At 40.1% G+C, this 243,793-nt stretch overlaps 3 protein-coding genes across 4 annotated transcripts; 1 reads left to right on the top strand and 2 right to left on the bottom strand.

Annotated features, from left to right (window-relative positions):
* Window positions 1-779: 779 nt before the first annotated feature.
* On the bottom strand, window positions 780-145,571 carry pebp4 (phosphatidylethanolamine binding protein 4). Its single transcript, XM_077223732.1, has 7 exons — window positions 145,489-145,571; window positions 145,183-145,300; window positions 143,212-143,338; window positions 91,575-91,673; window positions 27,080-27,125; window positions 25,743-25,859; window positions 780-1,105 (listed from the first exon to the last, which is right to left on the bottom strand). The coding sequence occupies exons 2-7, from the start codon at window positions 145,287-145,289 to the stop codon at window positions 1,014-1,016; spliced, it is 588 nt and encodes a 195-aa protein (XP_077079847.1). The 5' UTR covers window positions 145,290-145,300; window positions 145,489-145,571; the 3' UTR covers window positions 780-1,013.
* A 5,742-nt stretch (window positions 145,572-151,313) lies between these two features.
* On the bottom strand, window positions 151,314-195,163 carry rhobtb2a (Rho related BTB domain containing 2a). Its single transcript, XM_077223680.1, has 10 exons — window positions 194,900-195,163; window positions 186,695-186,896; window positions 186,391-186,494; window positions 185,860-186,045; window positions 182,758-183,710; window positions 181,275-181,393; window positions 174,209-174,359; window positions 163,152-163,240; window positions 161,338-161,443; window positions 151,314-156,551 (listed from the first exon to the last, which is right to left on the bottom strand). Exons 1-10 carry the CDS (start codon window positions 194,965-194,967, stop codon window positions 156,343-156,345), a joined length of 2,187 nt encoding a protein of 728 aa, XP_077079795.1. The 5' UTR covers window positions 194,968-195,163; the 3' UTR covers window positions 151,314-156,342.
* Window positions 195,164-226,731: 31,568 nt separating this feature from the next.
* ido1 (indoleamine 2,3-dioxygenase 1) lies at window positions 226,732-237,285 on the top strand. Of its 2 annotated transcripts, none has more exons than XM_077223707.1 (10): window positions 226,732-226,890; window positions 227,686-227,781; window positions 228,418-228,537; window positions 228,634-228,752; window positions 234,968-234,982; window positions 235,264-235,303; window positions 235,669-235,786; window positions 235,864-235,915; window positions 236,012-236,160; window positions 236,691-237,285. In XM_077223707.1, exons 1-10 carry the CDS (start codon window positions 226,798-226,800, stop codon window positions 237,143-237,145), a joined length of 1,257 nt encoding a protein of 418 aa, XP_077079822.1. In that variant the 5' UTR covers window positions 226,732-226,797; the 3' UTR covers window positions 237,146-237,285. The 2 variants fall into 2 exon arrangements, with proteins under 2 accessions (XP_077079822.1, XP_077079821.1); XM_077223706.1 differs by having other exon boundaries at window positions 235,264-235,363.
* Window positions 237,286-243,793: the final 6,508 nt, after the last annotated feature.

Here is a 243,793-nt window from a genome sequence, read left to right as displayed (position 1 = left end):
ACTGCTTTTAGGGGTAAATAAAGTACACAGATGTTCCTTTTGAAAGGGTAGATAAGGTGCACATTTGTCCTTCTAATGTAATGTAAAAAGGTACCATTTTTGCAAGTTTTTTCCTGAAGGCATGATATTGCTACCTTGTTTTACCCAAACTCTAAGCTGGCATCACATGTCTTTTTGAGGAAAAGCCAATCACAGAATCAGTGTACTGAAAAACTCATCCAAGATTGTGGATGAGTGAAGAACAATGCAGATTATGTATGTAATATTAAAATAACTACAAATACATTTTTATAACTTTATAAAAATTTGGAGAGAAATAACGCAGACACTGGAGAAGGATGAATCTTTCCAGTGTGCATGTGTCAAGCACTTGTTTTCCTGCACATAATTAATTTGAGCCTACTTTGAAATGCTATGCGATTTACTGAAAAAAATTAAGCCCATACTTTGGGCTTGAAGTACTATGGTTTTAATGTTCTACTATGCAACTTTTAGGTGTAACTAAGGTACAAAGTTTTCCCTTTAAGGGTATTGCCCCATTGACAAGCTGTTTCACCCCTAAGGATACAATGTCAGCATATTTTCTGCTATGTGAAGTCAAGTTAGGAGGTTCCATTACGATGCCTTAGAAGGCGGATCCCTAAGCAGTCAGCTGGCAGCAAGGCAGCACACTAGGTTTTGGAACAGAACTAGAGAGTGAGAGACGTTCTCAAAACACACTTTGTGGGATGGTAGATTTCTTTTCCAGTAATATGCACAACATTTCATATACATGCTGCTCACATTCAGAATCTTTTATTCAAAGTTCTGTGATATTACTTCAACACACATTTCTACAATTTACAATTCAAACATGAGGAAACAACACAGTGTGTCTTTTACCAGTTAAAAATGATCATAAATACTGATGTGAAATGGAGTATGATGGGATTTAATATCAGAACTAGGCAAAAAAAATAAGCCATAGAGTGTAGTCCAGAGGTCAAAGTTCAGTTGCAGGTTGGAGGGTTTCTTTAGTCCTTGTGGTTTTGGGTGAGGAACTGAAGTGAAGCCACTGGGCCAGCCAGACCAAACCTCTGAACAAATGCCTGTGGATCCCAGTTACCTAGAAAAACAGCAGCAAAGCCTTTCATTGCTCTTGATCATAACGGTAAAGGGTGCTTCTGCCTCACTGTAACATCAACTGTCTACACGAAAAACGTTTCTACATGACACACTACAACATCCTGTTTCAATAAGAAATCCAATAAGAAAATCAACACAGGAAAAGAAAGATGCAAATTATTTCATGTCTTACTTTCAGATAAATGTGCCACATGATAAAAAAAAAGTATCCTTAAATGTATAATTTCACAATTAGTTTATATAAATAAAACAAAAAAATGTTTGTTATTATTGCTGCTGTACATAAATCAATAAAACATGTATTGTACTATTATTATCATTATTATTACTACTGTTTTTAAGTATTTATTGCTGTACATACAAAAAAAATCAATAACACATTATTATTATTGTCATTATTTGTTTCTTTTTTTTGCTATTCATACATAAATCAATACAATTATTATTATTGTTGTTGTTATTGTTGCTATTATTTTTTGTTACTTTTTTGCTGTAAATAAATTAATCAATACAGTTTTTGTTGTTATTTCTATTGTTTTTTATCGGTTTCCTTTTTGCTGTACATAAACCAATCAATCAAGACAAACTTTATTATTGTTATTTTTTTCATATTTCCTATAAATAAATACATATTTTTATAAATAAAGAAAAGTTTTTGGCACTATAATGGCCTTTATACTGATGCCTGACCTTTTGTCCCAATATTCTAAATTCTACACAATGTCAGTTGTATCATGTGCAACAACATGTGTCCCTTTAATTACTGTCTGCACTTATCACAGGTTTTCTGTGACTGAGCTACTTGGGCTAAACATTTCAATCTAGTTGCTACAAATGGTAAATGAACGTGTTTAGTGGAGAATCTTGTAATGCCGCACGTGTCTCAGGGCCTTGGTGGGCTGTGAATCACTGCAAGCGTCTCATCTCGAAATAAAACACACAGCCTGTCACAGTGCTGGAGGTGGCAACATGAGAGAAAGCGTTTTGGCAGGACAACCAGATAAATACCAGACGTAACTCCGGCTGCTATGACAATATCACTTCTCCAAATCCGGCAATAATCACATTCCTAAAAGCAAATGTGAAATCACAATTTGGAATAAAGCGCCAACAAACTGCGTCCAAGACTGAAAAATGTAAAGTTCTGAATTTGGAGGATCTTTAATTGATGTTTGGTTGATGTCTATGAGATATTGAGAGATTTTTTACTCAAAAAAATATAAAATATATAAGTCATGCACTTTGAGCCTCCACCAATTAAAAGTAAATTGTAGAACAAAAGCAGATCAGCCACAATACCCGTTTAATATCTAAATGTCTTCCTCTATCAGTGTACACTGGCGGAAATGCTGTTGTGGTGAAAGGGAAACCCCGTCCATGCACACAGCACAGCACCACATCCTGGAAACATCAATGTGAGTGTGTGTACACTTGTTTGTATGTTTGAATGCAAGTGGGTGTGAGAGTATGCTAGTGTGATTTTAAAGGAAAATGTCATTGTTGTTTCCCCCGCTGGTTGCGGACAATTTATGGCTCACCAGACACTGAATAACCAGAGTACAGCCAGAGTACCAGTTGACATTAGATTTATGCATTTTGCCACATGCTTGAATCCAAAGCAATTTCAAGGTATATAGACTTCAGCAAGTTTGTACCCTGGGAATTAAACTTGTGACAGAAAAAATAGGATACTACACACTTAAAGGGATAGATCACCCAAAATGATCACCATTTACTCTTGTGAAAAAGAGTGTAGTAGTCAAAAAATGAAATAAATCCTGAATGCTTTAGAGCACAGAGTTCAGGTTCGTCTCTTTGTAAAGACAGATTATTGCTGAAATAAAGTTACAAAAGTGAAACTAAAAAAAGGTTACAGACGTTTAAGTTTATAATTATGAAAAATGCACAAAAATACTATTTAAATTTTTTTTATGAAATTTACTCTAAAAATGTGAGAAAATCAAAACCATAAATCTAAACAAGCAGTGTTCCAAATTTGAGGTTGATATCTCAAAACATTTTCTTTCAGTAAGAATATGTTTAGGCAGAGTTACCAAAACGCTTTCAATTGGTGAAATTTGTCTTCCATTCATTTATAATAAAAGTAAAAGACAATTTTTTTCCTAAACAAAATGTTTAACCTTTTCGAATCATGTCCATGATTTGTGTGTGTGTGTGTGTGTTCACATAGCAAGTGCCAAAACCTTTACCAAGTTTCATACCAGGCATTCTGATGAAGTAAAACATTCAATAGAAATAAAATAAAAAACGTAATAATGTCCAGTCAAAACTGACTGAAACATGAACAGCACCGAGGGTTAAATGTCTAATATGAATGAAATAGGCCACTTAAGTGCACTTTGTAATAATGGTGTCACGTTTATGTTCAGTTAGTTTCACTTTCATGGACGTTTGGTTTGTTTCTCTTCAGTCACATGTTTCCTTTGTTCTTTCATTCATCACAGTAGTTTGTCATTTAGTTCATCAACATGTGTCTTTAAGTTGGTCACCTTCACTCAGTGTTTGTCCGGTCTCGTTCATGTTAGCATCTGTGTTAGTTGCGTCTGTGTATTTCTATTAAACTCTGTCTTGAATCTTCATCTTCTGCTGCTTCATCATCTGCCTGCACCTCGCTGACCAATGGCAAATTTAAAGTTTTAATTTTAGTGAGCCTTCAGACACACAAGTTTCAATAAAAATGACATTTAAGTATATTTTAGTTGATCATAAATACTTTTCATTTGACAGTACACTATATTAAACCATCTTTAAACAAAGAAAATATAGACATACTTAAGTTGTACTTAAGTATATTATTTATTTTTAAGTATATTCTTTCCGTAACAAGCATGTATACACCTGTATAACCTTCTTGCTTCTGCAGAACAAAATGCTTAAAATGCCTCAGCAATCCAATGTCTTTTTTTTTTTTTTTTCACTGACCCGGACAAAAACAGTTGAATCATTCTTCAAAATATCTTATTTTGTATTCTACTCAACAAAGAAAAATCATATGTTTGAAATAACATAATTTTCATTTTTTGGATGAAATATCCAAAAGTGAAGATTTGTTCAGCGAAGATTTTTGCATAACTAAGAGAAAGTGATATAAAGTGCTGATTGTGTGTGTGTGTGAAAATCAAGTGTGTATATGACTCATTGTGTGTTGTGTGTGAAGATGTCAGGTTCTTTCTAATTGAGTGTTAGAAATGGAGTAAAGTGACCCAGCCGTATGAGGCCATGTGACCTTTAGGCCTCTGAACCTGAGAACATGAGGAGATAATGTTCCGCCTCTGCAGATCATGATCCCTGTCTGACCCCACTACAGTCAGGGCGTCTATAACACACACACACACACACACACACACACACACACACACACACACACACACACACACACACACACACACACACACACACACACACACACACACACACACACACACACACACACACACACTGCAGGATTTCATCTGAGGGTATGCACAAATGTTGTTTTCATCTGAATTTAAAATTCCTGTTCACATTTCAAGTGTTCAAGGAGTTTTAATTTTCACTATAAAATAATCAGTTTTAACAGTAAAAACCCAGTTAATTAGTTAACGGTAAGTGCCCTTTACTCTACACGGTGAAAAACTGTAACAAATCAAATGGGAAATGTCATGTCATTTTACTGTTAAATTTACAGTTTTTGAAATTGACATTCTCAGAACTCCCTGTGTGATGCTTTCATTTTGATGTTTTTTCACTTCAATTATGTTTCTTATAAGATGCTTCTTATCAGTTGGTAGGTTGGTATATTAACATTATATCAGTTAATTAAATAAGTTAATTAAATTAGATTTTTTTGGACACACTTTAGTTTGAAGAACACATATTCTACTACTTTTGCCTCAATAATCTCCTAATTACTGCTTATTAATAGTTAGTAAGGTAGTTGTTAAGTTTAGGTATTGGATAGGGATACGGGATGTAGAATATGATCATGCAGAATAAGGTATTAATAAGGACTAATAAACCGCCAGTGTCCTAGTAATATGCATACTAATAAGCATGAGAATTTGACCCTAAACTTCAGTTACTGATTTTTTTTAAGTGTAGCATTCATGTAACTATTACACACTTGAGACTCTTCAGACTACACCATTGGAGAGAGAAGAATAAAGGTGTCTCTAGACACGTTTTAAATGCTTGAAAACATGAAACCGGCACAAAGCAGTGGCAGGGTGTCTGTTTCACTGACCGAGAAACCGCTTCAGACGATTCAGTGCGAGAGCGTCCAGAACAAATACGAATCGATTCAGAGCAATTCATCGACAATATAGAACCGGCCTCAACAGAATGATTCATTCACATCGACAGAACTAGGAAAACGTTTCTCAAACCGAATGCAATGACCTGTTTTATAGTCTGATCGGTTAGAATAGAAATAGCACACTTCTCCTCAACAAAACAGCTGCTTTATTGTAACATTGGTATCTGCAGGATAAAAATATGTGGGATGAGTTTATACTATACCTAAGTATGAGCAATAGTGTGCCGGCAAACAGCACTAATACAGACATCTTGATGAGGAGCACAAATCTCCCCCAACCGAACTGAATCACAGGCAATGAGTCACAGCTAAACTATGCCTGCGACAACGTGACATCAGTTCAATCCAGCGAGGAGGCAAGCGTTTGCATGATCTGTTTATGTGCTGCCATAAAAACCCAGGCATCCTTCAATGTATACAGATCACAGTTTATTCAGGACTCAGAAATAGGCCAGCGGGGAAGCCCCGATGTAAGCTGTGGTTAACTAGGGAAATAGCCCATCAGTTTGATCCTCCGCTGGTATTGGTGACAGCTCTCGATGCGATGTCATCATGGAGTCAAGGGGGCGGAGTGATTTACAAACGCCTCTAAAAATAGTGTGTCTCTGTGTGTTTGGGTTAATTCGGTCTCTTTCCACTCCTCAGTCTGTCGACTCATGGAAAACAGAGATAGGAAGTGGGGAGTGATGCGGCACTTTCTTCCTCTGTTCGACTCTACCCTTTTTTGTCTGTCCTTTGATTTGCGCAATACAGGAAACCAAGTCTTTACGCGGTAAGATGTCTTTGTTACTTAAAAGAGCACTTTTTGTGAGGCGTACATGCAGTACGCGCTGGTGAGAATTAATATATTAATGTAACAAATTAAAGTCACTTTTAATTGGCAAACAACAGAGAAAACGAATAGAGAGCTAATGGAAGGTCGAAGAAAGACAATATATTTTGTTGAACCTGGAACAACATTCCCTGTCTGAAAACCCTAGCCATAATTTATCCCTTAAATCAAATTGAAATGATAGGTGAATTACACTGATTGTGGAGCACCTAACCCTAACTGAAAGCTTAAACTTGACATAAACTGTAAACTTGTCCCTCAAATCTGATTGGTTGTTTGTTCCAGGATCAATAAAGATGTTGTAGTTGGTGACGTTAACCGAACTGACCACCAGGCCACGGCTCTTACATTTGGCAGACTTTTTAACACTAAGTGGCTGAATAGTGTGCAATAATGTAAATGATATAGTTCTGGTCCTGAATTCTGATTGAATAGGGTTTCAGAAGTGCTCAAATAAACAATATAATATCAGCTGATAATGCAAATCACTTATTCTGCTGTTATCACTGCTCAGAAACCCTGAGACCAGATTTTAAGTTGAGTTCAGTTCAGGGACTATATCACAATATTCTTTGCGCAATAATGATTTTTTTAATTTTTACATTGAAATAATTGTTTTTTTAAAGAAAAAAAGAAACTCAATACTCAACAGTTCAAACGTTTATTGACCGGTACATAATATTGAAAGTTTATAAAAATATATGTATTTTTTTTAAAGTGAAAGACGTCACATTAATATTAACATATTTCAAAATATAATTTATTACGATCTCGGAATGAAATTTCGTTGTTATAGAACATATAACACTGTTACAGATATGGTGGCTGTAATCAAGTGCCAGACAATAGAGATAACAAAGAAGAGTTTAATCCAAGGATACGCATGAAAAGGTACAACCACATACCACATAGAACTCTTAATAATACAAGACAAGAAAACAGACTGAGGGGGCTTTCACACTTACCCCTTTTCCACCAAAAAAGAACTGGTTCGGAACTGGTGCTGGTTCAAAGTTGGTTCGGAGTTGGTTCAACTTGCGAACCTTCTCAGAACCTGTTTGTTTTTCCACTGACTAGAGCGCCCAGCGAACAACGTCGTTACGTCACTGTGTACGTCGCCATACATCTTAGCTAGAAACGCTTGCAAACCTACAACATTACTTTGGGATTATCTCTAACTCGTGAACCAAAAAGGCTTTAAAAACAATTGAAATATGTAAGTCTTTTAACCTTTTCCTTTGATATGTAATCTTTTCTGATTAGTTATGTACCCCTGTCTTGTGTCTTTTTTTCTTTCCATTTATTTGTTCTATATTGTGACTGTTTTCTTCTTTGCTAACATAATGTTTTCAATAAAATAAAAAACTAGAAACGCTTGCGCCAACTTCAAGCATAACAATTACAATGGCGGACTACATCGTGTTTCTGCAAATGTTTCTCCTGGCTTTGCGATCCTATATTATTGTCAGAAAATATGTTTAGAACACATCTAAACCCGCCCCCAGTCCCCGACGTAAGCATGACGTGGTAAAAGAACGGTTCTAGTCCAGCAAAGAATTGGTGCCGCTTTGGAACCAGTTTTCCTGGCCGAGAACCGGGTCTTTGGCTGTCGAAACACAAAGAACTGTTTCGCGCGCAGGCACCGGCTCCGAACCGGCTCTCAAAATGCTTTGGTGGAAAAGGGGTAACTGGCAGTTTAGTTTCTGAATGGGGCACGGTTCGCATGAAAAATCGCTAATGTGAACGCTGGCGTGGGACCCGGGTGCGCACTGGGTCCCGAACCCGAGACTAGCTGGAGGAGGCGCACTGCGGTTCGCGCATGCGTTTTAGCCGATTATGATGTATTTAGTTAAATAAAACACACGTAAGGGATGAAGATTTACCCTGGATACGAGCTAGAGTGAGTCTGCAGTGTATTCGCGCGTAGTGCGTGCAATCAGGGCAACAAATTAATGGAAATCCACTGTCTCCCCAAATGAGTCCATTTGCAAGCAGCGGAAAGACAGCTTATGCGACACACACACACACACACACACACACACACACACACACACACACACACACACACACACACACACACACACACACACACACACACACACACACAGTTAACCACAGTTGCGTTATTTACTCAGCTATACATAATAGCACCAAATTAATAAAATCACAATATATTGACCCGCGTCGTGTTTTCTATCATGCGCCGTACACGGAGTTCTGTTGGAATTTTCCCGCACCTTAATTCTGACCAATCTAAGTGCAGTTGTGGAAATATGTTCAAGACACATCTGGCCAACGAGGGATGTAGATGTTGTCACGTGACTGTATTTTGGTTCGTTTCATCAACTTATCAACTGATTCAGACCAGAGCAATCAGTGTGGTGTGAAATGGAACCAAAACCCCTGGAAATTATACAAAGTATAATTTTTCGCCCTTAGTCCGGACCAAATGAACGGAACTACAGATGTGAAAGCACCCTAATTAACACAGCACACCTGAAACGAGGAACCTAATTAATTAGTAACCAAGGAGACAAACAGGTAGGGGACAGAGGAGAACTGGGGCCCGTACCATGCCGCCCTGGCCGCACGAGGGGTCTTCACCGCCCTGGCCGCCCGAGGGGTCTTCACCGCCCTGGCCGCCCGAGGGGTCTTCACCGCCCTGGCCGCCCGAGGGGTCTTCACCGCCCTGGCCGCCCGAAGGGTCGTCTGCTTCGCCCTGGCCGCCCGAAGGGTCGTCTGCTTCGCCCTGGCCGCCCGATGGGTCGTCTGCTTCGCCCTGGCCGCCCGATGGGTCGTCTGCTTCGCCCTGGCCGCCCGATGGGTCGTCTGCTTCGCCCTGGCCGCCCGATGGGTCGTCTGCTTCGCCCTGGCCGCCCGATGGACTGTCTGCTTCGCCCTGGCCGCCCGATGGACTGTCTGCTTCGCCCTGGTCGCCCGATGGACTGTCTGCTTCGCCCTGGCCCCCGGCTAAACCATCACCCCCTGTTTCTGTTCCCTTTCATGGACCTCTGGTAGCCGCTCCGTAGAGGGGGGGTTATGTCACAGTGTTGGGTTTGTGTTCCCCAGGTGTCCACTAGAGGTCCTCGTCCACGGTGTCCTTCACTATTGACTTCATTTCCCAGCATTCTGTCTGTCACTGTCACTCATCAGTTCATTGCACTCAGCTGTTCCCCGTCATGATTGTTGCTAGCTGTTCATTGTTAGTCTTGTTAGATCTGTGTATATATTCCCTGTCTGTGTTAGTATGTGTACGGATTCGCTGTTTATTGTCCCCACACTTCTGTTCCTGTTGTTGCTTCTTTCTTGTGTTTTGTCGTTTATTCTTGGACTGTCTTTGTTGGAATTTGACCCTTGCCTGGACTGGATGTGAGTACGGATTACCCCTTTTAATAAATACCTGCAATTGGATCTACGCTGTCTGTGTGTGTGTCGTGACACTTCCGTGTCACACAATCCTTCAGGAATCATTCTAATATGACAATTTGATATTCAAGAAACATTTCTTATTGTTATGAATTAAACAAAAAATAGTTGTGCTGCCTAATATTTTTCTGGAAAACAAGATTATATTCATGATTCTTTGATAAATAGAAAGTTAAAAAGAGTATTTATTTGAAATTAAAATCTAATCATAACAAATGATGTCTTTATTGTCACCTTTGATCAATTTAAAAAGTAATAAAAATGTGTCCAAACATATGAACGGTAGTGTAGTTAAGTGTAATAAAGACTGGTATATTCTTCTATATTTGATGTGAAGCCTGACATGCTTGCAGGATGTGTCTGTCTGTCTGTGTGTGTTTGTGAGAAAATATTCTGGAGTTCTTGCTAATGTATACAGAGATTTGTTAAAAATGAATTCACTCCAGCACTGCTGACTCTCACTCTCAGTTTTCATCAATCTCAATACAAGGGCTGTCAAATGAAAAGGGCTAAAAACTTGTAGCATTTTATTAATGAGACCAATTATAATATTAGGCAAGGCTTCTTGAACCTAAAACTTTTGTAACTTAGATTTACACTAACAGTTTAATAATACATTTAAATGGGTATTTGTGACTGTGGAGAAGCCATTTTTGAATGGTTTCATCAAGTACAAATTCCTGCATGTTAATTTCAATTAACCAATCAGATTTGAGGGACACACTTACAGTTTATGTCAGGTTTTAGCCTACAACCAGTGTTAGGTGCTTCAACATCAGTGTTATTCACCTCTTATTTTCCTCTGGTTTTAGGGATAACGTATTGGGGTATGGTTAGGTTTTGGGGTAGGGTCTACATTTTCGGAATGTTTTTCCAAGACTAACAAAATATGTTGTCCCAGGAACGCATCTAACTCTGCAAAATCAGGACGCTTGTCCAAGGCCAAAGATGCTTTCCGGTGCAGTTACAGCATCCACCAGCAGGGGCTAATGCAACTTTCCACCATCTTGCTTTATTTTCCCCAAATGAATGCGAATCAAGAGTGGGAACCCACAGCAGCGGTCCAGTGTGCCGTTGCAGTGCTATTGGACTGTACGGGTCGGTGAAGCTGGTCAAGGAGTGTTTGATTAATGACTGAATCAGTTAGTGGGAGGAAGACTCGTGTGGGTCCATTACTACACTGCAGTGCTGCTAATGGTTTCAATTACATCCCAGTAACCAGTGCTGAGCTCACACATTTCTGCTGAAGTGGACTACGAGCGCATGGCAGGAGTCTCGGTGAAAGTGCATGTGTCATCATGCAGAACTGAAGAATGTCTTGGAGGAAAACGGTAATTAATTAGCCAAGACCTTTTACAGTCACATGTCTCATTTCCAGGGGATTTCTAGGAAATCCTAGAAATACATCAAAACTTGATGGTCCACTAGGTAGTGCACACACATCAAACACATCCATCCGCACTTAACTGGAGGTGGAGACGGACAAGAAAGTATTCCTCGGCTTCCTGTATGTGGCCTGTTTATCCACCGATTGCCATTTAAAAGTAATTATGTATTCTGATGAAATAAAATGTATGTAACGGCAACTAACGAAATTATGTGCATTCTACAGGCTGAGAAAAATTATAAAATATAATATTAATATAATACATAAATGTAATACAATACTGTTCAAAGGTTTGGCGACAATACGATTTTTTTAAAAATCCAGGGCTGCATTTATTGGATCAAAAATACAGCAAAAGCAGTAATATTGTGAAACATTATTTCAATTTAAAATAACTCTTTTCTATTTTAATATACTTCAAAATGTAATTTATTCCTGTGATCAAAGCTGAATTTTTAGCATCATTACTCCAGTCTTCAGTGTCACATGATCCTTCAGAAACCATTCTAATATGATGATTTGCTGCTCAAAAAACATTTCTTTATTATCAGCAATGTTCCAAAACCATGATGCATTTTTTTTTCAGATTCTTTGATTACAAAGTTCAAAAGAACAGCATTTATTTGAAATATATTTTTAATATTATAAATGTATTTAATGTTTGAGCAATTTAATGTGCCCTTGTTGAATAAAATATTGACCTCGAAACCCTAAACGGTAGTGTACAGTACATATTAGGAGTTCTGCAGTAACGTAATGTAACACATTACTTTTAATAGTAACATTCTCGCCCACGCTGCATGATTTTGTGTCAACTTATGAGTAAGACACAAAGTAACTTTAGCACAGATGGAGAAGTATGAATGTCTTTTCTCTTTTTCACTTTTACAAGTCATGGTGATATCCCTTTCCACAGCTATGTTATCACTTTCCCAGTCCTTTCTCAACAATTAAGTCAGTGTGAGAAGGCCATGATCTCTGAACTAACCGTGTCAGAAGTGCTGACTCTGAGATGCTAGACTGATTTCATTCTTTTGAAGTACTCACACTTCAAACACCAGCACTGTTCCCGCTCTTGACTTTCAATCCACTCTCATTGTCTTATGTGATGATGGCTCAGCTGTAGCTGTGGTTTATATACAGTATAACCTCACCAGACCTGCCAACCTTCAAATTATTGGGGGGGGGGTTGTTTGTCATATTTTTTGAGACAATGCAAGACACACAAGCACATGCTTATCTTCATAATTCTAGTTTTGACTTTTTTTTAAAATTTAGCTATTGCAGTGAAAGTCCAAAGTTTCAACACTGCTCAAAACCATTTTTTATTCATGAGTAATATTGCATTGCACATAATGTGTGCTGTTCAACTAGTCTAAAATTAAGAAGCCCCTATAAAACAGTAAAAAACAACAATAAATAGATTTGTACATTTAAGATAGACTACTTAATTTATTAATCCAATATCCAAATATGATACTAAATCACACAGAAAAAAGGACTTTTATTTGTGACGTGCTGTCTTTGCATTTGAACATTGCACATTTTAAACAGGACACGCATTAGCTGAATAAACGTTAGCCAATACAAACATATTTCTAGAAAATAGTTGACAATGAATAGACAGGAGTCCTGTCACATGACCAATAATAGCAATAATAGAATCACTTATTCTAAAAAGAATATCAAGTATAAGTTTATATGAATCCGAAATATGGGGCTGTGTTAACAGTAAAACGTCTGTCTTTTAACAAATTTTAAAAACACGGATGGATAATATGACAGAAAACATTTTGACAGAAAACAAAAACAAAATTTAAACTTAGCCCGTCAATTTACAATTATCTTCTCTCTCTGTGCGCGCGCGGTCTGTGTTTGTGAGAGAGAGCTCGCGCAGCACTGATACAACGGTACTTTTTAATCCATACAGTAAGTTGCTAATGCGCTAGTTTTCATACAAAATAACTATGTAACATAATTAGGTATGATAATTAGATCGTCTGATCTGCGAATACAGAGGATTAAGTTAACTAAAAACAATATTTCAACATTCTACATACTAGTGCTGTAGCGGCGCGTCGATGACGTCGACGCTTCGACGTCAAAATTACGTCGACGCCATATTTTTGCGTCGACACTTATTTATTTATTTATTTTTTACCTCTCCCGAATCATCTCCAGCAGTAGCAGCCTCCGAAGCACCACTAACTCCGCCTATGTTTCCTTCGTAAGCTGATATTAGTATTTAAACATTGTCTATGATAAAAAAATGTTTGTAAAAAATATTTTAATAACACGTTTTTGGCGGTTATAGAGTTCTAATGACGGTGTTCAAATACATAACATTAGACTAACGTTGCCAGCTTATAGTATCATGATCCAGTACACTAGTTAGTATTTATTTGAGATACATTATGTTTTTTTATTAATCGAGCAGCAGAAAAATCTGTCGTTAGATAAGTCGACTAATCGATAAAATAATCGCCCAGCTAATCGTTTAGCTAATAATCGTTTACCCCAGCCCTACTACATACACCCCAGCCCGTTTACCTTCAGGATTTAGAAGTGCTGTGACTACTGTCCTGTCCTCGCTAATGAACTCAGTCAGACGGCGGGTCGCGGGAGTGGAAGCGGGATCGAGCGGGATTCTTTATTGCTGTTGATTTTCATTCTCTTTTTAATGATAAGCCTTACGCATCTGTAAATCATCCTCGCTTGCTATTTGGGGAATTAACCCAGCGTTATGATTGGTCAAACTCTTCTTCTTTTGCTGTTGCTTGATTTGAGGACTGCGCGATAACAAAGGCGCAGGCGTCACCAGGTTTTTGTGAGTTTAGAGTGACTAATCGTACCAGCGTACTTTGAGGTCAAAATGCGTACCCGCTACACAAAATGCGTACGGGTTGGTAGGTCTGCCTCACTGATGGAGTGCAAAGATACAGAGTTCATAAAGTATAAACACATATGGACAATTTTTGTATTGACCTTATGACCTTATAAATTAGGGGCTGGACGTCGTATGGGATATTTAGGATATCCAATATATAGGGTTGGGTATCGGTTGGGTTTTATCCAATACCAGTACCTACTCGGTATTTTTTAAACGGTTCCGGTGCTTAAACGGTACTTAAGAAAAGGAAACCACACACACTTTGTCAAAAAATAATACCCTTTTATTTACAGGGCCAAACAATGTAAAAAGACTGGAGATTAATAGAGATTACAACCAGGGTAATCTGATCTCGACATGGCTCCTGGTTCCCATGTTTTGTCTGGTTGAACCAGTCATGTAAGTTATCTGGTCGTTGTACTAGTAACGGCAGCGAGTTTGGAATTTCGTTCCCACTGCATCTAAGCTACGCAGCGTTGAGTGAACCTATGAAAAAGAACGTCTCTGGTTACTGGTGTAACCTATGTTCTCTGAATAGGGAACGAGACTCTGTGTTCGCTGCCAAGCTCTTGCGCTGCCGACAAGCTTCCGTTTGCGGCAGAGAAATCTGAGGAGCAGATGATGCGCGCGCTAATATAATATGACGACGTAAGAGCGTCGAGGCGGCGCCCGTGCCATCAGACAATGGATGACACAGAGAGTCAGGCACCGAAATCAGGCACCGAAATTTTCGTTCTTATTCGGTCTGGTTACTACCGTTTACGGCAGAACCGGTTCCCTATTGGCACCGCGTTTTGGTACACAACCCTACCAATATAACATCTTGAATTTTGCAGTGATCTTAAAGCTCTTTGTAATTGCTTTATTTGTTGAGTTTCCAAAAGACAATGGTAACAGGCTAGTTTTGCACCCCGTTCTTTGCCTAGCATAACAGCTTTCACCTGTCATGCTTTTTCGAATATTACCTTTCATGCAGTGTGTAATATAGCTGTCTGTGAATGTAAAAGGTCTGTAAAGTTTTAAAGGTCCAACTGCACAACAACTAAAGTTATTGTCTCCTAAATGAAAGAATCGATTCTGAACTGCCTGAAACAAGTCATCAATAATGCCAGTCTTACTTCCTGTTACAAACCTACATGTTGAGAAGACGCTGTTTTCTGCTGTGAAAGCAAATCTACTTTGATGCACTTCCAAAGGATGAGGAATTGGGCTGGAATTGATACGGTAAAACCGACGCCATCCTTATTGTTCGTGTCACTGTATATCAAGAGCTGAGGAAGATCCAGAGCTGAAATTCAGATATGGCAAAGGGCGTTTCGGTTTTGACACGCGCTGTCAGTGGTTGACCAATCACAACAGACTGGATCATGTGACCAATCAGAACAGAGCAGGCTCTCGGAAAGGAGGGGGTTAGGGTCCGTGTTCATTAGTTTTTCAATTTAATATTGAAAGTAGAAAAATCAGAAAACATCTAATTTATTCGTTTTTTTCCACACAAAAAAAAGGAAAGAAAAAAAAGAAAGAAAAAGAGAATTCGGCTTGATTTTACATTTTTAGGTTCAGGGGTAGAAAATGGATAAACGGCTTGAATATTCGATTTCCACACATGGGCAGACATAAAACACACCTTTCTGCTGATTGGTCAACCAAAGATCAACACAAGATCTTCCACAGTTTCGTGCAACAGAATAAAAGTCCTCCGCTGCTGGACAGATTCTTAAAGTGTTTATTATAAATAATCTCTCTCATCGAACAACCGGAGTGAAGGTCCTTGCACACCGAATCAAAAATTCCTGTCCGTAATTTTCGCACGTTAAAAAAAAAATACGACCTTACGTTGTGTCAATCACGTTTACGCACTGCCTCTGAAACATTCGTCAGTCATAAAAAATTCAGATCGGGTCGATTTCCTGCGTTTTTCGCATCCGTAGCAAGCATTTTGAGAGGTGTTTTGACAATTCAGAGCCACCGTACAAGCGAACGCCAAAATCCAGAACTGATTAGGATCAATTGGAGGTCTTCTTTTTAATATGTGGCTAGCAAAGCATCAAACTGAGCCACTATCATCCTGAAGTAAACTTTGAATCGCTCGGGATAATCCCGCAGCTCCTTGATAAGGTGGAACTCTACTTCCTCTCTATGCAATCTCAGGATTGGACGGACCCAATATTTCCTCTTTCTTTTTCTCTTTTTAAGAAGAGAGAGAGGACAACAAAATCATCCTCACTACTACAAGACTCCGTTTTGTATTGTTTTGCGAATTTTTTCGCAACGGATTGATTACTACGCATCGGACTCAGTGTGCAAGGTTTCTGTGCGTGTAAACTTTTTAGGATGTCAAATACGAAAAGACGCATCTGAAAATATCGTACACAAGTGTGCAAGGACCTTATGGAATGCTTTGACAGAAATCGCACTGGGCAGGGCCTAAAGGGTTTTCTTCTCTATAGGCAAGGGTTTGCCAGAGAAATATTATTTTTTTTTTCTGATTTTTTTTCAGAAATATTGATGCAGGTTCTCTCACATCTGCACCCACATTACCCATCAACCTACTTCTTTGGCACACCACTGATTTTATTTAGCTGTCCAACTATCACAATCTGTGTGACCCACTTGACAGCACGGAGCAGATGATTTTAAGTTGTAAATATGCAGCAGTCATAACTTTTATTTTAGCAGCACGCTGAGTTTTGAACAAGGGATGAAGTTGAAATATGATGGATATGAAAAGATATAAATTACATTATTTTGTATCAATGTCAGTGGACAATCACAGCACATCTATTGTTTATGGTTGTTTTTCTATTAGTTTTTTGTAGTTGTTTTGTTACATATGTACAGTTAATAAACTTATTATGCCATGAATAGCTGTGTGCCGTTCTAAAACAGAATCACATACTGTAACAAAAATTTCACGAGTTCATAATCTTTCAATTCACAACTCATGTCACACAGGTAAAGCATCTAAATGAAAGAAGGGCTCCCACACACTCAACGATGAAAGAGACAGTAAAAATATCCCTCTCTCTGAGACAACTCCACCGGCAGTGTGTGTGTGTGTGTGTGTGTGGGGGCAGCATGAGTGTGGGTGGGAGGGTGTTTAGGGAGAGTACAAAGTAGTGGGTTGTACGCCCTGTGTTTGAGTCTGAAGGCCAGCGTGTGAACAGACGCCGCCGTGCCAGCTGGCAGCTCGAGGACGCCGGGCACTACGTGCTCATTTGCCACCTCCGCTTGGCTTGACCCATGGCCTGTGAAACCCCTGGCACCGAAACGGCCATTGAGAAGTATACGGGACACCGAGGAGGCGTGGGGATTCCCCACCAACACACTTCTCTCATGCCCACTGCCGCCCGCATGCCATCCAATGCCAATTGTGTAACAACCAGCTGTCACTGTCCTTTCCGTGACCCACATTTTTCTTTCTACCCACACACACACAAGCCCGGCCTTGAAGTCTGCACGGCACCTCTCCCTGTATGCTTGAAGATCAAAGCTGAGACTGAAATTGAGTTGAGCTCAGCATCAGGGGAAATGGAGTATCACCATTAGAGCGCTGTGTGTCGAGAGAAGAGTCGGGGAAGTGGAAAATGATCATTAGATGTCTCCACACCCACAGTCAAATGCTCCAAGCCCTCCAATTAGATCAATTAGTCAATCAATGTCAGCAGAACATGAAAGATGGGTACCGGTTACAGGCCACACGCAAATGAAATGCACATTTTGTAGTTGAGACCGCCACATGGGCGCAGAAACGTTCTGTATTAAAGAAATACTTTACCCTAAAATGAAAATGAAAGGGTAAGGGATTATAGTTTATATAGTTATAAATATGGATATTTTCCTTACAAAAACGCATCACTTGGTCTTTATTAAAGGATTAGTTCACTTTAAAAAAAAACTTTTGCTGATAATTTACTCACCCACATGTCATCCAAAGATATCCATGTCTTTCTTTCTTCAGTCGAAAAGAAATTAAGGTTTTTGATGAAAACATTCCAGGAATTTTAATATATATACTCCATATAATGGACTTCAACAGGACCAAAAGGTCCAAATGACAGTTTCAGTGCAGCTTCAAAGGGCTTTAAACGACACCAGACGATGAATAAGGGTCTTATCTAGCGAAACGATCGGTCATTTCAAAAATAAATAAAAAAGTTTAAGTTTTATAAGCACAAATGCTCGCTTTTTTTCACTTCAAAATCCAAGTTACCATTCACTCCCATTATAAAGCTGGGAAGAGCCAAGATATTTTTTATATAACTCTGATTGTGTTTGGCTGAAAGAAGAACGTCATATACACCTAGGATGGCTTGAGGGTGAGTAAATCATGGGATGATTTTCATTTTTGGGTAAACTAACCCTTTAAGTCATCATTTACTCACCCTGGTGTTGTTCTAATGTAGTATGTCCTTATTCCTTTTAAGGACCACAGAAGGAGAATTTTCAAAAAATGTAGCTTGTCCATATAAGGGCAGTGAATAGCAACTAGCATCAAGCTTTTTAAAAAAGATGGCGAAGTATCATAGAATGATCCCATACAACATGTCATATATACCAAGGATTTAGTGAAAAATGGTAAATGGACTGCATTTATATAGCGCTTTCAACAGACCCATGGCCACCAAAGCGCTTTACATATTGCCTCAGATTTCACCCATTCATTCACTCATTCATACACCGACGGAAAAACAAACCAACATTTTACGTATTATTTAATGCAATTTTTGACCTTGGCCGTTGGTCTTCAGTGCTCGGCTACACGAAGTACAGACTCTATTAGTGCCGCGACTCACCCAGAAAAAGCACACAAGTTGTGAGAAATCAAGACTAATAAATACATGACATGAAATTCAATGCCTAGAAATCACAGAAAAGTATCTGTGTACTTTCTCTACTAAGTCAAATATCCCCACTGAGTCAAACTAGTCTTTATTTCAGTAAACGCAAAACACAGGAGAATTTCGGAGATAAGTACATGCACCACACTTAATCCAAATGAGAAATGACAAAGAACAACTGAAACACAGATAAAGTCATAGCACAAAGGAAACTAAACTAGACACAGGTTCCTAATGCCTAGAAACAAACAAGGGCATGATTAGTACCCAAAGAAAACCAAAACTAAACAGAGCAGGAAACAGGAACTAAAGGAAACAGAACAGAATGTCAAAATAAGAGTCAACATAACAGAACATAAACCTGACAATAAGCAACTCGACAGAACATAATATATACAGTGCCCTCCACAATTATTGGCACCCCTGTTTAAGATGTGGTCGAGGACTTCTACAAATTCAAATTTTTTAAACAACATAGAACCCAACTGCAAAAAAAGAGAGAAATCCAACCTTTTATTTAAGTACATTACTTTGGTGGTAAAAAAAGAAAAATCACACATTTAGAAAAAAACAACCTTGAAATCATGTGTCCCACAATTATTGGCACTCCTGATATTATTACTTTGTACAACCCCCTTTTGCCAACAAGACAGCACTTAATCTCCTCCTATTACATTTCACAGGATTGGAGAACACAGAGAGAGGGATCTTTGACCATTCTTCTTTGCACAATCTTTCTAGATCATCCAGTGTACTGGGTCCTCTCTTATGCACTCTCCTCTTTAGCTCGCCCCACAGGTTTTCGATTGGGTTGAGGTCTGGGGACTGAGATGGCCATGGGAGGACCTTGAGTTTGTGACTGCTGAACCATTTTTGTGTAGATTTTGCCACATGTTTTGGAACATTATCCTGCTGAACGACCCAATGACGACCCATCTTCAGCTTTCTGGCAGAGGCCATCAGGTTTTTATTTAAAATGTCCTGGTTCAAAGTTCAAAGCGTTCATAATGCCATGCACCCTAACAAGGTTCCCAGGGCCTTTGGAAGAGAAGCAGGCCCACAGCATCACAGATCCTCCACCATACTTCACGGTGGGCATGAGGTGCTTTTCGGCATACTCATCTTTTGTTTTACGCCAGACCCACTTAGAGTGTTTGTTGCCAAAAAGCTCAATCTTAGTCTCATCTGACCAAAGCACATGATCCCAGTCGAAGTCCCAGTGCCGCTTAGCAAACTCCAGACGTTTACGTTTGTGAGTGTTAGTGAGAAAAGGCTTTTTCCTTGCATTTGGGTTCTATGTTGTTTAAAAAAAAGGAGAATTTTTAGAAGTCCTCGACCACATCTTAAACAGGGGTGCCAATAATTGTGGAGGGCACTGTATTGTCATTATTCGGATCAATTCAGTTACAAATTTGTTCACATCTGATAGTGTCAGTGCATTTAAATCAATAACATAACTGAATAGTAATTTACTATTGGTCATACATATCATTAATAATAACTTCAGTTACGTTGGCACAAAACTAGTACTGCATTATTTGTACTACAAACATGAAAATACCTCAAATTGTGCAGTTTGTTTGTTTAGGTGTGCTATTTCTGTTCTTAGCAATCAGAATTAAGGCCCGTTCACACCAAGGATGATAGCTATAATATATATCGTTCTAAATATGACAGAGTAGCAGATTTCACACCTCCACAACACCGCTGGAATCACTTTCAGAGCGATTATTTTCCAGCTGATAAATGGTAATACATTGACAGCCAATCAGAATCCATCCTGCTTTAAAGAGCTTGAGCATTTAAAGTAGCAGATGACAAAATAAACAGAACGATATTGTCCACTAATATAGTTAAAGTTATTGTTCATGGTGTGAACGGGCCTTAAAGGTGCAATGTGTAAGATTTCTGAGGATCTATTGACAGAAATGCAATATAAGATCCATAACTATGTTCTCAGTGGTGTATAAAGACATTGCATAATAAACCTTTATGTTTTTATTACCTTAGAATGAGACATTTATATCTCCATAACCGCGGGTGCCCCCTTCTATCGAGGTCTACAAATTGTGACGTCATGTTACTACCGTAGCGTAGCCGTAAACGGACAAACGCGTTTCGTTACTATGTTGCTCTTCGTGCTAGAAAGCAAGCTTAGTTCAGCAAATAAAACACTGACACAATGATGAACAAGTAACAATAATATTCGAAATAACATATAGTTTTACTAATTAGTTAATAAACATAATTTCTTAATTTGTCCTTGTAAAGAAACCTCATTGCTGAACAGCTACTCTCTGCTGTCTCAGACGATGACATATTTTCCTGTCGGCCACCGTAACTTTTGTTGGTTGCAATTCATAACCTCACCACTAGATGCCGCTAAAAATCACACACTGCACCTTTAACAATATTTTTGCCTGGCAGGCGATAAAACATACAAATAATATCTCTCACTTACTTTTTTGACTTGAACCAGTAAAGAACTTCCAAAACATGCTAGCAACAACACAGGATTAGAACGGTCAAGAACCACCCATATTTTCTGCAAAGATCTGACATCACACACATGTCCTTCTAGTCAATAAGACAAAGGGATCAATTATCTCTGGTAGATTGCAGATGAAAACAAAGACCGCTGAGCAGGAAAACTGAGGAGTATTATGGTTAGTGTACATTATGCATGGAGAGTGATTGTAATATCTTCTAATTCCACTTCGATATAAAGAGACTGTTGCAACAATTTGATCAGAATACAATACACATACAGGAAATGACTCGAGGGGTCTGCTGATGACATCATTTTGGCCTGATCAGAGCCAATGAAAAATGCTAATGAGAAAATGATTAGGAAATCAAATTAGGCATCAAGATAACAATATATGTTTTGGCAAAGCTAGACGGGATTAGAACATGAGTTGGACAAAAAAAATCATTAATTATCTGTTTTCCTGTTTTAGTTTCAAATAGTGTGATGCTTCAATTGACTCTTATTTTATCAAAACAACATTTTAAAGAGGCCACTGCTTTTAATCCATGTAAATCAATGTCATATTAGCTTGAGTTCCAGTCTGCCTCATGTCCTGATCCCGTTAGAGATACTATGTTTAATAAAGGCAAACGGCCATAAAACTAAATGGCCTGGCAGTTAGCATGTAGCTGTGGTGCTCATGTGAGCAAAACATGTTCAAATTCAACTCATCATTTCCAAAGCCCATTTCAATTTACGTTCTTTCTACTTTCATTCCAATAAAACAAGCAAAGTAAAATGAAGGGGGAAAAAGCCTTTGTCTTCATTGTTTTGTCTTTCAATTTTATGGGGTGATGATTTTCTTCACAATCACCTTAACTTAATTAGCGAATTGTTTCCTCTTACAGAACCAATCACAGGGGAACAGACTGATATCATTCACATGTTTACTCGAGGTTTAGGCAGAACTAAAGGTCTTTTATTTTATTTCTCTGTGCAGTGAAAGTAAAAGTAAAAAAAAAAAAAAAAGCTATAACCAATAAACATATCCTAACCATAAGTGACTCGATAAAGGAACAATCGATGAGTCATTAAGAGGGTAAAATACTTATTTTATTTGATTACTATTCTTAAATAATATTTTGGTAAATTTTGTACTTTACTCACAGGCAAATTTCAACTGAATACTTGTGCTTTTATTAATTGTATTTCTAAAGAAAAATATAGCACTTTTTGATGAATAAATATAAACATGAGTAAAACCTTCTGAATCCTACACTAAAAATCCCTCTACATACTAACATTAAATATCTATGAATTTACTGTTTAAATACATGTTGTTCTAAAAATTTGTTAATTTTACTGCAGAGTCTGCATGTATGTACGTAAGTATGTTGTATCACATGGTTAAGTACATAGTAATTAAGACCACCTAATATAAAGTGCGACCAAACATTTTAGTTCATTCCCTTAGAAACAATATCTGCTTATGTTTTTGCTGCGTTACTTTTACTATTTCTAATACTTAAGTACAACTTTTTTCCTTTCACTCAAGTATGTTTTTGTCTAGATACTTGAACTTAATTCAGTAAATGTTAATTCAGTATAATTTTCAAGTTTTATATGTGCTGGGTAGTCCTGTCCATTGTCAAATCTCATTGGTGTAAAATTCGACTCCACATAATTATCCATTACATATACATTTAATGCAAATATATATATATATATATATATATATATATATATATATATATATATATATATATATATATATATATATATATATACATACAGTGCTGTGAATAAGTTAGGACACCCATGCTAAAGTTGACTAAAAAGAGGAATAAAAAAAATCATCTTTTGGAAATTGATCTTAATGCTTTAATTAAAAAAAGGAGGAAAACTCCAACCTTTAAGGACACCAATTTTCTTTGTGAATGAATAATGTATCATAAATAAATAAATGTTCTTCCTTAAAATACAGGGTGCATAAGTCAGGACACCCCATGTTAATTTCCCATAGAGGCAGGTAGATTTTTATTTTTAAAGGCCAGTTATTTCATGGATCCAGGATAATATGCATCCTGATAAAGAGATTGAGATTGGCATGGTTTTATTTCAGTTAGCCTAATAGCTGGTTTGATTTGCATTGAAAGATGATCTTATGGAAAGTGCCCCATACCAATCCTTAGGTATGGTGAAGGGTGTGTGATTATGTGGGGATATTTTATTTCCAAAGGCCAAGGGAACTTTATCAGGATGCATATTATCCTGGATCCTTGAAACAACTGGCCTTTAAAAATAAAAATCTGCCTGCCTCTATGGGAATTTAACATGGGGTGTCCTGACTTATGCACCCTGTATTTTAAAGGATTTTTCCTCATTTTTCTAATTAAGGCATCAATTTCCAAAAGATGATTTTTTATTCCTCTTTTTAGGCAACTTTAGCATGGGTGTCCTAACTTATTCACATCACTGTATATATATATATATATATATATATATATATATGATTGGTTGATTGTCATGTCGTGCAGCAATGTCACTTTCAGTGTAGATATAGACAAATGTCACTTGAAACATCTGGTCATGTGGCGTCAGTGATCCACAGGTAGACTTATTACGTTATGTTTTGACTGAGAGTATAGACCTTCCGTAGCTCCCTCCCTTTTCAGCGCTGCGCTCCAGTTTGTATTTCCACAGCATGAAGTAAAGATCTTACGAAATTTAGGAATGATCCACTCGTTTTAAAATCTTCCCGGTCTATTAACATTTGTTTTGACATTTGTTATGTATCCGCTTCAAACAATACAATGCTCATGATAACGTTCGCTAACTCAAACATAAGTAAAACCACTTCACCAGCGATGCACCAGAGCTACCGCAAAAACTGAAGTTCAAAGACACAATTCGGAGGATGGCTGCGCGCTTGTTTCTCTGGCGCATATGATCTACAGTAGCTTATACACATCAATAAATAGTTCTGCCCTATAGCGGTGGAAGGGCAGGTGTATGATGCTGGAAACACACTAATACACAGTTCCCAAAGCAGACACACCAAATGCATTTCCATTTCCGCTATTAAATTGGCTCACTTAAGTCTGATAAGCTTTGGAAACTGTCTTGTCTTGGCTCTCAAAGATCAAACACTTCCTATAATTCATAAGGCCATCTGTACAGGAAGCCATATGCAGCTGAAACCAACAGAATCTTTCAATAGGTACAGAGACCAATGGAAAAACATAATTAGTGATAAAGAGAACTAGTTCAAGTAGTGACTGGTACAAGTGCTGAATGTGACGAATGGTGTAATTTGACAAATGTAATTTGCTGTTTTTGTACCAAGATGTTTGCTGCCATCAGGACAGCCATGGTCATCATATACTATATAACAAGAGAAGAATAATCGGATCATGTCGGTAATGGGAGCAGTTCACAGTCTCTGTAATTGTGTGAATTGCATTTTTTATTTTGAAAAGCAATATAATAATAATAATAGCATGTCATGTGCAGAAATGTAACAAGTAGGAATCTATTATTGTGTGTATTTAGTCTTCAGTGTTATTGGCACTTTTCAATTCACCTCTTTTATGCGATCAATCATTCAGATATAAATGTTAAATTACAGAGCAATTACATAAAATATAAATTAGAGGGAAATGTCAATGTCTTGCTCTGTGGTATTTGTCAATTGCTGTCGAGATGTTAATTACAAGTTATGCTGAATGGCAAGACCGATATTTTCAGAAAAATCAAAAATAGGTGTCCGCACAGTATGCAAGTGTTTGTGTGTATGTTTTAGACGTGTATTTAAAGTTATGTGTATTGAAAGTATAGTTCACCCAAAAATCTCAACCCACATTAGCTTTTTTCATTCCCACTTTATATTACGTGTTTTTAACTACTATGTAATAACTGCACTTATGATGCACTTGTGTACATACATTCTATTTATATTTACAGCAGTAATTAATTTTCTGTATTGACATCTGTAATGTTACACTGTTGACCCTTGACATTTAACCCAGCCTTAAACCTATACCACCAAACCTGTACTAACCTTACCCGTATCCTACCTCAACACCAGTGGTTTTTGCAATGTGTTTTGCAACACATTTTTATTTTATTTGTATGTAAGTACACAGTAGTTAAAGACACCTAATATAAAGTATGACCCTTTTTTTTCTTCAGTGGAGCACAAAAGCAGAAATGTATCACAATGTTCATGCTGCTACTTTACATGAAATTAAATCATAAGGTGACCTAGGGCTGTCAAGCTCCAAAGAAACACCATAAAAATCACCCATAAACTTCATGCATTATATAAAGGAAGGTTTGGATTGACTTGAGGGTGAGTAAATGATCCCATACTCCTCATTTCTGGGTGAACTATCACTTTAAAATCCATACACACAGTGTGTTGGTGCTAAACCCATTACAGCGTCTGTGTGATTACCCAGTGAGCTCTTCTCCTGTGAGCTGAGGGACAAGGCCTGGTCTTCAGGCTGCTCGAACACAAGGAACTGGTAGCGGTGGAGCCCCGTGCCTTGAGGTGGAGTGGGGCGGCTGTATGCTAATGAGGAAGAACAGGCACAAATCTGTTTTAGAGCTCCTGGTAGAATCTGTTTTCAAATGGTTGAAGTTACAGCTCAGAACAGAAAACTAGACTTTAACGTTTTCTGAAGAACATGAGAGCGGTGCTTGTCCATGCAAAACACACCACTAGCATGCTAGAGTGTATACTAGGGTACATCTAACCTGAGGCCTTGTTTACACCCGGTATTAAGATGTGTTTTGGTCGATTGGATCGCATGTAGACGAGGGAGACACTTTCATCCACTTCTGTCTGTCAATCTAATAAACAAAATAAGCTTGTGCAATTTAGATATGAACGCACCGGAGATGACGAAAAACACACAGAGCAGCAGCTTTCATTTCTGCTCAAGACCAGCCGAACACTGTGAGTGTGTGTTAGACATCAAGTGTAAACAGGGCCTAAAGGTTGTGCAGAAACACTGGGAAAATAATGTAAAATGTGTTTAATGATCAGAATTTCTTTCTGTCCAAAACGGTTTACGTTTTTTTAAAGAAATCAATGCTTTTGTTCAGCAAACAAGCACAATGTTCTCTCATCATTCCTGTTTTCTAACACACACTCACAGTGTTCGGCGTGATCTTATGGCTGCAGAGCAGAAATGAAAGCTGCTCCTCAGTATGTTTTTCCATCGAGCTTTCCATGAGCTTATTTTGTCCATTAGATCGAAAGATCTGAAACATATACATTTACCCACCCATAGACCCTCCCCTCGAAGAAATCAGGACAGAAGTGGTTGAAAGTGGACAGAAGAGAGGGATTAAAACACCAGGTGTAAACGGGAATGTGTCTCCCTCGTCTACTTGTGATCCGATCGACCAAAACACATCTAAAACCAGCTGCAAACAAGGCCTTCGAAAAACTAGCTATTGTTTTAATTATAATTAAATGTTTATTCAGCTAAACTTGCTAAACCCGCCCCTCTCTGGTTTGTAAAAACAAAAACTCTGTTTGGTCACTTTACATGTCAGTCAGAGAATCTCTTCGTCTCTGAGTGGGCGGTTCTTGGCCAGAATAAGCTGCAATGTGGACTTGACATTTTGCCATTTATTCAAAGGTCTGACTACTTAAGACTAAAAGGTCCCAAGTTTAATATTTAGGATAAGAGGCTAGTTTAACTTCAAATGTGCAATTGTAATAGGGATACATGCATATTCAGTCAAAACGATTTTTTTGTTGTTGTTGTAGAAGACACTGACCGGATAGTTCGATGCCTCTGACATCTCCCGTCTTGAACGCTTCCCCCTGCAGAAAGACACATGAGAGAAAGAGGGTGCTTATAGCACAAAGACACTGTTGTACGTGTGCCATTGTCTCATGTTCTATGCTTCTCAATTAAAACAATGCAAGCCTGGGGACATTGCGATTTCCTCATTCATTCATCAGCCGAGGACCACACAACCACAGCTTAACTGCAGCTCAGAGCCTCCAGGACCCTGACCTAACCAGGCTTCGATGTGTCGATGTCGGCCCCGCACGGGATCTGCCATATTTAATATCCCGAGACAAAGCCAATTCCCAGGCAAATTAAGTGAGTGATTGGATTTCAGAATAGCAAATTCCCATATTATTAATTGTATATTAAGTTTTCGTTGCCTAGGAACAGAGATTCACGCTGAGCTTTCTATGAGTTGAGTTTTTTTTCTCCCTCCCCCAAAGGGCACTCCTATATTTGCTGTTTTAAACCCATATCCTTAAGCAGATTTAATGCTGCACAGTTTCACTGTAAATAGCCCACTGGAATATTTAGCTGATAGATCTGATTCCTCTGTGCTGAAGCTGTGGATTACAGTAGTTTAGAGTGCTTTGCTTCATACAGTAGCCCTGTGAGATAAAACACTTAAAAAAGATGAAGCATAGTGGGAAAAAAAAGTTTGTGCTCTAAACCTATTTATAATGGGAAGTCCCCGCTTATAAATGCCTTTCATGGTTTGTCAGAGTGTCAGCACTCTGCTATTGTCAATCAAGCAGACCCTGGCATTGAAACACACTACTCTCCATCACCCCCTACAGGACCATAGAGCTACTGTCCTGATCACCTGCACACATGGTAACACATTGTATTATTGTATATCATACAATGTAGGAATATTAAATATTATTTTCTGCATTTGTAAAAAAAAATTTTAAGTGCTTCAAGGGGAAAAAACGTGTAAAGATGTATTCCTAAAGTTAAACTTATTTATTCAAAACTCAGTAAGATTTGATGTCACCGTGAAAAGCATTCCATTTTACTTCTGTAACTTGACATATTTACAAGTGAAAATTTTGAAGAAATGTAGAATGGACTAGGTTTTATCTATGATCGACTCGAGGGGAGGGGTAAATTAAAATAAAACAATTTGGTCTTTTCATAAGCAGAGCAAGTTAATATTATATTATGAACACTTCTTTTCCCATTGGAATAAAATGCATTGATGAATCATGCACAGTAAAACCAGACATGTGTATTAAGAAAGTAAACATATTCCATTTTTATATGTTGACTTTAAATATCTTTTACAAGAGAAACCTGGACAAAAAAGGCATCATAAAAGTACTTGCATAAATATATAAAATGACATCACATAATGATGTCCACAAATTAACCATTTTGAAGTTTAAGCATGACAGATGTAGTCCATTATACCAGTGTTATTATGTTTGTGTGTGTGTAAATATATATATATATATATATATATATATATGTGTGTGTGTGTGTGTGTGTGTGTGTGTGTGTGTGTGTGTGTGTGTGTGTGTGTACACATATATGATAGTGTTCAAAGAGAACATTGTGACAAACATAAAAAAAAGTGCCAAACATGAAAACAAAGATGACAGCTAAGGTCTAACTACATCTGCACATAAATATGAATTGTATGTCACCTTACACATGTTGCACAGTGAACTTCTGGAAATGAGACACGGTGCGAAGACAGTCAAAGACAATTAGTTTCACGAAGCCGCTTTGCTTCATTTGCAACAATTACATTTAAAGTATAAGAGACGGCTTTATTTAGACATTCCGAAGAGTTGTGTGTTCTAAAGCCCCGTCACCATGGCAACAGGCCGTCAACAGTGCTGGGAGGGTGAAACGCTCTTTTTTTGGTTTCCCACTTGGTCTGGTCGAGATATTCGCACTCGCCCCATTGCAGAAAATCAACGCTCCTTTGTGCTGATGTATTTTGGGGAGAGTGATATTCACATGCAACAAGCAAAGAAATATTCAACATCAGAGAACTGATGGGCATATTGTGCACAGATGGCAACATTCTAGCGCGTAGAGCCATTTTAGGATGCCGAGCATCATTAAAAACCTGTTGCATTTGAGAGCATTACAACCTAAGAGATATTCCTGGGGATGTTTGAGACTGAAATTGGAGATTTTGTGCAGCCAGAATGTGTTTGACCCCCTTTAGCCTCTCGGCAGTGGAGTGGATGGATCTCTGGGAAAGAGTCACACCATTTTTCATGACATTTACACCTGAGGACCAGCGTTCCTTGTGAGAGGCGATGTAGGCGTAACTGCAAATGCTTTCAATTTGAGTGAATGTATTGGGGTTTATTGTTAGAGGAATTCAGATCAGCTCTACTGTCAAATTTCATCAACTGTTGACAGCTTAGATGGGTCCTTTTGTTCAGCGAAGTATGACAAACTTTGATGCTCCAAGGACTTGAGAGGGTTAATGTACTGTCATTTAATCACCCACATGTCATTAAAAAACATGTATGAAACGTTTTCCTTAAGAGAAACAGAAAAGGAGAATATTTGATGAATATCCTGGCGGCTCTTTCTATTTATTAAAAGTCAAAGGGGGCTCGGGCAACTAAGCCTATTCCCTAACACTTAGCAGCAAGGCAGACAGGAGCAATCGATCTAAGAGAAATTGTTTGTTATTCCATAAAAAATAAAGTTATAAATAAATAATTTAAAATAAATACAAAGTACGTTGTTCTGTTCAATTGTAATCTGTCACAATTTCTTTAAGTTGAACTCTTATTTTGACTGGTTGTTGTGTAGACCTTTGAGTTTCTGTGTGTATATGATATGATGATAGATTTTCTCAAATGAAAGAGTGAAATGCTGGTGAGGTAACTCAGAGTGCCTCTGGAGATGAAGTTCATGTGTTCATGTTCTCATACAGTGACTCAGCAGACGCTGGAAACACCACGGCCGTCACATGTACATTAGTATGAATGCTTAAGTATGTAATGTGTATCAAGTATTGAATAGTATGTAGTATGAATGCGTAAGTATGTATTATGTATCAAATAGTTTGTAGCATGTATCATAAAAGGGCTCCACTTGACTTGTGCACTATATTTCTAGTGTTCAGAAATCACAAGGGCACAAAACTATTTGATACATACTTGAGTATGTAGTGTGTATCAAAAAATGGGTTCACTTGACTAGTGCACTATATTTCTAGTGTTCTGAAATCACAAGGGCACAATTTTTTGCTTTTTGCCTCACTTCAGACTTCGACAACTCAATTCTCCATTCAGTTTCATTAGATGGAAACCAATGGCCAGGATATTCTTCAAAAACTCTTCTTTTGTGTTCCAAAGTCATACAGGTTTGTAACATGCAGATGAGGGAAGTATGAATCTTTTTCCTTTGATACATAGAGCAAGATTTGATTAATGGGATCACTTGCACACTAATTTAATCAGGTAAAGAACAAGAGTGCGATTCCAATGGTAGTAGGAGAACGTTTCAAATAAGATCCATTCACGCACAGAACAGTCGACACAGAGAACACAAGACAACACCCCAACACAAACATGAGCGTAACGCATTCTCAGAACAATAGTTATTCTGAATCAAAATAATAGCTTTGGGCAGCCATTCTCATCATGAATAAAGTCGATGACTTAACAAATTGGTAAACAGCAGATCTACTTCAGTCATTCCGCTCAGTAAGTGTTTTTTCAGAGTCACGTGTCCATCTTTGAGGGCTCTTAAAATTCTCCACAGTGGAGCAACACAAAAGAGCATCACCAGTTTGTGAACAAAAAGGGTTATGCACACATATTCAACCAGCAGCATGGCACTGGGGTAGCCGTCTTACTCCCGGATGGTTAGGCAGATCCTCTGTTCTGCTTTCATTGTGGGCAGCATGTGGTTCAGAGGTTGTAAACCCAGTTGAGAAGAGGGTTTTTATTGAGACGGTGAGGGCAACAGACAGGGGCATTAAATCCATGTTCTGAAATTCTGATATTGCCACAGTTGGCCTCTATTCGTTCCTGCTGGTGTAGTTAGGTGGCAAACGTCCTCTTTCAATATCACAGGCTTCAGTTATACTTCCAGTTAAACAAAGGATATATTCATTCTTTCTCAAAATGAGTTGAGACAACATCTCGCAAAGCACTGAAATGATGTAAACAACCGGATTGATTCTGCATCTGATCAGATCTCTGCCTTTCTGTTTTTTTTTCACCCTCCAGCTCACATTTAAAGTAAAAATGCCTCCAATGCCTTTTAAAGATACTGGGAATAAAAACTCTACTGTTGGTTTTGCTGCAATATGAGAGTGAAAGCAGCTTTGTGCAGCACATTGACTAATTTTTAGGTTATGATTAGCTCATTGATACACAAATCCCTGATGCACAATACATTTATTATTTATTAGATAATGATCTTTATATAATAAATAAATTAATAAATGACTTATTAAAGTTACACTTTTTAAGGTGTTCTTGTTGGTAACTCTTTACAATACAGATCCACTAATATGCATTCATTCGTGGTTAACTAATGCACAGATAATCACGTGTTAATGAATGACTCATAAATAACTTAACCATTTATTAATGATAACTGCATCAGCAACTAATAAAGATTCTATATGATTAATAGATTAAGTAATATATTCATTGCTATTAATTATTACTAAAGGCAAAGCTTGAGTTAGCAAACAACACCCATTCAACATTTTTGGCACTGAGATCTAGCAGGTCTTCACATTCAATTTCACAAGATGGTGCTCTAAAACTCAAGGCAACCAGCAGATCTCAAGGGGGTTTGGAGATTCATTACGCTCCAGTCTCAGCAAGCTGGAGCCTCGAAATGGGCATTTTTCTTGGATCTGTAACACACTTCCAATAAAAGTAAACTTGCTGAGAATATCTCTTCATCCTTTATCAGGTGGTGGATGTCATACACTATAAAAGTTGCCTGAACTATCCTATTGCACACCAAGTTCCTCAAAACATTTTCTCATGACAGGTTACTGGAGGAACAGTTCACAATCTTTAGAGTTCTTCCAGGAACTTATAGGCTCCATTAAGTGTTGTTCTCCAGTGAACTGAGTTTGTGTGATAACTTTTGAGGCTGTAGCTACGAAGAATGATCTTCTAATCAATGCTGATTAGTTGTGCAAAGTGCATATCAACTCTTTCCCCACCAGCATTTTTTTAAAGTTGTCAGCCAGCATCAGCATTTTTGATCATTTTTACAAAACTTCATGGCCCTCCGAATATTGAGTTGTATGAATATATGAATATCTGATATATTTTACTATATCAAAAGAAAGAACAAAGAACAAATGTTCCTCTGCTTTTAAACAACAACATAATTTAATTCTAGCTTCATTCATTCTTTTTAGCAACACTTGAATGTCGGTAATTTTAATCAAAACATTTTGAACAAAAAGTTGAGAAAATAGCATTTTTGTCAAAGACTAAATCCAGATCGGATTCAGAACGATGATCAAAATATAGATGGAGTAGATCGAATCCATCAACACCCCCACAGCTTCACAGTCCTATACCCATTTCATTCGGTCACGTTAGGCAGTTTTTATGCTGTTTAATGTTTGATGATCACTTTATATGTGTAAGCATTGCTTTTATTGCTAATTTCTGCTTCTTTTTCACCCGTGTTTAGATTCTGTACTCTTTTAGAAGATGCGTAATAGCGCCCCCTACCTTATAAAAGTAAAAACATGGATTGATGGAAGATTCTGTCAATGGCGGGAGAGTGTTAACACAACAAAAAAATAAGAAATCCTCAGTCTTGAAATGTACTAAGTGTTTCAGTCTTATGTGGCATGAGTTTCAGTTACTCAAAATTTGCTGGTGTTCTCAGTCTCAGCCTGTTTCAGCTCAAAAATCAAACCGGTTGAAACTAGCTAGCTAACCATTTCCGTACATATTTTACTATCCATGTCTTGACAAATATAGCTTAATGAATGCTAGACTAATTGACGAATTACTTAATAATACAGGTGTTAGGATCCAGCAGACAGACAGCTGCACTGGAGATAGCAGCTGTTTAGGTGTACATCAGGCTTTGAATAGAAGTGTCTGCTAATTGTATAAATGCTTTCCCTGATTCGTCTCCTTTAATGAACACACCTGAACTGAACTAAAACAATCAATTAGAATCCATAGAAACAAACAGGGAGAGAACTGAGGAGAACTGAACTAATTAACAGCCTAGAAGATTAACAAAGAAACTCAAACATGAACAGAACAGAGAAAAATATTAAAAACAATAATATTTGTTTTAAACAAAGGGGCACACTGGAGGCTACTGGACTCTGGTCAGGGAATGGAGCCATCACTGGACTCTGGTCAGGGGATGGAGCCATCACTGGACTCTGGTCAGGGGCTGGAGCCGATAGTGGACTGTGCTCAGGGGCTGAAGTGGATGTGTGTTCGGCCCAAACACACATAAAAGCAGCAATATAACTGGCAAAGAGCACCTCTTCTATCCCACTAGGGCAGACAGGATGGGCAGGCTCTGGAATTTCACTCACGGGCCCGGACTGGGGAATTTCTCTCACTGGAATGGACTCGGGAATAACTCTCGCTGGAACGGACACTGGAATTTCTCTCACTGGAACTAACTCAGGAATTTTCTCTCTGGAACGGGTTAAGGAATGCTACTAACTGGAACGGGCTCAGGAATGTTACTCACTGGAACGGACTCTAGGACAGGCATGAGGGATGATGGTGGTTCAGTGAAGACTGCTGTTGACAGGAGGACTGGAGAGGACTGTGGCTGAGTGGTGAAGGCGGCTTCATTCACCTCACCAACAGTAAGGGAAGAACAACTCAGCCAACGAACATACTCAATATATTGGACCATGGAACAAGTGGTAGCTGCTTCAGGTACCTTACAAAATAAATGATTTTCCAGTCCAGCACAGAAAATGGACTTCAGGGTACCATTGTTCCAGGGCACCAGATGGACGAGCTCAAGGAATTCTTCTACATACTCCTTTAAAGGGCGGCCATCTTGTGCCAGGGAGATAAGCAAATCGGAGTGAGGAGAATGCCCATGGTTGCTGATCAGTGTATGGTTCAGGTATTCTGTCATATGCTGTGTAGTTCAGACACTTGCAGGAATTAAGATCCAAAGAAAGTTTATTTTAATACGCCAACTAAAATCAAGTAATTCACAGGAGAAAGCACTACACAACAACTACACACGAATAATACTGAAACAATGACTCAAACTGAGGGCTTATACAATGCAGACAAAGCGAGAAAGTAACTAGCCTAGATAATTAATGAAACCCATCTGAACTGAACTAACACAATCAATTAGAAACCATAGAAACAAACAGGGAGAGAACAGAGGAAAAGTGAACAATTAATCAACCTAGAAGATTAATAAAGAAACTCAAACATGAACAGAACAGAGAAACAGATAAAAAACTCAAAACATGATATATATTTAACTTTTAACTTGTGTGGTTCCTAAACAGTGGTTTTGAATATGTACGTTTAGAATAGTCCCCCAAATAGTCCCCCTTTTTTTAGTTTGGTGATTAGATACCACCAACCCCCCATAATTGACATTCAATATGCTTAATTTTCAATGGTCATAAAATAGGCCTTATTTTCATTAAGCAAAACATAATTTCTTATTTAGTTTTGATTTTGGGCGAAATATGACCCGGACATGTTCTTGACAGGTTTTCTGAGATTCACCCGAGAACAGCGAGTCTCCTGTTCAGTTCTTGAGCAACGAGAGAGAAGAGGTCCTGCTGGGGCAACAGCGTAACAGACGGGCGAGAGAGACCGAGAGAGAGAGAGAGAAAGAGAGAGAATGGCAGATGGTGTTCACAGCTCTATTTCTGATACTGGACCTTCACCATGAGCCCCCCCCCCCCTTCCTCCCTCTCTCTGTCTCTCTATCTCTCTCTCTCTCTCTCTCTCGTTCTCTCCAAATCCAGCCCATCCTCTTCCTAAACTCCCTCACTCGTGCCTGCAAACCCTGACATTTTCTTCTTTTGACTCTTGTTTTCTTGTCGTCGTGTCTCAATATTTAATCTATTTCCAAAGAGCAGCCATTCTCCCATTCATCCGGATTTAACATTTCGTTTTTGTTGTAGAGTCACTCTTAGATGTAGGCCATGTGATTAAATTACATAATCCCAGCGCATGCTGTTAGAATATGCTTTTTGGCACGTATTTAATTCTATTCTTAAAAAGGTTAGAGGCATCACAGTGTTGTGCTGGTAAATAGCTTACATTTCCTTTTTGTTGGGTTTATTAGGGGATTATCTGGCTTTTGTCAAAAGATCTTATCTTGGCAAGGCAACAGTTCAAAACCGTTCCAATATGACGCCTTCCAAAAGTCTGCATGCTTTAAATCATTATATTTTCAAACGGTTGTATTAAACCAAGGCTGAACCCAGAGCAATCTTCCCAGCAGTAATTGAAACAAGTGCCGTTTCGGGCCCAAGTGAGCACTGTGAAACAGTTGACTGTGATCTTATGCTCCACTAACTCTCCACGTCTACAAATTAACTCACCCAGTGTCTTAATACACTTGCAATCCGACCATGTGACCTCCTGGACCCAGACTGCAACAGTTACCATAGCGATATTCATTACGACTATTACCTCATTATCACCTCACTGGCCTAATAAATTACAACTCCTAAATCCATTAGAGCACATTTATTTCTTATATTTCATTCAGTTATATTTTAAGATGCAGACAAAGAATTAACTGTGCAAAAAAAAAAAAACAAAAAAAAAAAAAAAAAAACAGGTGAGCAATTACCAATTCAATCTAATTTTATATCCAGATTTATTTATTTTTTGCAAACATTAAGCAAGACTTACGGTTCCTTTTCAGTCGGTCAGTCGACGCCACGTCGAGACCGACGAATAGGAATCTCGCTAGAGAGGCCAATCTACTTTGAGTGAAACTAAACAAGCCAATGCACATATAATTAGCAGCAGGTGCGATTGCACTTCAGTTTTTTGCTTCGGAGCAGAGCACTATGATGCTATTGTCTACAAAAAAGAGAGTAAACAGAAGAGTTCTGAACAGGAGGATCTCTCATGGCTGGTGCAGGACGATACGTCGCGGCAGTGGGGTCAACTTTTCTCTCTCTCTCTCTCTTTGTCTTTTGTTGCTTTTAAACTGAGCAAAAACAAAAAGGCTGTTTTCACAGCTGGTAAGGTTCGCCGTGAAAGTGCTGAAAGGTCGTTCTTACGGCTGGTAAGATCACCAGCGAGAGGGGGAGCGCATGCCAGGTGCACATTCCTGTCCGTGTTCGCTGTGACAGTTCCCCTGCGTGCTTCAGCACCAGGAGAGCAGTTCCCTAAAAGAGCTTACACGGGTGGAGCGCGTCTTTTAAAAGATGTCACTCTACCTGTGTGTTTCTGGATGCGGTTGTTACCTGGGATCAAGGGATGGTCATCAGTGCTGTATCGCTGAGGCAGCGTTCGTGGATGAGTCATGTACCCATTGTGGGAGGATGACCATCTCGGACCTACGGTCTGGACCAGGTGTGCCCAACCCTGCTCCTGCCGATCGACTGTCCTGGGCTGCGTTTCCCAAAAGCATCGTAAGCCTAAATTGATCGTAAAAATTATCGTACGACTGATCTTAATATTATGGTCTGTTTCCCAAAAGCATCGTAACTTAAGTAGCACTTGAAAATCTTCGTAGAACTACGAGTGCTCTGGAGTAATCGTACATCCCCAAGTGCATCGTAAGAAGACAGATTTATGAGGTCACCTGCAGGACAACCGGCAGATTACACTTTTATCTAGATTTGACAGATTACACTGCAACGTAAGTATAATATACAGGTTTTGATTGTACTTTATGGTACGCCAGCAGCCATATCACCCTGTAGCCCAAGACTTGTTGCCCACTAAAGCTAAGCAGGGCTGAGCCTGGTTAGTACCTGGATGGGAGACCTTCTGAGAAAACCAGGTTGCTGCTGGAAGAGGTGTTAGTGAGGCCAGCAGGGGGTGCTCACCCTGTGGTCTGTGTGGGTCCTAACGCCCCAGTATGGTAATGGGGACACTATACTGTCAATTGAGCACTGTCCTTCGGATGAGACGTTAAACCGAGGTCCTGACTCTCTGTGGTCACAAAAAATCCCAGGATGTCTTTCGAAAGAGTAGGGGTGTAACCCCGGTGTCCTGGCCACATTTTGCCCAGTGGCCTCTGTCCATCATGGCCTCCTAATCATCCCCATGTATATATATACCAATTTGCTTCATCACTCTGTCTCCTCTCCACCAGTAAGCTGGTGTGTGGTGGGCGTTCTGGTACAATATGGCTGCCGTCGCATCATCCAGGTGGATGCTGCACATTGGTGGTGGTTGAGGAGATTCCCCCTTCTATGTGAAGCGCTTTGAGTGTCCAGAAAAGCGCTATATAAATGTGATGAATTATTATTATTATTATACTTTGTTGTACTCGTGTTTTGTTTAAATGAATAAATGAAATAATTAAAAAGGGAAGAAAAAAATAGAAATACACATCTAAATTAAACGAATGAACAAAAAACAAAAAATCATAAAATAAGTAATCTGGGAAATATGCTTTAAAGACCGGGCAAAATAGGGATGAATTCAAAAAAATCTGTCAATGACTTGCTGACGTGCACGAAAACCAGCCATGAATTGGGCATTTCTTGTGGACCTCCTTCCCTGATCAACACGGTTGCAGTTAGTTTGCAATGTGACAATATCCTTCCAGATGTTTTGTTTTTCCTTATTTGTATGGTGTCCTTTAAATCTGTTAAAAATAAAATCTTTGTTTCCCTCTATCTCCTCTAAAAGGACATTAATTTTATCTTTTTGAAAGGTCTCTTCTCTTGTTTTTTTGTTTTTGTTCAGCCATTTTGTCAGCCTGTATAGGTGTTTTATATCCATATAGACTTGTCTTGATTTCGAATCCACATCAAATGACGATTATTAGGTTAAACGATCAGAATACGATTCCATATAAGGTTATATTTCAGCACTTCACGAATGGACAGCGACGCTTAAGTAGCACGTAGAACGCGTTCTCGCGCGTTCATGTTAAGTGCAGTTTTGGGAAACGCACGTGGAATTGCGGCGAGGGTTCGTTACCTTGCACGTAGAGAGCGCTCTTAAGAGCTAAGATACATCGTTATCGGGAAACCCGGCCCTGCACAGTTCATCTCCAACCCTAATCAAACACACCTGAAGCAACCAATTAAGGTCTTCAGGATCTGAAGCAACCAATTAAGGTCTTCAGGATCTGAAGCAACCAATTAAGGTCTTCAGGATCTGAAGCAACCAATTAAGGTCTTCAGGATCACTTGAAAATTAAAGGGAGGTGTGTTTAATTAGGGTTGGAGATAAACTGTGCAGGACAGTCGATCGGCAGGAGCAGGGTTGGGCACACCTGGTCTAGACTCTCGTTCCTGCATAGGGCCTGAGTCCCTGCACCTCTGCCGCGATCTAACCCTCCTCCGAGGGTTACTTCAGGCAGTGGTACGGGTGACCTGAGGATCACGGTGAGCGCGTTTCCTTCGGGGAACCACTCAAAGTAGATTGGCCTCTCTAGCGAGATTCCTATTCGTCGGTCTCGACATGGCGTCTCTGTTCCCTCCTTCAGGGAACGAGGGTTACCATATGTAACCTAGACGTTTTCTTAACATTTCCAATATACTGGCCGCAAAAAGTATTTAAATATTTAAGTCAACACTTAAAATGTTGGAATTGTGTTGCCGAAGAATACAAAGCAAATGTGGAATCAAATGTGACCGGTCATGGAAACTAGGGACACAAGTCGGTTCTGGGGCATTTTGAGTTATTCATAGATTCTGAAAGTGTAATCTCCAAGCTTTCCAACGATGTGTAACATGTGGAAATCTGATAATATTTGGAGAAGTTGTGGCCATTTTAAAGTAGGCACTTAAAAAAGCTCAAAGATGAGAAAACGACCTCTAAAGATTGTGCAGTTCTCACCTGTCTCTGCTGCTGGGAGTGACAATAGGGCTCATTTACATCTCATTTAGATAAGCCATACCCCCTGTAAAGCTCCCCCCTGTGCTTTACAGCTTTTTTTGCACTTCGAATGAGTGCACTTCTGCCGCACTAGGCGAAAAACAATTGTGCTGCCCCTCTATTTGCAACGTACCAGCAACAACACACAAAGACCAATATGCCATATAGCCTACATATAACGCAAAACCAGCAACAACACACAAAGACCAATATGCCATATACATATAACGCAAAACCAGCAACAACACACAAAGACCAATATGCCATATACATATAACGCAAAACCAGCAACAACACACAGAGACCAATAAGCCATAGGCCTACATATAACGCAAATAGTGCGCAACGCTCGCGTGCCCAAAATGTCAACAATATTAAAGTTTATGCAGGAGGAAATGCCTGCTGGCATTTTTCTTTAAGCAGTCATGACAGGAATTTTCCAAATAATCACATTTCACCTCCTCAAATTACGGTTGCAAATCTCTTTACACCACTTTCTTATGTGCGTATAACCACACAAATGAAATGTCCGCAAGCACATTATATCATCAGCAGGTTCAGCATCTTAAATAATGACTAAAGAGCAAATGAAGCTTAACTTACATTTCAGAAACGCGCACGGCAGGCCTTCATCGCAGCAAAGGTCTTAACTGCATCCTCTATTTCGATTCTCTGTGCCAGTTCATGTTCTATGGAGATTGTTGCCAGTCCATTAACTCTGTTCCCTGTTCACAAAACGTTCCCCATTCAAAGCAATCGGGACGTCAGTGTGAAACAGCCAGCCACCGCTGTCAGCGAGCCGAGCCGCCGTATTCAAGCACTGAGGGCGCGCGCGCAGCGCCCATACCTCCGGTTCAGTTTCCCGAGCCCACGAAGTGCGGCGAAAACATTTTCGGTGTAACTGTAAGACGGTTCAGCTCGTCTGCGACAATCTTTGCGGTATCCATCTTCATTGAATTTTGATATCAGATAGAGCTGGCCAGAGCACAGCATAATAAATAGCCATGCGGTTCACTTGGAGGGCGGGGGCAAAAGTGTCGGGTTATTCAGTATGGATATACACACAGACAATGACACACCACGCGCCTACTGCATGCTAGAATCTCAGAAAACAAGCCGATTTCAACCTCAAAATGTAAGCTTTTAAATATACCAATACTGCTATCTCAAACATGGAGAGGCTTCTTCGTGATTTCAATTAACAGATTCTGCAAAAAAATGAAATACCAAATTTGAAAAAAAACTCCTCTTTCTCATTTTGCTCGAAAGTTGTGCTGGTGACTTGTGTCCCTGGTTTCTGTGACGGGTCACAAATGCTGTGTGATCTTTTCTTACTTTTTCTGTCATTTTCTGCTGCAACATTCAGATGGTCGGGTCAGAATTGGGCTTAAACAACATGAAAGAATGGATACATCCTCGTATCAGCGGTTCAGGCTGCTGGAGGAGTAATGGGGATTTTTTCTTGGCACACTTTGGGCCTCTTAGTACCAACTGAGCGTCGTTTAAACGCCACAGTCTACCGGACTATTGTCCATCCCTTTATGACCACTTCTTCTGATGGCTACTTCCAGCAGGATAACGCTCCATGTCACAAAGCTCAAATCATCTCAGACTGGCTTCTTGAACATGGCAGTGAGTTCACTAAACTCAAACAGCCTCCACAGTCTCCAGATCTCAATCCAATAGAGCAGCTTCGGAATGAATTTGGGAGATTTACAACATGGATGTGCAGCCAACAAATCTGCAGCAACTGTGTGATGCTATCATGTCAATATGGATCCAAATATCTGAGGAATGTTTCCTGCACCTTGTTGAATCTATGCCACCAAGAATTAAAAAAAAGGGGGTCCAAATCAGTACTAGCAAGGTATACCTAATAAAGTGGCCTGTGAGTGTATGTATTTCGTTACAATAAATTATAACTTCCATACACTTCTAAAAGTGTCCTAAATCTTATTGGGGACACCACATACATGACCTTTGAGACATATTATTAATACTTACCTGTATAGTAGAGAAGATATAGAATATGATAATGGAAAAAAGGGAGTATGGCTCAGAAAAGTGATCATTGCATAAGCACCATGGCTTGACGACTTATTATTTTTAGTGAAATTAAGTAAAATTAAAACTGAAATAAATAAATATTATCTGCAAATAAAATTAATTATACAAATGGATAAATTACATTTATTGTTAATTAAATAAAATCAATTAAGAATGAAATGAATTAGAGTCTGCTCCAATTGTTAAGTATAGAGTAAAATTTGAAGGAAAAAGGTAACAGTTTATATTAAAAACATGTTGAAGTTAAAGGTAGGGTGGGCAATTTTTTTCATAAACACCTTTTTTTGTTCTTCACATCCTGATAGCAATCAATAATTGAAGTGGTCTAAATATTTTTTTTTAAATTTCATATATCTTCTGTGGAAGTCTCAGGACCAAAAAATGTTTATCCAATCATTGCATTCGGTCCGAATGTCAACACATGTATAGTATTTCCATACCTCCACGCACCTGCTCGCGCAGACATCACTCGTCATCACAGACGATCACCGAGCACCGCAAATGAACAAGAGTTCTATTACAGTTCTACCTGAACAAAAACAACAAGCTTATGCTGCGTTCATGCAACCGTAAAAAACAAGACCACAACCAGTGACATTATACCCGGAGCAGCTCACGTCCTCAGACTCAGATGTAAGCGTTTCTATGTCAAGACTATCAACACCGAAATGAATCTGCAGCAGACAGGTGGTACGACTAGAGCTCTGTAAGTTGTTTGAGTTCATTATTATTGTAATGTTATGTGCTTTGAGACATGAGGTAGTTTAACGCCGTCTCTCGAGATGCTTTGCTGAATCTGCTGTATGTGTTCATGTGTTTTGAAGGAGGTGTGGCTTTGGAGACACTCTGAAGGGAGGGTGGGATCGCATGCTTTCGAAGCTAGCTTTCTATTGCTAGCCGCTCCAAAATTGCCTACCCTAGCTTACACTCAACAAATAAGAGTGAGAAAAACGATGCAAAACAAACCACAATGTGCTGAACAAGTGGACCAGTGACGAGTAGGCGGATCCTAACAGACTGACTCCTAGACAGTCGTGTTCGGACGGTGACTACTTAGGGTAGTCTCTGCTCCACTGACTCCTCAGCTAAATTAACTCACCACACAAGTCATTCGGAGGGTTAATAATGGGCAGATAAAAATCAATTAGTGTGGGTAATAAGATGAGTTTGGTAATACAAACAGTTCATTTCATGAGGTGAGCTATTTAAGAGAGAAAACCAAGCACTGGACCACTTGACACTTCTTAAAACCCACACACATCTCTTGTAAGCTAGGCTTGAATGAGTCTCGTTATTAACTGAAAAGGTACTTCACACCACAAGCTAAAGAAACAATCACCCATGACCCATTTGAGCAGGATTAAGTTTAATCTAAATGCCAAAACATTGACTAACTGAAGGCGGCAGGATATGCTTGGACTCTTTACGGGATCCTAGGCAATGAGAACAATGAAAATTAGTTACCGGTAAAGAAAGCCAATGAGGTGGGGGAGGATTATAACTGTGAAATTCAATAAATGCTCATTAGGAGCTTCACCAGCCTGTGATCATCTCTAGCGTTCGACTAGTTATCTTATATTGCGAAATATATATCCACACTTATGTAATCATTTTCTAAGCCGCCCCTTCTCGCTCTGTCTTGTAGTTCTTTTCCTTCTCTCTTATCTGTAAATTGTTTTATTGCTCTAAGAGAGAGAGAGAGAGAGAGAGAGAGAGAGAGAGAGACAGAGAGAGAGAGAGAGACAGAGAGAGAGAGAGAGAGAGAGAGAGAGAGAGAGAGAGAGAGAGAGAGACTGAGAGAGAGAGAGAGAGAGAGAGAGAGATGATTGTGGAACAGAGTGGTGCTGATGAGGGAAGCCCCCGGTCCGAGTTCCCTAGGTAACCCTTCAGAGAGTGGGCAGAGCGGGGGGCCGACTGCCTGCCTGACTCATTTGGAGGGAATCCTGGAACACGGCGACTGCCCACTACAGTACACCTCCGGATTCATCAGCAAACAAACACACACACTGAACCCACACTGTCCTTCCCAGACAAGAACTGGCATTTCATCCCCTAGGCAGCAGGGGAAACCCTGTGTGTGTGTGTGTGTGTGTGTGTGTGTGTGTGTGTGTGTGTGTGTGTGTGTGTGTGTGTGTGTGTGTGTGTGTGTGTGTGTGTGTGTGTGTGTGTGTGTGTGTGTGTGTGTGTGTGTGTGTGTGTGTGAGTCATACCTGCACAGATGATAAGAGAGATACAGTAAAGCTGAGAGTGCAGAAGAGTGACACTGATAAGCATTTGCTGACTAACAGGAAGAGAGTGAGGCAGATGAGCTCTGATTGGTGGAGGCTGCGTTGAAATTGGGATACGCTGCTGAATCATCTTGATCTTAAACATTTATAGTTATACTAGTTAATTTTGAAATAAAAAAATGAGCATATATATATATATATATATATATATATATTTTTTTTTTTTTTCTAAATACAAATTCTTGGTCTTATTGTGAAATTGGCATGAAAGGGAAATACATTTTGTTATTGGTCATGATTTGAACAAATTATCCATGCACGTTTCATTTTGGTTTTTAAATTGTCTTTGTATTTTGTCATTAACATCAAAAAATGTCATTAACTTGATCTTGTAGTGAAATGACAGACTTCTCTCTGATGATGTATGCAGGGCTTCTCCAATTATTTAGTCAGCTTAAACCCCGCCTCTTTATTACAACTGACTCCAGATAGATAGACTTCGGCCTACATTGGGCCTGTTTTACGCCCACAGTTGCAGTCTTTGCACTTGACTGCAAATGTGTGTAGAACTTTTGACTGGCTGATGGGACTCAATTCTACATTGTGTAAAAAAAAAAAAAAAAGAACAAAAGTTTTTTTGAAGTTGTAAATAACATTAAGGTTTTACTTTTGCTTTACTTTTGCAACAACGCATCAAAGACGCTCGCAGACGCCTCGCCGAGCCTAGAAAAATATCTGTCATGCTAGATATCCAGAGCTGTCGCACGACTCAACCTCACTGATGTCATGAGCAACAGCCAATCAGAGCTAGGCATGGGTTGAGGTCACCGGGTAAATACACGATTTTTGCCGTCAGCCAAACATAAACATGCAGCTACATCTCCGATATAAACATGCCGTACTCACCTCCAACTCTCTCTGTAGCACAGACAATCCCTGCTGTTCGCGTATGCAGATCCACTCGCCCATACTCTCTTATTTTTTCGTTTTTTGCGTTTTTTTCTCAGAGCAAATCATCGCGCAAACAGTTTGCAGCACTAGTTTCTGTCTGAAGTCCATATTCGTGGCCATGTTGGTGTTCTTCTTCGGCGCGCCTGCGGGTTCGCCTCATTTCCGGTTCGTTTTATCGCGTGATTTTTCGTGACAAAACGCTGTTTGTAGACAAGATAGAATTGTTGGGTGACAGAGTTGTTGTCAACTCGTGTAGGGCGTTACCTCCTGTTGCGGATCAATCACGTTGTGTCGTGTGGTGTGAACAGCTCAACAACTTGAACACTCATGATTTCACAGAGAGCAAGTCATGCTCGACATTTTTAAATCATGTAGTGTGAACTAGGCTTTAGTAACAGACTTTTGATAATTTCATCCGGCATTTTAAATAATTGTTTGGTCTTCCTACAGGTGATACATCTATTGCAGAACAACTTCATCGGATCCGCTAAGGAGGGAGAGACATTTCAACTTTCGCACACTCGCTGCAGCTAGTGGTGGAACGAGCCCGCCCTGCATCACCACTTAATCGCCAAGGATTAAACCCTCGCCTGCATCTCCAGCTTGTCTCCTATGATGACACTATGGGTATTGAATGCTTTATTCAATTATCTATTAGAGTGGCTCATCGAATGTAATCATGTTTCCACTAACAGCCCAGTTTGTCTCCTCAGCTGAACTCATCTGGTAGCTATCACGCCTTCCAGAGCCAAGTCTTGAACCCATGCAAATAGACTATACTCTGCTTACACCCGATGAGAAGCAAAGGAGTGGAGACTTAAAACTCTCTATTGTGGCGCAAAGGGTCACTTCCAGCCTAAATTCCCTGTTCGACCGCTGTTAAGTCTGTGCACAATATCTACTCCCCACTATGTACCAATATAATTGTGTCTTCTTCCTTTGTATCTTGCACAGTCACTGCGCTCCTCGACTCAGGAGCGGTCGGAAACACATCACAGACAGGTTATGCACCAATCTAAACATCTTCAAAATTCCCCTATCTGCTAGACTTCCAGTCCAATCCATCCAGGGTAAGCCTCTGGGTCAGGGTTATGTGTGCTATCAGACACCACTGGTAAAGATCCAAGTCGGAGTTCTACATCAGGAGAACATTCAGTTATGTGATGCAGAAAAGGTGCGTTTTAGCAGCGTACTGCATGTATTGTAATTGTATTTTTTACTGATTAAATGTTAACATACAATGTTCAGTCAGTATGCATTAAAGAGGTACTGTAACCTTCATAAAGTACTGTAATCTTCATAAAGCTGTTGATGTGAAAAACAAAACTTGTTTTAATTATTTATTTAATAAGTAAACATCAAAATATGAACTGGCAAGTTTGAGTTTAGTCTATTTGCCTTTTAAGTTATCTTTACTTAAACACTTAAGTTAATTCAATGAGATCACATCAGGTCAACTCAATTAATTGAGTTTTCAGTTTTCCCATTACTCAATTTTACTTATGCAACCACTTTCCTCAAATCATTTGAGTAGTCTCAAATTATTAGGGTTTACAGTGTGGTGTACCCAATACGTTGAACATAATTTCAACAAATACAACATGTTCCTGGATCAATTCTTTGTTGATCCTGGAACAATATTTCAATCAACCAATCAGATTTTAGGGACAAGTTATCAGTTTATGTCAAGTTTAGGCTTACAACATGGGTTGTACACCATTCTTATTCACCTCGCATTTCCCTCTGATTTCAGAGATAAGTTATGGGTAGGGTTAAGTTTAGAGGTAGGAATAGAGTTACCCCTAAAATCCAATGGATCTGTCTACGGCGTGGAACGTCAGCGTTGCGGATGCCGGAGCTAATCGCGGCCATTATAGTCAATGCTCTTAAGTCCACCAGCTGCAGACGCAGCGCGTCTCAGAAGCGTCCCAGAAGCGCATCTCCGCTCCGGAGAGAACCGGGCAACAAATAAACAACGCTCCGATTCTGAGGAAAAATGAAGAAGTCACCAACGCTCCGCTGCTGAAACGCGTCTGAGACGCTTCCAGTGGACTTTGACGCCGAGCTAGGGACGCATCAAAAACGTGGCGCTGACGTTCCGCACCGTAGATGGATCCAGTGGATTTTAGGGGTTAGGACTACATTTTTGGACAGGAATGTTGTTCCAGGATCAACAAAATGTGTTGATCCAGGAACATGTCTGTCTTGGCAAAATCACGGTGACCATATTTTTAGGCAGTTATGGAGAGAGGATCACACAATTATTTTTAAAGTTTGATCCTTACTCCATAACTGCCTAAAAATATAGCAGAGAATATACAGTCATGGTCAGAATTAATGGCACCCCTGGTAAATATGATCAAAACTGGTTGTAAAAAATAAATCTGCATCATTTATCCTTTTGATCTTTCATTCAAAAAATTGCCAAAAATCAAACCTTTCATTGAAGTAAAAGAATTGAAACTGGGGGGCAAAATCACATTATGAAATAAATGTTTTTCTCCAAAACACGTTGGCCACAATTATTGGTACCCCTAGAATTTTTTACGAGTAAAATATCTCTGAAGTATATTCCCATTAATGTTTACCTTTTTTAGCACACCAGGGTGACTAGGAACATGAAACTGTCTAACTATGACTTCTTGTTTCACAGAAGTTTAAATATGAGGAAACACAAAGGCCAAATTCCCTTAATCATCCATCACAATGAGTAAAACCAAAGAATATAGTTCTGATGTGCATCAAAAGATTGTTGAGCATCACAAAATAGAAAGTGGCTCTAAGAAAATAGCTAAAGAATTGAAAATCCCCATTTTGACCTTCAGGACAATAACTAAGAAGTTACAATCAACTAAAGATGTTATGAATCTGCCAGGAAGAGGACGTGTGTCTATATTGCCTTAATCCACGGTGAGGAAGAGAGATTGAGTGGCCAGAGACTCTTCAAGGATCACAGATGGAGAATTACAGAGATTACTTCAGTCTTGGGGTCAGAAAGCCTATTTAAAAAAAAAATCAAACAACCCCTACATCACCACATGTTGTTTGGGAGGTTTTAAAGAAAAATCCTCCTCGCTCGTCCAAAAACAAACTCCAGCATATTCAGTTGTCAGAATGACTGGAACTTTAAACGGCACAGGGTTCTGTGGTCAGATGAAACTAAAAAAAGAGCTTTTTGGCAGCAAACACGCTAGATGGGTTTGGTGCACACAAGGATAAAAAGTACCCCATGTGTACAATTTAATGTACCGTTGGATCTTTAATGTTGTGGGCATATTTTTCTGCTAAAGGTCCTGGACTTCTTGTTCAGATACATGGCATTGTGGATTCTATCAAATATCAACAGATAAAAAATCAAAACCTGATGGCTTCTGCTAGATATCTTATAATGGGCCATGTTTGGATCTTCCATCTGGAAAACGATCCAAAACAAATATCAAAATCAACACAAAAATGTGTTACAGGGCACAAAATGAAGCTTCTGCCATGACCGTCCCAGTTCCCTGACCTGATGAGTTGAGTGAACTGAAGAGGTGAAGCACCAACATGGATCTGGGAATCTACAGGATCTGGAGAGATTCTGTATGAAGGAATGATCTCTGATCTCCTGTCAGGTGTTCTCCAAACTCATCAGACATTATAGGAGAAACTCCTGTTTTCTTAAAAAAAGAGCTGTTATCTTAAAAAAAAAGGGATTGCAAAAAGTATTTAATAAAAGGGTTCCAATAATTGTGGCCAACGTGTTTTAGAGAAAAACATTTATTTCATAATGTGATTTCCCCTCCACTTTCAATTATTTTACTTCAATGAAAGTTTAGATTTTTGGCAATTTTTTGAAGGAAATATCGAAAGGATAAACGATGCAGATTTATTTTTTTACAGTCAGTTTTGATCATATTTACCAGGGGTGCCATTAATTCTGAACATGACTGTATGTGCTATACCCACATAGCAAAGTTCGGGAAATGCAATTGCTTGAGCTTTCTTTGTGAGGGGGAGGATAAGGTTAAAAAAAAAAAAAAAAAAACGGCTATTTTGTGGTCAGGTCCAGCCAATTAAAATTGAATAGCAATTAAATTACTATTAAAAGCTATTAGCTCAACAGGCATGTAATAATCATTAATTAGCTCAAGGTCACTTGATGTCTTGAGGAGCTTCAAATGACATTAAGGACAAACTTTGTGGGAGCTTTTAGGGGTTGTGTTCATATGACTTCTTCGAATACGACCATACCTCTATTTATTCATGAAATTTAGGATTAGAGACTATAAATACATTAATTAGATATTAAATTAACTGTAAAGGATTTAGGTAAGCTGTAGTAGAAAGTTACTGCAAAATTAGCATTTCTAACACTACTATATGATTTCAAGAGCAGTTCGGTGCAATACAGTACATGCAGAACTTCAAATGACATTACGATAATCACACTTCAACAAGACTCCTACTGTGTAATAGCATCTAGGGACTAAATTGGATCGACTCTGGGTTTTACACGCAATGTCTCTCTCTGTAAAGAGGCACTACTCAGTGAATCACTGCAGTGGCTGTTTAATTCTTGTATTATAATTGAGATAGAAGCAGCTCAGAGGTTATAGAAACTGCTGGGGAACCAGGAGCACTTCACGGAGAGGTTAACGAACCCCGCAGCCCTCTGGGAGATGGAGTATGCTGTTAATTTGACGAACGTGGGAAATGAATGCTTTTATGCTTTTATTGACGGTGACCAGAAAACGGCCTTTGCGGGAATGAAAGGTTTTTAGTCTTGCAGCCGCTCGGCTCACTGCGGCAAACAATGCCGCTGAATGCATTTGTTGGAAGAAAACTAAGTACATAATTGTTTTGACGGTAATTACAGGGGCAAAATGTTTCTTCATTAATTCCCCTTTTTTTCATGGAAATAGTACAATGAAAACATACAGAAGTGTGTGTGCAGCACTGTATTACATGTTTTATGCAATGAATGAGAAAGTTACCTGAATATTATATTGAGGGGGTCTACACGGTTCCATCACGAGGGCTTCGAAGGGAAGTGAGAAGTTTGACAGACTATCAAATCAAAAAAATCATTGCTTTTGGTAGAAAGGGTTGCATGTCTCTGTGTGTATATATATATATATATATATATATATATATATATATATACAGTACTGTGAAAAAGTACTTCCCCCTTCCTGATTTACATTTTTTTTTTGCATATTTGTCAAACAAATGATTCAGATCATCAAACTAATTTGAATATCACACAAAGATAACCAGAGTAAATATTTTTTTTTTTAAATCATTTATTAAGGGAAAAAAGCTGTCCAAACCTACGTGGCCCTATGTGAAAAAAATATGCCCCACCCCCTCCCCCTAAAGTAATCGAGGCTGAATTAAAACAATTCTGCAAAGAAGAGTGAGTCAAAATTCCTCCACATCAATGTGAAAGACACATTGCAATGTTATAGCAAACACCTGATTGCAGTAGTTGCCACCAAGGGAGGCATAACCAGTTATTAGGTTTAGGGGGCAATTACTTTTTCACGGACGCCTTTCAGATTTTTTTTTCACTGCTAAAAAAAATCTGTCAATAACGGAAGATGTTCGGTTATTAACCGTGTATACTAAATGAGGTCTCCAATATCACATTATAAATATGCAAATTAGCCCTGCCTCCACTCACTCACACCAGTTCAGAGATCCACTCATTGATCACAGAAATAAATTATATTTTGAAATATGCTAAAAAAATAAAACAGTCCTTTTAATTTGTAATATTATTTCACAATATTAGTGCTTTTACTGTATTTTTCATCAAATAAATGCAACCTTGGTAAGCAAAAGAAACTTGTTTCAAAAGCCTAATTTTTTTTTATTATTGCAATTTTTGACCAGTAGTGTTTTATATTAATGCAATACTATAGAATTATATTATATGAAGTTTAATAAAGTATGTATATATATATATATATATATATATATATACAATAATAATAATTGTTATATTAATGCAATAGGATCTTTTAATTTTGTAGAGAAAATCTTAAATGTACAGTAGGCCTAGTGAAAATTTCAAATGTACAGAGAAAATGTGGAAAAAAGTCAATTATAAATCTAAAAAAACTAAATTTTTACATTTTCTGAAAGTGCTTGGGCATGCAAAACGTAATGCTATGGTGTTGTGGGTAGTTGCTGTGTGGTGCCTAAGGTATTATGAGTGGTTTTAATGTGTTACTATGTGGTTGTTAGGGTGTTCTTGTGGTTATGAGGTTATGAGTCCATGTAAAAAAAAAAAAGTCTAATCACTAAGAAAAGATCTAGAACATCTATCTATAAACAAATGGAGGCATCATTCATTTCAGCAGCACAAAAAATGTGCCCAAATATGTGACCGGTAACTTAGTAATTGTTTTAGATTTGTGTTAATGAATCGTATTTGCAACAATCAAACAATAAACCATCCACCAATATGTAACAATCACACCACGATGCTTTCTTTCTGTTAAGCACTGTACAAACAGTCTTTTTCTCTCTACATGAAGTGAATCTCCCGGGGACGTGCAGCGCTACCGTTCCGAGCTGCATAACGCCTCTCTTAACCTTTGACTTCCTCTGTTATTCTTACCTGAGAGTGCTGCTGCGTCTGTAGCTAACGAATAACAGTTTTTTTAAACGAGTAACATCCTCATCATTTAGAGCTGCGAGCTGTTTATGTTTCTTGACTGTCGGACAGAGAGAGAGAGAGAGAGAGAGAGAGAGAGAGAGAGAGAGAGGCAAGGGGGCTGGAGGGAAGGAAGAAGAGGGGGGAAGGGGAAGAGAAAGAGAAAGAGGGGAGCGATTTAATCCCCCCCAAAGGAACTCCCCTCTGAACCCCGTATCGTGAACTCGCAGGCAAAACTCGTCGCCATGGGCAACACCACACACAATGTGCTGTCTTTTTAATTTCATCAGCTGTGAGAAATCTATACCGAAGCGGCGAGATAGAGGACGAGAGAGAAGGCACGCGAGAGAGAGACAGACGGAGATAAAACAACAATGCAACAGGCGAAAATAAATGCCTTGACTAATTGTTGCAGTTCAGAACGACACAGTGGGGATAACGTCTCTAGGCTGTGCTGGTGATGGTCAGTGGTCTGCAATTATGTAGAAAACACTTTATATAGCATCATTCAAACTTGTGCTCTTTCATAACTTGAGAGGTTCGTTCATTTGAGTACCAACTTTGTCTGAGGTGTTTCCTCTAAAGTTCCTAGAGATGAACACAAATGAAAAAAATATTGACATTCGCTGTAAAAAAAAATTGTAGCCTACTAATCAGAGCTTAAGGTCTTCACTGAAAATAAAAAATGTACATTCACCTAACATATTTAATTGTCCAGCTCAGTCAATATGTGTTGGCTGAACAATCCTACATCCCAAAAACTGTTACGGATACGCGGGAGAACAAACCAGCTGAAGACCGAAACAAACATTACCAAGAGAATACAGATATTCATCGTCACAAGTTTCAAGGCGTTATGGTGAGTATTGATCACTGAAATTATTCTCCAAAGGTTTGCTTTAGGTATGAAGTTTAAAATACATTTTGTAGAATTGCGAGTTCATGCATTCATTGGTTTCATTATCGTGTTTTCCAGGTTACCATTCCAGGTTTTCTCGCCACTCCTTTGTTACCATGATCACTGTCATTATTGGTTAATTTGTACCAGCTGTGTTCTGTTATTCATGTCGTTTGTGTTTGTTACTTAAATTGTGCCCACCTCATTCCCTGTCCGATCTCTGTTATGTTAAGTTGTGTGCTATCGCCTGTCTCTCTGCCTGAGGTATTAAGATTAAACTTTGAGAAAACTGAACTGGATCTGTCTGTCTTCATCTTCCTGCCTGATACACAATGTGACACATAATTATCTGATGGTAGTCAATAGTTTTATTTTATTTTTGTTGCGACGGCTGAACACAATGTCATTAGATTGCAGTTTTATTGCCTTAAATCAAACACATCAGGTCTTGATTTTCTTATTCATCCATTAATTTTTTTATCGCTCGTGTCAATAACTTTAAAGTCCTCCTGTAGTCAAAAATTGTATCTCCAAAATGACATATTTTAAGGTTTTTTCTTGAAAACAAATTCTCCATGCCTTAAAATAGCTTGAATGTAACTCTACAGCCTTGCTTCATTTAGTATAAGCGTTTATATGAATATGCAAATGAGCCCCGTCTCCACTCACTCACAGCAGCTCAGAGATCCACACGTTGAACTGATTGGTTACAAAAAATGCCCCCATAGGCATCGTGTTTTCAGGCCATTTCAAGTTTGATTTTGACGTGATATAAAGAAGTGATATCTAAGTGGCTGAGTTGTTAACTTACTTTATAATTAGTAATTCGCATAAACGCCATCATTGTCTTCATTCAGTCCGATTCGAGAACACGGACCAAAACAAGAGGGCAGATTTATTGCACAAACCAATCATATCCAATCATAGCGTGATGGAGGTGCTAATTTGCCTCCGCTAATGTGACTTTCCTCCATTCATCCTCAATTACCCCCCACTAAACCCACCGCAAGCTTTAGGAGGTCTGTTAAAACTCAATGGGCTCAGGGGAGGAAAGCCTCCGACTGTAACTTCATCTGTGGGTGTCGCTGTTGGACAGTTTTACTTTATAAAACGAGTGATTTTTACACTTTTTAATGTCTCCTCAGACTCCTGATATGTATATATAACTACATGTAACAAGTAACAAGGGCAATAAAATAAAGTGTTACCATATTTTATGTTTATTTCAAAGTATTACTTAGCATTTCTTTACGGGCGTTCACACCAAAGGAAACTTTTTATAGTTGCTGGAGCTAATGGTGGAAGTACCCACTTTTTGGCTTGTTTGTACCACAGGAACTGGAAAATTTTAGTTATACTGAAGGATCGCCTTTTGGGGGGAACTAAATTAGCTCTTACTTCATAGTAAAGTCTAACCTAGCACAATAGGAACTAGCAGTGACGTAACTGTATGTTGATTGGTCGAATACATGCCAGATGAAAGAGAAAATTACATGTTATGTCTGAATTCAATTTGCTTTGTCCAAACATGAGAATCCCTCTGATTTCTTTGAAACATATAAACACATCTTACCCTCTCAACTCACTTAAAATGCTTAAATTTTTACTGTCTGACTTTTCATATTTCTTGCCGTCAGCGTAAACAAGTGCAATGAACTCTGAAATGAACAGCCTGCAGTTCAGATCTGAGTTTTCATCTGCCCAAAAAGTGTTGATTTTCTTATTTGTGTAGAAAAAGCAAACATACAGTATCATACAAGTTGGCAGAATTTTAAAGAAGTATAGTTCTGAAACAAAAGAAATTTGAATCAGCAAGCATCACGCTCTTCTTTCATGCCATAGTAGAAGTGTACTTCCTTTGCAAGGTAGGCAGCAAGTTTCAAACCACACCTGATCCACACTTATAACAGGAAATAGGGCTGGATATCAGATTTTCTCTTCACTGTGATTTCAATTCACAAGCTTAAATTAGATTCTGGTTTGATTTTAATTAAATTGGGTATATTTCAGTTACAATGTCCATTTTGCAACAGAGGGCAGTGTTTCAGACTGATTCAAACGGGAAACTTATTTACCTTTAACTGCCTTTTTTGCCTTAACTTTAACTGCCTATAAGAGTCTTTTGTTTGTGAATCAAACTACATTGGTCTCTTTGTGTTTATTTTGGATGTAACCCACAAGGACACCTCAATAGATAGATGTTTTTTGTTTTTTTTTGCCATTACCCGCGGTACACTGTCTTGTTATTGGATCACATTCAATACAGATTGCAAATTCACATTCACAATTAAAATAAAATATGATTTGTTTTTCATGGTGCTGAAAATTTTGTGCAGGAAACACTGACACAGGGAACCTTCTACACTTTTAAAGAGGTCATATTATGCCCTTTAACAAGTCTTGATTTTGTTTTCGGGGTTTACTATAATAGGTATTCATGCTTGCCTTGAATGTTCAAAAACACCTTTTTAGCCCCCATACTTGACATTGTTGCAGCATCTCTCTTTCCAGCCTGTCTCTATGAAGCCCCTTCTTCCAAAAGTCGCAATGTGCTCCAATTTGTCGGCTGGATCGGTGTGTTGTAATTGGTCAACGGCTTCGAGCATGTTTTGGGTCACTCCCCTTAACATATCCGATGTGATTTCAACACACTACTAAACTTAACCAGGCCCCACCCCTTTATTTTAGTGTATACCTTGGGCGAAAATTGGGAATATTGTGACGTGTTCCCAGAGGAAAACTCAAGACCACAATCGAGGCGTTTCAGGGGCTTCATAAATAGAGTGCACTGAGATATAGAGAATAACCCCCTCTGGAGTGGTTAGGTTACAAAAGGGGTTTTCACAACAATGCCATAGAACACTTTCAGTTTAACTCCAACCCTAATCAAAGACACATGAGCAAGCTATTCAATGTCTTCAGAGTAGAAGGGCTTGAGAAGTGGTCCAGGAGACCACAGAAGCAGCATTTTTGGTCCCCCCTAGAACCTTTCAGTGAACAGTTCTTAAATTAACCTTTTTTTTTTTTTAAGGCCAATTCGCAACGCACAGATATACGCCAACAAACACGTTTGTTGGGTTTTGTCAGATCAGGTTGTTACCCCTGTCGGCGTTGGTTGGGGTTTGTTTTCCCCCGACTGAATCAGTGTTCGTCAGTGTCTGTTGTGTCAGTGTAAAAATTAGTTATTTTTCATAAAATTTTAAATCCAACGACCAACTTGTTTGTTAGTGTTTGTTGGAGTCTGTGCATTGTGACTTGGCCTTTAATGTGAAGAACATTTAAAATATATTTTTTTCCCACTATAAAGAACCTTTTGTGGAATAGAGATTCCATTGATTTCAAATAGATGCCAATAAAGATTCTTTATTTTTAGGAGTTGTTTAAGTAAAGTTTTCTTTAAATGTTCTGTGTCTTTAACATTGCAAATAGAGAGTTAAAAGCAATCTCACGTACCTCCTCTTAAGTTTCAGAAGGAAACAATTTCTCAAAATATGCTAAGCGGAAATGTTGTCAGTATGAAATCACAACACCTGCCTGCTGTTGCATTTACACTGTATTACGTGTACGGTGTGAAAGAGTTTATTTTAAGATTTCCATTACACGAGAGTAGATGTTAAAACTTCATGCGAATTTGCACTCAGCTTTCGCAAAGATAAGCACCAACTAAGACGTAGCTTTAAAGTAACCTAGGCGTCTCCATCCATTTTCGCTTCCTTCCATATAGTGATGGCTCCGGGGATTAACCAAAGTGCGGTCTCTCCAGCGGATCAGTACGACAACTGTCTGGATTGAGCTGAGTAGGGTACATCTCTGTGGTCTTCAAGTGGGCACATTCCATCCTCAGTGTTTCGTCGATTAGCCCACGACACCTCAAGAGGGCTCGACAGTGATTCTGGCCCCCCAGAGTCACCCCCTCCGTCCTACTCTCAACTCAGCCCAGCTTACTTACCTGTACATCAGCGTTTCTTTCTTTCTATTGTGCTTGAGATCCTTCCTGCTATTGAGGTTGCTCATTCCTCTTAGTTCAGTGGCATAAACCCTTGATGTGACCTAACCACAATCTCTAACGCCACAATCTCTAACGCCAGAAATCTCAGGGCAACCCGACCATATGCGCCGCTTGGCATACTACCATACGTGCCAATCCGTTTGACTAAGGCTGTCGAAGCCCCACTGTCGTTGTTAAAGCAGGTTCAGTGGCAACAGTTACGTATGGCATACTACCTACCGCAAAACAACAATATCTGTCCAACACAAATCCTCATTCATGCAAAATACAGTACACGGGATTGTAATAACAATGATAACTATGCAAACTATGCAAACTATGCTAACAAACAGACTCTTCAAGTTTTCCAAGAATTCTTCGAAACCGTAGTGTTGGCGGCCTGTACACAGCCAGTCAGAATCTTTCCATCTCAACCACAGCCAGTTGCTGCTCCGCTCTGCTGCTCCAGATAAGTTCTTTACTGTGCGACGCAGCTCTTGGCCACTGAATCCGACGTCTCTGAGAAGCTGGGTTGTAGAGTGTGCCACAAATCCTCAACAACCCACTTCCACTGGATAAACCCAGACTCTCCATCCTTGCGTTCTGCTTCAGTGGCTAGATGAGCATACTGCAGTTTCTTCCTCTCATACACCTCATCTTCAGCATCCTCCCTCAGGTGAACAAGGCATTCTGATCCAGACCACAAGACAATATCTGGTCGCGAGTTGGTTTTAACACCTTTTCTTGGTGGTTGCTCTCCTGGGCGGAGGAATATTGTCTTCTGTGTATAATGTTTTGCTAGAACAGGTGGCAATTTTTTAATTGGTCATGTTACGCTTGTCTTCCAATGCTAAAGCCAAACATCGCAGTACCTGGTCATGGAGCCAAGTAAACCGTCCTTGGCTAAGAGCCACCTTACATCCTGTCAAAATGTGCCTTAATGTGGCAGGTGATGAACACAAAGGACATGAGGGATCCTCTCCTACCCAGAGGTTTAGGTTCTGTGGTGATGGGAGAACATCATATGTTGACCTGATAAGGAAACTGATCCTACTCTGTTCCATTGACCATAGGTCTTGCCAGCCCATCTTGCTTTGTTCCACACTCTCCCATCTCATCCATTCTCCCTGCCTGGCCTGGGAAATGGCCTTCATACATCTCATCCTCTCCTCCTGCTTTCGCACCTCGTTGACTACCAGCTTCCTCCTTTGAGCTGGGGCTTCCTTGTGCCATTTAGGAGGAGCTAAACTGAGCCCAAACCTCCCTCATCCACGCTGTACCTGTCCCACGATATCCCCAATTTTTTAGGGCAGCCTTTGCATCTTCCACAGCTTTCTTTGCTGACCACTTTCTTCCAGTTTTCAACACAGGTCATGTCTCCCTTACACATTTGTTGAGTGACTCTAAAAACTTAAACACCTCGCACTTAAACTCCTCGGTTAAAGCGGAGAATGGTAGCTGCAATATTCCTTTACTATAAAGTCCCACTCTGCTGAGGCAGCGTGGAACTCCCAACCATTTCCTGATGTATGAACTTATTAAAGCTTCCAGCTTCTCTACTGTTGTCAAAGAAACCTCGTACACAGTCAGTAGCCACAGTAACCTCGGCAGTAGACCAAACTGAAAGCACCAGAGTTTTAGTTTGCCTGGTAGAGCGCAGCTGTTTATGCTCTTCAACCCTTCCACTGCTTGTCGTCTAACTTCTCCCACTCGAACTGTGTCCTTTAGATCCCCATCGTACCATCTTCCAAGACTCTTCACTGACTTTTCAGACACCAATAACCGATTAATACTTTACTGAACTCATATAAGTCCTCTAAAGAGCAACTGCTGAAAAAAACTCTTTCTCCAACATTTTAATTCACGCATGACCTTCAATGACGCTGTTACACCCAATATAAATCTCTCAACATCTACCTCTCACTAATCACCATATGACCACTTCTCTGTTTTTGTCCCTTATATTTTATTTCCCCTACTACAGTTTGTGTGTGTCAATGAGAGAGAGAGAGAGACAGAGAGAGAGAGAGAGAGAGAGAGAGAGAGAGAGTGAGAGAGAGAGAGAGAGAGAGACAAAAAGGACAGCTTGTGAGGGGGTTACATTGTCTGCAGCGACGTCTCGGAAATCTACTCAAGGGTAGAACAGGATTTGGAGCACAATGGTTGTGGGTGTAAAGAAAGAGGGCACATCTTACAAAGATGAGGTGTCTTAATGTGTGAAGCTTCAGCCCTGGTGTGGATGAGCTTCAGTCGGCTTGTCTGCGCTGTCTGGATTGCTGAGAGGTTTTTCCCTATCTCTCGCTGTTTTCATGGATAGGATGTTCACTGTGGATAATGCAGTGATCAAGGGAAGAGGATACTCAAACGCTGAGGAGATAATAAGCATTAGGCATTTAAACAGAATGGCACTTCCTATCGGCTCTTGTTATGGATGACTTAAGAAACCATTTTGAAAGTTCAATCGCATCATATAAACAACTCTAAATTCTAAACAAATTCTCTCAACCTTAATAACTGAAAGCTTTACTAAACTACAACACTGAAGATGTTTTTCCAAAGACTGACAAGCCTGATAAACATTGCAACATGTTTTTATAAGTGTGTGCTCTCCATGTAGGCCTGTGTGATTTTTTTCTAATACTTTTAAAAAATATTGGATTTTTTACTATTAAACACAATTTGTGTACTGAGAGTATTTGGAACTTAAGTCATACTACTACTAATGTTAACTAACATAATAAATGATAAAAAAATGTGACAACACACACACACACACACACACACACACACACACACACACACACACACACACACACACACACACACACACACACACACTCCATGTTTTCACACACACACATTCCATGTTTTATGGGGATTTTTCTATAGACTTAATGATTTTTTTACTGTCTGTATATTCCATCCCCGAACCCTAAAAAAACATAATTTAGTGTGATTAATCAGCTGTTTTCCTCATTAAAAAAATTTCCCCACAAGTTCAAAAACAACTGGTATTACTATCTTTGTAGGTACATTGGATCCCCAGAACAAAGGGTTTACCTGGACCACACACGCACGCACGCACACATACACACTTCAATAGCTATCTAAATGGGGACATTGCAACAACATTTATTTAAAAATAAATATTTTGTAACATTACAAATGTCAGATCTATTTATTGCATCCTTGCTGAAGTAAAAAAGTAAAAAATCTTAAAGTGGACCTATTATGCAAATTGTCGGCAGTGTGAACACAACCACCCTATAAATGGTAAAAATCCACCCTCTCCTTTTTTTTTTATAAATCCCATAAATCATAAACCGTGCCTCAAAATGAGTTGTTTGCATGTCCTATGCATTGTGACGTCACAGTGTAACAGGCCCCGTCCACGACTGGTGACAGAATCTGGCCTATCAGCTTCGCTCCTCCCCTGAGTGAACTGAACACAGTCCGCCATGTTTATCTCCTCGCTAGAGCATCTAGTGGAAACAAGAATGTCTTGACTACATGATAAACAATCTAAGGGCCAGATTTACTAACAGCTTGCGCCAGCTAAAATTGACTAAAGACACGCCGTAAAAAATCTGACTTGAAAAGACATGCACACAGTTATTTTTGCATATGCATTTGCAGAAGATCATGCGCAGAACTTTCCACTCCCATCTGCATTTTTTTGGGAGGGATTGCGCTCTCAAACTAATTTGCCCTGTTTAGTAAATCTTGCCCTAAATGTTCTGTTGTTGGCTGTATAAATTAACACAGAACATATTTTTTCCATTCCACTGCGCTATTTTTCTATTGCTTTTCTATGTAAACGTGATAGATGGACGTGTTTGACCATTGCACTCGCATCTTGCATCATTTACAGTGTCTCGCGCAGGAAACCGCGTTCTAAAGAAATTTAGATACGCTAGAAATTTAGAAAAAAATCATCTCTACACCTTGCGTTTTCCCCTGCCCGCGTCCCGCATTTTTAGACTTAAAGACGTGTTTTGTGTGAATGGCCCTGAATGAAGGGAAACAAACCCCATGAACAATCCAAAAACTGCACAGTGGAACGCAAAAATGTGTTCTGTGGAAACAGAAACAATACTGTTTCTCCTGTTTTTGTTGTTGTCGGAGTATCTGAGGAAGGAGCTGTAAAGGCACAGTCCTCTTCTGGAAAGAGGGCTGGGGAACAGCAGCTCTTCTGCATTTAAAGATAAACACACAAAAACAGTGTACTTTTGCTCCAACCAAAAAGGGGCATTTGGGGCATAGTATAATACATGATCTGTGGGGTATTTTGAGCTGAAACTTCACAGACACATTCTGGGGACACCTGAGACTTATATTACATCTTGTAAAAAGGGCCATAATAGGTCCCCTTTAGCAGCGTAGCAGATCTATTCTGCTAAGACCGAATACATTAACATGGTCATATCCATTACCATGCTAAAAATCGTATACCATATTATACTATGGTCAGGAGTAAATCGGTCTGGAGTGATTTGTAACAACATTCTGGCACCTTCAGATTAAAACCGACAAATAAAAAATACAGTACTTTCAAAGTATGTACTGAATTTGATGACAAGAGATGACGCGTGGATTAAAGGCATTCAGGCATGTTCCCAGGGGCACAACTTTAATAAAGTATAAGAATAAATGTTTCAAATAGTGGTTCATGAGCATGAGTCAACTAAAACCAAACTTTGAATGTTCTCAGCTCCCAAGGCATTATGGGATAGCATAGTGTCCATCGGCTGCACACTTCCATCGCCTGGTATTGTTAATCTACTGCATAACGCATATGCATGCTATATGAAGTAGGGAATTGTGTATATTTGTACTCAGACAATGATTGGCAGTTAGTTTTTTCAATCCATTTAATTATGTATGTGTATGTTCCAGTCTGGGTTTTGTGTGATTCCAGTAGTGTGCTGGCTGAAAAACTCACACCAAGGACCCTCAATATGACGACACCTTGGTGACAGACCTCCTTCCAACAATATAAAGGCAGGCATATGTTTTAATGTATAAAAACATGCATGATTTAATGCTGTTTTCAAAATGCAATAACTGACCTTTAATATGTTTACAATAAATATTGTTCCAAAGCAGAGAATACCGATTTAAAAACTCCCACATAAAGGTGATTTCTGTACCCATCCTAAAATATGTTTGCATACTATTTGTTTTGCTGTAAATATGCTGTAAATATGAGTGAAAAGACATCAAACAGGATGATCATAGCTAAAGCTACATCTACATCTCTGTAAGTCTGACTAATGAGGGGGAGAGCGAGGGTAGTCGTCCTTTCCTGTGTGGCACCGCGGTTACCACACAGTCGCAACACAGGCTTTTGGTTGAGAGGAAAGTGGTTGTTATAGCAATAACAGAAGGTTGGAAGGGTAAGCGAGGCGAGTGAATGGTGAGCGTGGATGGAAGATGGAGAGGAGGATTGTTACATAAGACAGAAACAGAGAGTCAGCAAGCGATATCATAGAAACCAAAGCAGCCCACATGACAACAAGGGCAGGCAACGTGTGCTAACAATGACAAGATCACAGCCTCCCCATACGCCTTACACTTCCATACAAATAAATACACAACCACAAACAGGCATTTAAAGTGTCCTCTCACATATGCACATAGAAACATACATGTGAAATGGCCTCAAAAAGTGTTAAAAGTCTTTAAAAAAAGACCATATACATGAACTACAACTAAATCGAAACTTAAAAAAACTTTAACTATCATAGACTGAAAACTGAACTAAATTGGAATGACAAACTAAAAGTAAAATTGTGGTTGTGTGGTTTCTATGCAATTGTCCATGGGTATAAAAGGCACCAATGCCATTATGCTTAAATTATCATGACCATGGTTGAGAAAACAGATTAATTAAATTAAATCACACATTTTTATACTAAACATTCATCAGGCACTAAATTTTAAGGTCTCTGGTATGACAAAATATATTGTTTTAAATATATAATAATATTTACATTCTATAAATGCACATGTATGTGCAGTTATTGTATTTATTACTATTTACACAATTACTATTAGTAAAAATAATTAATTAATTAATCAGCGGTATTATTGATCTGTGAGTGTTGCATGTGTGATGATGATGATGATGATGATGATGATGTTGTAGAGCATTTAAAATTTCCTCAAGTGAAGTGAACTACAGACATCACCTACATCAGTGTGTAGGCAGCAGTGAACACTGAGTAGGGACCCTTTGAAGTCAGATTCTCCTCAAGTTCACACAGACGTAGTTCATCACAATAACAAGAACTCCCGACATTTGACTTTTTGTAAAAACAACTCTTTTTTTTTTAAAGGCTGCTATCTTTAAAATAAATGGCATTTGTTATATTTTATTATGTTATATATTTGAAATGCTTCTCGAGCACTGTCAGACAGACAGACAGACAGAGAATGGTTGTGGTGTCTCTTATTGCTGGTTAGGGCCTGTGCACACTTGACCCCAGTGCGTGCGAGTGAGTAGGTGTGCATATGGAAGGAGTGGCGGGTTATTGACCTCTATTTAACAGCGTTCTTCTGACTGAACCCCCTCCACCAGCAGCTCCAGATGGCCTCACATGTTAAAGACCTATTGTCAGCTCTGCTCTCCTATCCAATAGGGACAGAGCATAAATAGACATATCTGAGAGAAAACAAATGGGGGGGGGGGAGCAATCCAGCACTATTCTCATTACTCATAACAAATGGCATTTCCTATTGTGATATAGTGTAATTTATGTAAGAAAGAAAAATAAAGGTTAAAAAGTTTGAGCTCTGAATTAAAGATTGAATTTTATTTATATGTATTTATTGTTTTATATTAATTTATGTAAGAAAGGAAAAAGGTTAAATAGTTTAAGCTCTGAATTAAAGCTTGAGTTTTTATTTATTATTTAATACTTTGTGGAATATTGTAATTCATGTAAGAAAGAGTACATAAATAAATAAAAAAAACGTTTGAGCTCTAAATTAAAGATTTTATAATTAATTAATTAATTTTATTTTATTGGTTGCTTTCATCACAGTTACTGTCGACTAAATGTATTAAACAGGACATTTTCAATGACTAAAAAAAAGTGAGGCTTGCTTGCATTGTATTTTGTGAAATTTATTTTGAAAATATTCCTCCTGTGTTTTCTTGAGCTCATTATTCAAATTTAGAAGTACAAATTTTGCTTATTAAAATGTGAGTTCTTGTTAATCTACCATATGGCTCTATCTGCAGATTTTCTGATTGGCTGAAGAGAATGTAAGACATGTGGAGCATATCTACAAAGCCACTGGAATGCAAGCCTGCAACCTTAAGCCAAAAAAGTGTGGCGGCTAAAGCTAACGCTCCGACTTTGTCAGTGCGCAGGAAAGGAGAGAAGTAAAAAAAATATATACATAATTATGGATATCAATAGATGAGAGGCTTCACTACATTGAATAAATGCTTTTGTGAAGAAATAGTTTATCATTTAATGAATCGACAGTCTGTTCGCTAATCTTCAACATGTTTTACACTAAACAATCCTTTTGTTGGGAACTATATGTAGATTTTACCTTGATAAAAATGTAATTTTTAAAGAGTAGGCAATGTCGCGACAGGTAGGACTCATTTACAGCATTACCACCACCAGCAAATGTGTAGTAGTATTTAATAACAGGCATTTTGTAATATTGAGTGCTATTGTACTTTATCTAAAGAAAAAAAAACTATATTCATGTTCTCTTTCTTTGGCTTTCAGGTTTTACCAATTATAATAAGACTTGAATGACTAAGACTGCCATGTACCATGATGCTGATATAATGCATTTTAATGAATAAAAAGAAAATTAATAATTTAATTATAAATATTGTATTATATTGTTGTTTAATGAAAAAAATAATAATGATGAGTTCTCTTTACGCCTTCCAGGTTTCAACAAATAAATTCGACTTGAAATGTAATGATTTATGACTGCTGTGTATGCCTAAGAATGATAACGATTTGTAATGAATTGTGTAAACAAAATATAAAGCTTTTAATAAATAAATGTGTTCTTTCTATGGCTTCCAGATTTCAAAAATTAAATTACGAATACATTTTAGTGATGACTAGAATCACTGCTATGCATGCCCTATAAAGCTGTTTTTAATGAACAGATTCATATCTAATCTTAAATGTGGTTTTATGAGCAGTAATTTGCAGTTAACAGAGCAAATCATGCTGTTCAGTAAAGCACATTCCACAAACACTGCAGTCCTGTTGTACGCTAACTAGCGATATTACACCAAATATAGAATATTATTCACAAGACGAAAGCGCTAGAAACTGTGTTACGTAAACTGTAACTGACTGTCATAAAACTCTGAACGCTTTCCACTGACGTCACTATCATTATATGATAGGATAGCCTCATGTGATCCCAGTTAGCAGTTAAGGCCTCATTATGCTTCTGCGTCAACTCCACGGCGTAGCTACGCCGTCACTCCTACAGGCTGATTAAGCCCAATTTATACTTCTGCGTCGAACTTACGCCAGAGCCCCTACGCTATACACTATGCGTTGGTTTTCATTTATACTTCTGCGTCGTTGTCCGCGTTGACGCACAATTAAGCCCAATTTATACTTCTGCGTGGAACTTACGCCGTAGCTACGTCGTAGGCTGTGCGTAGCGCGCGTACCCTTCGGCGTACCTTGACGTGCCCCTCTCCAAAAATGTAACAACGCGTCAATTCTACGCGGACGCAAGCGCTGTGATTGGTCTGCTCAAAACGGTCCCTCGGGTTTCACATGCTCCCTCTGCGTGCGTCAACGCGGACAACGACGCAGAAGTATAAATTAAAACCAAAGCGTAGTCTACGGCGTAGAGGCTCCGGCGTAGGTCCGACGCAGAAGTATAAATCAGCCTTGACACATGCAGAGGGAACATGTGAAACCCGAGGGAGTGGTTCAAGCAGACCAATCACAGCGCTTGCGTCCATGTAGAATTGACGCGTTGTTACATTTTTGGAGAGGTGCACGTCGAGCTACGGCGGAGGGGTTTGCGGCGACGCAGAGGGGTCTGCGGGGGTACGCCGTCGATTCGACGCAGAAACATAAAACAGGCTTTACGCTTTTCCAATGGTAAAAGAAACAGACCCTCTCATCTCCCAATAATACGAGCATCTCTGAAATCTATCTAGACCAGGGGTCTCCAACACGTCTCTCGCGAGCTACCAGTAGCTGATTGGACGTAGCTCACCAAGGGGCTGTTCACATATCGCGTCTTTTGCGCGCTCAAGTTCGTTATTTCAAATGTAGGAAGCTCATAATATAAGTGACGCGCTCATTTTTTTCCAGGCGCAGCAAGATGAAAACATCCATTAGCTTCTAAAACTTCTTTGTCATTGTGGAGAGTGCAGTGCATGGCTGCATAGCAACGACAGACAACACGGGAAAATCGGACCGAATTTAACTATTAATAATGAAAGATAAGCTAATGTGCATTGTAAACGTCAGTAATTTATCTTTTTTGACTCATTCTTTTTATAAAAAATGATTTAAAGGCTGAAATATGCAAGCTTTTTATAAATCTTTTTTTGTCAAAACTTTATTTGAACTTGTAGGCTACATGTTAGTAGATCGCAAGACACTCCTTTAAAATCTGGCCATCATTTTTAATGTTGTTATGTTAATGTTTTTGTAAACAAAAAGTGCAAATGAATTCTAATTACATTTGTTATTTTCTGGTTTTCGACATTATCCTTGGTGAATTTTATTGTGTAGTATTCGTACTTTTTGAACAGGATTATGTGATAACTGTGATCATTGTCACTATAATCATGAAATGAAAATTTCATGCCATTTCATCTCTAGTTAAGATGCACTATAAAATCAACTATAATCATGTGTTTTTACAGTATTATATGCAAAGTAGAATTTTCTTTAAAAAAAATCTCTGATTCTGTTCTTTTCTCTGACATTTAAGGGTGACATATATGGGCCTACAAAAACTCTTTTAGGTCTAAAACAGTTTAGATAGTTGTTAATATGAGAGTTATGAGACATTATTTAAGAGATTTAAGTATTGTATTAGCCTACATAGGTAGCTCTCGGCCTATATCTTTTTTAAAAAGTAGCTCTCAAATGAAAAAAAGTTGGAGACCCCTGATCTAGACCAACAGTACATGATAAATTATTTACTCCTAAAAATAAAAATAAAAGTAATGCCCAACCATAGACTGTAAAAAGGCTAAAACACAGCGAAACCTATATAGTATATCTGTAAAGGAAGAGGAAAATAAATATATTTGTTGAATAAGATGTCAAATGAATCATTCAAGAACCTCTGACGGGGTCTAAATGTGATGCAATTCACCAGGAGCTCACTGGGACACACCGAGACTGACGCATCTTAATTAACACACAAGCGAGAGATTGCAGAGAGAGTGATGGATGTCGACATGTTGACGAGCATTTCATTTTCACAGCTCTGGAAAAACACATCATGACCTCACACATCTGCATTTCCGCTAAATATGGAATTAAAATCACATTAGACAAAAAAGAAAGAAAAACAGACTTCGCCACGCTCCTGCGCGGCGCCCACCGTCTCTCGGAAAGATACAGGTGTCTTGTAAGGTTAGCAGCACACGTCTGCAAATGAACTACTTGGAAAACAACAAGCCCTGCATATGTCGGTAAATCTGTCGGGTTGTGCGTTCGCGGAGAAGTGAGCGGACCAGTGGCGGCGAGCGGTGTCTCGGGCAGCTGAGAGAAAGGGCAGAAACACTCATCATTAACGGGGATGAGATGCACTCCGGTACCTGCGCCCCATATGCCCCCCCAGCCGGCACGCTTCCCGCACAGATGTTTCCCCGGCAAGGTGTGATGCTCACAGACATGGGGAAAGAGAGAAAAAGTGCGGCAGGCGAAAAAGAACAGTTGTCTAAGAAGTGTACAATAGAGGACTGATTCTAAATAGCAGTTGTTGTTGTTGTCTTTTTTTTTTTAGAGTGTAAAACGGGTCCTTAGAGAGTAAATAGTCATGATTAAGAACTACCCGAGGAGAAGTGTCTGTCAAACAGAACTGGATTGTGGGGAAATGATAAGGTACACCCAAGCTCCCTGGACACAATAACACGTCAAATGGAGCGAAAAAAAGTAGATTGACTCTATTTACTTACTTAATTAACGTTGTTGGTCTTATTGTGAAGGTCTTACTGAACAGTGGATATGTTACTCCACAGTGAAAAAAAGTCTTTATAATTTATTCATTAAATAATGATAACCAATAGACTTTTAGGCATTGCTGTGACCTGAAGAACTTCATTTCGGGGTACACACAGGCAGGGCTGGCCCAAGCCTCTATGGGGCCCTAAGCAGAATTTTATTTGGCCCATGGTGCCGCCAATATGATTGACAATTGTCAATGCTTGATTATTCGCAGACTACAAAACACACCCATTATCAATTTTATTAGTTGTAGCTGTGCTGCTAACATCAATGTGTGCCGGCCATGTTTTTACCCTTATACGGTTTCAAATTGTAATAGTAGCAAACCCACAAGAGTGGCCAGGTCTTATTTTGCACTTTAATATTTTAAAGTCTTACAGTACTAAGTGGTATACTCAATGTGGTGTACTAAATAAACCAGTAAACCTGCTTTTGGTATAAAAAACAAATGCATGCAAATGTGCAGAACAATTAACTAAATAACTTTAGATAAACAGTATCTTCTTTTATATATATATATATATATAAATATTTTATTACAAAACGGACAATATTAAATGAAATACTTAAATAAGACATAAAATGAACAGATCAGAGTCAGATGGACCTGTAACAAGATAACAATAATAACTCTTAACATTTACTCTTTCTCCATGTCTCAATTTCTTCTGCTGAACACAAAATAGGATATTTTGACGAATGTGTGTAACCTAAGATTTCCATAGTTTTTTTTTTTTTTCTAGATGGAAGTCAATGGGGACCTGCAACAGTTTGGTTACACACATTCGTCAAAATATCCTATTTTGTGTTCAGCAGTGAGTAAATAAAATCACATTTGGGTGAACTATCCATGTTCTATAGGCTGCTGTCCCGCTTCTAATAAAGTGACAGACACAACTGATTACCTCAACTGTGTTTATGTAAACACTGTGTGTATTTGACAATATTTGCACAATCAGACGCAATGTAGATAAAGTCCAGTAATCGGGTGCTGTTTGACAGGCTTTTAGTGCACGCGCGCTCATGTCAGAACAGCACGCGAATGAAATGTTTGAAAAGCAAATAATAAACTTTTGTGATTGTGAATAAGTGCAGTGTGCCGTGAGTAACTCTAACGCTGCATTAACATGTGATGCGAATGTACGTCGAGTTGCAGGTCACGGTCAGGGTCTATGGCCGGACCATAGTTTGCCGGGGCCCTTAACAGCCGCTTAGTACGCGTATAGGTAGGGAGGGCCCTGCACACAGGAATCTGACCCCTATTTCCACTCGCCAAAAATACATTCACACAACAAAGAAAAATTGGTAGCACAAAAAACATTAAATAAATGCTGTTCAAAATGCAAAGAATCCTTAAAAAACAACACACATTCTACACTCCATTACGCGGTACAATCATTTTCAACTAATATTTTAAAGATAATTTTTTTCTTGAACAGCAAATCATCATATTAGAATGATTTCTGAAGGATCATGTGACACTGAAGACTGGAGTAATGATGCTGAAAATTCAACTTAGCTGAAAATTTAACACAGGGATAAATTACATTTTAAAATATATTACAATAGAACATAATTATTTGAAATTGTATTAATGGCCTGGTTTCACAGACAGGACTAATATTAAGCCAGGATTTGGCCCTAGTTCAATTAGTCCCAGGGGAATAGGTCATAAAATTTAAATCTTTTGACAAGTTTTGATCAAATAAATGCTGCCTTAGCAAATATTTCAAAATATTTCATTCATATTTCTCTTCTTTCAGAAACATGAAAAATGTCACTGACCCCGAACTATAGAACAGTGTACACTTTTTCTGTGATAAACAATTAATTTTTTTAATTAAAATTAATTTTGTGGGCATAAAGTAAAAAATGTCTGAGTAGTACAACTGTCCTGATATTATAATGAAGAAAAAAAGCCTCATTAAATGGTGATAAATTATTAGTATTTTTTAAATCATTAGTAGCAGTTAAAAAAAGCGAAGCAGTTTTTTTTTTATATTAGCATTTGAAAAAAACTCTTGATTATATGTGAAATCAAAGTAGTGGTGTGCCCAAAAAAGTCATGTGGTGCAACCAACAAGGGAAAAGAGGAAATTATATCACAGAGGGGAAATCCTAAAGACTGTGTGTTGAGGTCAAGAAGTCTCTGAAAAAATATCACATAATTTGACCTTTTAATGACAAGACAAGCTTTGTATAACGTGATGTTTAACTCTCTGAAAACTATTTAAAAAGATGTTTATGAATCACAATTAATGATATTTGTGTCGGTGAAAACATCTTACTTTGATAAAATATATTTAAAATCAAACCTTTGCTGGAAATGCTATACAATTGTATTCAATACGTCAAATTATATAAGTAAAATGGTTTAGGAATGTCATTCCATGTTATATTTCAAATCTAAAAATTAGTCTGACACAAACACATGCGATTGGACAAACATCTCTCAAGACAATAATACACTGCCGGCTCCTGGGACCTTAAACTGTTTTCTGTTAAACAATAATAAAACAGTTTCTTCTCTGCCTTGGCATAACAAACTCCTACAGATTTGCTGTCTTATTGACCCTAAAGAGGCTGGGAGTCACTTTCAGAGCTTAACAGCTTCTTCAGCTAAGCGTGTATGCGCACATAAACACAGAGAGAGAAGAAAACACATGCGCTTGACACACTGACTTCTAGAAAAGCACAGTCCTCTGAGGGAAAGCAATATAATCCAATCAGCAGTCAAAGGACATGCAGTACAGGCAGAGCCGAGCGTCCCAACAGGCACTCGAAAGACTGCGCAAAACTGAGAAGCACAAACACACACAGCTGTTCTGAGAGCATTACAATAGTTTCTCTGTCTGTACAAGTGTTTAAAGTGGCTGGATGCTGAGGTATTTCCACCTTTCCCACCAGTATACCACACACACACACACACACACACACACACACAGACACACACACACACACACACGCACACACACTAGTAGGGCTGGGTATTGACACAAATTTAACAATTCGATTTGATTTTGATTCACAGGCTTGCAATTCGATTCGATTCGGATTCGATTCGATTCAATATTGATTGTTTTGGATATCAGGTACAATGCATGGCAAAGGAAAACAAATCTCTTAACCAGTGCTGTAAACTATGGGAGTCAGTTCATTAGCCTACTATAAAATTTAAGGTAAAAATTAACTGATTTGTAGCTATACAAAAACTTAAATTGCACTTGTATTTATTTTTATAATAAGAAAGTAATTAATTATAAATATTTTAATGGTGGCTGTCATGATTTATTCAAACATGCATTAAATATTGAAGAACATTAAAAATTATAATTAATATAATTATAAAAAATATAATTATTAAAATTATAATGAATATATTCTCCTCTCTAGAGTTAATTTTTCTAGCTGACTAAAGAGTTTATGGTCACATATGTTTTTTTCTGAGGTAAATGTGACGTTACATGACATAGTTTACAAATTGTTTAACTGACGTCTTTCCACGGTTGAAACACTGATTGAGCGATTTCATGTGACATGATACGGATTTCGATAAGTTGTTCTCTATCTTTTAACACACTTTCAAATGCTCATTCATGTTTATTTCACGCTGTAAAAGGGATTTTAAGGGGATAGTTCACCCAAAAATGAAAATTCTGTCAGTATTTACTCTCCCTCATGTTGTTCAACCCCGTAAGACCTTCGTTCATCTTCGGAACAAGAATTAAGATATTTTTGATTAAATCTGCGAGCTGGATCACTCCTCCATAGGCTTCTTAAGGGATTGAACTTGCCGGCCTCGAAAAGTTATTAAAGACATCGTTAAAATAGTCCAAGTGACTACAGTGGCTCAATCTTAAGTTTATCAAGCGACGAGAATACTTTTTGTGCGCAAAAACAAAACAAAAATAACGACTTTATTTCAACTATTCATTTCCTTCTCTGTGGGCCTAGAGTCAGTTCAATAGAGTAAAAGCGTAGAGCTTCTGTTGTTGTACGTCACACGCATCACACACATGACCAGCTTCAGCCAATAGTGAGCCTACGTGTGACGTTGCTCTACGCAATCATACTAAGTTAACTCGAGGCCCACAGAGAAGAAAATGAATAGTTGAAATAAATTCGTTATTTTTGTTTGTTTTTGCACACAAGAAGTATTCTCGTCGCTTGATAAACTTAAGATTGAGCCACTAGTAGTCACTTGGACTATTTTAACGATGTCTTTAATAACTTTTCGGGGCTGACAAGATTCAATCCCTTAGAAGCCTATGGACTAGTATGGAGGAGTGATCCAGCTGTCAGATTTCATCAAAAATATCTTAATTCGTGTTCCGAAGATGAACAAAGGTCTTACGGGGTTGGAACAATATGAGGGTGAGTAAATACTGACCGAATTTTCATTTCTGTCAGGTCCATTAAGTCAAGAGCACAAAGACAAAAATAATTTAAGAATTTTTATTGAATAGAATGCAAACAAGTTGATGTTCCTTAATTGAAATTTGGCGGTATGGCTCTGTTCAGGGAGTCCTCTGACCTTTCATGAGCACCATGAAATAGCAGAGAGTCAGGGGACAGCAGCAGCAGCATTAGGGAACGCTCACACAGTTTAGGACTGTGAGAGCTAAAATATCCCCCCGTGAACAGAGCAGGCAACTTGACATAAGCAAATGCCACATTATGCATAAGGAGGAGCTGGGGAGGTGGTGGGCAGCAGAAGCGAGCAGCAAGCATGTATGAGCAAGCTGAATGAGCTTTAAATAGGGCGCCTTGTTTGAGTTTTGGCCATTGAGCAGCGAGGGGAGTTAGCCAGCTAATGCAGCTCAGCTGAAGCAGATCAGCTGACGGGACAGTGTTGTTAGCAAGTAGCAATAGCAGCGTCTTGACTACCTGGCCTGCCAGAACTGACGCTGACGCTCAATTTGTGGGTGAACTATCCCTTTCAGGCCGAAGAGAGGATCATATGCGCTCCGCGCTGCTGCTTCTCTTGAGCTGCGCCAGAGCGATCTCACGCCACAGCGCCAAGATGGTACCAAAACGGTATTTATGTTTTTGAATTTCGTAATAAAATGGACGTAATTTGAAATTTGAGACTTTATTTCATATCAATAGTAACAAAGCACAAAGATTGCGATTTATTGGATGGGATGCGCGCTACAATGTTCCATTCGTTCATCAAATAAAAACAGGATGACTAATCGATTCATGGGATTTAAGAATCGATATTGGTTCGTAAAAATCAGAATCGATTAATATTGAGAAATCGATATTTTTTACCCAGCTCTACACATTAGGTTTCTGTATCTTTGTGGGGACTCTCCGACATAAAAGTTTATAGTTAAGATTAAAACACTGATGTGTATGTGATCAAAATAGAGAAAATCACCTTAAAAAGTCCCTTGACGATTCAAATAAAGATTGTATTAATTTCATTGGTACACAAGTAGGTGGCGACAAGTTAAAACAATATTTGTAATTGAATCTTTCATTCAAGAGATTCATTCAAAAACACTGATTCATCCAGTAATGAAACAAGTGAAGTATTATGAGTTAGTAAATGAATCATTCATTCAAACATTTGATAATAATAATAATAATAACACTAATTCAAATTAATCATTTTTGGTCTCTAATAAATTATTATTGAGTTATTTTTGTTTAGTTGTCTATTCAGTATTGTGGGAGAATCGTGATCTCGATTTTTTTTTAAAAATTTTAATTTTTAATATATCCTGAATCGTACAGTTATACTACAAATTATAAGTAACTTTGCAACTGTAAGTCAATTACCAGTCATTAGACTATGGTAATATGTGCCAAGTTCTAAGAGGGGTATCTAGAGCGCCTAAATGACACGCATTGGACGGCAATTTATGGACAGTATTTTCAGTTAGAAAGGTTAGCATGTGAGCTCAGCTTAGCCTAAAGGCTTAGCTTAGCCACATTCAGACAAGGAGTTGGTGTGTAGTTAATTGTATGCTTATAAAGTTACTGTTATCTTTATAGTTATTGTTCTCTATGTGAACAGGCTTAAACTAACTAAAGGTGCTGTCACATTTACCATTGTTCAGTGAATTTCCATGACACTATCCAGTAATTTCAATAGAAATCTAGATTATAGACAATAGGAAAGATTTCCCCATGCGATTTCAGGTACAAGTTGGTCATGTGAATTCACAGCGTTGACCAAAAGAAATCTGTTTGTGACTTGTGCTTAGGGCTGGGACGGTTACCGCATTACCGTGGTCACGTGACTCTAACCGTGGGTCTGAGCTCGTCACCGTCATCACCAAAAAAAAAACATTGGCCTGCACATGTGTGCACGTTGTGTCTAATGACATGGATTCATTGATTCTAATGACATGGATTATGTCTAATGATATTGTGTCTAACATGGATTCAAGGTTTTCTAAACAAAACTTATCATCAAAAGATGGAGCAAATCCGACCTTTTGCGAGTTGAGGAGCGCAATGTTCCACGACACATAATAACATTCCATTTGTATTAGAGATGCGCGGATGGGCTATTATTATTTCATCCGCAACCGCATCACAAAACTCATCATCTGTCCGACATCCACCCGCACCAACGTTTTTTGATCAATTTTCAAAACCGCATACGCGGCGCTGACTGTATTAAGGTCTATGAGCAATGCGAGGCGCTGCTGCCGCGAGGCTAGAAAGCTCTTGGCTGCTCTAGAAAGATCCAATGCAGCAAAGATATTTAAAGGCTATAGTCCCTAGTATATTGGCTATGTTGTATCCCCAGAATATCAGCAGTGAACTCCGTCTCCGATCGGCGCACAGGGATGAATATAAATAAGTAAAGCCTATAACGCACATCGGCAAACCTGACCTTACCTGACTAGGCTACTGCAGCCTAAAATTGTATCATTCATTTTGTTTTGAATTTTGTATAAAAGTAGACATTTAGGCCCAGCCTACGCCGAGTTTCGGTTCATTTATAAGACGAGCTCCAGTTCACGCGCAAGAGACCGCACCGGCGCTTCCACGTCCTCCTGATTATATGTCTGCTATTTGCTTCTTATTTATTAATTCCAGGCAAATAGTTAATGAAACAGTGATTAAAATTAAGGTACAATTTATACAAAACGAAATTTAAAGCGGTTTACCGCCAGTAAAATCTTGCTTTTCAACCACGGTTAGAAAAAATCCATACCGCCCCAGCCCTACTTGTGCTACTACAATCCTACATCTTGTGACTACAAACAGTGTATATTTTTTAATGTTTGCTGCTTCAGTTCCGCTACATCTTGCCTCAGCACAAATTTTACAAAAAAAATTATAATAATAAGAGTGAAGTCGAAAATACTAATGATAAATGGATACAGTAAATAACACAAATGCTGTTGACTGAGCTAAACTTGTAGTGAACCCACTACATTCCTTTAATATCGGTCTGTTAGCGATTAGCATGAATTCTGAAATCGATCCATTGTGACTGAGACTCAGATACACTTGTGTCAGATGTGAGGTGTGTGTGAGAAAGAGATGAGCGTATGAGGGTGTGTCAGGGTCAGTTTGGACGTTATGAAGGGAAAAACACTGGCAATGTCATGCAGTCAGGCCCACACATATACACTGGTTGCCAAAAGTATATATCTGGACACTAAAAGGGTTAGTTCAATTTTCAAAATGCAAATTATGCCATTAATTTCTCACCCTCATGTCGTTCCAAAGACTTTCGTAAGACTTTTTGTTGAAATCTGAGAGTTTTCTGTCCCTCCATTGACAGCTACGCAACTACCACTTTGATGCTTCAAAAAGTTCATAAAATGATCATAAAACTATCATAAAACTAATCAAATTGAGTGGTTTAGTTCAGTAATTTGAACTAAAGTAATTTGCTGAGACACGATCACTTTTTATGATGAACAAATTTAATTTAGGATTTTATTCACATTTAAATATTGATGACACGACAGCATAACACGAGAGTGAACCTCATTGGTTCTCAAACATCAAACGAAAATGCTTGAGCTTCCATTTACCACATTTCATGTCATGTTTTGTCTTGTGCTGCGTAGCACACAGCTTGTGTTTTCCACTAGCTGTGTGCTTTCATGTTGTCATGTTTTGTGTAAACACGTGGCTTGAGTGTTTTCATTAGCTGCGTGTCGTTTTGTTTTAGCAGAGGTCTGGTGATTTGTTTTACTGGCCATGTGCTTGTGTTCTAGTTCCCTTATCGAGTCGGTCTCTCGACATTACGTATGGGGAAATCCATTTTCCTCGAATCATGAAGTCTGATAGAATAACTCTTTTGCTTGCAAATAGCCAATGGCAGTCCCGCCATCACCTGATTGGCTGACACTGCTCAATATAGGTGACGGCGGGCGCCAAAAACCTCTGAATCTTTTTTCTTCACTCGAGTCTGTTTCACCGTTTGATTTACGCATTCAGAGCGGAGTAAAATTAGGAGTTTTTATCCCCTCTCGCGTTCCGGTGGATTCTACTATGTCTCTTTGTCGCACGTGTGGTGGACCCATCGAATTCCCGGATGCACACAAACATTGTGTGCTGTGCCTGGGTCGGGACCACGCTGAGGCGGCACTTGAGGGATCGGGATGTCCCGCCTGTGAGGAGCTTCCCATCAAGATCCTTCGTGCAAGGCTGGCCGTTACACATAACGACGACCTTGTGTCTCCTGCCTCTCCCCAGTCTGCCGCCGTCGAGCCGCGGACCGGGAGACAGCAGAGACCTCCATCCGCGGGTTCTGTTGAGGCCCTGTCGTCGGCCCAAGGCCCACGCCATCCTCACGTGGCAGAGCCCGTGACTTACTCTGAGGCCTCTTACCGCCCTCCTCAGGAAGCGCGGGAAATGGTCTCGTTTGGATACGACGATGACGACGCCATGTCCACCAATGCCTCCGACCCCGGAGCATGGTCCGAGTCTCCGTCTGAAGGCGCCCCCGCCTCTTTGGATGCGGAGCTAATGGCCATTCTCTCAGAGGCGGTGGCAGATATGGAGCTGGAGTGGACGGCTCCCAAGGAGCTGCCGTCGAAAAGATGGATGGACGGTTCCTTCCTCGGCGCGGGCCGTCAAGCTGAAGCCCCGCGGAGACCCGCCCCCTTTTTCTCTGAGGTCCACGAGGAGCTCACCAGATCATGGCGCTCCCCTTACTCAGCCCGAGCCCATGCACAAGGTACCCAGCTGCTGACTACAGTGGAAGGAGCTGAGAAATTAGGGTACGCTCGGTTGCCTCCTGTCGAGGATGCCATCGCGGCTCATCTGGCGTCTTCTCCTGGCTGGAAGACCGCCCAACTGCCTTCCAGACCATGTCGCGCTACTGCCCACATGGCTGAGAAGGCTTACACTTCTGCGGGACATGCAGCATCTGCCCTCCATACGATGGCAATCCTGCAGGTTTTCCAGACGCGACTCCTAGGGTCCCTGGATGAGGGAAGCCCGGACCCTGAGTTGCTCAGGAAACTGCGCACGGCGGCAGATCTCGCTCTGGCGGCGTCTAAGAAGGTCGCTCAGGGAATCGGACGCAATATGGGCAGTCTTGTGGCCCTGCATCGCCATCTGTGGCTAACGCTGTCGGGGATGCGCAATACTGACAAAAGGCAGTTCCTGGACGCTCCGGTAAGCCCCACGGGCCTTTTCGGTGTTGCGGTGGAGTCGTTATCCGACAAGTACGCAGAGACCGTCAAGCAGTCTAGAATGATGCCGCATCTGCTGCCGAAACGGTCTCAAGCCCCCCCGGCGGCGAGATCCAGATCTTCCTCTGCACAGCGCCCAGCGGGACCTACCAGACGCGCGCCCCCGAGCGCGGCAGAACGTCACGAGCCAGAGCCCCCCTTCCGCCAGAGGCAGTTCAGGAAGCAGCCCCGCTTCGGTGCGAAGCCGGCCTCTAGTAGCCAAGGACGCCCGGCGGGCAAAAAGGAGCGGCATTCCTGATGCGTGTGTCGGGGAGGAGGGAGCGCGGGACGTGTTCGTCGGACCCGCTGCAAAGAGGGCGTGTTCCCGCCCAGAGTTCGACGAGAATGTGTTGATTTTGAAACCGCTGTGTTCTGTTTCAATAAACAAAGTGCATTACATGTCTCAGCAAAAGAGCTTTCCTCCTCCCAACACTATTACCCGCGCCATAAGCAAAACCTCTCCCCCGGGAGACGTTTCGCAGAGCGGAAGCTCGGGGAAACCCGAGAAGGTGGTTATTTATGTCCCCGCGCTAAGAGCCGCGGACGAGCCATCTGCCCTCAATATAGCGGCCAATGCTTCCCCGGTGGCTGGCGCCCAGCCCCCCCGCAGCATTCATTAAAGCCCCCCCTATCGAGTCAACACTACCGACGGCTTCAGTGTGGGTGTTAAACACGATAAAACGCGGCTATACGCTCCAATTCGCTCGCAGACCACCCCGCTTCGGCGGTGTGATTTTGACAGAGGTGTCAGAACAGAGCGCCCCGTTACTTCGGGAAGAAATCTCCTCTCTCCTGGCCAAACAAGCAGTAGAGATAGTTCCCGAATAGCGAAAAAACTCCGGTTTCTACAGCCGTTATTTTCTTGTACCAAAGAAGGACGGAGGTATGCGCCCTATTTTGGATCTGAGATTACTGAACAAAGCGCTCGCGAAACGCGCGTTCAAAATGTTAACAGTGAAGCAGATCCTCGCGCACATTCAGCCCGACGATTACTTCCTTGCAGTGGATCTAAAGGATGCATACTTCCATATTCAGATAGCCCCGCATCACAGGCGCTTCCTTCGGTTTGCTTTCGAGGGTGTGGCATACCAGTTCAAAGTGCTGCCTTTCGGGCTGGCCCTGGCACCCCGTGTGTTTACAATGTGCATGAATGCAGCGCTTGCTCCCCTGAAGCTCAGTGGAATGCGCATTCTGAACTATCTCGACGACTGGTTAGTCATCGCGCGTTCGAAGAGTGTCCTTGTGGAACACAGACACAGACTCCTCGTTCACCTGACGGATTTGGGACTGTCTGTGAACATGCAGAAGAGCGCGCTTCAACCGTGCCAGTCCATCACATTCCTCGGTATGGTGCTGGACACTATGATCGCGAAGCTATCAGAGGCGAGAATCCAGTCGATTCAGAGAGTGTTAGCCCTATTCGTTCAAGGCAGAGCCATCCCCTTAAAAACGTTTCAGAGGCTACTCGGTCTAATGGCAGCTGCAGCTTCCGTCTGCAGACTGGGCTTATTACACATGAGACCGCTTCAGCACTGGTTACAGGGGCGCGTACAGCCGCGGGCATGGAGAGCGGGAACGGAACGCCTTGTTATAACGCGTTCATGTCTGGAGACTCTAGCACCGTGGTTCGGCACGACCATGTTCGAGCAGGGAGCTGCTTTGGGCAGAGTGGTCAGACGCGTAGTGGTCACTACGGATGCGTCGCTGTCAGGCTGGGGAGCCCTTTGCGATGGCAGACCGGCATTCGGTACGTGGACAGGAGATCGGACGCGCTGGCATATAAACTGCTTGGAGATGGAAGCGGTTCATCTAGCGCTGCGTGGGTTCCTCCCATTTGTGAAAGACCGTCATGTTCTCATCAGAACGGACAACACGGCAGTGGTGGCGTACATAAATCGCCAGGGAGGTTTACGTTCGCGATCCCTGCAGGGGCTAGCGAGGCGGCTATTATTATGGACGGACAAAGTACTACTGTCGATTCGAGCAGTACATGTGCCGGGCAGTTTGAATTGCGGCGCGGACATGCTGTCCAGGGACGGCATTGTGCACGGGGAGTGGAGGCTTCATCCGCAGACGGTAAACATGATCTGGAATCTGTTTGGCAAAGCGGAGATCGATCTCTTCGCATCGCAGGAGAACGCCCACTGCCCGCTGTTCTTTGCATTGACGGCGGCCCCTCTAAAGGGAGACGCACTGTCGAGCCGCTGGCCGAAGGGGCGGAAGTATGCTTTTCCTCCGATCAAGTTAATGCCGCTGGTGCTGCAAAAGATCAGGGAGGAGAGATGTGCGTTGGTTCTGGTAGCGCCGAGATGGCCCAACCAGCCGTGGTTCCCGGAGCTAGTGAACATGGCGCTTTTTCCCCCGTGGCGGATACCGCCGAGAAGAGACCTCCTATCTCAGGCGAGGGGGACCATATGGCACCCCAACCCGGAGCTGTGGGACCTGCACGTGTGGCAGATCAGCACGGAGTATCACAGCGGGTACTACAGACAATAGCAGAGGCTAGAGCCCCTTCAACGAGGCGCTTATACGCTCTAAAGTGGAGGGTGTTTGCTAACTGGTGTGTTGACAAAAAGGAGGACCCTAGGAATTGCGATATCGCCATTATTTTGACCTTCCTACAGGAGCGTCTGGATGCTGGCAGTTCGCCATCTACACTGAAAGTTTACGTGGCCGCTCTTGCTGCTTGTCGTGATGTAGATGGCCATTCAGTGGGGAAACACATTTTGATAACGGGTTTCCTCCGGGGAGCGAGGCGGCTTTCCCCCCCCCCGCCCTCGTCAGGTGCCGGTGTGGGACCTGTCGTTAGTGCTTAGTGCGCTGTCTGACCCGCCTTTCGAACCAGCTGAGTCTAGTGACAGCAAAGTTCTCTCATTCAAGACGGCGTTTTTGCTCGCGCTAGCCTGCGGTAAGCGAGTGGGGGACTTACAGGCTCTGTCAGTGAACAGTGCATGTATGCAGTTTGGACCGGAAGATTGCATGGTCAGACTTTTACCCAAGCGCGGATACTCGCCTAAAGTGCTCTCAACTCCATTCAGAGCCCAGGTGATTACAATTCCAGCATTTTGCCCCGATGTGGTCAGTATTTCAGAGTCTCAGAAGGACGCTTTGTGCCCCGTGCGTGCCCTGCGTGCTTATGTGAACAGAACTAGCCATTTTCGAACTTCAGAGCAGCTCTTCGTCTGCTTCGCGGGTGCCAAGAAAGGCGGCGCGCTGTCGAAACAGAGGCTATCGCACTGGATAGTGGAGGCTGTGCGACTGGCTTATACTTCTCGGGGAGCTGTTTGCCCTATAGGAGTGCACGCCCACTCCACTAGGAGTTTGGCGTCATCATGGGCGTGGGCGAGAGGTATGTCTATCCAGGACATTTGCTTCGCGGCAGGCTGGTCGTCGCGTAATACGTTTGCGAGATTCTATAACTTGAATATTCCTTCATTCACACCGCATGTACTGTCAGTACAGGGAGAGAAAGCTGAGCTGTCATTGGACTAGGCTAGACATGCCCCTAGTGGCGCACACTCTAGCCGCGGTTCCGACTAAGCGTGAGTTATTAGCAATATAAAGGTATCTATTCTCTATGTTGTGTCCTTATTATTATGCCCGCATTCATAAGCCGGCAGTGTATTCCTAAGCACCAATCACATTGCTGCAATTCCCCACTCATTCAGTTCAGTGTTGCTTAACTGTGTGGGAGGGGCCACGTTGGTGCGGTTGCCGACTTGGCTCTGTGCCAAAAGGTGGTTTCGACCAGGTCCGGTGGCGGTTCCTGAGCTGTATAGGGATTAGCGCTTGTGCTATCTTCAGCTTGTTCTAGCTGGGCGGGTTTTTTCCCACGCGGCGGGGGTTTTATTGTTCCCCATACGTAATGTCGAGAGACCGACTCGATAAGGGAACGTCTCTGGTTACTCACGTAACCGTAGTTCCCTGAGAGGAGGGAACGAGACATTACGTAACCTGCCGTGTGGGAAGGGGCTCACAGTTCTTACTCTCGTTCAGCTAAGATTCTGAGGTTTTTGGCGCCCGCCGTCACCTATATTGAGCAGTGTCAGCCAATCAGGTGATGGCGGGACTGCCATTGGCTATTTGCAAGCAAAAGAGTTATTCTATCAGACTTCATGATTCGAGGAAAATGGATTTCCCCATACGTAATGTCTCGTTCCCTCCTCTCAGGGAACTACGGTTACGTGAGTAACCAGAGACGTTATGTTTGGTGTGAGCACATGGCTTCTCATGTGTGTTTCCTTGTGCCATGTGCTCTCCTGTCATTGTCTAGCCCCGCCCATCTTGTTACCTGATTATTGGTTTATTTGTCCCACCTGCCCTCCCTCGTTACCTGACTTGTTTGCTCCCTATTTATTCTCCCTGTGTTTTCAGCCCAGTGCTGGATCGTTGTTTAATGTTACCTCTTGTGTCAAGCCTAGTCTCTTGTTGTCCCCCTCGGAGTAGTTATATATACAGTATATATAAATAAAAGGACATCAACTCTGAACCTGAGTCCTCGCTCCTTTCACCACCCCCAAACCTGACAAGCTGAATTCATATGCCTTTGAATTAGATTAAAAAAAAAACAAAAAAACAAAGCAAGTGGCATCTGCAAATATATATATATATATATATATATATATATATATATATATATATATATATATATAAACTATTTACTGTATAACTATTTACTGTATATTTATATTTAATTAAAATTATCATCATGTTAATATTTGAAGAATTTCTTAACATCTTAAGTAGTAAATAGTAAATGTATCTTGTTAGTTTAAATATTTTTACTGGGAATCAAGATTGATTAAAGTGCCCCTATTATGCTATTTTAAAGCTTCCTAATGTTGTTTTGGAGTCTCCTACAAGAGGTTTACATGCATCAAAGGTAAAAAAAACGGTTTCATTTTCTCATAAAATACATTTGCACATCACCACATTTTCAATAATTCTCAAATGACCCGTCAGATGAATCAATCTTTCTAAATCCCTACTTTCCGCGAGCTACTCTGCTCTGATTGGCCAGACAGCTCAGTCTGTTGTGATTGGTCTATCGCGTACAGCGCACACATAACAACGTCAGCTCTGCTTGTCCTGTGGTGAGGCTTCCTTCACCATAAACTAAACACAGTAACGAACGATGATGTTGATTTTATATCCATCTCAATACGAGCGTGATTCCGATGATGAAACATTGGAGGAATTCTTTCAACCCGAACCTCCATCGCAAGGACAACTCAAACAAGACGATTCTCAGTGATACACTACTCAGTTTGAGGTACATTATTAGATGTTGCAAGTGTCACTCCTCACCATCAGCATTAACAAGTGCATGTCCATCAACAAACCAAATATTTTACTTGTACTTAGTTATTGACCGAGTATTTTTCTAATTTATTGCGGTGAACATGTGGAAACTGTATCAATAACTGTGCAGACATCAGCCGAGCTCTAGCGTGAATGACTGATGTAACAAACGTTGGTAAAACAAATCTTGCTTCATGCTAAAGCTTTCCTTAAAGTAGTGAGAACGACAGACAATCTGCATTAATAGACACAGTTTTAAGTAATAGTGGCCCACAACTGATTAGCAGAAGTATTTCAGTAAGACAGTAATAATGTGAGTTAACCAGTTAGCAGGAGACCTACACAATATAAAACTCAAAACTAAGTATTTTGAACAGTGGTAAACCACTGATTCTTCACATGCTCGTCCTTTGGCAGTGAAAAAAAAAGCTGGCTTTACCTTCACATTGTAGAGCACAGCGTCTTCTCGACATGATGCTATCCAGTCTCCACAGGAATCAGCTGCAGTGTTTGAGGTTCAAGTTTTCCCTGGTGTCTGCGCGCGCAATAAGTGGGCCGGGCAATATGCTAATATTTCGTCTTGATGTCACAACGGCTTATGACTCGTTTGAAAAACGATTCATTTCTTTGATTCAGAGTCGACTCTTACTTTTGAAAGACAATAACTTTATATACTGTGCATTTCAGATTTAAAACTTTGCAGTATGTTTTCATTCACTTAGAGCTACATGAAAGGTAATTTTCAAAAATCCATAATAGGGGCACTTTAAGAAAATGCAATGGAAGAGAACTTGATCCATGAAACCAATTCAGGCGTTTTTCAACTCCTTTGCAAGATTACAGTTAATAATTATTTGATTCACTAGCAGCTCTTGGGTGATGCGATATTGCAATCTGTGGGGGTGGACTATTAGGGTGAAAAGTAAATAAGGATTTTTCACCTAGCACTTTATTTACATAAGCAAACTACTCTCTATCGCTAATGACTCTACCTTTTGTTTCTGTCAGCAGAGCAAACAAAAACATCCGTTTTTTATGTGCAGAGAAAGAGAGAGCGAAAGAAAGAGATACTGAAATCAGATGGAGCAAGACATAAGAGCGTTGTGATCTGGAGGAAAAGTCCGTTTGAGGCAGAACAAGCTGTTCGGGGATTGTTTTTTTTGGTAGTATTCCATGAGCGGGAGGGAATTGATAGACAGAATGGGTCAGGCGGGCTGAGTGCTGAGCTACAGGGGCAATGCTGATCCTCATTCCCCTCTTCCATCACCATCTGCTCCAACAGAATTAATAACTTCATTACCAATTCAATCTGCATCAGCTTCCTTAAATGTGAAATCAACAGGCGTCCACTGTGTAAATAGCCTAAAGTAGAGCTGGAAGTTCTTTTCACTCTTACAACGATACTATGGTTATCATAGTTCAGCCATCAAGTATCATTAGCGTTGTTTGCTGAGTGGTTGCTTAACCAAAAAAACTCTACAGTAAAAATGTTGACAGTAGAGGACTATAAAAATGCTACAAAGACTTAGGAGGAAAGACTTAATTAGTTAACGGTAAGTTTCCCTTACTCTATACAGTGACAAACTATAACAAATCTAATGGGATATATGACATATAATTATACATTAAAATACTTTAAAATGTACAGTTTTTGAGCATCTTATAACTTACAGTGAAAAACATTTCCAGAATTTTCTGTGATGGCTCACTTTTGGTGGTTTTTCAGTGAAATAACTGTTGCTTGTTTTTTTCTAATCAGATATGTAAATTAGGGTTTTATGTTACACCTTGTGTTGCACATTCTTTATATTGATATTTACCTCAACTGTGATGAACTCTGATTAACCATCTGGCTTTCTCTTTACCACCTGTGTTTGAGGTGGTTGTCAGTGTATATTATAAAGATAAAACGGTGATTTCAGTAATTTGGTCCAGTATATTTCAATCTGTAAAACTAAAAATGTTCTGGCAACCACAGCTGCCGGTTGTTTAGCAGAAAATTAACTTTTTTTCAGTTTAGATATGATTCTAATATCGTGTTTGCCCACTATATTGTCTGCCAGGATAAAATCGTAACACCTTGTCCCAACCACTTGCAACGCGATAAGTTCCATTGACAAGCAATTTGTCTGTCCACACAAGACGAGACAGAATCAATCACAAATCACAGCCAATCAGAAGAGTGTGTGGGCGGAGCTCTGTGCAAGTGCACTGCTCTCTTGCACTCACAAGCATATAGCTGTCACAGCTGGTCAGGATAAAAACTCTGGTTAACTTGGAGAAGACTTTGTATGTTGCATCTGGTTAGGACTTTTTGCAAGTCTGACTGTTCAGAAAAGTAATAGTCATGTATCTGCATGATTTGAGCTATCATTCATAACAATAATAGAGCTATAGCATTAGAGAAGCTTTCTGTAACAAGCTAATAATTGTGCAAACTGGGAGATGTGACTTGTATCGAAAAGACCAAAATTATCAAAATGAACAAAATGCATTATAAAGTCAAAAGCTACAAGAAATATAATCATGATCTAGTACACAAAGTGACAATCCAAAGCCTTGAGTCAATCATGCGAGGCAAGAGCTCTCATGAAAGTCCCAGAGAACGGGTAACGGGATCTTGAGAGGCATGAATGGCTGGTTGGAGAAAAGCAGGACTGGTCAGGACTGAGCCAGGAACAGTTCAAGTGCCCGAGCGGAGAACGGTTGCATGGTAACTGTTGGCTGAAGAGCCGAAGAGCATAAGATGATGTGTTACTGAGGGAGATATGTTCAGCACAATGACACAAATGTGTGGAGTGAGCTCTCTGGTTTGCGACGAGTGCCAGAAATCTCGACTGACTGCGAGTGGTGAGTTGGCAGCGGTACGAGAGGAAGGGTCCATCTGCACACATGCTGCCAAACAGAGGAAATGACAAACTAAATATGGTTCCAATAAAGTGTTAGAAATACCTCCTTCAGACAGACAAAGGTCGAGGGAAAACTTGTACGAGCGTCGATGACAAAATCACTGATTAGCAGGGGACTGTATAAGACATTACATTCAAGAGAATGCATAGATCATTTTATGTTAGGCAGAGGAGGTGAATGAATCGATGAATGAGCGAGATTTTGAATGAGATGGTCTTCTGAGAGGTTTTGAATACATTGTATCACTCTTTCAATGCGAGTCTAGAGGATGTTTTTGCCCATTTTATCGCCCGACGGGCGGAAATGAAAGTGCGATGACATCAGTGGAACATTTGGCTAAATCTCATGGGCAAAAAAGCTCCATTGCCCATCGTCAATAGTGTAGCAATGCATGAAATGCACTTTAAAGGCAAGCAGCTTTCTGTCAGTCAGTACCGCTAATTCACATTACCAACTTGAACACTAAAGCTAAATCTGCCTGGGAAACTTTTTTGCCCTCACACAAATCTTACATGGATTGATTACATGGATTTCTAGTAAAAAGACTGGATTTTGACTGTGAAACTTTGCTGAGCAGTGATAAATGTGATTGCAAAATTTGAGGAATCATTCAAGTCATGTCCGTTATGATGTCTATGACCCAGTTGAAAAATTTTAAAATGTATTCATTTTTTTAAACTTTGAAATGTATTTGCTCGGATTTGGATTGATGGGTTTTCCTTGCTACAGTGTTATTATACATTGAGTATCGTTCTGAGTAATATTACGGTAATTAACAACATGTCCTTACTATAGGGTTAGGGTTCGTAACATTTTTTGGTTTAGGGTTAGTTGCATGTAATTATGCATATAATTTACTGTTAATACTTCAGTAAATATGTAACGTGTAATAATGAGATGAAATAGAGTGTTAACAGTTGATATTGTTTTGTCTCGTAAATATGCATTTCGCTGGAATCTTATCGTGAATTGTTTTGTTTAATCATCTGATTACTCTGAGGTTCAGGAAGTACACGCTTAAAACCAGGAAGCACTGAATTAAGGTTCTTAATGTGAAGCGTATTCCAAGAAATGTGATTGTCTACTCATGTTGTAATAAAGTTTAATTTGATGCATTTCAGTACTTGATAAGCAAAACTGTTAACTGAGCCAACTTTTAGTAGCTAATACATGTAGACTGTGCTATTTTTATGTAAACAGAAAAAGTTTTATTATACATATATAGTTAAAGGTGGGGTATGTGATTTCGAAAATGACCGGCAGATTTTGAAAATACACAATTCAGATGGCCCTACCTTCTTTCCTCCAACGTTGGCTCTGACTCCACCCATTCGAAGAACATGGACGCGCAATCATGCACGAGCAAAAACTTTACTGACGAGATACGCATGCGTCACGAGTTTTGAGTATGCGCACAAAGGGGTTTGATTGACGAACTTACACTGACGAACAATGATTTCCAGGTGGTCTTGGAAATGATTGGCTGTAGTTTTTCGAATCCTGCCCGTTCCACAGATGATTCAATTGCTTAATTTTCATTTCAGTGCTTCTAACTCAGTGGCTGTAAGTGGGTTAGGAATAGGATTTCAAGTTATTTTGAAAAAATTGACAAAAAAGAGAATCACATACCCCACCTTTAAAGGTGAAATGAAGCTGTCAGTCAAGCTTACACGATTTACAAGATGGACAACATGACAAATGTTAACATAAAAAAGAAAAAAGAAACACCGTTATATCTTTCGTGGCAAGGGCGCCGCAATTGTGCAGTATTATAACCTGTGATGTCACGGGGTTTGTTGGCTCTGGGCTGAGTTTAGTAAATTTTGTAATTTGTAAATTGAGCATCGCTCATCATGCCCATAAAAAAGATACAACGCGCTTGGAATAAACTACGCATTTAACAACATGTTTGCATTAAAATAAAGTGCGCCGTTTGCATCCCTCCATATAACGAGATTTGGGCTATACAAATTATGGGAGTTTCACGGGAGATATAACAAAACGGGAAGGGGGCGGGAGATGGATGTGAAATGCTGGAGACTCCCGGGGTAAACGGGAGTGTTGACAGGTATGAGCTACACCTACCAGGAGTTCTACAGACACATAATGAATGAGAAGGCCCTACTCGAAGCTGCCAGATCAGACAAAAAATATAAATTCAAGATGCACTGAATCCAGTAAGAACGCATTTAATCTCTCTAGTCTTTCCTGATGGAATTTATGTGCTTATTTGAAAATGTGCTTTTTAGCGCTTCGATTATTATTTTCACTTAATTATTTAGATTGAATAGACCCGTTCTGTTAAAATGAGTTTTATATTATTAGTGACATTCACAGCGCTGGTCAGCGCATTTTTATAAAGCCTATTAGCAATTTAAAGCATGTTAACATCACTGCAAAAAGACATCTAATATAAAATCAATATTTATTCACCTAGTATAATAATAGTAAGTTCTCTCCCTCGTGTCCCGCAAAATCAGGTATGCTGACCTGCAACAGAGCAATAGCCAGGTGGTCACAGCTCGGTTACCACGCCATATCGGCTCAAATGCATAAGCAATGGGACACGGTCTCAACAGTTCTTTCAAGCTCGTCTTCCTACATTTCAAATCAAGTGCGTATTCAGTCCGGTCCAGAAACGCTTCACTCTCTTCACTCACCAACAGAACCAACCAACCCCGCCACGTAGGCTGTAACGTCACTCCAAAATGCCGACTCGCTAGATGGATAGCTAGCTAGAAATTACGAAAATAATTTTGTCATATCTGTGGTTTTATTTGTGGTATATTTGTGGTTTTTAACAACTTTTTTAAAATAAAATCTTAGGCAATGTGATTTTTCTGATATATGTAGCTACTACCAGTGCCAAAACATGGACGTTTCATTTCCCCTTTAAATTACACACTGAAGTTCATTAGGTGAGAATTAATTTTTTTAGTTCATTTTAAGTTTCTCATAAAAAACTAAGAGAGCTGTGATGTTTAGACATCCCATGAGTCAAAGCCAGGTTAGCATGGGACCTGAAACTGAGATGAAATGTGTTCTCCGATATGAGTTGGGATAGAAGAGTGAAAATGGAAAACAATTTTTGCTCTTCTATCGTGTTTGCATGCAATACACAAAAGACATTACGTTTGCTTGTATGGGGGAGTAACAAGCCAAATCAGGGTTGTAATTTAATTTCTAAAAAAAGGAATTACAGGGTATATTTCTAAATAAGGTGTTGGAATGAGAGGGGAATTGTTCATTTGTGTGGCACCTGCTTCAGTCTGAAGCCCCAGGAGTATTCCAGGACAGATAATTCCACACATTCACACGGGATGTTATTATAACTTCAGCAAGGTTAGAGGAAGTCACCGCGGCAATTACTCACCTCCCACCAGCCTCATTAAACCTCTGACCAACCACGGCTCCTCATCATACACACAGCACAACGAGACAGCCAATCAGGGAGCAGACAGGCAGCATGCCGCCGCCCACACAGTGACAGGATATTGAGAGGTTGTCTGTCTGAGCACCTGAAATACATTTGTTTATTCACAATGTGTCGCCTGGCCAGACGGGGAGGAGGCTCGTCTCTGAGAGAGAGAATAGCAGGAGAGGAGGGCAGGGCTGAGCTAGTGGAGAACACGGCCTCGCTTTCAGGGACTATGATCATGTGCTGCTTTTAGCAAATGTATTTGTATCGAGATTTACGAGTAAAACGCCTGCAAACAGGGTGATGCTGTTTGTAGTCGCAGGATTGTCCTTAGTGGTATTTTATAGATGTCCTGTCACGAAACCACAATGAAATGATAGAATTAAAAGGATGATTCACCCAAAAATGAGAATTCTGTCATCATTTGCACACCGTTATGTTTTTTTTTTTAAAACTTGTATGGCTTTTTTCTTCTTTGCAGCAAACGGCAGAATGACCAACCTGCTCTTTTCCATGCAATGAGCATGAATGAGGAATGGGGCTCGTTCAAGCTTCAATAATGACCAAAAATTATAAAGTAGTAGTTGTTAGAGCTAAAATACATCTAATTTGTGTGATTTTATCGCATTTGGCACTCCAAATCATTGTTATTGTTAACTAAAATTACTACAATAGTTTTTGTTAATTGAAATAAAGCAGAAAATGAAATGAAATATACATATTAGTTGAACACAAACTTTGAAGTTAAATTGGTTCAGTTGAAGTACTAAGTTGAAGAAAGTGTATTAAAGTTAAACAGAAATATGAAAAATAAAAAGCAAAACAATTACTAAAACAAACTAAAATTAAAACTTTAAAAATAAAGCTATGCGACTAAAACTGCACAAAACCAATGACACTGACGTCAAACCTGGTATGACATATCATGCAGTTTCATATTTGGATATGTGGAAACATGAATGAGATTTGAGAGCTACACAAAAAATCATCAGTAAATAATTGAAATTTCTGCTTTTTCATCAAATAAAATGTTCATATGACTTCAAAAGACTTGGAAATAGCATTCAACTGTTGAAACTATCACAGTGTTTTGTTGTTGTTTTTTTTGTCATTTTGTAGCTTGAATGTAGGTTCATTCTCGTGTTACGCAGCACGTTTGAGCTTCTGCAAGAACCAATGAGGTTCGTTCTCGTGTTACGCATCACGTTTGAGCTTCTGCAAGAACCAATGAGGTTCATTCTCGTGTTACGTAGCACGTTTGAGCTTCTGCAAGAACCAATGAGGTTCATTCTCGTGTTACGCATCACGTTTGAGCTTCTGCAAGAACCAATGAGGTTCATTCTCGTGTTACGCAGCACGTTTGAGCTTCTGCAAGAACCAATGAGGTTCATTCTCGTGTTACGCATCACGTTTGAGCTTCTGCAAGAACCAATGAGGTTCATTCTCGTGTTACGTAGCACGTTTCAGCTTCTGCAAGAACCAATGAGGTTCATTCTCGTGTTACGCACCACATTTGAGCTTCTGCAAGAACCAATGAGGTTCGTTCTTGTGTTACGCATCACGTTTGAGCTTCTGCAAGAACCAATGAGGTTCATTCTCGTGTTACGCAGCACGTTTGAGCTTCTGCAAGAACCAATGAGGTTCATTCTCGTGTTACGCAGCACGTTTGAGCTTCTGCAAGAACCAATGAGGTTTGTTGTCGTGTTACGCATCACGTTTTAGCTTCTGCAAGAACCAATGAGGTTTGTTCTCGTGTCACGCATCACGTTTGAGCTTCTGCAAGAACCAATGAGGTTTGTTCTCGTGTTACGCATTATGTTTGAGCTTCTGCAAGAACCAATGAGGTTTGTTCTCGTGTTACGCAACACGTTTTAGCTTCTGCAAGAACCAATGAGGTTTGTTGTCGTGTTACGCATCACATTTTAGCTTCTGCAAGAACCAATGAGGTTTATTCTCGTGTTACGCATCACGTTTGAGCTTCTGCAAGAACCAATGAGGTTTGTTCTCGCGCATAAAGCAGGTTCGGTTGAGCTTCTTTATGTTCGCTGATCAATGTTTATATGTGAATAAAATAATAAAATGAATCTGTCATCATATGAAGCAATTGTGTCTTCAGAAAATTTGGACTAAACCTCTCATTTCACATGGATTAGTTTTACGATCTCTTTATGAACTTTTTGAAGCATCAAAGTGTCAGTTGCACAGTTGTCAATGGAGGGACAGAAATATCTCAGATTTCAACAAAAAGATCTTCATTTGTGTTCCGAAGATGAACGAAAGTCTTACGGGTTTGGAATGACGTGAGGGTGAACTCTTCCAGTACAACCAGGTGTAAAAAAAGAAACAAAGGAAATGTATTTTTTATTTTAACACTCCTCTTTTCCTGTCTGTCTGAAGCAGAACTGACGTGCAATCATTCCCGTTACACAGGAGAGCCATTCGCCCACATGATTGCCACAAACATTTCCAAACAGAAAATCTTGAATGACAGGAATATCATTTATCAAAACGCAATTTTTGGTACCTTGTGTATGTAAGGCATATGTGTATTTTTTTTTCTTCTAGTTTCTAGTAACAAACTTTATTGGAATCAATAGGCTCCCCTGTGAACCAATAGGACCACAGCAAGAAAATCTCAGAAAGAAAGTACCTATAATTTTTTTTAAAAAAGCCTATAAAATTAAGAAAGGATGAAAAAATATTGACTTAATATTGAGCAATTAAAGTGTGTCTCATCCCCGGTTGTTTAAATACGGCGTCCCCATGCACAGCCTGATGAATCTGCCTCTAGATCCCGGCGGAGCCGAGCGCTGATGACTAACATGATATTTTTACTCAGTAATTATGTAACTCATCGGAAACGCAGCACAAGTGTGAAGCACATGGAAGGTGCAGATACGGTCCACGCGATCCAGGAATTGTTTGCCCACCAAAGTGTTTCTGACACCTTTTGCTTTGCACATTATGTCCAGGATTGTCCATGCCAAGCTCTGCTTTAAGCAACCTTTATTTTAAGGCTTTGTTCTTGGTAATATTCAGATTAATATATATTTACTTATATTAAATGGCTTGAAGAAATATCATATCACAGGAGAACAGTCATGAACGCACAGACGTTATAACACTCAAGTGTGTGCAACTCTGCGAAATTAGGGAAAGACAGCATCTGCATTTCAAAGTGTTTTTTGGGACATGTGACATACCTTAATGTCAACCAGTAACCAATGTCTCCAGTAAGCGCGAGAGGGTTTCTTACGACTAGGAGCATCTGGGTCCACCATTAACAGAGTGTATTTCTTCTCCTAGAAAGAAAGAAAGAAAGAAAGAAAGAAAGAAAGAAAGAAAGAAAGAAAGAAAGAAAGAAAGAAAGAAAGAAAGAGAAAAAGGGGTTTATTTTGTGACATTATCACACAGCTATCAAACCACTTAGTACAAATGAATTACCAATTGAATAAATTTAAAATAATGAATGAATAAATAAATAAATGTAAAATAAGTTAAAAGTAATGTTATGTAAAAAAAAGTGTAGATGGAAAATAAACACTGAAAGAAGTATGAAAGGCATGACATTGTGTACAGTGTAGAACAGTGAAAGTGACACATGATGGCCAAGTATGGTAACCCATACTTGGAATTTGACCTCTGCATTTAACCCATCCAAGTAAGTGCACACACATTAGGAGCAGAGTAGTGAGTAGTGAACACACACACACTGCAAACGTGGATACACACACCCAGAGCAGCGGGCAGCCTTGAGTGGCGCCCGGGGAGCGATTGGGGGTCAGGTGCCTTGCTCAAGGACACCTCAGTCATATTCCTGCCGGTACTGGAATCAAACCAGCAACCTTTGGGTCACCAATCCAACTCTGTTACCATTAGGCCGTGACTGCCCCGCCAAGTTGTTACCAAGAACAGCAGTAAATCATATTGTTAAGTTCAAAATGAGTTTTTCTTTTGCAGTATGATATATGAGATCTATATGAGATATAATATATATGAGATGAGATATATGATATAATATATGATATGAGCAATAATATATATGAGATGAGATATATGATATACAATGGGATAAGAGAAATAATAGATTATATGATACATGAGAAATATTATATGATGAGATCTGATACATAACATGTTACATGATATAATTAAATACATGATATGATATATGAGATGAGATATATTATATGATACATGAGATATGATATGATTGTTATCATATATCATATCATATCATATCATATATCATAATACTCAGGGCTAGACAATATTAATTTTAACAGCTGATCAATTAGTTTTTTTACAAACATCCTTGATAGTAATGTGTTTATAACTTTGTATTAAAATTAATACATTTGTTTTTTTCTTTTTATTCTCCTCGACATGGATCTGAGCTTTACTTTCCTTCAGAGATTTCCTTTAGAAACATCAGTTACTTTAACTATCTCCGAGTACCCAGCGTCTTCAGCAAGTGACGTATGGAAGAAAACTTTAATTAGTTACTGATATTCTCAGGCAACCTTCCATTCTCACACATTCACCAAATCACAATCTGTCTGCAAAGTTTTCTTTACTTTCTCTCTTTCACTCTCTCTCTCATAAAAAAACACTTCTCCATAAACAACCAGGCACATATTTTGTGTGCTACACATTAACAATGACTGACCAACTTAATTGCTCCAACTACTCATCTTCGCAAGTCCCCTAAAGTTGAAGAACTGGGAGAGCAGATTGAATTATTGCGTGAGCACATTTGTCATCTCTGGTGCCGAGCCCAAAATCTGCCAGACCATATGATAGCGTTATTATTATACGCCTCTCTCAAGAAAACAGCACTGTCAATCACGACTGTTGCCATGCAACAATAGCCCCTCCCCACAACATCAAGACAAAGATGCAGACAAAAGTAAAACACAGTATAAATTAAACAATCCAGTATGGTATTTCCAGAAAAGGGTAAACAAAAGGATAGTTCACCCAAAAATGAAAATTCTGTCATTTACTCACCCTGTGAGCAAGTTGTTCCAAACCTGTATGAATTTTCTTCTTCTGCTGAATACAAAAGTAGATCATTTGAAGAATATTGGTAACCAAACAGTTAATGGGACCCCCTCATTGACTTCCATAGAAGAGAAAAAAATACAATGTAGAATTAATTCATTATTATTAATAGTGTCATTATTTAGCTCAATTTAGTTCAGGGTTGTTTCGATTCAGTTCAATAACCGTATCAATGATGCAAAGTTCATCACTTATGAAAAGTTCATTAAATCTGACCATGATTATGATAATCATAAAAACAAACAAAAGTTATACTTTGAAAAATAAAAGGACCAAAAATTATACACCATACATAAATTATTGTACATTAAACTAAATAAGTTTTATATTAAACAGAGGCCATATTATGTTACATTTATGTTTGGATTTTTGTTTTGCCAATGCAAGAAAAGTGTTTTCTCATTTCATCTGCAGCCTCAAGACTATTTATAATCATGTTTTAATCAGACAAGCCTGTTAAAGCAAATACAGTATGGAATTAAAAATCCCTGATATTCTAAGGTCTCTAGAGCCTAAATCCTTTGCTCACCTGACATAAAGCAATAAGCTCAAACAACCATAAGCCTAATAATAGGATGATGTTTAAGTTTAAGTGATAGCAGCTCCAGGCGATATTTAAACAGCGAGAACAATACTTCCTCCTCCACGGGCTGTCACGCTAAACCCTGACTGGATCTCGCTGATCTGACCCCCCTGTGGACAGATTAAACACCCTCCACAGACCTGTTGCCCAAAAATGTGATCCAGTTCTTATCCATCATGAAGAGCAGATGAAACAAACATACCTTTGGAGGTGAATGAATGATTAGTAACTGTTAATCCAGCACTTAAATAAATATCACGATTTTAATGTCAAGATTTTAATGCTTACATAAAGTTACAAAAAGTTGGATATATTACATCAGTGATTGATTATATTGTTGCATAATATAAACTGTATCATCTCACAGATCTATAATGTTGGATATAATGCAAACAGTGAACATGATTTCACTAATACAACTTTTTCTTGGATCACCATCTTTGCTGATCCTGAAACAACAATTCAATCAACCAATCAGATGTCAAGTTTTGGTCTACAACCAGGGTTAGGTGTTTCTACATCAGGTTTATTCACCTATAATTTCCTTCTGATTTTTTTTAGATATGGCTAGGGTTAGGTTTAGGGGTACAGATAGTACAACATTTTGACTTAATTGGCAAAATACATTCCCTTAAAGAGATATAAGCAGCGTTTCCACCGAAATTACCCAGAACAATTTGTCCCAGGAATTTTTTTCCCCCCAGACCTGTTGCTGTCTGTGTTTCCATGAAGTACCATGAAGATTAGGCAACTTAGTCCGGTGACTTAGGACTGCGCACGACTTTCCAGTTCCTGCTGGATTTCGTCCTCTGCATATAAGCTTAATAAAGCCTGAACCTCGTCGTCGGTCCATCGGTCGTATTTTTTAAATTCTATTGTTGATTCGAATAGAAAACAACTCTTACTGAACGTACCCCAACAGACTTTTAAAAATGGTGGTTGAAATAAAATGCTACGTGGAGTCAACCATTCAAATGCTGCGTGAACAACCAATCAGCATGTTCAGTGCCCAAGTCCCACCACCGAAAGTTCCTGAACTTTGAAAAAATACTACTTTCTGAGGAGGAAATGTTTACTCAAAACTTCATCTAGACCCTGGTCCCTGCAGTCAAAACACTGAGTAGGCTACCTCACCAAAGTTACTAGTTCCTGGGGAGAGTTCCTGTGGTGTGAACACAGCTATAGAGCTCGGGCGTAGACGTCATGGAACGGTGCATTGTGGGTAACGACGGCCATTTTAGAGGTCACGCATGGGCCGGTTTGGAATAAGGTAATAGCGTAACCGGCCGATCTCCAGATAAATAAAGGAGTTTATTGATTTAAAAACGATTGTATTGCTCCAGGATGAACAGAACCGTGTCCATGGCAATGCTCTGTTTTTCATGGCAACGGTGTGTTATACTTAGCAGTGGTCTGTTATCAAGAAATAACAGACCGCATTCAATATTAGTATTCAAACAAGCCATGTAATAATAACAATTAAACGACAGAGCTCCAGCAATAGAATAATATGTAAGCTATTAGTAATAATAAAGCATTTTAACATTTAAGCTTAAGAGCAACAGCTTCAGCAACAGAATACCATTTAAGGTCCAGTACAGAGGAGACTATAGCTAGAAATTACCACTGCATTTGTGTGTCTATAGGCTGATGCTTTCTAGAAGTGTAAGGTACAAATTATGCCATAGCTTGTCAGTATTACACTAACCTAGTCTATTCACCAAAATCTAGATTAATAAACGAGGTGACATTGCTAATCGAGAATTAATATGCTGATTTGGCTAACAGCAGCTACATCAGTATAACAGCTTGCTCCCAAAACACAGCAACGTACTTTAACGTTAATCTGAACAGCAGAACTTTAGTTAACTGCTAAATGAATGCATTCAATGTAAATGTAGCTAGCTAGTTAACTCTGATTGGCAGCTGAAAATCTATTGACCATGTGATAAAAATATAATTTATCGTTAGCCGTTAGCGCTAACGGAGTTGACTACTAAGCAAAGCAAAAAGACCACCACTTATATGATTTATGAGGCGTTTGCCCTGTCGATCGTGAGACCGATTACAGCAGTTCACAATACAGCAATACTAAACCATTATCCTAAAAATAACCTAAATTAAACCTAATATTATCTAATGACCAACGTAATTACGTACTGCCTACTATACAGTACATCTACTTCCGTACCGTGATTCCCACAATGCATCGCAACGTGACGAAACGATCCCGAGCTCTATATACTATTTAGCAAATTCTAATTGTCTGACTTGGTCGCAAAATGTAACTATATTATCGCCCAGCTCTGATCTGCTAAATGAGACAAAGGCATGAAGACATTATAAACATTAACATCAAAGTTGTGCCCCAAATGACACACTATTCACTATATATGCTAATGACGTTACTTATTCACTATGTACCCAACCATGTAGTGTATGCATTTTCAGGTTATTTTGTCATTCAACATCGGAGTCTGGTAGCTCCTCCCCCTCCGCTACGTAATTAAAGTTGTGACAGTCGAGTGCATGAAGTGTCCAACATTCCACACTTCATTTTTTGGGTTGAGTAAGTGCATCATCCAGGTATTTAAAATGCACTTTTTCTTTTTGGAATTTTCAGTGATGTGAACTCACTACTCACAATATTTATACTACAAAACGGCAAAGAATAGTGCACAAGTACGCAAATTTGGATCCACCTCATGAATTTCTGTAAAGCTGCTTTGGAACGTGTATTTGTGAAAAGAGCTATACAAATTAATTTAACTTACAGAAAACCTTAATTGTAACATTATTGGGGGCTCGTCAGGGATATGGAATTTGCAGAACTCCTCTCCTGTAAACAATGCTTTACAGATTGTTCTGTCACATCCGATCCATGTCCATTCCTGGTATCCTTGTGCAGATACTAAGTGAAAGTAGCCATATTTACTAATTTAGCTGGTCATGGCATCACTTAAAATGTTGGATAAAGAGTTGACATTCAAGTTTGGCAAATTATTCTTCCACAACAGTCTTTCACCAACACATGTAAGGTTAATTAAAAACAGTGTGATGCTTGTATATTTTATAAGTATCTTTTATTTACAGTACTGTACACTTGCCTGCTAGATTTTCATTGCAAGTGCATTACTATAAATGTGCCTGTCATTGCTTTTTACTGATTGACAAGTTGTAATTATATTCTATGGTAACTGACAGCATGCCACAGATGCTGTTAATAGAGCTAATGATGTATTTAAATGCAAAAATATGTAATAATTTAATAATTTGAGAAGAGTACTTCAATATATTACACATTGTATGTGTTTGTGTGCAGTTTCAAAACTTTTATGTCAACGAACATTTCCAAACTTTTGTTCGTTATTCCAGTCTTAACAATCATATTATTGTAACAGCAGTACACTACTGACATTAGGACCTATTTTCAGTGTTCCCCTAATAAATGTGGAGAAAGTACATGCATTATGTGGGTGTGTGTTGCTGGGGTAGAGAATATATGTGTGTATGTGTATAATTAATGTGCATTTAGACAGATGGAGGAAGCAAATGCAGTGGAAAGAGAGGACAGGGAGGGAAGGTGTGAAGAGATGCAGTCTTCCCCCCACCAGCTGGGGTAGGGTACGGTTTAGGTGTACCAAAAAACAACATATCTTAAAATTTGTGGATTTAAGTCATTTTCACTAGTATTTTATGAACAAGTTCTGATTGTTGGTAGACATCATGCATGTTTGAGATTAACTCAAGTCATATGTAGGGACCAGAATGCAGAGAGCCTGGGGCTCGTATGACTTGGCTTGTAAGCAACCACCCGGAAACGCCCTAGAAAGCACCCTGAACTTAGTAACAAAACCCACAGTGCCATATTTTGCATAATCCTTCTGAAGAAAGGGTCTGAAAGACCAAGGGTCAAACTCATTTCAGTATTTTTAACAGTATTCTCACAAGATGTTCTATATTTCCACTGTATCTTAGACGATAATGTAAATATTTTAAATTATGTTCTGCTGGAACCATGGTCTAGCTGTTAACATGCTCTAGATTTTAAGGATTGACAGTGTCCCTATATATATATATATTTTATAACATAATAATGGTTTAACCATTTACCAACAATGAAAATAAGTTCCGGGTGTGTTTCAGCCTTCGAGTAGTATCTTGGGTTTTTTCTTCTGGTTAATATTGGTATTTTTGGTTTTGCAAAATAATATGCACTTGAGATTTCACACATTTTAGATTCATGTAGCCTCTTTGCAAGGGACAGGCACATTAAGAACATTTTTAACACATTCAGTACATTGCTTTTCAAAACAATCAACAAAATTCAATATTGCTTGACCTCAGGCACATTTCGCCACTATCCCAATGGAGTTGGTGTATTGTATAGTATTGTGAATTAAATCTGAGTATAACAGATTATTGAAAAAGAGAAAATGTAGGATGGGGACTCGATTCTATGCATGTTCTTCGTGTTCTTTAAATGTGGATTTTGAGATGTCAGTGTTGCATGCACTCAAAAATGCAGAGAGATGAACGCAAACTTGAAGGGGTGAGTTTAAGCTGACTAAATGATTGGAGAAGTCCTGCATATGTCACCAGAGAAAAGGTCCTGTTATGTCATTTTGAATAAACATCATGATGTAAAAATTTGTTTGAACTACTAGTGGACTTACTAGCACATAAACTAAAGGACCATTCACACCAAGAACGATAACTATAAAGATAACAATAACTAAATTTGCATCCACACCAACGAACAATAATAGTCTTTTTATTCTAAAACAGGTTCTTTTAGCGTATACAATATCCTTAAAAGACGAAAGGAGTTGGGAGAATCCGTCACACTGATTAGAGAATTTTATTTAAACTTTCAAATGAATCAATTTCAGTTTTACACGTCTTTTACCAGCAGATGTCCTCAGCATACTACGCGTCGAGCGCATCTAAACAGTGAATCTAGCTAGTCTAGTGTAATCGATTTAATCTAACAGTGAATTTAGCTGACAAAGTCAATAGTGGAATAAAAACAATGCCTAGTCAATACCTTTACTATATATATATACAATGCCTTTTTCACTGCAACTTCAAATAAAAGGAAGCAATACAATGTTGTCTAAACTAGCGCTGGATACCTGAGGTAATTTTGTTACACTATTTGCTAGCCTGGATAATAATCTCATCGTTAATACTTCTCACCATTTATTCCACGGGTAGGACCGATTGCTTTCCATATATCCATTTTTTTAAACGTATCCTTAAAGGGACTTGTCAAACAGTGTTGGATTTTTCTGTACCTCAGCGATTAACTTCTCCACAATGTCATCTGCCATTTTAAATGTGAGCCCTTTAATGAGCCCTTTAAATTCGATTCTTAAATGGATTCTGATTGGCTGTCAGAGTTTTATCGTTCGACAGCTGGAAAAAAAAAATCTGAAAGTGATTCCAACGATAACGTTCCTCATATCTTTTTCTTTATGGTTGTGGTGTAAACTCTACTATTCTTTAATATGGAGAATGATTTTTAGAACTATATCTTTATCGTTATCTTTATAGTTATCGTCCTTGGTGTGAACGGGCCTTAAAGATTTACCAACAATCAAGTGATCTTTACAGTGCTATAGATAATCCTGACTATTTATGGTTTCAGATTTTGGCATCACACCAGAACACCAATGAAAGCTCACATCAGGGGTTCTGATTCCTGCCTGGAGGTCTTTTGAAGACTGCAGTACGATAAGAGCCGTTTGATGTACATGTGTTATAGTGAGAAACAGAGGATATGGAACATGGAACATAGAACATAGTAGGTCTGTCTTGAAGAAACTTGGCATTAAGTCTCCCGGGGTGAGACATGTAGCCTGACCCTGTTTGACCTCGTTCATGTCTGTAAAATGTGAATGTGCTGTTCCAATCTCAAATCAATGATTAATCGCTCACTTATTCAATTGTGAAAATGAAAATCAACACCATACCAAGAATTTACAGTTAATATGCTATTTTTAAATGAGTTGTTGAAGCCTCAGTTCGACTGTTAGATTAAGGACACCTCTGGGAGTACGCAATTCAAATTTGCCATCTTTTCGCATGGACACCAGTTTGAATCAATACATTATGGAAATAGTATTATTATAAGAAACTGCAAGAAATTAGTATATAACCAAGAAATGGGAAACAAACATAAAAAGAAAGAGTAGCTAAAATGGAGAGAGAAAACAAGTACAGAGAAAACGAGGCCCCGATGTGAGTTTATAAGTTCATGGATTATCCCTGACCCGATACCAAGCCGTGTTGTCCATTCAAAAGCCTATAAATATCCATCCTTCTTTATCCTTCCCTCTCTCCATAGACACACAGACGATGATAAACTCGCACACACACAAACACACACTCGGGACCCGCAGCTAACGCAATGCAATCAATTCCAAATCCCTCTTTAAGCAGTGAAAACACTTGAACTGGTTGGGTAATTAACAGGTATCTGTGTTGTGATTAAGATACAGAGATGGCTTAAGGATCATCGACTGTAGCTTAGTGCAAGGTTAGCCAATCAATGAGTAAATACAGGGGAAATCGGCCCATTAAAAAGAGCATCAGATGAATACTGATTTCAAGATGGCAGAACAATTATGCCTGAAATTCACCATTTATAACTAACTAAACGCAGTAGTGCTTAGCTCAAAACCTAGCAAATCTAAACAGCATATTTATTCAAAAATCGATCATTCAAATGTGCCAATGATTGCCAAAAGAGCTGTCTAGGTAGGCAGTTATAGACAATACAACTGTCAAAAACAACCTGTTTTACTTAGGCTGTGTCATTCCACTAAGTAGTTCCCAACTGCATGAAACAGTATATTGTGAACACAATGGCCTTGATGCACTGAACATTAGAACACTTAAGACTTAATAGAGTTAGACATTGAGTTGTTTCATCAACTTGAACTGTATAAGCTGTATAACTGTTGATTTGCTTCTCTTCAGAAAATATTGGACTAAACCACTGCATTCATATGGATTAGTTTTACAAACTTTTTATGAACTTTTTGTAGTGTAAAAATGGTAGTTGCATAGCAGACAACGGAGGGACAGAAAGCTCTTAGATTTCATCAAACAAATCTTCATTTGTGAACGAAAGTCTTGGGTGAGATAATTAATTTTCATTCATTCACAGAATTTTTTTTTTGGGTGAACTATCCCTTTAATAAAATCCAAATCCAGTGATGGGTTGCCAAAATGACCAAAATTGTATTGTTTTCAACCTAGATTTTTTTAGTGTGTACTTAACAGGTGATGCTCAATGATTTTCACAGTGCATTCTGGGAATTTCTAGGTAGAAAATGCTTTAGTGCAGTTTAGTAAACTACCTGGGGCGCCTGACCCCACTGGACTTTTACAGGCCTCTTACATTTATGTCACAGTATTTCTCTTGAAGGTTTTATCTATTTCATGTTCATTTAAAATAAGATTTTCCTCCCTGATGCCTGACACCACACCCATTGTGTCTGTCTTGGCTTAACGTCCACGCAGAGTTGAAAATTAGGGATGAATACGGAGACGTGGGGTGACGTGTAGATAGGTGAGAGTTTAGACGTGGTAGGATATGAGGAATACGAGGACAGAAGAATGAGTCTGAAAGACAGACAGAAAAAGGAGAAAAGGAAGAACAGTATGAGAAAAAACAGAGACGCAAAAAGGCACAACAAGAAAGGACAAAAGAAGAGGACAGTAGAGTAGAGGGGAGGTTTGGAGAGGAAGGCTGGTATGGGCTGCTATCAAGGCAGGGGATGGGGCCGTTCTCATGGGTCAAAGGGGTTTAAGGTCAGAGCAGGGGCAGTAATTGAATCCAGTCTGAAGTAGAAAAAGGGACAGTGGAAATGCAGAGATTAAACTGGGACAGGAAACACACACACACTTAAAAACACACACTTGTTCTCTCCTCACTTCCCACACACATATATAGGTCACTATCATAAAAGAGAACATTTAGGGTTAGGAAAGATGTCCCTTATTGTCAATGCTGGTCTGTACCTTAGGTTCCTTTGCCTACTGTGTGGCTAAAGAATAAAAACTAGAATCTATTCGAATAATCTATTACTAAAATTAGAAGATTTTAAGAATCTTTACACAGTTTTTTTCCCATACAAGCAGGATAAAAAAAAGGAGTGCAACATTCTCGAAAAACAATAAGCAGAGTGGACTGCCATAACATCAATTAAAAACATTACTGCAGGCTTCAACATGGCTTTGTTTACGATTAGAAATGTCAAACATATTTCTGGATGATGAAGCTGCATATGCCCCCTCATAGTTGTAGTGCTGCTGTGATATGGGAACTCACAATCGCACAGTTTGCATACCACTTTGTCCTTCTTCATAGTTTGATCTACAACCTGAAGTGCTTCCATATCAAACTCCTCAAGTTATTAGGGGTTATCACTCGTCTCTTATGTCGCACAGGTTGAATGCCGTTGTCCTCCATTTTTTTGGCAAAACACCAGCAGCAGCCGATTGAAACTATAGGCGGGAATTTGGTGGGAATTTTCTTTTTAGCTTTCCAATGCCAACTGCACTTTCATAATTCTTTATTTTCTTTTTCTGCTTGTTTGTGAGTTTGGTTACATCTATCTTTTTTATTTGTTTAATTCGTTTAAAATTAAAAGAGTACATATCTGGTTAAAATTGATTCCCTATTTTCGTTTTCGAAACTTGTGTTGGTTGGCCCGATTGATTGTGCAATCGATTTTCGAACGTAAAGTGACATCCCTAAAACGCAATCAATGAAACGCTATTGACAAATTCACATACTTGAACTTATTCTGTGCAAAAAACAATTACATTTTAGTCTCGTATAGCCAGACCTTTAGATTGTATAGCAGCTTTCATTGTCCAAGGTTCACCCAGAGGCAGTCTGACTGACGCCAATGTCCCTACAATAACAGACCGGTGTGTAAAACTCTTGGACATATTTTAAAGAGTCTATGACGGCTTGCTTCTTGCATAGGGGGGTTTGGTGTCACGGCATCCGTGTTTCTAGATGGACCGTTAAAAAACACATCACACACGTCACCCGGAAATACTGTTGAATTCAACCAATCAGATGACGACTTTGAAACTCCTGAAGCATTTCAAAACTTGTGTGTCTTATGCATCAGACGTTTAGCCAACGGTCCGTGGGCGTGACCTCTGAGGCTCAGACTAAATCAAAGTGAGAGCTACGGCAGAAAAGATGATCGGTCAAACAAATTCTTCCACAAAGAAACAGGTTTTGAACAACATGATGGTGAGTAAATATTGACAGATTTTTTATTTTTTAAAGTCTTGCTCAAAGGCAAATGTTCATGGATTGCTTCTTGTGGGGATAGAACCAGCAACCTTCTGGTAACAAGCCTTGAGCCTTAAGTGTACTTAAGTTCAAGCACTCACACATGCACACTAAATAGTGTTCATCCTTTCATCCATACTTTGGCCTTTAACTACTATGCAATCCACTCCCAAAAATCTAAATATCCCCATTGCGAAACAAAAGACCCTGGTCGCCTGTACGCCAGTCAGAAATACTGTCCACTTACGAGAAACACATTTACAAAGACGGTTGCAGATTGTACGCAGCATGTATGCTTGAATGTGTGTATGTGGGAGAGAGTGAATGGTCATGGGCTCTCATAACCAGAGCTCCTACTGTGCCACCACCCACCGCTGTAACCTGAACTTCATATCATCTTGCGCAAAAAGGCTCTAGAGATGCAAACGCAGCACGTGGAAAAGTGATTACAGTTATTACTGAATGGCTGTGGGTGACATGCGTGTGGTTCGTTAAAGCTCTGCGCTGCTAAGTGTTTGGTTCCTGCTATTAACAGACATAGGCTTCCAGCTATTCATCTCTTACTAACATTAATATGGCATCGCAGGGGCAGGACTAGACGCATAGAGCAATCAACATTAGAGATGCCACAGTGAAGGGTTAGTAATGCAGAAACAAAAGTGTTTTTAGCCTGGAAACACAGAATGGACAATATAAAGCCATAGTGGAAAGGTGAGGAATGAGGATAAAGAAAGAAAGAAAAGTTTTCAAAAACTGTTTTCAACATTGACAATAATCAGAAATGTTTCTTAAGCAGCAAATCAGCATATTAGAATGATTTGTGAAGGATCATGTGACACTGAAGACTGGAGTAATGATGCTGAAAATTCAGCTTTGATCACAGGAATAAACTGCATTTTATAATAGATATTCAATATATTTAAATTTTCTGTATTTTTGATCAAACAAATGCAGCCTTGGTGAGCAGAAGAGACTTTGGACTGATAGTATATATCTTATGTCTTATTCTCTTATATAATGTTAACTTTCAATATTCAATCAATATTTTGAACATTCTCTTTTTACATCCAATGAGCTAATGAATCTCTTTATTATGGACATATTATGGTGCAAGTAGCATGTTCTTTGCAAAACACATGGTGATATTCACATCACACCTCAAAGAAATTCATGTGTATCTTATATGCAAACTCTCTCTTTGTCTTTTCTTCACTCTGACTGCTTTATTTAAGATGCTCTGCCTCTCCCAAGGGCTAACCTCACCCTCCAGCCCTAAGACAACTAAATTTATCCCATTCTGTAGCCCACACACCCTTGCACACACGCATACACTTTCTGGGGGGGATGAATGGTGGATATTGTTAAGAACACAAAACTGAGATACTTCAAGAAAATCAAAGCCAATTTATTATTAACACACAGTTCTCAAACGGATCCAGTAGAGAAGACACCATCTGGACTATGATAAGAAAAATGAAATAACAGATTCAAGAGCGATAAAAATCACAGAGCATTGTGAAATATTGTTCTTTTGTTAAAAAAGTGCATTAACACCTTTATGTTGATTGTCTCCATGTGCCCATGTGATCTGATCATAGTCCCAGTGCTTGGCAGAGGCCACGGGAGCTCGAATGTGGCCTCTATACAAAATTCTCGCAAGCTTGTTTGGTGATCCAACACCAGTGTTTCTAAACCAATGAGATTGGGTTTACAAAAGAAAATCTGAACCATATCAAGTGTTTTTTTTGTTTGTTTTAATCAGTGGATAAAAAAGACTGTTGTTCACTATTTTATTAAAACCACTTTGCAGCTTTAAATGATTACGCAAGATGACATGTATTAGCAATGCACAGATCTCCTACAACTTATTTGGACACTTAAGTTACACTTAAAATCGTGTGACTGTCATTGCATATTAACAAAAAAGCAAGTGGCATTTCAAAGAGAGATAGCACACTTTCAAATAATAATAAAAACAGTTAGTGGATCATGTTCATAGTTAATGTGATGAACAGTGTGAACTTGAGGAGAACTGACTTATACTGTACATCCACTAAAAATCACATGCTGATCAAAAGTCATCGCAGAATGGCTCAGAGAAAAGCTTATAAAGCATTTGTTTGCATATGAAGCTTGATTTGATATTTTTTTATATAATAGAATGATATTCAGACATTTAAATACTTTTCAAATATTTTGTCGGTCTTTTTGCGTGATGGAAATGCCTGATGCCTTGCATAATTTTTTATGATTTTATAAAAAATAAAAAAAAACGAATATAAATACTTAGAAAGTTAAAATATGTTCTCAGAACTGTACACTGTTTGTTTATGGACAGCTTATGGAGTCAGTCACAGCATATTTCGGCTACGAGTGAAACGTAGGGTGGCGGTCTAAAGTTAGAAGTTCCCCCGATGAACATGATACAAGTTCCAGCATAAGATCCAGCAGCCGTTACGGTGGGGACGGGACAACAGAGACTGGCCGATTACACTTGAATTACTTCTAAATGTTTAATTTTTACTTTGAATATTTGTTGAACGAGCTTAAATGTATGCAATGCAAAACTATATAAAATATACTATACTGTAAAATATGATAAAAAAATTAAAGGCATCAACTAGTGGTTTGTGTGGAGTATTTTTGTTTTTTAAGTTGAGAGGATTTAGGTTAATCCGTAAACAACAATTCATGTATGAAGTAAAAAAAAAGAAAAAACCTACAGTAGTACTATAGTAAGAATGCATCGACCAAGTATACAGAATGAAATCAACCCATTAGGATGGGTTAAATAAACAGCCCAATTTGCTGGGTAAAATTAACCCAACATATGTTCTGCCCTATATTTACCCAGTCCTTGGGTTAAAAACAACCCAAATTGTGTTTTTTAGAATGTTGCCAATCTTCACAGATTGTACACTTCTGAATGGCCTCAGAAGTGGTCAAAAAGGAATTTTCAACATAAAATTTACAGAAAAATGCAGACTAAGGATGCTCAGGTCAAAGACCATGTAGACTTACCCAAATAGTGCTTAACACTTAACAGCCATGAGATTCGCTTAGATCATTACAAACCAAACACCAGAACAAATCACAGTGAAGAAGACTCGAGTGACATTGATTTTTTACAAAATGTAAGATTTAAATATACATGTATCTTTCCGTTCAGTGAGACCCACTTGGTTGTTGTGACCAGTGATCTCCCGCCAGTGAATAAAACGTAATTTCTGCAAAGAGCAACATGGAAGTCGTGTCAGGTATATGCTGCGCAGCTGAGGAATAGAAGTAGTAAAGATTCTATGCTCAAAAGACCACCGCAGAGACAGTGATAGTGTTGGAAGAGTATAGCGACGCCCTAGGGTGAGGCTGTAATACTCTGTTAGTATTAATGATCCCGTGTCTGACCAGCGTACACCTGAGAGGGATGGTGAGAGTGTATACATGCTAAAGACCTGTGTGCTCGTGCGTGATTGAGGTAGTGATACAGTAGTAGCTTCTTGACGGGACGACGTCACCATACTTCAGGGAATTATTGTATTGTATTGTAAGTATTCAGGATGGGAAATTACCTTGAGGATATACCCATTAGTATTTCATTTTATTATATTAACGCTGGAAGTTTTTTGAATTGTTCGTGAAGTTGTTTGAATTGCTCGTGGAGAAGTATTGAATAAGTCAGATTAGTAGGTTGTATTCGTATTGAGAATTTACACGACAACTTAAAATATTGCAATCCACACAACATAATGGGAGACATATAAAAATTCAAAAGAATGCAAATTGTTGTTGCGCGTCTCGCTGGCTCATCTGTGACCAGGACAGCAAGTCTTTGAGGTGTATCGAGAGCTATGGTATACAGGATAATGTCGGCATACCACCATGTAGGATGAACCACATCCAACAAGAGTAACTCAATGCAAGAGGAAGCTGTCTGAAATGACGTCCAGTAATTAAATTAGCACATCGACTCTCCTGTTTCCACCAAAACTGTTAAACGGGAGATTCACAGGGTCAGTATCGATGTTCGGGCTGCTATACATGAATATCAGTCACATGACCTCTTACGTCATCCGCTCTTTTCCAGTTTACTGCCGCCATCTTGAGTACCTGCCGAGGACTTTGGTACTGTCTACAATACTGACGACATTAGCTAGGAAGCAGATTTTCTCTGTTTGTTTCACTTTATAAATAACCAACTTTGTTTATGTAAACCCTGTGTGTATTTGACAGTATTCGCGCAATAAGACTAGAAAAATAACTTTGTTCAGTAACCTGTCGCTGTTGTTAGACAGGCGTGCGCGTGCGCCTCGGGTGTACGCTCTCAGAAAAGCGCTCGTTAGAACCGCGCATCAACACATGAATGACTTGTTAGCACAAGCAAATAATGAACTTATGTGAACTGCATTGTCCCGTTCCTTTGCGTTAACATTTGATGTGAATATACGTCGCGTTGTAGCCTATGCTGAGACGGAGGCGCCTGAACTGATAGAATGCACGATACTACGACTTTTCTTCAAAAGCAGATGGTGGATATATTTTAATCCACGATCATAAATCGTGATATCGCACACCCCTAAGCTAGCGTAAGCTCATTATCATTTACATCCACTCACCACAGACAACATGAACACTGCACAGAGAGTTTGCACACACAAACCACTGTTATAAAATAAAAGCAAGCAGCTGCGGGCATGGTTGGGCATGATATGATTGAAGGATTTTGACTGAATGCGCGCAAAGTGCGCTCCCTTAATAATTCCTAAAAAGCTGACATCAGTTAATCGCGATCTCACATCTCTGTTAATATCAATTAAGCTGACTGCACAATGAATCTTTCGTGATATATATACTCTTTGTTTGTTACAATTAGAGGATTTGTCAGCATACAGAGCTTTGAACAAAAAGTCAGTTTTGAGCATAGAGGTTTTGAGCAGTGAGGGGAGTCTATCTTAAATGCTTCTGATTGGCCTTTGCGTTGAAGAAATCAACACGTATGTCATTTTTTGGCTACATTGCTCAACGCTGCAAACGTGTTTTAAAAGGAAACTCTGGCCTGTAAATCGTTTCTATTTTGTTTTAGTTATTGTTGCTTTTCTGCAAAAATGTATTAGTTTTTATATGTTTTATTCATAGATATTTCTAGCTTGCGGGAGTCCCGCGAATCGTTTTACTCTCCCTGTAACGCGCACACACACAGAGAGTGCATTGCCGCTCGAACTCGCCATTAAATCTAGTCCCGCGCCGCACTCTTTTGCATTGGGAGTGCACATCTCTAGATCAAGGGCCCGGCCCGAGGATAGTGACGGGAAATATCGGCCCGCAAGTTCGGGCTCGGCCAGAGAATAAGCTCTACTTCCTTTGCGACTGACGTATCGATCTTGCCGAATCAGGTACTCAAGATGGCGGAAGACAAGTTTTAGAATTGAGTGACGTCAGTGAGGAGACGTTGGTGACATCATCTGATATTCATGTATAGTCAAACCTTTGGTCTCTCGTGCCAATGCCAAATTTTGGTTTCATTGGTGCCAGCAGTGCATTGGTGCATTGGTGCCAACAGTGCAATCTTGGGCTGTCGACAATATAAAACATGTATTATTCTCTGATGAGTCCACCTTCACTGTCTTTCCCACATTTGTGGGAATTAGAGACGCCCCAAAGAGGCTGAACACCCGGACTGTTGCTGTCCAGATTGAAGCACGGCGAATGTGCTTGATGAGCGCCTCACTGCCATGGACTACCGAACCATTCTGAAGGACCATGAGCACCTAATGGTTCAAGCATTGCACCCTGAAGGGGGTGTCGTGCATCAGCATTATAATACACACAGCAAGACTTGTGACAGAATGGTTCGATGAACATGAAAGTAAAGTTGAACGTCTCCCATGGCCTGCAGAGTCACCCACCAGATCTGAATATTGTTGAGCCACTTAAAGCAAGTCAGAAAAACGTTTTCCTCCAGCAGCATCACATAGTGACCAGGCCACTGTTCTGGAGGAGGAACGGCTCAAAATCCCTCTGGCCACTGAAGGACTTGTGTCTGTCATTCCAAAGACGAACTGATGCTGTACAGCAAAAGAGGCCTAAAACCATACTAATAAATGATTGTGGTCTAAAACCAGGTGTTTCAGTTTTATTGTCCAACCCTTGTGTGTATCACAATTGATCACAAATTAACTTTCTTGTAGTAATGCATGCTTATAAATATTCAAGCCATCCAAAATCTTGTCCATTTCTGCATCTTACTTAAAAGAAACCTAATTTACAAATCACCCCAAACAGTATAAATTATAACTATTAAACCTCATTATGAATATTTGCAATATGCAGGGATACAGATTAGAAAGTTTATATTATTTTTAACTTTTAATAAGTCACGTTTAATCTTGCTTCAATTAAGTATGCTCTAGTAGAACCTTAATTAGATTTTGGTCTGGCTGAATTTTAGAAGGTACTGTATAGAAAATTGTTTAGTATCCCAAAACGTTAATTTTAGGCTTTGAAAAGAGTTAACAATTCATTTTAACAGTTCGAGGGTTGCTGCATGTGCAATATAAGATTTACAGAATTAATTATTTAAAAAGAAAACTGCAGATAACTGTACAAAGCACGTTGATCCCGGGGAATTGCTGTAAAATTGCTAGAGTGCCTTCTGTGAAGGCAAAAAATTTAATTTGAAATTTGAAGCAAAAACTAAAAGTGTCATCAATTAATTCAATCTGACAAAAATGTCACATTGCTTGCTGGTCACTGGCTTTTTTTTAAAATAATAATAATATAAATTATTACATATATTAATACACTGTAAAAAAAAAATCAGACCTCTCAAACTCAAAATGTTCCCTAGTGGCTTGTTGCATCTCAATAAAATAATATTAATAATACTAATATTAATACACTGTAAACAAAAATCAGGCCTCTCGAACAAATATTTTCTACTGGCTTGTTGCATCTAATTAATATTAATAATAATAATAATAATAATAATGATAATGCAAACAACAATGACAAATAACTAACAACAATAATAATTGTATACTACATACATAGAAATATAAAATCTGTATTGTATTAAAAGCATAACAAAACAAATTGCTAAGGTCTTATGATCAAAGCAAATGTAAAAGTAGCTGTGATTTGCTTGAGATAAAACTGTATGAATAGCATGTCGCAATAAATCTGGCATTATAAAGTGTGTAACAAAAAAGCAAAAGGCACAGATGGACTGTTTTTTCTGCTAGATGGAGACACGGCTGGTTGGGTAAGATGAGCGATCGGCACAGGCAGATAATATATGTAAGAGAACAGAGACTACTCGATAATCATGCTAATCCTGAACACTGCCAAACATTTAGCATACTGACAGTGCCAAGTATCTGCAGAGAAACACTCTGTCACACACACACACACACACACACACACAAAATCATAGACACAAATCACGCATATAAGCTTACACCCAAACACACATGGAACACTCAGACTGACATACGAGCACAAACCATCAGAAACACTCGCTCACACATATCACTGGTAAAAAGATGCATTCAAATGGCTGCCCATTTCTCCGCCACTCTCCGAAAGTTGTACATTTACAAAGAACGGTGCGATTTCAAAGTGAAAAACGCCTGAAGACAATTAAGCAAGGTCTCTAAGAGGCATCTGATAAACAGCCCCCTTTGAGAGGAATATTCTAAATATAAACACATATTGGAAATGGGATTTTAGTCTTGACTTCAGGCAGCTATATGTGGTTTCCAAGGCAACACTTTTTTGTTTGTGCTTAATGGGTGGGATACGGTCTAAAACAGAATACGCACATTTACATTGTAAGTGCAACGCGGGCAGAACTTCTAGTCAGATTAATAGTGAGGTTCTTTTCAGTTCATTGTAACCCACCTCTACAATCTGGTCAGCTCTCAGTCTTCTGGCTTGGAGGCAGAAACTTATTTCTGCAGCTGAGATCCACGCAAAAGTCCAATGCTGCATGTGTTAGACTCCATATGTGCCGTGTGCTTCTCTCTGCTTTCTTAATTTGGTACCTCAATGCTAAAGGAAGTGATTAAGCATTTCAAACTCACATCTTAGTTTTCCATGAGATCTGTATATAATTGCACTACATTTTTGCATAATTGCTGTCACTCTGCATTACGTTGTAAATTAAACTAACGCTACAGTAGTCTCAAGCAGTGAACATTCCTCATTAATCTTTATAAGTAATTAGATTAACATCTTGCTCATCTTCATCAAGAAGAACATACAGTTGGAAAATTCACTTTACCAAAGGAAAGCAATACAGGAATCATTGTCTAGATGAAGATGTTGGAGCTGTAGCCTACTGGTTTGTGCATATATGCCTTGGTACTCAAGCACGTAACGTTGGTTTGAATCTGGCCAGTTTTGTTAACTAAAACTAAAACTACTATTTTTTTTTCTGTAAACAGAAACTAAAATATAAATATTAGATGAAAAACAAAGTTAAAGGCACAATATGTAAGATTTTTTTTGCATTAAAATTTCCAAAAAACACTAGCACAGTGTTATTTTGTATATTCAGTGTTATTAATCCAGAGAATAGCAATTTTATTCAGTGTAATGTCCCGCCTCATTGCCTGTCAATGACGTCATGTCCACGTTATCCTCGGTTTCCACTTTTACTGCCATAGAAACAATGGCAACAATGAGTCTCATAAAACCATCCTCAAATGTATTTTACTATGATTGTTTTGACTAAGGGTGCTCCGATTGATCGATCGCCGATCATAATCGGCCGATAATTGCTTTGGGATCTGTGATCGGCGGTCTCTATAAAGGCCGATCAAGAAAAGCTGATCTGATGACGCAAAACTCGCGAGACAATTTTTTTATGCCCTGGTAAAAATGGCTTCACTGGTCTGGCAATTCTACAAGGTGTGTGAAAAAGGCAATTCATTAGCAATCAATCTGCAATGTGTGTACCTGACCGCTGCCCGCTTATCAAACTGTGCAGCCTCTCTGTTCAACCTGTAAATAAATCCATCGATCCGCAAACTACGTTTGAGTTCTTAAATGGTCTAGCGGTAGATCTTTTGCCAAGCGTGTCAGAGGTTACGGGTTCTAATCCGCACTCGTATAATTTTTTTTCTCTCATCAAAACTGAATATGTTCTTCAGTGGTTACAGTATATCAAGCAGGGACACGTTTGTGCGCGCGTCCGAGTGAAGACTGCGCGCGAGCCACAGAGAACACTGTATCCATGACACTGATCGCCGCGGCAATGAGCGTGAGCTGGAGTAGAAAACAACAACACATTTTAGTTCTAGATTTCTTATTTAATAGCGAACTAAACAAATGCTCTGCTAGTTAACTGGAGATTTTTTATTTATTTGTATTAGGTACATCTGTGCGTGCCTCAATGTTACAAAAATTGGTGGGGGACAGACAATATCGATCCTTAGAAACAGTGATGGGACACGACTTCACTGGCTCTAAAAAAAATCAATCTAACCATAGATGTGACCAGTAGTGATGGATTTCTTAATCTGTTTAAAATAATTTTGCAAGGGTTCTACAAAAAATAAAAAATAAATGTTGATGCTTAAGAAGTATTTTTATTAGTTTTTGGGGTTTTTTTTTGCATTTTTTTGCTGTGCATTTTACTACCTGTGGTCCTTTAAGTGTATTAGAAAAACTTATGGCTGACTGACTCAAAACATTATTTTGGCTATAGCCTTTTTTGTTGCAGTTTTTAGTTTAAAGTAGTCTAAAGCTAAATTTAAAGACTCAGATGTTCTGTCTTTTATCTTTTTATTTTATATTCTACAGGAAAGTTGTATTTGTCAAGCCCTAAGCTGTTCCCAATAACCAAGCACAGGCTGCTAAGTTAATATGCTGGACATGTTGCTTGCAAATAAATACACAGGTGTCAATTCATGATACGTTGTCTTCTCTAAATTGTAATACTTAATGTACATTGATGTGAAATATAGTTTAATAAATAATGCTGCATGATAAATAGAAGGCTTCAAATAGACCCTGTAATCGGTGATCGGTAACGGTTTCGCGTGATACAGCTTTCAGTAATCGGGGATCGGTGATCGGCCCCAAAAATCCTGATCGGAGCACTCCTAGTTTTGACCAAGTAAAACAGCACTGCATTACCCCACAATTTTAATTTTTCAAATAAAGTGACATGTATGAGTCGTAATTCAGCACTATTTAATTAGAATGATAAAAATATATATATTTAAAAATAAAAATTAAAAAAGTTAATTCAACTGATAAAACGTAACTAAGACAAAGTTCAAGTTCAGGGAAGTTGGAGGCAGGAACCGGCAAACATAACTTTAATCGTAAAATATACAAACAACAAAGCGAAAGGAGCGGCAGCATCCGACTGCAGCAACATAAAATGTCCCAGGCTCTCGGCCCCGCTCCGCTTCATACTACAGTAAAGTTAATACAACTCTAAAACATTAGCTCATCCATGAACATGATTTCTGCCTGAGTCCAGTTGGTTTACTTTCCATTGTCTATGGACTTGAAGACGACAACTCCCATGATCTCACACTCCTTCACGGCGTTATTAAACTATTCCTTTTTTATTGTTTTGAATAAATTACCTCTAGTGGTGAAACTTACATTACTGTGCCTTTAACCAGAAATTAGAAATGTTACTAAAAAAACATACTAAACTGAAATATAATTATTATTGTTATAATAATAATGTATGCTATTGTTTCATTAAATCTTTTCGGATTTGGAAGAAACTAAGACTTCTGAAATTGTACATCCATTCATAGCAAAATGAACTCTTTTATCTCAAAAAATCAAGTAAAATTTGTTGCCTCAATAATAAAAAATATTTCCCACAACCTTTACAGAGGACTAATACATTCGGTTTTCATGTGGGAAGGAAGAAAACTCATTGAAATGGGTGGAATCTTAAGTACCAGATTGCAGGGCTGTCCTCAGAACGCACAGAAAGTCTCTCAAACTGATTCTGACACCTCTCCTGTTAGCCCATCAGCGCTGCTAACGCTAACACAAGCATTCACAGTCACTGCATGTATCACCAGCGAACATCACTTCCATGAATTTCTTTGCTATCAGGATAAATTATGGCTACTAATGTTGGCTGTGTGTGAGAATGACTGTCATAAAAGGGAAATTTTACTGCCACTCATAGTCATGTCCTCTTTGCACTCCTCTGTGTGGGATGATGACATTGACGCCATTCATGGACACCCACCAAAATGGCTCTCCCACTGGCAAGGGCCGAGCTTGAGATCTCTGATTTGGTTTGCCAGTGCAACATGACAGATGAAAATGATCTGGCTAAAGCAGCCTTAGCATGAAACCCTTAAGCTGACCTGTGTCTTTTACCGTTCTCATCTGCCAAAAGAGATAATGGCAGTCTGAAGAAAACTTATGTTAATGTTTGTGTTAATTAGGGCTGGGTATCGGCAAGGGCCTCACGATTCAATACATATCGCGATACATGTGTCACGATTTGATATATCACGATATATCACAATATATTGCGATACAATACATTACTGTGATATATAGCAATACTTAAAAAAATTATAGAGTTGAAAATACAACTTGCTGTGTGGTATGTGTATCACATTATATTGATAATATTTGTAACAGAAATAATGATACTGTGTCATTGAAAACACTCTTTGTGAACCATGTAATGTAAATGCGGCTTTAATTTGATTTAACCAAATTTTTTGAGACACTAAGGCTGGATGACAGACGTATCAAACATTTATGGAGAAATTTGTAAGAATGGTAATATAAAAAGAGAGATATTCACTCTCTGTTAAAATATATGTTTGATTCTTTAAAATACAATTATGCAAAAAAAAATTATCAGCAGTTTTAACGAACACATCTGTGCTTGAAAAATAGTTAGAACAACAACAAGGACGAGCTTAAGGAGCTAAAGGGTTTTTACCAAGTCATCATCATCATCATCATCATCTTCCGCTTATCCGGGGCCGGGTCGCGGGGACAGCAGTCTAAGCAGAGATCCCCAGACTTCCCTCTCTCCAGACACTTCCTCCAGCTCTTCCGGGGGGGGGGGGGGGGGGGCCTAGGTGTTCCCAGGCCAGCTGGGAGACATAATCCCTCCATCTCTTCCCGGGAAGGTGTCCAGGAGGCATCCGGAACGATGCCCAAGACACCTCAGCTTGCCCCTCTCGATGTGGAGGAGCAGTGGCTCTACTCTGAGCTCCTCCCGAGTGACCGAGCTCCTCACCCTACCTCTAAGGGATCACCCAGCCACCCTGCGGAGAAAGCTCATTTCGGCTGCCTGTATCTGGGATCTTGTCCCTTTGGTCATGACCCACAGCTCATGACCATAGGTGAGAGTAGGAACGTAGATTGACCGATAAATCGAGAGCTTCGCCTTGCCGCTCAGCTCCTTCTTCACCACGACAGACCGGTACATCGACCGCATTACTGCTGAAGCGGCACCGATCCGTCTGTACTCTCCCCTTCCATCATTCCCTCACTCGTGAACAAGAACCCAAGATACTTGAACTCCTCCACTTGAGGCAGGAACTCTCCATCAACCTGAAGTGGGCAAGCCACCCTTTTTCGACTGAGAACCATGGCCTCGCATTTGGAGTTGCTGATTCTCATCCCAGCCACTTTACACTCGGCTGCAAACTGTCCCATTGCATGCTGAAGGTCCTGGTCTGATGGGGCCAGCACGACAACATCATCGTCAAAAAGCAGAGACGAAATCGTGTGGTCCCCAACCAGACACCCTAGGGCCTATTTTCCCTATTTTCTAGGACTCCTTCAGCTTGACGGCATCCCTTACTTCCGGTGTCCACCACCGGGTTCAGACCTTACGGCCACAGCTCCAAGTGGCCGCGTCGACAATGGAGGTGGAGAACATGGTCCACTCGGACTCCATATCTCCAGACTCCCTCAGGATCCGGTCGAAGCTCCGCCATAGGTGGAAGTTGAAGATCTTTCTGACAGGGAACTCGGCCAAACGTTCCCAACAGACCCTTACAGTACGTTTGGGTCTGCCAAGTCTGTCTAGCTTCCTCCCCCGCCATCGGCTCCAACTCACCACCAGGTGGTGATCAGTTCTCTTCACCCAAGTGTCCAAGACATACGGCCGGAGGTCGGATGAAACGACCACAAAGTCGATCATCGACCTCCGGCCTAGGGTGTCCTGGTGCCACATGCACTGATGATCAAGCCATGACTGAGAGCCCAAGCCATGCGTGGAGGTGATCCCGACTATCTCTAGTCGGTACCTCTCAACCTCACGCTCAATCAGACAAGGCTGGTTTCCGGTTGGAAAATGTCATGTGGTGAACATTTTTATTACTAAAAAATAATTAATAATTCATGATACATTTCACCTTTACAAATATAATCTAATAATCATAAAAACAATGATTAAGTCATGTATACTCATGAATTCAAGCTGTAAACAAAATGTTATTACTTTTTAAATTTTATATAATTTTTGAAAATGGGAAAAAAAAGTTTTCAAAACCCCATAAAACCAACATGAATACAAAGAGTGTATTTCTTTAAATTGGGGTATATGCTTTAAACTGGATTTTAACTTTTACATTGACACCTTTAATTTAAACTCACTACAGAAGCAGGTGTGATGTATGGTTCAACTGCTGTAGAAGATCTAGAAAGTGTTCACAACAAAGTAGGCCTTTTACAGCTACACTACACCCACAAACTTAGTCACCTTCTAGCCACAATGTGCTAGTTGGGCAGCATTTGAGGGTCTAAACACATGCAAGGTTACAAGTTTACAATTCTCTCTTTGACGTATCTACAGCAGATGAGGGCCGTCTGTGTGCTCCTCTCACCAGCCCACCCGTCTGACAAACGGCACCTCGCTGATCTGCGAGAGCTGGCGTCAGGGAGCCCTCGCGACTCGCTAAGACTCGGCCCTAGTCAAGACGTCAGAAACACCATCACCAACCTTGACAGCCAACTCAGCCCAGACTAAAACGGAACAGATGGAGGTTTACAGAACATAGAATGCATACATTGTACCCGCCTGGGAAACATGCTGTAACCGAAATATAAGAAATAAAAATCTCAAATTAGAGCTCATTAGAGTCTGAATTGCTTTTCCTATAAAGAAATTAAATTAAACGGAGAGGAAATGTAGACTTTTAATGATGTATCCTGCTTCTCAGATTTTAATTTTGAGAAGTCTACAGGTCAATGATGTGACGATAATTTTTTGAAATATTAATATCATTATTATTAATAATATGATATTGATTTAATATTAACTCAAAAATACACATAAAATTCTATTTATACATTCATATATTAACTTTACACCTAATCTATTATGAGCATGTTAATCTATTAATTATCTTTTAAAATGTATTTCATAGAAAAAAATAACAAACAGCATTAGTGCTTGTTAAAAAAAAATAAAAAAAACTTTGGTCCACCAAATCAAACTGTGCAGCCAAAAAATCTTGATACAACCAACATGCAGAAAAAAACATGTTGCAAACCCTCATGCCTGTTTCAAGGTATACGTCTCTTACAATATAAGATAAATTGACTTTTAATGACAATGAAAGGTTAGTTCTGATTGTAAAACCTCTCAATTTATTAATTAATAATTCATGATATTTGCACCTTTTAATAAAAAAAACTTTTTAAAATAATGATTATTATGCATTAGAGCTGCATGATTCTGGATAAATTGAGAATCTCAATTCTTTTGTTTCAAAAAGATCATCCCATGATTCTGAAAATAATACTAAACAAATAACGTAATTTACTAGAGGTTCTGACAAAATGTTAATTGCTGCAGTCTATTTAAAATGTTTTAATCTGAATGAATTATAAAAAAGAAAGAAAGAGCTAGCGAATGATTCTGTGACTCACTCATAAAAACTTCACTCATTACTGGATAAATCTGTGTTTTTCAACGAATCTCTTGAATGAATGACTCCATGACAAATACATTTTTTAATAGTCACTTGGCAATGTAATCAATACAATTGTTATTTAAAGCGCCATGTTACTTTCCAAATGTGATTCAGGGTGCTTTCAAACTAGCACTTTTGGTGTGCACCCGGGTTTGATTGACATCTGAGTTCGGTTTGTTTGAATGATGTGAACGCTGTTTTCCGAACTCGGTTGCACACACCCGCGAACCGTACCCGAGTATGATTAGATAAAACTGTGTGTTTGTGTGCGTCTCACTCATTTTCCTGACAAGCGTGACTGAATGTATATCTCATTTCTGCTCGCCTTTAGCATGGACTCCTGCATTCCTTAGAATATTTACCCTACATTCGCAGCAGATAGACACAATTGATGTTATGTGCTGATGCTTTGAATAAACCAAAGGTTCAAACACCAAGATATAAAAGTGAAGTGAGCAACGCTATACATTTTGCCGCCTTCTCCTGCATCATCATTACAAAAAATAGGGGGAAACAGCTGCTTTGATGACGCAAACACACCGTGGTTCGGACCCAAATAATATAATGTGAGCACAATCCAGCGGGAGCAGGGGGAGGGGGGAGCAACAGAACTCAGGTTCGGACCAGGCAAATCGAACCAATTGTAAAAGCACCCGTATGGCCACAATATACTTCAAGAGAAATTAAAGAACAAACTGATGTGACATCATTTCGAACAAAATCAGGCCAAAACGAAGTTCGTTTGGAGTTAGTTGTGGGAGTTCGAAACAGCTTGCCAAGGCAAACTTTCCGGAAAAGTTTGCTCTGGCTGGTAAACATCTTCGTACTACCATTGGTCCGTGGCGATTACATAATAGGTAGGTGTGCGGAGGCTCTACCTTCTTCCACATGGAAATCTTTTTGTGTTAATTTCTTCTGTTCATTCCATCCAGGTCAGACATCAGTGAGAACACATTGGAGAGCTGCTTTATAATAGAAAATGAAGTTGTATTTCTGATGAAACGAGACACTGCACTACACTCCACATTTTTCATGTTTAATACGGTAAAGCTGGTTGATTTTAAGCAATCTATTTTATAAAGTGCTATATAAATAATTTTGACGTGACTTTACTGGAGTGCCGAATTGCAGAGCTCATGCAAACATATTATCCACGTTACTATGATCAGATGCTTTTCTTAGGCTTTATTAAAATGATTGCTGTTTTCTCAATTTTGTTGTGTTTATTTTGTTATTGAGAGGAAAGCGCGCAGCACATATTTACATGTTCATCTAAACATCGCTTTCATCAATGTGGGCGGCGTCGGATGTCTGAAAACAGTATTTAGCTGGTCATGTATTTTCGAACTTCATACCCCTAAGCGAAGAACTTCGTAGTGAGTATATCAGGGCCTTACATTTGATCACTACCGTAGACATCGGTGTTTATATATGAACTATAAACTTTTATCCCAGTTTTTCTGTGATAATATGAATATTTGAAAGAAAATGTTCTTACTTTTTATTTGATGGTTAAACCACATGACATTTTTAGACACAATCAACTGAAACTCGAAAAGTTTTTCAAAACCATTTGAAAATCAAAATAAAAAGACGTTTTAAAGTAATTACAACTCTACGATATAATTGATCCCTGATTAGCTACAGTATGAAACAAAGAGCAACCTCTGAGCAATTAAATCAAATTATAACTCTCTATATATGAGATGGAGTATATTTTAATACAGAGTGAAAATCAAGTAATATTAATAGACAGCAAGCATGCTATATTTTATCCCACTGAAAGGAAATTACTTTAATTAACCTCAAGATTTGCGGGTTTAGATTGCACAGATCCAAAAAAAGAAGGAATAATGGAAGCAAGGGAGGGAGAAAAGGAAAAATCATAATGATTAAGAGGGAGGAGCAGGGGGGAAAGGTTTGTAAGGCATTGAGAAAGAAAGAAACTAATGATTGGAGGAGAGAGAAAGGAAGAGTAGTATGTAAGAGGATATAAATATCATGATGTGGTCTGGCGGTAATGATGTCACAATAGTGTGTGTTATCAGCGCTTGTGCAGGTTCTTTGGTCGCTGGGTTTGTCCTTTTCACTGCTGTACGCTGATAAAAAGCCACAAATAATGCTGACACATGTGACCACACCCATGGTTTCAAGCCCGCTGGACAGATATCTCATCCGTCTGGACCTTTCTGTTTTCTTTAGTGTCGCTCTCTCCTCTTACCACTAAGGTATTTAAGTAGAAGGGATCTAATTTGGATCATAAGTTCATGACCAGTCTGCTGACTCTAAATATTTTATCACAATAAACATTTTAATCACTATGTAATACCATTTACTAACCTACTGTTAACAGTTTGCAGCATTTTGTGCGTGATTTGCGATCACAGTGTGTATGTGTTGACTATTTTACAATGGCTTCAAAAGAGATTAATTTAATCAGATTTAAGAACCGGAGTAAACGGTTGTAGTTTATGCAAGTGTTTTCCAAACCCTTATAAATTACTGGTTTTGTTATAACTTAATAACTTGTTGCCACAGTTATTATAACCGTCTTTGAACTTTTTTCCCCACTAAATCTAACACCTTAGGAAGTTAATAAAGTGAGAGGGTGTAGGGTAGGGTTAGGTCTTTATCTTATTTCCAAAACACAAGATTTTGAACTTATTTTGGTTTATTTTTGGGCCGGGAAGCTTGTTTTTCTTTCTTTTTTTTTCGTAGCAATATCTAGCAACACTGCATTGCAGGCACTTAAACTTACAGTAATCAAAAAAGGCCCATAGACAGCGCAGGCAGGTTATTACTGACAGGATACCACACTCGATAAGACAAATGCAATGATCATTATGATATCTGTAGGAAACTGTCTCAACACTCGCACAAAATAACACTAGTACACAGATCAGTAGAACAAGTAGGTTACAGAATGAAATATGCAAAAAACTGGCAATGAAGAGGGCTATGCTATTTCATTTGGTTTAGTAGCTTTCACAAAGTTCTGCTAAAACATTCATAAGAGCACTATACAAAGTTCTTGTTACTTATCCATATAGCGATGCTTACAAATGAAAACTATTATAGTAACAGGTATTGTTTCATGAATAATGAAAAGAAATGCATTAGATGTAGGCTATTTCTTTTTTTCTAAAAAGCCTAAATTTAAAGATCAGGAAGATAGATATGTGGAAAAAGGGGAGAGCAACAGGGAGGAAGAGGATAGAGATCAGAAGGAGACAGAGACCTTTTAAAGTTATTGTAATGAGTTGCATAAAAATATAAAATTTCCTCTCATCTACTTTTTTTTTTTACCATCACATGTCCCTTTATGGCTCCGTAGTATTTAAAGGTGGGGTAAGCGTTATTTGAAAAAAAACAAACAAACTGTTTGATAGTTGGTCGGACGGACACAATCAGATACAACAACAAACGTGTAGCCAATCAGCATTAGGGGACTTATGATGGTGGAGGAGAGACAACGAGCAAGAGGGAGATTTGAAGAAAGACTGTAGAAAGAGAGATGGCTGAGAGACATTACAAAAGACATAAGCTCATAAGAATATCACTGGAAAATGAAGGGTTATGATCAGGCAAGAGCTTTAGAACCCGCGTTAATAGTAGAAAAGCTTTCCAGAGCTGGAGAGAGCGAAGCGGGAAGGCCTGAAAACAGACGTGGAGGTTGCTTTGATTCGCTCCACACGTGAGTAACACTGGCTTTGAGTGTGTGCTACTGCTGCAAACTAATTACTCATAGTACTAATTACTTGTAATTACTCGTGTATGTATGTTAATCTTTTTTCTGTAAAGCATTATTTTGTTGCGCTTCTGCTACGATAAATAGACATCCACTCTGAGAGTTGTGCAGGCTGATGAGTGCTAGAAAATGGAATGTCTACTGTTTAGCGTCCTTGTTAGTAAATCGGCCTCGCCGGCCGGCGATCGGGGTTCGAGACCGACTCGGAGCAGGGCGGTTAGGATTGGAGGGTGAGCTTTGAAGGCGGAGCAATGAAGAGGGGGGGGGGGGTTTGTTTGGGTTGATTTCAAATATCAACAATGTTCAGTAACGACCTTACATACTGCACCTTTAAGTTGTCAGTTGAGTTATCCTTAGCAGATTGAATGTAATAGGTTGTCTATTTTTTTAAGTTAGGTCAACTTTTTTATACTGCAGAAACAGTCTTCCTAAATTCCTGTGAGCATTCCTGTGATGCAACTATCAGTTTACTCAATGAGTAAAATGGCATAACATTAAAGTTAAGAGTCAAAGAGCTCCGCAGTTTATTTTCAAAAGGGCATACATATAAAATATTACTGGTCCATGTGATCCAAAACACAGACGAATCTTAATATTGAACTGACTGGAAAAGACACTGGCTCAAAAGCGTGCTTGGCCTTGGCCTGCCAGTTAAAGGTCCCACTGTGGCGCATTAGGTTAACATCTTAATGTAACATTTCTGGATTTATCACACTGATCTGGAGAACGGCTAGTATTTAAACACGCTGTTTGTTGATGTTTGCTTTGTTTTATGCTGTATGTCTGTACACAATATCCTGCATGTATAAGGCCATCCATCATCGCACAACAGCTCTGAGCCACAATCCCATTTTAGACACAATTAAACCACCTGAGTGAAATAAACATGACATACGTGTCGCTTTTTGCGACCACATCCAGATAACGGATTAAGTGGGATTTACATAGACAAAAATGGGCCATTACTTTGCAGGTCTTTGAGAGGATCGATAGGCAACGTGAACCTGACGTATACGACTCCAAACAGATGCGTTTTCTGCATTTAGTCCTTGAATTTGTTGTTTGGGTCTCAAGTTGAGATTCTTAAAACACTTTAAATAAAAGCCCGAAGTCAATAATGTAGCTGTCTGAATACATAGGTGCAGCCAGAAAGCCGCTCCATCAACAGAGCTACCGCTTTCCCTCATCTCATGTTTCTCGGCTCTCTCTCATCCTTCTCGAAAGGTCTCAACAGATGCCTGAGGTCCATAAACTCTCTGCATTCTCCGAAGCATCTGGGATCTGCTTCTCTGTCAAGGCAAGTTACGGGACAATAACCTCAGCCACATTTCTCAGGGTAAAAATGTGTTTTTAAAAGCAGAGTTTGAATACATTCGGCACAAAACAGCAGAGAGCCAGGAATCAGCCTAGCGGCAAACACAAGCGCTCGGCTTCTCGCACTGTGAAAGGGTTACATCCGCATCTCGCGCTGAAAGAAAACGCTCAACATACACACGGAGAAGAACAAATCCTGTTGAGCCAAGCTGAGCTGAGATACCCTTCATACTACCAGCCCTTCCAGGCACAATTAGGATTTTACGGAAGGGAGAAATCCACATTCCTGCACACATAGAACACCATCCTTCTTAACAACATCCAGTTATTCTCTCGTTTTCTCTCTTTCCTTCTTGCACGCTCGTGAATCTTTCCTCTCCCTTCTTCTTTCCTACTTGGGAATTTGCGCGAAACAGACAAAGTCTTGGAAATCAAATTAAGAGCTCCTTTTTGGCAGGGAAAGGGTGTCTGAGGGTTATCGAGAAACGTTCAGTCGCAATCAATTTTTTTCATGTCATAGTTGTGTTATAGTGCACCATTTCTAACAATACAGAGCCATTTTATAGACTTGCACTGAAGGCGAGGAAAGCGAAGACAAAACTATAGTATTCTAGGAAGATGTTCTTGGCTTAGGGGCTTTTGAAACACTTTTAAGTAGAGAGCTAAATGAATGCTGAACAATCTATGCTTCAAGGATAAGACTTCAACCTTACAAAAGTTCTGTTAGTGTTAATTACTTAAATCAAAATTAGTTATTTTAAATAAATGGTTCTTCTGGAGCCTGATTCAGCTGTGAAATAAAAAAAATAAAAATAAAAATGTATATATATATATATATATATATATATATATATATATATATATATATATACACTGTATACATACATACACACATTAAACATGTATTCACACTAGTTCGTAAAGTTTGGAATAATTAAGATTAATTAAGAAAAAAACATTTAAAAAATCTGAATAATTTCCATCAGCAATCATTCTAACATTTATTATTATCACAGTTTAAAAGTGTTGTTGTTCTTAATATTTTTGTTATACATGTTTGTTTGTTTTTAGATTAATAGAAAGATTCTATTTAAATAGAAATATTCTTGAGTAATATAAAGAAGTATTCCTATAAAAGGGTAGAGCAAACTTTCAGAAGCTCAGGTACTTTAACATAATTACTTACAACTTGATAATTTGTACAATGGCAAGAAAATGTACTAAATGGAAATAATAAGCTAAAGTTGGTTTGTCAACATGTTCATTTTTACTGATTCTTTTTATCTTTGGAAACTATGATGATGATGCAACAGGGCTGTTTTGACAACCCAACTAATAGTACAAAAAATGTCAGAATGCATCAAATCTTCTATAACTTCTATAGTTATATAATTTCTATAACTAATGTTTGTGCAGTTATTGTTGTTGTTTTTTCACAAAAAATTATCACTTTATGGACAATGATGTAATCAAGAAAATGCCTGGTTTTAGAAAAGCCAGGGGGGGAAATCAGGATTAAAAGTGATAATGCAGACACAGGCAAAAAGCAATAAACGGATTAACAATTAAAACATTATTTCTAAGAAAACAGGTTTTACTTAAATCATTTTGATTAGAAAAAGTGGGGGAAAATGGAGAAACACCTGCAATAAAATCCTATTAAACTGCCAGTTTTTCAAGTTGGAAGTTGCAGAGAACCCGGATACACATCAATAATGACAATACGAAAATGTAACAATTTTATGGGTTTTTATTTGTTTGTGTTTTTAGCATATTAATTGTGTCTTTAGCATATTAAGAGTTATATGATGCAGGGACATCAACATATATTGCAGAAATGACCTAAATGCATTGCAAATTCCATTTTATATTGTCTTAAATTATCCTTTTACACTTTTTCACAGTGACTAAAAAATCAGCAATCATGACAAAACACACCAAATTAATTAGTAAAATAGTGAAACTGATACCTACACAATTCTCTACATTCTTCTTTATTATTTAATGACAAACATCAGGCTATTATTATTAAAGGACAGTGCTGAGCATCAGACAACATGTGTGCCTAAATGCTGTCCTTAAAAAAACAAAAAGCTCCTGATCATTAAAGGAAACTGATCTAATTTAACTCACTGATTCATGCAACTGCAGAGCGAGTGAGAGAATGAGAGTGTCAGGAATCTTTTATTAAGTTCCAAAATGCAGTCATTAAGATTACAGTTGAACAGTGATTCACACAAATCATGTACTGTATTTTCTAAATATGCTAATCTTTGGAGAATTATGGGTATTCTGCAACCAAGCCAATTCCTCCAAACACACACACACACACACAAGTGCAACAATCTCAGCATATTATAGTAGTCAGTTAAGCGACAGTTACTAAGTTGAAGCAACAGTTTTAGCAAAGCAGACATTGGAACGGTTACTGAGATTGACTTTGGCCTTTTAGCCGTCAGCACGAAAGGGCTGATCCCTCACAAACATATTATTACTGTCACTAAAGATTCCCTCAATTAATAGAAAAGGTTAACACCATCTCTACCATGTGAAATGACACTGGATCCAACAATTTAAAAATGACATGCAGTTAAACCACAAATGCGTTTGTCAAAAATTAATCAGAGTCTAAATATTATTCATTTCAACATGCAAGAAACATACTTAAAATGGTAGGTTGCAAGGATTTTAATGGATAATTAACATGCATTAACGACAGTTCCATTCCTAACTTCTGATTGGTCAATACAGTATTCCAAGTGATAAAACATGAAACAATGCAGCTCCCATTGCAGTCAGTTAATTATTTTGATTTCATAGCTATTGTTCTTTTTTTTTATATTTGTATTATGAAGTAAGGATGTTACAAAACTGCTAGAGGCTGGGTTGATTTGTGAATACAGTCAAAGCTAAAGGCCAGTGCTAATGTTTTTTTTTCCTGATGCATGATGAACATTAGCAAAAGAGAAGGAGAGGTCAAAAGAAAAAAAATTGGAGCAACAGTTGGAGACGGTTTTTAGAAGACAATACATAAAAAATAAAAAATACAAATCACCCAGCAGGATGCAGGCAAATGCACATGAAAGTGAGTTGACTTATGCCCACTTGTGTTCTTTTCACAGACAAAATGTCCACATGGTGTTCCAAGTCCTTGTGTATTGTGGGGGTGAGAAGCGGTGAAAAAACTCAGTCACTTCAGGGTAATGCAAATGACTTTAATATGTTAAGAAGATTAAAGTGGATAAATGTCTAGATACATTTTTTTGAAAAGCCACATAAACCTCTAGTGTTTTTATTTGGCGAGGGGAGGGGTGGATATACGTGAGTCAGTTCGGGATGATCAACACAAAAACCCTGCCGAAATGAGACGCCATTGGCTGAGGAAAATTGGGCTTATTCGAGATTTTGCATTTTAAGCTTCTTGGATGTAAGACCGTCCCACTTCTTTCTTATTATTTTTAAACACCAACCCTTAGGACAACAAAAAGCTACCGGCAGACTTAGGTCACAATCTGCTATCTCCACGCTCTCTCCTGAATTCGGCTTGGTTGTCTTCTTCGGCTTTTGTCAAAGTGCACTTAAAGATGGTGAGCTCTGAACTACTTTTTTGGTCCTCCTGTGAAAGTAAGTACACATGCAGCCTGTAGAATAAAGTATTAGCTATACTAGTGTATAGTTTTCCTCATGCTATAGTTAGCAAATCAAGTTTTTGTAGGTGAGCTTTATTGGTGATGCAATCATCAAAACTTATTTCTTAAGAAAGAAATCCCAACACGAAATGACAACCGACTGCAGCAATTGGCCGAAGTTTGTGTGGCAGTAAAACACTGCCTAAAACATACAAATGCCATAGCAAAAATATGTGAGTGTGAAAAATGAAAGAGAAATGGAACAAAATAACATAAAAGGATTAAGAAATGATTTGCATAACATTTCCGTTACTTCCAAAGCGCAGGATCAGAGACATGACAGGGACGTGATGACTGCTGAGTCTTATCGTCAACCACATTCTCTTCAAGGCACAAAGCTAGTCAAGATCACTCACAGTTAATTTCACAATTAAAGATATAACCATCAAGAGAATCTCTTCAGCTTGCTTCTGGGAGCCCAAATCGGAAGAATATGAACACGTTTGTTTCATTCACATTCCCTTCACTTTTCTCACGATACTGAGAAGTATTGCTGTCCCAGCCACCCGGTAAAATGAACAAGAGATGAGATCACAGTAATCTGAAACATAAGTGAGTTATGTTCAAGTTATGTACTACTATGCTTATTTGCTCTGATCAAAAAGACAATATCTAACCAGCTGGACTGCTGCCAATGAAAATCAGATTCAGCTCGCAATGACCACAAAACAACATCAACAACAACAACAACAACATGCCCAGTAGGTACAACTAGACAACAAAAGGAAATATGCAGGAAAAGAAAAAGAGAATATGATAAGCCTGAAGAAAGAAAGAAAGAAAGAAAGAAAGAAAGAAAGAAAGAAAGGAAGGAAGAAAGGAAGGAAGGAAGGAAGGAAGGAAGGAAGGAAGGAAGGAAGGAAGGAGAAAGGAAGATAAAAGGAAGGAATGAACTAAGTGGAAAGGAAGGAGGGAAGGAAAAATAAAAAAGAGAAAGAAAGAAACTGTGGAAGTGGAAGGGAAGAGAGAAAGTAGAAAGGAAGGGGAAAAGAAGGAATAAAGTAAGCAAAAAGGAAGGAAGGGAATGAAAAGGAAAGAATACTATAAAAAGTGATCAGTTGACAACTTAAAGTGAGGAAACCCGTTGCCTTATTTTATTAAACAAAATTATTAATTAATAAACTTCATGTGTATAAAAAAACTTGACAATTCCACATAACTTATTTTTTTCAATTATGCTTAAAGTTTATTTACTTAATAATTTTAAGGCAATGTGTTTCCTCGCTTTTTTTAAGGAAGTGGAAAGGAAGGAAGGAAGTGAAACGGGAGAAAGTGGAAACTAAAGAACAAGCTCCACTGATACTTTTTTGGTGATAAAAAATGTAAAATATTTTATAATACTGAATCTTAGATTTTAAATTTCATAAATTAGTATGAATTAAATTCATTATTTTAAGTTAAAATTTCCTGAACACTTTAAAAAGAAAAAGGTCCACACTCTGATCACATTACTGACGAGGATACTCACGGATTCAAATACTAAAGCTTAACGGTTAGCATTCAAGTGATGGTGCTCATGCCAAAAATGCAGTTTCGAGTTTGGTCCGCATCACACCCCATTTTGCCACTTCTCTTCAATCTAGTCTTACTGAGTAAAATGGGCACACATAATAAAATAAAGGCAAATGTTTGTTAAATCAAGTTTCAGAAGTTGCAACTGATACTTTCAAGCGACTTTGATATAAATGCAGTTTCACAGTAAAGAAGATTACACATGGCTCATTAAATACATCCTGTCCCTTTTTTCTCACAGTTCCCACAGAACTATGGATCTGCCAAGCCTCTCTTGTTCTCTTGTGTTTGTCTGTGGAAACAATATCTTTGCCAGGAGAAAAGAGGACGGCGGGAAGATGGAGACAGTGAAAGTTTGTCAAAGGCCCCAGGGCTCTTTCAGGACCAGGTGAATCAGTGGGCTGGGACAGACTTGCATGGAGGGGGTGGTAGGGAAGAATTATGGCGAATCTTCAGACACACATGCATTTAATTCCTGTAAAATGAATGCAAATCCAAAACTTTTAAAAAAGTTAAACTCTTTAGAGAACTGAGGGAAGGGAAGTTTATGAACAGCTCTAAAAGTTGTAAATTCGGTCTCCGATGATCATTAAACAAGGTAACGTGTCGAAGCCGCGGCCCAGCGGGTAGCACACGCAGTCCGACGCTAATGCGAGTTCAAATCCAGCTCACGTCATCTCCCGATCCATCTTCCTTGCATCATTTCCTGTCCTCTCTAAACGAAAGTGACGAGAAGGCCCCAAATCCGAAAAGGCAACATTACTTCAACCTTTTGTAACGGCACAGCATGCAGGGCATCAAATGCACTGTAACCGAATGTCACAGTCTTTGCACCTAAGTGAACGAGACACCCACTCAAACAGACACCCGGCAACATCAGCCTGCAACAATATCAGCTCACAATTCACATTAGAGGTGGCATTACATATTTCTGACAGGCTTGCCTTTACACGCAGAACTCCTCAAATGGGATTGGGCAGATCCCTCTAAACAGCTTGCAGCCGAGTGACATTTTGTCCCCATTTCAGCAACGGTTCTGCCAGATATGATCCAGCATCTAGTTAACGAAAGTGTTAGGCTAATTACTTTAGCTGCTTGAGCCTGGCCTCCGATGCTCCGTGCAGCATCAATTCTCCGGCAAACGCTTGGCGGTTTCCAGGCTTCGTATAAATAGAAATTTAATTTCTGTATGTTTATCCTGGCATCCTCTGCGGCAAAGGCATATTCCCGAGCTTGATGGATTATTGCATCTTTGAACTTTAAAATATCTGTCAATGTAGGAAAAAGGCACAAAGTAGAATCTCGACTTTAATGAGATTTGTAAGTGACAAACGAGAGATTAATGGTGTAAGTCGATGTAATTCCATCTTTCCAAATGTGTCTCCCATACCTTTTCGTCTGACTTTTCTCTGTTTGTCTTTGGCTCATTTTTTTCCTAGGTTTTGATGTAAAGCGGAAATTTAAATGAAGTTGAAGTGGCATGCCATTATGAAGAATCTTAATAAAGATGCATTGTTTAAATTAGAAGAGTGCGGTAGCAATTTGAAAGCTGATGTAAAAAACTGAAAGGTAAATAACTAGTGAGATAATAGCTGGTATTTAAAATAAAGCTGGAGGTGTGGCCTCATATAGTTAGTGGATATGCAACACTACTATGTTTGTTTCACTATATTAGTGAGGACATTGCATTGACTTCCATTGATTTTATTTCAGGCTAATGATATTTTTATATTTACAGTAAGTGTTTAATAACCAATATTCATAACTGACTTTTAAAACTTCTGAAAGTAACCAGCTAACTATAAGATACTTATATTACACTGAATAATAATAAAAAGTCTAGAAAGTTATGCAAGCGACATAACCTTTAGAGTTTATTTGATAAATGTTTAAGTGAAAAAGTGTAAAAAAAACAAACATTCAAACATATTATCAACTTTTCTATATCAGCAGTATTACAATTTACAAAATTGCTAAAGTGACCTAGAAATAGAGCAGAATATTAAATTCAGCTTCCATCCAGGCTTTTAATTAATCAATTACAAATTACAGATAAAAGTACAGATTTTAAAGTGGTCTCAGACTTTTAAACTGGACCTATGCCCCTCTTTACAAGATGTAATATAAGTCATGAGGGTTGTTCACACAGAACGTGTTACTTATGTGCTACTTTTCCAGTGCTTTTCTATGTAAACACATGCTAGACGCACATGTATGACCGTTGCACTCGTGTCTTGCCTCTCTCGCATGACACGGCATTCTCAAAACGTGGCGCTTAAGTTACAATTAGTTCAACTCAAGACCTTGCGTTTCCCCCAACCCCAATCCACTGCCTGCGTCTCGTATTTTTCAAAGCAAAAACGCGTTCTGTGTGAATGCATTCACTGCGCTGCTTTTTCATTATTTTCTATGTAAACACGCAAGACGGACCTAGCGAGTTTTTTTCCGCCTCCTATTTGGGGTCATTCGCATACAAAGCTAGCCTGGTCCCACCAAACTCTCGTACATTTCATTTGTACATAGAGTCTGGTACCGCTCCATTGACAAGCGTTAACTTCCTTGTAGGCGGATACTCTATTGAAGCCTAAAACTATTGGATCTGCCCAGAGTCACTCTGGATCTGCCATAACCAATCGCTAACGTTTGGTTGTGACGTATGCCTAGCGTTCGCCTTATCCAACTCATTCACCACTAACGGAGGGAGCTGGAAAAACAAACTTTTCCCGAACCCCGTGGGGAGAAGGGCCACAACATCATGGCCACCAACAAAACTAAGCAAAGATTGTTCTTGCTCCGGCTTTAACTTCTTGATATTCGGCAGCATTCCCACAAACGGACTGAATGGCTTCGCTCGCATCTTTCTCCGCTGCCATTACTGAAGTACAACTCAAAATAACGCACAACATCAACGTCATCGTTCTCAGCCACTCCCTCTGTTCACTGATTGGCCCGGTAAAAAATGTATCGGAGAAAAACAAAGACTACAGCACATTCCCAGACTTAGTACTGAAGGAAATGGAAAATTGAGCGGAAGTACGTAGGACGGCGGAGCCAGGCTAATACAAAGCACCTTTGCATTTAAAAGTGAAAGTAGTAAATGTTCATCGTAGCGTCATTGGGCCATAGACGTAGGAACTAGGGTTGCGGTGCGGTGTGCGATGTTTATGTTTCGACCCTGCTTGAAGAATTCATCAGCAGGTCAACTGAGAGAAAAGTGTGAAAGCCCTTAGGAGCGCAAACTGTTCTTTTTCTGGATGCTGTATGATATAGCCTAGTGTTATGTAATAAAGGCTCGATTTATTCATTTATTTTGTTTCATTTTCTTAAGAATTAAGATGCTGCATGTGTTTATCCAGTCCAATCGAAGTGTGCGTCTCTCCCCCGACTTTCCCAACAAAAATCCCGCCCCCTCTCAGAAAATAAATATAACTGACATTACTGAGCTATATGCGTTTAAAAGTAGCCTATTAAAATGGTACAATGGCATTGCTCAGTTCAACGTTTTGGAAAATCGGGCATTTTGTCCTGCGTTTAAAGATTTAATTGGCATCTTTATTTCAAACGACCCAACCGACCGCGACCCGAATTTCATTAAAAATATATTTGGATGACTCGTAACCGCGGGTATCCGAGGGTGACCGCAGGCACCTGCTCATTTTGGATCAACCCGCGCATCACTGGTTTACATGGAAAAGCAATGGAAAAATAACGCCACGGTGGAATGTAAAAACAGTCGAGACAGTCAGAACGTTAAGATTGTTTATCATGTAGCTGAGACATTCTTGTGTTTCCACTAGCTGCTCTAGCGAGGAGATAAACATGGTGGACTGTGTTCAGTTCACTCAGGGGAGGAGCTAAGCTGATAGGCCAGATTTTGTCACCAGTCGTGGGCGGGGCCTGTTCCACTGTGATGTCACAATGCATAGAAACATCAAACAACTCATTTTAAGGCACGGTTTATGATTTATGGGGAATATAAAAAAAAGGAGTGGGTGGATTTTTACCATTATATGGTGGTTGTGTACACACACTGCTGACACACATTTATGTTCAAACACCATGTGAAAGGGAATTTTGTATAATAGGTCCCCCATAAGCAAAATGGAGTAGAAATGAAGCAAGGTAAAACAAGATAGAAATATGGGAAAGACTATAAGGACAAAGAAATTGAGATCATTTCTCTAAGAGGTCAAAGTTCACAGATTCCTGGGGCCTCACAGCGGTTCCCATCTCATTGCTGACTCTACCCGCGGGCTTCGATTCCTGAACCTCACTATGGAATCTTTACATTCATGATGTACTCCAGTCTGAGAGTGGTGCACAGTCCTTATACAACATGTAAATCATCTGAGTGTGTGGAAACGAGGATTATGTGGCTTACAGCCTCTCTCACCGTTCAACTGAATATTCATATCAATCCTTCGCCTCTAGTAAAGAGTAGCAGCAGATGTTGGCAGTGTCAGATCCCCGGTGTGATTCATCGGCATTGTGTAAGAGCGCCTGATGATGACTGTATAAATGAGGTCCAGTGTCAAAGCAATATGCTTGTTATCATGACAAACAGATCCACAGGGGAGAAAGAGAGAAACCTGGTGTCTATACTGAATGAGAGCCTGTAATCCTACATGCCCGAGACGCCCACCTGGTTATGGCAGATTTACTATTAAACAGGCAACAGTGACCTTCTTTCTTTTATAGAGTCGATCTCATCTAGTGGCAGGGTTTGACAAAATTTTGAATTTAAGAACTGGCTCCATTTCAAATCCATGGCAATTCAGGTTCAGAGAATAGTCCACACCCAGGAGCGCCATGTTCCAGTAAACAACTGTGGCAGAAATCAAACTTTCACAGTTCTAAATGTTTTCAGTGCAAATGAGTCGCACATTCAGCAGATAATTTGCTTTAAAATTAAAAATCTGTTATTCACCCTGTCACTCCAAAATAATATGATGATCATAGAACAATAAGTTATCTAAATGGCAAAGCTGCTCTGTCTTGTCAAATTTAATTGCAATTTTGCTTAGTGCATTAAAATAAATATTATTTACTTAAAAAGTATTATTTATTTATTATTTTAATTAATATATTTGTTTTACTATTATTACTTTTTCCTTAAAACACACACACACACACACACACACACACACACACACACACACACACACACACTGGGTGGATTAAGGGATATGTAGAATATGATCATGCAATGAGAATGATATGGTAACACTTTAGTGTCCAATATATATTTTACAACTTCTTAGGTTTTGCTTTTAAGGTTTCAATCTTGTATGCCTGCTTAATTTTAAGGATTTGTAACATTATATGAAATTAAGCAAAGTGTTCATAGTGCATCAAATTAAATTTAAATATATGTCCATTTATAATGTGCATTTGAAACATTTATTATTATCATAATCAGAATGTTCTTATTTAGTGTGTATGATAACTAGAGCTGTAGGCCAGTGCAAAACTTATGTTCAATTACATGGAAATAAAACAAACTATAGAGAGCTCTAAAGTTGTTTTTGTACTGTCTATTCATCTGTGAGGATTTTTTTTTCCTTAAATTATATTTTGGTGCTTTTCACAACCATTATTAATAAATGTCATTAACTGTCATTTAAAAAAAATCTAATTTATTTTTTCAAATTGAATTAACACCTCTAGTGACAACCTTTTTAAGTGTAATTCATACTAAAACACAATGTATTAATAAAAACTACACTTACTGCAATTCTTTGAATTTCTATGAATTATCTCCAGCCCTTCCTCTTAAAGACAGACAAATTAAAGTGGTTCGCCCACCGCGAGTATAAAAAGCAAACTCAAAACCCCCTGTCTTCCTCCATATTTCAAGAGGCCCAACAGCGAAAGACCTTCAGGAATCCTGCATGGGTGGACGAGTGGGTTTTCCCTGGGAAAGACACTCAGGGTCTTCCGGAAAGGAACCCCACCTTCGGATGTCGGATAGCACGCTGCTACGGCGCACTGGTGCCAAGGCTAGCGTGGGTGAGTGGGCAGCGCTGCACTGAGACGACTAGCAGCCGTGGGCACTGCCAGGCTTAGCGATGAAGATGCCGCCCCTGTCGTCATTACAGGCAGCTCACAGAAAAGAACAGAGAGATTCGCCGAAATAAGCCAAAAAAAGCAGGAAGTAGGGAGGGATGGTTCACATTGAAATCCTCTCTTGACGCCCCCACGCACGGTTTTAAGCACAGCGTACAAAATCACTCTCACAGAGAGAGCGAGAGAAAGAGAGATATTAGTGGCGCAGTAAGCTAGCTCAGGAGATCACATCCAGGCGCTTTCTAATCACTGTAATGGTTTAGAAACCTCATGCTCATCTTTCTTAAGCACCGAATAAAACAGTAGAAGTCCCCATATGAACCACAGGCGCTGCATTCCTATGCCAAAGAGACTTTCGACAGCTGCAGGGAGCGACAGCCTAAAAAGTTAACGTGATTTCTTTTTTTGGGAGGGGGGGGGGGGGAGGAGAAGTCACGTCCTAGAATACCACCTGATAAGACCTTAAGGAAATGGATGGAGTTGAGAAGTTCTGAAATATCCTTGTACGCCGATGTGACGCAAAATGCTTCTCGATCAGCAAATAAAGTGTGCCAGACCGCACGTTCATCCAGAATACAAGATTATGCACATCTTCAAATAAACATCTACACTCCAGATATCTTTAAGAGCACGCAGCACGTTGCAGATGCCAAACGTATCCTTGCAGATGCTTTTAAGCTAAGAATATGTGATATATCCGTTACCATATTTGTATAGGCCAATGATAGCATTTTTTAAATGATCATATTGTCTAAATTAGGCTACTAGATATTGGAATAGCATCAGGGATTATTTCCAAAATTAAATATTAACTATTTTTTTCAATACATCGATGAGAAACTGGACAGTTTTTAATCATTTGGTTTCTATTTCTGAGGCTTAGCGCTGGGTAGCCCCGCCCACCTCGAAATGTCATTGGTCAAAAATCCTGCTCTTCATACCTTTACATTAAACATCAGGTTTGTTCTGATTGTGTGATTTCAGCAAGTGCTGAGAGAAAACAGATCAGTTGGAAACTTTGTCGTTGCATATGGCGTTAAGTAACTTTTCTTGAGAACCTGATTTGATATCTCATATAAATTATTAGGGGTGTCACGATTCTCCAAATCCTCGATTCGATTACATTTTCGATTCTAAGGTCACGGTTCGATTCGATTCTCGATTTTTACTCTCTTTTTTTTTAAGCACAGGTTGCTGTTGCTCCTAAAAAGCTGACATCAGTTAATCGCAATCTCACACATCTCTGTTATTATCAATGAAGCTGACTGCACAATGAATCTTTCATAATATATAGCCTACACTTTGTTTGTTATAATTAGAGGATTTGCCAGCTTACAGAATTCAGCACTGAACAAAAAGTCTGTTTTGAGCGGTGAGGAGAGTCTATCTTAAATGCTTCTGATTGGCCATTGCGTTCAAGAAATCAACACATATGTCTGTGATTGGCTAAATCGCTCAACGCTGCAAACATGTTATAAATAGAAACTCTGGCCTGTAAATCGTTTGTATTTTGTTTTAGATGTTCTTGTTGCTTTTCTGCAACAGATAAATACAAATTTATTAGTTTTTATGTTTTATTCATAGATATTTCTAGTTTGCGGGAGTCTGCGAATCGTTTTAAACTCCCGCACACACAGAGTGAGTGCATTACCGCCCGCGCTCGCACTCGGCCATCAAATCTAGTCCCGCGCCGCACTCTATTGCGTTGGGAGTGCACGTCTATAGATCAAGAGCCCGGCCCGAGGATAGTGACGGGAAATATCGGCCTGGGTCGGGCCAAGTTCGGGCTCGGGCATAGAATCTAAGTCAGAGGGATCACAGCCTTTCAACACGTGTGTATTTTTCCCCGCGCTGTGAAGAGTCGTTCATGAACGATCCGTTCATTGCCTCTGTCATGCGACAAATGAACAAAAGACTCGGAAGGTCAAGTAATTATTAATGTTCCTGTAAATTATTTTTGACTGCATTATAATGATTTCTTAATTCAGAATATGATCAAGATTGCGTAGGTGGATGTGTTCGGGGAATTTGCCTTTTAAAAGTATAACATTTAAAGCCCCTGAAATGACTACAAAAAAGATTAGTTAATTTTGATGAACGAGACTGAACAATAGAGTCAGTAAAACGATCCGAACTTTCCATCACGGGCGCGACATGGGGGCGTGGCAGCATCGACGATTCCATTTTTTATTTGTTTTTTTGAGATTGTGAATTAATTTCGATCGATTTCGATTTAAAATCGAAATCGTGACACCCTTAAAAATTATAGATTGGAGCTTTGCAAACAAGGTCAAAAATGTATAAATATATAGAACTAGCCATCCCATAAATTAAGTATCACTATATAGCAAATTTGGTCACACTTTAGTTTAGGCTCCAATTCTCACTATCAATTGAATATTAACTATGCCTCAGTAAACTCCCAATTACTGCTTATTAATAGTTAGTAAGGTAGTTGTTAAGTTTAGGTATTGGGTAGATTAAGGGATGTAGAATATGATCATGCAGAATAGGTTCATATGGATGTTATAAAAGTGCACAAAGCCAAGATCTCAAATCATATCATACATATAAATTGTGGAAAGGAGCGAAAGATAAGATATAATTTTGATGATGTACATGAATCGAGGATATTTCTGGGTCTTGGAAAATGGCACAAGCGTTACAACACAAGTGTTGGTACATAGAATGCTGCCAATGGTCTGTTCTCCAAACTGAGAACATGTGGTATCTTCACAAGAGAAACCAAAGAATATTTCATACATGACGAATACCATTTATAAAAGACCATTTATGAAATACAATTAAACTTTCCTTTGTGCATGTGTGAGATAAAAATCTGATAACAATATTCATTCAAATAGGGCCTTGTAACAGTTCTAACAGTTTAACAGGGCTATTCTGGCAGCTAAAAAAATGAATAGAAATGAAAGCACATTGACGTGTAAGGCCTTTCATGAAGATTGTTTAACGTTTTAAAGGGGAAATCTGCTGCATTTCTTTGCTCTAGCATTATTGCCAGCTAAACTAGTCCTAATAAGCTCAGGTTTAAAGGGATAGTTCACATGCAAAGTGATCATCACTTTCGGTTACACTTTATTTTAAGGTGTCTGTGCTACAGTGTAATTCTACATTTAAGTACCGAGTAATAATTAACTACCACCTGGTTTCACAGATAAGGCTTAAGTTAGTCCCAGGCTAAAATGCATGTTTGAGCTGTTTTAACTGAAAGCAACTTACACTTGCATATCTTAAAATATGTCAGTGCCATTGTTTTGCCTTAAGATGCACACCAGTAATGTTTTTTTTTGTTTTTTTTTCTAAGGCATGTTTATAAAATATGTTAATATACTTAAATATCCTAATTGAACTAAATCCTAATCCTGGCTTAATCTAAACCCTGTCTGTGAAACCAGGACTTTATGTACTTACTATAGAGTTAGGGTGTAGTTTAGGGTCATCATTTATTGTTATTACTAAAGTACCTGCATGTAACATGTGTAACAAGGAAACTAAATAATGTGTTCATTCTCTTTTCTTTGACAATCTCTTTATGAACTCCTTGCAGCGTCAACATTTTGATGCAATTAATGCATTATTTAATTTGTTTGCAGCCTAAAGGTATTTTAATGTCAGATTGGATGCTTTTGTAACAGCTATGCTAGATCATTATAAAATGTGTTGACAAATTTAGCGTAAAAACAAGATGTGCTAAAACAGTCCAAGTTCATCAAACATTACGGTAAACAAACTATTTTTGACATTGCAAGTGCCAGACAAAGATGCAATTATCTCCATAATGGCCTGAGATTAAAATAATTTGAATTACGAGCACTTCAGACAGATTTCAAATGACTGTCAACAATTTTCCTGATAGGTACAGAGCTAGACATATTTCTTGGTAAGAGAAGTAAACAATAGTACAATCTCAACAACAAACCATGAGATTTCAAACGCCGTTATCCCTTCAGACTGTCCTGTATGCAAATGCTAAAGCGTTCACTCAAACGCTTAACTTTGATGAAGCCGTTATGACTTTTGAAGACATTTCGACTGCAATAGCACAAAAGCATTATGGTTGTTCGAGTGAAAATCAAGTTCAAGTCAAGCTGAGGGTTGAGTCATTACTTGAGGACTGACGGAGGGAAATCTGTTGTTTAGTGTGACCCTTAGCTTTTGTTTTGGGTAATGAAAGCCCATTGAGAGGCGGACAAGCTGGACCGCTGCCCATTTCGCTCTGTTTCAATTACCCAGCATGCCTTCAGCAGGGTAATGAGGTGGGTGTCACCGCGGGGGTAAAGCGACAACCAGTGACCGCTGCGTCGTCACTTGGCCTCTCATTTCCGTGGTGATGAAGTGTCGATTGGCAGGGTCAAGGGGGCGAGAGAGAGAGAGAGAGCGACTGCCGAACGAAGACTGACACGTACTGTCTCCGAAGCCTTCTCACATTCGCGGCACAGACCTCCAGCTACCATATGTTTTTATCAGAGACCGAACCACAAAAGGGGGAATTACGTTTGAAAGGCCGGTAAATAAAGTTGGTATTGATTTGATCTCATGTGTAATCCGTTTTGCTGTCTGACACCAAGTCCAGCAATAAAAGAGAATCATGTAGGACAGCATAATAGATAATACGACCATACATCAATTGGGGTTTGGGAGACGTGAGGGCGATAGATCATCTTCCAGCCAGACTGCTTAGCTATGGAATTTATAAACTAGCTCCAAAAATTGAAGCGGCTTTCCAATTTACAGATGTGCCATGGTACTTTACTGCTTTTCTCCATTAAAGTTGATTCTATTTCAAGTTTACCAGAACGATTCGCTGTGAGACAGACAAAGTTTGCCTGACATAGCAGCTGTCAAACGGCTCTTTCCTCGTACTGATGGAGTCTTTGTCTCTTTCTTTATCTGAAACAGTTGCATTTAAAAGACGTCCTTGAGTACATTTAAATTGTAAAAGAAGGAACATTAAAACATTTTTGATTAAATAATATTTATTCATTTTAAAATAAAGTTTATCATTAATTATTTTTTAACAAAGTATTTGCATAAAATAGCTGTAAATGTAAACTTCTAAAGATAAAGATCCATATTATTATTAATATTGGAGTAGGCTAATTTGATTAAATACGAGCTTGCTTGATTTTATAGGAAAGCTAGTCTAAAGTTTAATTGTAGAGAAGGATATTGGGAGAAACCAAAAGATCCAAATGCTTACTGTAATATTAAGTAATTACAATCTAATTATAGTGATGCAAAAGAAAAATTATATATATATATATATATATATATATATATATATATATATATATATATATATATATAGTTGAATTGTGGCTGGGAAAAGATTAATCGCGATTAATCGCATCCAAAATAAAAGTTTGTGTTTACATAATATATGTGTGTGCACTGTGTATAATTATTTTGTATGTATATATAAATACACACACATGCATGTATATATTTAAGAAATATTTGCATGTATATACGGTATATATTTATTTAAAATTTATATTATATATATATAAATATATTTTTTTATATATAAATATTTTTTTTTTCTTATATGTATACATGCATGTGTATGAATTTATATATAAAAAATAATTATACACAGTGCACACACATATATTATGTAAGCACAAACTTTTATTTTGGATGCGATTAATCGCGATTAATCTTTTCCCAGCCCTAATATATATATATATATAAGTGCAGTCAAATCGATCTGAAATAAAAGTTTGTTTATATAATATATGTGTGGATGTATATGTTTTGTATTTATATATGTGTGTGTGTGTGTGTGTGTGTGTGTGTGTGTGTGTGTGTGTGTGTGTGTGTGTGTGTGTGTGTGTGTGTGTGTGTGTATAGCACTGCAGCATAGATACATTTGGGTGGATGACATGACATGAAATTCTACCCGTCCATGATGTCACTAATAAAAATGGGTATTTGTTAAAAATATATACCTTTATGTTGTTCCTCTGACAAGATATTATTACAGCATACCATAGCTGTAGTTGGTGTATAAAGACCTCTACTTCAAATTTTTATCTAAACATCACAATTGTCATATGGTGTGACTGTCCGGGCTATGTGTGACCTTACTAATATGACAATATATCTCAGCAAAGTATTGATAGATTTACAGTTTAAGTAAAAGAATTGGGCATTTTTAATGGACACAGAAAGTGTTGATGTCTGTGCATGATTTTAAAGCAAGTTCTGGCCAAATACATTTTGTTCGTAAAATGGGCGTCATATGGTGTGACACTGCAATCTATATTTTGAATTATTTGGGAATAAAGAGAGGACACACAAATTCAGGACCATGCAAGGAGAGAGGAGGTCCTGAGGGAAAGGAGGAAAAAGTAAAGAGATCATGCCAGTTCACACAGAACAGACACCTTCTATAGAGATTGGAATCTGATCTAAATTATTAACTGTCCATACTGAGTATCGCAACTGTTCATATCCAGATTTGGGTCAGATTTGATATCCGATTGGAGCAAAGATCTTTTATAGTGAAGGTTGGTAATTGTTTTTCTATCCAGCACCTATCACCAGTGGGGTTCCACAAGGGTCCATTTTGGGGCCTGTCTTGTTTTTATAATATTTGCTTCCCTTGGGCATTATATATATATATATATATATATATATATTTGTTTTTAAATATGGTATTGCTTACAATCTATTTGCCTTTAATACGTAATTGTAATGTTTCTTGTAGGTTTCTTGTAGGTTTCTTGTAGGTTTCTGGGTTTTTTTTTTTCTGTTTGTTGTTTTTGTTTATTTATATTTTTTTATTATTGCTTTATGTACTTGGGATGTACAGCACTTTGGAGTTACTGTGTAGCCTGTAAAGTGTTCTATAAATAAAAAAATACAATGGAATGTGTGACCCATGTCCGTGGTCTTCTGTAATATCTGCATTGGTTTCTATGGGTACACGCCAAAAACAACAACAGCAACCTGGAGGGGTTTGCAATAGAGATGTTTTTTGTCTTATATACAACTTGAAAGTAGCTGTGTTTCCATTACCCTGCAAATTGAGCTAATTGAAAATACGCCCAAATGGAAACACGCCAATTTTGCAAAAACTCCTATTGTAAGAAATAACTATATTCATAACCTCATAAATTTCAGAAGGTCAAAAACACTTGTTCACACTGTCAGTCCAAATCCGATCACCTCAGTATTGTCTTAATTTACATTCCCTTCGCCCCCTCTTCCCCGATCTCTTCTCTCCACGTTCAAACGACCTGAAACGAACCCAAAAATCTATATGGTTTGATGTGAACAATTATACAACACTATACATATTTGATATCATTTGAAATGTCTCCAACATTTGACTAATTGTAGAATGATAAAATGTTTACTGTTTAACAATTATATATTATAATTGTGGTAACATCACACACTCTCTTCTCATTTTAAAATGTTCATGTTGAATGTTCTTGACGTGAGATGGTTGATTTACTCATATTTCAGAGTTTCTTAAATAACATTTAAAACGTTTTAAAACGATGTTAGTATGATTGATGATTTGTATTCTTATTAATGTTAACTGAATTGAAGTAATTAGTAATTGAAGTGTTAAATGCATATAAAACACACTTTTTTGCTTTGACGAATTGTGGTGTGCTGCAGTTAATCATATAGTGTGACTATATCATTTGGTGTGACATTCAGAATTGTGACAATGAAAATAATTTTTAGTTATAAATCATGAAAAAAGTCAATGTAACAAGAGAAAGTATCAGCAAGAGTCACAAGTATTTTGATAGATGTATAACAGGGTTTAACATAATTAATCTAAAATATCTGGAAAGACTGAGGAGAGATGTCTTACTTTGCTCAATGATTTAGAAAAAATAATACAAAAACTTTTATGTCACGCCATATAACAATTTTAGGCACGAATGCAACAAATTGGTGAATAAATCCAACTTCCAATACAAAATCTAAAAGACCACATATATTCTTGGAAATTCAAGAGTCAGTACAAAACAATTCAATATTTGTTAAGCCTAATATTTAATTTTTTTTTATTTATTTTTTTAGGCTTATTGGTCAACCACACATTTACATTTAAGGACTTTAATTAATAAACAGATCTCTGAAAACCTTCATTAAAATGAACAACATTTCTGTAAACAACATAAATGCCTGAAGACAAACTTTAAGGCATCAAAAGTGATCACATGAGGTCAATAAAGTTGTCTGTGTGCTTTCGATAACAGTTTTGTCTCTGTAACATGAATTCATTTCAGCACAAGATATGTCTAAGTTATGGAACACTTGCGCCATCTTCTGGAGACATAACATCACAACAACATACCAGTAGGACATGTAGGACACAAGAAGCATTTTTAAAGAAACTCTCTTAATATTAAAATAGCAGATAGAGTGGAGAAGAGCCATTTGATTAGCACAACAGATCTTCAGCCAGAGAAACTTAAAACCAGGATAGGAGAAAGTGTTGTAAAGTGTTGGACTTGCACTTTAGTCATTACTAATCACTGGTTAAAGGCTAAACCAATGAGCACAAACTGACTGGGTGAGTAAAAGCATTAAGGTACGGAGTGAATTTCTCTTACCTCCTCAGCACATGGCAGCTGTACTTGAGGTGATCCCCACTCCTTGCTGATCTTCTCTCTGGTCATCTGAGGGATGATCCAGCACTTGTCAATAACCAGATCTGGGTAAATCAGCTTTAACTCTCCCCTAAAGAGTTAAAATACAGGTATGAATAATTTAACCGGTCTATAACACTCCATCATTATTCAATGAACAGTTTATGGTGTCCTATAGGTCAAACCCCTAACACAAGCTGAGAATAGCCCATGATGGCAGTAAAAGTTGAACTAGTGAGTACGTTGTTGGGTTTTTAAGGCTTGCTGTGTGGGTTTCGAGTGGTACCGGCTGCTTAAACATCCATGACTCAGAGCTCTGAGGGAGTCCTACACATCCCACACCAGCCTACAAGCCAGACTTCTCAAATCAGTTCATCTAAGGAAATGTGGTTTGGAAATTAACCCTAGTTCAAAACTCCTATTGGAAGACACTACAAAAGATTCATATTGGAATTTTAATGAGCCAATTACAGCAGGATAAAAATGCCTATGTAAGACATCAGAAGGAATTTACATAAGTTTTCCTTTTCTTTTTGCTATTATTTTCCAAAGTATTTTAAGCAAACATTCAGGACGTTTTTATCGTTTTAACTAACAGTGTCTATCTACGCAAAGTGCAAATAACCCGCCAGGCTATTTACACTAACTCCGCCCACTGATGTCTGATTGGACATGGCAGAAAGTTTGGATGCAAACCGACACGGGTTCGAATCCGCCCTTTGCTGAACTCGCTCTACTCCCTTTTCCCATCACATATCAGATCATTTCAGAAAATATTGGAAAAGTGGAATTAATGAGTCTATCGTGCATTTGATAATAAAGTGTTTATCGGTTAGGGTTAGGGAGGGCTTTATTGTCTCAAAGCAGCATCCAATTAATAATTGTAATAAATATAATAATTTACACTCTAGAGTATGTTATTATTGAATACTGTGTATTGTACAGCAAATAGTATATTCCACTATTTATAAGTATAAATAGCATCTAACTACTATTTACACTTCTTGCAAAGAAAATACTGCTATTTTTACAGTTTAAATAGAATCTATCTCTATTTTCACTAAGTGTAAACAGCATCGCTAAGAAAATGCTGCTATTTTCAGAGTGTAAATAGAATATTTTGCTATTTAAACTGTGTAAATAGCAGCTATTACTAAGAAAATAATGCTACTTTCACTTGTAGTATAAATAGCATCGATCTCTATTTGCACTTAGTAAAACTAGCCACAGAAATTAACTAATTGTTCACTACATTCAGATCGCTATTTTTATATTAAAAGAAGTTTGTATTAACTCTTAGTTTACAGTACATATGGGTCGAAATGTATGCGTTTCATTTTTCCATCTGTTATATTACAGTGCATATACAGTATGTCCATATAGACCATGTTAAATATAATGCAAAGCTAAAGATAATGATTCCTAGATTTATATATGTACTCAGTAAACAACACTGTCTTTACCCAGATGCTTTTATCCATAACAATTTACAATATAATTATTATAGTAACAGTCCTCTTGGAGCAACGAGGTACACACACATTTACGAATTTTGCTTATATTGCTCTTTTCTCAAACCCAAAGCGCTAGTTAGCTAAATGAGAACATTGTTTTGACAGATTTAGCTAACTTCTGAAGACAAATTTGTCTCCAAAGTATAGCTTAGTAAGCCTAATTAATATTATCAGATTATAATTATGATCAGATTAAGTCACTACTACATTTTGGTATTGAGATAAATATAATTCTGATAGAATACACCTCGATAAAAAAATACTTGACAATCATTTATTTATTTATATAGCTGAAAATAAGAATGTTTCAGTAGACAATAGCAAGTTGTTATATAGTGGAACTGACATTCACTTCTGACTAAGCAAACACAAAAATGATCACAGAATATCTGAACAGAATGACAACATTGTGAAGTCTTACTTGCAGAATTCAGCATCTTCAGAAGTCAAGAGCTCGTCACAGGTGGATGTGATCATGTGAGACGCCCAGAGGACGCACAAAACAAGCGACGTGCAAAATATATGCATTTCCACCGACCCTTCGATAGAAACGTGGGTGAGAGTTAATAACTTATTTCACTCTCTTTCATGCATGTAAAACATACTTTAAGTGCATTGTTAAGACATTATGTGAGAGGCAATATATAGCCTAATATATCATATGTTTTGTTTTTTGACAAAAAACATTAAGTATTTGATAAAGTTAATAATTTCTGTATCAAATTACCTGTAATTTTCGACAAACTTTGAGATGTTCGCAGCTGAGGTTTAACTAGACCTTCCAACAAGTCTAGTCGTCGACTAAAATTGTACGGTAATATTACGTTACAAAGTTAAACTGAGAAACACATTAGATCCGCCCACTCTTCACTACCATTGGTTTCCACTGCTATAAGCAGACAACTTATTGGTCTATAGATGCGTAATCTTTTTGTCTTATTTGTTGTTGGGGTGGCAGTGCTTATTTTTTTAGACGGCAGGTTAGTGCCATATGGTAACAGGTGTTTGTTCCTCTAAAAACATTTGACATGTCTCTTTAGTGAAAATTATATAACCTTCCAAAAGCCGAAAAAATGCTTTTCTTACTTAGTGTTTTGAGTAACTGACACAAGTTACTGACACAAGTTACTTAGTCTTGTTTCAAATATCTAAAAATTCTTCAATCAAGTTGCATTTACTAGACAAGTAAAATGACATAGGATAGTATATTTTGTTTTTTTAGGGGAAAAATTAAGTGAGTTTTTAATTTTTTCTTACCCCACTGGCAGATAATTTTGATTGTTTTAAGCAAAAACCCACCTCATTTTTATTTGTTTTTTCTGAAAACAATATAGGCCTAATATCTAATGCCATTTTACTTATCTAGTAAATGCTTCTTGATTTAAGAATTTTTAGATATTTAGACTGGAAACAAGACAAAAACACTAAGTAAGAAAAGCATTTATTTTATTATTTTTTTGCAGTGAAATTGTTCACGTATCGGACTGAATCGATCAGAAAGGTTCCGTTTTGAGAGGTCTCTTGAATTGCGTAAGTAGCTTACGCTATGGGAAAAACTCCTTTTCTCGAGAATATTAAAGCCAAATTTTTAAAACGCAGTGCAGCTGCACAGCAGACACTAAGCTGAGCGTCTAGAGCGGTCATTGACTGGGCTGCGGCAACTGCACGAACCTATGGCAAGACGGCTCATGCGCGCATACCAATCAGGCCGCTTCGCGCACTGTCAAGTCATAGCCCGCCAGAATGGGGGTGGCTTATAGCTATATTAGCCCCCATTTCTGCCATACAATCAGATTTAATCTGCTTCAGCAAGTCTCCACTTCGCTGACCTCCGGATTAGAAGCCTTTTTCGTTGCTGTCGAAAAGCCTTTCAGCGGAACAAGCACCTGCAAAGCAGTCTGAGGACGCCAGCTCCTGTTTCAACTCGACGTCGCCTTCAGCCCACTGTTCTGCTGGGCCATCCGGCGCACATATATCCTTTCTAAGCCTCAGTGTGTTCGCCGCTGCGACTCACTGTACGTAAGAAGTATGTTTCACAGCAAGTGTGCTTCGTGCCTGGGACCTGCCATGCAGAAGCTGCACTCTCTACGGGCTGCGGCTCTCACTTGAGAATATGCCGCTCGTCCCCTCACGCCCGTGGCTTCATTGTGGCTCAGTGGTGGAATCTAAGATTTCCGCGCCAGAAACCCGTGTTCGAATCCCGGCTCTGACAGCAGGTGAAATTTATTGTAACGAACCCAAATGTGTATCGGACATTTTAACATCCGTTTTGCGTGTCTACAACTGTCTCCATGACTCAGACGGACACAATGATTGTGTTTTCATGCCTGGGATACAGCCATGCTGAAACTGCATTCACTCACAGACACAACGGCTGTTCTCACTGCGAGGACATGCTGTTCTCTTCACTGTGCTCGCGGTAGCAGAAAGCGACCCCGCCCCTCACGCCCTCCCTTTTCACAATGGCGGGGTTAAAGTATCAATGAACATTAAAAAACAGTTGAGCCCACGTCGGCCCGGCCCCGATCCCGCTTGACTCACATTCTGCATAGAGAGACTTTTTTTCTACTGTGCTTATTCACCAAACGGACGAGCCCACACCGGCCCGGCCCCCGTGTGACTCATTCTCTGCTAAGTGTTATTCACTCCCCCCTGTGGCTCAATGGTGGAATCTAAGACTTTTGCGCTAGAGACCCGAATTCGAATCCCGGCTACGTGTGTCCCAGCTGAATCTTTTCACAAAAGAGGACGAGCCCACGCTGGCCCCGCCCCCGTGTCACTCACTCTCTTTGGCAGTGTCCAAAGACCGGGATTGGTCGGGCTCAACTTTTGACCCCGCCCCCCATCTAAGCCCAGCATAAGTGTGATTGGACGAAGCACCAGCTTAGTCATGATAAAGTAACATCTCTGGCTTCCTACAAAAAGGGTAGTGAACACAATCCTCTCTAGCTCAAGCTGGAGGTATTCAAAATGCAGGTTGAGCTCACTGTAATGTACGCTCCCCTGCAAACATATGCTGTTCCAACGGCGACTCTAATGAAGCATGAAAAGAGCACTTTCTACCAGTTTCCCCCTCTGGCTCACACTGGAAGTGTTCTAAATGTAGGCTGTATGCCCACTATAAAGTATGCACCCCTGCACACAAGCACTGTTCCACAGTATTATAAGCAAAGCACCTGGGCGGCCAGGTCCCTATCACAGAGCGGCCCGTCCCCAGACATCATTCAACCCCTAGCTATGCGTGCCATGGCCTGGGAGGCCATCCCTGGTATATCAGAATGGGTGATGAACATAATAAATAAATAAAGTTTATTAACAGTTTGCTCGCAAACCTCCATGCTTTATAGCCGTGGTCGAGTTGACAGTGAGAAGCGACATGGCGCACCGAAGTGTTGAAACTGTTAGAAAAGGGGGCTGTGGAGCCAGTCCCTTTATCACAAAGTGAGTCGGGCTTTTACAGTCGCTACTTCCTCGTTCCAAAAAAGGATGGCTGTCTCAGGCCCATCCTAGACCTCAGACACCTGAACAAAGCGCCCGTTCAGGACGCTGACAACCAAACAAAACCTCACGCATTTCGCCCAGGGGATTGTTTTTTCTCAGTGGATCTGAAGGATGCTTATTTTTACATCCAGATAACGCCCCATCACAAGCCATTCCTAAGATTCGCCTTCGAGGGGCAGGCTTACGAGTACACAGTACTACTGTCCGGCCTATCTCTAGCACCTCGCACATTTACGAAGTGCATTGAAGCAGCACTCAACCCCCTGAGACAGTGGGGAGTGCGAGGGTTAAACTACCTCGACGATTGGCTGGTTATAGATGCCCAATTCATAACTCACAGATTCTGGCTCCTCAGCCATCTAAAATCCCTAGGTCTCAGGATCAATGCTTCCAGAAACACACTGTCTCCTAGCCAGATTATTTATTTCCTGGTAACAGTGATAGACATTATACAAATGAGAGTGTGCCTTACGTCACGCCTAGCAGCTAAAACACTGTGTACCAACTCACGCGTGGCGATCTGGCCACTTACAAACCAGAGCGAGTCACGGCTGTATCAAAGCCCTGGCCCCCTGGAAAGCAGCTGACTGGTATCAGTCTGGCGTGAGTATGGGTGTGTTTCAAAGAGAAAAATTATCTCGGCAGATGCCTCCAGCCTAGGTTGGGGGGCCCTATACGAGGGTAGGCCCATCTCCGGCCTATGGGTAAGTCCGGAGAGGCGCCTACATATAAACTGTCTAGAGACGAGAGCGGTCGTTCTATCACTGAAAGCTTTTCTCCCATATCTAAAAGGCCACCACGTCCTGGTCCGGACGGACAACATGGCAGTAGTGTCCTACATAAATCGCCAGGGTGGTCTCAGGTCGAACAACCTGAACACCATGGCCAAGAGTCTCATTCTATGGGCTCAGCACAACCTGCGCTCGCTGAGGGCAGTGCACATGCCAGGCATTCTGAACCAGGGTGCGGATATGCTATCCAGAGACAAAGTTCCCCCAGGGGAATGGTCTCTTCACCCACAGATGGTTAAGGTGATATGGAGCATCTTCGGCGAGGCAGAGGTCGGCCTCTTTGCCTCTGAAGACAATGCTCGTTGCCGAACATTTTTCACAAACAGCAGGGACGCTTATGGTTATGGTTCTCCGAGCTTGCGCAGCTGCTGGAAACAGCCCCATGGCCAATACCACTGAGGAGAGATCTCCTCACGCAGGCGAACGAGAAAACCTGGCATCCCCGTCCTGACTTGTGGGCCATTCACGTATGGCCCCTCAACGGGTATCCAGGTGTCTCCCAGAAAGGGTGTAAAAAACAACCTCTGAAGTGAGAGCGCCTTCAACTAGGCATCTCTACACTCAAAAGTGGGTAGTATTTTCCGGCTGGTGCGCAGCACAGAGTCTGGACCCCTACCCGTGCGGAGTATCAAGTGTACTCGCCTTCTTGCAAGAGCTCTTGGACGCGAGTCGTTCCCCCTCCATGCTCAAAGTGTATGTGGTGGCCATAGCAGCATCTCACGCTCTTGTGGCCGGGCAATCACTAGGAAGAAACGACCTCGTTGTGCGCTTCCTTAAAGGGGCCAGAAGGTTAAACCCTCCTCGACCCGCCTCTGTGCCTATCTCTCCATGGTCCTGGAAGCCATGAAGGGTGCCCCATTCAAGCTGCTTCGGTCTGAGGACATGAAGCCTCTTTCGCTCAAAACCGCTCTCTTACTGGCCCTAGCTTCAGTCAAGCGAGTGGGCGATTTGCGATTGTAAGTGCTTTCTGCCTTGAGTTTGGGCCTATTGACTCCAGAGTCGTCCTTAAGCCAAGCCATAGTTATGTTGCTAAAGTGCTCTCTACTCCGTTCAGAACACAGGTTATTTTGCTAGCAGCTCTTCCCTCGCCAGAGGACGAAAGAGACGTGAATCTACTCTGCCCTGTCAGGGCTCTCAGAGTTTATCTGGAGCATTCTGCCTCGTTCAGACAGTCAGAACAGCTCTTTGTATGCTTTGGCGGCCGCACCAGGGGGCTCTCTGTCACAAAGCAGAGATTATCGAGCTGGATAGTGGGCGCTATCGCGCTGGCTTATGACTCTAAGGACCTGCATTGCCCCTTGGGTGTTAGAGCTCATTCCACGAGAGGCATGGCCTCGTCAAGGGCTTGGTCAAGTGGAATAGTGGAAGTTCCCGCTTTGCAAGCAACAGTTATTTCAATATAATAAATGCTAAGCACATAACTATAAGGCCAATGCATATATTTGGTCCTAGTTCATACATATTATATAAGGACTGGCCCTCTGTAGGCTCATTCCTTGGTTCCCTATAGAAGGCTTAACACGGGTTAGACCTCTATTTGGACTCATAACTTTACTCCCATATGGGCCTCGGGACTTCTGCCCTGGGCTATAGTGTGGAGCGAAGTTTTAAGCACGCACGGCATTCCGGAAGGGGTTCCCATAACGTAAGCTACTTATGCAATACGAGAGACCTCTCAAGAGGGAACGTCTCAGTTACTAACGTAACCTCGGTTCCCTGAGAGAAGGGAACGAGTATTGCGTAACCCGCCGTGCTACTGTGCTTAGATCGGGGGATCGCTTCAGTAAATTTAAACCTGATTGTATGGCAGAAATGGGTTCTAATATAGCTATAAGCCACACCCATTCTGGCGGCCAATGACCGCTCTAGACGCTCAGCTTTGTGTCTGATGTGCAGATGCACTGCGTTTTAAATATTTGGCTTCAATATTCTCGAGAAAGGGAGTTTTTCCCATAGCGTAAGCTACTTACGCAATACAAGAGACCTTCTCTCAGGGAACCGAGGTTACGTTAGTAACCGAGTCAAGCAAATCTTTCGAAAATGTCAGATTCATAATGAGCATCATGATTGAGCATCTGTGCCTGAATGAAACGTGGAATATGAGGGAGCATGTTGGCATAAACTAATTAATTATTAATTTATTTATTGTAGGCTGTATTTCATTATATAAATTAACTTTCATTTTATGGACCTTATAGGTTTAGTGGAAGAATTTCCAGACTAATTTACCATGTAGTGAAACAAATAAATAAATACAAAATGCAAACTGCTAGTTTGTGTTTATTAAACACTATTTACACATTTCATTAACACATGCTGCAGGTTTCCTGAAAATACAAACTCCCCCCTTCCGCAATATCAACTCATGGAAATGTTGCCTGTTTCCCATACAAATACTGATAACATTCAAGTTTCTCGTTCAATCATTTGATTTCAAGGCTTCCGTGGCTTCTTTGCTGCACTGGCCCTACATTGTTGTAACTGTGCAGCAAAAACAACATCTGGTGCTGCCGACACTCTGGTTTGTGCTTCTTTGCAATGGTGGCACTAGAGCTTATTAAAATAGGATTTAAAGCAATTATTTTTAATGATTTCATCTTAAATCAAGACTATTTTTCTGCTTTAACCCATGATTATGTATCTTATCCGAAATTAAAATAAAAAATACATGCATCAGTGGCAAACACTGATTGGAAGTGCATGCTTACTTTAGAGGGCACTATACAGTACACAGTACTGCTGCATAGTGCACAGTTGTCCCCAAGAAAAAAATAATAATATTTTTTTCTTTTTTTTACTGTTCATATAGTGGACTAAAACATTAGCCTATTTTGCACAGAGCATGACAAGGTAGTTAAGTTTTAAAAAATGTCAACCAAACCTATCATTTTTCATTTTAGCACACACATTGTATCGTTGTATTCATTAATCTTCATCTGTAAATGGAAGTAGTTTGATAACACGTTCACATGTATGATAACACGATCACATAGCACAAAGACAATACAGAGAAATCACAAGGTAATAATGGATTAGTAAAGTAGACGAATAAACCATCTTTACCAAACAAACAACATGACATATTTTACACATTATGCACCTATTTGGTGTGCAACACATATAATACATAAAGGATAGCATTACATTTCAAATACGTCTCTCCTTTTCTACTTTACATTAAGGCATGGGGTATCTGCTCTGCAGCAACAGAACATAATGTTTAGAGTTTCTTACTTTTTTCCTGATGTTCTTACAACCTTATGTTGCTCGCAGAGAGTTTCTACAATCTGAATTGAATGAATCTGGGACGGTGAAAAACCCATAAGTAAGAAAAATCACAAGAAGGATCTCCTTTAATATCTCAATTGATTCTCTTAGACTTAGACAGAAAGATTAAATACAGGCTTTTGCTTAAGGCTCTGGCTTCTCTGATTTTTCTTCTGTATTTTCATCTGATATCATTTCTGCTAAGGAACTCTGGAAGAAACATCTGAGATATTTGAGTTGATATTTAAATGCGTCTAGGGCTGGAGAGTTGAAGATCCTCAAGGTTTCTCAACACATTTATTGTTCATCATTCCCTATTTACCCCTAGCCTAGACTGAAGGGGAAGACGTAACAATGGGGGCTCGTCCAGGATATGGACCCGCGACCTCTCGCACCCAAAGTGAGAATCATACCCCTGGCCTAGACCATCAAAACTATGGTCATAACTCCATAATGCCTGAAAGAGCAACCTCTTAGCAATAAATTCTGGGAAGATGAAAATGTAGCTTATACTGTAGCAACGATACCTGTCATATCTCAGTACATGCAAATCATCACTCTCACTTTGATTTATATAATAGTGTTACATAACTGTATAGGCTTGATAGTTATAACTCAAATAAAATAAACTCAGTATCATATGCTTACAACAGGCTGTTGTGATTGTCTGTGAATTGTAGCAATGTACACCACACTCACTTGTCTTTTATAGGATGATTGGTAGACTTCAGACGGATGCATGTATAAATTATCCATACTTAAATTCATCCATTTCCAAAATAACTTTCAAATTCCTTGAATCACTTTCAGATCAAACCTCTTCACACTTTATCTAAGTATGTTAGTGACAAGAGTCAGCAAATGTTCCTGAGTGCTATAACCAATACTTAGTAAGATGCTGTAAAGTCCCTGCTTGCCCCCGCCAGAGGAATTAACAGTTCATCATGTGTATTATAATGGAAGGAACTCAATCATTATCATTCTGGATCTACATTCAAAGCATAGCATATAAATATTTTTGGGTGTCTAAATTAAAACAATATTCCTCAACATTCCCTTGATGCGAGCTACAACAGCCTTGCACGTGCAGGTCAGCTCTTATTAAAGCAGAAAAACATTCTCTAACTGCAGAAAGTGCATAGCAGATTGCCTTTTACTCTTCGTAGGGTGATTAATTATCCCTTTTTTCACTGTAGAAGTCAATCTAGTGCTATTAAAAAATACTGTATTTCCTTATTATAAGTCATTCTGTATTTAAGGTGCTTTTCGCTTCTATAACTATGGCATGTGCTAGATCAGAAAAATTCAAATTGCAAAGGGTTTAAGTATATATGAACCATGCTTGTGAATTTCCTCTCCTATCAGGAGGTAATGCACCATAGTTATGTAAATGTAAACTGTAAAACTGCCTTGCATTGCATTATTCAATTGGAACTTTTCTGTCATTTTTTCCTTAGAATATTATAGTATTAGAATAGTTGTATAAATACCTTTTTTCCTAAGTCACTACTAATTACATTTATATTTTAAAGACCCTAAAGTGTCCCCTAGAATGGGATGCTGAAATATAGCAGATGTAGGAAACACTCTGCAACTACTTAAACGTAACATGCTGTGATGCATCATGGGATGGTCACGGGCCTGCCCGTTAAACTCATCCAAAAGCTATTTGGAAACATTTAAAACTGTGTTTCTGTGTGTGGATTGATATCATCCACCTTATGAAGCAAATGTGAGCTTACTTTGGTAAAGACAGCAGCTAGTGCCCACACTTTGAATATTAGTGTTGAGGCACTCTCTAGATTCCCTGTAGAGAAGCCCAGCGTGACTGTTCACCTGGGGTCCTGTTTTGAAGTGTCTGGTTATATATAATATTACAGGTTGTTGCTGTTTTCCAGAATATTGTTATCGAGACAAAAATGCAGCTTTCATGAGGCAATCTTGATGTAAACCTGAACTTCATCTTGTGATAGCACAAATACATGACATTACGTCAGTAAATGCTGATTTTGTGTAAGTCCAAAATCATTTGAATCATTTTTCGATTTGCACTTTTGTCAGCTTATAACAAGTGAGGTTACAATTATTAAGAGGAAACAGAGACGAATATACATCATAGTGTGCAGGAAAAACAAATAGTCTTAAAGCATCTGTCTGTTGTGCACCAGTAACATTCAGCCTGAACATTCTTGAAGAGCCGGAGTAAAAGCACATAAAGTGGTAAAATGGGTTCAAAGCATGTTAAGCCTAATCAACAGGTATAATGTTTATAACCACAGAAAATACACAACCATCTGTTGGTTTTTTTTAAGTTTTTGAAAGAAATCTCTTATGCTCATCAAGGCTGCACTTATTTGATCAAAAAATACAATGGAAATTGTGCAATATTGTTTCAATTTAAAATAACTGTTTTCATATTAATATATTTTGAAATGTAATTTATGCTTGTGATCAAAGCTGAATTTTCAGCATCATTACTTTTAGTGTCACATGATCCTTCAGAAAACATTCTAAAATGCTGATTTGTTGCTTAAGAAAAATGACTTATCAATGATGAAAACAGTTGTGCTGCTTAATATTTTGTGGATACCATACTTTTTTATGAATAAAAAGTTAAAATGAACAGCATTTATTTGAAATAGAAATCTTTTGTGATATTAAAAATGTATTTTACTGTCACTTTTGATCAATTTAATGCATTCTTGCTGAATAAAAGTATTAATTTCTTTCAAAATTTTAGTGCACTTAAACCCGCTGCTTTCTTATAGCGGCATTCATAAGTTCGCATCCAGATCTGCCTCCATCCAATCAACTAACAATGGATGGAACCAAGTCCTCGCTCTGCATAATAATTTCACTCGGATGTATATCACAATACGGAAAGAAAATATCTGTCTCTACTTCCGTTTCATCGCTACCTTAAAGGGATAGTTCACTTAAAAATGAAAATTCTGTCATCATTTACTCGTCCTCAAGTTGTTACAAACCTGTATGATTTTCTTCTTCTGAACCCAAAGAAGATATTTTGAAGAATGTTGGTAACCAAACAGTTGAACGGTACCCATTGACTACCATAGTATGGAAACAAAATACTACTGAAGTCAATGGGGCCCATTAACTGTTTGGTTACCAAAATTATTCAAAATATCTTTTGTGTTCAGCAGAAGAAAGAAAGGTTTGGAACAACTCACAGGAAGAGTAAATGATGAAATTTTTTTTGGGGTAAACTATCCTTTTAAGTCCTGTGGCTATGCATTCTTTATACACTGAGCATTTTAATGTTTATTGCTTTAAGGCATTGGTAAATCCCTTAAAGTATCCACGATTATTTTCAGTGGTAATTGACATTGTGCCATAGATAATGTCTGTGGACTTAAGTCCCACGCGGCCCTCCACAAACCATCAATCTTTAAATGTCACATTAATAATACCTTTAGATGTTAAACAGTGGACACCATTTGAATCTTGAGAACGTCGGTCTGTTGAAGTGGTTTGAATGTAGATTGCCAAAACACTAAGAAATTCATGTTTTTCATGTTTGCTGGTTGCTCTAATATGTTCCTGTGTGTTCTTCTCATTTGGAGCTGAAAAGCACTTATTAACATTTCAAGTTATGAATATGTGCAGTCCTGCCATGTATTTTTCTATGCAGATGAAGATATTTAGCTTTTGATGGTTATGTTTGGGAAACCGATGCTAAGAGTAGACTGTCTTTACACAGGTAATTGAGCAGCATTCTACCACCACATGATATGATGCCACAAGAGGAGATCAAAGCTGATTTGATGAAAATCCAACAAGTAGAGATACTTTTAGTCAAAGGCTGGTGTTGCTTTGACTTCCGTATGTTCTCCATCCTATTTCATTTTTGCTTATTCTTCAGCAGCTAAAAGCAGGGCTTGGGCATTTTGCTCAACAGAAAACAGGTAATCTTGTAGAGTTGAAAAAGGCTATCATTCCTAGTTGTGTGTTTATATCCCACATTTAGGGCTGTTAGGTGGATTGTGCACCCTGAGAGCCAATCAGATGACTGCAGAGGAACCAGCAGAAGACGGAGATCTAGAAGAAGTTGAAGACGGAAGATGCCAAAAGAGCCACCTGCGTTTACACTGACGCTTCTGGTACAAGAAATCTTCTCTCTCACGCTCCTTACGAGCCCGCTGATAGTGATCTTCTTCCTTTAGATACCACACGGGAGGCCAGCGATGTTTCTCAAAGTGCTCCTGGTTTTCTGCAAAACAGAATGAGACCGCCACACTTGCTTAATGCAGAACAAATGATAATACTGAGATAAGGGATGCCTTACACTCTGCAAAAAAAAAAAAAATGCTTTGCTTTTTAGAAAAAAATAGCCAGACCTCCGTAAAACAAGATAAATGTAAACTATAAACTACCATTCAATATTTTTTGGTTAGATTTTTTCAATGTTTTTAAAAAAAAAATCTCTTATTCTTACCAAGGCTGCATTTATTTGACAGTAAAAAAACAGTAATATAGTGAAATATTATTACAATTTAAAATAACTGTTTTCTATGTTAATATACTTTAAAATGTAATTTATTCCTGTGATGGCAAAGCTGAATTTTCAGCATCATCACTCAAGTCTTCAGTGTCACATGATCCTACAGAAATCATTCTAATATTCTGATTTGCTGTTTAATAAACATTTCTGATTACTATCATGTTAAAAACTTTTCGGTTTCTGTTGTAAATGTGGAGAGAATGAGACGCAGTGTTGATGAATGACACTAGGGGTCATACTTGGGAGCCACAATCACCTCTGATAATTTGGGAACAGTGTAATGAAAATTGGCAAGGGGAATTTGCGCCACTCCCCCGGCCATACGGGTATAAAAGGAGCCGACGTGCATCTACTCATTCAGGTTTGTGCTGAGGAGCCAAGACAGTGTCCTGGCCATTTCGGTGGGCAGTTCAGCATTGTGGCAGAAGGAACACCACATCTTGTTCCCTCCATCAGGGAATGGAGGTTACTGTTGTAACCGATCTGTGAGTCACTGTAACGTGGTGCAGATGACTGACACTAGGAGTCCCCTGGGGAAAACGGCACAGCAGTTTAACCCTGTTACAATGTTTGGGGGTGTATATGTCGTGCCGTAAGAAGTCCACTTGCAACATCGTAACTCTGGGGCAGTTTTCCTTTTCCATGACGAAAATGAACACTACATAGACCCCATCAGGCCCGAAGAGATGTTAACATGTGGAGAATACATCACATGGACTTACCCACTGGGAAGTAGCACACATGGAAAGAAGTCTCTGCGGTAGGTCCTACCTGAAGAGGGAGGAACTTCTACTAGCACAGTGACTGGCAGCATAGACAGAGCTCTGCCTTGGGGAAGACACAGGTTTACCGTCAGGGAAACCGTATCATGGAGGATACCTCATATGGAATTACCATCAGGGAATTACTACAGGACATAAGGAACACTTAGCTCCAGTATGCAGGCTGACCTGAAGGGGCATGCATCACGAGTACAACTTATGTGGACAAAGAAGGGCATGTTATCCCCTCAGGGAGGGGAAAGGCGCTATTATTTATAACTTACCTGATCATCCCCAATAGCACACAGGACCAAACTGTCTCAACCCAGATATTGTAAAATCTTGTGGAGGTATTGGGTGTAGCCCAGCTTGCTGCTCTACAGATGTCAGTTAGAGAGCCGCCGTTTGGTAGAGCCCAGGAAGATACAACATTTATTTTAGAGTGTGCACAAGGGCTGAGAATGAGGAAACTGCTTTTTCTTTGAAAATGTGTGTACCGCTGCCACTTGGACAACCTGTGGAACAAAAAGAAAACAAAACAAAGTATTCTCCACCCGGCCCAGCACAGAGGGAAGGAGTTCACTACCTCCTGGGAAAGAGCAGCTCCCCTCATCTCTGGGTCACCCATCTCGGGGATGCTTCAAATCCTTCTTCAGTTTCTTGGTGCTCGCCTGATAGGCTGCGTCGCCTTCCTGGAGGCAGCTCGACGCTGTGGCAGGGCTGTAGGCTCATTCTGCAGGGGAGCAGGTGTGGCAGCCGCAGGCGGATACCCTCAGCAAAGAGCACATGGGGTACAGGGCAGCGGCGTCCTGAAGGTGGCAGAGGAATCGGGCCGAGGCAAGATGTGTTTAATGGTCTCCGTCTGCTTCTTTACAGCAGAGAACTGCTAGGCAAAGTCCCTGACAGTGTCGCCGAAGGGGCCACCCTGTTGATGGGGTGGTGGTGTTGAGAAAGCGAATTTTGTCAGCATCCCGAACCTCAGCAAGGTCCAGCCAGAGATGGCATTTCTGGACCACCATAGTGGACACAGTCTGGCCGAGAGCCTGTCGTGTGACCTTTGTCACTTGTAGAAGCAAAGAACGCCTGCGAAACGCAGTTCCTGCATCAATCTCAGCTCAGGACTACCCTCGTAGAGATCTTTAAGTGCCTTGGCCTGATGGCTATTGAATGCATGGCTGAAGCAGCCTGGCCAGTGGTACTGTAAACCTTCTCTGTTAGAGACAATTTAAACTTACCAGCCCTGGATGGGACTATAGGACGATTCTGCCAGGTGGCGGTATGCTCCAGTTGTTGCCCTCAGATAACCCTGAGCACTACTCGGCACAGCCTTGTGCATTGCAGAAGGACCGAGACGAGGAGCAGCTGGGGTTACTCCTTTTACTAGAAAAGAGTGTTGTGATCGCAGCATTGCCATGCTTATGTTCTCGTAGTGAAGACATGAACCACGAACGCTGTCTTAGTGTGGGTGCGACCCAAACATGTGAGAAAAAGATTGTTGCCGTCCAAGGACAAGAGATATCGACCGCACCTAGAGAAACACTGGTGGAAAGACATCTTTAAAAAGATGCTCTCCATCTGTGCTTGCTCTTTTAGAGGAAGCTTGCTCTTTTAGATCTCTGAAACACCCAGTGGAAGCTCTCTCTGCACTTATCTGTATGAGGCGTGGAAAGAGACTGGTACCGTAACACCACCAGTCCTTCTCAAACAAGTTGAATGGAATGAGGAATAGATATACACTTCGCCTGGCTCTGAAGAACAAATATTTAGTAGTGGATTCTCACAAAAAGGCATTGTCCTTCACTGACTACCTTTCACAACAGTCTTGATAACGTCAGGTATTTAAAAAAATATGAATTTTGTTTGGTTTTTAGTATTGTGGGATGGATTTTAGATTTCCTTGTGCTGAAAACACAAAGTCTTAAATGACAGTCTTCTTTAGAATGGTTGGTGTCATCTACCAGGTCACCTCAAGGATGTGTCATATCTCCTTTATTATTTATCTTGTATACGAATGACTGTAAGAGTAATTTTGGAAATAGACATATTATAAAATTTGCAGATGACTCTGTAATTAAGAATTTATTGAGTTAGGGGGGCTCAATGCATGGTCCTGTGGTTGATGATTTTGTTACCTGGTTTCAGGAATCTTTTTTAACACTAAACGTATACCCACTCAGTTCCACTTGCCCGAACTGAATTTGGAAAACAAGCTTTTCAGTATGACTAACCCAGTGATTGGAACTTTTTACAAAATGACCTGAAATTGTAGACCCTGTCAATGACCATTTTTAGATCTTTGCTTAGTGAGCTGTTAAAGGAAGAAACATTTTGTAAAAAAATAAAATAAAATTGTTTTGATGATAGGTTTGAATGTTATTTGGATTTTTTAAAAAAAATTGTGATAATGTTGTGCTGCTCATCTTGGCCAGGTGACTTCTGTAAAAGAGATTTTTAATCACAGAAAGTTTTACCTGGTTAAATAAAGGGCAAATACATGTTCTTAAAACTTAAGAGATGATTATTGACTTTGGCTCGAGGATCTATCTATCTAACTAATCTATTCAGTATAAACAAACAACTATCAATGGTATGGGTGTTGAGAGTGTTGAGCAGTATTTGGGCAACATTTTAGATAAGTTGTCTTTTTCTCCAAGTATTGAAGCTTGAGGAAACTAAGGTATTTTAATGTGGATAAAACATTGAAGTGTATGTTTTACAGATCCTATATTGAGTCGTTTTTATCTTCTTTTTTTTATTGCTGTGCTGGTTTAATTCCATAATCATGAAAAATAAAAATAGGGCAGTAAAATAATTGGGAATAAGCACATGAGTATGGCCCAGTTGTATAAAAGGCAGGTGTTGGGAAAAGCACAGAGTATATTGTTGTATGAGTGGTGGGACTCAACCAACAATACACTCTGTGATTTTCCCAACACCTGCCATTGATAAAACTGGGCCATTCTCATGTGCTTATTCCCAATTATTTTACTTCCCTATTTTTATGTTTAATGTTTATGGAATTAAACCTACACCATGAGTTTCACCTCCTCCCCTCTGATATTCGTTTTAGACCTCCTATTGGTAAAACAAAAAGGTTTAGACATTAATTTATCCCCTCAGCTGTTAAGTTTTTAAATGTTAGGTAATCTTTTGTCTGAAGATATTTTTGTGTTTGTATGGTGATTGTCTTATGCTTGTATGCTGCAATCAAATTGCCCTTGGGAAATGAATAAAGATGAACTGATCTGAATCACAAATGACAAAAGAAAAAAAAAGAACATAGACTAAGTCATCAACGCCACGTCGACGTGACTGACAGATAGTTGTGCGTTTTAATATTTTTTGGAAACTGTGATACGTTTTTTTCAGGATTCTCTGATGAATGGAAAGCTCAAAAGAACAGCATACACAATATAGACAGAAATCTAACAATTTAACAATGTAAAAAAATTAAATATTTATTTTTAATAAAATAATGAATTTCTTTCCAAAACAATTTTTAACTGACCTCTTAGTGTATACAATATAAATTAATGTATTCATTAATTTTGTACAATATTAAGAATATGTTCCAAGATTATACCTTAAAATAAACAGCAAACATTATTTACAAAAATCCATTATTCCATTACTTATTTAATGTCATGTCTCAATGTTCATTTTGAAGTTAAAATAAATGTAGCCTAATATTTAAAGATGTGGCAATTATAATGATTTGAAGGCAGTTGAATTACCTGTAGATTTGGCCTTCATGTCACGAGGGAATTTGCGACAGACTCTGTTGTAGTTGGTGCAGATGTGGTGGAGGCACCAATCAGTCATTTGATGAGAACAGTGGAACTAATGGGAACAATCACAAAGATGAAAACACTAGAGAGAAAATTATAGATTTTGAAATGGTTCCTAGCCACTCCAAGATTCTTTATATGTCAATTAAAATTGATCAAATATCACATTTTTATACAATCTCTCTGGAATATTTGATTCTAATTATAAGCAATATTTCATGTTTATTTATTTATTTGGTAAAAAGCCATGCAATAAAGCCAGTAAGTCGGGATATACTCTATCCAGCTGCAGGCCCGCATCAAACATCACAAGCATGATGGGGAATACGGTGAGTTGTCTATAATATTTCTGTCATGATTTGAACCTAATTTATATATTAAGTGTTTAGCTGCTAAAAAATCTAAAATAATACTGTGCACATCTTTCACATTTTATTATCGAAGCTAGACTTTTTTTTTTGTCATACTTTATTTTATTAAATATTTTTTATGTGGTCAGTTTGATTACTTTGTATTACTATTATTCATGTGAATCCTATTCTTTTCGTTTTTAGGGATAACATGGAGGTATTTCTGCAGGAATGCCATGATAAAATGTTCTTAAAAGTCAACCAAGTTTATTATTTGTTCTATAAAGTTTGTGTTTGTTTTTGTTTTTTCAATTATAAGCCGTTTATAAGTTTTGTTTAGTTTTAAATAAAAAAATATTTTAGCAATAATTATTTAAATGTCTTGGTTTTCATTTAGAGAAATGCATGTTTCACTTGTTTAAGGCTTTATATTAAATGTTTGATTTGAATTTCATATGATTAAATACGGTATATTTATATCTTGAACCACTATTTGTAACCAAAGGAAGGAAAGTAAGGATTAAGGAAATAATATCATATAGTAAAATAGGAAACACTTTACAATAGAGTTAGACATTTATTCTGTAACATTTTATTTTGATGGTCCCTTTTAAACATTTTGTTGAATATAAGTGACTTTGCAAATATATGTCAACCAACTCTCATTATGCATAAACATACATTATGCGTATAGGTGGCACAAGTCTATTAAGACTATAAGCTCTGCTCCCACTTCCTGCCTGTGGCTGCTGGCCTGAAAATGTTGCCCAGTGTCACGCTTTGGAGTTCTGACAACTTGCAGGAAGCAGGAGTCAAGATCCAAAGAAAATATATTTTAATTCGCCAACCAAAATACAGTGATACGTATGAGAAAGCACTACACAACAACATAACATGACGAACACCGGAACAGAGACTTCCTCAAACTGAGGGCTTATGTAAACAGCAGACAAAGGGTGAAACTAACAAGACACACCTGTACTAAGGAACTTAATCAATATGTAACCATAGAAACAAACATTGAGAGAACGGAGAAGTACAGTACTGAACTAATTAACAGACTAGAAGATTAACAAAGAAACTCAAACATGAACAGAACAGATGAAACAGATCAAAAAACAAAACTCAAAACATGACGTCCGGCATCAGATGGTTAAATTACAAATGTGTTTTCTGTGTGTGCATGTGTGTTTCCAGTTAGCTTATGCTAAGCAAGCTAGTTAACTATTTAGCCTAACATGGAAGTTGCACAGAATCATAGCAATCCGTAGAGTTTCGTGCTCTCAGTGTTAGTGTAATCATGTAGCAGTGTTCAGTTTCTTAGAATATAGGTTTAATGCTAAGTTAAAATATCCAGATTAATTCTTCAATATATTTCAAATACACTAAATGCTGCAGATGTAGACTTACTTGGGCCATGTCCAGGTAGAGCAGGACATCTCCATCTATATCAGCTCCCATCATAGCAGCTTCTGTCAGTACCGTCACTGTGTACAGCTCTGTGACAGACACACAACACTCATAAAAACAACAGAATATGTCAAAATTATTTTTTGGTTTGTATTTTTTTATTTCCTCAGTTAATAAATGACACCCTACCATTTGTTGACCCTACCAACAATATTTAATGTTACATTTGCTAACATTAGTTAATTACAGTAGTTAAAATTAACTAAAAATGAAAAAAAAAATAACCCTAGAACATTAAAGGGGACATATCATGAAAATCAGATTGTTTTCCGTGTTTAAGTGCTATACTCGGGTCCCCGGTGCATCTACTGTACAAACCCAGAAAACGTAAAAAAAAGTGACAATCCAGTTCGTGTAAAGGATCGGCCCTGTTCTGAACGGGGGCGGGGAGCAGCAGCTTGTTTGCATTTAAAGGCACACACATAAAAACGGCGTGTTTTTGCTCACACCCAAAAAGGGGCAAATTTGACAAGCTATAATAAATCAACTGGGGGGTATTTTGAGCTGAAATTACACAGACACATTCTGGAGACGCAATAGATTTATATTACATCTTGTGAAAGGGGGCATAATATGTCACCTTTAAAGCATTCTCAGTTCATGTTAATTTCAGCATTTACTATCACATTATTAAAATCAAAAGTTGTATAATATTGGTAACAGCATCCTTGTTACACGTTACATGTACTTACTGTAGTTTATAACAGTAAATTAGGAATTATAATTACATGAAACTAATCTTAAACCAATCCCTAATTCTAACCTTAACCCATTAGTAAGTGCTGTACATGTTGTTAATTAATATGGTTACACTTTCTTTCGATGGTCCACTTACTTTTTATGCTAATTATAGCCACCGAAATTACCTGGAACAATTTGACCCAGAAACGTTTTCCCGAAGACCTGTTGCTTTCTTGAGTTAACACTGTGGTTTAAATTACCGTGAAGATTAGGAAAATTAGACTGGTGACGTAGGACTGCACACACCGCAACAGATTTTTAAAAATGGTGGTTGAAATGAAATGCTGCGTGGAGTCAACCAATCAAAATGCAGCATGAACAAAACCAATTAGCATGTTCAGCGCCCAAGTACCACCCCTGAAAGTTCCTGAACTTTGAAAAAGTACTACCTCGCATGCAGGGACTTTCTGAGGGGGACATTTTTATCTGGAACTTCATTTAGATCCTGCGGTCGAAACAGCCCTACCACAGAGTACCAGCCCAAAGTTCCTAGTTCCTGCGGAAAGTTAATGTGGTGGAAACGCGGCTTATAAGTAACTTTGCAACTACATTTTAACTAAATTCCAATAAAATTACGCGTAGTGTCAGTTCTGGCAGGTCATGTTTGTCAAGCTCGCATCAGCTGATCCATCTCTACTTACAGGGATACGACACCTATCACTGTATACATATATAAGCTCCTTAAGTATTATCAGCAGCTATCGCATTTCTCAGGAGCTAATTACCCTCCCCCATCCCCAGCTCCTCCTCTCGTCAGTCAGTATTTGGCATTCTGATTACCCCTGAATCATACTAAAATTCTCTAATTATGTTGTACATTAAAATTAATAAATGATATCTGCAATACATTCATGTTGGTTCTGTTCTGTTTACCCTTAGGCCGTGTGTCCACCAAAGCGTTTTTAGCCAGCTGAAAATGCCAGGCGCTCTGCTGAAAACGCCCAGCTGTGGGCGCTTGAGAGCGTTTTGGCAGCGCAGCGTTTTTTCAGTTGAGACGATTCGTTGCTATGATACAGATTATCCGCAGCACAGTTTACTTGTAACTGATTTTGTAGATAATTTGTTTCATATTAAAAATGTATTTTTCATCCATTTTGTTCGGTTAGCTCTGCTGGTTGACATCGTAGTACAGAAAGAATTTTGCGACAGTTGGTCAGTGTTTTATTTGTCCCGCCCCTCCTCCACTGTGATTGGACGGCTGTGTAAAAAGTGACAGTGATGAGCGCCGAGTTTTCCCCAAAGTTGAACATTTTTCAACTCTCGGCGACCAGTAAAAAACGCTGAACGCTCAGTGCTTGAGCGTTAAATACACGCTCAGCGCCTCGTTACGCTCATGGCGTTTAAAAAACCCGCCGCTCCCATTGAAAACAATTAGAATTTTACGCCAGGTGCGTGAAAAAACGCTTTGGTGGACACACGGCCTACACAGCAAACACAACCTTCTTACAACGTTTTAACAACATGCCAAAAGGTTGCTATAACTACGTTGTGTGGTGTAGGTTGTTACAGCGTTGTCACAATGTTGACATTGAACCACTGTTCAGGGCCATTGCCTGTCTGGACAACCACTGGACGACATTATGTAGGCCTACTCGTCACTGCCCTGAAGCGTGAATCAGCCTTTTAAAATTCAAACGATCGTTGGCCTCATTGTGTCGTCTCATTCTTCATCGAGCAAGAATACGAGAGAATTGCGTTTCATTTTCCTCAGCTAAATACTTAATTATTCAAACACAACCTACAACTTCCTTGTCTAATGTGACATTTATTTGTTCTGTCTAACTGAAGGGACAGAATAACGTTGGCTGATAATTCATGGAGTTTGCGATCTTGTGTAAATTACTAGTATATGCTAACGTTAGCTATATTTATTTTAGTATTCAGACATACTTTAATCCTTACCGTTAGGAAAATTCTTGAACATCTTCTGGTCAGTTATGACAAATATTGATCTTATAAGCCATATTGAAGTCAAAGTTACTTTAATGATGAGTAATTGACATTTCAGCACTTCTTGAACAGACAGCGAACGCACAGAAAAAAAACATTTTTGTAACCGCTCGCACACCTGTTTAGTTTTTCCTTTGATTTGTCTGCTATATAGTGTCGTTCGTTTCTTTACTCGTCTGGATTTGTTAATGTTTTTTGGACTGATTCCGGTTACGACCTTTATCGACTATGCTCCCCTGTCTGCCATGTACAGAACCCAGTTTTGTTCAAGAAATGTTCTGATCTGCCTTTGCTTTTTATGTTTTATTTATTATACCTAAAATAAATGTGTACATTCGTTTATTTTTTATTTTATTTTTTTCACAAATGTATGACTTTTGGAAGTGCAATGTCCATATGCAGTTTTAATAAAGTTGAATTAACGTAACCTTCTGTCATTTTTACTCTTCAAATACCCCTTTTCCACCAAAAAAGAACGGGTTCGGAACTGGTGCTGGTTCAAAGTTGGTTCGGAGTTGGTTCAACTTGCGAACCTCCTCAGAACCTGTTTGTTTTTCCACTTCAATTTTTTTTTTTTTTTTTTTTTTTTTTTTTTTCACTTCTAGAGCGCCCAGCGAACGACGTCGTTACGTCACTGTGTACGTCGCTTTACTTCTCAGCTAGAAACGCTTGCAAGTACAACATTACTTTGGGATTATCTCTAACTCGTGAACCAAGAAGGCTTTAAAACAATTGAAATATGTAAGTCTTTTAATCTTTTCCTTTGATATGTAATCTTTTCTGATTAGTTATGTACACCTGTCTTGTCTTTTTTTTCTCTCCGTTTATTTGTTCTATTTTGTGACTGTTTTCTTCTTTGCTTACATAATGTTTTCAATAAAAAAAATAAAAAAAAAAGCTTGAAACGCTTGCGCCAACTTCAAGCATAACAATTACAATGGCGGACTACATCATGTTTCTGCAAATGTTTCTCCTGGCTTTGCGGTCAGAAAAGATGTTTAGGACACATCTAAACCCGCCCCCAGCCCCCGACGTAAGCATGACGTGGTAAAAGAACGGTTCTCTGGTTCTAGTCCAGCAAAGAGTTGGTGCCGCTTTGGAACCAGTTTTCCTGGCCGAGAACCGGTTCTTTGGCTGTCGAAACACAAAGAACTGGTTCGCGCGCAGGCACCGGCTCCGAACCGGCTCTCAAAACGCTTTGGTGGAAAAGGGGTAAAAGTGTTGACTTGCAGGTGTTGATTATAATTAATTTACTGTTAGGCCCATTAAATAATAATAAGGATAAACAATATTTAAAAAGTATTTAATTATCTAACATCTGACTAAAAATGAACCTCAAAACATAGCATGCTAAATGGGGGATATCCATATCTAGCATAAAAAAAATGTCAGAACGTCATCTCGCAGTTGCTGAATGTTGCGCAACAACGTTGCTACAGCCCTGTGGCGTCTTACAATTTTACGTTGTTACAATGTTGCGAGTACGTAAACAGCGAAGTTGCCACTGCAGAATTGCAACGTGTCACAGACGTTGCCACAACGTAAATGTGTTTGCTGGGTTATTGCTGCTCTCCCTGCTCTTATCCATGCTAGGCTGCATGGACACACAGGAGGTTCTTGCCCAGAACAGAACCATACCGCCAATCCTAACTGTATGCTAATTGTCAATCATATTTGACGATAGTGGTCCTGACAGAAGTAGCCTATTGGTAGACTGTAGCAGACTTTTAGTAGCCTGTTAGTGAAATAAGTTGACTTGTAGTTGCAAAGTTATTGATAGTCAGTAGAAAGTCTGTTGAGGAGCACCAAAATAAAGTGTTAGCAGGTATTAAGCAGACAGTCTACTAATAGTCTAATGAGAGTTCCCTTTCAGTCGATAACGTCGGACGTAGTCGACGTCGAATGAAATGGGATCACGCCAGGGAGCCTATTGTCTTCGAGTATTATTGAACAAGCCAATACACATTGGCGTGCGAGATCTGCATCTCACACTCCGCCCCGCAGCGCGGGTATAAATACGGAAGTGGATGCACGCACCATTTGCTTTTCGCTGAGGAGGCGAGCTTCATGTCTGGATCTGAAAATTGTTGTTGTACAACGAGCGAGTGTGTCGGCGCTTCTTTGGGAAGTCTCTCCTGGTGTCTGTGTTTGCAGCGCGAGTGCAGTGGTGATCGTGAGCTTCAAGCTCTCAACTGCTGTTCTCACAGCAACCAAGTTTCTGTTTGTGTTTGTTTGTCTGACGGTCGGTTGAGGGCAAGAAAGTGAGTGCTTCACTAACACAGGGTGCACCATTCCTGTGTTGGTGTTGCCGCGGTCATTCCCCTGTGTGCTACGGCACTGGTGAGAGTTTTTCACTTCCTAAAAGAGCAACACGGGTGCGTTTGCGTCTTTTTCAAGATGTCATTCCGCCCGTGCGTTTCTGGGTGCGGTCGTTCCCTGTCTCTCTCTGATGGTCACAATTGTTGTATCACGTGTTTGGGCTTACAGCACGCTGAGGCAGCTTTTGTGGACAGCTCATGTTTTCACTGTGGGAACATGACTGTCGCATTGTTGAGGGCGAGACTCGCCTTTGTTCGCGGAGAGCGAGTCCCCATTACCACGCCCCACCCTGCACGGGTGCTGTGTGGGATGGGTGACCGGAGGGTAGTGTTGGATGTCCCGCCCGGTAACCATTCCCTGTGGGCTCCTCACCCCTCCCTTCCACTGCTGCCATTGGAGCCTCCGGTGTTGTCCGCTGGTCCATCTGTAATGGGTCGGCCAGCGGTTTCACTCGGGGCTCCCCTGGAGGACAGGACGTCGATTGCAGCATCGGAGGGTGAGCTGACTTCTGGAGATGACGACTCGGCTGCGTTGTCTCCCTCTGGGAGTTCAATGTTGCCCGAGCCGGATCCAGAATTGTCAGCTATGCTGAAACGGGCCGCCGAGGCTGTCGGGCTCGAGTGGAACCCTCCACCGTGTCCTGTTCAGTCTCGGTTGGATGATTGGTATCTCGGGGCGGGCCGTGCTGGTTCTCAGCCCTCCGCCCCAGTGCCCTTCTTCCCCGAAGTGCATGAAGAGCTTACTTGGTCGTGGACGGCACCTTTTACTGCTGAAAACGACTTAAGTAGTTCTTCCTCCCTCACTACCCTTGTCGGAGGAGCGGTGAAGGGTTATGAGGCTATCCCTCCAGTGGAGCGGTCTGTTGCGACTCACTTATGTCCAACGGCCGCTGCATCCTGGATGGGGGATCCTTGTTTCCCCTCGCGGGCCTGTGAGTTCGCGTCAGGATTGGCGGTCAGAGCTTACAAGCTTGCGGGCAAGCCGCTTCCTCTTTGCATGCCTTGGCGTTGTTGCAGGTCTACCAGGCCAAGACACTCAGGGACATGCACGAGGGTAGTTTAGACCGGGCGCTCATGAGTGAGCTCTGCACTGCCGTTGACCTCGCCCTCCGGGCAACGAGTGTCGCGGCATGTGCGGTCTGTCTAGCGATGTCCACCTTGGTGGTCCAGGAACGCCATCGTTGGCTCAGCCTGGTTGAGATGGCGGATGCGGACAAGGTTCGGTTCCTGGACTCCCCAATTTCCCAGGTTGGGTTGTTCGGCGACGTGGCGGAGAGCTGCGCCCAACAGTTCTCTGCCACCCAGGTTCGGACGGAGGCTCCCCGACACACCCTATCCCGGCGGCCCGCTGTTGCCTCCACCCTGCCGCCGGTGATAGTCCCTCCGCCCGTTCGTCGCCGAGAGCGTCCCCCTGCCGCTGCCTCCGGTTCCGTGGGGTCTCCGCAAAAGCCTTCACCCAGGCCCCAGCGTAGAACCAGCAGCAGGCAGGCCGCCCGGGTCTGTCTCAGTCACTGCCCAGCCAGGGGGCGAGTGTCAGAAGCATTCCTGAGACAGGCCACCCAGGGATGGGGGGACTAGCTCTTCAGATGGTCACCGTTCCACCATTGGCTCTCCGGAGTCCAGTGGTACCCAAATTGTCGAAAAAGCGAATTTCTCCGTCCCTGGGTCCCAAGAGGGCGAGGCTGGCAGTTTGCGACCCTGTGGAACAGCCTTGCTCCCCCCAGCCCCCTCTTGTTCGCCAGCCGGCAACACGATGCGTTCGAGGACCCGGTCATCCGCCTTCTCACCCATCCTCTGTTGCCCCCTGGAGTCAGGTAAGTGCAGCACGGCTCACTCAGACCCCGCTTCGGGCCGCCCACGGGCCTTCCAAGCCGGGTCCCTGTCCTCCACCTCGCTGCCCCACCCCGGGTGTGCCTGTCGTGCCTCTGGTCCCCCTGGTCCGGTTCGTCGAGGCCTGGAAGGTGCTCTCCAACCCGTCCAGCTGGCTCCTCCGTACCATCAGGCTCGGCTACACGATTCAGTTCCGCCGGAGTCCGCCCAGGTACAGTGGCATTCGCCACACTTCGGTGTCGAGCAAATCTGCTCCTGTCATGCGCGTGGAGATCGCTGTCCTGCTGGCGAAGGACGCGATAGAGCCGGTGTCTGTAGCCGAGATCAAGACCGGCTTTTACAGCCCGTACTTCATTGTACCCAAGAAAGGTGGTGGGTTACGATCAATCTTGGACCTGCGAGTCCTGAACCGGGCCCTCCACAAGCTCCCGTTCAGAATGCTAACGCAGAAACACATCTTCCAATGTGTCCGTCCCCAAGATTGGTTTGCAGCGATAGACCTGAAGGACGCGTACTTTCATGTCTCCATCCTGCCTCGACACAGGCCATTCCTGCGTTTCGCGTTCGAGGGTCAGGCGTATCAGTACAAAGTCCTACCCTTCGGGCTGGCCCTGTCACCCCGTGTCTTTATGAAGCTCGCGGAGGCAGCCCTCGCTCCCATGAGAGAGCGTGGCATTCGCATTCTCAACTATCTCGACGACTGGCTCATACTAGCGCAGTCTCGGGAGCAGTTATGCGAACACAGGGATTTGCTGCTCCAGCACATCAGCCAGTTGGGTCTTCAGGTCAACTGGGAGTAGAGCAAACTCGCCCCCGTGCAGAGGATCTCTTTTCTCGGTTTGGAGCTGGACTCGGTCCAACACACGGCGCGCCTCACAGAGAATCGCGCCCGGTCGGTGCCGAACTGCCTGAATCTCATCAAGAGCAGTACAGTGGTTTATCTGAAAATATTTCAGAGGCTCCTGGGGCATATGGCAGCCGCAGCCGCAGTTACGCCGCTCGGCCTGCTTCATATGAGACCACTCCAGCACTGGCTTCGCGACCGAGTCCCGTGGTGGGCGTGGCAGAGAGGCATGCTCCATCTGAAAATCACCCCGGCCTGCCTCCAAACCCTCAGCCCGTGGTCGGACCTTTCGTTTCTCTGGGCCGGTGTGTCCCTAGAACAAGTGTCCAGGCATGCTGTGGTTTCCACAGACGCCTCCAACACCGGCTGGGGGGCCACGTACAACGGGCATGCAGTAGCTGGCACCTGGACGGGGTCCCACCTGCATTGGCACATCAACTGCCTCGAATTGTTAGCAGTGCTCCTTGCTTTGAGACGCCTCAAGACGCATTGCTCGGCAAGCATGTACTGGTCCTTACGGACAGCACAGCGACCGTTGCGTACATCAACCGCCAAGGTGGTCTACGTTCCTGTCGCATGTCACAACTCGCCCGCCACCTCCTCCTATGGAGTCAGAAGCATCTGAGGTCGCTTCGTGCCGTTCACATCCCTGGCCTGCTCAATCGTGCCGCCGACGAGCTCTCACGACAGATTGTGGCCTCCGGGGAATGGCGACTCCATCCCCAGGCGGTCCAGCTGATTTGGGACCACTTCGGGGCAGCACAGATAGATCTGTTTGCCTCTCCGGACTCGTCCCATTGCCAGTTGTTTTATTCTCGCACCGAGGGGACCCTCGGCACGGATGCACTGGCTCACAGCTGGCCCCGGGGCCTCCGCAAGTATGCGTTTCCCCCAGTGAGCCTGATGGCACAACTACTGTGCAAAATCAGGGAGGAAGAGGAGCAGGTTTTGCTAGTTGCCCCTTATTGGCCAAACCGAACCTGGTTCCCCGAACTTTTTCTCCTCTCGACAGCTCCTCCCTGGCCCATTCCTCTGAGAGAGGACCTGCTCTCTCAGGGACGAGGCACCATATGGCACCCGCGTCCAGACTGTTGGAGACTCCATGTGTGGTCCCTGGACGGGACGCGGAGGTTCTAGGTAATCTACCACAGGCAGTCGTAGATACCATCACTTCAGCGAGAGCTCCCTCTACGAGGCTTGCTTACTCCCTGAAGTGGAACCTGTTCGTTGAGTGGTGTGCTTCTCACAGAGAAGACCCCCGAAGGTGTTCGATCATTTCCGTGCTTTCTTTCCTGCAAAAGGCTTTGGAGCGTCGGCTGTCCCCCTCCACCCTCAAAGTGTATGTTGCCGCTATTGCCGCACATCACGATGCAGTAGACGGGAAATCCCTGGGGAAGCACGATCTGATCGTCAGGTTCCTGAGGGGAGCGAGGAGATTGAATCCGCCTCGCCCCCCCTCTATACCCTCTTGGGACTTAACTCTGGTGCTAACCGCACTGCAGAGACCGCCCTTCGAGCCTTTGCAGGTAGCAGAGTTAAAAATTCTGTCCCAAAAGACAGTCCTCCTGCTTGCTTTGGCGTCCATCAAGAGGGTAGGGGACCTGCACGCATTTTCGGTCAGCGAGTCGTGCCTGGAATCTCCGGATATGTGCCCAAGGTTCCTACCACCCCCTTTCGGGATCAGGTGGTGAACCTGAAAGCGCTGCCCCCGGAGGAGGAAGACCCAGCCCTGGCTTTTCTCTGCCCCGTTCGCGCTCTGCGCTTATACGTGTACAGAACGCAAAGCTTTAGGACCTCAGAGCAGCTCTTCATCTGTTACGGAGATCAGCGGAAGGGAAAGGCTGTCTCCAAGCAGAGGTTGGCCCACTGGATAGTGGATGCCATCATCTTGGCGTATGAGTCCAAAGGTGAACCCTGTCCCCCAGGACTACGAGCTCACTCCACAAGGAGTGTTGCCGCTTCTTGGGCGTTGGCGCAGGGTGCCTCGCTGACAGATGTCTGTAGAGCTGCGGGCTGGGCGACACCTAAGACGTTTGCTAGATTCTATAGCCTACGTGTCGAACCGGTTGCTTCCCGTGTGCTCTCTTCTCATAGAAGCCAGTAACACCGTGAGCCCCGGTTCAGTGTCGGCTTGCTGCGCCATTCCCCTCCTACGGACCGGATACGTGCGCCATTTCTGCTCCAGTTGAATTCCCTTATCCGGAACCTGTTGAGCTCCTCCGCACCCCTCCAACGTCGGACGTGGCGGAACGTCCGGTGTTATGCCTACCACTCGTATGCAGTGTGGAACCCGTGTTAGGCTGGGTCCATATGTTGCGGTCCCTACGGCGACCCCATATGTGTATTCTTCCACGATATGGCTCCCCAAGGTGAGCCCGTGTCTTTCCCTTGGCAGAGTCCTGCCGTCACTGTAAATCGGTGTTGTCTCCCCCCTCTCTAGGCTGGAGCCACCCCAGTGATACTCCATATGTTGTAGTGCCCGGTCCTCCGCCCAGTTCATATGCGTATTTACCCCCCCCTGTTTTCGGGGTTGGTTTGGCTTCCGCAGCGTCCCTTCCTTCCGATGTTGGCCGATCTTCCGCTAAAACGTCGGGAGGATCAGAAGGCTTTTGTCTAGGCACTGGAAGGTGGCAGTGTTAGTGGCGTGTTCAAAGGGTGATCCCATTTCAGTCGACGTCGACTACGTCCGACGTTATCGACTGAAAGGGAACGTCCTGGTTGCGTATGCAACCCACCGTTCCCTGAAAGAGGGAACGGAGGACGTAGTCCCCTTGCCACTACCGCTGGACCACCGCTGACTCCGAGTTACGCTCGGCTCCTCAGCGAAAAGCAAATGGTGCGTGCATCCACTTCCGTATTTATACCCGCGCTGCGGGGCGGAGTGTGAGATGCAGATCTCGCACGCCAATGTGTATTGGCTCGTTCAATAATACTCGAAGACAATAGGCTCCCTGGCGTGATCCCATTTCAGTCGACGTCGACTACGTCCTCCGTTCCCTCCTTCAGGGAACGGTGGGTTGCATACGCAACCAGGACGTTAGTTGACATTACTTGTAGTTATCAGAATTTCTAAGTGGACCATCAAAATAAAGTGTTACTATTACTAATACTCAGCACTTAAATATATAATTACTCTGTAACAAGGACACCTTAAAATAAAGTGTAACCACGTTATTTAATGGGCCAGAGCTGACATTAACTAATAGTGAACAATGTATTTTTTATTAACTACTGTTATCAAATATTTAGAAAATACCTTTAACAGATGGTACATTATCACCAAAAACAGTTTGTATGTAGCTTTATTTATGTACCTGTCAGTGCAACCAGATGAGGCAGACAGAGACGGTTTGCAAGTACAATGAGTTCCATGGCATCCAAATCCGGACGAGAGCAGAAGCGGCCCGAATAGAGATACTCCAGCACAGCACGCATGCAGCTCCGTGTAGTGTTAGGAAACAACACCTGACAAAACACAGCAATAATATCAAATACTTTTTTTGGGGGGGGGGGGGGGGGTATATAATTATATTATATTATATTAATTATATTATATTAATTATATAATTTTATTATATAATTAATATATATTTTATTATATAATATTAATTATATAATTTTATAATTAAATTATAATTTAAATATAAATTAATAATTTATGTTTGCAAACATTCTGACATACAGTGGGGTCCAAAAGTCTGAGAGTATCACATGAGCACTCCATCTTTTCAAATGTCTAAGTATATGTTTTGTCCTACTTTTGCTCAATAGACAGCAGCAATCAAGCTGCAAGCAATTATCAAGTTTAAAGACCTTCGGCATGATCCAAAGGGCATCTTTAGCTTCAGTAGAAGCAAACACATCTGTCTGTACAAGAGATACATGATCAATGTCACAAAACTACTTATTTGATTAGTGCTCTAGATATTCTGAAAATCTTAAATATTTCCATACAATATGTAATATTTTACTGTATATTTTTGTTGTATATTTTTGTTGTATATTTTAACCCTCTTAAGTAGACACAGCTAAAATAAAGCGCACAACTAAAGTAGTTCCCGGACAGTTCTTTACCGCATTACAGTTCTAAAATAGAATAAGAAATAGAATAAGATGTACACGAGCTTCGTGTCGTGACTGCATTACCACCTCGGGTGTGTATTACTTTTTCTAATCCATTAATGGCCTGTTGTCAATTATTCCTAACAGACTACTTACATAAAAGAAAAAAAGAAAAAGAAAATTGTAACCCTATATCTCCTAATAATATGTCTTATACTTAAATGCTTAGTTTTAAATTTCTGAAGTTTTTATTGTGGGGTGCAATGATGTTTGAGAGATGAACGTCTCGGTTATGAAGAAGGGGATCGGAGACATTATGTCAGAACTGAACTGTCAACAATCATCAGAACAATCACCTTTGAGTGTAAACTTAATGAGCCAATGGACATTGGCGTGCGAGATTTGTATCGTGCACCCCACCCCACAAAGCGGGTATGAAGGGAAGCGCATTTTAGGGATGGCTCGATACCACAATTTTGGCTTCGGTACGATACCAGAACCTAATACCTCGATATTGATACTAAATCGATACCACAGGTAAAAAAAAAAAAAACAGTCTCAAAATTTAAGTGACACTTAAAAAACACTACTTGAAACTCTCCACTCCCAAATGTGCCAAGAAAAGGTATCAAAATGTAAAATAAAATAATAATAATTCAGTCAGGGAACATTCAGTAGGTTAAATTTTGATTTTGAAAAAAAACCCTGAAATTATAAAATTAAAATAGGTTAATATCTATAATAATAGATTAACATATCATAATAATAGAATAATGAAATGACATGTAAACCATTAGCTGTCATGCATCAACAGAGAATTATCAAAATTTATTGCATTTATTCATCTTGGTTTGGTTACTGTTGGGTTCATATTAGTTTAATGCATTGCTAAACATGTATTACTATATTTAATTTTCTAGGTCATTTAATTACTGATTGATATAGATTAATAAATGCTATAATACTGCTAGGTCTGGTTACCTAATGAATGTTGACAAATGTAGCTTAATTGTAATATTAGTAATATTCATATTACTACTATTACTCTCTCTCTCTCGGCTTATTCCTCTAGGGGTCGCAACAGCAGCTCTAATATGCCATTCATTTTACTATCACTAATACTAAAATTAATATTATTCAAATTTGTATTCTTTATTCATTCAAATTCAATTAATATATGTTTGTTTGAAAATGCAAAAATGATGAGACCTAAACTTAATTGGTTCTAGCCTGCCATGCAAGCAGATTTGAGCTTTCGTGTTTACCGTATCATATATAATTGATAAGCTCTTACGTATGTGCGCTGTTCAGTGTTCAATAAAAGTCTAAATTAAATCAGTGAAATGATGGACTAACCTGTCGATCTCTGAACTCTTTGAACAAGTCAGGATGAGCAACTGACAAGTCAAGTGCTTAGGCAGATTTGATGCGTTGCCTCCCCGTTTGCAGAGTGGTGCATTGAGATCTGTTTCTTTACTTGTCTCATTACTTTGGTAGGCAAAGTAATGCCTTATTTCACTCATACTGCTCTCTCTATTTATTAATTTCGGGCGTGTAGAAATTCGAATGAGCTTCGTTTTATCCATCGTGTTCCTCTGTTGTCACCGTTTGCCAGTTTCGTATGACCCGCGTCAGTTTAGGTAGCGCACTGCCGCCTAGCGGTGAACTTCGAAACAGCAGCGCATTAAATACCGAATTGAACAAAATTAGGATATTGTAACGTTTGAAATATAATATATACCGGTATTTTTGCAGTACCGGTATACCGCGCATCCCTAGCGCACTTGCAGAGCACATTCAAGTTTTCGCAAAGGAGCTGAGACGGTGTGTCCTGACCGTTCATCGTTGGTACAGCAACTGTGGTGATGGGACATAACGTCTCCGTTACCTCCTTCAGGGAATGAGGGTTAAATGCGTAACCGAGATGTTCGCTTTCAGTCTGTCACATTATGTCAGAACTGAACTGACGAATTGGGATCCCTACCAAAGTTATTGCTGCCCCTTACAGCGCTTCGTGTAAGCCACCTGGATTCCCCTGCACCTACTGGGGCAGAGGATAGGACAGGGCTTTACTAAGAGAAGGTCAATCACTGCTGTTCCTTCTGACTCAAACTGTGAGACTGTTGGATAATAACACTGGGAAAGCATGCCTTTTCCAAGCTGAAATGTACGATACAGAGGCCACATCCTGCTAGTAGGGAGGTATCATGTGGAGATTACACATATGGACTGGCCGATAGGGTAGTGCAACATATGGTAGGTCTCAGGGGTAGCTCCGGCCTAGTTAGGGGGGAGTCATTACCGTCAGAGACGGTAAGATGGGCTCTGCCAAAGGAAAGACAGACTCACCGACAGGGAAGCCGTACCGTGGAAAAATACACATATGGGATTTATGTAGGAATCACAACATATGGTCACTTAGTCTAGCACAGGGGTCGGCTCATCTTGGGTCTGGTACGTCAAGACGATGGCATCCACTATCCAGTGGACCAACCTCTGCTTAGAGACTGCTTCTGTTTGCCTTCATAAAAGACAAAGAGCTGGTCTTATGACCTGAAGCTCTGCGTTAGGTCCACGTACAGGCGGAAAGTGTGGACGGGACAGAGCAAAGCAAGGGCCGGGTCTGCCTCCTCCAGGGGCAGCGCTTGCAGGTTTACTACCTGGTCCCTGAAAGGAGTGGTGGGAACCTCGGGCACGCATCCCGTCCAGGGTTTCAGAATAATGTGAGAATGGTCTGAATCCCAGGTACGATTCGTCGACCAAAAATGTCTGCAGGCCCCCAACCCTCTTACAGAAGCCAGCTCTGCTGACTGCAGTGGTTCGAAGGGCACTCTCTGTAAGGCTGTTAGCATTCAGGAAAGGATGTAACCTTCTCGCGCCCCTTAGGTACCTGATGATCTGACATGCCTTCCCACAGATTTACCATCTACTACCATCTACTATCTTGATGTATATAGCGGCAACATACACTTTCAGGGTGGAGAAAGACAGCCTTTCTCCATTGTACTTGATCCAGCAGGAAGGGCAGGAAGTAATCTCCGGGGGTCTTCTCATTGAGAAGAGCACAACTCGACAAACAGGTTCCACTTCAAGGCGCAGACATGCCTCGTAGAGGGCGCTCTCGCCGAGGTGATGGTGTCTACCACCGCCTGGGGTAGATCACCGAAGTCCTCCGCGTCAGGTTCAGAGACCCGTGGAGGTTCCAGAGGTCTGGACGCAGGTGCCATTGGTTGCCCTGTCAGGGAGGGGCGACACGAGAAGCATTAGGTTCAGGAACCAGGTCCGTTTGGGCCAGTAGGGCCTGCCCTTCGTCCTCCCTACCCTTTGCACAGTGTCTGTGCGAGTAGGTTCACTGGGGGAAACGCATACTTATGTAGGCCCCAGGACCAGCTATGTGTTAGCACATCCGTGCCGAAGGTTTCTTCAGTCAGGGAATAAAGTGCAAGCTGTACTGCTAGCAACTCAAGGCAGTTTATGTGCCAATGCAGTTGGGGTCCCATCCAAACGCCTGGGACTGCATGCACGTTGTTTGTGGCATCCCAGCCGGTGGTGGAGGTATCCGTGAAGACAAAAGCATGCCTGGAAACTTGTTCTAGGGGAACTCCTGCCCGTAGAAACGCAAGGTCTGACCACGGGCTGACAAGTTTTGGCAACAGGCCGGGTTGATTGTCACCCGGTGCGTGCCACATTGCCACGGCCATCTCAGAACTCGCCGTGAAGCCAGTGCTGAAGCGGCCTTATATGAAGCAATCCAAGCGGTGTTACTGTGGCTGTGGATCCCATATACCCCAGGAGCCTCTGAAAAAATTTTAGTGGGGCCGCCGTCCTCCCCTTGAGCGAGTTCAGACAGTTCAGCACCGACTGAGCACATTCCTGCATAAGGCGTGCTGTCAGGTTGACCAAGTCCAACTCCATACCGAGAAAAGATATCCTCTGCACGAGTTTGCCTTTTTCCCAGTTGACCCGAAGCCCCAGATGGCTGAGGCACCATGTCCCTTTGTTTGCAGAACTGCTCTCGTGAGTGGGCCAGTATGAGCCAGTCGTCGAGGCTGTTGAGAATGCGAACACAATGCTCCCTCAGAGAGACTAGTGCCGCCTCCACCTCCTTTATGAAGATGTGAGGGGGCAGGGACAGCCCAAAGGGGAGGATTTTTTTATTGATATGCCGACCCTTGAACGCAAAGCGTAGGAAGGGTCTGTGTCGAGGGATAATCAAAACATGAATATACGCATCCTTCAGGTCGATAGCTGCATGCCAATCTCGGGGACAGATGCATTAGAAAATGCGATTCTGCATTAGTGTTTTGAACGGGGCCTTGTGATGGACGCAATTCAAAACTCGCAGATCCAAGATTGGCCGTAACCCACTGCCTTTCTTGGGTACAATGAAGTAGGGGCTGTTGAACCCTGATTTCATATCGGCAGGAGGGACCGGCTCCATCGCGTCTTTCGCCAGTAGAATTGCGATTTCTGCCCATAAGACAGGATCATCCTTGTCCAGCACGGAAGTGAACTGAATACCCCTGAACTTGTGGGGACGCGGGGCGAAGTGAATCACACAGCCAAGTCTGAGGTCCGAATGAGCCAGGTACCCAAGGACCATACAAGCGGGGTCAGAGGGACCACAGACGTACCCGCAGTGGAGCAGCGAGGTGGAGTGCTAGGACCCGACCCGGAAGGCACAGCATCACGGAGTGGGGTCTGAGTGCGCGGTGCAACACTTACCTGGCTCCAGGGTTGGACAGGGTGTGTGTGAGAAGGCATTGCGTCCTTGAACCATATACCGCTGCCCGCTGTCAATAAGAGAGGGGGATGAGAGTGGCAAGGCATAGTGTCATCCGCTCCCTCTCCCTCTTTCTCGACATCTAGCACCCCTACAAGGTTTAGCCAGGGGGCACTTCTGGACCACCAAAGTGGAGATCGTCTGGCCGAGGCCCGGCGCTGTGACTTGATCATGGTCAGTCATCATGCTTAGTTCCTGCATCAACCCTGGCTCAGAACTACCCTCGAGCATATAAGCTCTTTTGCTTTGGCTTAGTAGACTTGCAGGGTACCATTACATGCAGGGCGGAGGTGGCCTAACCAGCAGCATTATAAGCCCCAACGGCAAGTGTGGCTGTTGTCTCACAGGTGCTGGAGTGGAGCGGTGGATGACCCCACCAGGTGGCAATACATTGTGGGCTTGCACCGCAACTGCACACTCCACTCCTCATGGAATTGCCCCACTATCAAGGGTAGCGAGAGAGGAATAACTTTTTTACGCAGATTTTGCCATTTTCGGCATTCCATATTGGCACCAATATTCTTCCATACTGCCAAAGTTCTTCATGTATATCCGGGAAGAAAGACACCAGCAAACAAATCTCAATACGAGACCGAGCGCGCAGCAGCCTGGGAAAGCATGGCTCTCAGCTCTGAATCTGATTCAGCATGAGCACACCATTACAATGGGAAGCTCAGCATCGTCTTAATTTCCAGAGCACAATAGCCCTCTCTCCGATGCAGCAATCGACTTCTGATCTTCCGCTGGAGCCCCGAATTAAATGCTAGGTCCCCCATTTGAAGGACCAGCAATCCCATCCGGAAAGCTTCACAGCTTGTGATGCACTAGAAGAGTGTGGGGCCCGCGGAGATGTACTCTGCGGGGAAGCCCTCACTGTAATCCTCAGGTTACTCTGGCTATTCGCCAAAGTAGTCCTCCCCTGCGAGGAGGAACTAGATCAGGAATGTCTTTATTATGGATAATAAAGTAAACTTAAGTTGATTCAGTCCAGTAAGTATTCATCTTAAAATATTACTAACAATATAAGTTATTCCTAAATTTACTTTATACAAATCATTAGAGATCTCACAGAAAAAAGACACATAAACCACAAGTTTATTATACTATTATTATACTAAAAGGCCAATCAATTGGTCAATCAATCAGATAATGACAATGTAGTAAACTGTGTACAACAGATTTGTCAGCAATATTTTGATAATGTTGATCACTTGGAGATTGGAGATTGGAGAGCCTTGGAGATTTTTGTATCAAATATGATTCAGTAGGCTTCATATGGTTAAAACTAGATCTATCTAAATGTTGAGAAATAATCTGTTTGTCCATCAAAAGATGTTTATTAAAAAGCATATCCATCTGATCTTTCCGATTTAAATACATACAAATCCCAGATGTTCATCAGATTCCTATCAAAAACTACACAAGGTCATGTTAGACAAATTATGAAGTTTTATATGATGTGTCCATTAAAATACAGACCACAAACAATAGGTCAGTTATTCCACTGGTACTGGATATATGCGAATGCACGTTACCTCTTTTGTACAACTCTCCACAAATGGACCACCAAACATGGCTGACATCCAATCACAGCTTGAGATGAGCAGTGGTTTATGGGCCATAATGGTGCCATCATCCAACCTGAACACCACATCTGTAGCACAGGACAGAAGACCTTCTGTAGCTTTTCAAATCACCATTATAATGTAATATCATCATTTCTATATCATATAAACATGCTTCACTGGTAGAAAAAAAAACTGTTCAATCTCAAATTCGACCAATAGGCTTTTTGACCATATCATCTTGATCAACTTAACAGTGGTTCAATATTACATTCCACTAAAGCTCAATCATCGTGCTACAGTCAAGTATAAATAAATAGAAGTGTTTATGATAAAAGCTCAGTCAGCATTACGAGACAGCTTGATGTCCTCCAAACCCTGAGAGTGCTGAAAAACACAATATGTCCACACCGGTTCTCACTACCAGAAGAGCACTGATTATGAAACCGAAAGCCAGCTGACAAAATATGGGGTCTTGTTTTTCTCTATGGGGGTGAAAAATTAAGCTGAAGTAAAGAGGAAAATAGCTTGAAGGGATATTCAGCTTGAGCCCATCTGACAAATTTGCTTTGGTCGAAAAAATGCTTTTCGACCTTGCGCTAGGATGGACACTGTACACCCAATGTGTGCAGATACCAAAAACGCAGAAGTTTGCTTTTTTAATATACAGCTGACAGTTTTATTCTACATGACACAGGAAGGTAGGGGTGACAAATAGGGAAATTTGCATTAAACAGCAGAAGGAATAGCAAAACTAGTCTAAGTTCTATGCACAGTTAGTGTAACTGACAAATATAAGAATGCTAATCGCAATCCTCACAAACAAAAAGACACCTAAAGATTTTTAGGACTAGGTGATGCATAGAATATTCATTACATAATTGTGGTCATTTAGCTGGTTATATTAAAATCAAGTACTTAATAAATGCGATAGTTTTAATGCACCAATAGGTTTCCTAAAGTGTCATTTGTGAATCAGTTCAAACTGTCTATTTAATAACTTAATTTAAAACCCTGAATCAACTATTTGATTGTTACTCAAAATCTCTCAAAAAAATTTGGAATTCATGTGGCATTTTCCATATACAGAAGGTTTTAGTGAAAATATATGTACAGTTGGTAAATATTGCAGTTTATTGTCATTTCAGAATCAGAATCATTTTTTTATATTATTAAAAAACACTATCAGGAAAAACACTGTGAAAAGCACGTCATTTAACTAGATTATGGTGTTATAATTATGTTGTTCTGACTGACCTCTGAATTTTTCAGTAATTTTAGAGCAATTACATTTGTAATTGTGTAACTGCCTTGGGAAAAAGAAGAATGGCAAACTAAATAAGGGCCCTTGTCCATCTTATTAACAAAATTGTTGCTTTTTGGATGACTAGACGATTTTTCTGGCCCGTCCCTAATAACTGCCAAGCATACATACAGTTCACATGCCTCTCACCAGAGAAGGTCCCTTTGGCCAGACATTCTTTCACTCGATTTGTGCGTCTCACGTGAAAGGCCTTGGTGATCTCCTGATTCATGAAGGCCTCATCGTTCAGGATGTTAGCCACCATCATACGCAGGTCAAACACTTCCAGCAGCTCCGCGATGTGAGCCACTTGCATTAGCTCTTTCTCCCGTTCATCTAGTTTACCTGTGTACAGATACCGCAACACGGATCGGAATGGACCGGGTTGCATTGAAGGGTCCATGTGTACAACAGTCATTTTTCTAGGGTTGAAGGTGGCGGGGTCATCCACCAATTCTTCTTGGATGCTAATGAAAGCACGACTCAAGGCAGGGAACAGACGACCACGGCGATCTCCATCGCCTTTTAGAGTTCCATCACTGGTGCAAGAACGCAAGTTTGCTCTATCTCCGTCGTCGCTACTTTCACAAACGTCAAAACTAGCTGCGCGCATCAGCAAATCGCGGCCAGAAAGTGGTGGTCCTCTGGGTCGTTCTCGCTCCCGTTCGGTCCCCTCAGAACCATGTGGTTCGGTCAAGAAGAGATCGTAGAACTTGGACGAGGATGTGGCAAGGTAAATGCGATGGGCGAAGATCCTCTGCTGTTCCTGGATGACTAAGATGACGTCAGCGCACAGCGGGTCCTCCAACAGGCGGCCAGGGTGCTCTTCTATGTTACTGGGAGGGGCGGGAACGGTTATAATTGGTGGGGGAGGTTTAGGGGGAAGGAAGGGAGCTTGGAGGAGCGGCCTTTGAACGTTTCGTAAATGAGACTTCCAGAACTGCAGATGACGGCGGGAAATGAGGGCTGCACGGATGGCATTGTCGAAAACGTCCTTAACCCCGAACTGAGCAACTATGCTGGTTTCATAATACGGGACGCCTAGTTCTTTAGCCACCTCACGGCCTTTCTCTGGCGCCAATATTTCATTGGATTTGATGGGTCTGAAACAAAAATAGGATTGTGTTATCATACTAGCACTCTCCAAAATTAAAATTCTGTCACCATTAACCACCCTCATGTCATTGCAAACCTGTGAGAAAACCAAAAGACTTACTCTTTACTGTACAATGAAAGTGAATGGGCATAGGTCAGGGGTGTTCAAGAAATACTCCTGGAGGGTCAACATCCTGCATATTTTAGCTCCAACACACCTGCATGAAAGTTTCTAGGGACTCTGTCCAAAAGCTCAAAAATGCTGCCTCCGCAGGCAGCATACATAGATAAGAAGGCAACTAGGCACATCAGAATGCAATGATCTTGTCACATCCTGTATACAGCCATATCACCCTATAGCCAAAGACTGGTTGTTCACTGAAGCTAAGCAGGGGTTGAGCCTGGTCAGTACCTGGATGGGAGACCTCCTGGGAAAACCAGGTTGCTGCTAGAAGAGGTGTTAGTGAGGCCAGAAGGGGATGCTCACCCAGTAGTCTGTGCGGGTCCTAACGCCCCAGTATAGTGACGGGGACATTATACTGTAACAAGCACCGTCCTTCATCTGATACCGAGGTCCTGACTCTCTGTGGTCATTAAAATCAGTTTCTGAGGTACCTTCATGCGCCAATGCCGCTGCCTACAAAGTCATTGCCGGATAGGGCAGTGAGGCTATACGTCATCTTCCATAAGCTTTTAGACGTAGCCAGCCTATGCAGCTGCCTTGTTTTCTTACAACCCTATCAGACAATGACTTTGCAAGCAGCATAATAGTTTAATGATCTACAGAAGATAGAGAGAAATAGAGAGAGCTTTAGTGATAACTTAGCAAATAATTACTACAATACAATATTTCTTGCTAGAAATTACATCAAAATTGGTAAAAGTTGGTGAAAAAAGAACATTTACACAGATGTGACCACCAATTGCATCTTTCAGACGTCACATTTATTTTTTGCTCAACTGTCATTGAATGGAACACACAGGATTGTGGGATATCAAAGGCAGTGAATGATACATCAATGCTGCCTTTGAAAATCAAACAGGTGAAGGTACAGGATGTGGCGCGATCTCTGGATTCGGACGTGCCTGGTTGCCTCCCTAGCTTTGTATCCTGCCCACGGAGGCCGCATTTTTCAGCTTTCGGACAAAGCCATTGAGTCTGAAGATCTTGATTAGCTGGTTCAGGTGTGTTTAATAAGAGTTGGAGCTGAACTCTGCAGGAAAGTGGCCCCTTCAGAAGCAGTATTGGACACACCTGGCAGCCAAGCTTCAAATATTACAAGGTAGCACCATTAAATACCTTCAAATTATTCCATACATCTCAAACACAATATTATGAAGTTATTCAATAGTGTTTCATTAGGAATAGATTGCAATTGAAGTCATTATTCACTGAAAACTTCCCCTTAACCACTGCTCTCATATTTTCACGCTCATTTGAATACACGGCAATGAGTTAAGACCCATCGCTCAGAACAGAAGTTCAGAATAAAATGAGAGTGAGTATACGATGACAGAATTGTACTGTTTGTAGTGACTAACTTACAGCTCCTGAAAGGCCACAGTCCTACGGAGTTTGCTCCAGCCCTAATTTAATACACCCAAAGTCCCTTTCAAGGAACTGTTTCAAGGAACCTTTCAAGTCTGTTCACTCGGTGGCCATATTTGCAACGCCTCTGGGCAGCTATTTTGGGCACCCAAGACCTATCTATTGGAATGGGGCAATCCTGAAATCTCAAAATCTCCTTGCCGAACTCACAATTAAACAACATATTTCAAATCAGCAACAAAATCGTACCTGAATGCTGTTTCTAATGCTTCTAAATTAAAAAAAGCTTATTTTTCAGACTCCACAAGCCAATGTGCATGTGCAGTCCTAAGCGCAAGTCTTAGGTTTCTATGGGAATCTGAGCTTCTAACGGCAGCTGCGGTGACGCAATGACTTTACCAATAGGCGATTGGCTCTTTTATTTATAAGGTCGGGACGTATTCCGCCATATTGCATGTTGCAGTTTCTCCCATTCATAAGTAATAAGAATGAACCGTCTTTGTATATCTATAGATTTTGACACACCTGAGCCAGCTAATCAAGGTCTTCAGAATCACAAGAAAGCTAAACTCTGCGCAGGTGCAGCATTTACGGCTACCAATAGTTACCTGGCCAGTGGGCGGCGAGCTCTGTTCACTGCCTCCAAGTCAGCGTACCGCAGGTCTAGCTGGCAGCCCACTAGGATAACAGGAGCTCTGGGACAGAAATGCTTGATCTCAGGGTACCACATTGTCCTCACATGGTGGAGGGAGTTTGGGTTTGCAATAGAGAAACACAATACCACCACATCAGACCTGTTAGCAAACCAGAGACAACTCATTAACTTATACAGCTTAAAATTGTTTAGGTAGCTGGGTAAACTTTTTCGGGTCACCTTTGACCTCTAAACAGTATACTATAAGCTTATACAGTTCTGTAGAATGTGACAATTTCACATGTTTGTGGTAAAACACTGTTGTAAAGAGCTTGAAAACAGCTTTTATAATTTCTTTTTTATATTCCACATAGTCTGTTTGTCTAGTATTCTTGCAAAATATGTATAACATCCAAATAATGACAACAATAAAAATATCCCTAATAATTTATAAATGAGTATACTTCATTTAGTATGAATGAGAAGGATAATGATCCAAGTTCACCTGCCATACGCAAATCTGCGGTCCTTGTGATGGTCACCAAAAGTGTCCCAGAGACGCAAGGACACGCTGACGTCATCCACCACATCCCTGGACCTTTCTAGAACCTGGCCGGGAAGACACATCTATCACATGCATGGAGATTTACCCGAGAAACTGCTTACAGTAGATTTTTAAAAAAATGCATTAGATAATTTATCAGGGAATTTATAGATTATAGTGGCATCCATCACATGTTTTTCCCTCAAAATTCCTTTTATATACCTTTCTTTGAATGAATGAGAATATGACATTATGCATTCCTCACCTCCTGGCAGACTCTGTACTGATCTATTGCCCAGACGGTGGGCACATGAGTGGCAAGTAGCTGGTACTGTGTAAGCGTCGCATTGCAGGCCCGGGCACAGATTAGCCGGGTCTTTCCAACTGCGTTGTCCCCAACCACCACACATTTGATAGTCTCGACATTTGGTCTCTCATAGTCCATGTCAGAATCCATAAAATGGTGCCTTTCACATACAAAAAAATAGATAATGTAATACGACTTACAAACTGTTAAATATTTATTTTTGTGCAAAAATACATTGCCAAGTTACTGTGATATTTCTTGCCAAGAAATTACCACAGATGTGAATATTTGTTGATCATTGTATTACTGTTAAATGGGTCAATGATGTGATGTCATGTTTTTGTCCTAATACATTTAATTTAACATTAAAACCAATTTTCTTAATTCATGACATTTAAAAAAAAAAAACGAAAAAAAAAAACATTTAACAACTTTTTTGAAATAATACTCAAATACACATACACTCGTGTGTATTGTAGATGCAAAGACAATATATTTTTACTTTTTACTTGATAAACCACATTAAATAACTACAGTAAATAAATTTAAACTTTCCTTGAAAAGGCATGCATTTTTTCCAAAACAAACCAAAACAGGAATACAAAGATTACATTTCTAAGAACTTGGTATACATTTAAGGGTATGTTTACACAACAACGGTGTACTCAAAACGCTTTCGTGTACAGATGACAACATTGTCAAAATGATTCCCATCCACACATATCTGCGAAAATTATTAAAAACGCTGTATTATTCTGCCAGGCCAGTAGTTGGCGATGTCACTTTGTAAAGAAACACTATATGCTATAGACTGAACATGTAATACGTATGCGCAAGACTTCACCGTTTTCACAATTTCACTGTGGATCACTGCTTTGGCAAAAAATGCATTCAATAACTATATCTTTAAATTATTTTCACACTTAGACACAAACACCGCCAAAACTCTATATACCTACAGGTCAATCTGCATGTTTACATACTCTTATACTGTTAAACTTAAGTTTAAAACAATAAAATAATACAAAACTGCATAAGACTCCACTGCTACACTTCTACAGTAATACCATATTGAAAAACATTCTGAATCTAAAAACGACACGCTATCAAGCCAGTTAGATGAAGCTGAACATATACACGCGTGTTAATCTTTCAATTTCATTACTATTTATGCAAAAGGGGATAATTTATATTTGTAGTGTAATGTAAACATGGATCATGTAACATATACTCCAGTCAATTATGACCAGTAGAGAGTGTCATTCTTGTTTTGTAAAGAATTTTTTCAAAGCAAACACTGTATAATGCTACCTGTTGTTAGTATTTTTTAGGTATTGTTTTTTTTAGTGGTTTTTAGGTATTGGTTTTTTGAGTTGTTTTAAGGTATTGGTTTTATGAGTGATTAAGTTTGTTGGGTAACAACCTTTGCTTGTGTTAGAGAAGAATAATTTGATTTGAGACATTTATTAAGTTTTTTTTGTGTGTGTGTGTGTGTGTGTGGTAGTTTAAGTGCGTTTTGAATGTGAAATTAACTGCTGTGCAAAGTTGTTCAGGAGAACTGCGTGAAGAGTTTTGAAAAAGTAACCCTAGTATTGAGATATTTGTCCCAGGGATTGAAAAACTGTAAAATAGACTTTTCTTTTAAAAGACATTTTTACTCTTAAATGTGATTGACTCAAATATACAGACGAACAAATGTCATTTCTAAAAAAAATGATCACAAATAGCAAATATTACGTAAATAAAAGTATTCCAATCCCATGACTGTCATCAGCAAATCCTTAGTCATTCACACATCTCGACTTCCTCCAGTCGGCCCTCTGAAAGTGATCTCTCTGAAATCATTGTGTTCCAAACAGACCTGATTCATCATGTTGAGCAAACAGAGAATGCCAACACATAAAATCAATAAAGGAACTACCCCTGGGGCAGGGGTTCTCAACTCTGGCCCTCTAGTTCCACTTTCCTGCAGAGTTTAGCTCCAACCCAGGGGTGGATATACAAAATTATATGTATGGGGTGGCAAGGGGGTAGAATGAGGATGTGAGAGGTGGCAACACCAAAGCAAACAAGCATTCAATCATCTGTACTATCATCTATAGCAGTGGTTCCCAACCTTTTTTTGTCTGAGACCCCCTTTTTTACAAGAAAATATTTTAGGTCCCCCCTTCACATTTAATGATATATTGATATCGCTCTTGTAAGCTTGCAGCAGGGATGACAAAATGTTTTGTTTTTAAACAAATAGTATGTTTATTACTATCACGAGGTATGTTTATGGACAAATAATAGCCTGGGAGTAGCCTATTAATTGGCCCTATTTGAAATGCAAACAAAAATATCAGTATTCACATAGGTGTGTAGGAAAAAAATAATTAATATAGGCTATTACAAAATGACTGGTGTCTGGGACCTCAATACTTTCATGTTATTCATGAGGCTTTATCAATCAGTGTGAGGATTTCTGCTGGCCATGAGTAATTTGGTCAATGTGTGCGTGCCATTGGGTGGAGAGATCTTAGACAGGGCAAGACGCATATCATCCTCAAGGGTCAGTCTGGCCCTGTATTTGGTTTTAAGGGCTGTCATGGTTGAAAACCCAGTTTTTGGTAAGCCAGGGGATCGTGAATAAAATTGGCTAATGTAATATGATCGTTCTCCTTAAAGCTGCATTCATAACCTTTGGCGCTCTAGCGATTAATAAACAGAATAATGCAACTTGCGGAAAAACATTGTAGCCGGAGCTACTGTTTATGTCTATGACGAGTCACGCAGGCACAGGGCTACACCGCAGCGGTACGAACCGAACCAGTGTCAAATAGTCCCAATATAAACACTTATTATATGTGTACCATAGTGAATCAGGATAAGACAAAAACATGGTTTGGAAAATGGATTCATGATGTACTCGCTCATTATATAAATTTAGTAAATTTTGAACTCAAAAAAAGTTACGGACTGCTGCTTTAATGCCCACTGTTCAACACTTTTCAAATTATGGCGCGACCCCCCAAAGAGCTCGCTGACGCCCCCTTGTGGGCCGAGACCCCCCTGTTGGGAACCGATGATCTATAGTATATATAGCCTAGTATCTTTAGTATATATCAACTATAGCAAAATATTGCTGCAAGTGGCAATCGTCAGGGACCAAGCACCAATGGCCCAAGTGAACATAACACTTCAACTAAAAAGTCCTTAAGACAGAGTAACACAAGACAGGAATCATGACAATAAATGTAGCTTGCAGTTCGTTTGTTTTATTATTCATACCAAAATAGTAATAAGTATCTTTATAGAAATGTTATAATGTATATTACCTTGAAAAACACAAATACAATTTTATTTTGGTTTTAAATAGACACCAATATATTTGATCATACCTGGCAACTTGAAAAATATGATTTTTGGGGAGTGTATAAAAGTTAAATAAACATTTAATGATCTATAAGCATTTCAAAGATTATAACTAACTATAACTATATAGATTAAGACTATAGCCTACTGTCACACCATACAAATTAAATAAATAAATGCATTTATTTCCATTCAAAAAGATGGAAACTGATAGAAAAACAATAGGCTTAAAAGATTCCTTATCTAACTCTGCTATTAGTTTCAGTGGTCGGGATCTCCTCGGGATCGTCACATATATAAAATATATGAGATCGAATATATAAAAGTGGAGCCAGAAGTCAGAGAATCCGTGCACCACACAACACAGGTCAAAATAAACTATATTAGAAGTGTTGTGGAAAATAATACGATATAAATAATGGAAAAACAGTCCATTTGTTTCTGAGTTGAGCAACACTGGCTGTGCGGTGTGTTTTTGATTCACCAAAAATAACTGGTTCATAAGAGTCATATAACTCAGGAGACAGGAAGTGAAGCTAACACTGGATTCAGAAACACCTTGATGCCTTCCAAGAAAGCATCCGCCGAAAGGCAGGATTTTTAGGCTTTTGGACAAAGCCAAGATCTTTAGGATGAAAATAAAGCTACAGACAGATGAGTTTGATCGGGGTTGGAGCTAAACTCTGCAGGAAAGTGGAACTCGAGGGCCAGAGAAGCCCTGCCCTACACGGTCTTCATAATCCTTTTCTGTACCCACGCCAATGTTATCTAATCTGGCTTCAGAGTACCTTAAAGCATGGGTACTGAGAGCTCCTGGTAGGGGTACAGTAGTCGTGTTTCCACTGTCGGGCCAAAAGGGACCATTCATAGTGCGTGCCAGGGTCAGTCGCATTTCCACTGGCTTGATCGTGCTTCATTATGGTCCAAAGTGAGCCAAGGGGTGCTTGAGGGGTGGTTATGAACAGAGGCGTTTGAGAGTCAACACCAAAGAGTTTGAGAGTCAACACCAAATTCTCGGTGTTTAAAATGTTTTCATATCAGGCTAACAGCTAGACATTTAAAATTTAAGACATTTAAAACAATTTTCAGCTTAAAACTCACTTTCAGACACCAACAAGTGTGTGAAATAACTTCCGATTGCAATCCGATGGGGATTCTGATCACAGTATATATTTACGCAGTGCTAAAAAGCTTATCCATTTTATAAATATACATATGATTATAGAAAAAACCTGAGACTGGCCCCCTTTGGCACAATGTTAACCCTGGCTCTCACTGGCCCAACAGTGGAAAGTCAGCTATTGGTCCCTTGAGTCGGCTTTATTTCAGTCCCTAACCCTAACCCTAACTTCCATGCAAATTAATTAAACACTTGCAGCAATGCAAATAAGTATACCCGAAGGTGTTAAAAACCATTAATTCTACAAAAAACATCACATGTCATCACATGACATGAGTTTGGGGGTTAAGGGTGTGTAACATCAAAAGAAACTGTAATTTAATTAAAAAGTACCAGACCTCATTCGTTTTTTCATTACATATTTCAAAAAAGTATGTTTTGTTTTCTACGGAATAAAGAAATTCATACAGGATTGGAATGACATGAAATTATGAAATTATATTTAATTAAGCTCAAAGCTGTTACCAACTGCACCATCACAGAGGCTAGAAGGGAAAAAAATTAAAAATTCTGATGGTGTTACCAGCTGGGTAACCATAAAAACTGAGGAACAGATGCTATTGATAAAATGCAGCTGGAGTAAGATGTTGCATTTCTTTCTTCTGTCAAACATAAAAGACGATAGTTTGAGAAGTTTTTTTTTTTTTTTAATATATATATACAATGGAAGTCAATGGTAACCAAAAATCTAAAACTCTTTGGTTATCAACATGTGCAGTGCTGCAGGATTTAAAACCACTTTCTTCCAGTGTTTAATTCTGATTGAACAACAAGCATAAATGTCACTTTACATAATATTAATAATAAAAGTTATTTAGATTAAGATTAAAGATAGGCTATATTAAAACATTTTGTGTCTATTTACACTAAGGAGAGCTTTGTTGGCAGAAGCTATTTACACTAACTCTGCCCACTGATATCTGATTAGGCCAGACAAAATTACGAAAGACACTGGATTGTCAACAGTAGCAATATGCTGTGTCCCAATTCACCTACTTATACTACGCCCAAAAAGTATGTACTCAATTTGTGAAGAAATAGTAGAAACTTTTGAGTGTGAAGCATAAGTGTAGACAAGCTTTAGGACATACTATCATGTCATACAATTGCATCTTTAACGGTTGCTCTCTGTCGCTTCCCAATACTAGCTGTTATATAGTGAGCGGATCCACACTTCGAAAATCCCCTGGAAATAGTAGACCATTCATTACTTAGTCTTTTCAACATACAATGCTTTGGGACACACTTAAAATCTAATCTCACATACTATTTAGGATGGAAAGTATGGACATTGGGATGCAGGGATAGTGTAGGTGTAGGCCAAGTTTTGACACAAATGTTTGAATCCGCCTTTTGCCGAAATTGCTCTACTCGCTTTTCTCATCACAAATCATCGGAAAGGCATTATTTTCAATAAAAATAAGAAAACATTCACTTTAAGTGGAAATAAAGTGTCTAACGTTTGGTTAAGGTTAGGGAGGGCTTTGTTGTCTAAATAAGAAGGCATCCATTTAATAATCTTAATAAATATAATCAATATTTTACCTACCTGCATACCATTTGCTATACAACAACACTGAGGAGCAAATAGTATCTGCGGCTATAAATCTAACTACAAAGAAAATACTGCTTCTGTAAACAATTATTTTCATGATTTATCACACCTTTTATCTTTTGTCAAATCAACTTAGAAAATGAATGTGGTTCAGATGACATATTATTTTGAGTTTCTATTTATTAAACCAATCTCCTTCGTTGTATTAACTCAACATTTTAAGGCTACCAGGTAACTTACTTTTTTAAGTTAAACTACCATTATGTTATTTTACAGTGATTAGTGCAACGATCGCCATATTATATTGTACTGATTCTATTACATATAATCAGTATGGTTATGTATATCATGTACACACACACACACACACACACACACACACACACATTTATCAGTACACTGAAAGTGTAGAAAACGTAACACACATTGAATTAAATATGAAAGTACTGCAATTACGTAGCCTACTCCAATAATTTGATCCAGTAATAATCAGATTCAATAACACAAAACCTGTTAATGATCATTTTGGGAGATTATATAGCATATAATATAGTCTATCATGTCATTACAGTTAATTATTCCATAACTCGGCGTTAACTGATGTCAACAGATTGCCTACATAATCATGGCTGAAATATTGATTAGATCTGAAGCGTATCAAAGATCCACTATTCTTCATATTACACCATCGCAATAACCGTACATAATGTAGCCTGTAGCAGGCACAAACATTCTCAGCTCTACGCCGCTCGGAAATAAAGCTTATAGGCTACATTCATGTAGAAGTATTCCACTGAATACAAATAATAAGTTATATAAGGTACAGTGCATTATTTCCTCGTATCGTATTACCTCATGAAAATGAAGGTGGCTGGTATATAGCAGCAGTCTTTGGTTTCCAGGGAAACGGAATTAAGCCTATAGTAGGCTACTCCTCCTCTACTGTACTGTACCACGAGCCACTCTAACTTAATACAATTTTATTATAGCCTAATCGAATGAACAAAGAATAGTTTACAGCTAACGGCTATCTAAAAAACTATATGCATCATCCACAGCAGATCAATAGCCTAATATTGCATTACAAAAACCGTAAAGTCGATTGCTAAGCGCATGAGCGAGTTACGCGACTCATTCTGCTATAGACATCTGCTATAAACACAAACTACATCAATATTCTGCTATAAACACAACCTACATCAATGATCTGCTATAAACACAACCTACACCAATGATCTGCAATAAACGCAACCTACACCAAGGAAAGAGCCTCTCAACGCCGTAGCCCGATCAAAACGATCCATCTCATTCAGAACTAGACCATAGGATACATCTGAAGCGTTATACGCCTTTCAAGACACTGTAACCTAATGCTTTAAGATATAGTAAGCTAATAATTGTAAGGTTAAACTCATTCATTCGTTCATTTAAGCTTTTTATAGGCCTATTATTATTATTATTATTATTATTATTATTATTATTATTATTATTATAAGGCAATAAATATGAAATCTTATTAAAATAACCTAGGCCTACTTAAAAAATTAAATAAAAATATGTAGGTCATAATAAAAAAAAATTCCAAAAATTAAAATAGTATATATTTTACTTAATAGCTTTTAAGTAATCAGCAAGCCGTTAAGTAATAGCTTTTTATTTTAAAAAAGCGCTCTACGTGTGAGTGAACTTGATACTGACAATAAAAGGACATTTATTTGGACACTCGAATAATAGGCCATAGCCTACTGAAGGATGATATTGTCTATCACGTATGCATAATTGCATTATTTCTGATAACTCGTCCTCACAACAATGATTTCGAGATGCATCGATTGGAAATTATCCGCCGCATTTTCTGAATGAATAGTCTGTTCATTCACCGCCCCTTACTACAGGCTATTACGTAGCCTATAGCCTACAGCAGATGTCTTCTTGAGAAATGATACTTTAAGTGTCGTTTTAATAAATAACAGCGACTTAATATCTTCATGCACCAGTAAGTAGGCCTAGTCTAAATAGACTGACACACACACACACATACACACACATACACACAAGCTGCGGCTGCTCTTACCGCATCACAGGGAAGTGTTGCATCGACTCGGCCGATATGGGGAAGCGACAGAAGAAGAACAAATGCATCGGATAAGGATGGGAAGCTGGAACTAAACTTCATTTTCGGATCTAGAATAAACGGCTTAAAATCGCTGACGCCAATCAAAACGCGTTCGAGAGAAATGGCTCTATCCTTCTCCTTCTCAAACGCCATCAGATGAAACGTAGACTTTTAGCTCAGGCTCGGCGGCGGGCATCAGGGCTGGACAGACTTCTATGTTTCCGCAATTACCGTACGAACTGTACAACGCAGGCACAAAAACACAACAGTACTGCACAAACACACCACACACCGACTCCCTGTTCACTTGCTTTTGCAAGGGCTAAATTCAGTCTACTTTAGCAATCTGACCCTTGGATAAAGAGGTAATGTTTGTGTTTCCCCTTGATTTTTTTAAGATCAGAGTCCAACGGCTTAATCTGGGTTTAAGAGTAAGCACTACTTTACAATCCAGATTTGATAGGCTGTGTGTGTGGAGATTTTGAGCAAAATAGGCCCTATCACTATATAGCAGATATTATTAATGTTGGTTGTTTAAACTGATAAAAAATAACTCAAAACTAATAAAACATTTACTCTTGATAATCACTGAGATTAAAGGCTGTCTGTGTCAATGCATATTTATAACATGACAAAAGTCCCGATTTAAAGGGTTATTCAAGGTTAATCCTAAATTTAGTTCAACGTGGCTTTATAACTTTTTACTTCAGAATGAAATTGATTTCAACGGAAAGCCGGAAATTAAATGACAAAATGTACTAACATTACACATTTATACAGATCCACAGAAAATTGTGCGCTATATGCATTTTTAGTCAATTTGAGGACATGTCATGCTGTCACATAATATGTGTTTTGGTTCTTTGAGTTTAGTTTCTTTACCTGTGTATAGTCCCTGTGTCCGGCTATGGTTTCTTGATTACTCAGTCCCACTAACACAAGTTTGGGGTCAGATTGTTTTGTTTTTTTAAGTAATAATAATAATAATAATAAATTACTACTTTTATTCAACAAGGATAATGTTACAAAAAAAATCTATTTCAAATAAATGCTGATCTGCAATAAAAACTATTTATAAAAAATAAGTACTATTCATCAAAGAATCCTGAAAAAAATTCGATACATATTACGATACTGAACTCACGATACGAAATTATTGCAGTACTCCAAGACATATGGTAAAAGGTTAACAATTTTATTTTTAACAATTTCAAATTGAGTGTCAGCGTCAGTTCTGGCAGGCCAAGTAGTCAAAATGCTGCTAACGCTATTGGCCAACAACACGGTCTCATCAGCGATTCTGCTCAGCTGAGCTGCATCAGCTGTTCATCTCCGCTGCTAATGACTACGCTCAAATCAGGGCGCCTTATTCAAACAGATTCAGTTCGCCCCTAACTGCTTGCTGCTTGCTCTCTGCAATCCACCACCTCCCCAGCTCCTCCTTGTGTATAATGTGGCATTTGCTATTCTGTCATCGTTGCTTCATATGGGGGAATAGTTCTGCTCTCCCAGTGCTAAACTGTGAGCATTCCCTAATGCTGCTGCTGTCCTCTGACTCTCTGCTGTTTCATGGTGCTCATGAAAGGTCAGAGGACTCCCTGAACTGAGCCATACCGCCAAAATTCAATTATCAACTGAATTGCAATTTATTCAATACAAATTTCCTAATCATTTCTATTGTCTTGTGTGTTCTTGACTTAAATGGACCTGACAGAATTTTACTTTTGATAAAAATGCTACATTTATTACAGTGTGTGTGTAAATGAATAGACTTGGACTTGGTACTGCTAACATAATGCACAAGACAATGGTGACACCAGAATAAAAATATTCATGACTCTAAAGCTGAAAATACAGAATTATTTAGACAAACATGCTTTCACTTTGACTTGATATATCTAAAATAATTTACTGGCAACATAAGACATTTGGTATTATCAGGACCCACAAAAATTCCCCCATTGCACTATTATACATTATATTCAACATTATATAATAGTTTAATGTAGTACTGACCTGAAAACTCTGTAAACTTGACTTTTTTCCTCACACAGTTATTTTTATTTTGTGTGAACTATATACAATACATATTGTCACTATTCACAATACATATTGATGCATTTTTGTATTGCAATATATTGTGACTTGATTTTGTTACACCCCTATCCAGAACAATATGAAGCAGTTTCCAACATTGATAATAATAATAAATTGTTCTTGAAAAACAAATTAACACATTGGAATGATTTCTGGAGGATCATGTGACACTGAAGACTGGAGTAATGACTCAAAGAACACACACATGAGCTTTTAGACCTGGGTCACATTGTACTTTACCCTGATGGGACCCTGTGCTTGTGTTATTATGTGGGACTTAATGGGCGATGAAAGCCCTACTACCAGGGGATGGTCCTGAAGGGACCTTGTATGTGGAGTGGATGCTCCTATTATGAGGATCCCTCTTCACAGTGAGTCCAACCCTGAGTCAGTACCCAGGCAGACCCTCAGCCAGAGGTATGGTTCATCGCCTCCGAGTCCCAGTCCGTCCATGAGTATAGACTTTGGCTCTGTCTGGCTCCACCACAGACTTCCGGGCTTTTTGCTGCGCTTGGTCCCTCCACCCCTTTGGCTCTACCGAGGTCCTCCATCCCTCTGGCTCCACTGTTGTTCTCACTCCCACAGGTTTCCCCTCGGTCTTGCAAAAGCCACCTCAGCTCTGCCTTAGTCTCCTGTGCCAACAACATCGCCCTTTGGCTCCCCTTGGTCTCCAACTCTTTTGGGTCCGCCTCAGTCTCCCAATCCATCAGCTCTGCCATGGTCAGCGGTCTAGCGAGCCACACTATGGATGTCCATATCACAGTGGCCTCTTTCTCTGCCGACATAATCAAAAGTTCAAGTTGGAGGGGCTTTGAACAAGTAGCAGTAGACCACCACGGAGGATTATGGATCCATATGGATTTCCAGTTCCGCCATGGTCCCTGAACATGACCCGTGGTCATCTCCTCCGCTGGCCTGGCCAGGGTCTTTTCCTCCTCCAGTTCCTCTGTGGTGGTCTACTGCTACTTCGCGCCTACGCCGCCGCCGGCCAAGCTGCGTCAGCGCTTCACTCAATGGCGGTCCTTCAAGTGTTCAAAGCCAAGCTTCTCCGCTCCCTGGACGAGTCTGGCCCCGAACCCGAAGCCTTCAAGGACCTACGCAGCGCGACTGACATAGCCCTGCGAGCCACGAAGGCCACCGCCCAGTCTATTGGCCGCGCCATGGCTAATTTGACTGTTCTCGAGCGCCATTTGTGGCTGACTCTGACGGAGATGAAGGATGCGGTTAAGGCCCCGTTTCTGGACGCGCCTATCTCCGCCAGCGGGCTGTTTGGACTGGCGGTTAAAGGTTTCGCCGAACGCTTCACTGAGGCCCAGAACGCTTCACAAGCTATGCGCCATTTCCTGCCTAAACGCTCCAGCTCATTGCAGAGCAGACAGAGGCCGCCACAGCGGCAGCGGGCTAGAGCAGCCCCCACCGCCTCTCAGCCCGCGCCTCAGACTGACGCTCGACGCCGCTCGCGCTCCCACAACTGCAAGCCGCCTCCTGAGCGACGGGGTCCTCGGCCCAAGATTGTGCTGAACCCTGAGCCTCGAAAGCCTTCCTAGCCACAGGAATGAGAAGAGAGAGTGCGTGTCTCGCAAAAGCCGGACCACTCTCTCTGCAAAATCTCAAACATTACCCAGTCCCCTTACAGGCGGCTGGAAATCTCCATACAGCAGTCAATGGGCCAGTCACAGAGCTCGCTCACCTGCAAACAAACGCCGTTTTTACGGCGACACACAGAAAACACAAAAAGAGTCTCATGTTCACATGTCCACAAGGTGTGCATTCCCAGATACTGTCAAAATAGTGCCAAATTCATTCCCAGCTCAGGCTGCACGCCCCATGAATGTAGATCACGTGCTTACAGTCATGTACGCACCACTACACACAAGCACTGTTCACACAGTTATGAATTCATCCCCAGTAAAAGCGCAAAACATTATAAAAGTGACGCGTGTGCCTACCACTGTCTATGCACCCCCACTTATAAACACTGTCCCTACAGTGTCAAACACAGCCCCAGCTCAGGCTGCGAGTTTTACAGACATAGCGCGCGCTGTTGTAATCACACACACGCCCATTCAATCAGCTGCTCAGCGCGCGCCCGCGCCTCTGAGAGCTGCGAGCTCAGGCGATTCGCTGGCCGGGTCCCTACGTCACAGCGGCCCGCCCCAAGCCTGTATTCAGCCCATATCTGTACACGCAGCGGCATGGGAAAACATTCCAGATATGCCGAAATGGGTGTTGAATATAATGAAGCACGGATACTCGCTCCAGTTCGCTCGCAGACCACCACGTTTTACGACTGTGGTCGAGACGAAAGTGAGAAAGGAGTCTTCGCATGTTCTACGCACCGAGGTGCGCAAATTAATAGAGAAGGGCGCTGTGGAAACTGTTCCCCCTCTCTATGAGCGGGGCAGGTTTCTACAGCCGCTATTTTCTCGTCCCGAAAAAGGATGGCGGTCTCCGCCCCATCCTAGATCTCAGACACCTGAACAAAGCACTAATGATTCGCTCGTTCAGAATGTTAACAACCAAACATATCCTCGCGCAAGTACGCCCAGGAGATTCAGCGTACTCCAGCTAGGGTTGTTGCATATGCGTCCTCTCCAACGCTGGCTCAAGAGCCGCGTCCCGGCTCACGCGTGGCGTTCGGGCCACCTTTTAATCAGAGCGAACCACGGCTGTATAAAAGCCCTAACACACTGGAAAGCCGCCTACTGGTACCAGTCAGGCGTGAATCTGGGTGTGAGCACAAGGAGAAAGATGATCACAACAGTTGCCTCCAAAATAGGTTGGGGAGCCCTTTACGAGGGCAGGCCTGTCTCCGGCTTTTGGTCAAACCCGGAAAAGCGCCTACACATAAACTGCCTGGAGATGAAAGCGGTCGCTTTGGCTCTCAGAGCCCTGCTTCCACATCTAAAAAACGAACACGTCCTGGTCCGAACGGACAACATGACGGTAGTGTCGTACATAAATCGCCAGGATGGACTCAGGTCGAGCTCCATGCATTCAATGGCCAGGAGACTCATCTTATGGTCCCAGCACAACTTGCGCTCGCTGAGAGCAGCGCATGTGCCAGGCGCGCTGAACCAAGGGGCAGACATGCTATCCAGAGACAAGATTCTCCCAGGAGAATGGGCTCTAAACCAGCTGACGATTCAGTGGTTATGGAAAATCTTTGGCGAGGCGGAGGTCGACCTCTTCGCTTCCAAGGAGAATGCACACTGCTCTCTTTTCTTCACGAAAAGCACGGACGCGCTCGCCCAGAGCTGGCCGAGCCGCCCCTTATATGCTTTTCCCCCGATCGCGATGCTGCCGCAGGTCATCAGTTGGGTCAGAGAGGAGAAAAACACAGTGCTCCTGATAGCCCCACTCTGGAAGAACCAAACATGGTTTCCAGAATTGATGCAAATGCAATCTGCACCACGGCCGATTCCACTGAGGCCAGACCTCCTCAGTCAGGCCAGCGGGATGATATTTCATCCCCGCCCCGATCTGTGGGCCCTTCATGCATGGCCCCTCAACGGGTTCCCAGGAACCTCACGAGTGGAGCGCTAAAAACCATCGCTGAGGCGCGGGCGCCCTCCACGAGACGCTTATATGCCCAGAAATGGAAAGTGTTCAGTGACTGGTGTAACGCCGAGGGCCTGAACCCTGAAACATGCGAGATTACGAACGTACTAGTTTTTCTACAAGGGCTTCTGGAGGCGGGCCGCTCAAAGTATATGTGGCGGCCATCACAGCGTCACACGACCCTGTGATGGAACGTCCATTGGGAAGAAACAACCTAATTATTCATTTCCTAAGGGGCGCTAGGAGGATGAACCCTTCACGCCCCCCCTCAGTGCCGATCTGGGACCTAGCTACGGTCCTAGACGCTCTTAAAGGGCCCCCGTTCGAACCACTCCGAACCGTGCACCTTAAGCAGCTCTCGCTCAAAACTGCGCTCTTGCTGGCACTCGCCTCGGTCAAGAGAGTGGGCGACCTGCACGCGCTTTCGACAAGCGCTGCCTGCTTGGAATTCGGACCTAACGACTGCAGGGTCATCCTTAGGCCAAAACATGGGTATATTCCTAAAGTGCTCACCACTCCCTTCAAAGCACAGGTTATCTCCCTAACTGCGCTATCGTCACCAGCAGACGAACACGACGCTAATCTACTCTGCCCCGTTAGGGCTCTCAGAGTGTATTTGGAGCGTTCTGCCCTATTCAGACAGACAGAACAACTGTTTGTATGCTTTGGCGGCCGTACGAAAGGTTCCGCCATTTCAAAGCAGAGAATCTCTCACTGGATAGTTGAGGCTATAGCGCTGGCTTATGAAGCCAAGGGACTTCAATGCCCCTGGGGAGTCAAAGCACACTCCACCAGGAGTATGGCTTCTTCCTGGGCATGGTCGAGCGGGATACCGATCAAGGATATTTGTGCGGCGGCAGGCTGGGCCTCACCGTCCACATTTATCAGGTTTTACAACCTACAGGTCCCGACATTCCATTCCAATGTACTATCAGCATGATGCTAGTAGAACTATGAGTTCATATCTAGATTATGTATGTGCTTGCGTCACACTGAGCGCCTTCTAGCCGCTCTATACTTTTTCCCACATATAAAGCTCGCCTCTGCCGGCTAGTTGGATGATAGCTTTGCTTTTCAGCTCAGGCACCTGCCTATGGCTATCATAAGGCGAAGTTCAGCACGCACGGCGTTTTGCATGGTGTTCCCATAGCGTAAGCTACTTACGCAATAGGAGAGACCTCTCGAAAGGGAACGACTTGGTTACTGACGTAACCTCGGTTCCCTGAGAGGAGGGAACAAGTATTGCGTAAGCTGCCGTGCTTGTGCTTGGTTAGTTCGCTTCAGTCGTTTTAACCTAAAGAACTCTCATGACGGGGCGCCCAATATATAGCTCTTGGCCACGCCCATCTTGGCGGGCTCTGACGCGCGCGGGGCGCGCTCATTGGTCGCGCATTCAGAATCGCCTCGTCATTGGTTCGAACAAGTTGCCGCAGCACAGCCAATGACCGAGCTCCTTCACTCATTGCTGTCTGCTGTGCAGCTGCCATGCGTTTTACATAAAGACTTCAATATTCTCGAGAAAAGGAGTTTTCCCATAGCGTAAGCTACTTACGCAATACTCGTTCCCTCCTCTCAGGGAACCGAGGTTACGTTAGTAACCGAGTCGTTTACGATGGTTATAATAAATAATCTTTCAGGATAACTATCCTAATGTCTGCAGGCTGATATGTTTGTGTATTTATTTTTCTGGTGAAAGTGTCTTGCCTATAATGGCTATAATGCAAATCGATTTTAAAATTTGCAGATTCATCTATGGTAGCTTGATATTATAATATTGACGACATATGGCTATTACCTACCACACAAATATTGAATTGAATTAGCATATCCGTTATGTAAAACAGTAGACAATAGGCCACTATAATGACGCTGTCTTGTAAACGTGAGCTAAGCGATCTTTTAACGTTTGAAAAAAATAAAAACCATGAAATTATATTCATATGGCATGCTGAAATATATGCCAATGTACCTGGGATGAAGACATTTCACACGCAACGCTGGCAGTCTGCCCGCGAGAACTCAAGACAGTATCGGCTTGTCAACAAATGCTCACATGTATCGCCTGGTGTAACCATGACAGATTTCACGACAGTAGTAGAAGACAATACTGTTTCCCAACTGTAGGGGAACCCCGAGAGCAAAAACCGCAAAAACGACATAGTGTTGCTTTAACAGGTTAGAGCTTTCACATGCGGATGCGGTCCGTCAATGCGTTCCAGTTGCAGTGTGTATACAGCTGTCACAGTGTGGGTTTTGTGTCTTGTTCCTTGTTCTTGTCTGTCATGTGATTCCCTGATTGTCATGTGATCCTACCATGTGTCTTTTCATTTGTTAATCATCTGATCATTGTACACAGGTGTCAAGGGTGACCACCTGGCTATTGCTCTGTTGCAGGTCAGCAGACCTGATTTTGCGGGACAATGCGGGACACAAGGGAGAGAACTTAGCCTACTATTATTATACTAGGTGAATAAATATTGATTTCATATTAGATGTCTTTTTGCATGCTTTAAATTGCTAATAGGCTGTATAAAAATGTTAATGACGGCGCTGACCGGCGCTGTGAACGTCACTAATAATATAAAACTAATTTTAACAGCACGGGTCTATTCAATCTAAATAAGTAAGTGAAAATAATAATATAATCGCTAAAAAGCACATCTTCAAATAAGCACATAAATTCCATTAGGAAAGACTAGAAAGATTAAATGCGTTCTTACCGGATTCAGTGCATCTTGAATTTATATTTTTTGTCTGATCTTGCAGCTTCAAGTTGGTCTTTCTCATTCATTATGTGTCTGTAGAACTCCTGGTAGGGGTAGCTGTAGTTCACTTTCACCAGGAGTTCATCTTTTATGAGGTGCACAGTTGCGCGGTTCCTTGCCTCTGTCCATGCAGCAGTGTTTGTCTCGGTGTTTGTTTTCCCGCTCTGGCTAGAACCAATAATAACGGCTCTGCTGCGCATGTTCAGTGAATTGTAATTTAAATGACGATGAAATAAAATGATGCAGACAAAATTAAAATGTGGGACACTGCTTATGACTTGCGGGACAAAGCTTTAAATTTCGGGACTGTCCCACAAAATGCGGGACAGGTGGTCATCCTACAGGTGTCCCTTGTCTAGTAATTAGTCTGTGTATTTAAGCCCTCATGTTTGCCCTGTGTCTTTGTCTAGTATTGAATGTTCCTGTCGTTGTTCTTGTTTTGTTTCATGCCTTGCCATGCCTTTGTTTTGTGTTGATAATTAAAGTTGCATTTGGGTTCTCAACCAGCTAGCCTCCCGTGGATTTGTGACAGAATACTAGACCCAACATGGACCCAGCAATCTGTCTGTTCCGTCTCAGCCAAGGTAGCCGTCCTATTGAGGATTACGTGAAGGAGTTTTGTGGGCTTTGTCAGGGGATGGACTTTGGTGACCATGTCTTGGACATGTTTCGCCATGGACTGGATGATCGTATTTCTTACCGCATGTCTGGCAATACCCCTCACTACACTCTGGATCAATTCATTGACTATGACCTTCTTTTGAGCGGTTCTCCATTTACTGTGGGTTTTGCGGATGAGGAGCCCCGCAACCCCACAGTACCTGCCAAGCCTGAACCTTTTCACGTCATGCCTGCCAAGTCTTAGTCTCTTCACGTCATGCCTGCCAAGTCTGAGTCTCTTCACGACATGCCTGCCAAGTCTGAGTCTCTTTCTGCCGAGCCTGAGCTTCCTCATCAGGACTGCCCAGCCAGAGAATGTTCACGTCATGTCTGCCCAGCCAGAGACAGTTCACGTCACGTCTGCCCAGCCAGAGACTGTTCAAAGTCACATCTGCCCAGACAGAGACTGTTCACGTCACGTCTGCCCAGCCTGAGACTGTCCACGTCATGTCTTCCCAGCCAGAGACTGTTCACGTCACGTCTGCCCAGCCAGAGACTGTTCACGTCATGTCTGCTGTGCCGGTATCTTTGGACAGGATGGCCGCCGCCCCTGAGTCAGCTCTGGAGGATGCAGCCCTAGTCAGCCCTCTGTGAGGATGGCCGCCGTTCTTGTTTTGTTTCATGCCTTGCCATGCCTTTGTTTTGTGTTAATAGTTAAAGTTGCATTTGGGTTCTCAACCAGCTTGCCTCCAGTGGATTCGTAACAACAGCAGTGCAGCGATCTTTTCCGCACTGACTCTATTTTTGCTGTGCTGCACGCGCTGAATTAAAGTGACAGCGCATGGTTCGTGGTCTAAATGAACACGGAATGACAAGAAAATGTAATAATCTCACTATAAATGCATTTAATTAAATTCTGCTACTATTTTTCACAGTCATTTTTTTAAAAAACTTTTAAAAATAGCCCGGGGTAGTGTTGTAGATTTTTCCCCAAACCTAACTGCGTACCTGGAACCTAATTACTTCCGTAAATAAAGTTATTTGGGGAGCCCAGCCATTGCCCAAGTGTCTACCGTCGACACTTAATCTACAGCGTCTACAATCGACACTTAATCTACAGCATCTACAAACGACACTTAACCTAGCGTCTCCAGTCGACACTTAATAACCTTTTATACTCTATCTTCTGTGTCTTCCGTCGACACTGGCCGAGTTCCCTAACTGCATCTTACTTACTTCCCTAAACGAACCTGCGGCGCAGCAGTAATATCAGAAAGACTCCAGCAAATTTACTTTAAATGCTTTAATCACGGCCAGGAGAGTTCTCCAGCAGTTCTCCGAGCATCTCTCCCAAGAAGAAGCCGGTGGATCTCAGATAAATTCCATTGAATTCCACCAGTAAACACGAATACAACAGTTTTTATAATATGACATTCTACATTACCACATTTTCAAACCCAGACATCTCAAAACAGAATCATCATGACTAACATGTCAGACTCTTAATCATCACAATTGGTTACATTGTCAAAGCAAGCCCCCCCCCCCCCCACAATATAACGGTTAGTCCAATTTCAAAGTTCCTTTGACCAAAGTTAAATTAAGTCAAAAGTTTAGGAGGTTAGAGTTCGTCTGATCGCTACATCCTAGAGTAAAAAGAAGTAAGATTGATTTAGATTTATTGTTAGAATCAGGAATGGAAATTTTAGTCATCTTCAGACATCGGGAGAAAAGGAAGTGTTAAACTCTATCACGAGATGTTAATATACTTCAGATCTTTATGGTTAGTAACATAATTAATCTTTATCTATGAAAAAATCCACCACAGTAGTTAAAGCAAGGACTTTGCTACACAGTACCTACACAACGTGACATATTGGATGGCACTCGTCTCTTCGTGGAGGAGGAAAAATAACTTCCCTTTCATTCAGTCACATCAAGTTACGTCAGTAACTGACAAATGGGGTTTCGCTTAGAAAGCCTATCATCTTCGAGTATTACAAAACGAGCCAATGGCTCCGAGTACCAGTTACTCTGGCGTGCCGTCTGACCTTCCCCCCGTGGTCGAACCTCAGCTTTCTACGGGCCTGAGTACCCTTTGAACGAGTTTCCAGGCATATTGTTGTGTCAACAGATGCATCTGCCACGGGCTGGGGTGCATATGCATTGGACATACTGCCGCGGGCTCCTGGACAGGACCCCAGCGCCTCCTGCATGTCAATCGCCTCGAGTTGCTGGCAGTACGGTTCGCTCTGCACCGCTTCCAGGTGTTGCTCAAGAGCCAACACGTACTAGTCCGTACAGACAACACGGCCACAGTAGCGTACATCAACCGACAAGGTGGTCTACGCTCCCACCTTATGACGCAACTCGCCCACAATCTCCTCTTATGGAGTTAGAACCGGGCAGCCGACGAGCTCCCATGGTTTCAGCCACTTCCGGGGGAATGGAGATTCCATCCCCAGTCGGTTTAGCTGTTTTAGTTCGGCGATGCACAGGTATATCTGTTTGCCTCCCACAAATTTTTCCAAGTTTAGTTCCAAGTTTAAAGTCAGTGTCAGTGAGAGCTCCAGGCTTGTTAAAGAGGCCAGTAGCAGAAGGGAAGAAACTGTTCTTATGGCGTGAGGTGTTGGTCCTGACGGCCCGTAGCCTTCTGCCAGAGGGGAGTAGCTGGAACAGGGAGTTACCAGGGTGGGAGGGATCTTCCACAATCCTCTTTGCTCGCTTCAGTGCCTTTGTGGAGTACAAGTCCTCAAGGGAAGGCAGATTGCAACCGATCACCCTCTCAGCAGTGCGGATGATACGCTGCAGTCTGCTATTATGCTTGGCTGTGGCATACCAGGTTATGATGGACGAGGTGAGAATGGACTCTATGATGGCTGTATAAAAGTGCACCATCATTGACTTTGGGAGGTTGAATTTCTTGAGCTGCCGTAGGAAGTACATATGCTGTAGTGCTTTCTTGGTGAGGGAGCTGGTGTTCAGTTCCCACTTTAGGTTCTGGGAGAGGATAGTGCCCAGGAAGCGGAAGGACTCCACAGTGTTTACTTGGGAGCTGCACAGATTGATGGGGGTAGGTGGGGCTGTGTTCCTTCTGAAGTCCACAACCACAACAAACTACACCAGGACACCAGGTTGTCAGCTTCCCACCTGTAGTCAGACTCATCCCCATCGGAGATGAGCCTAATAAGGGTGGTGTCATCCGCAAACTTCAAGAGTTTGACGGACGGGTGACTGGAGGTGAAGCGTTGGTGTATAGGGAAAAAAGCAGAGGAGAAACGACCCAGCCCTGAAGGGAGCCAGTGCTAATGGACCGGGGGTCAGAGACCCTCTGGGGTTGAGAAACGCGCGGCGCATTTTTCTAGTTTTTTTTCACATAGCAGGAAAATAGACTTAAAATACTCTGTGATTTTTGGTCATACAGACTTAAGAAATATAAAAAATAAACTGTTGAATGTGTACTTTTTTATATGTCCACTTACAATCGAAATAAAACATTGTGCTTTTGTAAAATAAAGAAAATAAACAGGGTGTGCGTTCTGTTTCTCCATCTCCGTTAACCTTTTTTCTGGAGCACGTCTCTAAACTTAAACAAAGCTCAGCGAATACTATTCACCCAAGCATGAGCAATATATCTTTATAATCATTTAAGTTTGTACTTTTAAAATATCTAATTCAAAACTAAAATAAATATTCTCTGTTCATGTAATCTATAAAAAAAGAGAGAGGTGTCAGCCGATCTCATTATCGTTCTCTCAGCTCATTATTATGCTAATGTGACACGCCCAGGGAGAGCGCGCGCTATTCAAAGCAACACATGCAAACGTGTCAACGCCCCTCATAAACGCGATAACACAACAAATGTAATCATCAGATTAATGTATTTGTATTTCATCTTGCGAGGATGTGTGAGAAATAATCCTGGGACATTTACCTCAGAACATGTGCTGGTTTATTTTCATTTCAAGGAGCGACAGATCTAGCCGAAAATTGTGAGTAAGTTTTTTATTCTTGTGCTTTGTTCTAATCGCGATATGGAATATAGTGTCTGTAAACGCAAAAAGACTGTTTAAATTTGAATCACGTTTCTGTGTGTGAATGAATTAAGGGCAAGGATGGACGCTGTTGTTTATGTTACAGATGAAATATGAAAGACAAAATTTCATAGTTTTTGGATAGATTATAACGTTTTAATTCTAAAATAGACATCAAAATTTGAGCTTTTGTTAGCCAGTTCCTGCTCATATGTAAATATATAGTATGTTCGGTCAAAAATAAACTCATCACCTAAGTTGTTATTATAGGTAGTATTTGTTCTAATGTAAGGGTACTTTTAAAAATAATACTTTATAAGAAATTTATGGGAAAAGACAACTCTAACTTTGAACAAATTCTGTATAGTAGCCCATATAGCCTATTTGAACAGGATGTGTCTCCAGGAATGACTATGTAGTCTACTAAAAATCTGCTTTTGACTTTCATTTATATTTTGATTATATATATATATATATATATATATATATATATATATATATACTGCCTTCAAAAGTTTGGGGTCAGTACGATTTTTAATGTTTTTAAAAGAAGTCACTTATGCTCACCAATGCTGTATTTATTTAATTTAAAATTTATTGACAACAAAAAAACAATAATATAGTGAAATGTTATTAAAATTTAAAATAACTGTTTTCGATTTTAACATATTTTAAAATATTATTTATTCCTGTGATCAAAGCTGAATTTTCAGCATCATTACTCCAGTCTTCATTGTCACATGATCCTTCAGAAATCATTCTAATATGAGGATTTGATGCTCAAGAAACATTTATGATTATGATCAAAGTTGAAAACAGTTGTGTACCCTTTTTTTAGGATTCTTTGATGAACACGAAGTTAAAAACAACAGCATTTATTTGAAGTATAATCTTTTGAAACATTATAAATGTCTTTACTGTCACTTTTGATCAATTTAATTCCTCCTTGATGAATAAAAGTATTGTTTTATTTTATTTATTTCCCCCCAAAAATAAAATAAAAATACTTACAGACCCCAAAGTTTTGAACGATAGTGTTACAAAATATTCTATTTTAGATAAATACTGTTCTTTTGAACTTTACCCCAGAAGTGCTGGTATTTCGAGGAGCAACAGATTCAGCTGAGCTGAGGAATACTGTAGTAAGTTTTTTTCATTCTCAAGTGAGTCGCTTTTCTGTGTGTGAATGAATGAACGGCAGAGATGCGCTGTTTACCACAACTCGCAAAAAAACAGTTTAAATTAGAATCGCGTTTCTGTGTGTGAATGAATGACCCGCTTTCAGCAAACTATATTGCTATACTGAGATGAGTAAAAATCGACTGAAATATGTTGAAATAAAATGTATTTGTATAAGCAACGTATTAAACTGCAAATTAACATTTATATTTCTTATATAAACGAAAGACCTATGTTACAGACATATGAAAGACAACATTTCGTTGACTAGTTTTGGATAGATTATACATTTTTACTGTAAAATATTTGCCACCTCAAATAAGCTTTTGTTTGCCAATTTTTGTTCATATGTTAAATAGCCTATAGTATGTTTTGTCAAAAATAAAGTAATCAAATAATATGTTATTATGTGTTTGTTCCAATGTAGCCTAGGCTATATCCAAAGTAATGAATCCTTAACTTTGAAATATGTATGATAAAATGTATACTTTAGTTTTTACAAAGAAAGATTGCACTTGAATTTTTGTTGTAGTTGTAACCTTTTTAATAAAAAAATATATTTACAAGGTAGATGTAAACAAACTATTAAAAGGTAAATATAAGCCTTTTCTTTAACCCTCTGGGGTCCTTCATTTCAGGGTCACACTCAGGGTCTTCGGGACCAAATGGTCCGGAAGGGTTTGATTCATATTTATTAAAAGAAAATCTTTTTTTTTTTTTACTTGTTTTTTTATAATATTTTTTCTTTTCTTTTTTGGTGTTTTGAGATAATTTAAGATTTATAATTAATATTTATGCAATAAATATGACCCATTTTCCCCCCATTGAATATAATAGAAAATAAAAAAATAAAAAAATATTTTTTTTTTATTTTTTTTAAAGCTGTATTTCATTTTAGAGTCAAGCCTAGACCTGATAAAAGCAATTTTTGAAATTAGATGGATGCCATCTGGTGGACAAACTGAGCATTTTAAAAATGCAAAACCCATATGTAATCTGAATTTATTCGTTTGTTTATGTATAAAAGTGTGTTTGTGTGTGTGTGTGTGTGTGTGGATGTGTCTGTTTTGCACTCTTGATGTTTTATAGATTCACCCCTTCACTGTTGTGTGCTTTTTTTCTGGATCGTGGCTGATTTGTAGATTGTACGCACACAAAAACTCTGTATTGTCACATTTTTGCCAATTTCCCATTCATTTCCTATGGCGGGACCATTTGGTCCCGAAGGCCCTGAGTGTGACCATTTTTTTTACAACCACTTAGACTATTCAAATCCTGTCCCCAATTTTTTGGGGTGTTCATATACCAAGTACCAACAAAGTCACCAAATTTCGGACCATTCCGATGAAGCTATGATTTTACACATTTTTTTATTTAAATTCTTCGGGACCATTTGGTCCGAAGAACCCCAATAGTTTTTATTGAGTTTTATTAGTGACAAATTTGGGGAGCGCATACCTATTCCAAAACTGAAAATACAGTATGAGAATTAACTGCACAATTACTAGACATGGAAAAATATTTAAAAAAATGAGATGCTTCCAACTGTGAACCAATTTGGTAGAATATATATATATATATATATATATATATATATACACACACACACACATATATATATTGCTCTTGCATTCTTTCTTGTGGCTCAGTGACACACCTGAATGAATGGCTCATTAAGTATGCGGGCCCCATTGTCTCCTCAGGTGTGACCGTGTGAAGCACTAAATATGCATGATGGTGTTGAAATCGTTGACGCCCCTTGCGCATATTGCCTTTCCAAACAAAAAGTGTCTTACAAAATTTAAATCAATGTATTGTTTTTTTGGTAATAATTAGGCAGGATGATTTTCACATCATTTTGAAGAAAAAACTCTAGGCAACGACATCCATTAGTCAAAAGTCTAATTGACACATATTTAGTATGTGTTTTGTGGCCTTGTTTCAGAAACCTTAGTTTTTAGTTTATTCAATAACCATGCATAAACAATATTCCCTCAAAAGTACAAACATGTACATACATGTTGCTCACATATTATGCTATCCATGTTTTTGCTAAATAGAGTGTAACTACACCTTTGCCATTAATATGTTTATAAGCAACTGAAAAAAGCACAAATGTCAGGGCATGTCAGAACATCTCAAGGACCCCAAAAACCCCTTAGACCCCAGAGAATTAACGCACTGCTTCTTGTCAGACAGGAAGTCTTCCCATTGCCGCCTGTTTAACTCCCTGTCCGAGGGCATGCTCGGCACAAATGCACTGGCGCACAGCTGGTCGCAAGTACGCGTTTCCCCCAGTAAGCCTTCTTGCAAACGTCCTGTGCAAGATCAGGGAGGACGAGGAGCAGGTCCTTTTGGTTGCGCCTCATTGGCCCACCCGGAGCTCCTCATGACAGCTCCTCCCTGGCCAATTCCTCTGAGTAAGGAACTCATTTCTCAGAGACGGGGCACCCTCTGGTACCAACGTCCCGATCTATGGAACCTGCATGTATGGCTCCTGGACGGGACGTAGCAGGTTTGAGTTCCCTACCACCTACCATCACTTCAGCTAGAGCCTTGTCCACGAGACACGCCTATGTGTCTCCCACGCTTTGGCCTCCATCAAGAGGGTAGGGGACCTGCAGACATTTTTGGTTGATGAAGCGTGCCTGGAATTCGGGCTGGCCAACCCTCACGTGATCCTGAGACCCTGGACTGGATACGTGCCCAAAGTTCCCACCACTCCTTTCAGGGATCAGGTGGTGAACCTACAAGGGCTGCCCTCGGAGGAGGCAGACCCTGCCTTGGCACTGCTCTGTCCAGTAAGCGCTCCCCGTGCTTACGTAGTCAGAACGGAGTGTTTCAGGACCTCAGACCAGCTCTTTGTCTGTTATTGTGGGAAGCTGAAGGGAAAGGCTCTCTCCAAGCAAAGGTTGTCTCACTGGATAGTGGACGCCATTGCTTTGGCATACCAGCAGCAAGGTCGACCATGTCCTTTGGGGTTCGGTGCCTCACTAACAGACATCTGCCGAGCTGCAGGCTGGGCGACACCAAACACATTCGCGAGATTCTACAATCTCCGAGTGGAGCCAGGGTCCTCTCATGTACTCGCCCCCAGTGGCCGGTAATAGGACCCGCTCAGTGTCATCGCTTGCTGCGCCATTCCACTCCATGGACTGGATACATGCACTATTTCACTCAGATAAGTTCTTCTTCCCAAGACCCTGATTTCCTCCTACACTGATGCAGTCACCAGAGTGCATGCCCGGTTGGTCAGCCCTCGTGATTGGCTAGGTGTTCCATGTGCATAGTTCCCAGTTGGGCGACCCCCACGTGTGTATTTCTACTGTAAGCATCTCCGAGCGTGTGTCTTTCCCTTGGCAAGTCACCTTGCCACCCCTGGGGTTGAAAGATTCCACCCTGTGGGCTGGATACCCCAGTGTTCTCTATATGTTACCCGCTCGTGGGTCATATGTGTATTCTTAAGTCCTCCCTTCAGGCAGGCATTGTGTTGCATTTTTCCACTGAGATATGCTTCCCAGTGTAACCTTGGTATTCCTGTGTTAAGTAGGAGTCCTCCGTCTATTCTAGTCTCACTACAGGAAGCTCAGAATTACGCAGGGCACTGGAAGACAGCCGAGGTGGCGTGATTAGACTGGGAACCCCATTCGTCATTCACTGACGCAACTTGAAGTGACTGAACGTAAATAATATGTATTATTGAATAATCCATTTTTTAAATGTATTGAGTTTAAACGTAAATACGTCTGTGAAAGAGTGTAGACCTATTACTACTGTGTACAAATAAAATCGCAATGCTGAAACTTTTTATATTATTTTATTATAATATCGCTGATAATAAAAATAGGGATTTGAAATCAAAAATGGAGAATAAATGTTGTGTTTGTGGTACAGCCGGGAACGCAGCATATATGAAAGCACAATAGCGCAGGCTGCTCCTGCGCTACATACGCACCGCAACACACACCGCATACGCACTGCACACAGAGTATGTGTGAAACAGGCATAATGCTTTACTTGATACATTACACAAAAAATAATTGTGGCGAGGGGGGCGTGGTTCAGCGAGGTCTGCCGCGGAAGAAAGAGTTGGGAGAGGTGCGTTGAGTACGTAGGTCAAGTGCAAAATGACAAACACCGGTGTCTTGTTGCAGTAATTCACGTGCAGGGACTGATAAAAGCCACGGGGAAACCGGGAGTTGCAGAGAGAGACTGACTTGAGGACTTGTGTGTATTGAGACAGATTGCCCACTGTGAACGGAGATACTGATTGCTTTGATCTAAAATGAACGTTTGTGGAAGTTCATACAGCGCAAGTTTGTTTTTCTTTTGTTGATTGAAAAGAGTAATAACAGAACGAGTCCCAGTCAGATGACCCTGTCTTCTTCATTCCTTATTCTGAACATTTCTACAGTAATCTAATTACATTATGCATGTTACTTGTAATGCTTTATTACCAACACTGGTCATTTCAGATGAGATTGAAAATACCTGAATGCTAGTTCTGAATGCCACAGTCTGAAAACATCAATAGATAAATGTATATTTCAGTCTGAGCTATGGGTGGAAATGTGTACATTTTGAACAGAATCAGAATTATCAGCTAATAAGGGTAAATTGATATACTCTAGTACAGTGGTTCCCAAACGTGTCCTGGCGACCCACCAACACAGAACGTTTTCTCTGTCTCCCTAATCAAACACACCTGATTCAACTCATCAGCTCATAATCACATGGGTTAATGAGCTGATGAGTTGAATCAGGTGTGTTTGATTAGGGAGACAGAGAAACCGTGCAGTGTTGGTGGGTCGCCAGGACAGGTTTGGGAACCACTGCTCTAGTAGACTGGAGGGAGCATGAGCGTTTTCTACATAGTCTGAGTTGGGTTTCCACTGAGTTGTACCTTCACTTGTTGTAGAGATCTTTGATGGAATCACATACTCATGTTCTGATGTCAAAGACAAATGAAGTTCAACTTGTATGAAGTTCTTCATCTGTTGGTATTACAATTTTCGTATATATTTTATAGTTCTCACATGATTTTATATAATGTTATTCATTGGTTTGTTGAATGCACACAGTATTGCTGTTATTACTGTATTATGTTTAATACGGTCACAGTCATCGTCTGCACCTGTCTGTCTTCGTCTGCACTTCACTTCCCAGAATCCTCCTTGTCCTCACACCTGAACTCACTCCCTCAATTACCCACCTGTTCCTCGTCTTCATCATCCGTGTCACCTGTGATCCCTTTATGTTTGATTTGTGCTTGTATTTAGTTTGCTTCAGTTCAGTCAGTCTTCGTCGGTTTTTGTTAATGTTACAGTGTTTTTGTGTGTGTTTACCTTCTTCCCGTCAACCTGCCTGTACCTGTTTGTTGTTTTTGGATATTTAGTAAAAGTTTGAATTGGAGCCTTTTGACTCTGTGTCTTCAACCTGCGCCACAACCGTGACAGAAGAACCGACCAAGATATGGATTTCCCTGCAGTCAAATGTCTGTGCCTTGAGCAGGGAAACGGCTCTCTTGAGGAACACCTAGAGGTTTTCCTGGATCTGGTACTTCAAACCAGTTTCAAAGACGACTGCCTCTGCACGTTTCTACGTGTGGGACTGAACAACACTCCTCTTGTGGGGTACCCCAGGGTTCAATTCTTGGCCCAATCTTGTTTTCTTTATATATGTTGCCGTTGGGAAGTATTATAGGAAAGCACATTCTCTGTCCTTTCATTGTTATGCTGATGATTTGCAGATTTATTTGCCTTTAAAACCGAATGATAGTGTCGCACTTGACTCCCTACTTAGTTGTATTGATGATATTGAGTTGTGGTTGTCACAAAATTTTCTTAGTTTAAACAAAGCAAAAAAAAGTGTGTATCATCTTCGGTAACCCAAATGGTTCAGCGATGAGTTTGGGGGCTCTGGCGCCATACCTTAAGCCAGCTGTCAGAAATCTGGTGGTTTGTTTTTGATTGCAACATGAAATTTGACAAGCAAATTAGCAATGTTGTCAAAATTAGTTTTTTCCAACTTCGTCTTCTAGCTAAAGTTAAGCCTTTTCTTAACAAGCATGATCTAGAAAAGGTGATTCATGCTTTTATTAGTTCGAGGTTGGACTACTGTAATGCTCTTTATGTTGGTTTAAATAAAAGCTCCATTGCACGACTTCAACTTGTGCAAAATCCTGCTGCTCGGCTTTTAACAAATACACCGACGCGTGCACACATCACTCCCGTCCCCTGCAATTTACATTGGCTTCCAGTGCAGTTTAGAATAGATTTTAAGATTTTGCTGTTCGTTTTTAAGGCCCTAAATGCTCTGGCCCCGGAGTATTTGACTGAGGTTTTAATTCTGCGTGAGCACAGCCGGTCGTTACGGTCTTCAAACCAGTTGGCTTTAGAAGTCCCAAGGGTACAAGTATAAGCGATGGGGTGATCAGGCGTTTGCAGTTGTTGCCCCGAGACTCTGGAACAAGTTACCCCCTGATATCCGTACAATTACGGATGAAACTGTTTTTAGGTCTAAACTTAAAACCCACCTGTTTAGAATGGCTTTTAATACGCAGTAGTGGTGTGACAATTTCCCTGTTTTTGTTTCTTTTCAATTTTACTTTTCTTTTTTGATTTTCACTGTTATATGTATTTATTGTATGATACGTTTTATTTTTTATGGTGTGAAGCACTTTGGATACCTGACGGTTGTGTAAACCGCTATAGAAATAAAGTTGATTGATTGATTGATTGATTGATTGAACACCACTCGAGCGCAGTTGTCTGGGGAACTTCCTCAAGGAAGCTTTGCTCACTTTGTGGAGTGGGTGCTGGTATCCTGCGGGTCATCCTTCACTGTCGAAGAAGTCACCAGCCCCACTCCAACCCCAGTGCCCAGTCTGAACCCTACGGTTGGATTCAAGTAGTTTGAGCTTCCACCGCTGGTCCCGTCCAGCCCAGAGCCCTCGCCGCTGGTCCCGTCCAGCCCAGAACCCTCACCGCTGGTCCCGTCCAGCCCAGTGCCAGACACTGTTCACGTCCCGTCTGCCCAGCCAGAGCCTGTCCCAGAGCATTTTCCTGACTCTGTCACTCTCCCCAAGAATTTTTCACACCAGAAAAATCATCTCCGCCATGGCCGCCCGAAGGGCCTTCACCGCCATGGCCACCCAAAGGGTCTTCACCGCCTTGGCCCCCCGAAGGGTCTGCTCTGCCCTGGTCACCTGCACTGCCAGCTCCACCCTGGCATCCTGCTCCGCCCTGGCCGTCTGCACATCCTGCTCCGCCCTGGCTGTCTGCACATCCTGCTTCGCCTTGGCAGCCTGCTCATCCTGCTCCGCCCTGGTCACCTGCACTGCCAGCTCCACCCTGGCAGCCTGCTCCACCCTAGCCGCCTGCACATCCTGCTTCGCCCTGGCCGCCTGCTCCGACCCTGGAGGCTTCCTGCCCCTGTTTGGCCAAGCCATAATCAGCCTTCAGGGCGCCCACCCCCCCATCCCTGTTGATGTTCTACGATACGAGATCGCGCCTTTTTGAAGGGGGGCTTATGTCACCGTCTGTACTTCACTTCCCAGAATCCCCCTTGTCTCCACACCTGAATTCACTCCCTCAATTACGCAGCACAGAGTGCAAAACTAGCATCACCATTTGGACTCCTCCACAATCGAGGGGGACCTGGGTAGCAGTCTAGCTAGTTAGAGATATGCAAGATCTGAGGACTGTTTTATCTCTAAAATAGCTTGTTCCGAAAGAGGATGAGGGGTTGCGTCCTACTTTAGACCTGCGTCATTTAAACAGCAGGTTTCAAAATCTTAAGTTTAAAGAATGCTTACGCTAAATATGATTGTGTCACAGACTCAGTCCGAGGACAGGTTTGTCACAATAGACTTAAAGGACGCTTACTTATCTATCCATCCTCATCACAGGAGGTTCTGGAGATTTGCTTTCAGGGGCGAAGCATACCAGTATCGGGTTCTTCCATTCGGCCTAGGTTATCACCCCGCACCTTTACAATATGCGTGGATGCAGCTCTGGCTCCTCTGAGATTCCAGGGCATTCGCGTATTAAATTATATTCGACGATTGGTTGATTTTAGCTCAGTCCGAGCTTTTGGCAGTTCAACATCGAGATAATAAGGAGGTTGGGGTTGCGGCTCAACACCAAAAAGTGTACCCCTCCCAGCTCAGAGGACCACTTTTCTACGTGTAATATGGGATTCGACAACATGCAAGCACGTCTGTCTCCTGCACGTATTTCTGCGATTCTCAGCCGTAAAGAATGTAAACTAGGTCAGTCATTCACTGCAAAACAGTCTCTGAGACTGTTGGGGCTCATGGTAGTTGCGTCCAACGTAGTTACTTTTCGCCTTCTGTACATGAGCCCCCTGCAGTGGTGGCTCGGGACCAAGGGGTTTTCTCCGAGGGGAAATCCGTTTTCGCATGATCAAGGTCACGCGGCTATGCCTTCGTGCCTTGGTCATGTGGAAGAAAACTTGGTTCCTCGCCCAGGGCCCAGTGCTGGGGGCTTCATGTCGACGCGTCACGATATCGACGGATGCTTCCCTTACTGGATGGGGGGCGGTCATGAGTGACCGCTCGGTGAAAGGTCTTTGGTTGGGGCTCATGGCAGTTGCGTCCAACGTCGTTACTTTTGGCCTTCTGTACATGAGACCCCTGCAGTAGTGGCTAGGGACCAAGGGGTTTACTCCGAGGGGAAATCCTTTTTCGCATGATCAAGGTCACGCGGCTATGCCTTCGTGCCACGGTCATGTGGAAGAACCTTGGTTCCTCGCCCAGGCCCAGTGTTGGGGGCTTCTTGTCGACGCATAATGCTTTCGACGGATGCTTCCCTCACAAGTCGGGGGCAATCATGAGTGGTCGCTCTGCGAAGGGTCCGGACAACACACCGATGGTCTCGTATATCAGAGCAGATATCCTGTTGAGGCAGGGGCTGTGACCCGGGGAATTCACCCCGAGGTGGTGGAGCTTCTTAGGGAGAACTTTGGTCAACTCAAGTCGACCTTTCGCATCGTTTGTACAATGTATTGCCCTTTGTGGTTCTCCCTCACGCATCCAGCTCCGCTTGGACTGGACGTGATGTATTAGGTGTGGTTGACGCTACACCTGTACGCATTCCCGATATCTTTGCTCCTGGGAGCTCTGGAGTTCTGGATACTGTGGGCTTGGCCTCTGAGGGGGCCCAGCTCATTGATTCAGGTCTCTCGACCGAGGTCGTGGAGACCATACTCCAGTCCAGAGCTCCCTCCACGAGAAGACTAAATATGCATTGACATGGAAACTGTTCTCTGTCTGGTGCAGAGAACGCCTTCTGAATCTTGTTTCTGCCCTGTTGGTACAGTACTTGATATCTGTAATGAATGTTTCTTTGCTGGGTTATCTCTGAGGAGAGATCCTTAATTTCATCTTCTCCGTGGTACATGAGGCTGAGGCCTGCACGTACTTGGATTTGCACCTGGTTTGGTGGTAGTATTTCTTCACCCCAGGTCGGGGTTGTATTTCTTAGTTCCCTACTAAATGTGCGGGTCATTTGTGCTCCAGGCCTTCTGTCCTCCACCTTTAATACCCTAGATCAGGAAAAACTTAATCTGTTATGCCCTGTCCGGACTTGGGTGCGTATGTCCACAGAGCTGCTCAGTGGCGTATATCAGAACAATTATTTGTCTGCTTCGGGTAACTTAAGATAGGTTTCCCTGCATCTATACAGATAATGAGCAAGTGGGTAGTTGAGGCTATCTCACTTGCTTATGAAGCGGCCGGACAGCCTTCACCTATGGCTGTTCAGGCCCATTCTACAAGGAGTATGGCTGCCTCTAGGCTTTAATTTCGGGGTTTCCCTTCAGGACATTTGTAACACGGCAGGCTGGTCCTCACCACATACATTTGTCAGATTTTATGACCTAGACCTCTCCACTCCCGGGGCTAGGCTGCTTGCTTCTTAGTGTGCGCAAGGACTTCACACAGAACGGGCATTTCTCATTATGGCGTAGTGGGTATAGGGTTCCCACCAACGCAGCTCGAGTTCCCTTGAAAGGGAACGTCTCAGGTTACGTATGTAACCCTGGTTCCCTGAGAGGGAACGAGACGCCGCGTTCTCCTGCCATACTTCCTGCATGCCCTGATCAACTTGCTTCAGAAGCTGTCGCGGTCTGTTTTCTGGTGTGCTTTATAGCTTCCTGGTCTATGACGTCACCCGCCTATGACGTCTCACTCTTCCATTGGACTGATTATACACGTGCTTCACGACGCAATCGCGCAGAGCGTTCCCACCGCGTCTTAACGCAGCGTCTCATTCCCTCTCAGGGAACCAGGGTTACATACGTAACCTGAGACGTTTCCTGAAGAGGGAACGAGACACTGCGTCGAAACGCTGCGGGAACACCTCTGCGTGATTGGGTCATGAAGCACGTATGAAACCAGTCCAATGGCGTGACAGAACATCATGTGACGTCATCGACCAGGAAACTATAAAGTACACCTGAACTAAACAGCGTCAGCTTCTGATAGGCTGAAGCAAATCGATCACGGGCATGCCGGGGGTATGGCAGGGTGACGCAGCGTCTCACTCCCTCTTCAGGGAACTAGGGTTACATACGTAACCGAGACGTTCCCTTCCAAGGGAACTCGAGCTGCGTCCAAATGCTGTGGGAATGCTAATACCCACGCCGCCATAAGAGCAAGTGTCCGACTGTGTGAAATCAATGTGCACATCTGGGCGAAAGTACCTGCACCCCTGGATTGGAGCCGAGGTCCAGCTAGTGAAGCCCAGAGGTGGAAAGAGTAATAAAATATTCTACTCAAGTAAAAGTACTACTACTTCAATGAAATTTTACTTAAGTACAAGTAAAAGTACCGGTCTAAAAATCTACTCAAGTAAAAGTAAAAAGTAGCTCATTTAAAATTGACTCAGAGTAAAAGTTACTGAGTTACTTTTTTAACAGCGGGGGTGGGGTGGGGGACCCTCCCGTGTAGGGTTGTAATGGTATAAGATTTTCACAGTATGGTAACGTCTCAGAAAATATCACGGTTTACAGTATTAATCAATTGTTAAATAAATAAACTGTATTATTAAATTATGGGTATTATTATTATTATCATCAGTTAAAATGACAGTTAAATTAATGAAAACAGGATTTTTTTTTGGTTGAACAAATGCTTTTATTATAACAAACTTGAAATAATTTGTTTGTTTATTAAAATTTCAATAAAACATGTCTAATCAATTAAATTTGATAATTAATAATGAATTAGATTAACAACTTATTTTTAACATTAATAATTTATTAAAATGTTTAAGAATAATATTGTCCTATGAAATGTATTTTATTCAGAAAATGAATGTTTCTTTTTATTAGGGGTGTAACGATATTCGAAACAAACCGAAGAACCGCGATACAGAACCCACGATTCGAATGGCGATACTCTCATGGCGTACCGAACACGCCCCGCCCTGCAAGCTACCCCGGCCCCGCCCAGCCCGGCTAATTGATTGGACCTGGAATCAGTGTTGCCAAGTCCGCTTATTATAAGCGACTTTGGGCTTGTTTTTCTGTAAAGTCGCTTACAAACATTGGTAGTCGCGGGTCGCGTTTTTTTTTTTGGGCTTGTTTTAAAGTGTAGTTGCTTATTTGGGCTTGTTCTCAGCTCGTTGTCAAGCAGATATTTTCTATATGTTATTTAAACGTAGGAGTTTGTCTTGCCTGTTCCCTCTGTCTCTCCCCTTTCCCTATACACAGAGTTTTTTCCCCACCCACATCCTGCTTCTAATTGGCTCTGACCCAGATGGCAATAAGTACTAGCCAATCAGAGGCAGAGCAGGGCAATCGGTTTTTTTTCTGGTTAGGAAAACGTCAGTGAGTGACGTTTAAATGAAAATACGTGCGAGTCGCGACTGTCGCGACTGATGGTGACTGGACTGTAGGAGAGTTTTTATATATAAATTATATTTTAGATATTATAGATATAGATATTATAGTTTAATATTGTTTAACCCTTTAACTGTCACTCCCCCTTTTATCGCATAGACATGAAAATCACTATTCAAACTTAAATGGTTGTAATTCAAGAATGCTTTCGAATATAGACCTATGGTTGGTCTTGTTTTAAAGAAGACATTTGCCAGATTAATGTTGAAATGAAGTATTATGAAGTTATGAAAGTGAAACAGAAAAAAAGTTATACAAGTTTGAGTTTATGAAAATGAACAATGTAAAAATATCATTATTTATATTTTATATAAAATATATATATTACAAAATATATTTTACTCTAAAACTGCCAGAAAATGTAAGCCAAAAATCTGAAGAAGTTGTGTTCCAAATTTTAGGTTGATATCTCAAAAAATGAGCTTTCAGTAAGATTTTATTTGGCCGCAGTACCAACATTTTTCACTAGATGGACAGCCAAGCTTCATCACAGAAGAAAAATAAACTACCGTGTGCACAGTTTTACAAAACTAGGCACAGTTTACCAATCTGTCCACATGGATGTAAATTGACAATCTGTACCCACAGTTTAAAACTATCTGTCACCACGGATTGTAACAGTAGCGGCAGCGCGGAGTAAACGCGAGTAAACGCGATCATCTCTTCCTCAGTTACAGAATAAACATGAATGGACACCTGAAGATATGTTGAAAAATACAGTATACTTACTGAAAGGCATCATAACTCGTGTAATCGCTCAATCAGTGTTTCATCAGCGCAAAGACGTCAATAAAACTGCATAGCTTGTCACTAGCATTATATTTACCTCAGCAGGCTAGTGATTAAGTGTCCACAACTTGTTGGTTCCTAGAGAAATGAACTCTTGCACTAAATAAATGCACAATATTATCCTATATATTATATTTTACTTAACCTGTTAATTATATCTTGATTATTTAAAGTACGTTTAAAATATCTTTAATGAAAATGACAGCAACTGTGTAAATTATTATATTTCAATAACAAATTAGAGTAAAGTTAATGCAAAAACTGACAAAGACACAATTTTCTCATTAAACCACTGTTTATTTTTTTTTTTTAGCTTTCTAAACCGAACCGAACCGAGACATCAAAACCGTGGGAAAACCGAACCGTCAGTTTTGTGTATCGTTACACCCCTACTTTTTATGATTTAATCCAAATATATTATCAAAAACGGTGGTAGGCTAATCAAATGTAAATTTAAACTTGTGTCCTTTTATTTTTTGGGGAAGCGCTGCAAAAAAAAGATTTACTAAATTAAACCATGGACAAAAAAAAATATTCCTATAAATAATGTTCAAATTAAATGTATTATTATTGTTATTATTATTATTATTTTGAGAAGTAGGCTACGTTCTACTGTATGCCTACAATAGTAATATATTTCTGTCATAATTTCTCCTAGTAAAACCGAACTTTTATTTTGACGGTTTGTGAAGACCTGTAATAGTGTATTTGACAATGGATTTTCTCAAATAAAATTATGAAAATGCTATTCGCGTCCGGTGTGAACGCACATTAGGCGTTCTCTCAGAGCAGCTCTGGAAATGTTCATGTATTCATATCCTCAAATTGTTTGTGAGACGCTGAAAACACCATGAACGTCACGAGTACTTGAGTATGTAGTAGACAAACGCAGCTCAGCAGAACAAATAGGGTTAACTTATATATTTACTTGCAGTATTTTTGTGCTTAGCTTAATTATCCACAGACCATGTCGCGATTGGGTTTATTGCACAGTTCTACTTTCCATGTATTCATCCATCCATTATTTTGTATGTTTTACGTGACATCTGCATTAAGTGAATTCCATTTTCATGACTGGATTCCGGGATTCCCTTTGCATCACGTAAATCGGGACATACCTTTATCTGCAGGAGGGATGGTGTCCTATATCCTCTTTTTGCAGCCACTTTGCGTCCACATTTTTTGCAAATTGGATATCTATCCTCGAGGACAACCACGCTTTTTTTCTACTTTTCATACTGGCCCTAATTCGCTTGGCGCTTAGCTTTCAGCTTCAGCTGGGTCTGCGTCACCTTTTTTGCGCGTTTGTTCGGGTTTGTTCTCCCGCCCTTCAATCAATTCAGTAGTTTCCGGAGTGTGTGATCCCCCCCCTTGTATTGTTATTTTTTACTCAGTAACGGATATGATTTCAAATGTAGCGAAGTACAATACTTCAAAGAAAACGTACTTAAGTAAAAGTAAAAGTACAGATTTTAAAAACTACTTTAAAAAGTAGAAGTACACAAAAAAACTACTCAATTACGTAACGCGAGTAAATGTAATTCGTTACTTTCCACCTCTGGTGAAGCCTCACAAATGTATGCGGTGAGGACTAGCCTGCCGCATCACAAACATCTTGGAGGGAAACCCCTGACAGTAATGCTTTGGAAGCAGCCATACTCCTAGTGGAGTGGGCCAGTACAGCCAAAGGTGAAGGCTTACTGGCCGACTCATAAGCAAGTGAGATGGCCAGCACCATCTAGTGCTGCCAGTTACACCTTCAGTGTGAAGGGGGATACCCCTGTGGAGAAGCGCTCCTGCAGGAACTGCAGTACTGCACCCACTGGGCAGTTAACCGGCTCCAGCTGGTGCTCTCCACACCAGGAAGTGAAAAGTCTCCATTTCAAGGCATACAGTTTCCTTGTGGATGGAGCTCTGGAGAGGAGAATGGTCTCAACAACCTCTGTTGGGAGAACAGGACTTATGAGCTGGGCCTCCTCAGAGGCCAAGCCCACAGTTTCCACAGTTCTGGGCGGGGGTGAAGGATCGACCCACTTGCCTGAAAGAGTAGATCCCTCCTGATCGGAATCTCCAGAGGATAGCCGTCGAGGAGAGACACTAGGACCTCAAACCATACTCGGGCCGGCCAGAAAGGGTCTAGCCGTTTCCAAAACTCCTGGGAGCAGAGCAATCGGGGGAAATGCGTACAGACGTGACCTCGACCACATCTGTACCATATCGTCCAACCCTAGAGAGGCTGGATGGCTTAGTAAGAACCACAGTGGACAATGTGTGGTCTCTTGGTATGCGAACAGGTCAGCCTCAGCTCGACCGAAGTTCTCCCAAAGGAGCTCCACCACCTTGGGGTGGAGACTCCATTCCCCAGGCCTTTGCCCCTGCCTCGACAGGATATCTGCCCCCTGATTTAAGTACCCTGGGATATATATCCCTCTCAAAGAAAGTAACTTCCCCTAGGCCCACAGGAGGATCTGGTGAACCAGCTTGTATAAGGGGCGCAACCGCAGACCCCCCTGATGGTTTATATAGGAGACCACCGATGTGTTGTTTGACCGAACAAGCACATGATGGCCCATCAGGTCTGGGAGGAAGTGTTTCAGAGCCTGGAAGACCGCCAACATTTCTAGACAGTTGAAATACCACGAGAGATGATGGTCCTGCCACAGACCTTGGGCTGGGCGACCACTCATGATCGCCCCCCAACCCATGAGGGAAGCATCCGTCGTTACCGTGAGGCGACGACAAGGAGCTCCCAGCATGGGCCCTTGGTACAGGAACCAAGGTTCTTTCCATATAACTACGGCACATATGCATCACTGCGTGACCTTGATCATGCGGAGTGGGTTTCCCCTCGGGGATAACCCCTTGGTCCTGAGCCACCACTGGAACAGTCTCATGTACAACAGTCCGCAAGGTATAACGTTGGACGCTGCTGCCATCAGACCAAACAGTTTTTGAAACTGTTTTACAGTGGTTGGCTTACGAAGGGAAGAACACAATATTGGTACGTTTCGCCCCCGAAAGCGAACCTCAGGAATATCCTATGTTCTGCAAGGATGGATATGTGGAATTATGCGTCCTTTTAGATCTAACGCGACAAATCAGTCCTCGGACCTGATTTATGACACGACTTGCTTAAGAGTAAGCATCTTGATTTTTTAATTGAGCTTCCCTACAGCGCAGATCTAAAATTGGACGAATCCACCCCATCCTTTCTTGGGACCATGAAGTACCGGCTGTAAAACCCAGACCTTTCAAGTTTCCAATCTGCCAGAAGATCTACTAAGGATACCAGCCTCTCGAGACTGGCCTCTGGTCTATTTCGAACAGCAGGCACAGGGCCCTAAAGCTGTACACCGGCAGGGAACAACTGACCTGACTGCTCTAGAGCCCTCCTCGGAGGGAGCGAGCAACCCTCGAGTAAAACTCGCTGTGACCCTCTACGCCCCGGCATGAAGGCGGGGTTGGTAGGCTGGCCCCCTGAGGGCACCAAGGGGACACGGGGACGTATAATATTTCGAACAGCAGGCACGGTGCCCTGAAGCGGTGCACCAGCAGGGAACAACTGGCCTGACTGCTCTAGAGCCCTCCTCGGAGGAAGTGAGCAACCCTCGAGTAAAAACTCGCTTGGACCCTCTGTGCCCCGGCATGAAGGCGGAGTTGGCAGACCGGCCCTCTGAGGGCACCAAGGTGAGACGGGCACAGTATATTGAGGTGGAAACTGTCTTCCCCATGGAGGGGTGTACCATCAGAAGCCGACACCACTGGCATCAGGGCTTCTTGATCTACTTATGGTAAAACGGATCTGAGGATCGTTATTATCTCTAAGTACGATATTAGAAAGGGCACGAAGCACTTGGTGCATGCCCTTACCATAAGCATGGATTTTAGAAAGTTCATAGTATTTTATAAAGCTAAAAAGCCAGAATGATATTTCATTTAATTTCTCAAAATTAATTAAAACCATAAAAATAGATTTAGAAAGGGCACGAAGCATTTGGCGCGTGCCCTTACCATAAACATGGATTTTAGAAAGTGCATAGTATTTTATGCAGCTAAAAGGGCAGAAAGATATTTCATCTAATTTCTCAAAATTAAATAAAACCATAAACATAGACATAAACATAAACTCCTACATCCTACGTCATACATGCGTCACGGGTTACTCTTGTGGCGCAAGTCAACTTGCACAGTATGCGTACGGTCATCTGACAGAAGCTAGTTATTTACAAAGTTAGAAATATGGTTATATTTCGCCTCAGAAGACATTTATTAGCCCCCTGGAGCCATGTGGAGTCTTTTTTTTATCATGTATGGATTCACTTTTTTGGGTTTCAAATTTTCTCTATCCGTTCACTCCCATTTTAAAGCTTTTAAGAGCCAGGACATTTTTTAATATAACTCTGATTATATTCGTCTGAAAAAAGAATGTCATATACACCAACATGTAGGATGACTTCAGGTAAATCATGGGCTAATTTTCATTTTTGGGTGAACTAACCCTTTAAGTGTACCAACTCATAACATTAACTCTCAACCTAAAACTTTCTGAATTCATTTTTTCTTTTTTTGCTTGAAATGGCACAATGCAATGACAGAATTACCCTTGTATTACAGGTTATGACAACTGACGCTATAGCACTTTAGTGGTTTTGAACACATGCATTATCAAATGGTTTCTGAAAAGGGAAGTGTGAAAAGTTCATTGTTAACGGTTAGAGAGAGAGAGAGAGAGAGAGAGAGAGAGAGAGAGAGAGAGAGAGAGAGAGAGAGAGAGAGAGAGAGAGAGAGAGAGAGAGAGAGAGAGAGAGAGAGAGAGAGAGAGAGAGAGAATGAACTATAGAGCACAGTAAGTGGCATATGACACTTGCTAAACAGAGAGTCAATCACTAGTATTGTAATAAACATTATGGGCACTGAAGTGAAAAATACAGAGACACTACTGTCTTTGAGAAAGTCTCACATCTCTGAGGATTGTGGGTTTATTCTTCCTGAGCCTCTGGTAGGTCATTACACTTTTTATTAGCTGTAACTAATCCTTTTTTGGGGGGGATATCGTAACATTGTAGTAAGAATGTACTATATTGGTGTGTTTTATGTTGTGTACTATTTAGGGAAATTAACTGCCTAAGAATATGTACATTTATGACAAGGAAACAATTGATTGTTCTCAGGTACAAAGTCACAGTTTGTTTCATTACTTGATATAGTCCAAGTATTGGGAATGTTTTTAACAAACTATTAATTTGCATTCATATTAAGATACAGTAAGACTGATTACTTAAAAGAGCATTAGACGTCCACACTGTTTGTTTTCGGAGTGACCTTTATCTATTTGCTTTAATGGTAAATAAGTTCATACAAAACTTTGCACATTTCAAAGACATGGCTCTTACAGAAAACTAAGTAGATCAAATTAGTATGCTGACTTCAATAATTTATTACAAGTGCATATAATTTTTTAGCTGTATCTTTGAATTGTTAACTTTGACACGTTTAGTATCTGGTATTATGTATCTCTTTCAATGATTGGTGTAAAACATAAAAATCACCTCAAGATACACCTTTGGACTGTGCAATCAGCCATATTCAACACTTTGGCTGAGAAAAAGCATAAATGTATGGTATGTATGGTAAATGTATTTTACGGATATATGTAAGTCATAATAACATGATTTGAAGTATACATGAAATATAAGTATGATTTACAGTAAATGTAATGAAAATGAATCATGAACATATATTATGTTACATACTGTTATGGACATAATCTATACACATCTACGCTGTGTTTCAGACAGACCTGCCGCTGTACTTCAAGCCCTGGATGGACATTGCCAGAAATGTGCCAGAACTCATCTCTTCTCATTCTTTGCGCCTCAGAATTCATGATGTATGATATTACAAACGAATGACACAATAGTGAAAGTGTCTTAACTACAAAAATGAAAAAATGAAAGCAAAATTTGCTTTTCAATTCACTATTTTGTGCTTCGGCGACCATATATTAAGTATATAATAGGTGTTTCATTAAACGTTTTCCTTTTACTTCCATTTTCCTCTCTGCCTTTCTATCCTTTTATTTTCTTTAGAAGAATTTCATTGGCTATATGGGGATTTCAGTATTTATCACTTTCAGGCCCAAATTATGTTTCAGTCACACAAAAAGTTATGATATGCTTTTTTTTATTATAAATGATAGGCCTAATTGTCACCAATTAAAATGTAGGCTTATTTATTATATTTAAAATCATTTATTTGTTATTTTAACTAATATTTTTTTCTAATTGTTTCTGAACAGCTGCACCATACAGATAAGTAATTATAGTTATTTTCCAAGAAATTTGATATAATTATTAATTTTCATTTTCATTAATGAAGCAGGTAAAGCTGTGTGGTTATAACTGTAACAGGTTAAACTGTGTAAGACTAATGCGTACTTACTAATGCCACCTTTCAGCTTCATTTTAAAACAAACTATTATTTTTTTTAATCTGTGATTTTTTTTGTATGCATTATTTCATCTCAGATGCCTCTGTTGGAGACTCATTTGTTGCAGAGCTATCGTGAGCTGCGTTTGGCCCATCTGGCTTTGAGCATGATGGCTATGGGTTACGTATGGCAGGAGGGAGAGAGAGAAACAGTAAAAGTACAATAGTGATTTCATATGCACTTCAGACCACTAATAGGACTGAACCACAGAACAGACCTGTCTGACTATTTACTGTATGTCATGAACTTCCAGGTGCTTCCGCAGAATCTGGCAGTGCCGTTCTGTGAGGTGTCTCGAAGACTGGGTCTGCCCCCAATTCTCATCCACGCGGACTCAGTCCTTGCCAACTGGAAGAAAACAGACCCACATGGGTAAACTCACTGATCCATATGTAAAAATACTGTTACCCTGCACTGTTTTTACAAATATTTTGTTTACAGTGTATGTGTGTGGTCACGCCACTTTTCACTTTCATTTTATTTAAGTTTAGGTGTAAACAATTATAATTTAATTAGGGTCTTCAGTATAGTTAGCATTCCTATTCATCTAAATTTAAAGGTGGGGTATGTGATTTGGAAAACGACCGGCAGATTTTGAAAATACACAATTCAAATGCTCCTACCTTCTTTCGATGGCTCTGACTCCACCCATTCGAAGAACATGGACGCGCAATCATGCACGAGCGAAAACTCCGATGCGCGAGGGATTGTAATGACGATTTACTACTAGGCCTAATCATGGAACCGGCTTTATTGACGAGATGCGCATGCGTCACGAGCTTTGAGTTTGCGGAAAAAGGGGGTCACGCGCGCTGGGGGGAGGGGTGTTTGGTACGACGGTTTGATTGACGAACTTACACTGACGAACAATGATTACAGGTGGTCTTGGAAATGATTGGCTGGAGTTTTTCGAGTCCGTTCCACAGATGATTAAATTGCTTAATTTTCATTTCAGTGCTTCTAACTCAGTGGCTGTAAGTGGGTTAGGAATAGGATTTCAAGTTATTTTTTATTTTAAAAAGAGAATCACATACCCCACCTTTAAGATGCTTGTAAGTTGCCATTTAAGAGCTGCCACTGAGGGCTCTCAGTTCTTGACACAATTGTTTTGACCTTATCTCGAGTGATTAAAACTGCAATTAAAACATCTACCATCTACCTCAATAGAATAAGGGTTAGTTCACCCAAAAATGTAAATTCTGTCATTAATTTCACACCCTCCTGCATTTACAAGCCCGTAAGACTTTCTTTCATCTTTAGAACACAAATGAAGTAGCCTGGGAAAACCCAGACAACTTCCAGCAAATTTAGATTTGCTCTGCAAGTAGGTCTGGCAAAGAGCCCATTCAAACCCATTTCCAATCCGTCGAAATCGCGGCACCAATCAGAAACGTTGGGGCGGGCTTTACATGATGACGACAGCGCAGTAACGGTGAAGCAGATTTTGTACATTACAAAGATGGATCCCACCGTGGAACGTCACTCGTTCGAATCAGCTTTCGCGTCTGTTTTAAGCGATTTAAAATCGACCTTTTCGTTAAAACCCGAGCAAAGAACAACACTCGAAGCCTTCATGTCTAAAACATATGTTATCGCTGTCTTACCGACTGGATTCGGCAAAAGTCTGATATACCAGTGTGGCGAGCAGGACGAGGCCGAGGGACGTGAGAGAACGGCGCGAGTGATAATGAATGACACCAGTGAGACGCAACGGTGAAGACCGAGAGAGGACAGGCCTGAATTTATTTGATGTTTTGTTTTATTATGTGTGGCGGCAGTCGACCGTGAGGGACTGCCGTCTTTACTTTCGTTTTTGTATTTGTTTTATTTTGTCATTAAAATGTGTGAATGTTCGCCGGTTTCCGCCTCCTTCTTCCCATAACAACGAACCATAGATTACAACCATAGACTGTAAAAAATGATTACAACCAGCTTGCCCCGTTGGTGGCTAAACGAATGGGTGGGTCTTAGCGAGAGTCCTCTGCATACGTCATCTCCTTCATCGCTCTGATTGGTTTTAGGTCTATCCAATTGCGCCAAGAGGCACTTGAGCGACGTCCGTTGGTGACGCCTGTTGGTGACGCTGTGGAAATGATTCGTCTATGGACCTTTGCCAGACCCTAACTCAGTTGCAACTGAGAATGGTCTGGTTTTAACCAGGCTACAAATGAAGATCTTTTTGATGAAATTTGAGATATTACTGTCTCTCAACTGACAGTCCACAGAACTACCACTTTGACGCTTCAGAAAGTTAATAAAGAGCCTACATGTACTTTGCACTTGTATTGCAAAACCGATTGCAAACAGTAGAGCATTGGTGCTTGCAATGCCAAGGTCATGGGTTCGATTCCCAAGGAAAGCAAGAACTGATAAGAATGTAAATGTGTACCTTGAAATGCAATGTAAGGTGCTTTGGATAAAAGTGTCTACCAAAAAAAAGCATCAATACATTACACTGAGGGATTCATTCTCGGGATACCTCCCTGAAATTACTTTTTGCAGGTTGAGATGTCTGTGTCTCATTCATATTCATACAGATTAGTTTTACGATCTCTTTCTGAACTTTTTGAAGCGTCAAAGTGATAGTTGTGTAAACTGTCAATGGAGGGACAGAAATCAGTCAGATTTTATTAAAAATATCTTCATTTGTGTTTTGAAGATAAATGAACATCTTACGGGTTTGGAACGACGTGAGGGTGAGTAAATGATGACAGAATCTTCCTTTTTGGGTGAACTAACCCTTTAAGTGTGAACTAAATGTAGTGTTTTTTGGAATTAATTGCATGTTATTTAGGCTAGTTTTAATTTACATTAAATGCAATTAGCTGAACTTGAGTGCTTTTTTTTTTACGGTGGCCCAGTATTGCACAACACAACTTAAATTGACAACACAATGAAATTAAGCCACAACACAACCAAATTAATCCACAGCACAACAGAAATAAGCCACAACACAACGGAAATAAGCCACAACACAATGGAAAATGTACAACACAACGAAATAAAACCGCAACACAACGGAAATGCTCCCGACCACTAGAGGGCTCTCGGAGCGCAGTAAAGTTAGTTTCCCTTGCAATTGTTCTATACAGTCTTAATATATCAATACCACGATTAGTTTTAACAGTATGTAACCATTGTATATCGACATAAGATATTAGGCTACTTCAAAATCACATACATGAAATATAGTTGCGTATTTATACTCGAGAATGATTTGACGCGCTACCACAACGCATGATCCCTAAGGGAACATCTGGCAATTCCACCAAGTGGTTAAAACGTATAATTTATTATAATATAATTAATTTGATAAATAAAAATAAAAACAATTTGGCGAATTGCAGAATTACAGGAAGGTATTGGCACAATTTCACCTGTAATAAGTCAGTCTGGTCACTAAGAACCTACCACAAGCTTTGGGACATGAAAAAAAAAAACCTTTACGTGAATTACAGTAGGCCTAATATGTTTTTATAAAAAAACTAATTGTGTAGGCGGGCTACTGTGCATGCAGGGAACTATTGGCACAATTTCACCTGTTGTTAGTCATTCTGGTTAATAGGAACTACGACCTTTGAAACATGATAAAAGAAACAAAAATAGGCTATATTACGGATATTTCCTTAAAAAAATAATTGTTTACTGTAAATACATAAGGGAGGTATTGGAAAAAAGTCATCTGTAGTCAGTCAGTCTACTGCCAATAGAATCAAGCTTTGGATTTGAAGATGCCTGTTTTTGAATATTAAAAGTAATTTTTATTAATAACAGGGCTGCCAACTCTCTCGCATTGAGCGTGAGACACACGCAATTGACCCAATTCTCACGCTCTCACGCCACACTCCCGATTTCTCACGCTTAAGTGTCAACCCGGTCGGTAAAATTCCTGAAAGATGAGTTCATCTATATATCTACCTGTTGAGCCACTCGCGATCGACTAGTTATACTGCAAATTAGTTAAAATATCCCGTAATCTAGAGTACAGATATTGTGCTCCAAACCGCGCGCACGGCAGAGAGTTAAGCGAGCGAGAGACCTTGCGTGTGCAGACAGCATGTGTTGTGCACTACTGGGCCACCGTAATACTTTGATCAGTAGAACTTAATTAAATTCAATATGATATGAATCAATATGATTACTTCTATTGTCTGGAAATACAAAGTATATTGACAAGCATTTAGTAGAAAATATACTTTAAAATAAAATATACTAATTCCTATTGAAACTTGAATGTCATGTATTTAAAGTAGTTACACACTTGTAATTATAAAGTTGAAATTTTGCACGTTTAAAATATATTAACTTCATACGCAACAAATAATAAACTATTTAAAATTGTAATTAAAATAAGTTTACTTCTTTGAAGCATGACAAAAGATTATTAAACATAATGATTAAAAAAGTCCTTTAAAGTAAAACTTTTAAATTGACATAGGCTAATTATAAAGTGCACCTTATTTTTTTTATTTAGTGTGGTAAAAAACCATGAAAGTGAAATCTCTTTACGTACAATTAAGTCGCCTTGCATTAATATTATACTGTATATTCATATTTTGTTTCATCGCTCCACAGAACAGAATCCTAAAACTTCTGTGGCTTATTTGATTTTGAGTACTTTTCTGGTTCTTTTGGGTCAGTAGTGGTGTACATCTTGGAGTTCTGTCATAGAAACCTCATGTGTTTAGTACGAGCCTTACTGTGCAATCTGAAACCTCAGTGCCTGTTGCCACCAAGTCTTGCTGCAGGTCTTTTGCAGTCACTCGAGAGTTTTTCTGAACCTGCCTTCTCAGAAATCTGGTTGCAGCCGTTGAGAGCTTCCTTTTTCTGCCCCGTCCAGCTTGTGTCTAAGGGGGCTTTTACACTGGGCCCGTTTGCTGCGGTCCGAGCCCAGGCGCGATTGTTCCCGGCGCCCCCCGCAGCGTTGGTCTGGTTTCATACTCAACTTGATTCTATCCAACTCTGGTGCGTTTGCGTGCATCTTACGTCATTCCAAACGTGCACGGCGCATGATAGAAAACACGACGCAGGTCAATATATTGTGTTTTTTTTATTAATTTGGTGCTATTATGCATAGCTGAGTAACAACGCAGGTTAAGTATGTGTGTGTGTGTGTGTGTGTGTGTGTGTCGCATAAGCTGTCTTTCTGCTGCTTGCAAATGGACTCTTTTGAGGAGACAGTGGATTTCTATTAATTTGTTGCCCTGATTGCACGCACTATACGGGAATACACTGCAGACTCACTCTTGCTCGTATCCAGGGTAAATATTCATCTCTTACGTGTGTTTTATTTAACAAGATACATCATAATCGGCTAAAACGCATGCGCAGGACACTTTACTTCCTGAACAAGTGCGCACCCGAGTCTGTGTTGCTTTCACATGAACGCGAACCGCAGCACGGTTCGGGAGCAACCGAACTGAGACCACCTCCTCCAGGTTGTCTCGGGTTCGGGACCCAGTGCGCACCCGGGTTCACATGACAGCGTTCACATTAGCGATTTTTCATGCGAACCGTGCCCCGTTCCGAACTAAACTGCCAGTGTGAAAGCCCCCTAACATGCAGTCAAATGTGACACTCAGGGTGCTTTCAAACTGGACTCGTTTGCTGTGGTCCGAGCACGGCCGCGATCCGCACGACAGCGTTCACATTAGATATTTTTCATGCGAGCCGTGCCCCGTTCCGAAATAAACTGCCAGTGTGAAAGCACCCTCAACAAACCCCTAGCCAGTTCAGATATTTCATGTGTTCTTGCTCAAGCACACCTGGTGAAACTAATGAAGCCCTTGATTAGTTGCATCAGGTGTGCTTGAGACAACACCTGTTTTGCAGATTTTTGCTGTTGTGAGGGGTTCTATTCAGGGGGTTTAATAATTTTAGGACTGCAGAAGACATTAAAGTTGCATTTTCAGTTTAATTTGGGGAAACCACAAAAACATTTGTTTTGATTAGCTTTTTTTTTTTTAAAATGTGTTTGATTTGTTCATTGCAAACAGCTGAAAGTCTGTAAATTTTGCCAATGTAACTGTACATACACTTTTAGGGAAATTTATACTTTTAATTTTTCTGCAATTTATGTACTGTGCACAGTGTGTACATTTTCAGTATACATTGAATGACCAAGTGTACTACCAAAGGGTCAGTGTTTGGTTTGTTAGCATGAATACTACGGTAAGCTCCTGTTAGGTATCATAACAACAACAATTGGGCTAAAATAGTTTTTATTTTTGCCCCACCTTTCCACTAACAAAAGTAGCATTGTTTTCTGACAGTATAAAATAAAGTTGTCATCAATTTCATTATAATAGATATTATATTAATGTTTCACCATTTGTAGTTAAAAACTTTCATTCATGAATCTGATATTGTTATTACTGTGATGTGTGAGTCAACTTGAAATTGAATAGCAATTTCTCAGTGAATGTAAAAAACCTGTTAAATGCTCTTTTTGTTGTAAAAGCAAAAGAAAGAAAAAAGATTTACATACAGCGTATATTTAGACAAATCAGCTATGTTTAAGATGTGACATATGCATTATAAATTGTACATTTCTTTTTCATGCACAACTGGACACTGATTGTTCCCAGACCTTTTTCCATGGAGTAAGTATTTTGTTGAATTAACAGAAATGTGTGTTAAATGTTATTGGTGTTTAGAACCAGCAGAGGGAGCCATCTTATCATGTACAGTGTGGATAATGTAAATGTGCTCTGTGTATTCAGATCCTCTTAGTAGCATTTCCCTTACAATACATGTACGTAGAGAATTAGACACAATTAGATACGTAAAAGAAAGACACAAAATAAAATCTTTGCAACACTTTGATGTTGATGTAGTTTATGGCTAGTGCTGTTCTGAACTGACTGTTCTTGTGTCCTGTAAGGAACCTGGAGTTGTTGTTGACTTTGCCCGGAGGTGAAAGTGTAAGAGGGTTTTTTCTGGTCACACTTCTGGTGGAGCTGGCGGCTGTTCCTGGCCTGAAGGTCTGACACTCTTACAAATGCCACAGAGCACTGAGATACAGAAGCCATGATAGTAAATCATTCATGTTGATACACTATGGTAGTATTTGTTGAATAACCTTGGAGTGCAAATACCATGGTATGTGATTATGAACTTTGGAAACAATTTTCACTCAGAAATTGCTATTGCCAGAAAAGGATTCTCTTGTAAAACTTACTCCAATCATCCTTGTTCTATTTACAAATGTAAAAAAATCATGGCACTCATTCTGCATTACCATCTGATAACATTACTGTGCCATGGTAAAGCTGCTTTTTTTTTACAGTCTATCCTTGATGTCATCAACGGTGTCCATCATAATGATGTTGCTATGGTCACCAAAGCTCTGGATGTTGTCAGTCAGGCCATAGACGGCATGAAACATGCTCTTAAACTAATGCATGGTAATACTTTTTTAAGGTGATAAATGACCTCAGTAGGTTCAGTCAAGTGGTTGTAATACTTATTGTGACCGTTTCAGAATATGTGGATCCCTCCATATTCTACGGAATTATAAGGATCTTTCTGTCTGGGTAAGTCACACTGTTGGTTTCACAGCTTTTTTTCTTCTTTTTTTTTCTAGTTTTTCTGAATCTATGAAACTTGACTCTCTTTAATGTGGGTTTTAGATGGAAAGATAACCCATCAATGCCAGAAGGTCTCGTGTACGAGGGAGTTCATGAGAAGCCAATGGAGTTTTCGGGAGGCAGTGCAGCACAAAGTAGTATCTTACACTGCTTTGATGAGCTGCTGGGGGTCCAACATGAAGGCAACAGTGGTAACTCTTACATCATCAGTTATTCCACTCATGGTTAATAATAATAATAGTAATATTGTATTAAATTATTCAAAGGTGACCGTGAAGACATTAAACAATCCTGATTTTTTTTAGCATGGTTTCCACAAAAAATATTAAGCAATAACTGTTTTCATCATTGATAATAATAAATGTTTCTCAAGGAGCAAATCAGCATATTACAATGATTTCTGACACAGAAGACTGGAGTAATGATGCTGAAATGTTTAAGTATATTAAAATAGAAAAAATATATATTTTAATTAAAAATAACATTTAACAATATAACAATTTTACTGTATTTTTGGTAAATTAAACACAACCTAATGTCAAAAAACATTAAACAAACTTACGACCCAAAAATGTTGAACGCTTATATAAATAGGCCTATATAAAATGCAAAGATAATTTATTAAATGTCAGATGAAAATAAAAGACAAATGCAATTTATATAACACTTTTTGCATTTGTAATGAAAATTTAGTTTCGCTCTGTCAATACTGTTCAAACAGGGGCCTTCCTGAGAAGAATGAGGGACTACATGCCGCCCTCCCATAAGCGTTTCATTGAAGACATCTCTAGTCGTCCGTCCCTGCGTGACTTTGTGCTCCAGCAAGCGGATGAGCGCCTAAAGCACACATTTGAACAATGTGTGGCCCGGTTGGTGGACTTCCGGAATTGCCACATCAAAATTGTCACCCGTTACATCACAATACCTGCGTCCCGTGCCAAACAGCTCCGTGAGAACAAGCAGGGTTCGGTCAAGGAGCTTGACGCAATCAGGGAAGCGCCAACAGCGTTGGAGGAAAGAGGTACTGGAGGTTCAGGGATTATGGTCTTTCTGAAGACTGTGCGTGATGAAACTAAATACATCTACATCTCACAGTCTACTAATGGGAACCAAGTCTTGCCAGATGCACCGATGACAGCGATACAGAAGGCTGCATCTGAGCTCAAAATAGAATGAAAATAGCAACAAAGTATCTTTGAATGGTGATCTGACAAACCAGGCTCATTGGAATAAATCACGCCTGTGCAAAATGATATTTACAATGCTTTTTGCATGATTCGTGACAATTTCAAAATGTGAAATGTCCAGTGAGTATAATAACAGCACTGAACTAAACAAATTAAATTCAGCGGTTTTATTTCCAACATGCACTCATTCATAGCTGTTTTATTTAATTATAAAACTGTTTTAAACTACATATGAAACATATGTCATTTGTCCATTAAGGGCTGTTATGTTAAATAAAGTTTATTATTTTACCTTATTTCAACTTTGAACACTGTTGTTGACTCTTTTTACCTCAGTCACAATGTTTTAATGGCGGTCTTATTCACAATTCTGAAATACCCACAAAATGGCACCATTTATTGGTCAATCTGATATTACAAAACCAATTCCCGATTATAAGGGGGGAAAAACATTTAATTTAAAAAAAGAGTTTTTAATTATAAACAAGCTCGAAATGACAAGCCCCCCCCCCCCCCCCCAAGTCAAGTCAAGTCACCTTTATTTATATAACGCTTTTTTACAATACAGATTGTTTCAAAGCAGCTTTACAGAGATAACAGGAAAATAATGTTGTAATAGTATTGTTAAATACAAAATTAAATGTCCCCAACAAAGCAAGCCAAAAGCCAATGGCGACAAAGGCGAAGAAAGGCGAAAAGGCAGCAGTGGCAAGGAACCAAAACTCCATCATGTGACAGAATGGAGAAAAAAACCTTTGGAGAACCCAGGCTCAGTCAGGGGGCCAGTCCTCCTTTGGCCAATGTACGAACAGTTTATGATTATGATTAAAGCAGCATTACAGGTCAGAAGTCAGATAGGATCAGAACTTTCGCAATATTTATCCAGTTCCATCTGGTTTGGGTCGGAGTCATCACGCCGGTATGGAGATGAGTTTGTTGAGGTGTGCATGAGGCCTTCACAGGGTTGATGAGGCTGGCAGTTCAGGGATGCGTTGTCGTCATGTCCATGCGATGGTCCTTCATTAGATCTGGATACGGCCTGGATCCGGCGGTTTGCGGTAAACCTCGGGATAAACAAAGAGACTAATATTAGCGTAGACGCCATCCTTCTTATGATGTACAAAGTACATCAGGATTTATGGGAAGTGTTCCTGGTTCCGGCTGATCTAAACTATGCAGCCTAACATTGCATTATAGAAGTCTATACTGTGTTATGTGTATGCTAAGCCAAAGAGATGTGTTTTTAGTCTAGATTTGAACTGACAGACTGTGTCTGCTTCCCGGACCATGTTAGGAAGATTGTTCCAAAGTTTTGATGCATAATAGGAAAGGATTTACCGCCAGCAGTCGATTTAGATATTCTAGGCATTATCAACTGGCCAGAATTTTGAGATCGCAATAGACGTGAAGGACTATAATGCGTTAAGAGCTCGCTCAAGTACAGGGGAGCTAAACCATTGCTTTGTAAGTAATCAGCAATATTTGAAAATTTATACGATGTTTAATAGGGAGCCAATGCAGTGTTGACAGAACCGGGCTAATATGGTCATACTTCCTGGTTCTGATAAGAACTTAAGCGGTTGTATTTTGGACTAACTGTAGTTTATGTATTAAACGTGGAGGGCAACCACCCAGTAGAGCATTAAAATAATCTAGCCTTGATGTCATGAACGCACGAACCAATTGTTCTGCATTTTTCATTGAGAGGATATGACGTAATTTAGATATATTTTTAAGATGAGAAAATGCAGTTACAGATACTAGACACATGACTTTCAAATGAAAGATTGGTATCAAAGAGCACACCCAGGTTCCTAACCGACGACGAAGACTTGACAGAGCAGCCATCAAGTTTTAGACAGTATTCTAGGTTATTACGTGAGGAAGTTTTTTGTCCAATAATTAGAATCTCTGTTTTTTCAGAATTAAGTAGTAGGAAATTACTAGTCATCCAGTTTTTTATATCAGCTATGCATTCCGCTAATTCTGTGAATTGGTAAGTTTCGTCAGGGCTTGAAGAAATATAGAGCTGAGTATCATCAGCATAACAGTAACAGCATAACTGAATCATCAGCATAACAGTAATAGCATAACTGAATCATCAGCATAACAGTAACAGCATAACTGAATCATCAGCATAACAGTAATAGCATAACTGAGGTCACATGGACTACTTTGATGATGTCTTTATTGCCTTTCTGGACAAGGACAGTATACCGTACATAGATTTTCAATGGAGGGACAAAAAGCTCTCGGACTGAATCTGAAATATCTTAAACTGTGTTCCGAAGATGAACGGAGGTCTTACGGGCTTGGAACGACATGAGGGTGATTCATTAATGACATAATTTTCATTTTTGGGTGAACTAACCCTTTAAGAAGAGCATCTATGACCTCTGGAAGCATCTCTTTCAATAATTGAGTCGCTATAGGGTCTTACATACATGTTGTCGATTAAGATGATTTAACAAGTTTATAAAATTCATCCTCTCCTATAGCAATGAATGAATCAAATTTTTCGTCAGTGAGACTACACTGCACTGTCTGATGTGATCCTATAGTAGATGGTTGCATAGTTATAATTTTCTCCCTGATATTATCAATCTTGTAAGTAAAAAAGTTCATAAAGTCATTACTGCTGTGCTGCTTGGAAACATCTGAACTTGAAGCTTTATTTTTCGTTAGTTTAGCCACGGTTTCAAATAAATACCTAGGGTTTTGTTTATTTTCTTCTAATAGGGTTGACAAATAAGCAGATCTAGCTGTTTTTAAGGCCTCTCTGTATGCAATCATGCTCTCTTTCCATGAAATGCGAAATACCTGTAGTTTTGTTTTCTTCCAGTTGCGCTCCATTTTTCTGACTGCTCTCTTAAGGGCCTGAGTGTGCTCATTGTACCACGGCGTTGGAATATTTTCTTTAATCTTCTTTAAACGCAAAGGAGCAACTTTGTCTAAAGTGCTAGAAAAGAGATAGTTAAAAGTTTCTGTCGCAATATCGAGTTGTTCTAAGCTATCTGGGATGCTGAGATGATGAAACTGATAAGGAAGATTATTAATAAAGCAATCTTTAGTAGCAGAAGTGAGAAGGTCTAACATATTTGTAACACGGAGTCGGCTTTGCAGCCTTGGTTACATTAAGTTTACACGAGACTAGATAATGATCTGAGATGTCGTCGCTCTGCTGCAGAATTTCAACAGCATCAACATTGATTCCATGTGATAATATTAGATCTAGAGTATGATTACGACAATGAGTAGGTCCTGACACGTGTTGTCTAACTCGAATAGAGTTCAGAATGTCTTTAAATTCCAATCCCAATGCATCTTTTTCATTATCTACATGTATAATAAAATCACCAACAATTAGGGCTTTATCTGCAGCCAGTACTAACTCTGATAGAAAGACAGCACATTATTTGATAAAGTCTGTATGGTGCCCTGGTGGCCTGTATACAGTAGCTAGCACAAATCTTAAACATCATTTATCATTTGCACTATATATTGTTACATTAAGCACCAACACTTCAAAGAATTATATTTGAAACTAGACTTCTTAGTAATTTTGAAAATATTACTATACATTACAGCAACACCTCCCCCTTTGCCTTTCAGACGAGGTTCATGTTTGTAATCGTTTGCTTTTGGCCAGGTTTCTGTCATACACAGCACATCTAGGTTATAGTCTGTAATCATATCATTAACTATAAGGGCTTTTGAAGTAAGGGATCGAATATTCAGCAACCGGTGTTCAATATATTTGTTCATTTGTATTAAATCTGTTTTTTGTATTTCCTAATTCGGGGAACAGACACGGTCTCTATATGATGATATCTAGGTGAAAGAGCCTCTATGTGATGGGATTTATCTGACCTTGGTGACGTGAGACAGCTGGCAGACGGTCGGTTCAGCCAGTTTGTCTGCTGAACACAATTATAAACGGAACACTTTTGTTTTTGCCCCCATTTTTCATGAGCTGTACTCAAAGATCTAAGACTTTTTCTATGTACACAAAAGGGAGAGTAGAATAGCCTTTTATTGTGGCCAGCCTAAGGCTCATGTGTGCAATAATCTTGATATGCGACACCTGTGAGGTGGATGGATTATCTTGGCAAAGGAGAAGTGCTCACTAACACAGATTTAGACAGATTTGCGAACAATATCTGAGAGAAATAGACCTTTTGTGTACTGTGGCGAGCAGGAAGAGGCCGAGGGACGTAAGAGAACGGCATGAGCCCGGTGGCGTGTGTGATAATGAACGTCACTTGTGAGACGCACCGGTCTTCTATCTCTCACGGAGGAGCGGAAGCATAAAAGGAGGAGCGACGACAGTGAAGATCGAGAGAGGAACAGGCCTGATTTTATGTTGTGTTTTATTTCTGTTTTGTGGAGCCAGCAGTCGTCTGCGAGGGGCTGCTGGTGTGATCCTTTTGTTTTTGTATTTGTTTTGTTTAATTATTAAAGTTGTTTGAATGTTCTTTATTTGTGTTACAAGTACATTACAAATTCATTACAACTGTCTTCGAAACATACAAGAAATATACCATAAGTGTATTTATATATATTTTTTAATAATACAAATCTACTACAAATTGCATTCTTTGTCTTCAATAACAATTATATATTATTAGACAAATAAAACTTAGCTATACTTTGTACAAAATACTAGTGTATACTATAATGTATTTTGAAAGTATACTTTCAATGCATTGTTACAATGATCATTTCCTGCACACAGTTAAAATATACGTCAATTATATTTTTAATAAAGTGTAAAAAAATACACTTTTAAAAATTAAACTGAATTTTCACTTCATTTTTTAGAAAATATACTAAAGTACAATTATTTTAAAGTGTGTTAAAAGTTGTATTGTGAAAATAGCTAAAAGCAAAAGTGATGCTAATATACTTTTAATATATTTAAAGATAGTACAATTTTTGTAGGTATATTTGCAATGCACTATTGAAAAAGGGAATATATTTCAAATACAATAAAGTGTAATGTTTTTTCACTAGGGATGCTCCCGATCTACACCTGGACTCTTATTTTGAAATGTATGTGCTTTATTATTTCTGGCTGCTTATTCAAAAAGATGAGGGAGATAAAATATGCAATTAGTGTATACAACCTTCCACAACATATTACAATACAAACAACATAAAGAAATCATTGTCTAAATTCATCAACAGTAAATCATAAGCAATCTATTGGCATAAATCTGCAGTGTTCATTGATTGTGAGAAGTGTTGCTACTTTAAAACAAGCAGAGATCATATTTATTTAATTAAACCATAGCCCTTTGAAATGTAATAGACACAGACACAGACACGGTAACCAGACTCGGGAACAGGACAGCCAACATACAACAATACAACATTAAGAACTCACAAAAAAAACGGAACTAGACACAGGGCTTAAATACACAGGCAAATAAGCTAAACAAGATAACAAGGGGTCGTGGCTAATCTAAAACACCTGGGAGACTTGTTAGACATGACGAGGAACTATCAAACATGGAAAAAGACAGGGGAACATAGACAGGATACATGACAGAACCCACACCGTGACAGCTTGCACTGTCGAGCCCTGGCTCTGGATCGCAAGCATACCACTGTACCAGCTCAGTTACTGAGCAAGTTTACTGTCAGAAAAGACATACAAATTAAGCTAGTTATATGATGCTGAAGTCAAAATGTATTAATTTGCAAATCAGGCACTTTGGTAAAAGTGTTTTGACGTCATAACATAAGAATAAGTGTATATTATTCAGTACTCTGCCTCTAATTATAGTTTGTGAAAAGGAATAAATGTTGACAGTGTTATACTGCCACTAGTAGTCATTTCAGCTTGAAACTGCAGTGGATTGTATGTATAAGTTTTGCAAGAATGTCGGTAGATGCACATTCTTCCAATGAGCCTACGATGCAACGTGATTGCTACTTAGATATAATACTCTCAAACATTACAGTCTAAGAGGAAAAACTGCAATTAGTCTAAAAAAAGAGCAACTTCCATTATATACAGTCGGGTTCAAAGGTCTGAGACTTTTGGACCTCACTGTATGTCTTTGAATCTGTTAAATTATCAATAATTGTAGAACAATATATAAATTTCCATTAGAAATGTTGTAATTGTGGCCTCATTAACTCTCTTTAATTACCTATTTAACTCATCAGTGGTTTCTTACAGTGACTATAAATATATTAGAGCCTTTTCTGTTCCTGTCTCTAACTTTTGTCTAGGAAAACTAGAAAATGGACATTCCTTGGTCATTTACTTTGATTTGAATCTATAATTCAATCATACCTATTAAAGCCTTTTACTGAGCCAAGCACATTCTGTAGCCTCCCTTCAATGAAAATTAGTGTTATAGACATTTTGTGGCAAAGAATGGCACGATTTCAAGCCAAACCATAATTTGAACCATCAACTTTAGTTTCCATTATATGCAACCACTAATCTTTCCATTTCATTTAAATCAGAATGCAAAATATGTCCCTGTCTCACTCTGGGTAGTTTGATTGAAACCATGAGCCTTCATTCCTAAATGACAATTGGCTGCAATGAGACTGCTCTCATGCTAGAAAGCTTTCAATAACGCATGGTTATTTTTAGTAAATAACTAGGAGAATTTCAATA

This window comes from Siphateles boraxobius, unplaced genomic scaffold (genome assembly GCF_051911475.1).
Source record: "Siphateles boraxobius isolate OS27281-9 unplaced genomic scaffold, OSU_SipBor_1 9, whole genome shotgun sequence".
Classification (NCBI taxonomy): Eukaryota; Metazoa; Chordata; class Actinopteri; order Cypriniformes; family Leuciscidae; genus Siphateles; species Siphateles boraxobius.
The sequence above is the reverse complement of the archived record's forward strand: the minus strand, read 5'-3'. Positions and strand labels throughout refer to the sequence as shown.

Bases quoted from the DNA above. Each gene is read 5' to 3' on its own strand.
- pebp4 (XM_077223732.1), bottom strand. From the start codon at position 145,289: ATGCATATATTTTGCACGTCGCTTGTTTTGTGCGTCCTCTGGGCGTCT. The intron at 143,339-145,182 runs GTAAGACTTCAC...TTAACTCTTTAG, and splicing joins GAAGATGCTGAATTCTGCAA to GGGAGAGTTAAAGCTGATTT. The intron at 1,106-25,742 runs GTAATCACACAG...CTGTTTTTCTAG, and splicing joins ACAGGAGAAGAGCTCACTGG to GTAACTGGGATCCACAGGCA.
- rhobtb2a (XM_077223680.1), bottom strand. From the start codon at position 194,967: ATGCATTTGTTCTTCTTCTGTCGCTTCCCCATATCGGCCGAGTCGATG. The intron at 174,360-181,274 runs GTAACGTGCATT...GTGTTTTGTCAG, and splicing joins TGGAGAGTTGTACAAAAGAG to GTGTTGTTTCCTAACACTAC. The intron at 161,444-163,151 runs GTAAGTCTACAT...TGTTCCCATTAG, and splicing joins TCTACCTGGACATGGCCCAA to TTCCACTGTTCTCATCAAAT.
- ido1 (XM_077223706.1), top strand. From the start codon at position 226,798: ATGGGCACTGAAGTGAAAAATACAGAGACACTACTGTCTTTGAGAAAG. The intron at 227,782-228,417 runs GTATGATATTAC...ATTTCATCTCAG, and splicing joins TGCGCCTCAGAATTCATGAT to ATGCCTCTGTTGGAGACTCA. The intron at 228,538-228,633 runs GTACAATAGTGA...ATGAACTTCCAG, and splicing joins GAGAGAGAGAAACAGTAAAA to GTGCTTCCGCAGAATCTGGC.